Genomic DNA, 264,491 nt, shown 5'->3' with positions numbered 1-264,491 from the left:
CTTATTTCAATTTAGTCTCCTGTATTTGCTGTAGTGTCTCACTGGGGTGGCACACTGGAGATCAACCTCCATTGTTTCTTGAGATATTACAACTGTTAAAGACTTTTAGAAGTATGCAGAATTGCCCAATGTCCTTGACATTCAGACACAGGTAAACAGAAAGCACAAGTTTCGGTACTTAAGAATGATTATTTATTACAAGGAAAGAGACTCTAACTGCAGTTAAACGATTATGAGCCTTCAACATATCTCTTTACTATTTAAAACTCTAACTCCCTTAAAAACTATCCCTTACTCCCACATACAGACAGGAAAATAAAAATGGGAGTTCTGACAACACTAGAAAGCAGTTCTATAGCTTCTGCTCACAAGATCTGCTGAGATGATTCATGTGCTGATTAGAATCTTCCTTCTTAATTTTCCTTTCCACATGTTTTCACTGGTTTGCAGGAGGTACACCATGGCTGACTTATGTTGACAAAAGGTTTCTGACTTATTAAAAGTCACAGCTTACAGAAACTGATGAAACAAAATGAGCTGGGTTTCATCAGGTTTAAAGAACTTTTACTGCAGAGAATAGAGAGAGAACCTGGACTGGAAATGTATTTACTTCTCTCTGTCTTATGTTGAACTCTCCATCCTCAGCCTTCTGCAGTGTTCCAACTAAACACGACTTAAGGAAACCACATCATTTTCTGATTAGGCACTTTACAGCCTTCCAAACTCAACTTTAGGTTAACAATTTCATGCCATAATCTCTGCTTCTATTTTATTTTTCTTTATTGCAGTGTTTGACCTTTATTTGTCTTTGCCTTGCTTTTTTGCTCACATAGCAACTCCTTGTAAGTTTGTCACCTTCTCTAGAGACATCTTCAGTGTCTTTACTCACCCTATTACCTCCTCTTGGATCTGCACCACCAACAGACATCAGTGACCTTTGTAAGCACAAGAATTCATCAAACTGGAGAAGGTGTTGGCAGTAAACGGACCTCATGGTAAGTAAACATGCAGGTAACCTCATTCAACACAGTGGTCAGCACTCTATCTGGGTGCGTTATGTCGGACAACAAAAAGAAAGTTGAAATCACTTAATATGGAAAGTTATGTTTTTGAAAATGATCAATTCTGCATCCTGTGAACGTGACAGGTATAGTAGCTGTTCTTATAGAGTCATACACCATAGAACCAGACCCTTTGAACCAACCAAACAAAAGTAGTGCCACTTGCCTGCTCCTGGCCCAGTTCCCTCCAAACCTTAGTTAATTATGTATCTATCCAAATTTCTTTTAAATGTTGTAATTGTACCCGCATCCACCACTTTCTCAGGTGAACACGTGAACTACCTTCTGTGCAAAAAAATTGCCTCAGAAATTTTTAAAATCTTCCCCTCTAACCTTAAAAATGTGCCCTTAATCTTGAAATTCCCCATCCTAGGGAAAAGACAACTACCATTGACTCTATCTGCACCCCTCATGATTTTATAAACTGCTATAAGGTCACCTCTCAATCTTCTATGCTCTAGTGAATAAGTCTCAGCTTATCCAGCCTTTATCTTTATAATCAAACCTTCTATACCCAGCAACATGCTGGTAAATCTCTTCTGAACCCTCTCCAGCTTGATAAAATCATTCCTGTAACTGGGCAGCTAGAACTGGACACAACTTTCCAGAAGAGGCCTCACCAATGTTCTGTACAACCTGAATATGACTTCCCAACTCCTATACTCAAAAGACTAAGCAATGAAGGCAAGCATGCTAAACGCCTTTTTAACTACCCTGTTTATCTGGGAAGCATACTTCAAATAACTATTTACCTGCACCCTTAGATCCCTCTGATCTACAACATTACTCAATGTAATGTATTTAATTGTAAAAGCCCTACCCTTGTTTGTTATACCAAAATGCAATACCTCGCATTTATCCAGATTGAACTCCATCTGCTATTTTTTTAGCCTATTGACCCATTATAATCCTAGAAAACCTTCTTCATTGTCTATAATACCACCAATTTTTGTGTTATCTGTGAACTTACTAACCATGTCTTCTATATTCTCATCCAAACCATTTATATAAATGACAAACAAAAGAGGTCCCAGAACTGATCCCTGTGGAACACTGCTGGTCACAGGCCTCCAGCCTGAAAAGCAACCCTCCACCATTACTCCCTGCCTCCTGTCATTAAGCCAATTATATATCCAATTGGCCTAACTTTACTAATTCTCATTCCTGATGAAAGGCTTTTGTCCGAAACGTCGATTCTCCTGCTCTTTGGATGCTGCCTGACCAGCTGTGCTTTTCCAGCACCACACTGTTGACTTTGATCTCCAGCATCTGCAGTCCTCACTCTCTCCTAATTTTATTAATTAGTCTACTGCTCTGCCATCATCAAAACTTTTGATAACTTGCTCAAAAAATTCAACCAAGCTTGTGAGACATGATTTTCCTTGCACAAAATCATGCCGACTATCCATAATAAAGTTTTGCCTTTCTGAATGCCCATAAATCCTATCTTTTATAATCACCTCCAACAATTTACCCACAACCAAAGCCAGACTCACAGGCCCATACTTCCCCTGTTTCTCCTTACAACTCTTCTTAAACAAAGGTACAACATTAGCCACCCTTCAGTTATCAGGCACCTCACCTCTGATTATAGATGATGCAAATATTTCTGCAAGGGCTCTCATAATTTCCTCTCTTACTTTCTAAAACGTTCTGGGATACATTAGATCAGGTCCCAGAGATTTATCTACTTTATATTTTCTAAGAACTCCCAAACTTCCTATTCTGTACTTTGAGTTGTTTTCAAAACATTGAAGTTTACTTCTCTGCATTCTCTAGACTCCACTTGTTTCTCCACAGTAAAAACTGATGTGAAATATTCATTTAGTACCCCTCTCATCTCCTGGGGTTCATCACAAAGATGACTTCATTGATCTTTAAGATTAGATTCTCTACAGTGTGGAAACAGGCCCTTCGGCCCAACAAGTCCACACCAACCCTCCGAAGAACAACATACCCAAACCCATTTCCCTTTAACTAATGCGCCTAGCATAATGAGCAATTTAGCATGGCCAATTCATCTAACCTGTACTCCTTTGGATTGTGGGAGGAAACCCATGCAGACATAGGGAGAATGTGCAAACTCCACACATACAGTTGTCCGAGGTTGGGATCAAACCTGGGTCCCTGGCACTGAGAGGCAGCAATGCTAATTACTGGGCCACCGTACCACCCCAGCCACTCCCTAGTTACCCTTTTGCTCTTAATGTACTTGTGGCATCCTTAATCTTATTTGCCAATGCTATGTCATATCCCCTCTTTGTCTTCCTGGTTTCTCTCTTAAGAATGCCCCTACACTCTTTATATTGAATAAGAGATTCAATTGAACCAAATTGTCTATATCTAAAATAAGGTTCTCTTTAATTCTTGACTAGAACCTCAATATCTTTATTCATCCATTATTCCTTAATTTTACCAACCTTACCCTTCCTGATTTGTTCTTCACCTGAAGGCAGGTGCAGCACCATGATCTCTAGCACAAGTAGGGTCAGGAGGCAGGTTCCACATCCACCCCAGCCAGAACTGGGGATTGAACCACACATTGTTGGCATCAACCTGATCCACACTATCTATCCACCAATCTGAGCCAAGTGGGCATCCCTGAAGTGTCCATGTTACAATAGCAATATTCACTTTTAGATACATGGTGTGGTCTGATGGCAGGGACAATGATCATACAGGCTCCGGTTTCTTGCTATTAGTTGGTTGACCAGGGATCTCGTCTGCTCTTACTTTGCTTCATAGGCATATTGAAAGAGTTTACAAGTTGATACTCATTTTGTTTGGTTGGATTATTAACAACTTTCTTGGGCCATGCAGTGAAGTTTAAAAAAGCTGATGCCATATACACAAAGTGCTGTGCAGCATTGGAGTTTCTCTGGAGATTTAAGTTGAAATTGCTTAGTATTTAAAATGAGACCCTTTTTTTAAAATTAAACTAAACAGAATATTAATACAAATCAATAAAATGACCTGTTGATTATAATTACTATATTTGCTTTGAGAAATATATGTTTATTGGTGAAATGTTAAAATTATACTGAAGACATTGCAGTGAATTGTCATGTTAAACCAGAGACAAAAGGGTAAAAAGATATAGTATCAAATATGAAGTAATTTGCAACTTTTATTGAAGTAGGATATGTTATAATCAATTGTTTCATAACTTTGGTTTATTGGAATTATTGCAAATATTAAAGAAGTAATGATTTTGAATCATTGATGATCAAATCACTTTTGTAAAGAGTATTAGGTGATTTAAAATACATACATTTTGATAACAATAATTTCACGACAATGTACAAGAATTGCTACTTTGCATGTACGTTAAAAGTAAAGTTGACATAATCCTATCGGAGCAAAGGGGGAACTAGACGACCATTAGAGAGTGATGGTTTAACCTGAGGTTCATCACATCTCAGGTGAGGAGGAAAGACCATCATGGTACATAGCTGGTGTGAGAATTGAACCATGCTGTTAGTGTTACTCTGCATACAACCCTGATGTCCAGCCAACTGAGCTAACCTCCAGGCTAGAAGAGTGCTGTTCAGGTCACATCTCAGTATATGATTACTAGAGTTGTCATCACATATCCAAACAAGTGGATTTAAAAGATATTTATTATAGATAGCTTCATTATTAATTGTGCAAATATGTAAGCTCTGCTTGTAAAGATCTCTCAGTACTAAATATTATCCACTCACTAAAAAGGCAAAAATATGCTAGTCCTATGGAAACATTAGTCTAGAGTGGTCAATTTTACATAATGAATTGCCAAAGATGCATTTTCTCTATTGGATTTATGTCTTTTTTATTTGTATATCACTTTCCATTATATTATTCAGATTACTTTGCCCAGAAGTACTACAGAAAGGAAAATATGTAACTTCTTTAAAACATCTGAGCATTCTATCATTGAATTTAAGAATGTTTGGAAAGCATTTCAAAGAGCTTACATCACTTGTGAAGGGAACAGCACAATTTTCTTCAAAAGTGAGAAATAGATGTCCAAACAGTAGGGTAAAAAATGAGGTCTGCAGATGCTGGAGATCACAGTTGAAAATGTGTTGCTGGTTAAAGCACAGCAGGTCAGGCAGCATCCAAGGAATAGGAAATACGACGTTTCGGGCATAAGCCCTTCATCAGGAATGAGGAGAGGGTGCCAGGCAGGTTAAGATAAAAGGTAGGGAGGAGGGACTTGGGGGAGGGGCGATGGAGATGTGATAGGTGGAAGGAGGTCAAGGTGAGGGTGATAGGCCGGAGTGGGGTGGGGGCGGAGAGGTTAGGAAGAAGATTGCAGGTTAGGAGGGCGGTGCTGAGTTCAGGGAACCGACTGAGACAAGGTGGGGGGAGGGGAAATGAGGAAACTGGAGAAATCTGAGTTCATCCCTTGTGGTTGGAGGGTTCCCAGGCGGAAGATGAGGCGTTCTTCCTCCAACCGTCGTGTTGTTATGTTTTGCCTGTGGAGGAGTCCAAGGACCTGCATGTCCTCGGTGGAGTGGGAGGGAGAGTTAAAGTGTTGAGCCACGGGGTGGTTGGGTTGGTTGGTCCGGGCGTCCCTGAGGTGTTCTCTGAAGTGTTCCGCAAGTAAGCGGCCCGTCTCCCCAGTGTAGAGGAGGCCACATCGGGTGCAGCGGATGCAATAGATGATGTGTGTGGAGGTACAGGTGAACTTGTGGCGGATATGGAAGGATCCCTTGGGGCCTTGGAGGGAAGTGAGGGAGGAGGTGTGGGCGCAAGTTTTACATTTCCTGCGGTTGCAGGGGAAGGTGCCGGGAGTGGAGGTTGGGTTGGTGGGGGGTGTGGACCTGACGAGGGAGTCACGAAGGGAGTGGTCTTTGCGGAACGCTGATAGGGTAGGGGAGGGAAATATATCCCTGGTGGTGGTGTGGAGGTACAGGTGAACTTGTGGCGGATATGGAAGGATCCCTTGGGGCCTTGGAGGGAAGTGGAGGTACAGGTGAACTTGTGGCGGATATGGAAGGATCCCTTGGGGCCTTGGAGGGAACTTCCCTCCAAGGCCCCAAGGGATCCTTCCATATCCGCCACAAGTTCACCTGTACCTCCACACACATCATCTATTGCATCCGCTGCACCCGATGTGGCCTCCTCTACATTGGGGAGACGGGCCGCTTACTTGCGGAACGCTTCAAAGAACACCTCAGGGACGCCCGGACCAACCAACCCAACCACCCCGTGGCTCAACACTTTAACTCTCCCTCCCACTCCACCGAGGACATGCAGGTCCTTGGACTCCTCCACAGGCAAAACATAACAACACGACGGTTGGAGGAAGAACGCCTCATCTTCCGCCTGGGAACCCTCCAACCACAAGGGATGAACTCAGATTTCTCCAGTTTCCTCATTTCCCCTCCCCCCACCTTGTCTCAGTCGGTTCCCTGAACTCAGCACCGCCCTCCTAACCTGCAATCTTCTTCCTAACCTCTCCGCCCCCACCCCACTCCGGCCTATCACCCTCACCTTGACCTCCTTCCACCTATCACATCTCCATCGCCCCTCCCCCAAGTCCCTCCTCCCTACCTTTTATCTTAACCTGCCTGGCACCCTCTCCTCATTCCTGATGAAGGGCTTATGCCCGAAACGTCGAATTTCCCATTCCTTGGATGCTGCCTGACCTGCTGTGCTTTAATCAGCAACACATTTTCAACAATAGATGTCCAAACAACCTAGTAAATCTTGATCTGGAAGAAGGAATGAAGTTAAGATTGGAAGCTATGTGGCTATATGAGACCCAAAGAAGAGATAGCTACAAGGAGGAGATAGCTGGAGGTTGAAGGCACTTAGTGCAGACCCAAAGAAAGAAAGCAGAATCATTTGAAAAAAAGCTCTTGGGAAGAGTTTAATATTTTTTCAGGCAACTGCAGCATTAAAAGTTTGGTGTTGGGATATCCAGTCAGCATGGACGAGTTGGACTGAAGGGTCTGTTTCTGTGCTATACATCTCTATGACTGTGTTTGTTAAAATTGTTGAAAATGTAGAAAGCTGTGTGCGTGGCTTAGAGATGTTAAAAAGCTGTTTTTCTTCTATTGCAGTGTTAGTGGTAGGCCAGTTGAAAAGGAATTCTAGAAAGCTGAAGGAGTGAGGATTTGTATATTTGCACATTACAAATGATAATTATAACCTTGAAATTTGAAGCTGAAAGCTGTCTGATTGGACATCTAACTTTCCCTCTGTGAAAGAGTAAAGCATACTGTGAAACTGTGCAGCTACTGGATGTCATATTTGTCTGTGAAATGATGTCAGTATTTGTTATTGGAGAAGATACTTATGTATTAAACATTCAAAGTAAAATTTATCTTATCATTTTAAGTATCATTTCCCATATAACTCATACATCATTTGTATTGGTTCTGATTTACAGTAAAAACTTGAAAGTGAAATATTGTTGAAATTTTTTTATCTTGAGGCCATTCAGCAACCCTGATTATTTCGATCTGGTTTCCCCCCTCCCCCTGCAGAACATACCAAAATCAGACTTCTACTTAAGTCTTTGAATACTACAGCAGATTCTAATCAATAATGACTTTGATTAGATTCCCTACAGTGTGGAAACAGGCCCTTCGGCCCAACAAGTCCACACCAACCCTCTGAAGAGTAACCCAGCCAGACCCTTTCCACTACACTTACCCCTGACTAATGCACGTAATACTACAGGCAATTTAGCATGGCCAACTCACCTAACCTGCACATCTTTGGACTAATTGTCAACTTCTATATAACTTTATTGAGAGTTATAGAGTAATACGGCACAGAAACAGACCCTTCGGTCCAACTTGTCCATGCCGACCAGATATCCTAACCCAGTCTGGTCACATCTGCCAGCACCCGGCCCATATCCCTCCAAACCCTTCCTATTCATATACCCATCCAGATGCCTCTTAAATGTTGCAATTGTACTAGCCTCCACCACTTCCTGTGGCAGTCCATTCCACATACGCACCACCCTCTGCGTGAAAAAGTTGCCCTTTAGGTCTCTTTTATATCTTTCCCCTCCCATCCTAAACCTATGTCCTGTAGTTTTGGACTCTTCCAACTCAGGGAAAAGACTTTGTCTATTTACCCTATCCATGAGTTTATAGACCTCTATAAGGTCACTCCTCAGCCTCCGACGCTCCAGAGAAAACAGTCTCACTCTATTCAACCTCTCCCTATAGCTAAACTCCTCCAATCCTGGCAACATCCTTGTAAATCTTTTCTGAACCCTTTCAAGTTTCACAACATCCTTCCAACAGGAAGGACACCAGAATTGCATGCAATATTCCAAAAGTGGCCTAATCAATATCCTGTACAGCCGCAACATGACCCCCCGCAACTCCTGTACTCAATACTCTGACCAATAAAGGAAAGCATACTAAATGCCTTCTTCACTATCCTATCTACCTGCGACTCTGATTTCAAGGAGCTACGAACCTGCACTCCAAGGTCTCTTTGTTCAGCAACACTCCCCAGGACCTTACCATTAAGTGTATAAGTCCTGCTAAGATTTGTTTTCCTAAAATGCAGCACCTCACATTTATCTAAATTAAACTCCATCTGCCGCTTCTTAGCCCATTGACCCATCTGACATAGATCCTATTGTAATCTGAGGTCACCTTCTTCACTGTCCACTACACCTCCAATTTTGGTGTCATCTGCAAACTTACTGTGTCTCTTATGCTCACATCCAAATCATTCATACAAATGATAAAAAGTAATGGACCCAGTACCGATCCTTGTGGCAGTCCATTGGTCACAGGCCTCCAGTCTGAAAAACAACCCTCCACCACCACCCTCTGTCTTCTACCTTTCAGCCAGTTCTGTATCCAAATGGCTAGTTCTCCCTGTATTCCATGAGATCTAACCTTGTTAACCAGTCTCCCATGGGGAACCTTGCAGAATGCCTTACTGAAGTCCGTATAGATCACATCAATCGCTCTATGTGTTGGTGAAGTTGATGAATTGCTCAAGCAAGAGATATTCAACTTCACCAACACATTCCACCCTGACCTTAAATTTACGTGGACCATCTCTGACACCTCCCTCCCCTTCCTGGACCTCTCCATCTCCATTAATGACGACCGACTTGACACTGACATTTTTTACAAACCCACCGACTCCCACAGCTACCTGGATTACACCTCTTCCCACCCTATCTCTTGCAAAAATGCCATCCCGTATTCCCAATTCCTCCGCCTCCGCCGTATCTGCTCCCAGGAGGACCAGTTCCACCATAGAACACATCAGATGGCCTCCTTCTTTAGAGACCGCAATTTCCCTTCCCATGTAGTTAAAGATGCCCTCCAATGCATCTCGTCCACATCCCGCACCTCCGCCCTCAGACCCCACCCCTCCAACCGTAACAAGGACAGAACGCCCCTGGTGCTCACCTTCCACCCTATAAACCTTCGCATAAACCAAATCATCCGCCGACATTTCCGCCACCTCCAAAAAGACCCCACCACCAGGGATATATTTCCCTCCCCACCCCTTTCCGCCTTCCGCAAAGATGGTTCCCTCCGTGACTACCTGGTCAGGTCCACGCCCCCCCCCACGACCCACCCTCCCATCCTGGCACTTCCCCCTGACACCGCAGGAACTGTAAAACCTGTGCCCACACCTCCTTCCTCACCTCTATCCAAGGCCCTAAAAGAGCCTTCCATATCCATCAAAGTTTTACTGCACATCCACTAATATCATTTATTGTATCCATTGCTCCCGATTTGGTCTCCGAGTAAAAAATGAGGTCTGCAGATGCTGGAGATCACAGCTGCAAATGTGTTGCTGGTCAAAGCACAGCAGGTTAGGCAGCATCTCAGGAATAGAGAATTCGACGTTTCGAGCATAAGCCCTTCATCAGGAATAAGAGAGAGAGAGCCAAGCTGGCTGAGATAAAAGGTAGGGAGGAGGGACTAGGGGGAGGGGCGATGGAGGTGGGATAGGTGGAAGGAGGTCAAGGTGAGGGTGATAGGCCGGAGTGGGGTGGGGGCGGAGAGGTCAGGAAGAGGATTGCAGGTTAGGAGGGCGGTGCTGACAAGGTATGAATTCAGATTTCTCCAGCTTCCTCATTTCCCCTCCCCCCACCTTGTCTCAGTCGGTTCCCTCAACTCAGCACCGCCCTCCTAACCTGCAATCCTCTTCCTGACCTCTCCGCCCCCACCCCACTCCGGCCTATCACCCTCACCTTGACCTCCTTCCACCTATCCCACCTCCATCGCCCCTCCCCCTAGTCCCTCCTCCCTACCTTTTATCTCAGCCAGCTTGGCTCTCTCTCTCTTATTCCTGATGAAGGGCTTATGCTCGAAACGTCGAATTCTCTATTCCTGAGATGCTGCCTAACCTGCTGTGCTTTGACCAGCAACACATTTGCAGCCCGATTTGGTCTCCTCTACATTGGGGAGACTGGACGCCTCCTAGCAGAGCGCTTTAGGGAACATCTCCGAGACACCCGCACCAATCAACCACACCGCCCCGTGGCCCAACATTTCAACTCCCCTTCCCACTCTGCCGAGGACATGGAGGTCCTGGGCCTCCTTCATCGCCGCTCCCTCACCACCAGACGCCTGGAGGAAGAACGCCTCATCTTCGCCTTGGAACACAGGGCATCAATGTGGACTTCAACAGCTTCCTCATTTCCCCTCATCCTAGTTTCAAACTTCCAGCTCAGCACTGTCCCCATGACTTGTCCGGACTTGTCCAACCTGCGTAGCTCCTTTTCCACCTACCCACTCCACCCTCTCCTACCTGACCTATTACCTTTATCTCCTCCTCCACTCACCCATTGTACTCTATGCTACTCTCTCTCCACCCCACCCTCCCCAAGCTTATCTCTCCATGCTTTAGGCTCACTGCCTTTATTCCTGATGAAGGGCTTTTGCCCGAAACGTCGATTTCGCTGCTCATTGGATGCTGCCTGAACTGCTGTGCTCTTCCAGCACCACTGATCCAGAATCTGGTTTCCAGCATCTGCAGTCATTGTTTTTACCATCATCTATATTCACCCAAGCTGAAGTATGGATTTTTGGAAGCCAACTCAGAAAGATCACTGTACATAAAGCCAGGAAACTTTAGTAACTTCAGATCTTCTTTTGCCTGGAGAAAAATCTTCCCCATTTTGTTTTCTAACTACATAAATTATGCTATTCAGAATTTAGCAGATTAATTTGCAATCAAGTTGATTCACAAAAATAATGAAACTGCCGATCACAGTGGCTAAAAAGACAATTTTGCCTTGAGTAAAGTCTGTTGAAAAACACAGAAAAATAAAATGAAATGCATGAGTGTGAAGCTGTAAAAGGCTAAATCAAGGAGTAGAGGCCTTTAACAAAGCTGATGCAATGTCAGCACCTCAATTTCCCAGTTCAGATATTGTTTATTCTGTTGGCATGAGCATATCAAATGTCACTATGACCTTCCAATTAATTTAAGAATGCAGCAGCAGTTCACTATAAAGTGGCGATTTGCACGAATGAGTATTTCAATTTCCCTTTTGTTGAACTATCACTCCTTGGAGGAATGACAATATTGCTGCCAGAAAAAAAACCTACCAGCAAACAGAATAATGGAGGGTATGGAGGAATATAGATCTTTAGGTAAGTGGCTGTTATGTGGCTTCATGAACAACAACTTATTTGTGTAGCACTTTTAATACAGTGAAATAGCCCAAGGCACTTTGCAGGAACAGTACCAAACAAAATGTGACACCCTGCTCCATGTGGAAGAATTAGGTCAGATGATCATATGATTAGTGAACGTGGTAAGTTTTCAGAAGTGTTTTACAAGAAGGTAAAAATCACACAACACCAGATTACAGTCCAACAAGTTTTTTTTGGCAGTATTAGCTTTGGGGGTGCTGCTCCTTCATCTGGTAGCTGTGGAGCAGGTTCGTAAAACACAGAATTTGTAGCAAAAGATCCCAATATCATGCAAAAGAAACAATATATTGAACAAACCTAGATTGCTGTTAAGTCTTTCATCTTTCGGGTTTGGTAAATCCCAGAACTTCTTTCCAGTCAGATTCTCAAGATAACTTCAGCATTTATTTTATAAAAGGTGACATCTCAGCTCAGACAATGCATTAAAGGTGAGTGGTTAGAGTTTGTCTGTATCCCAATCTTGGGCCAGACTGGTTCTATTTCCAAAGTAGAAATTTATAAAATGTTACATGGATTGACTGCTTCAATTAACTGCCTGCAGAGTGTGCCTTTTGAACAAAATACAATGTATCTGAAATTACAATTCTGCAAATGCAAATTCACCCCATAGACTTATGTGTATGCATGCATGCGAGGGAGAGAGACAGATAGAGTTTATGTGCACGAGAGAGTGAGTGTGCTCGCGCTTGGTCGAATGTGTGCATGAGTACGACAAAGTAGAAGCCTGTGAGAGGGCGTGAGAGAGAGAGCGTGTGTATGAAAGGGTCTGTGTGTGTGTGTGTGTGAGTGTGAGTGTGTGAGAGAGAGAGAGAGAGAGGATATAGTATAGTGGGACACCTGTAGAGTGACATGAACCCAAAGTCCCGGTTGAATTCATGAGACCATTCTCATGGGTAACCATCCTCCAAGGTGGACTCTGGGATATGCAACAAAGCAGAGTGGCCGAACAGTGGCTGATAGCCACGTTCGGTACTCGTGAGGATGGCCTCAACCATGACCTTGCATTCATGTCACGCGACATATGACCCCACTACACTATACACCCTGTCTCACACACATACACACTCTTACACACTCAGACAGAGAGACACACACAGTTTCAGTTGCATGATTCTGAGATCTTTTGCTATAAATTATGTGTCTTATGATCCTGCTCCACAGCTAGCTGATGAAGGGACAGTGCTCTGAAAGCTAGTGCTTCCAAATAACACCAGGTTATAGTCCAACAGGTTTACGTGACTTTTAAACTTTGTCCACACCAGATTCTGGATTAGTGGTGCTGGAAGAGCACAGCAGTTTAGGCAGCATCCAAAGTGCAGCGAAATTGTCCACACCAATCTAACACTGGCACCTCCACATCATTACAAGAAAAAAGTGAGGCAGAGCTGTGGCGGGGGAATTCCAAAGCTTGGAGATGAGGCAAGTGAAGGTGCAGCAAACAATATTGGTACAATTATAATTATATTTTTAAAGCTAATCCTATTTCTATACAGTAACAATTTTATCAAATCATTAGTAACTGACGAATGCTGGAAATCAGAAACAAAAACAGAATTTGCAGGAGAAACACAGCAAGCCTGGCAAGATCACTGGTGAGAAAGTAGAGCTAATGTTTGAAAGGAGGGTCACTGGACCCACAATGTTAACTCTGCTTTCTGTCCAGATGCTGCCAGACTTGCTGAATTTTTCCATCAATTTTCTGTTTTTGTTTCAATCATTTAGTTCAGCCAATCTGCCATTTAATGCTGGCTTTTTTTTAAAAGAAAAGCACACCAGTCCTGACAATGCTAACAGGACAAGTATGCCACTTCTGCTTTCTTTCTTTTTGCTATCCCTACATGATTGTGATTAAAACACAATGCACAAAGTTTACCAAAGGTCATTGCTGAAACCCACCATGAGCTGACCAGTCAGGGAGACCTGGCCAGCAAGGAGACTGTGTATCATGACCACAATTTTTCTGCCCAACTCCATTTCCATTCACATAAAACTAGATTAAGAGAGCTAAAGTGCATGAGTTTTTCCCAAAATTAAATTTCATTTATTTCACATTACACTGGTGTAGTTCATCAGCGTTATCAGTAATTTGTTGACATTAACTTCATCAGAGAGCTAATATTGCTGGCATACTTCACTGTTGGCACATACTGATGGATGTAGGGGGTGGGGACATTTCCTTCATTGTGGAAGAAACAATGTTGAGTTTTTTTTGTGTTCAATCTTTATTGAATGTTCATGTTAGTGTCCAGAGTTGTTCTCACTATGAACATGCCTGGACCTGCAATGTCAACTGCTGGGTCCTCTATGTTTAGTCATTTACATAAATGATTTGGATGTGAGCATAAGAGGTACAGTTAGTAAGTTTGCAGATGACACCAAAATTGGAGGTGTAGTGGACAGCAAAGAGGGTCACCTCAGATTTCAGCAGGATCTTGACCAGATGGGCCAATGGGCTGAGAAATAACAGATGGAGTTTAATTCAGATAATTGTGAGGTGCTTCATTTTGGGAAAGCAAATCTGAGCAGGACTTATACACTTAATGGTAAGGTCCTAGGGGGTGTTGCTGAACAAAGAGACCTTGGAGTGCAGGTTCATAGCCCACTGAAATTGGAGTTGTAGGTAGATAGGATAATGAAGGCGGCATTTGGTATGCTTTCTTTAATTGGTCAGAGTATTGAGTACAGGAGTTGGGAGGTCATGTTGCGGCTATACAGGACATTGGTTAGGCCACTGTTGGAATATTGCATGCAATTCTGGTCTCCTTCCTATTGGAAAGATGTTGTGAAACTTGAAAGGGTTCAGAAAAGATTTATAAGGATGTTGCTAGGATTGGAGGATTTGAGCTATACGGAGAGGCTGAACAGATTGGGGCTGTTTTCCCTGGATTGTCGGAGGCTGAGGGGTGACCTTATAGAGGTTTACAAAATTATGAGGGGCATGGATAGAATAAATAGACAAAGTCTTTTCCCTGGGGTCGGGGAGTCCAGAACAAAAGGGCATGGGTTCAGGATGAGAGGGGAAAGATATAAAAGAGGCCTAAGGGGCAATGTTTTCACACAGACGGTGGTACGTGTATGGAATGAGCTGCCAGAGGAAGTGGTGGAGGCTGGTACAATTGCAACATTTAAGAGGCATTTGGATGGGTATATGAATATGAAGGGTTTGGAGGGTCATGGGCCGGGTGCTGGCAGGTGGGACTAGATTGGGTTGGGATATCTGGTCGGCATGGATAGGTTGGACTGAAGGGTCTATTTCCATGCTGTACATCTCCATGACTCTATCTATGACTCAACTGGCCTTCCTTTCTATGCATTGTAAAACAGTGGTGGAAAATGGTCTCAGTGGAAATAAGCAAAATGTTGGAAGAGGTTTTGCAACACCATGAGATGGGTACACATTTGGACAGCACTGACACTGCCCTTACAGCCCCTCTCACCTTGACAGAGCGCCTCCCACCATCCAACTAATCTATTTCCACCACTCCTTCATGTCACTGACCACACTGTCCTCTTTGAACCTTCCATGCCTAGACACCACTCTACAATCCCTTATCACTGACTCATCCACTCTGCCAGTCCCAAATCACCATGGATGAATCCAGTTTCCTACTCTCTTCTCTTGAGCCATACAAACTGATCAAGTAAAACTGCTGAACTTACACACAAATGCACAAACCTGACAAGGGAAAACTACCTTTAAACAATCTACATTTAAAGGGGTTCTTGCATTCCATTGGCTATATCTTGAAAATAGGACTAATAGAGCATATAGTCTAAAACTTTGAACATTACATAAGTTGCTTAAAGCTTGATATACAGTAAACATGTTGTTGACTTTCTCTCTTCATTTTAAGCCATAATGAAATCATAATTTTGCAGCCTGCCTAATTAAGTCATTCTGTACAATGCATTTTCACTCTTAAATGTTCCATAATACACCCTCTAAAGAACACATGGTTTTAAAATTAATTGATTTCATGTCAACCTTCACTTGTGAAAGAGCTCCACCAAGACAATGATGGACATGTTGATTCAACAAACCACAATCTTACCTTGAGATCATTCGAGGACTCTGGGTATATACTCGATGGAGGTTAGAAGGATGAGGGGGAATCCAATTGAAACATACAGAATAGTGAATGGCCTGGACAGAGTGGATGTTGGGAAGATGTTTCCTTTGGTAGGAGAAAGGAGGACCTGAGGGCATAGCCTTAGAGTAAAAAGAAACCTTTTAGAATGGAGTTAAGGAGAAACGTTTTCAACCAGGAAGTGATAAATCTATGGAATTCATTGCCACAGAAGGCTGTAAAGACCAGATCTATGCATACATTTATGATTGAGATAGACAGGTTCTTGAGTATCAAGGAGATCGAGGGTTATGGGGAGAAAGCAAGAGAATGACAGTTATCAGCCGTGATTGAATAGCAGAGCAGATTTGATGAGCTGAATGGCCTAATTTCTGCTCCTGTCTTATGGTCTTAAGATTTCCTTCTCTAAAGGAGATTATTTAGGTTTTTAATAATAAATGATGAGTTTCATGGTCACTATTACTCAGACTATCTTTCAATTCCAAACTTCATTAATTGAATTTAATTACACCAGCTGCCATGATCATAGCGAACATGAGGAGTGGGCAATTTAGCTTTTTGAGCCTGCTCCACCATTTAGTACAATCATGGCCTCAATTCAATTTGCTATCCGCTGTCAACAACCCTTCAGCACATTACTAAGGAAAAATCTGTCGATCTTCTTCAATTTATTCAATGTCCCAGCATCCACTGTTCCACAATAGTGAATTCCACAGATTATTTTAGACTTTTGGATTATTAATCCAGTGACATTATCACACTCATTACCATTACACTGTCATCCTCCTCTCAAGATCAGTGTTTGATCTGGAGTATCCCACCTACCTTCTGCATGGAGAATAATAATTAACATTTTCTTTGCTTAATGTAAGCCAGGCTAATCGTACCTTTTGCTTTCAAACTCTCAGCTGACTGCCTAACCATGAGATCAAACAGAAATTCCTGTCTCTTATATTCCTACCTATCTTTATACCTAAGCTCATCTTAAATTGGTTTCTTCTATCTCCCTCCCTATGGCAATGGGATGTACATTACCATTCATATTTAGAGATAATCAGTTGTGTCTGATCCCAACTCCCTTTTATCTTAGAAGTAAAGCGATAATTACCACAGTTTACAACATGATAATAATTTTATTTTTCTGGAACTGTGTGGTGTGCAGGGTCTGCCCATTGTGAATTTAAGAACAACTGTCATTGACCACAAGCACAAATATCTTGTACCTCCCTTCACGGTAAAAGACAGAAAACAGAAATCACAGGCTCCTGTGCCACTCAAGACAGAGGCTTGAGGCCTGGCCCCAACTCATGCACAACAGTGCTGCCACAACCCAAGCACAAAGGGCCTCCTAGAGTCTAGGCCCAAGTTATTGGATCCTGATGTATCCCTCTGTCCCAGGCCCGGCCTTCCTTACAATAAAGTAATGACAGTTTCCTTTGATCACTCTCAATTAAACCACTCACACAAAAACAGAAATTGCTGGAGAAACTCAGCAAGTCTGGCAGGATCTGTGGGAAGAAAGCAGAGTCAATGTTTTGGGTCCAAAATTCCTCTTTTAGAATGCATGAGTTCTAAAGAAGCATCACTGGTCCTGAAACATTGATTCTGCTTTCTCTCTACAGATGCTGCCATGCTCACTGAGTTTCTTTGACAATTTCTGTTTTTGTTTCAGGTTTTGCAGTATCTGCAGTTCTTTCTTTTGGTTAGAACTGAAGTACCCACTGATTCTCAGGAAGACTCCTGCAGAGGCCACATTTTCCCACCCCTTTAAAACTACAATCCTAAAACATAGCAATTTTGTAAGACAGAAGTTTCAATCCTGAAAACATCTGAAAAACCTCAATTGTAACAATTAGCAGAAATACTGATTAACCATCTTCTCACTCCATTCTGTTTTGGAATTAAGTAGGCAGATTAAAGTATAACTGTTTACAAAACCTGCCATTCTGCCACCTCAATCTGATGTGAAGTTTAACAGTCTATCACGTCAGCACAGCAGCCTAGTCACTCTTTATAGTCGTGAATAACTTACTCCTTCTTCCCAGTAAGGCAATCAGTGCCTCCCTTTAATTTCTGAACTACCCAAGCTGCTTGCTGGGCAGAAGTCAGAACACGTCGCATGGTTTTCCTCATTGTTTCATTCCTGCCAAATTGAAGGAACAGTCACAAAATCTAACATACCTCATAAAAAAAGAAGTAACATAATGTGCTCAATAGGCCTGCAGGATTGACTGCTTTGGAGCAAAGAATGGTGAACATCTATTTTGGAAGTATGAATCATTTTTTAAAAATGAAAATGTAATCTCTCAGTGCTTGTTAACTCTAGTTGCAAAGTTAACCTGGTTGAAGACCATGAAAATTGAAAGTAGTCATGATTTGGAGATGCCAGTGTTGGACTGGGGTGTACAAAGTTAAAAATCACAACACCAGGTTATAGTCCAACAGGTTTAATTGGAAGCACACTAGCTTTCAGAGCGACGCTCCTTCATCAGAAAGAGCATCTCTCCAAAAGTTAGTGTGCTTCCAATTAAACCTGTTGGACTATAACCTGGTGTGGTGCGATTTTTAACTATGAAAATTGAAGAACATAACAACTGTTTTCGGCAGCCAAATCTTGCTTAAATGTGGCCTTGAAAATAGTTTCCTCAGCCAAGGCTCCTATTTGTGGACTAGATGTCTCTGTTGGGGCAAACGTTTAGAAAGAATATACATGATGGTAGTGTCACTTGGTTTGACAGTTTGTTTTTCTTCAACATAGGAAAGCTTGTTTTTGCAACAAGTTGACTTTGTTGCTGCTCAATAAATCTTTTAGAATGCAGCATTTAAAAATGAAAACCACTACAAAGACAAGGTAGAACTTTTATTTAAAAATCAAAAAAGAACACATTTTGATTACATTTAACAAACTATGAAAATAGATGCATCTAATGTCCAAATATCAATACAGAACAACCTTGATTATCCAAACAACAATTATCTGAATTTCAGATTATCTGAACAAGATCTCAAGGTACCATAAAAACAGTATCCATTATCTGAACAATCAGTTATCTGAACTCTCAGTAATCCGAACAAAATACGCCCCACCTGAATTGTTCGGATTATCGAGGTTGTTCTGTACACAGTTTCAAGGTGTTGATCTTCTGGATGTTGGCTGTTCTTCGAATAATTACACAAAATGAATTAATTTATTCAGTTGATACTGCAGACTCAAATTGCATTCTCCAATTAGTACTCATCCGTCTTTAAAAAAAAGAGATAAAAGCTCATATTAGATGTATACAGTAACCTGAGAACAAGATTCACTATGGCATCTCTCGACTGAAAAGGAACATATCTTGATATGCTGTCTGAAGAAGTATTTTATAAATCTCCTTCAATTTTGGAAATTATATTTTATATTCATTTTTTTCCCCTTGTGAACATATTTTTCTAATAGTAAGAACGGAAATAGTGACAATTTCAGGTAGAGGTCCATAAAAAGCAGGAAATTTGTTTTTTGTGTCAGCTGGTCTAACAATTAGATTCTAACTATTCAAGAACAAAGTCAGCACCTCAATTTTTTTTCATTGATCATGACTATATAATTATAACACACGTAGTATAGGAAGCCTTTAAACTGGACAAATAATCTTACAAAATGACTCCCGAAAGTCAAAAATTTGTGACTTTGAATTATAGCTGCTGTTGGGACTAGACGGCATTTATCCCAAGAAAACAAACCACAAGGGGACATGAAATTCAACAAACACTCAAAGGATAAACAGTAATGTCTTGACAATGGTTACTTTGGAGGTTTGTGTACCTCTTCCTAGCCCACTACACTCTCACAATGAGAGCCATCCAGGTTAAAGCCTAGATACTTAGAAGTTAAAAATCTCAATGAAAACAAAAATAGATTGGATCTATGTTCCAGACTAAGCAACCTAATACGGAAACTTGATTAATTGGTTTTGGGATATACGCCATTTTAAGTTTTGATCTTGTGATGATGCTGCTCCTTTAACAGGGTTATGTTGTCCTTGTTTGTTTTTCCAGAGGGGTTACAAATGCAGGGAATCCTGGAGGTCTGGTCTTTATGGGTTTCAGGGCCAATTTGATTATACTTAACAGATACTGCCTCAGGAAAAAGGCTTTCAAGTTAAAAAAAACACTTGCACAATGAAAGGGGAGAGACCAGTTCTCCCAGCTCAGCTTTTCTCTGGCTTGGTTTGTAGCAGTCTGGCTGTTCAGAGCAAGCAGTCAGTCACTTTTGAGGCTGGTGGTCAAAGAAAGAGCTACAGGAAAGAAAGTGTTTCATACTGAATCTCTCTTTGACATCTCTCCTGTGGGACCCTGTGTTTGATTTTTCCTTTTTTATCAAAGGGTGTTTAAGGGGATTGTTGCACGTAGTTGGAACAGCATAATTAGGTTGTGATCATTTGTTGGGTTTTCAGATAAAGTAAGATTTTTGATATTCTGTTCTCATTTATTTGTGTTTCATTTGGTAATCTTGCATAATGAATTCTGTTTTGCTTGAAACTAAGTGGCTGGACCAGCTGCATCACTCCTGGAATATCTACTTTACATCTGCTTAAAACAACAAGCAACGTTAGGGTCCAGGCTACTTTCTTGAGGGGATCTGGCCTGGCCCATAATAATCTGTACAAGCCATTTTGGGCAGAATCTCCTAAGAACTCTGAGACACAATCAGAAAAGGAAGACCAGACTACGGAACCAGGTTACAATGAGCCACAACTTGCTGTGCTGTAAAAACAAAACAAATAAAATTTCATTCCTCTCTATAACTTGTTTGGCTCACTCCGAACTTGTTTGCTTTCACTATGAAGGCACTCTCCAGCTCTTCAACTGAATCGGACATCAAGTTTTTAAACACTTCACTCTATAAAGACAACCTTCAAGCAAATAACAGAATTATGACCATCTTAAAGACTTAATGTAGTTTCATTTTTATAAAGTATCTTTTATCCTTACCTTCTTTTAAATCTATGTATTTGTACTTTTAGTTAATAACTACTCTTTTCACTGAGACAATTTCAATAATAAAAACTAAAATCTCGTTAAAATCAAAAAATGTACTGCTGGAAATTTTAAAATTGAATCATTTAAAAACAAAGGGCTATACAACTTACGCAAATTTGTAATTAACAGACCATTGAAGACCACCTGGTCATAATGGTTATGACACATTAAATAATTCAACCAACTTGGAATATAAGCAAACCATTAGGAAATTCGTCAAATTCAATAAGCTGCTCTCACCTCATTACCTTCATCCTCTGATGTCTCCTTTTCCTAGAGGAAAGAAAACACAACTTTGTAATAATTTGATTTGAAACTTGGTTGTTTTTCCTCAACACCAAACTTGGAATCTAATTCTAAGGCTTCTGCTAAATATATCCCAAAATTCAAACTGCTTAATTTGGAGATATAAAAGGACAGAGGGGGTGTTTTTGCAAAATTAATTTAAGTATCATTCTAACTACAGATGATTATCATCTGGCCTACTTCACACTGGACAACTTACCAAATGCCTTCTGGAAATCTACGCACAGTAGATCAACCGCTCCCCTTTATTCATAACAGTGATAACTTCTCCCAAGAAAGCCAATAAATTGAAAACCATGACTTATTTTTCACAAAACCATGTTGACTCTGTGTAATTACCTTTTTTCTAAGTGTGCTGCTACAACCTCTTTTAATAGTAGCACAAACATTATTCCCATGTCAGTTGCTAAGCAACCTAGCTTGTGGTTTCCTATTCTCAGTCTCCCCTCCCTTCTGCATAAAGCAGTTACACTCACTATTTTCGATCATGAAGCTATGGAATTTTGGAAAATTAAAATCTGTGCATCAACTATCTCATAAGCCATTTCTTTCACAGAATGTACATTGCATTGATATGATGTTGGGAAAAGATGGATGCCAACCACCTGCACATATGCAGAAATTAGCAGTAATGCCACATTGCCATGACAGAGCTTTCTGGCTGCAGAGTGTTTATGCGTGGATGGTAGTGGTGACCCGATAACATTACATCAGAACTTTGTGGCCATTGTCCTGCTGCTTCCCCACGCTGCTTCTCCCCTTGACACTACTCGCTCATGGAATGCAGTAGTGAGTTAGGCAGCAGGTGATGCACTGGGATCTCTTCCTTAGTACTCTACTTGGTCAATGGTTTTCTAATTTGTTCCAGGCACACCAGGCTACTACATGAAATAAAATTTGATGTGTTAGAAAAGCCCTGAGTCATCACTGGCAGGGGCATCAAGGAGCTGTGGTTGTGGGGACACCCCTGCAATTGTGGCAGCAACAAACACAGTCTTTCTTGTTAGACCTCAGAAAGAAGGACACCTGCCTCCTTGGCTTGTTAGCCCACAGCTCCAACAATTTGTTTAGTACCACTTCCCTAGCGACTGTAATTTACTTGAGTGTGTCCTGCCCTTTTTGATTTACTGCTTTATTTTGTAAATATTGTGTATTGTACTGCGAAGAGCTATCTCTTCATGTTCCATTATTAATTGCCAAGATTCACCTCCTGTAAGATCAATGCTCAATTGGTCAATTTTCTTTCAACCTTTGAAGAAAATCTTACTATTTGTCTTTATATTTCTTGCTAACTTTCTCTCATGCACTAATTTTCCTCTCTTTTATAAGAGCTTTGGTGATTATTTGCTTTATAGGAAGGGAAAAGGTTGAGATTCTGAAGGAAGATGACAGAGAGTTCGGCAGGAATTTAAAATGGAGGTCCTCAAGAGTAGTAATATCTGGATTACTCTCAGTGCTACGAGCTAGTAAGGGCAGGAATAGGAGGATAGAGCAGATGAATGCAATACTGAGGAACTGGTGTATGAGAGAAGGATTCACATTTTTGGATCATTGGAAGCTATTTTGGGGTAGAAGTGACCCATACAAGAAAGACGGATTGCACCGAAATTGGAAGGGGATAACATACTGGCAGAGAAATTTGCTAGCTTCTCGGGATAGTAAGGTGGCGGGGGGGGGGAGCACCAAGTGAAGAAAGAAATCAATTAGAGACTGGTACAGTTGAGAACAAAGGGGAGTCATACAGTCAGGGCAGGCAGGAATAAAGCAGAGAACAAGATAGGACTGATAGATTAAACTGCATTTATTTCAATGCAAGAGGCCTAACAGGGAAGGCAGATGAACTCAGGGCAGGGTTAGGAACATGGGACTGGGATATCATAGCAACTACAGAACCATCGCTCAGGGATGGGCAGGATTGGCAGCTTAATGTTCCAGGAAAAAAATACTACAGGAAGGATAGAAAGGGAGGCAAGAGAGGCAAGACGTTTTTGATAAGAAATAGCTTTACAGCTGAAGGAGGATATTCTTGGAAATACAAAAAGATATTTGGGTGGAACTGAGAAATAAGAAGGGGATGATAACTTTATTGGGATTGTATTATATACCCCCTAATAGTCAGAGGGAAATTGAGAAACAATTGTGAGGAGATCTCAGTTATCTGTAAGAATAATAGGGTGGTTATGGTCAGGGATTTTAACTTTCCAAACATAGACTGGGACTGCCATTGTGTTAAGGGTTTAGATGGAGAGGAATTTGTTAGGTGAGTACAAGAAAATTTTCTGATTCAGTATGTGGATGTACCTACTAGAGAAGGTGCAAATCTTGACCTGCTCTTGGGAAATAAGGCAGGGCAAGTAACTGAGGTATCAGTGGGGAAGCACTTTGGGGCCAGTGACCATAATTCTTTTAGTTTTAAAATAGTGATGAGAAAGGATAGACTAGATCTAAAAGTTGAAGTTCTAAATTGGAGAAAGGCCAATTTTGACAGCATCAGGGCAAGAATATTCAAAAGCTGATTGGTGACAGATGTTCGCATGTAAAGGGACAGCTGTAAAATGGGAAGCCTTCAGAAATGAGATAACGAGAATCCAGAAAAAGTATATTCCTGTCAGGGTGAAAGGAAAGGCTGGTAGGTATAGAGAATGTTGGATGACTAAAGAAATTGAGGGTTTGGTTACGAAAAAGAAGGAAGCATATGTCAGGTACAGACAGGATAGATCGAGTGAATCCTTCGAAGAGTATAAGGGCAGTAGGAGTATACTTAAGAGGGAAATCAGGTGGGCAAAAAGGGTACATGATATAGCTTTGGCAAATAGAGTTAAGGAGAATCCAAAGGGTTTTCCAAATACATTAAGGACAAAGGGTAACTAGGGAAAGAATAGGGTCCCTCAAAGATCAGCAAGGCAGCCTTTGTGTGGAGCCGCATGATATTTACTGTGGAAAAGGACATGGAGGATATAGAATGTAGAGAAACAGATGGTGACATCTTGAAAAATGTCCATATTACAGAGGAGGAACAGCTGGGTGTCTTGAAACGCATAAAAGTGGATGAATCCACAGGATCTGATCAAGTGTACCCTAGAACTCTATGGGAAGCTCTGGAAGTGATTGCTGGGTCACTAGTTGAGATATTTGTATCATTGATAGCCACAGGTGAGATGCCGGAAGACTGGAGGTTGGCTAACGTGGTGCCACTGTTTAAGAAAGTTGGTAAGGACAAGCCTGATGTTGGTGGTAGGCATGTTTTTGGAGGGAATCCGGAGGGATAGAATTTACACATATTTAGAAAGGCAAGGATTGATTAGGGATAGTCAACATGGCTTTGTGCGTGGGAAATCATGTCTCACAAACTTGATTGAGTTTTTTGAAGTAACAAAGAGGATTGATGAGGGCAGACCGGTTGATACGATTGATGTGGACTTCAGTGAGACATTTGACAATGTTCCCCATGGGAGACTGATTAGCAAGTTTAGATCTCATGGAATACAGAGAGAACTAGCCATTTGGATACAGAACTGCGTCAATGGTAGAGGCCAGAGGGCAGTGGTGGAGGGTTGTTTTTCAGACTGGAGGCCTGTGAGCGATGGAGTGCCACAAGGATCGGTGCTGGGTCCATTACTTTTCATCATTTCTATAAATTATTTGGATGGGAGTATAAGAGGTACAGTTAGTAAGTTTGCAGATGACACCAAAATTGGAGGTGTAGTGGACAGCAAAATATGTTACCTCAGATTACAACGGAATCTTGATCAGATGGGCCAATGGGGTGAGAAGTGGCAGATGGAGTTTAATTTAGATAAACGTGAGGTGCTGCATTTTGGGAAAGCAAATCTTAGCAGGACTTATACACTTAATGGTAAGGTCCTAGGGAGCGTTGCTGAACAAAGAGACCTTGGAGTACAGGTTCATAGCTCCTTGAAAGCAGAGTCGCAGGTTCATAGGATAGTGAAGAAGGTATGCTTTCCTTTATTGGTCAGAATATTGAGTACAGTTGGGAGGTCATATTGCGGCTGTACAGGACATTGGTTAGGCCACTGTTGGAATATTGTGTGCAATTCTGTTCTCCTTCCTATCGAAAGGATGTTGTGAAACTCGAAAGGGTTCAGAAACATTTACAAGGATGTTGCCAGGATTGGAGGATTTGAGCTATAGGGAGAGATTGAACAGGTTGGGGTTGTTTTCCCTGACGTGTCAGAGGCTGAGGGGGTGACCTTATAGAGGTTTACAAAATTATGAGGGATGGATAGGATAAATAGAAAAGTCTTTTCCCTGGGGTTGGGGAGTCCAGAACTAGAGGGCATAGGTTTAGGGTGAGAGGGAAAAGATATAGAAGAGACCTAAGTGGCAACGTTTTCATGCAGAGGGTGGTACGTGTATGGAATGAGCTGCCAGATGATGTGGTGGAGGCTAGTATAATTGCAACATTTAAAAGGCATCTGGATGGGTATATGAACAGGAAGGGTTTGGAGAGATAGGGGCCAGATGCTGGCAGGTGGGACTAGATTGGGTTGGGATATCTGGTCAGCATGGACAAGTTGGACCAAAGGGTCTGTTTCTGTGCTGTACAGCTCTATGACTCTATTGTATATTTGGTTTGCCGCCTGGTTTTTCACAACTGTATGCCTTTTTTCCTTTAGTTTGACAATATCTTTAACTTTTTTAGTTAACCATGGATGGTGAGTCTTCCCGTGGAATTTTTCTCTCTTGAAGGAATATATCTCTTCAGTGCATTCTGAAATATCTCCATATATATCTTTCCCTGCATCCGTATTGATCTACCTCTTAATCTAATTTGCCAGTGCCCTTCAGTTAGCACTGCTATCGTGCCCAAATAATTCTTTTATTTAATTTAAAATACTTGGGCACACTACTCTCTCCCTGTGCTTTACTAAGAAACCTTTGCCAACCTGAATTTTTTCCAATCTCTACATAGATTAAAACTCTCATGACTTTTTGACATGCTCCCATTGTTTCTTCCTTTATACACTACCTCTCATTATGTTACTGTTTCCAACTACCAGGTCTTCCTAAATGTTATGTACTCTTCAATATTCTGGTCCCAAACTATGTCATTCTGCAGCTGTCTCTCTATTATGCATTTGCTTATTGTTTGTGCTATAGGTTCATGTTTTGCCTTGAAGACCACATACATTGAAATATATTTCCTTTACTTCTGGCCATTATTATTTTTGTAACGCTTAGCCTCACTTGCTGAGGTCTTCTTAGATTCATTCACTTTATCCTCTCCTGACATGGTCAGTTTACATTTCCCACATTAATATCTTTCTCACTTGGCTTGCTTTTAGTTTATGATTTCTCAAATATTCCAAAATTTGATCATTTGTACAAACTATTTCGTTTAAAAAAACTCTTTACGTCTCTAGTTTTGCAGCTCACTACAACATTTGTATCAGCACAATTCAGGTGCAGATCATTCCTACAATACAGCCCCCATTTTCCCTAACAGCAGTGCCAGCTCCCAGAAATCACAGCCTGATTCTACTGCTCCAGTCTTTGAACTATGCATTAATTTCTCCAATTTTATTTGTCCTATGCCAAAACAGCAAAAAGGTAACATGATTGAAACATATAGCATGTTAGGGTGCATGTGGAAAAGATGTTTCCTATTCTGGGAGAATCTTAGAACCAGGGATCACTGTTTCAGAATAAGGAGTCATCCATTCAAGAGATGAGGACAACATTTTGTCTCACAGGGAGTGTTGAGTCTTTGGAATGCTCTTCCTCAAAAGAGGAAGTGAGGACTGCAGATGCTGGAGATCAGAGCTGAAAATATGTTGCTGGAAAGGCGCAGCAGGTCAGGCAGCATCCAAGGAGCAGGAGAATCGATGTTTCGGGCATGAGCCCTTCTTCAGGAATGAGGAGTGTGCGACAAGCAGGCCAAGATAAAAGGTAGGGAGGAGGGACTTGGGGGAAGGGTGTTGGAAATGCGATAGGTGGAAGGAGGTTAAGGTGAGGGTAATAGGCTGGAGTGGGGGTGGGGGACGGAGCGGTCAGGAAGAAGATTGCAGGTTAGGAAGGTGGTGCTGAGTTCGAAGGCTGGGACTGAGACAAGGTGGGGACAGGGGAAATGAGGAAAATGGAGAAATCTGAGTTCATCCCTTGTGGTTGGAGGGTTCCTAGTCAGAAGATGAGGCGCTCTTCCTCCAGCCATCGTGTTGCTATAGTCTGACAATGGAGGAGTCCAAGGATCTGCATGTCCTTGGTGGAGTAGGAGGGGGAGTTGAAGTGTGGAGCCGCAGGATGGTTAGGTTGGTTGGTCCGGGTGTCCCAGAGGTGTTCTCTGAAATGTTCCGCAAGTAGGCAGCCTGTCTCCCCAATATAGAGGAGGCCACATCGGGTGCAGCGGATACAGTAAATGATGTGTGTGGAGGTGCAGGGGAATTTTTGGCGGATATGGAAGGATCCCTTGGGGTCTTGGAGGGAAGTAAGGCTGGGGGGGGGGGGGGAGGGGTGTAGGCGCAAGTTTTGCATTTCTTGCGGTTGCAGGGGAATGTGCCGGGAGTGGAGGTAGGGTTGGTGGGGGGGTGTGGACCTGACAAGGGAGTCACGGAGGGAGTGGTCTTTTGAGAATGTCCATCTTCCGCAGGTACACTGGCACCACCCCCCACCTTTTCCTCTGCTACATCGATGACTGTATCGGCGCTGCCTCGTGCTCCCACAAGGAGATTGAACAGTTCATCCACTTTACCAACACCTTCCATCCCGACCTCAAATTTACCTGGACCATCTCAGACGCCTCCCTCCCCTTCCTAGACCTCTCCATTTCTATCTCAGGCGACCAAATTAACACGGACATTTACTATAAACTGACCGACTCCCAAAGCTACCTAGACTACACCTCCTCCCACCCTGCCCCCTGTAAAAACGCCATCCCATATTCCCAATTCCTTCGTCTCCGCCGCATCTGCTCCCAGTTGGACCAGTTCCAATACCGAACAACCCAGATGGCCTCCTTCTTCAAAGACCACAATTTCCCCCCAGACGATGCTCTCCACCGCATCTCCTCCACTTCCCGCTCCTCCGCCCTTGAGCCCGCCCTCCAATCGCCACCAGGACAGAACCTCACTGGTCCTCACCTATCACCCCACCAACCTCCATATACATCGTATCATCCGTCGTCATTTCCGCCACCTCCAAACGGACCCCACCACCAGCGATATATTACCCTCCCCTCCCCTATCAGCATTCCGAAAAGACCACTCCCTCCGTGACTCTCTTGTCAGGTCCACACCCCCCACCAACCCAACCTCCACTCCCGGCACATTCCCCTGCAACCACAAGAAATGCAAAACTTGCGCCCACACCTCCCCCCTTACTTCCCTCCAAGACCCCAAGGTATCCTTCCATATCCGCCAAAAATTCACCTGCACCTCCACACACATCATTTACTGCATCCGCTGCACCCGATGTGGCCTCCTCTATATTGGGAAGACAGGCCACCTACTTGCGGAACGTTTCAGAGAACACCTCCGGGACACCCGGACCAACCAACCCAACCATCCCGTTGCTCAACACTTCAACTCCCCCTCCCACTCCACCAAGGACATGCAGGTCCTTGGACTCCTCCATTGCCAGACCATAGCAACAGGACGGTTGGAGGAAGAGCGCCTCATCTTCCGCCTAGGAATCCTCCAACCACAAGGGATGAACTCAGATTTCTCCATTTTCCTCATTTCCCCTGTCCCCACCTTGTCTCAGTCCCAAACCTCGAATCAGCACCACCTTCCTAACCTGCAATCTTCTTCCTGACCTCTCTGCCCCACCCCCAATCCAGCCTATTACCCTCACCTTAACCTCCTTCCACCTATCGCATTTCCAACGCCCCCCCCTCCAAGCCCCTCCTCCCTACTTTTCATCTTGGCCTGCTTGGCACACTCTCCTCATTCCTGAAGAAGGCTCATGCCTGAAACATCGATTCTCCTGCTCCTTGGATGCTACCTGGCCTGCTGCGCTTTTCCAGCAACACATTTTCAGCTCTTCCTCAAAAGACTTTACTACTACTACATACCATTTCTTGTCCTCCATATATTATGGATACTATAGGTACTAATATGGATCACAATCACTGGATCTTCCATATAGGAGAATTGGTCACACACACCCAAACGCACTCTGCTGAAGATGAAGTTCGATATGGATGTGAAATGGTGTCAAGTTGGAGAACTTTAACCGTTTTCTTGCCCGCCCAGGCCAAATCCTCCTGTTTTTGAGCAAAAGAACATATGAGCTGAACAGAGACCTTGGAGTGTAGGTTCATAGCTCCTTGAAAGTGGAGTCGCAGGTAGATAGGATAGTGAAGAAGGCGTTTGATTTGCTTTCCTTTATTGGTCAGAAGTACAGGAGTTGGGAGGTCATGTTGCGGCTGTACAGGACATTGGTCACGCCACTCATGGAATATTGTGTGCAATTCTGGTCTCCTTTCGATCGGAAGTATGTTGTGAAACCTTGAAAGGGTTCAGAAAAAATTTACAATGATGTAGCCAGGGTTGGAGGATCTGAGCTACAGGGAGAGGCTGAACAGGCTAGGTCGTTTTCCCTAGAGCATCGCAGACTGAGGGGTGACCTTATAGAGGTTCACAAAATTACGAGGGGCATGGATAGGATAAATAGGCAAAGTCTTTTCCCTGGGGTTGGGGAGTCCAGAACTAGAGGGCATAGGTTTAGGGTGAGAGGGGAAAGATATAAAAGAGACCTAAGGGGCAACGTTTTCACACAGAGGGTGGTACATGTATGGAATGAGCTGCCAGAAGATGTGGTGGAGGCTGGTACAATTGCAACATTTAAGAGGCATTTGGATTGGTATATGAATATGCAGGGTTTGGAGGGATAAGGGCCGGGTGCTGGCAGGTGGGACTAGATTGGGTTGGGATATCGGGTCGGCATGGACGAGTTGGACCGAAGGGTCTGCTTCCATGCTGTACATCCCTATGACTCTAAGTGGATTTCAAATATCCACCCCTTCCTTAAATACTTTCAGTGATCTCACCTCCGTAACTCTGGAGTACAGAACTCCAGATAGTCACAACTCTTAGAGAAGAAATTCCTTTAAGTTACAGTTCTAATTAGTGTCTCGTTATTCTGTAACACTGTTACCCAATTTGAGATTCCCCAGTAGTGGAAATATCTTCCCAACATCTACTTTCCAGCATTCCCAGTCAAGTCCCCTCAGAATGGTATATGTTTCAGTACAACCACCCCTCATTTTTCGAATCTCTAATAAATGAAGGCCTAACTTGTTTATCCATTTGTGAGAAGTCAACTCCTTCATCCAGGAATCAGCCCAGTGAATCTCTCTTAAACAGACTCCAACGCTAGCATGTCCTTCCTTGAATATGAGGATCCAAAATGTACACAATATTTCAGCTGCATCTTCACCACTACCTCATACAGTGTAACAAGAATTTAACTTCTGGCAGTTAAAATTCCTGCCTCTCGGTCTATCTTGATCAACATTCTTAAAGTACATCACACTCATCAGTTACTCTCATTTTTTTTTAAATTTCTGGCTCCAAACCTTTTTTTTTATCTAAACACACCTTCATGTGTTTTTACATGAAATATGCCATATAAATGCAAATTATTATTGTAATAATAGTAAAGTCTGTCCTCAGTGAACAAATGACAATAACCAATTGAATGATCCAATTTCATATTTTGCCTCGAGTTAATAGTCCAACACAAGTACAATGACCATTCATGTTATTAAAAGCATAATCACATACATCTTCAAATGAGAAGTTAGATAACTGGTAAATCATGCTACGAAGGAAACTGGTATGGCCAAGTTATCAATAATTAAGATATTAGAAACTGCCAATGTCACTGCAACACCATAAAATAACCACAATTTTCCTTCTTAAACTATCAACTGCTATTCCTCGCCTTCATTCTTCTGCTTTCATCTGAAAGGATAAGACAATCTGAGGCTACCAAAATTCTCGATCCCTAAATCTGATTTCCATATGTCAGACTTGGTGATGAAACTTTTGATTCCTACTCCAAATGCTAGTTCAGAAAGCAACTTTTAAATATGGAACAAAACTCCAAATACAACATTAATGGTGAGGTGTTTTGGTATAGAACTGAGACATTGGAACAGTTATAGGAAAACTGGGATTACTTAACATTTGTAAACTCAAATTGAATAGGAGTCTGGGAAACAAATTTAAAACATACAACAAAATTGGAGAAATATGGTATGAGTGAAACCTGAAAATTTTAATTAAGTTGCTGTGTCTTAACTCTCAACATTCCTTCTATTAGAGATAGGCCAACGAATGTTAACTATTTATTTCCTTATTAGTTGCCGCAATGGCAAAGTAGAGCAACATCTCATAGGAAAGTGCTCTGTTCCCCTTGTACTGTGATATGCAAATAGAAAGCCTACTACTCAAGTTTCATCATTGCCTAATTGCATTCATACATATTAATCAAATATGGAAACTTAAAACGATAACTATCAGGATAGAAAATTCAAGTCGTTCATTAACTTGGAAAAAGGGCACAAAATGATTATTTTTCATATTTAAGTATAGATAACAACAATTATTGATACAAATATTTTCTATATGGGGGAAGCCTGAAATGAGAAGAACTATGTTAATCTATTAGATGATACACATTCAAATAAATCTTGACATGACAAATTTACTTTTCAATATAATTTTCCCTGATTCAATTTCTCCACACCTGACTCATGTTTAATCACTTACAAGGTGCAAAAGGAGTACTGTTAGAGGCAACACTGATTAATCTACTTTTTCACACACTGTATTACTGGGGGCACAGATAAAGCAGAAAATGGATCTCAGCAGCTTTCCAAGTTTTTGGCATTAAAATTAAAAGCAGATCAATATTATCAATTCAAAACTTAATAAAACTCCTTCACTCCCCTTCAACTTACCTGTTGGTCCATTTTTTCTGACTCCACTTCAAATCTTGCTCTTTCTTGCTCAATAGTTTCAAAGAATGCGTTCTCTGCTTGTGCAATTTTGTATTCAATAGTATCCTCCTCATCTACTTCTTTGTTTTCCACAACCTTTCCTTGTTCAGATTTAGCACGTTCTTTTACACGTAACTCACGTTGACGTGCTTCCAGAATCTTCTCCCGTTTTGTCTCCCTCTCAAACAACTAAAAATACACTTTAGTTATAACGTTTTAAAATGTTGTATTTACAGATCAATACTCTTAGCTAAAATCAGCATGGACAAAGATAATATTCACATAATGTACAAGAAACCATAACATCACCTTTGTAAAATTTGGGGTTTTGTTCATTTTCAATTGAAAGATACAAATTTATATATTAAGTTAATTAATGCAAAGTCAAAACGAGACTGATGAAATAAAACCATAAAAAATCACCATAAAAGCAGAAATCAGATTATACTCAGTTTACAAAGGACAGATGAGCAGAAATACAGCATTCATTCCATTTTATAATGTTAAAAGTCTGTGGTTTATTTTAAAAGTGGAATTTATCTAAATATTAATTTGTTATCCATTTAGGAAAAGGGATTGTCATCAAAATTAAATAATTGTACATCATAGTAATTTTAAAATAATCAAAACTTATTGAGTACATCCCAAAACAGTTTGGAACTTGAGTTAGAATGAGATTTTGGTGAAAGTGTGTGAAATGCATTTGCCCCAAATCAATGCATCAGTCCTTGAAAAACACAACTCACCCTTAATATTTATACATTACATCTCATCCTCATATCAAAGCCAAGGAGTAACATCAAGGGCCACAGTATCAATCCTGCCGTGTTCCCAGCCATGACCCAAGGACAGCAAACCCATCTTGACCCAAGCACAAAAGATCCATCCCGAACAAAATACAATGGACCCTCTTGAGCCTCAGGTGCCAGTAATTTGGCTACGAAGAACATTCCTTGTGCTGGGCCTTGCCTCACAAATCTTTAAGCCATGCATACAAACCTCTCACTGCTTCTCTATGCCCCCAGGTATTCAGTTATGACCTGCCTCAACAGCATCCAGGCTGTGAATGTACAACAGTCCTCCTGCAGAAATTAGGACATTTTTGGGCATCTTGAAGGAGAACACTGACAAATGTGGATATAGAGACTTGGTGCATCGCCAGATAGTTTATAGTTGACTACTATGGGCACAGCGTCTGGATCCACAATTGCTTGTGCAGAGCATGAACCCCACAGTGAATGTGGTGGACACCTCCATGGCAGTGCTGCCAAATTGTACTTAAGGGAGCAGCTGCAAGCCACAGTCTTAGCTTCCACTGCAAAGGCAAAGGCCTGCCAATGTCTCAGTGTTGCTATGGAAGCTCAAACAGAAGCCAGGCTGCTGCTATCAGGTGCTGACAGCTTCCATTGTGGATGTGAATCTTGGTGCTTGTCAGGGTATCAAGACTTTTAAAACATGCTGGTATTCTGTATTTCAGCAAATGACAAGGAGAGAACTGCCTCAGGGACAGTGGCACCACGGAGGACAAGTTTGCACTTCCACCATTGCTTCTCAGAAACTGCCCTTGCAGCTATCTCTTAGCCAGTCTGGCTAGACAGCTGCTATTTGTAAACTACAAGAGAGTAGTGAATCTATAGAATTCATTGCCACAGAAGGCTTTGGAGGTCAAGTCATTGAGTATATTTAAGACTGAGATAGATAGGTTCTGGAGTATCAAAGGGATTGTGGTTTACGGGGAGAAAGCAGGAGAATGGGGTTGCGAAACTTATCAACCATAATTGAATGGCAGAGCAGACTCAATGGGCTGAATGGCCTAATCTCTGATCCTATGTCCTACGGTCTAACAACGAGGTGGTACAAAGCCAGGGGAGGAGCTTAGGTATCAAGTCTTACTGATGATTGGTCGATACCATTGAAAAGTTGGGGCGTGGGTAAATTGGGTGTTTTTTTTCTGCATCTTCTCTTGCTCTCCCAGAAAGTGAAAAGCCGTCTCAGACAAATCAAAATTGTGGATCGTAACCCTCAGCAGTCACAAGACAGGATGTTTGGGTTTGTGAGGTGTGGGATACCAATGGCTGCTGTGGAGTTTGTACTGATTCCTGACAGCTGCAGGGCCCAAAGAAGCCTGTTAAAAGATAAGTGCATTTTTGTTTTGTAGACACACTGCCTCTTCATCAGTGTCCCCAGTATTCAATTCCTGTTTCCCTTTCAGCTCAGCAACTGAACCCTCCCTCTCTGTTCAGCCAATGAAGCCTGCTTGTCCCTCCTCGCATAGTTAAGCCTTTCTTCACATTCTTCTTCCCCCCCCACTCCCCACGATTCAATAAATGCAGCTTCTCTGCTCCGACTCAACAGCTCTTGTACTCCGAAATTTTTTTACTCTAGAGTTAAGCAAAGTTGAAGTCATTAAAATTGGGTTATCGAGAAATAATTTGGGATACAATGGCCTGGAACAGTCTAAGGCAGCCAGATGAACAGTGATGTACTGTCTTCTGCTCAGTGAGGGTGGGTATGGGATTTTAGATTGAGGTATTTATATATGTAGCTACACGAAAGAAAGGATTAGTGTCAGTTACATCAGTTACTTTTAATATGTGAAGTGGTTTAAACCACAGAGAGACAGAATAGCATATCTGTTAATTAATCTAAAGCAGAGCACATTAGCACACAAAAGGAATCCAATTCAAAATTAGGAAAGTTAAATGATTACATGCTGCAAACAATTCCTTGTATGTTCTTAACAGGTCTGCAGCATCTCTGGAGAGAAAGCAGGATTAATGTTGCGGATCCAGTAACCCTGCTTTACAACATGATTCTGATGAAGGGTCACTGGACCCAAAATGTTAATTCTGCTTTCGCTGCACAGATGCTGCAACCTGTTGAGATTTTCTGTTTTTGTTTCTGATTTCCAGCATCTGCACTCCTTTCATTTTTTTCCCCTTGTACAATCTCTCCCTCTAAAACGCAGTGTTCATTTTTCTCATTTTCAGTCTGTAATCTAAAATGAAAAGATGTGACCCATTGCAGTGGTGACGTATTTTAAAGGGCTATCAATTTTTGAAGGGGGTATTCCATTGATTTGGTCACCAACAAAGTCAAAGGCAGCCACCAATAAAGACCATGTACTGCGATTAGTGCTGTTTCTTGCATTTTTCTTGGATTTGCTATATTTGAATATTTGAGGACTAGAATCAAAAACCTGAGACTATGATTGTGGTTCACCAGATAACAATGATCCCTCTTACTATATGCTTTGGAGACTTAACCGTAGAGACACAGAGTCTTGTAAGCTTTTACAAATCCAGTGGCAACAGCAGCATCCTTTCTCAAGCCAGCATGCCCAACATTGAGATGTTAAACACCTAACTCGTGTGCTGGATGGAACACATCAATGGTATGCCTAACATCAGAGTCCATAAGCAACTCTGTTGTACTGTGAACGTAACTGTTCCAGAAGATTCTCAAGAGGATCTGGAAATTCTCTCAAAGCATCCTTGAAAAGGTTAAACATCTGACCAAATGGAGAAAGTTTATTCAGGAAGGCACCAAACAAAGAGATTTCATTAGGACAATGCAGAGATAACATCAAAGATTGGGAGAAGATCTGTAGCTCGGGTGCTCGTTATTGTGGTTCTGTTCGCTGAGCTGGGAGTTTGTACTGCAAATTTTTCGTCTCCTGTCTAGGTGACATCCTCAGTGCTTGGAGGCCTCCTGTGAATTGCTTCTGTGATGTTTCCTCCGGCATTTAGAGTGGCTTGTCTCTGCCGCTTCCAGTTGTCAGTTCTTGCTGTCCGCTGCAGTGGCCGGTATATTGGATCCAGGTCGATATGTTTGTTGACAGAATCTGTGGATGAGTGCCATGCCTCTAGGAATTCCCTGGCTGTTCTGTTTGGCTTGCCCTATAATAGTAGTGTTGTCCCAGTCAAATTCATGTTGCTTGTCATCTGCGTGTGTGGCTACTAAGGATAGCTGGTCGTGTCGTTTCGTAGCTAGTTGGTGTTCATGGATGCGGGTCGTTAGCTGTCTTCCTGTTTGTCCTATGTAGCGTTTTGTGCAGTCCTTGCATGGGACTTTGTACACTACATTGGTTTTGCTCATGCTGGGTATCGGGTCCTTCGTTCTGGTGAGTTGTTGTCTGAGAGTGGCTGTTGGTTTGTGTGCTGTTATGAGTCCTAGTGGTCGCAGCAGTCTGGCTGTCAGTTCGGAAATGCTCCTGATGTATGGTAGTGTGGCTAGTCCTTTGGGTTGCGGCATGTCCTCGTTCCGTTGTCTTTCCCTTAGGCATCTGTTGATGAAATTGCATGGGTATCCGTTTTTGGTGAATACCTTGTATCGGTGTTCTTCTTCCTCTTTTTGCAGTTCTGATGTGCTGCAGTGTGCTGTGACCCTTTTGAATAGTGTCCTGATGCAACTTCCTTTGTGCGTGTTGGGGTGATTGCTTTCATAGTTCAGGACTTGGTCTGTGTGTGTGGCTTTCCTCTCTAACTTTGTGCTGAATTCTCCGTTCGGTGTTCTCTGTACCATCACGTCTAGGAATGGGAGCTGGTTGTCCTTTTCTTCCTCTCGCGTGAATCAGATTCCTGTGAGTGTGGCGTTGATGATCTGGTGTGTGTTCTCTATTTCTGTGTTTTTAATGGTTACAAAGGTGTCGTCCACATATCTGACCCAGAGTTTGGGTTGTATTTGCGGTAAGACTGTTTGTTCTAACCTTTGCATTACTGCTTCTGCTATGAGTCCAGAGATCGGTGAGCCCATGGGTGTTCCGTTGATTTGTTCGTATATCTGGTTGTTGAATGTGAAGTGTGTTGTGAGGCACAAATCCATTAGTTTAAGTATGCCTTCTTTGTTAATAGGTTCAACGTCCTGTTGTCTGTTCTGTATGTCCAATGTAGTGTACAAAATCCCATGCAAGGACTGCACAAAACACTACATAGGACAAACAGGAAGACAGCTAACGACCCGCATCCATGAACACCAACTAACCACGAAACGACACGACCAGCTATCCTTAGTAGCCACATACGCAGATGACAAGCAACCTGAATTTGACTGGGCCAACACTACGACTATAGGGCAAGCCAAACAGAGAACAGCCAGGGAATTCCTAGAGGCATGGCACTCATCCACAGATTCTATCAACAAACACATCAACCTGGACCCGATATACCGGTCACTGCAGCGGACAGCAAGAACTGACAACTGGAAGTGGCAGAGACAAGCCACTATAAATGCCGGAGGAAACATCACAGAAGCGCTTCACAGGAGGCTCCCAAGCCCTGAGGATGTCACCTAGATAGGGGACGAAACATTTGCAACACAAACTCCCAGCTCGGCGAACAGAACCACAATAATACAAGACGTTGGAGAGGGGACACAAACTTCTAGTCAATATCTAATCAGCATTACTTCACATCATGCATTCTGTAGATTTTGTTAAAATTACATAATTTGGCGACATTGCCTGTAATTTCATCCATTTTTTTGGATCTGGTGCACACTCTTCAGATTTAAGGTTGTATTTAAAATAATTTTTCATGTAATGTATTCCATTAATTTTACAAATAAAATTACAGCTCAGTGGAGACATGCTGACTTTAGGAATGGGGACAAAACATTCTAGCGCAGAACACTTACCGCATTTGCAAGTGCTTTTTCATTTTTCTGGTAAGTACAGAAACCTGATGAGAACTCAAGTAGTGTGGTTGTGCCTAGGTGAGAACCACAGGCAAGTAATCGCCCATTGTCTTGGATGCGCAAACTATACAGAGCTTCATCACACACCTAAATATTTGGGATGGGGAGGGGAAAGAAGGTGAATGTGTTTATTCAAAGAGTCATAATACAGCAATTTGACAATGAAATACATTACACTCAGTTCTCCCTTTTTACTTAGCAACTATACCTAAACTCAACTTTCCTTCAGTATCAGTATGGCATCCTTATCTGTTATATCAGGCTAAAAGTAGTAGTACATTATGATAAACTTTTCATTGCCATGGCATTTTAGAAATAGAAAAATTACATCACTGTCATGTGACACCAAACACAAATTAAAATGAGCGCACTGGCATCACAACATTTAATATTGCTATCATGACAGCCAAATATATCTACGTAATAAATATGGTCAACTAAAACTATTTTGTAGCAACTGAAATTGAACTAAAACTAAAATGGGTTCAGCATCAGAGTTATTAAAATGCCTCTACACTGCAGTTTCATAAAACAACCACTTCTGTTGAAAAATTATTCGGCTAAGTGAATGAAAACAATAATAAGTGAAGACAAAAAGCTGCATGTCCCTTTTTCATTTTTAAATATTTTCTTAGATTGCAATTTAATAAGAACATTTTCATATGATCTTTTAATCCTGTAAAAGCAATTGAGTGGTAGGGCTCACATTAATGCTAACCATTTTTTAGTTTGAGCTCCTGATCTGAATTCTCCCACTAGAATAAGCATCAGGTTGATGCCAGGTATTTCCCCACAGGGAGCAAAATAACAGAAGAGGAGTCAGGATGCTCCAAATAGGCAATTTCAGAAAATGGTTCACAATGTGCTTTCATGTCTTGAGATGTAAGAATAAATAAAATTATCAAAATTCCCACTCAGCAAAATAATTAATAAATCTTGTTGTAATGAATAAAGCATCAACTTACAGATGAATCTGTTCAAAAGGTTATTTAAGTGAGGCATAGATCCTCTTTGTAGTAAGAAGTACAATATACAATGTATACACAGTGACTAGAAAGCCGATGAGCACCATTCCTCACAGATTAAAAGGACAGGGTATCAGTAGGGTACAGACTAATGACAAGCTTCTGTTTTAAACAGGAACAGAGGGAAAAATGAACTTGTTTTGGCTTTTATGTATCTTCAAGAAGTATTAAGATACATTTGTGGAATTGATAAGAGCCATACTAACACTTAGGTCTTGCAACAAAAAAGATCAATATATAGACTGATTTTGAGGAGAAAAGGAAATGCTTTAAAAAATTAAATCACATAATATTTTGCTAATTAACAGAATCCTCATTAAAACCTCAATAAAAGATAACAGCTTGTACTTGGAAACGGAAATTGAATGTGAGCTGCAAAACAAACTAATCTGTGTGAGCTCATTACAGTAATAGACTGGTGTAACGATGTAGTTATAAAAAGTGCATTCTTCTAGCATAAAACAGTTCAAATTTCTTTGGAAATCAAATTAAGGAAACAAAATTATATATTTTATAAAAAGATAGTTTTTTAAGCACGTGTTTCAAAATTGAACTTAAGTTTACCATATGATAACAAAAACATTGCACTTGTACCATTGATATTCACATTATGAGGTAATCCTTCCAATTAACTGTAACAATGACATTTTGTACACAATATTTAGAAAGATTGTAGCTGTAGTTAAATTAAAAATTGTATTAGTCGTGACTTCAACTATGGTTAGGAATTTCAAGTTGCTAGATTTATAAGCAGAACTAGATTGTGCTAAAATGAAAGCAAAAGACGGAGATTTGCAAATGTGAAATTAGAACAGAAAATGATGAAAATTCTTAGAGGTTTGGCAGCATCAGTGGAGAGAATAACAGGTTTAACATTTCAAGTCAATGACCTTTCATTAGATATGCAGTTTATGATAAACATGTCTTTTTATTATTCATTTCATAAGCAGCACTGGGCTAAAATAAGTGGTCCTGTAGCACTGAACATAGCTGCTAGGGAGACTAACATAGACACCAGTGGGTGGAAGGTATTTCGCTTCATGTCACAGAGAATTAGGAGTCAAAAATGTCTTCATCAAAATTGAAAGAACTGCAGATGTCATAAGTTCTGAGGAAGGATCACTGGACCAGAAACATTAACTCTGATTTCTCTCCACTGATGCTGCGAGACCTGCTAAGCTTTTCCAGCAATTTCTGTTTTCATTTCAGAAAATGCCTTCCCACTTTGAGGGTGTGCATTGATTCATGCGTATTTTTCAAGTTTGCTTGTTTTCAAAATTCTTACTGAAGTTTTTAAATAGTTCCTAGATATTTTGTACACATCTCTAGGCCTGATTGAATCCGTTTCCTGATACCTTTACCAGCTTTCCCAGAAATTAGAACAAACAAAGCAAAAGATACATTTTTTATTAAGAAAACTGAATTCGGAGTCTTAACCCAATAGAGATAGATAAATGGGTAGAGGATATATTTTTACTTATCAAAGAAACCAAAACAAAGACACTTAAAATGTAACCTTTAAAATTGATAAAAATCTATGAAATTAATAAATCTAATAAGGAATGAGAGAAACCTTTTTACCCAAAGCATGATTAAAATGGGAAACATGGAGCAGTTGAAGTGAAAGGCACAGATTTAAAAGAAAAAAAGACAAGCAGAAGAAAGGAGATAAAAAAGATGTACTAATGGGATAGACTAAACACAGTGGGAGTTGGAAGGTTTGGAGCATGAATACCAGCACTGAATATATGGGCAGAATGATTTGTCTATATGCTGAAAATGCTATGTAACTTTACCATTGCTATTCATTGGTATAGGAGCTGAGGTGTCATGTTATCGCTGCACAGGACATTGGTGAGGACACTTTTTGAATACTGCCTTCAATTCTGGTTGCAACTCTGCAGCAGCCTGCAATTCTTAGCTCCTACAATTCACTCTTTTTTTCAAATCTAATTTTAAAATCTAACAAACTAAGAGAGTATACAAAACACGTGCAGATAATGCCGGAGGAAGTAAGCACATTTAACATCCTGTCTGGAGGTGAGTTAACGTTTCGAGTTAGGTATGACTCTTCTTTGGAACATTTGAAGAAGAGTTATATTAGATTCAAAATGTTAAGCTCAGTTTCTTTCCCCACAGATGCTGTCAGACCTGCTTAGTTCATCCAGCATTCTCTGTTTGTTTTACATTTCCAGGATCAATCCAGTATTTTGCCTTTATTCTAAGAGTATACAAATGTTATGAATAGCTGATATTTTCAATTTTTGTTGGTAACTGCTAAGAATGCATTGTTAGGGATTCCAAATATCTAACAGTTGAATGATTACAGAAAACATTATAATGGATCATGATACTGCAGTAACAACAGAAATACAAGTTAACATTTGACATATGCTTTATCAAGTTGTTAAGTACATCCAAGACAATTTTCTGATTCAGTATGTGGATGTACCTACTAGAGAAGGTGCAAAACTTGACCTACTCTTGGGAAATAAGGAAGGGCAACTGACTGAGGTGTCAGTGGGAGAGCACTTTGGGGCAGCGACCATAATTCTATTAGTTTTAAAATAGTGATTGGAAAGGATAGACCAGACCTACAAGTTGAAGTTCTAAATTGGAGAAAGACCAATTTTAACTATATGAGGCAAGAACTTTCGAAAGCTGATTGGAGGCAGATGTTCACACGTAAAGGGACAACTGGAAAATGGTAAGCCTTCAGAAATGAGATAACAAGAATCCAGAAAACTTATATTCCTGTCAGGGTGAAAGGAAAGGCTGGTAGGTATAGGGAATGTTGGATGACTAAAGAAATTGAGGGTTTGGTTAAGAAAAAGAAGGAAGCATATGTAAGGTATAGGCAGGATAGATCGAGTGAATCCTTAGAAGAGTGTAAAGGAAGTAGGAGTATACTTAAGAGGGAAATCAGGAGGGCAAAAAGGAGACATGAGATAGCTTTGACAAACAGAACTAAGGAGAATCCAAATGGTTTTTGCACATTAAGGACAAAAGGGTAACTAGGGAGAGAATAGGGACCCACAAAGATCAGCAAGGCGGCCTTTGTGTGGAGCTGTTTGAGATGAGGGAGATCATTAACTAGTATTTTGCATCGGTATTTACTGTTGAAAAGGATATGGAAGATACAGACTGTAGGGAAATAGATGGTGACATCTTGAAAAATGTCCAGATTACAGAGGAGGAAGTCTTGAAATGGGTAAAGGTGAATAAATCCCCAAGACCTGATCAGGTGTACCTGAGAACTTTGTGGGAAGCTAGAGAAGTGATTGCTGGGCGTCTTGCTGAGATATTTGTATCATCGATAGTCACAGGTGATGTGCCAGAAGACTGGAAGTTGGCAAATGTGGGGCAACTGTTTAAGAAGGGTAGTAAGGACAAGCCAGGGAACTATAGACCGGTGAGCCTGACTTCGGTGGTGGGCAAGTTGTTGGAGGGACAGGATGTACATGTATTTGGAAAGGCAAGGATTGATTAGGGATAGTCAACATGGCCTTGTGCATGGGAAATCATGTCTCACAAACTTGATTGAGTTTTTCGAAGAAACAACAAAGAGGATTGATGAGGGCAGAGCAGTAGATGTGATCGATATGGACTTCAGTAAGGCGTTTGACAAGGATCCCCATGGGAGACTGATTAGCAAGGTTAGATCTCATGGAATACAGGGAGAACTAGCCATGTGGATACAGAACTGGCTCAAAAGTAGAAGATAGAGGGTGGAGGGTTGTTTTTCAGACAGGAGGCCTGTTATCAGTGGAGTGCCACAAGGATCGGTGCTGGGTCCTCTACTTTTTGTCATTTACAAAAATGATTTGGATAAGAGCATTAGAGGTACAGTTAGTAAGTTTGCAGATGACACCAAAATTGGTGGTGTAGTGGACAGTGAAGAGGCATACCTCAGATTACAACAGGATCTTGACCAGTTGGGCCAATGGTCTGAGAAGTGACAGATGGAGTTTAATTCAGTTAAATGCAAAGTGCTGCATTTTGGGAAAGCAAATCTTAGCAGGAATTATACACTTAATGGTAAGATCCTAGGGGGTGTTGCTGAGCAAAGAGACCTTGGAGTGCAAGTTCATAGGTTCTTGAAAGTGGAGTCACAGGTAGATAGGATAGTGAAGAAGGCGTTTCCTTTATTGATCAGAGTATTGAGTACAGGAGTTGGGAGGTCATGTTGTGGCTGTACAGGACATTGGTTAGGCCACTGTTGGAATATTGCATGCAATTCTGCTCTCCTTCCTATCGGAAGGATGTTGTGAAACTTGAAAGGGTTCAGAAAAGATTTACAAAGATGTTGCCAGGGTTGGAGGATTTGAGCTATGGGGAGAGTCTGAACAGGCTGGGGCTGTTTCCCTGGAGCGTTGGAGGCTGAGGGATGACCTTATAGAGGTTTACAAATTATGAGGGGCTTGGATAGGGTAAATAGACAGTCTTTTTCCTGGGGTCAGGGAGTCCAGAACTAGAGGGCATAGGTTTAGGGTGAGAGGGAAAAGATATAAAAGAGAACTAGGGAGCAACGTTTTCACGCAGAGGGTGGTACGTATATGGAATGAGTTGCCAGAGGAAGTGGTGGAGGCTGGTACAATTGCAACATTTAAGAGGCATTTGGATAGGTGTATGAATAGGAAGGGTTTGGAGAGATATGGGCCAGGTGCTGGCAGGTGGGACTAGATTGAGTTGGGATATCTGGTCAGCATGGACGGGTTGGACCGAAGGGTCTGTTTTCATGCTGTATGATTCTATGACTCCAATTATGACAACAAAACAAAATGAATATATGCATAACTAAGATCCAAGCATATGTCAGTACAATGCTACTGGACTGTCTAATTTATAATGCTTTAAGTCAATTTGAGTTAAACAGATGTAACACTCAAATCCACAACATTCCAAGAACTCCAACAATTATGCAACCAGCTTGTTTCTTAATGTTTAAACCAACTTCAAAAACGTCTGTAGCAGAACAATTCTTTTGCTGTCTTAGAAACTGAACATTTCTTCCTCATCAGTTATACTGCAGCAAGTCACACCATCTCTGGATAAACCTATCTAAGCATGAGTTTGAAGAAATAACAAGTTCTCAATGACCTGGATGTGATTTTAAATCTTGGCTAAAGTGTTAGTAGGGAGACTTCAAATATTTACAAGGCTTGTTGACTAAGGGACGGATAAATTGAGTATGGTCCCTGGTCCTGAACAATTTGCTGTGAACACAACTGGAAATAATTCCAGATCAGTGACCATAAATAAGTGAGGAGGATAGCAGAGTCATAGAGTCCCAACACAGAAACAGACCCTTTGGTCCAACTTATCTGTGCCAACCAGACGTTCCAATCTGACCTTGCGCCATTTACCAGCATTTGCTCCATATCCCTCTAAATCTTTCTAATTCATATACCCATCCAGATACCTCTCAAATGTTGTATTTGTGCTCACCTCCACCACTTCCTCTGGCAGCTTGTTCCATACTCGCACCACATTCTGCAAGAAAAAGTTACCCCTCAGGTCTTTTTTAAATCTTTCCCCTCTCACCTTAAACCTATGCCCTCTAATTTTGATCTTCCGACTCTAGGGAAAAGACCTTGGCTCTTCACCCTATCCGTGCCTCTCATGATTTTACATGCCTCTATAAGGTCACTCTCAGTCTTTGACGTTCCAAGGAAAAAAAGCTCAAGCCTGCCCAGCCTTTCCATATAACTCAAACCCTCCTGTCCCAGAAACATCTTTGTAAATCTTTCCTGAACCCTCTCAAGTTTAACATGTTTCTTATAGAATAACGACCAGAATTGTATGCAGTATTCCAAAAGTGGTCTCACAAATGCCCTACAATAACATTACATCCCAACTCCTGTACCAATGAAAGCAAGTGTGCTTCACACCTTCTTCACTAACCCCTCTACTTGCGACTCCACTTTCAAGATTATATCAGAGCACGTTTCCAGAGAAGATTGGTGAGAAAAGGAGAAAATTAAAAGTGCAGGAGTGATGTAAAAGAAAATTGTTCATGTTACCAACATCATTGCCTCAATATTCCTAGGGTAAGAAGGCAAGACAAAGAGAAAAGATAATCAAGTTTCTTAATCTTTGTTCATATGCAGTTTCCTGTAGGGAATTCTGTTAAGAATAGATCTTGACTTTATACAATTATGTTAAATGATGTTGAGTACATTGTGTACCTGTCCCAACTTTTATTTTCATTTTCAGATTATGCAATTAATCATAGTACCTTAACGCTGAGGGACGGTTCACTATGTTTAAATAACAAGTCCCAAATATCCACAGTGCCATCCATTTTAGTTGTGAAGAAAACAGATGGCCTTACAGGGCTCCAACAACCATCTGTCAGATTGGACATGTGGTATCTAAGAAAAGAAGAATCAGAGGTTTGACCAATTAATTTTAAGCAATGTTCTATTTTTTCACAGAGTTAAAACATCTGTAAGCATTCTTTTAGAGTATTACTGTAGCTCTGCCAGAATAGCTACTAAGTACAGCAAAACTCCGGAACATAGAGACTTAACCTACTCTGACAATTAATACATTACCATGTCTGTGATGGACCTCCTGCACCAAGATTTGTAATTGGGGGATTGCAATTTTCCCATTCCCAACCTGCAGGAAAGTAGCATACTGGTATGTTCACCCAACCTAGATGTCCTGGGTACTCAGTAAACCTGGGACTCAGTTGTCAATCAAGACTCAAATCATTTTGAAGATCCCTGAATATTTGAAGAATATTTTTCATTCTAATATCAAAGCACTCATTAGAGATGTTTTTCCCTTCATGAACTTGACTCCTTTAGCCAATTTGGTGGTTTCCTCGGGCAGGTGGCAACCTAAGATGAACCCTATAGACATTGCTTCCTATTGCTTTACATGATCTTCCTCCAACCCTGTAAACTTTGACAGGGCCAGTGCAATACCAGTAACTGCTAGTAGTGGATCTAGGCACCAATGCTCAAAAAAAAAGGCACAGATTTTCAGACAAGTTTCGTTCTTAATCGCCAACTCCCTCCACGCTACCTATAATTAACAAGATAGTATTCACAGAATCAGAAAATATGTCTGGGTAAATTAATATTTATAAGGATTAATTATGATCACCTTTGTCATTTCTATTCATGTTTTTCATAAATCATGGTCATGTTATCAAGTATGGATATGACTTGCACCCAAGTGGTTGATCTGTTTTAGATTAGATTAGACTTACAGTGTGGAAACAGGCCCTTCGGCCCAACAAGTCCACACCGACCCGCTGAAGCGAAACCCACCCATACCCCTACATTACCCCTTACCTAACACTACGGGCAATTTAGCATGGCCAATTCACCTGACCCGCACATCTTTGGACTGTGGGAGGAAACCGGAGCACCCGGAGGAAACCCACGCAGACACGGGGAGAACGTGCAAACTCCACACAGTCAGTCGCCTGAGTCGGGAATTGAACCCGGGTCTTCAGGCGCTGTGAGGCAGCAGTGCTAACCACTGTGCCACCGTGCCGCCCACATCCACAGGAGCAACTTGTACTAAGTCTAGGTAGCAATAGATGATGATATAATCGTCAGAGAAGAACAATTTTGGTCTTCAACTTGAAACATCAGCTGTCTCTTATGCAACCTTTAGTGGTATAACTGCATGAAGAATCTTTAAACTAAAGCAAAGTTACACTGGTATAGTTGACATGGTACTGGGAGGAAAGTTGGCAGAACCAAAAACAAAGAACCCCAAGTAGAAACAGTTCACAGGTATTCATATTAAAATATTTTCAAATAAGATGACAGAATAATTTCTATACAAGGTTGCTGAATAACACCCTATACAAATCATCTTTTCAGGAGAGTGAATGAACAGCTCACAACTGTTGTAATACTATGAGCATACAAAGTGAATTTTACAGGTCTGAAATAAAATTACAACTGATTTTCAATGTTCCTTCAATCCTGACATATCCAATTTAAAATAAAACACACTGGTTCCATAAATTATAACATTGTCCTTCCATCTCCTAAATCTAGTTCGAAAAGATGTCTCACTGACATTTTCCAGTGCTCACTTAAATTAAGTTGGTCAATTTCAACCAATTTCTTCTTGTAGTTATGGTTTAGCACATAAACATCACACCAGAAAACACCAGATTTCTGAGGTTGCTGATTCAGCATAGAAATAACTTAAAAGTTTGTCCAACTCCTTTTCGCTTTCCTATTGTAACTGTTAAAAAGAAACTGTTCCAATCCCTAATCTGGTCAAAGTCACCTGAATCAACAACAAATCTGTAACTGGTTATTGTTAAAAAAAACCACACATAATCTTAGATAAACTATAACTTACAATAACAACTGGTAGTTATCCTTTTTGTACTTTAATATCTTTCTCATCTCAAACCACTCTCTATTGTGTAAAAGCAACACAATAGTCCCTGATGTTGCAGTAACAAAATTTCAGTGGGATACAGGTCAAAATAGGAGGCCCTTCCTGAAGAAGGGCTTATGCCCGAAACGTCGAATCTCCTGTTTTTTGGATGCTGCCTGACCTGCTGCGCTTTTCCAGCAACACATTTTCAGCTACAGGTCAAAATAGCCAAGCACAAACCAACAGTGGCTCCACATAACATTACAATGTTTTTTTCTTCCTAGTATTTGTACTCTTATTTCATGCAAATTGATACCGATCACAATGATGTCAGCTGTCCATAAAAAGTGCGAAATTTAGACCTGATTGGAGTAGCCAGTTTTCATTCAATGGAGAGAAACATTCACTGTAGCATGAAATGATTGCCAACATCTTTTTTAATGGAAAATAAGTGAAATGTAATCAAATCAACAACAGATTTGAATGTTAAGTTACTGAAGCCTAATTCAATCCCTTTGCTGACATGCCAAGTGTTGTCATAATGCCTTTAGTACTTTATAGGTTTCTCACAATTTTAAGTTGAGTTGCTGTTTTACATGGCATGTTATCTTTGTATTTCTTTCAAATTTCACTCAGGCCTGAGTAGGTGTCGGCTAAGGAATATTTAGAACTGACTTAAAATTATTCAATTATGGAAATTACTTTTGGAGCTGGTGGAAAAATGGCACTTTGTCGAGACAAATAAATTAAAAGTACAGGCTCTAGGGCAGCTGGTGGAATTGAAATTCAATTAGCGATTTTTGATAATATTTGAAGCTCAGGTTGATGATAAGTGTTGTGGAGTAGAGTGGTGCTGGAAAAATGGGGAAAATCACCAGCCTCAGAGTCAATCGGGGTTCAACGACAGAGTTTATTGTCCAAGGAAATACTGGAGCTCTGGGTAGAGAAAGACACCTGCAAGTGGTCAGCTGCAAGTCCTCTCTCAACCTGGAGAACATGTCAAGATACTTTTATACATTTTGTGATATAATAGGTCAGTGATGAGGTTATTATCTTTATAACATAGTTTATTTATTGGAGAAAGTGAGGTCTGCAGATGCTGGAGATCAGAGCCGAAAATGTGTTGCTGGAAAGGCGCTGCAGAAAGGGCTTATGCCCGAAACGTCGATTCTCCTGTTTCTTGGATGCTGCCTGACCTGCTGCGCCTTTCCAGCAACACATTTTCGGCTATAGTTTGTTTATTGTAAACATTGCAGAATCGTTGATAGGTTTGGTGCAGTCATTGTCAGTTCCAGTGCAGCCTTTGTTATTTTCAGTGTGGTTGTTGTCAGTTTCAACGCAGCCATTGTCAATTTCAGCATCTGTGCGGAAGTCCCTTACTGTAGTAATGGATGCTAATCGCTGTTCCTGAGAAGGACAATTACTGTAGCCCTAGCTATTAGCACTTTGTATTGAGTCCGTATCAAGCAGTTAGTATATTTATCAAAGATGTTGGCTGGATTCATGTGTATTCTCTCCCCCACCCACCTTAAACTAATCAACTAGGTTGAGAGTGTATTGTGCTGGCATCCAGGTGGCCCCAGGCAATGTCTGTATTTGCTCTGCTATCTCTCTCCATATTGTGGTCTGGCAGCCGCCTTGTGTGTCCATTTGCCTCGTGTCACCTACCCCATGCCATCCTCCACTTCATAAGTATGTAAGTCAGCTTGCTGAGCTTGAAGGTTTGCTTTCAGACATTTTGTCACCATGACTAGGTAACATCATTAGTGAGAGTCTCCAATGAAGCACTGGTGGTATGTCCCATCCCTCTATTTATAGGTTTTGGTTTCTTAAGGTGTGTTATGGTCATTTCTGATTCTTTTTTTCCTAAGGGAAGGTACATGGGCTCAAAGTTGATGGGTTTATTGATGAAGTTCTGGTTAGTTGCCATGCCTTTAAGAACTCTCATGCGTAAATTTGTTTTGCCTGTCCTAGGATGTGTGTGTTGTCCCAATCAAAGTAGTGTCCTTCTTTGTTTGTATATATGGAAACTAGTGAGAGTGGGTTGTGTTTTTTGTGGCTAGTTGGTGTTCATGTATCCTGGCGGCAAGTTTCCTGCTTGTTTGTCCAATGTAGTTTTTTTAAACAGTTCTTGCATGGTATCTTGTAAATGAAGTTAGCTTAGCTGGTGGTATCTAATGGATCCTTTAGGTTCATTAGTTGCTGTTTAAGTGTGTTGGTAGGTTTGTGGGCTACTATGATGTCAAGGGATCTAAGTAGTCTGGAAGTCATTTCTGATATGTCTTTGATGTAAGGTAATTTGGCTATAATCTTTGGTTGCATTGTGTCTGCTTGTTTGGGTTTGTTTCTGATGAATCAGCAGATTGTGTTTATTGGGTATCTGTTTTTCTTGAAAACGTTGTATAGATATTTTTCTTCTGCTGTTTGTAGTTCTTGGTGCTGCAGTGTGATGCAGCTCGTTGAAATAAAACCTTGATGCAGCTCCGTTTGTGGGTGCTGGCTCGATTGCTTCTGAAGTTAAGTATTTGGTCTGTGTATGTTCTATTTTCTGTAGACTCTGGTTTGAAGCTCTCTGTTAATTGTACATTCAACTGTCACATCAAGGAATGAGAGTCTGTTGCATTCTCTTCTCTTTTGTGAATTTTATGCCTGTCAGGATATTGTTGAAAGTGTATGTTTCCTCTAATTTGTTCTGTTTTGTGATGACAGGTTTAAAATTCACAATATTCTAGTTGTGGCCTCACCAAGGCACTGTACAACTTCAAAAACACATCCCTGCTCCTGTACTCAAATCCTTTCATAATGAAGGTCAACATACCATTTGCCTTCTTTACTGCCTGCTGCACCTGCATGCCTACCTTCAGCAACTGGACACCCCTCTCCCAATTTACAGTTATTCAGGTAGCAATCTGCCCTCTTGCTTTTGCTTCCAAAGTAAATAACCTCACATTTATCCAAATTCTAAGGCATCTGCGACTGAATTGCCCACTCACCCAACCTGTCCAGATCATGCTAAAGCATTTCTGCATCCTCGTCACAGCTCACCCTTCCACCAATGTGGTATCATCTGCAAACGTTGAGATGTTACATTTTGTTCCCTCATCCAAACCATTAATATATATTGTGAATAGCTGAGGTCCCAGCACCAATCCTTGTGGCATCCCACTAGCTACTGCCTCCAATTTGAAAATTACCCATTAATTCCTACTCTTTGTTTCCACTCTGCCAACCAATTTTATATCTATCCAATGCACTTCCCCAATCTTATGCAATTTAATCTTGCACAATAATCTTTTGTAAGGAAATTCATCAAACACTTTGTGAAAGTTCAAATTTTCCACATCGACTGGCTCTCCCTTGTCAACTCTACTAGTTACATCTTCATAGAATTCCAACAGATTTGTCAAGCATGAATTCCCCTTCATAAATCCATGCTGACTGTGCCTGATTCTGCCACTGCTTTCTAAATGTTCTGCTATAAATTCCTTGATAATGGAAATTGAGAATTTTCTTCACTGCTGATGTTAGGCTTACTGGTCTATAATTCCCTGGTTTCTCTCTACCTCCCTTTTTGAATACTGAAGTAACATTACCTACCCTCCAATCTGCAAGAACTCTTTCAGAGTTTATAGAACCCTGGAAGATGACCACAAATGCATCCACTATTTCCAGAACCATTTCAGCATGCTGAGAATTTCTTTGTCTCAGCATATTGCAATTTTACCACTCAGTGAATAACCTTAACATGCAATTGAAGAACTTTGTTAACTTTTATTTGCAGTTACTAGTTACGTTGTTCTACAAATGGTGGAATTTGGAAGCCGTAAACTGACACTGCATGAATGGTAACAAGCAGCATAAGCGAAGCAATTTAGAGGAATTAAGGCACTTTCTCACTTTTTAAATATCTACCTGCGTTATTCTGAGATATGAAGAGACAAGAATTTTGGAATATTCCAGAGGAGCAAGCAATGTTCATAAGATTTTGAGCAGCTGCCTTATTAGAGGTTGACTATGATAAATAATCAAGCCACAGCCATTCTAGATGCTGCAGTAAAATGAATTTAAATTAGGTGAATAATTGCAGCTGAAACCTACAATAGAAACTCCAAACAATCAACATCATCATGCTACAAATGACCAGAGTATAAATGAAAATCTGCAAAAAAACTATAAAAATTACATGTAGACAATAAATGAAAAACAGATTAGCCCACAGATGGATAAAACATAAAATATTTACAAGTTGTCCCCTTTGCATATTCATGTCATTTCTAATCTCCCCTTTAAGAGTACTTCATATCACTGTTTAGTTGTTACTGATGTCTGGTCAATAAGAGCAATACACTCACAGACATTGGATAAAGCCAAGATAAAATCAGATAATATGTTGTTGATTTAATTTTTCATCTTTCCTGCACAATTTCAAAGTTGAGATTAAGAATTGAGAAAATAAGACCATTGCTGAGTATAAAGTGCAGCAGTGCTGTCAGAAAACATTCCATGTGCCTTAATCTTAGTATATTTTGTTTATAGCTTAGCAAATAAAATGCTATGTACATCACTAAAAAAGTAAATGTAAATCATGAACTAAACACAATTAGTGCAAATAAATAAAATATCCCTTTGTTACAAAACTGTGCAATTCAGCCATGTCCATATCAAGAAAGTGTATTAATATTGAGATCTAGACATTGTATTAAATAAGCTTATTCATATGTTAAATTAAAAGGCAATGATTCGAGGGATTGAAGACTTTCTTTCTGTTAAATATAAAATCTAACTGATTATTCTCTGTACAACATAAAGCTGCACTGCTAAAGGGAGTGATCTTTCTTCAAGAGACAGCTAGAGTGGTTAGTTGATGCCACCATCTGGTGGACTCGTAAATGCAAGCACCATTTGGGTATAACTCTGGCCTGAGGTGCTGCTGTAATATCCAGAGCTCCATTCCGACATTTGGAGAACAGAGGTACTAATGCTCCTCTCCAAATTTGTTCATGATCCTATAGGCCCTACTTAGAAAAATGATTTTCATTTATATTTAAATAATATGTTGGTCCAGACCACTAGCCTAGCCTTGATACACTTTGCAGAGGGCATTTAATATGCTGGTTTTCTTAAAGACTCTAGAGTGGGAACTTCTTGTCCTCTGCTGCATAATTTCCTTTTTAAGAGACAAACACAGGCTTGGTCCTTGAGAAGTCAATCCAGAAACTTATAGATAATGGATATGTGAAGCAACCATCCCTTTGTTGGTTTCTCATCAAGGCACATAAGAAAATTATGGAACATCCCGAAAACTTTCAGTCTGAAAAAGTTTTTGCACAAATTATCATTTTCCAAACACAATAGTCTATTTATAATATCATGCGTAAATGCAATTATCAGAACTTTTTTTCTATTACTCCATATCAGGAATTTTACTCACTTAGTCGATATAATGCACGAGTCCCGGAGGTCCTCAGACCAAATGCGGGCTGTCCAGTCCCCAACTGTTAGAAAGTTCTTTGGGTAAAAAGGATTTCTCTGGACAGCATAGACTGGACCATGATGGCCACTGAAGGTAGACACAATCTTCTCAGCAGGGACTTTTCCTTTTCGATTTCCTAATATTACGACACCTTGTTCTGTCCCCACCATAAATTTGGTTGGCTATAGAGGTAAAGCAAGATTCAATAACAATAGATTAAAACTTCAATTTCATCAAGCTTTAATTTTTTTCTACTCTTCCAAATGATCCTAATATAGTCTGGTAATAAAATAACGTAAGAACAATTGTATGTAAAACACCACTTTTCTTTAACACTTGATACAAATTTTATTTTTATGCTTTAAAAGGTGAAACAACTTAAATTGTACAGCAAAATGAAAAGTTATTATTCCAGACAATCTGAATTAGATAACTTTTTAAGAGCTTAGTGCTTTCTTCATTTGTTGACTTCTATCATAGCTTATGCTATAACTTCATAGCACCAAAGTATTTTCAAATGTCGACTGTACTTTAGAATTAGCAACGAAAAGGACTCCAAATTTTCATATTAAAAAATCCATTCATAGTTTCAGACTGAATAATACAACAAAGGACTCATCGAATCCCAACAGTGTGAAAGCAGGCCATTCGATGGGAAAAATCGACACTGAAAAGCATCCCATCCCCTACCTTATCCCTATACTTCCTAGTGAAGAGACCCTCACTATTATTCTTTTATTTTTCTCCTTTTTTTGGTGGAACTGGAAGTCGAGATTAAAATTTGCTGAACTTTGAAGAGCTGCATGTTTTAAAAGGGAAGAAATCAAAACACTGATGTTTGTTATTGGTGGCTGGCCCAGAAGAAATTTCAACTTAATTACTAATCTGAGGAACACTGTAGTCAATGCAGCATCGAGTATTGGCATCCCCAGAATTGGCAGATGGTTAGATGTTGAATTGGTTAGTCAGGGGAGGACAGATGCTGACCAGCTAACCACAGAAAATATTGATTAAAAGAAGAGAAAAAGAGAAAACCCATTTTGACTGGTTTTGGCAGGTGCAGAGTAATTTTGGAAGTTTCAGGACTGGCTGCTGTCTTTCACCAGCTGTAGGTTTTTTTTGCCCAGTTAAAGAATTGTTGAATGTTCTGAGAAATGAATCCCAGTTAGTAAGAAATAATTAAATACTTCTGGAACTCTACTGAATCTGTTTGTAGTCAGCAGTAACTTTGAAATTAGATATAATTACATGCCTGTACAAATTAATTATCCAAGGATTGCATGAAGGCTTGTCATCCCATTTGAAACTGTTTAATTTAACTGGTCAATTACAGTTTATTGATTTTCTTTTCAATTTATTCCTTAGATGTGTCTGTCTCTCGACCTGTCTCTCAGTGAGTGGGGTTTTCTGTTCAAAGATTGGGTTTAAATCACATATTAATTAGACCACCCTGTTGTTTAACTTATTCCTTCTATAGCTACAGTATTAATTTTTTTTAAATTTAAGCTATAAACTTGGTGTCCAAGATCTGTTATTTGTGAAGTCTGGTTAGGGACAATTGGACAATTTTGAGAGTCACTGAATATTTTATTGTATTATGAATTCGGTGACAATAAGACTGATTTGGTTAGTTTGTTATCTCTTGTCATAACATTATTCCAGGAAAAGCATCATGGACATCTGCAGTATCATAGTTTCCTTTATATCTTTTTCTTTCAAATTTTCTCTGCTATTTTCTCTTTTCTTTCTGAAAACCACAATTAAGTAAATATTGGACACACAATGAGCATAATGGTGTACATAATGTTTTGTGATTAGTGAGTTGGCGAATGGTGAGGAGACAAATGGAGAGATTTTAACGTACATCATTCCCCAGGTAGGCAAAGCAATCTATTTCCAGCTATTGCCGCATGATACGTATGCACAAAGGCTCAGGTAATATAATTTTTAAAAGTTTTCCATTCTTTTCACAAAGGTTTTGACCATGCTTCAACATTCCAATGTTCGCACAAAATAATATTACTGAAAAAGTCACATTTTGTCAAAGCATTTCATATGCCACCGTGGGCGGCACGTTGGCACAGTGGTTAGCACTGCTGTCTCAGGCGACTCTCTGTGTGGAGCTTGCACATTCACCCCGTGCCTGCGTGAGTTTCCTCGGGTGCTCCGGTTTCCTCCCACAATCCAAAAATGTGCAGGTTAAGTGAATTGGCCATGCTACATTGCCCGTAGTGTTAGGTGAAATGGTAAATGTAGGAGAATGGGTTGGGTGGGTTACGCTTCAGCGGGTCGGTGTGGTCTTGTGGGGCCGAAGGGCCTGTTTCCACACTGTAAGTAATCTAATCTAAGTAATCTAATCTAATATTATATGCACCAGGATAGTTTGTAAGAATACTGATTCCACGGGAAAAAAACAACTTTCATAATGCGTATCAGGAAAGTGTTGATTGGTTACCAAGTGGACTCTGATTGTTAAGATCTTGCCATGGAAATTGTACCTGTTAGTGTTGGTTGATAGTCAATGGTCAAACTTTATTTTAATTTTAAACTGGGAAGATGGACACTAATTGGTCAGAGCCAATGGGAAATGAACCAGTGAATAGCTGTCACCTATTGTGTTGAGTTGAAATAGGTTGAAATAGATGCAGTGTTTGTACGTGTTCTTTCTAACAGCAAAGAATACATGGGGCCCTCTTGTGGTGCAGTAGCAGTGTCCCTATCATTGGACGAGGAGGCTCTTGGTTCAAGATCCAGCTGCTCCAGAGGTGTGTAAGAATATCTCTGAACAGGTTGATTAGAAAATTAGGTTTAATTTTTTTTCTAAAAGACTGCAAAGAATAAGGGATCTTGTGGTGCAGTGGTAATGTACCTACTCTTGGGCCTGGAGTATTTGGTTCAAGACCCACCTGTTGCAGAGGTGTGAAATAACATTTCTGAACAGGTTAATTAAAATATCTGACTGGAAAGAATAGGAACCTGTCTGTTAACAAAAATAGAGAGAACTGGAGAAACACAGGAGGTCTGGCAACATCTACAGAACGAAAACAGAGTTAATGTTTCACATCCAGTGAGCCTTTGTAATTATCTATCTAGTTTGTTGCAGATTTCCAGCAGTTCTTTGTCTACTAACATAGGAGCTTTCAGTACATTTAAGCCTGCCACACTGTAAACCCAACTGCCAATCCTAATTTGGTGGCCAGCACAATTTTTTGTACTCTCAGGATTATTTAGTCAACATCTAACAAAAAACTGTGCTTTTAGTTTTACAAGCGCGAGTTTATTGGGTATGGTCATTAACTTGCTTGTTGCATGCCAAACAGATGTGCTGTTTGAAATGGTGTGCCAGTCTTTGGGATGTGCAGCCTACATATCTGACAACACAGGCAATGAAATTCAAATATCACATTACTCATTTGTATCAAAAACATATGTTGCTGGAAAAAGTCAGTAAGTCTTGGAGCACAGGTGGAGGGAAAATCAGAGTTAACATTTCAGGTGTAGTGATACTTCTTTAGAACTGTACAGACCCATTCTGAAGGTTCACTGGAACCAAAATGTTGACTCTAACTTCTCTCCACAGATGCTGCCAGATCTACTGACCTGTTCCAGCAATTTCTGTTTTTGTTTCTGATTTCCAGCATCCACAGTTCCTTCAGTTTTTTTTACTCATTTGTATGATGGGCAGAACATGTTTTTGGCTTGACGGCAGCATCCTGTCAATGATAAACATGCGTTGCTACTACATAGTAGCAGTATGAAACACCTAGCTCCAGCTGTTCCCCAAATTTCTGATAAGCCATCCCCTTCCAGGGTAATCTGAGGTAGATCTGGAACTCTTCAAGAACCAAGAGGGATTGCCTCAGTTGCTTTCATGTGTATGTATGAAATATGGAGAGAAATGATCTAATCAGGATAGCTATTATCCCTTAGAATGGCTTTGTTATGTACTATTTTATCACTACGAAATGGTCACTCTTGGTGCTGAAATATAGCATATGAAATTTAGTACTGGTGTGATATCAGATATTGAAGACAGATGGGTCGTATCAAACACCATGTCCCTTTGGTTATTCGCAGCATGGTACTGACTATTGTCAACCAGCTTGCATTTGTAAAACTAACATATAATGTCCAGCATTAGACATGATAATGCATTGGGACAACATTTGCTTCATACCATCTGAATGTGCAAGAATTATGTTGACTGCAAACGTATGATTGACAGTCGGCCTTGCAGCATGGCACACTTGTGTGTACTGGAAACATATCCTGCCATTCACAGTTTCATTTCTTGTGACAATACCCTATTGAGTTTGGCTATATATCTAAATCAGAGTGCACTCTCTCCTCATGCAGTATTAAATACTAATTTTCCCTTTAAATAGTATCATTCCAAATTATTCTGATTAGCACAAGATGAAAAGATTCACAAGATTTGACAAAACATTTTTCAGCAATATTCAAGTTTTTGACTACCAAACTCAGAGGCTGTTTATACAAGATATTTCCTTCATTACTGTAGGACCTTGTCTCAATGCCATGCTTTAGTGTTACAAAGTACTATGATAGTTACCATGGTGCTTTCAAACTCCAGCGAAACAGCTCCATATGCAATATCCGGATCATCTTTCTTTGAAACGTCCAGAATGAGTCTCTCTACAGGTTCACTCAATTTCCGGATATCCCACCACAGTACCTACAGACATTAGACCATAATCTAATACTCTTGTTCTTACCACTGGATGCCAATAATTTATATTACATATAATATATAGCCAATAGTAAACAATGCTTTCGAGTTTTAGCAAAGTTTTACCACAAAATTAATTTAGAGTGATAGAAAGAACTTATTAAGTAAATAACTTTGACTCAGTGCACTTTTACCAATTTGGAGCAGTTCCAAATGCCTCATAGTAAATAAAGTGCATCAAATGTTTTATTGTGTTAGACAGTAGGAAGACAAGGTAATCAGTTTCATGTATAACAATAGCTATCAGATAATAAATTGATAACTGCTATCGGTGGTGTTGGTTATGTGTTGGTGGGAGGGGAGGTCGCATCCCAGGGATGTTAGGTCAGGGTCTCTGGTTTGGGCTTGAGACAGTCAAGTACAGAATCAATTGTTTAAACACTCAGGAGTTAGACTTTTCTCAAGTAACTAGTTACTTAATTTCATCAGAGCCTTCAGCACTCTGATTTAAATAAGACTTTCAGAGGGGTCCAGGTGTAGAGGAATCTTCAATTTCCCAGGCAAATCTTTTGGAGTTTGCTACATTGGGGATTCCACACAACTCCAAGCTATGCTGGAATAATGTTTGTCTGGCCATCACAAGAATCCATGCCAATGTCTAAACTCTCCTGCTAGTTCAGATTTGTTGCACTCTGGTAGACTGAGATAATGACAAAGACTCGCAACACCTTGTAACTCTTTCCATTCTGATCCACTTAACCTACATATTTTAAAGTCAAGGCTGGAAGTTATTGATTGCGATAATAAAGAGCTTACTATCTCTGTTCAAAGAATTGAAGAAAAAGTAATTGAATACAGGAGTTCGGAGATCATTTTGTAGCTGCACAGGACAGTGGTTAGGCCACTTTTGGAATACTGCAGCAAATTTTGGTCTCCCTGTTATAGAAAAGATATTGTTAAATTTGGAAGGGTGCAGAAAAGACTTATAAGGATGCTGCTGGGGTTGGAGGGTTTGAGCTATAGGGACAGGCTGAATTGACTGGGTCTATTTTTCTTGAAGACTTGGAGGCTGAGGGATGGCCTTATTCAGGTTTATAAAATCATTAGGGGCATGGATACAGTGAATAGTCAAGGTCTTTGCCAGAGGGTAAGGGTGTGCAAAAGTAGAGGGCTAACATTTAAGATGAGAGGGAAAAGATTTCAAAGGAACTTAAGGTTGAACTTTTTCATGCAGAAGGTCATGCATGTATGGAATAAATTTCTAGAGGAAGTGGTAGAGGCTGGTACAATTACAATATTTAAAAGGCATTTGGATGGGTACATGAATAGGGAGGATTTAGAGGGATATGGCCAAATACTGGCAAATGGGACAAGATTAATTTAGGATATCTGGTCAGCATGGACAAGTTAGACCAAAGGGTCTGTTTCCATGCTGTACATCTCTAACTCTATTAAGCCTTTTTTTTTGTCAACCAGTAATTTCCATTAAATATTGCTATTGTGTATGGGATGACAACAATAATAATGAATTGAAGTCTTGTGGTGCACTGGTAGTGTCCCCACCTCCAGGCAAGGAGATCTGCAATCAAGTCCTACCTATCCCAAAAGTATTCTATAACAAATCAGAACTGGTCGACTAAAATAATGACATTGATGAATTTTGAAAGTTGGGTTTCATCCCTCTAAACACAAAACCTTTCTTTTTTATATTGACGAGATTGTGAAAGAAGCTCGATCCCATCAACAAGTGTTAATATTGAATGAAGTAGAAAGTTCTTAAGACTGAATTCCACATGTTAATTATAATAATTTTCAATCTCACATGGTCACCACTCTGATTTCTATAAAGCTTTATAGACTGTATGATGTAGAAAGAAAAATTTTTTCCTAAACATTTTAAGTTAATATTTTTAAATTGCTACACTATTTGCAGCTGTTGAATTTTACTGCACAGTGAAAAGTTTGTCATATACTTTATTTCTATGTTGTGAATTGGAATGCCCAAAATTCATCGCTGATCCTTCAGTTTTCTCTCCAAAATGACTTTACTGCATATATGGTCTCCCCTTTTTTGTCCTGATAACTTCTACATTTACCATAAGAAATCAATGTACTTCAAACCATTAATTAAATCCCTCATGAATGAATTACAATGAAAAGCTTTAGATTAAAAACTGAAGGCCAAATTCCCTTGTGATTGTCTAGTTAGTTCCAGTGCACTTATGGGGCAACTACAACAGCTTTGTGTTGCAGGAAAATTGGCTCTCTCTACAAATAAAGGAATAGATGATGCACATTTATCTTCCTTCTGCAGATACCTGTCCATCAGAAGCAGCAGAAAAACATTCTGTTCCCGTCTTAGATTGCAACCAAATAATCTTGTACACAGGATCCCGATGACCAACTTCGATTGTTGGAATTTCAACCGCCTGACTTCCTTTCCGTGTATCCCAGTATCCTTTACAGCAGAAATAAAATATGGATATTTAGCAGTACAGCTAATGTTGGGGACCTCATTTGATGTTAGTTTTGGTAACAGTTGTATAAAGAAACATCCCATGTAAGTAACTACTGTTGCGTTCTTTTCTAAATAATTAAGTTCTCAATATTTTATCCTAGCCTACTCTGTCTTTGCTGAAAAAGATTTGGACTTTTTGTTCACAACCCTTTAAGTGAATAACTTTCTTATTTCAATCTAAATGGCTAACCACTTGTTCTGAAACCATGATCCCAAGCTGTGGACTCTCCAGTATGAGGGCAACAGTCTCGTAGCATTGAGCTTTTAAGTCATCTAGTAATTTTATATCTATCAACAAGATATTTTCTAATTTTTCTAAATTCCAGAGACCATAATCTTAAAAATTCCTGCCATAATTTGCCATAATATTCAGATTTGCAGCAACTGTATGTTTACTGTTACTTTTGCCTAATTCATTAGTAGTTGCATGAACTACATGGTTTGTTATTGTTGTTAATTTAACCACACTTTTCCTGGTTTCTTTCCCTTTTTAAATTCAATTTTATGTAAGAAAGGGAATTTGTTTTTAGGACACCACCTATTTCTAGCTTATGAATCCTTGAAAGGTGACACAAAATCAAAACACAGGTGACGTCCACTCAACGACAACTAGCCCTTTTATTTTCAAAATACAGCTCATACAAAGTAGTGCCAAAAGCATTTTGATAAATTCCTAGATTAGTATAAAAATTCCTGTTCCAAAAACTGTGAATTGTGTAATTTCTAGAACTTGGAAGTTAATCAAAATTGGAATATTGCAAGCATTGACACACTGAGATTGTGGTATTCACTTACTGACCCATTTGTCCATTGTAACAGCCTCCAGCCAGAATGTGAGAATCTTTTGGGTTGTACTCCAGACACAGAAGAGGAGATACTGGCTTTATTACCATTTCATGCTTACTTGTATTTTCTGCAGAACAAAAATTGGATTAGATATGGATTCCTGTAACATAATAACTGCATCACAGAATTATAATTAAACCATACATTTTTAGACAAACCACATATCAATTACATATAACATAGAACAGTGCAGGCCCTTCGACCCACGATGTGCCAAACATTTATCTTAATCTAAGATCAACCTAACATATACACCCCTCAATCTACTGCCGTCCATGTGCTTGTCAAGCAATCACTTAAATGTCCCTAATGTTTCTGACTCTACTACCAGCATATAGCATGATGACTTCCATTTCGAATTATGCCATGTGGATAAATAGTCTGATATTTCCATCTAGAAGAAAAAAAACCTCTCATCCAAGGCCGCACTTTCATACCTACCAAAGGCTAGTTATAGGATGACAAGGACATGTTTGTTGGAGAAGGCTCTTCAGGGAATGAAATGTAACTAAATTAAGATGAAATAGGAAAGATACCAAAAACTGTCAGAACTGGCTTAAAGTAAACTGAAACAATTAACTGGAGTTTCACCTTCAACACCATTAATGACTTCTCATATAACGAAGAAGCCTGTATCCACTTGCAGCAAGATCAGGACAACATTCAGGCTTGGGTTGCAAGTGAGAAGTACAAAAAGGTTGTTCACCACCTCCCCAAGAACAAATGCTGGCCTACCCTGTGACACCCACATACCATGTTTTTTTTAATTAATTCACAGGTTTGTGATCCACATTCCTGGTGTGACAAGCTATGGTCATGTTTTTGATACATTTCTTGCTTATTCTAGGAACTGCAGATATGACTATTACACAAGTACAACCTACACACTGGTTTTGAGGCAGTGATCCCTGATTGGGTAGTGAACCAGGTGGATCTCATTGATTATGACATCCTTGATTGGCTCAGGTGAACAACCCAAATCAGGAAGCCCTGACTGACCAATATAAACAGGGGAGTTTAAAAAAAAGGAAAAAAAGAAAAACATGAAAAAAAAATAAACAGAGAATTTAGAATCTTCTCAGTTCAGGGACTGACACTGAGCTGGCTGCTCCCAAAGACCGTGCATGCTCTGGGTTTTTGTTTTTGATCTTATTCATTTGTGAGGAAAAAAATATAAACAGGGGATTTAAAATCTCCTCGGTTTAGGGGGTTGACTTAGAGCTGGCTGGTCATAGCTAGTGTACTGTGCATGAGTAAATAAGGGGTGACTTAGTGACAGGATACTGGCCTCTGGGCAGTTATTTCAGTGGTGACGGGAGAAAACAGTATGTGCCCGAAGAACGTTTGCTCATAGCAGTCATCTTGGAGTGGGGGTAGGCATTTCTGGCATCATGACTTTATTTGGGAAGCTTCACTCATTTGATCCTGCTGTTGGAAACTGGACTCAGTATATGGAAAAAATGTGGTATTTCTTTCCAGGCAAATAACATTGAGGCAGAAGAAAAGCAATGAGTAATCCTTCTGACTGCAACCTGACCTACAGCATATTTGGTTATAAGGGGCTTAACGTTTCCAGAGGCACCCACATTTGTGAGAATGGCTGGATAAACCCTGGACTTTGTTACATGTTGACAATGCAGGTCCTTTCACCAGCTCAATGTTCCCAGTCATTGTGGATACCCATTCAAAGTGATTGGACCTGCTTAAAGTTTATGCAGTAAACTCAGGGATGACAATTAAGAAGGTGCAAGCATCGTTCACGATACACAGACTCCCAGAATTATTGGTCACCGATAGTGGTATGTCATTTACCAACAGGGAATTGAATATTTCCTAAAGTTGAATGGCATTTGGCACGTAAGGCAGGCTTAAAGAAGTGGCCTACAGTGTCAATTGATCCCAAACTATCCTGTTTCCTGTTCATTATAGGACCAACCCTCATACAACAACAGGAATAGCTCTAGCAAAGTTGTTGATGGGGAGAAGAATCCACAGTGGGGGTGGTTTGTGCAACGGTAACAGGAATGCCAGTGCGGGTCACATGTCTCCTCCAAGAAAGATAGACGATTGAATTTGGGTGAACAAGGTTTGGCACCAGAACCATGGAAATGGCCCCATATGGGTACAAGCTGAGGTTGATGCAAGGTCAGATCTTTTGACATACAAAGTTCAGATAGGTGTGGTGGTCCTGAACAAATATGATTCAACTGAAACCTGTTATCTCACAAACAGGGCAGGAGCAAAACATACCTGGCCCCTCAGAACAGCCAGAAGGCCTGTCAGAAACTGTAGGTTCTCCCTCTCCATCTAATGTTGAGGAAACCGTAGAGTCTGAGATGGATGAAGCCTTGATACCATTACTGCCAAAAGGAGGAGGAGGAAACTCTTCCAATATGCTCTGGATGCAACAGACGGGCTATAGTCTGCTACACACCGCATGTGTCAGAGTCCGAGTCAGAGGAACCGGAGCTGAGATGAAAACATCGCTGGAAAAGGTACAAGAGAAAGACCAGGCCTACATCCCTGGACTTAGTAGGGGGAAGGATGTTGTGATTGGAACCAGGTGGATCTTGTTGATTATGAGATCCTTGATTGGGGTTAACCTAAGCTAATCAGAAAACTCTGGCTGGCGAATATTAACAGGGTGTTTAGAATCTCCTCAGTTTGGGGGACTGATTCCGAGCTGGTTGGCCACAGCAATGAACTGTGCACAATTAATAAAGGATGACTCAGTGCAATCATTTCACATTACCATAAATGTATGATAATTTTCTAAAGTTAATCAAGAAGGACAGCAACTGAGATAAGAGACTATAATAAACAACACTAAATAAGTAACAAAAGGCAAGCTATAAGTTTTATTTTGCCTTTTAAAGCAAATAGCTTATAATTAAGATATCAACAATTAAGTTATTCAGAACATGGAATCTTGTTTCTTGTCAACAGTCAGAAGAAAATTCTGAAAATGTACTGAAATATTTCTTCAGTTATATTACCCTGTGCACTTCTGAAGGAAGGATGAAAAGGACTAAGTTGATAGATGATTAGAGACTGGTTTTCACCAGTTTATGGACCAAATGATTGCTGTATTTCAGCATTAGCAGGACATGTAGCAGTACACCTGAGACAAGCCATTCAAATTTAATTGTGCATGGCCCATGTCAACGCAAATTAAGAACATAGTCTGCTTTCAACCTCTCCACATTTGTGCCTTCCGCAATTTTTCAAGTTTCGGATTGGAAATCTTACTCAATGTTCATCAGAAAATTGCATTGGTAGAATTTTGCCTAAATTGTTCATTGGTTTTTCTCACTCTCCCACAGAAGATTGTGTGTTTAGGGAGTGTGTTATTAGTAGGGCACATTACACTGTGCTTTTGTAGGATTCAATGGATTCATTTTTCCCCATTCTTTTCATCATTTCATCTCAACTTCCAATTTAGTGTATACGTTGACTGGCATCTCTCAAAATTCAGGTCAATTGTGGTTTCTTGATTCAATTAACTAGCACAATAAATTTGTAACCACTTGGTGAGATCTACTTGAATTGTAATGCTAATGAGACATTATGTTTTAAATGACGTTATTCAGTGTACACATTCATTTGTCAGTGTTTAAAACTTGCTCTCTCGATTTCTCTGTATAGCTTAGTGAATAATATTCCAAAAGTTCTTTAATTAAGTTCTAAGAGAAAAAGACTAATGACCATTCAACAATACATTATTATGAATTACCCATGTCCCAGATGTATGATTCATAACTCATATTGTCAGCAGCTCTTTGAAACTCCAGACAACAATAAGAAATTGCCAGTTTTCGCCCTTGATCTGGATGCCATGAGAGATGAGACGCTGTCCGCTTAATTTCATTGGGGTCACTAATAAATGAAACAAAGATGATGCAATTGGTTTTCATTGCATAAATTCTGAGAAAATATTCTAAAATAAATTATGATCACACCACATATTTATTTCTGCAGCAGTCTGCTTTTAGGTCATCTTACATTAACACACATGAAATTGCCACTTTAATGCAAAAAGAAAGCCCGTTGATCTAAGATTTTGTTTTCAAAGCAATACAGTAACATTTAGAAACATATGTAATGCATAAGTTTGATGATCATCTTTTACAACCCCTGTCAGTATAGCACTTTTCAAACACATTATTATAAAACAAAGAACTGCAGATGATATAGATCTGAAACAAACAAAAACAGAATTTGCTGTGGAATTCAGCAGTCTAGCAGAACACGTGAAGAGACAAAGAGTTAATGTCTCAAGTCCAGTGACACTTGAAATGTTAACTGTTTTCTCGATGTAGATGCCGCCAGATCTGCTCAGTTTCTCTGGCGATTTCTGTTTTTCTTTGTTTCAAAAACATTATTATCAACAAAGGAAAAAAACAAAAATCAGTGGCTTAGTTTCCAAGATTTAGAATGATCTAGAATGGCAGTATAGGCTTGAGTGGCTGAATGACCTATATTCTCACGATTAATTGTTTTCATTAGAGAAAATTTCACGCTGCATTACATTCAGTTTTAAGTTAAATTGGAACTCTGAGAATAACATTGCTAATTAGATATTCCGCATCCAATTTTCAAAAAACTGATGGTGAACAAACAAACCATTGTTATGTTTTCTCCCTCCTACAAGATCCTAAATAAATAAATGGCGAGGTTCCTTCAAAAAAAAGTGAATCCTAAACTTAAGGATTGAAAAATTCATGTGTGTTGATTTTTGGCAATGGGGCAATGATTTAAATATGCCAATATCTGTTCAGATTGAGGAGGATAGGGCACAAAATTCATCTACTCACTTCACCTGAACAATTTTTGTTCTATTTCCAGTGTTTCCAGTGCTGCGCAATCCTATCAGTGTGATTAAACAGTAGGATGTCTGGGGGGTTGATGGATTCAAGATGGCAGAGACACAATAGATCTGCCCTGCTGAGCTCAGCACCAGAATCCAGACAACATGGTGCACTCACCCTCCCTTTATTACTCAACATGATAGAATTGTTCAATGTTAGTTTCAAATATTTAGGGAAATGACTAAAAGGAAAGGACAGCAGCAGCAGCAGCAGCCCCCCCCCCCCCCCAACCGCAACAATGGACACGCCTGTAGCTGCAGCTTCAGCCTCCGCGATCTGTGAAGCAGAGCCTGGTCTTGGAGTTTGTGAAACTCCGAGAGAAGGTTGATTCAGCGAAGGAGGAGACCCTGGCCAGGCTTGAACCAATCTTGGTCATGGTACAGAAGCATGACCAAGAGATCCAGCTTTTTGGGCAGTGTGTCATGGAGGTGGAGCAATGGGCCACAGCCTCTGAAACTGCAGCGGAATCCTTGGCGAGTCAGGTCAAGGCCCTGGAATGGTGGGTACGGGCCTTGGAGGAGCAGGTGTATGACCTCAAAAATAGAGGCCATTGGAAGAACATCGGTCTGGTGGGCCTTCCGGAATGGGAGGAGGAAAACCAGCTCGTCAGCTTCTTGGAGCAATGGCTCCCACAGTGTGTGAAGCTGGAAGTCATGGCAGGCCGGGTGCAGGTCGAGTGGACCCACCGGGTCGCAGCACGCAGGCCTGGATCAGACCAGCACCCCCACCAAGTCCTAGTGCGTCTCCAGCATTATTGAGGCAAGTTGGTGGGCGGCACGGTGGCACAGTGGTTAGCACTGCTGCCTCACAGCGCCTGAAGACCCGGGTTCAATTCCCGACTCAGGCGACTGACTGTGTGGAGTTTGCACGTTCTCCCCGTGTCTGCGTGGGTTTCCTCCGGGTGCTCCGGTTTCCTCCCACAGTCCAAAGATGTGCGGGTCAGGTGAATTGGCCATGCTAAATTGCCCGTAGTGTTAGGTAAGGGGTAATGTAGGGGTATGGGTGGGTTTCGCTTCGGCGGGTCGGTGTGGACTTGTTGGGCCGAAGGGCCTGTTTCCACACCGTAAGTCTAATCTAATCTAAATGATGCTGGAAGCTGCTAGGCCACTGGGGAAGGATCACTGGCTCAGATATACAAAGATTTATGAATTATGCTTTCCAAGACTTTTCTGCAGTTGTGATTCACAAGATGAAGGCTTTTGATGAGGTAAAAAGGCTGCTGAGGGACTTGAATATCCAGTATTCTGTAAGATGTCCAGCATCATTACGTTTTGACTCACCGGAAAAGGCAAAGGACTTCCTGGATGCTTTAAAAATAGACTGGCTGACTTGAATAATATGGATAATAATGTTTACTTTGTTTTTGTTTACTGTTTTCGCTTGGTGCGCTATGATCACCCCTGGGGGAGGGGGGTGATCACGAAGAATTTTGGATGGCTGTGGCTAGCCATTCATTTAAACGGTGCACCTGGAAAGTTAAGGGGAGTCATTCACCAATTAAGAGAAAAAAGATACTTTCAGGACTTAGAAAGGACAGGGTTGATGTAGCCTTGCTGCAAGAAACACATTTAACTGATAACGAGCACTTGAGGTTGCAGCAATGAGGATTCGGACAAGTGTTTTTCTCATCCTTTAATTCGAAAAGTAGAGGAGTTGCTATACTCATCCAGAAGAATCTCCCATTTCAACTGTTGGACCAAACTAAGGATGAATATGGGCAGTTCACGATTCTTAAAACTTTAGTACACAGAGAGGAATATGGGATTTTGAATGTATATTGCCATTGCAGAAACCCGATTGTCCTTAACACGGTTAAAGCATGGAGAATGATGCGGCAAGGTGAAGGCAACTTACAAAAGACTTCCCCTTTCACTCCCATAGTAGGAATGTTAGGATTCTGACTGGGGTCGATGGACTCTAGCTTTAAGCTCAGAGTCTAGAGGAGTCTCCTGTTTGAGAGATTTATTTGATGGGGAGGTCATAATGTCTTTCAAGCAGCTGAGTCAGAAATATGAGCTATCTAGGAAGGACCTCATTGGTTACTTTCAGGTTTGGGACTTCATACAGAAAAAGACTACATTAATAATTAGTCCCTAGAAGTCAGATAGGGAGAGGAGAGTGCTCCAGGGCTGTCAGACCAGCGTAGATTAGTTATGGAGCACATGCCCCAGACCTCCTTACGAGTATGGTGTACCAGAAAATGGAACTGTTTTGTAACAGGATGGCCCTTTCTGAATTATATAAATGCAGACTTGTTGGCTATATCGGTCAGGGCCTTTGTGTAGTCATGAGGACTATGTCTGGTGGTCAAGGGACCTCTGGGGGGAAAGAATCTGAACAAATACGGGTTTGCTTACTAATGCTCTTAGTGGCGGGAACTTTGGTGAGATTGCGCTGAGTCAGTAACTTAGCTGAATATAACTTAATTTACCTTGGTTTAATTTAATTTTTTGTAGTTATTTATTGAATTGTAGTTTTTGCAGTTTTCTTCTTTCTCTCCTCAGTGGTTTGTGGAGTACAGTAGTAGTTTGTTTTCTGTTATTGTCATTATGCTAGAAGGTTGCTATACTATTTTGTAGTGATTTTGTAATCTTGTAAAAAATTACAAATCTTTTTTTCCCATAAAACTATTTACAAAAAAAACAGGAGGTCCAGACAGTTTTGTTGCAGAATATATGATACAAGCAGCCTGCCCTTCCCTCACAGCTGACTATGTATTAAAGGAAAGCTGCAAACAAAACCTGCTGCAATGACAATTCTTGTAAACACGAGGCAAATAGAGCAAGTCAGATAGATTTGTGCAAAGTTGGAGGCATTGCTGGTGCAGGCAAAGGGTGAAGAGGTGACACTATCCGAATTGCTTTTGTGGAGGCCTGGTATGGACACAACTGAGTGAAGGGCACCTTCTGTGCTGTAGCCAATCTTGGCGGGTGAAAGAAACAATGCTACGAGTCAAAGAGTCATAGAGATGTACAGCATGGAAACAGAGCCTTTGGTCCAACCCGTCCATGCCGACCAGATATCCCAACCCAATCTAGTCATACCTGCCAGCACCTGGCCCATATCCCTCCAAACCCTCCCTATTTATATACCCATCCAAATGCCTTTTAAATGTTGCAACTGTACCAGACTCCAACACTTCCTCTGGCAGCTCATTCCATACATGTACCATTCTCTGTGAAAAAGTTACCCCTTAGGTTTCTTTTATATCTTTCCCCTCTCACCCTAAGCCTGTGTCCTCTAGTTCTGGACTCCCCAACCCCAGGGAAAAGACTTTGCCTATTTATCCTAACCAAGCCCCTCATAATTTTGTAAACCTCTATAAGGTCACTCCTTAGTCTCCAACACTCCAGGGAAAACAGCCCCAACCTGTTCAGCCTCTCCTTATAGCTCAAATCCTCCAACCCTTGCAATATCCTTGTAAATCTTTTCTGATCCCTTTCAAGTTTCACAACATATTTCCAACAGGAAGGAGACCAGAATTGCATGCAATATTCCAACAGTGGCCTAACCAAGGTCCTGTACAGCCACAACATGACCTCCCAACTCCTGTACTCAATACTCTGACCAATAAAGGAAAGCATACCAAATGCCTTCTTCATTATCCTATCTACCTGCAACTCCACTTTCAAGGAGCTTTGAACTTGCACTCCAAGGTCTCTTTGTTCAGCAACACTCCCTAGGACCTTACCATTAAGTGCATAAGTCCTGCTAAGATTTGCTTTCCCAAAATGCAGCACCTCACATTTATCTAAATTAAACTCCATCTGCCACTCCTTAGCCCATTGGCCCATTTGATCAAGGTCTTGTTGTAATCGGAGGTAACCTTCTTCGCTGTCCACCACATCTCCAATTTTGATGTTATCTGCAAACATACTAATCATACCTCTTATGCTCCCATCCAAATCATTAATGTAAATGACACAAAGTAGAGGGCCCAGCACCGATTCTTGTGGCACTCCACTGGTCACAGTTCTCCAGTCTGAAAAACAACCCTCCACCATCACCCTTTGTCTTCTACCTTTGAGCCAGTTCTGTATCCAAATGGCTAGTTCTCCCTGTATTCCATGAGATCTAATCAGTGTCGCATGGGGAACCTTGTCAAACACCTTACTGAAGACCATAGAGATCACATCTACTGCTCTGCCCTCATCAATCTTCTTTGTTACTTCTTTAAAAAATTCAATCAAGTTAGTGAGGCATGATTAAGACGGCTAGGAACCATCCACAGAATTAAGTGGGAACAGCTGGCCAGCAAGATCAGTTTCAGGAGATGGCACCCAAACTCAGCGGCAATGCCTTCACATCAGTGAATGCATCTTCTTCCCTCTCCATCACAATTTCACGTTGCTCAAAACACACACTCCCATCATTTACCCAGCAATACCCTGACGTTTAGAATTCAAGGTTAACAACTAGATATTCTGTCTCACCTGTACAAGCTTACCACACATACTCACCCCTCATTGCTTTTACATATTTCCAGTAATTCAATTATGGCTGACATGACAAAATACAGTTCTACACAACCACTGACATTATATCCTCTCCCTTGCAGGACAAGGTATTACACCATGGAATGGAGCAGAACAAAATCTATGAAGAACAATATCACTTGCCTTTCCTAATCTCTAGGGAGATGCTTTCAGCATTGTGGCACTAGTTGAAAAGAGGCCTACAGCATCCAAACTTAGTGAACACTGCCTTGCTCACCTTCTAACTTCCAAAATATTCCCAACCTGTTACTTGGCAGAATACGCAAACTAATAAGCAAACATGGACCTCTAGCTTCCCACCCACATCTCCCTCTGAGTTTGTTTTCACATAACCAATGACTGCTGTAAAATCGTGTTTAGGTATCTAATTCACTCACCTTACAAAATACTCTATGTTCATTCATACTTTGCTTACTAACCTATTCTCAAGTGCTCTGTATTTATTGATTACTCCATTCTCTTTTCATACATTCATAATTATTTACTATAACAAATTTCTCTTTCATTCATAAAACTGCAGTTCTGTAGTACATTTTACTATTACAAATTAAAACATGCCTTCCAAATTTATTACTACTACCTCACTCTTTCAACTCTTATCAGACCTACCTCCACATCAAAGCTATCTCTGAATAAATGTCAATACAGTAATGTATTCAGAAGAATGACTCCCTACTGTCGAGACTCCATGAAAGATTAAAATATTCAAAGGCCCTCACCAATCGTCTCCCAGGACCTGAATAGATTACTGAACACCAAATAGTTTCCCCAATTAGTATGTCCTTGCTGAATACCCTTTAACAGGGCCACTAGCCCCTTTACTAACAAAATAGTACTTCCGTGAAATTGCATGAATGCATGAAACTCACAGCAGCAAGTAGTATATAAACCTCACAACACAGCAGCAATAGTGAGTTTAATATCCTTTAAGTACATGTATAATTTCTAACTTATTTAGAACAGAGAGGCAGAGTAAGTTTACTAACATTTACTAACTTAAAAAGATAAAAAGGACTAACAGCTCTTGATTATGCAAGCAGACCGGAGAGACACTCTTAATCCTATCAATAGTAGCAACCAGCATTTAACAAATGTTTAAACCATCTCGTGTCCCCCCAGGACAGAAGTCACCGAAACCTTTGTGTACAATAGATAAGACAGTGTAACACCATAGTGATAGAAATTTAGTACATGTAAGAACTGCGCATAAAGAGGTTACTCTCAGAGCTGTACTTTGGGATTCTCTCGTCACCTGAACTTGTGCTACTGCGATTGCTGAATAAAGAGGCTATTTTCACCATTCACTGATTTTGGTCATTACTTGAACATGATCCCACATTGTCTTATGAACTCCAGGAGAGAAAACCAGAGTAACTGTATAGCAGTAATAAAGATGAAAGATAATGTTCATTGCCTGCAGCTCAATAAATGTGTAGTCCAGACCCTTTAAAGTTTCAATACCTGGAACTACAGAGCACTTGAAGTCTGTTAAGTTTCTGTAAATGAATATTGCAAAATTTGTAGAAATCAGACAGCCAGGGCTGTCAATCAAGCTGGGAACCAGATTCATGGTACTATGGACTATCAGCCATGAGAACAGTATAAAGCTATTTGCACTTCTACCTCCAAATTTGCACTCCCTATTACTTACTAACACTTTCCGATAGGAAAGGTTTCAAATATTATGTTGACAGGCCGACAAGGGGAGGGGCAATTCTAGACTTGGTGCTCAGAAACGAGCTGGGGCAGATATCAGATCTTGTGGTGGGAGAGCATTTTAGTGATAGCGACCATAACTGCCTCACATTCGACATAGCTATGAAGAAGAAGAGGATTAGGCAAAACGGGAGGATATTTAATTGGGGAAGAGGAAACTATGATGCGATTAGACATGAGTTAGGAAGCATGGACTGGGAGCAATTGTTCCATGGTAAAGGCACTGTAGACATTTGGAGACTGTTTAAGGAACACTTGTTGTGAGTGATGAATAAATATGTCCCTTTGAGTCAGGCAAGAAGGGGTAAGATAAAGGAACCATGGATGATGAGAGCGGTGGAGCTTCTCATCAAAAGGAAGAAGATAGCTTACATAAGGTGGAGGAAGCTAGGGTCAAGCTCAGCTCTAGAGGATTACAGGCAGGCAAGGAAGGAGCTCAAAAATGGTCTGAGGAGAGCCAGGAGGGGGCACAAGAAAAGCTTGGCAGAACAGATTAGGAAGAACACAAAGGCATTTTACAATTATGCGAGGAATAAGAGAATGGTCAAAGAAAAAGTAAGACTGATCAAGGATAGCATAGGGAACTTGTGTGTGGAGTCTGAGGAGGTAGGGGAAGCCCTAAATGAGTTTATTGCTTCTGTCTTTACGAAAGAAATTAACTTTGTAGTGAATGAAACCTTTGAAAAGCAGGCGTACATGCTGGAATGGATAGAGATAGAGGAAGCTGATGTGCTGAAACTTTTGTCAAACATTAAGATTGACAAGACGCCAGGCCCGAACCAGATTTATCCTCGGCTGCTTTGGGAAACGAGAAATGCAATTGCTTTGCCACTTGCGAAGATTTTTGCATCCTCGCTCTCCACTGGAGTTATACCTGAGGACTGGAGACAGGCAAATGTAATTCCTGTCTTCAAGAAAGGAAATAGGGAAATCCCAGTAATTACAGACCAGTAAGTCTCACATCTGTCGTCTGCAAGGTGTTAGAAAGGATTCTGAGGGATAGGATTTATGACCATCTGGAAGAGCATGGCTTGACTGAATGCAGCCAACACGGCTTTGTGAGGGGTAGGTCATGCCTCACAAGCCTTATCGAGTTCTTTGAGGATGTGACTAGAAAAGTTGATGAGGGTCGAACTGTGGAAGTGGTGTATATGGACTTCAGCAAGGCATTTGATAAGGTTCCCCATGGTAGGCTCATTCAGTAGGTCAGGAGGAATGAGATACAGGGGACCTTAGCTGTCTGGATACAGAATTGGCTGGCCAACAGAAGACAGCGAGTGGTAGTAGAAGAAAAATATTCTGCCTGGAAGTCAGTGCTGAGTGGTGTTCCACAGGGCTCTGTCCTTGGGCCTCTACTGTTTGTAATTTTTATTCATGACTTGGATGAAGGGATTGAAGGATGGGTCAGCAAGTTTGCAGACGACACAAAGGTTGAAGGTGCCGTTGACAGTATAAAGGGCTGTTGTAAGCTGCAGCGGGACATTGACAGGATGCCGAGATGGGCTGAGAGGTGGCAGACGGAGTTCAACCTGGATAAATGCGAGGTGATGCATTTTGAAAGGTCGAATTTGAAAGCTGAGTACAGGATTAAGGATAGCATTCTTGGCAATGTGGAGGAACAGAGGGATCTTGGTGTGCAGGTACATAGATCCCTTAAAATGGCCACCCAAGTGGACAGGGTTGTTAAGAAAGCATATGGTGTTTTCATTAACACGGGGATTGAGTTTAAGAGTCATGAGATCTTGTTGCAGCTCTATAAAACTTTGGTTAGACAGCACTTGGAATACTGCGTCCAGTTTTGGTTGCCTTATTATAGGAAAGATGTGGATGCTTTGGAGAGGGTTCAGAGGAGGTTTACCAGGATGCTGCCTGGACTGGACTGGAGGGCTTATCTTATGAAGAGAGGTTGACTGAGTTCGGACTTTTTTCATTGGAGAAAAGGAGGAGGAGAGGGGACCTAATTGAGGTATACAAGATAATGAGAGCATAGATAGAGTAGATAGCCAGAGACTATTTCCCAGGGCAGAAATGGCTAACACGAGGGTCATAGTTTTAAGCTGGTTGGAGGAAAGTATAGAAGGGATGTCAGAGGCGGGTTCTTTACACAGAGTTCAGAGAGCATGGAATGCGTTGCCAGCAGCAGTTGTGGAAGCAAGGTCATTGGGAACATTTGAGAGACTGTTGGACATGCATATGGTCACAGAAATTTGAAGGTGCATACATGAGGATCAATGGTCGGCACAACATCGTGGGCTGAAGGGCCTGTTCTGTGCTGTACTGTTCTATATTCTATGTTCTATTTAATTTACCTACAGTCAGGTAACTGGCCTTTGAAATATTGTTACTTCACACATCATTTCTCAAGACCATAGTACACAGAGGCTGTCAGGACCTGAATGTTCCAAATTGGAATTCTGGAGTGAAATCTACTACTCTTGAGACTGGGAAGTAAGACAGACAAGAGAACTTAATTGAGAAGGAGGCAGAAAAACCAGATTCTAAATGAAGGCAGATAGTCTTAAAAGGTGGGGTCAGTCTACTTATGACGTGGTTGTGGGAAGTTCAACTGAGGGCCATAGATAAAGGAGGTAATAGTGACACAGTATGAAGGGGGAGTGGGATCCAATACGGTGACAAATACAGGGTAATGTTTGGGTACTAGCTGATTTAATGGGAATGTCACAGAAATGGAGAAAGCAGGTGGAGTGGAGAAATCAGGGCAAGAGAAGGTGTGGGCACAATAAAGGGTGTTGGGGCAAAGAGGAAAGAAGGCACATGGAGGATGATGGTTATAGGGCCAAAGATAATAAGGATAGGTTTTAGAGTGATACAGGGAAGCGGAATGTTTTTTTGGTGAGGTCAATGTTGAGTGAGGAATTTGATGGGAGACAAAGGGAAGCTAGAAGGCGATGGAGCATATTTGATAGATGACACACCATTTTTCACCATTATTCAAGAGGGCATTGAGTAATCATTTAGATAAAAAATAATGTGCAATAGTATGGGAAAAAGCAGGAGATTGGTACTAGGTAATGATAGTCATTAAAAGGAGCCAGTGAGGCATTATGGATTAAATGGCCTCATAATAACTCAGGAAGCCTGATTGGAAATGTATATTATTTTTCATTTAACACCAAAAGAGATCCATCCAATGTGGCAAACATAGGCCAGTCCTAGTCTGGGACAAAAAGAGTTCTGCAGAGTCCCTCCTGTGTCTGTTTTTTGGATGTAGGTTTGCTCGCTAGAAGGTTCATTTCCAGACGTTTTGTTACCTTACTAGGTAACATCTTAGCGGGCCTCAGGCAAAGCAATGCTGAAAATTCCTGCTTTCTATTTATATGTTTGGGTTGGTGAAGTTATTTCCTGTGGTGAGGTCACTTTCTGTTCCTTTTCACAGTGGGTGGTAGATGGAGTCAATCGATGTGTTTGTTGATAGAGTTCTGGTTGGAATGCCACGCTTCTAGGAATTCTTGTGTGTGTCTTTGTTTGGCTTGTCCTTGGATGGATGTGTTGTTCCAGTCAAAGTGGTGTCCTTCCTCATCCGTATCTGAGGATACTAGTGAGAGAGGGCCATGTCTTTTTGTGGCTAGTCGGTGTTCATGTATCCTGGTGGCTAGCTTTCTGCCTGTTGCCCAATGTAGGGTTTGTTACAGTTCTTGCATGGTATTTTGTAAATGACATTAGCTTTGCTTGTTGTCTATATAGGGTCTTTCAAGTTCATGAGCTGATGTTTTAGTGTGTTGGTGGGTTTGTGGGCTACCATGACGCCAAGGGGTCTGAGTAGTCTGCTTTTTATAAAATTAACCCTTTCAGAGATGCTATGACACACGTCTGGATGGGTGGTACTTGAACCTGAGCCACCTGGCTCAGAAGTAGGGACACTACCACTGTACCAAAAGAGCCCTCTGGCTCTGCTTTATCTATTATAGTGGAAGTGTTATCACGCACAACCAAAAGACTTTCCCACAACCAAATAACTGATTTAAAAAAAAACTATTAACCACTACCGGTAATCACCATGCAGCCAATTAGAAGTTTATCTGCAAAGCCTATTTGGACACTGGGTCTGCTTTTTCTCTTTTTTAATCCATTTGTTCAGGGATGTTTTTAACCCTCTCGGAACAGATGAGGTTTGAACCCAGGCCTCCTGGCTTACGAGTAGGAACACTACCACTGTGCCACAAGAGCCTTCTGGGTTTGCTTTCTAATACGTTTTTCTAATCAACCTGTTCAGAGATGTTATTACACACTTCTGGAGCAGGGAGACTTGAACCCCAGATCCCCTGGCTCAGGAGTAGATACACTACCATTGCACAAGGGCCCCATTACCTGTAGGATATCCATGTAGCCAATTAGATAATTAGATATTTACATGCAAAGCCCATTACTAGCAATGCAAATCATCAAAAGAGAAAGGGAGGTAGGGAGAAGAGAAAGGGACTGAATCAAAATGGATTAGGAGGGGAGATAAAGCACTGTATTCCCTGCATTGGGTCTGCTTTGCCTTTTTTCTAAACCTCTCGAAGTGCTATCACACATAACAAAATGGCTTTCCTACTACTGAAATCACCATGACTTTTTTTTCTTTTTTTTCATTTAACTAGCACCAGTAATCACCTGTGTAGCCAACTGAATACTTACAAGCAAAGCGTATTATGGACATTGCAAACCATCAAGAATGAGGAGGAAGTTGGAGAGAGGGAAAGGGGTAAATCAAAATAGAGTTGGACTGGGTTTGCTTTATTTCTTTTCATATCTAGATATTTTTTAACCAACCTGTCCAGAGGCATGATTACATACCGCTAGAACAGGTGGGACTTGTACCCAGGTGGTAAAAACAATGACTGCAGATGCTGGAAACCAGATCAGTGGAGCTGGAAGAGCACAGCAGTTCAGGCAGCATCCAAAGTGCAGCAAAATCGACGTTTCGGGCAAAAGACCTTCATCAGGAAGAAAGGCAGTGAGCCTGAAGCAGGGAGAGATAAGCGAGAGGAGGGTGGGGGTGGGGAGAAAGTAGCATAGAGTACAATGGGTGAGTGGGGGAGGGGATGAAGGTGATAGGTCAGGGAGGAGAGGGTGGAGTGGATAGGTGGAAAGGAAGATAGGCAGGTAGGACAAGTCCGGACAAGTCATGGGGACAGTGCTGAGCTGGAAGTTTGGAACTAGGGTGAGGTAGGAGAAGGGGAAATGAGGAAACTGTTGAAGTCCACATTGATGCCCTGGGGTTGAAGTGTTCCGAGGCGGAAGATGAGACGTTTTCCCTCCAGGCGTCTGGTGGTGAGGGAGCGGCGGTGAAGGAGGCCCAGGACCTTCATGCCCTCGGCCGAGTGGGAGGGGGAATTGAAATGTTGGGCGACGGAGCGGTGTGGTTGATTGATGCGGGTGTCCCGGAGATGTTCCCTAAAGCGCTCTGCTAGGAGGTGCCCAGTCTCCCCAATGTAGAGGAGACCGCATCGGGAGCAACGGACACAATAAATGATATTAGTGGATGTGCAGGTAAAACTTTGATGAATGTGGAAGGCTCCTTTAGGGCCTTGGATAGAGGTGAGGGAGGAGGTGTGGGCACAGGTTTTACAGTTCGTGCGGTGGCAGGGGAAAGTGCCAGGACAGGAGGGTGGGTTGTAGGGGGGCATGGACCTGACCAGGCAGTCACGGAGGGAACGGTCTTTGCGAAAGGTGGAAAGAGGTGGGGAGGGAAATATATCCCTGGTGGTGGAGTGTTTTTGGAGGTGGCGGAAATGTCGGCGGCTGATTTGGTTTATGCGAAGATTTGTAGGGTGGAAGGTGGGCACCAGAACGCCCCTGGTGCTCACCTTCCACCCTACAAACCTTCGCATAAACCAAATCATCCGCCGACATTTCCGCCACCTCCAAAAAGACCCCACCACCAGGGATATATTTCCCTCCCCACCTCTTTCCGCCTTTCGCAAAGACCGTTCCCTCCATGACTACCTGGTCAGGTCCATGCCCCCCTACAACCCACCCTCCTGTCCTGGCACTTTCCCCTGCCACCGCACGAACTGTAAAACCTGTGCCCACACCTCCTCCCTCACCTCTATCCAAGGCCCTAAAGGAGCCTTCCACATTCATCAAAGTTTTACCTGCACATCCACTAATATCATTTATTGTGTCCGTTGCTCCCGATGCGGTCTCCTCTACATTGGGGAGACTGGGCGCCTCCTAGCAGAGCGCTTTAGGGAACATCTCCGGGACACCCGCACCAATCAACCACACCGCCCCGTGGCCCAACATTTCAACTCCCCCTCCCACTCGGCCGAGGACATGGAGGCCCTGGCCTCCTTCACTGCCGCTCCCTCGCCACCAGACGCCTGGAGGAAGAACGCCTCATCCTCCGCCTCGGAACACTTCAACCCCAGGGCATCAACGTTGACTTCAACAGTTTCCTCATTTCCCCTTCCCCCCACCTCACCCTAGTTCCAAACTTCCAGCTCAGCACTGTCCCATGACTTGTCCGGACTTGTCCTACCTGCCTAACTTCTTTTCCACCTATCCACTCCACCCTCTCCTCCCTGACCTATCACCTTCATCCCTCCCCCACTCACCCATTGTACTCTATGCTACTTTCTCCACACCCCCACCCTCCTCTAGCTTATCTCTCCACGCTTCAGGCTCACTGCCTTTATTTCTGATGAAGGGCTTTTGCCCAAAAAGTCGATTTCGCTGCACTTTGGATGCTGCCTGAACTGCTGTGCTCTTCCAGCACCACTAATCCAGAATCTTGTACCCAGGTATCCCAGCCCAGAGGCAGAAACACTACCACAATACCATGAGTGTCTTGGGGCCTACTTCACTTTTTCCTCTCTTCTTTCACCCAGAATTGTTATCACACACAATCAAGTGACCTCCCACCCACCAAGGCCATCATGACTCTTTTTTTGGCTGAATCCTTTGTAAAACTACTAGACATCGCCAGTAAAAAAAAACCTCTGTAACCAATTCAACATTTATATGTAAATCCATTATGGACAATACAAGCCATCAAAAGTGAAGGGGAGATAGGGAGAGAGAGGGGAGGGCCTAAATCAAAACAGAATTGGACTGGGTCGATTTTGTTTTTTTCACATCTGGATATTTTCTTATTGATCTGTTCCGAGTGATGTTATTACACACCTCTGAACCAGGTAGGACTTGAACCCCCGTCTCTCAGTCCAAGGATAGGGACACTACCACTGTGCTACAAGAGGGCCCTTGGATCTGCATTACTTTTATTTTGGACCCAAAGGGTCAGCTTTATCTGACTTTTCCAATCACTCTGTTGAAAAATGTAATTACTCACCTCTGAAACAGGTGGGACCAAGTCAACAAGCCTCCTGGTTTAGGAGTAGGAACTGTGTCTAAGAGCCCCTGGATCGGATTCATTTTTTTTCCAAAACATCTTCATGCTGGTGACACAGAAACATGGCTCGACAAGGGAAAGTCGAAACTTCTGCTCCCATGTCAACATACTGGAACACACTTCCCACAAATGCTTTTGGATTTTTCCATTGTACCAACCCGAACTCCACTTGGTCTACTTCATTTTTTTAAATTAACCTACTTTTCTAATCAAACTGTTATTACATCCCTCTGGAGCAAGTGGGACTTGAACTGTGACCTTTCTGGTCCAGGGCAGTAACAATACCAATGCATCACAAGAGGACCCTTTAGGTCTACTTCATTTTTTTTAAGAACCTATTTTACTAAACAACCTGTTCAGAGATGTTATTATACACCTGTGGAGCAGATGTGATTTGAACCCAGGTTTCTTGGTCCAGGGTAGGGAGATAACCACTGCACCACAAAACAGCTCTCTGGGTCTACTTCATAAAGGACACAGGTGAGGAGTTCCAGCTGGGCAGGTCATTGCCTGATACTTAGGGAAGGTCCACAGGGAGATTAAATAGTGAGTTCCCATGAACCTTGTAAGGATTATCATATCTCTACCCCTCAAAATTAATGGGTCCTTGTAAATCATTTTGCCAATGATCCCATTTCTACTACTTTCCATGGTTTTGGAAAAGAGCAAACATCTTCTTGGTTTTGGCCATGTATGATACCGGTTCCATTGTTTTAAGGATAACTCCTGCGATCCCTGGAGAGTTGTCACTGAAGTTCCTTATATGGACCCTATTTGCCACCAGTAACTTTTGAGACCCAGGAAAAACTTTGACTCCATTGTGTTCCTTTGATCACAGGCCCTTTATATGGCTTTCACCTTGTTCTCAACAGAGTACAATCCGTCGGTGTGGACTTTTTACTTGAGGTATGTTACCTCATATTTAGCCAGATGCCAGTCTCAGAAAAATGCTGGAAGACCTCTTCCAAACTCTCCATATGTTCCTGAGATTAAAAGATCATCTAGATAGACGGTCATTCTAGGCACCCCTTGGTGAATGTTCTCCACTACCCTTTGAAAGATGGTGCAAGATGGAGACCTCAAAGGGTGAGTGAGTGTTCTCATACAGTCCTTTGTGAGTACTTAGAGTAACATGCTACCTGGATCATCCTTCAAGCTCAAGCTGGAGTTGTTGTGGCTCACAGTCAATTCAGCCAGCTTTGCGTACAAGTTTTCTGTGCGTGACATAGGGTATCTGTCAACTCATAACCCCACAGCTATGGATTCAGTTGTCGGTTTATGATTGAGACTACTGAAGTGGCCCATTCAGCAATAGGTACTGCGTCTATGATGCCACATTCCTCTAGACATTCCAGTTCAGCCTGTACTTTGGCTCTGTACATAGGTACAGAGGATCAACAGTGCCTTGAGGCATTTAGGGTTGACCTCTGGGTCTACACAGATCTTGACCCTGGCACCTTTTATCTTTGGTGAGGCCCTCTTGAAACATTCGGGATACTTCCCAATGACCATATAGATTGCCAGTACCCATTTTAAAAATCTGTTGTCAATCCAGGCAGATTTTCTGTAGTCAGTCCCATCTCCAAAGGTTGGGATTTGGCTCTTTCACCACCCTTGAACTCAGGATGACCTTGACAGCAATCCTCTGATAGTCATAGCCAAGAGAGCTCAATGGGCTGAGGGATGTCTATATGGGTGAAGATACATTCTCCTTAGTGTGACCTGCTGGAGAGATGAGGGAGTTGCTGGTGGATGGGAAATGGAAAAGCAGAACATCCTTGGAGTGATCGGAGATTAAGCTCCTGAGGTGACTTGCTGGCACTCCTCTTCTCAGGCTGTGAGCAATAGCACTTTCCTGACATTTTGAAGAGAAGGGCACTTAGAGGGAGCTTGAGGTCCCTCGACTCCCTCTCACCTATGTCTAGCAGGTGAGAGTGCAGGTACAAACACATATCCAACAGAAACCTCATCCTCTGCTCCAACCAGGCCCTCCATGGCAGATGTCACTCTCTCAAGAGAGGAAGCCAAACGTTTAATTGCTGGAACCAGTACTTATAATGTGGACAGACTCCTCAGCTTTGGCTCAAGTCAGCACTTGAGCTTCTGGCATCTTTGACTGATATTCCCTTTCCTGTCTCTATATCTTTATCAGGGTTCTCACAGCCAAATCCATATGCTTGGTGACTGCACGGAGGTCAGCAGAGCCTTGATCTCCAGTAATTGTCCAATACAGAGACATAAGCTCTCATATCCTCTCTGTCAGCTGCAGTTACATGTCTGTGACAACCTACCCGACTGTGACACTAATCCTAAGACAGAATGTGACTGCACTGAGGTGAATGGCTGTGCTGGTGCAGGTGAGTGATGACTCCTGTAATCGTCTCTAAAGGGGAGGATTGGGGTTGGAGGTCGGGGGGGGGGGGGGGGGGGGGGGGGGGGGGGGGGATGGAAAGATAGGGGACAGAGGTGAAAATTAATATATCATGGAGATTTTCCACTGTGATCCCCTCCAATTGCCAGCATTCTTCTACTACAGATAGACAAACAGAATGATTGAGAATCATCCCAATGGCTATAAACCAGTATATAAGTATCTACGTCTATGACAGCTCCTTTCATTAGGTGTCTGATTTCAACTCTGCCCAGCAACTGCAACAGCTTTCAGATAATAAGGTGGTTTCCACACATTCAATCCATGTTTTATCTGGTGTTCAGAATGCTGACTGACAGCCTTCTTCACTTCCACATTCATAATGCTTGGTGCAGTTAGTGTCATTTTGCAGCCACTTACTCTTGTAGAGCACAGCAGCTTGTTCCCATCCCTCCAGCGCTGCACCCAAATTTTGAAATAGATCAAATTGGCTCTATATTTTAAAGTCTGAATAATGTTTGGCTTAGCAAGAAACTGGCAGTTATCTGCAGCTGTTGTCCTTCCAAGTGCTAGACATCATGATTTGGAAGGCTATTGTTGAAGGAGGCTTGAGAGTTGCTGCTGTGCATCCGGGAAAAGTACAGACTGACAACTGTGTGTCAGTGCGGAGTCAGTGAATGTTTAAGTTGGTGGTTGAATGATGTGGACCTCTTTGATCTGGATATGGTTAGCTTCTTGAGTGTTGTTAGTGCTGCACCTATCAAGGTAAGTGATAAGTCTTCCATCATGTTCTTGGCTTGTGCCTTGTCAAGGCTTTATGGAGTCAGAAGGCAAGTCACTTGTCATGGAATTTCCAGACTCTGACCTGTTCTTATAACCATAATATTGATTTGCTATTAAATTTCTGGTCAATGCTAATCTTCACTATGTTCATGATGGTTGGGGAGCTCAGCAATGAAAATTTTGTTGAATGGGAGGGTTAGATTCTATCTTGGTAGAAATGGTCATTACTGAGCACTGGTATAACATGAATACCACTTGCTATTTATCAGTCCAAGATGGTCTTGCTACATATGGATACAGACTGCTTCAATATCTGCAGAATAATAAATGGTATTTAAGACTGTGCAATCATTTGCAAATATCCTCACTTTATGATGGTTGGAAGATCAGTGGTTAGCACTGCTGCCTCACAGCGCCAGAGACCCAGGTTCAATTTCCACCTCAGGTGACTGACTGTGTTGAGTTTGCACATTCTCCCTGTGTGTGTGTGGGTTTCCTCTGGGTGCTCTGGTTTCCTCCCACAGTCCAAAAATGTGCAGGTTAGGTGAATTGGCCATGCTAAAATTGCCCGTAGTGTTAGGTGAAGGGGTAAAATGTAGGGGGGAGTGGGTCTGGGTGGGTTGCGTTTAAAAAAAAAAATGGGGGCGGCACAGTGGTTGGCACTGCTGCCTCACAGCGCCTGGCACTGCTGCCTCACAGCGCCAGAGACCCAGGTTCAATTCCCGCCTCAGGCAACTGACTGTGTGGAGTTTGCACATTCTCCCAGTTTCTGCGTGGGTTTCCTTCGGGTGCTCCGGTTTCCTCCCACAGACCAAAAATGTGCAGGTTAGGTGACTTGGCCATGCTAAATTGTCCGTAGTGTTAGGCGAAGGGGTAAATGTAGGCGTGGGTGGGCTGTGCTTCGGCAGGTCGGTGTGGACTTGTTGGGCTGGAGGGCCTGTTTCCACACTGTAAGTAATCTAATCTAAAAGCTGCTGAAGATACTTAGACGTAGGAAGGTGCACTGAGGAACTCCTGCAGCAAAGTCTTCGGGTTGAACTTTCCTTTTGCTCCAGGTATCACAGAATTGTAACAGTGCACAAGGTGGATATTCACCCCATCATGTCTGTACTGGCTCTTCAAATGAGCATCTCATTTACTGCCATTCTCCTATCATTTATCTATGACCCTAGACATGGTACTTTTTGAAATCCTATCTAATTTCTATTTGAATGCTTTCTCAGAATGTGCCTTCACCACAGTCTCAGGTAGTGCACTCCAAATCTTATCCATTCATTCTGTGAAAAATATTTTCCTCATCATCATTTTTGCTTCTTGTAATGATTACTTTAAAATCTGTACCCTCTCATTTTCAATAACTTCGCAGGTGGAAACAATGTTTTCTGCATGCTCTTTTTCAATCTGCTCATGATTTTCGAATACTTCTATCATAGAGTCATACAGATGTACAGCCCGGAAACAAATCCTTCAGTCCAAATCGTCCATGCTGACCAGATACCCCAACTTAATCTAGTCCCATTTGCCAGCACCCGGCCCATTTCCCTCTAAACCCTTTGTATTCATACACCCATTCAGATGCCTTTTAAGTGTTATAATTGTACCAGCCTCCACCACTTCCTCTGGCAGCTCATTCCATACATGCACCACTGTGTGAAAAAGTTGCCCCTTAGGTCTCTTTTAAATATTTCCCCTCTCACTGTAAACTTATGTCTTCTAGTTCTGGACTACCCCACACCAGGAGAAAAAACCTTGTCTATTTATCCTATCCATGCCCCTCATCATTTTATAAACCTTTATAAGGTCACCCCTCAGCCTCCGACACTTTAGGGCCGACCTCTCCTTATAGCTTAAATCCTCCAATTGTAGCAACATCCTTGAAAATCTTTTCTGAACTCTTTCAAGTTTCACAACATCATTCCAAAAGAAGGAGACCAGAATTGCATGCAATATTCCAAAAGTGGCATAACCAATGCCTTGGACAGCTGCAACATGATCTCCCAACTCCTATACTCAATACTCTGACCAATAAAGGAAAGCATACCAAACGCTACTTTCACTATCCAAGGTCTCTTTGTTCAGCAACACTCCATAGGACCTTACCATTAAGTGTATAAGTCCTGCTCTGATTTGCTTTCCCAAAATGCAGTAGCTCACATTTATTTAAATTAAATTCCATGAGCCACTCCTCAGCCCATTGGCACATCTTCAATCGAGATCCTGTTGGACTCCAGGGTAACCTTCTTCGCTGTCCAGTTCACTTCCAATTTTGGTGTCATTTGCAAACTAACTAACTAGACCTCCTATGTTTACAACCAAATTATTTACAGAAATGATGAAAAGCAGTGGGCCCAGCACTGATCCTTCTGGCACACTACTGGTCACAGGCCTCCAGTCTGAAAAACAACCCTCCACTTCTACCTTCAAGCCAGTTCTGTATCAAAATGGCTAGTTCTCCCTGTATTCCATGAGATCTAACCTTGTGAAGCAGTCTCTCATGAGGAACCTTGTTGACTGCCTTGCTGAAGTTCATATAGATCATGTCTTCTGCTCTGCCCTCATCAATCCTCTTTGTTACTTCAAAAAACTCAATCAAGTTCACGAGACCTGATTTCCCACACACAAAGTCATATTGACTATCCCTATATCAGTCCTTGCCTTTCCAAATACATGTACATCCTGTCCCTCAGGATTCCCACCATCGACGTCAGGCTCACTGGTCTATAGTTCCCTGGTTTGTCCTTAATGCCCTTCTTAAACAGAGGCATCATGTTAGCCAACCTCCAGTCTTCCGGCACCCCACCTGTGACCATCTCAGCAAGGGGCTCAACAATCACTTCCCTAGCTTCCCAAACAGTTCCAGGGTACACCTGGTCAGTCCTGGGGATTTATCCACTTTTATGTATTTCAAGACATTCAGCACTTCCTCCTCTGTAATATAGACATTTTTCAAGATGTCAATCAGATCTCCTCTCAGTCTTTTCTTCTCCAAGAAACACAGAACAACTTCACCAACCTCAGTAACTGAAATTCTTTATCGCTGGAATGATTCTTTCAAAACCCTTTAACTCACTCTCTAATGCATTCATGTCCTTCCCAAAGTATATTGCCTAGAAATGAATGCAGTACTCCAGCTGAGGATGAAACTGTGTCTTATAATTCCAAATATTTTCTTACACACTGACAGCAAGATTATTGTCAATTTAGCACATACAGATGAATCTCTGCCAGCACCTAAATATCCACAGCCTTGGAAATGCCACATGAATCTCACAGATGGTGGCTTGCAATGTACCCTGCTGCTAGGGAAGACAATCAGTGCTGCTGGAAGCAACATCATGATTACTTTCACACTGACTAATTCAAAGAGTGTGGATGAATTTTGTAACAGAATCTAGGAAGAGATAAAAGCTTTCTGGCAAATCTGAAGAATAAAACAAAACATTGAAAGTTATTCATTCAAGGATGATAGAAAAATGAATGAGCTGACTTGTTGCTTTTAAAATTAGGGAGGGATGGGAAGATGTTACAGTTAAATATAGCTTGAATACAGAAAGATTAGCTGTGGGATAACATATCTTTTAATTAAAAACTGTTATGTTTTTATGTTTGGAACCGTAATAAATCATAGGTAAGCTTGAACATATTGCTTTTTGGTCAGTTATCTTGAGATTTTCTACTGACATTTACTCTCAATTCGAAACTGGCTGGAGTTACCCTTGAAAAATTGTCCACAATCTTTCTTTGACAGGAACTTTTTAATCTAAGGAGACGTTAATGCAATACTCAAGGATGTACCATTACCTGAAAACATTTATGGTTTTTGCAGATAAAGGTTCTGTGAATCTTTCCATGGATTCCTCTTTATTATCAAAGTATTCCTCATAAATATTGATAGCATTATTCTGTTTGATGCAGTGCTCCATTAACTGCAAAAACAGAAAAGAATATTCAGTCAATATACAAGTTTCATTAGGTAAGGAGATGCACATTATTTTGTTGCTTATCAGGTTCCAGATGACCTACTGCTCTTGTTACCCTTCAGCTTGCCCTTCCACCAACTTTGTGGGCCAACATTTTTAAAACTTATATATGCATGAACATATCTGAAAGAGCACATCATGAGTCACTCTACTCTTGCAAAATCTTGCTCATCAATGCAAGTAAAAGCTAGCCCAACTAGTTTGTGCTGATGCTATTCTATTACTCTTAAATGTTGACAGATATATGTTTCAGTAGAGACCAATAATATTTTTGAAATCAAAATTGCAGATATTTACTAAGAGAATGCAGTTACAAGGTTCATTGTTGAAACTAAAATATTTTACAACACAGATTAATCACGAAAGTCAATTAAATCTTAAATAGTCAGTTTGCTAAAGACATTGAAAATACAATGAACAGCTACTTACTTTTTAAACCAAAACCTTCACCTAAATTTCCTTCCACATTCATTTGAATTGCACCCAAAAATTTCAGTCAGTAATTTATTAGAATTGGAAGACTAACCACTTTGTTTGAGAACCATTTGACAGATTCATATATGGGTTGACATTTCCTGGCTCTTCCACTTATTTCTGGCAAGGTGTTTCCTTCAAATCTCCTCCTTAGGGTTGTAGGCTCTCTGTTCAATGCAGTTATCATAAATACCTTACTCATAGTCACCTTGAGTCAGAACTCTACTGGTTTGAAATGTTCTTTAACTCTGGAGTCTTGACAATACGAACTATCTTTCTTCTCAGATTGGCTATCTCAGAAGTCCAACTCACTATTAACTGAGTCCTTCTATTATTAAGATTTTACTCTTTTATATCAAGAATACTTGTTAAATTCTGCTGAAAAAGAGTTGCTCCCTGCAGCCAACTTTCTCCGAACTGAATTGTTTGAAAGACAGGTTTTCTGCAATAATCTTTTTTTACCCTTCTCTATTGTTTATTTCAAAGACAGTCCAATCACATGATCAGTTCCTTAGAGAAGGTTCCTTGCAAGAAGTCATTTTCTCTAGAAACCTAGTCCTTAAATAGACATCCATTAGTCTTGAAGTCCAAAATATTTGTCATTCTTTTCTATATTTTCCAAAGAGATGCAAGAAAATAGAATATGTTAGAAGGATGATTCCCTCACTAAAAAATATCCTTTGAGCTGTAAAAGTTTACTAAACAGCTCTTTTTGAGTGCATAAATTAATATTTTCCAGAAGCCAAAAATACTACAAAGTCAATTCATCAACTTTAGAAATACATTCGAATTACTACCATATTTCTTTTTAGGGGAGCAAAGAAACACCATTTTGCATTCATATCTTCACATTCACTTACACTACCCAGCTGCATGAGTGTGTAGACATAATTCTCATCCTTTTCCACTTTCTTCCTATAACGAATGGTATGTTCCAGATCATTTGCATTTATATCTTTAGGCCAGCCACCCTCTACATGGTTAATCCCTCGAGACTCTGTCTTAAAACGTTCTGTATTGACCTTAAAGTGGAGAGAGAGAGAAAAAAAATAAGAGTATTGGTGAACTGCATCAAACTACTTCATTTGACTAGACATCATTTAGGGAATATGGTCAGATTTCTTCTGTTTTCACAAAGATCTCAGCCACACCTTGTATCTAAAATTAATGTTTGTTTGTGAAGAAAGATCTAAACTCATGAAGCAGTGAAGCAAATTGTTATCATTCATTGGCTTCAACATTTTCGTTACAATATTGTATAACCAAGTCAGAATGCTGACCTCTCTTTTCCCTCCCCTTATGAGTTGCTGACAATGAACCAAGAATTCAAAAGAAATGTGATATATCCAAGTTAACAAATAATCCATTGTGTATCACTTGATGTAGGAAATAAGCCAACTACATTCCTTTAGTTAACAAATGAACAGCTAATTTTATTTCTAAAACTCTCAAAAAATGCTAGAGTTATTAACAATAGATTAAAAATGTACAAATATATCCAACGACTCACTAATGCAAAAGCAACATGCGCACACACTCAATCACCACCAACGACTCCATATCTCCAAGCGTTGAGACAGTTCTGCAGTGTATTATCTTGGTAATGCTGAATTTAAAATCATGAAAAAATTCCTCATAGAATGTTCATATTCTTGTTTACAGTCGCTGCTTGTCCCAGAGTTTCTCAGTGGAGCAATTGTGGCTGATTTATTGTCTCCAAGAGAACAAAATAAAATCATTCAGAATTAAGAATTCTTGGCTTGCAGTAATAGAGCCATATGATGAGTTTTCTGTTCCCAAACATTGATTAAAGAGATTTCAGAGAAAGAGAAAGGGGCACAGCCACTGCATCATTGACAGTTTCTGACTGACTGACTGTTGAGCTGCTGAACCTAGAACTGTTGCAGGTGACCTGTCAAAGCATTCAAATAGACTTTCATCCTTGTAACTAGTCAGGAACAAATGCAGCAAGTATTAGGTCATCTTCTATCAGAATGTGTTAACGCTATATTGTACCAAGGAAGCATATAAAATGTAGAGAAACTCAATAATAAAAAAAAATTTAAAGGGTTTGCATCTTATTTAAGAAGCATTCAGAATGAGATAGTTGCCCTGACAGACAGCACAAATCAAGGTAAATGAATGTGATCTCATAACTATTATGGAAACATGATTACAACGAGATCAAAACTGAGAACTTAATGTTCAGGGATATTTGACCTTTTGGAGATACGTGAGGGATGGAAAAGGTGGTGGGATAGCACTATTAATAAGAGGTTAAATAAGGACAATAGTGAGAGATGATTTGGGTTAAAAGATGATCAATTGAGGGAGAGGTAAAAAGAACAGCAGAGGAAAGAGACATTGATTGGAGTAGTGTACAGGCCTCCAAATAGTAGCCACTCTGAGCAAGGCTATAAATCAACATATAACAGGAGTATGTAAAACGAATAGAGTGTTCATTATGAGTGACTGCAATCTTCAGGTTCATGGAATTAATCAAATTGGAAAAGGTAGCTATGACATTGAATTCATTGAGTACATTAGGTGTAAGTTTCTTCGACCAATATGTCAAGGAGCCAACCAGGGAGCAGATTATCTTGGATCTGGTAATGGGTAATGAGGCAAGTTGAATAAATTATCTCAGAGGAAAAGATCTCCTAGGAAGTAGTAATCATATTCGGTTTGAGAGTGATAAATGTGAGAAAAGTACTGTTTAGCTTAAATGAAGGAAATTACAATGGAATGAGGATACGGTTATCTAGAGTGAACTTAGCTTTTTTCTCTAAGCTTGCTCAGACAATTATTCCCCTCAAGGGAGAGTCTAGCATTCTTTAGTCTCAGAACAAAGGGGCATCACTTTAAAGCTGAGAGAAGGAGGAATGCCTTCTCTCTGAGGGCTGAGAGTCTTGGAACTCCTTGCCATAGAGAGCCCTGGGGCAGAGTCCCTATGTAAATTTAAGGCTGAGATAGATAGATTCTTGATCAAAAGTGGAATCTAAGATTACAGGAAAAATACAAGAAAGTGGGCATGAGGAATGTCAGATTAGCTATGATCCTACTGACTGGCAGAGCAGACTCAAGGAGCTGAATAGCATATTCCTGTTCCTATTTCTTATTGTCTGTCCGGGATGTTACAATTTTCAGCTAACGAACTTGCCATTGTTATCAATTTCAGAATACAAAGACAAAACAAAAAAAAATCACATGTTCCCTTATGAACTTATAATGAAGAGTTTATTCCATATTGTACAGATAACATTTTCACTTGCATCCTTCCACATATCATACTAGCAAAGTTATAAAGGCTTATGCAAATTCATTTAACAAGTGTGATTAGCAGGATTTACACATGATGACAAAAACAGAATTCAGGCCTGCATTTTCCACGTGCTTTTTCTTTAACTCTATACAGATCATCAACAGTTCTTTGTTTTTTAAAAAAAATCATTTTACAGTGATGCAAATATAGTAAAGTTACATTAAAGCTTTCTTTAGAAACATTCTGACCAGCTTGTATTTCCATTTAGTACCATGGGTTTTCAACAACTCTGATGGAATGACAACCAATATTCTGGCTACCTCTACCTCATCACATATGGATGCATATTAGTCATGTTGTATGGCACAAATGACTTTTGCCTTGAGGGAGATTAAAGGCTGCCTGCAAAGTGCACATATAAAAGACAACCTGCCAATTTGGTGGTAGCTGACTTCATAAACATGTCAAGTTGCAAAGAAAGGTTTGGTCAGATACAAGATCAAAAATAACATATTAGTTTTCTAAAAAAACATTAAAAGTCTAACTTAATTTGCACACTCTGCTACAAGCTTTTCTCGAAGGTATAGTGATGTATATTTGAGAAGTGAGAAAGACATTCAAATACTAGACTCTCTTCAAGGAGTTCCACAACTTATTTAAATGTCAGCTATCTTTGTGAAGATTTGTGCGGACAATATCAATTGTCTAAAAAAACGTTCAAAGCTATTGAATGCTATGTAAATCATTTTTGAAGAATTGGATGTTCACATATGCACAATTTCTGATCACTAACTGAAACAGATATTAAACATAATAACTTACAAACAAAATTGATGGAGAAACCTGGAATTCAGTTCACTGAGTCATACAGCATGGAAACAGACTCTTCAATCCAACTAATCCATGCCAAACATCACCCTCCTACATTCCATGAAAAAGTCCCAACCCATCTATATAACTCAAACATTCCATACCTGGCAACATCCTGGTAAATCTCTTCTGAACCCTCTCCAGCTTAATAATATCCTTCCTACAACTGGGTGCCATAACTGGACGAAGTAGTCCAGAAGATACCTCAACAATGTCCTGTATGACCTCAACATGACTTTCCAACTCCCAAAGGACTGAGCAATGAAGGCAAGTGTGCCAAAATGGCTTTTTATCCAACCTTTCTATATGTGTGTCTTTAACTTCAAAAAAATTGTGTAACTGAACTCTTAAGTCCCTCTGTTCTACAACACTACTCAAAGTCCTACCATTCATTGTATAAATCTGACCCTATCTCCCCTTGTTAGGTGAACAGCACTTCCCAGCAGTACTAGGAATTTTAAGAATCAAAATTGAAGGAACTACAGTTTTCAACCACTGCTACCCTACCTCATGTTCAGACATGTCCTTTGAAACTTGTACAAACACATCAACGGGATTTTTCTCGATGAAGTTTTCTGCCAATGATGGATCCGGGACAATATCAACATGTAGCTCTGCTGGGCGATCTGAAAAATTGCACTGCCGCCCAAACTCGCTCCGTATTTTAGTATAGACATACACTATTTCCATCATCTCTGCAAGATACCAAAATAATATACTTAATTCAACAAATTATTTAAATACCTTATATTCCAATGATTTGGTAAAATAAATGTCACCAATGGTGGACAAGTAGAATGATTTGAAGTTTTATAAAACTAGTTTATCTTTAATGCCATGCTTAGTCCCAGTAGTATTACTAATAGTATTTTGAATATTATTCAAAATCTTTGTTTAAGCTATGATCAAATCTCAATACTTATATTTGTTATTGACTTCCCGCTACATTGGCAACATCTGTAGCAGAAACAAGGTTTAGCACCATTCTATTTTGAATTGGAAACTGACATAGTGGGGCTATGGAGTGAAACAAAACTGTGCAAGAGAGGGGCGAGACTTAGAAATCTCTACGTTGAATAAACTATAGACTTTCAGCTTTAATCATAGAATCCCTGGAGTGTGGAAGCAGGCCATTTGGCCCATGGTGTTCACACCGACCCTCCGAAGAGCATCCCTCACAGACCAACCCCCCCATCTCTGTAAACCTGCATTTGCTGTGGCTAATCTACACCAAGCCTGCACATCCCTGGACAATTTAGCATGGCTAACCCGCCTAACATGCACATCTCTGGACTGTGGGAGGATACTGGAGGACCTGGAGAAAGCCACACAGTCATGGAGAGAATGTGGAAACTCCACACTGACAGTCGGCCGAGGGTGGAACCAAACCCAGGTTCCTGGTGCAGTGAGGCAGCAGCACTAACCACTGAGCCATTGATTAATAGTGGTAGGAAAACTACAAATGGTATTAGCGACTATTGTGACAATTATTTATGCTCCTAGTTTCAAACTGAAGGCTACGAAGGAATGTTACAATTTTGGAGTTTACTAAACATACACTTGGGTTGGATCATATCCTCTATGATCTGGAGTGCAACTGGTTCTTCACAGCAACATCAATTCAGCGAGGAGCAGAAGAAACATATTTTTGAGCTGTGATTTCTCAAGGCTGTCAGCTGGGCTGGAGGCACTGTCTTATGAGATTTTGACTCTTTACCAACAAGAGAGAATTAAGCCGTTGCTTCTTGACATTGAATGGCATGACCAATATGTTTCTAATCACTCAAAATGACTTTTAAAATCCATACAAAACTATTTACTAGTTTCAGGAATCAGTTGTGTAGTTACTTTTTGTAATAGTAAGAAACTTTTAGAACATGTCCATGCCAAAAAAAGCTTTGGGGTAGTGGCTGCAGGAAGTGACAGTTGCAGGAGTTAGGTAGTTGGCTGCGAGGAAGTGGATGAGGATTGAGTTGTACTACCACTGTGCTACAGGCTGAAGTCTGACTGTGAGGTCAGCATTGGAACATTGTCAGATGGGTCTGGACAGTACAAATTTCCCCATCAAAGGTTCAAACCTCTGAAGCAATTTATGCACTTTTGCATGAGTCAGGATTTCTGAAGGATGTGCAACAGCAGCAGAAGTATCAACACTGAATGCTTTCAAGACATTAGATCAAAGTTCTTAGGGCTAAAGGGATGAAAGGGTATGGGGAGAAATCAGGAAGAGGGTACTGATTTGGATGATCCTGATCATATTGAATGGCAGAGTTCAAAGAACTGAATGGCCTACTGCTGCTCCTATTTTCTATGTTTTGAACCCACATGAAGGTCTATCACTACTTCAATCAATTAACTCCTGTGCAAGAATATTCAAAGGTTCAATGGACAATTGAGTTGGGCTCATTTTCACATCTGGGAATTCTCATCTAGCTACAAATCATTTAACAAAGTTTGGATCACTTCAGTATTCAAAGTTTAATTCCAGATGGTTTCTACATACATTTTCCTTAAAACAATAAAAAAAATTGACCAAACAAGTACAGGAGTATGAAAAAGGATTTTGCTTTTATCTGCAAGAAGGATTAAAAAGTTGGCCTGAGGTTAATTCTGTGTTACAGCTGAAGGTGCCTAAGGTAGGAAGAGGAGGTTCTGGACTGGGTGTGGAGGAAGAAAAGTAATGTGAGGAAGATATAGGGAGGAAGAGGAGGTCTGGAGAAGATGCAGGCAGTAAGGTGACATGACTTGAGTCACAGGACAGATACCAAAGGGTAAGTATGCTTCAGCCTGTAGCACAGTGGTAGTACAACTCAATCCTCATCCAATTCCTCGCAGCCAACTACCTAACTCCTGCAACTGTCACTTCCTGCAGCCACTACCCCAAAGCTTTTTTTGGCATGGACATGTTCTAAAAGTTTCTTACTATTACAAAAAGTAACTACACAACTGATTCCTGAAACTAGTAAATAGTTTTGTATGGATTTTAATTCTCTCTTGTTGGTAAAGAGTCAAAATCTCATAAGTATGGTAAATGGGTAGGAGTCTCTATGTTTTGGGGGTAGGAAGATCAAGACCTGGAAACAAATCAGTTTTGAATTCCACTGCACCAATTTTAGTTCTGCTCCTCTTGCCAGATTTGCCCCAGTGTCAGGTACATGATAACCATACCTTCTGCTAGGTTACATATATCGCCTGCCCCTTTCCCTCATGCCAGGTCGGGTATATACCCCTCCCCTCCTTCCTCACATTGGCTAAATATGCCATCGTCATATACCCTACTGGGTGGGGAAGTAGAGAAGTCCTCAGCAAAGATATACCATTCTTCCCCACCCCCTGGTTGGAATATATAACCCCTTCTGCAGGTATATACCCCTCCACCCCTCCCCTGGTTGGAATATATAACCCCATCTGCAGGTATATACCCCTCCACCCCCTCCCCTGGTTGGATATATAACACCTCTGCAGGTGTATACCCCTCCACCCCTCCCCTGGTTTAATACATAACCCCTCTGTGGGTATATACCCCTCCCTTGGTTGGATATATAACCCCTCTGTGGGTATATACCCCTCCCCTGGTTGGATATATAACCCCTCTGTGGGTATATACCCCTCCCCTGGTTGGATATATAACCCCTCCCCTGGTTGGATATATAACCCCTCTGTGGGTATATACCCCTCCACCCCTCCCCTGGTTGGATATATAACCCCTCTGTGGGTATATACCCCTCCCCTGGTTGGATATATAACCCCTCTGTGGGTATATACCCCTCCACCCCTCCCCTGGTTGGATATATAACCCCTCTGTGGGTATATACCCCTCCACCCCTCCCCTGGTTGGATATATAACCCTGTCTGTGGGTATATACCCCTCCACCCCTCCCCTGGTTGGATATATAACCCTGTCTGTGGGTATATACCCCTCCCCTGGTTGGATATATAACCCCTCTGTGGGTATATACCCCTCCACCCCTCCCCTGGTTGGATATATAACCCCTCTGTGGGTATATACCCCTCCACCCCTCCCCGGTTGGATATATAACCCCTCTGTGGGTATATACCCCTCCACCCCTCCCCTGGTTGGATATATAACCCTGTCTGTGGGTATATACCCCTCCCCTGGTTGGATATATAACCCCTCTGTGGGTATATACCCCTCCCCTGGTTGGATATATAACCCCTCTGTGGGTATATACCCCTCCCCTGGTTGGATATATAACCCCTCTGTGGGTATATACCCCTCCCCTGGTTGGATATATAACCCCTCTGTGGGTATATACCCCTCCCCTGGTTGGATATATAACCCTGTCTGTGGGTATATACCCCTCCCCAGGGTCGGGTGTAAGGTCTGCCCTCCCAACCCCAGCTCTGCCCCGGTACCTGCGGCCGGTTTGTTGTCTCTCTGCCTGTAGCCGAATCGGTCCCGGTCCCTGCCGCCGGTGTATCGTCTGTGTCGCTGTCGCTGTCTCTGGCTCCGGTCAGTTGACAGTCTCCTAGCAACAAACTGGGCGCGCAGCCGCAGTACGGTGACGAGTGGCGCACGTGCGCACTACCTGTGGCTGGGACATCCTGGGCTGCAATCTACTCATAACTGATCATCATGACTTTATGCCGTTCTTCTACCTTTTCTCTATATAAAGAGTAATGGTGAGCAAAGATATAATCACCTAATGCCCTCCTGAATATCTCAAGAAAAACCTGCCTCCACCATGCTTCCAGGCTGTGCATTGCAGATCTGAAATACTCATCATGGAAAAGGCTTATTATTCAATCACATTTGTTTCTTTTTCAACTCAATAGATCAGTGCATTCTTGTTCTTGATCCTTTTCTGAATGGAAACTTTTTTTTCACCTGCTTTATTCAGCCCCTTCATGATCTTGAGAACTTCATTCAGCTTTCTTCTCTCCACAAAGAATCATCTGAACTCTCCAGTGTAATTTCTCATCCATAGAACTATTCTTGTAAGTTTCTGCTGCACTCTCTCCAAGGCATTCACATCCTTCCTAGTGTATGGCATTTAGAACTATACACAATAATCCAACTAAGGTCTAACAAGTGTCTTCTTGAAGTTCAGCATCATGCCCTTGCTCTTGTACTCACCTCCCCTATTAAAACATATGATACTTTATTTTGCTTGATTAAATGCTCTCCACCTACCCTGCCACTTTCAATGATCTATGCACATATGCACCCAGATTCTTCTGCTCCTGCACCCCCTTTAGAAATGCATCCTTTATTTTATATTGTCAGCCAACGTTCTTCCTATCAAAATATATTATCTTTGCATTGAACTGCAAATGCTAACCACTCCGACTTGCCTCTGTACTTTGGAAATTCTGCACTGACTGCTTCCAATGCTACAAATTTTGAAACTGTCACCTGCACACAAAGATCTGGGGATGGCCAACAAACCTTCCTCTAGTCTGAAGTATATTCATTGACCATTACTCTATTTTCTATCACTCAACCAAATTTGCATCCACTTTGCTACTGTCCCTTTTATTTCATGCGCTATAACTTTTCTTACAGGTCTGTTGCTGTCCAAGTCTAAGTAATTGTTATGAAGTTAAACCAACTCATCTGTAATTGCTGGGTTTATCCTGACAACCTTCTTTGAACTAGGGAGTAATGTTTCCAATTATGTTATCTACTAGCACCTTCCCTGAGTCTAAGGAAGACAAAGGTTGTGGCCAGTGCCCCTGCAATTTCTACACTCACTTCCTACAACAGAGCTGAAAATGTGTTGCTGGAAAAGCACAGCAAGTCAGGCAGCATCCAAGGACAGGAGAATCAACATTTTGGGCATAAGCCCTTCTTCAGGAATGAGGCAAGTGTGTCCAGCAGGCTAAGATAAAAGGTAGGGAGGAGGGACTCAGGGGAGGGGGCGTTGGAAATGCAATAGGTGGAAGGAGGTCAAGGTGAGGGTGATAGGCCGGAGAGGGGGTGGAGGCGGAGAGGTCAAGAAGAAGATTGCAGGTTAGGAAGGCGGTGCTGAGTTCGAGGGATTTGACTGAGACAAAGTGGGGGGAGGGGAAATTAGGAAACTGAAGAAATCTGAGTACATCCCTTGTGGTTGGAGGGTTCCTAGGCGGAAGATGAGGCGCTCTTCCTCCAGCCATCGTGCTGCTATGGTCTGGCAATGGAGGAGTCCAAGGACTTGCATGTCCTTGGTGGAGTGGGAGGGGGAGTTGAAGTGTTGAGCCACGGGGTGGTTGGGTTGGTTGGTCCGGGTGTCCCAGAGGTGTTCTCTGAAACATTCCGCAAGTAGGCGGCCTGTCTCCAATATCGAGGAGGCTATGCCTGCCTTTTCGTAGGATATGTGGAACAGTCCATCTTCCGCAGCTACACTGGCACCACCCCCCACCTTTTCCTCTGCGACATCGATGACTGTATCGGCGCTGCCTCGTGCTTCCACAAGGAGGTTGAACAGTTCATCCACTTTACTAACACCTTCCACCCCGACCTCAAATTTACCTGGACCATCTCAGACTCCTCCCTCCCCTTCCTAGACCTTTCCATTTCTATCTCGGGCGACCGAATCAACACGGACATTTACTATAAACCCACCGACTCCCACAGCTACCTAGACTACACCTCCTCCCACCCTGCCCCCTGTAAAATATTCCCAATTCCTTCGTTCCGCGGCATCTGGTCCCAGGAGGACCAGTTCCAATACCGTACAACCCAGATGGCCTTCTTCTGCAAAGACCGCAATTTCCCCCCAGACGTGATCGACAATACCCTCCACCGCATCTCCTCCACTTCCCACTCCTCCGCCCTTGAGTCCCGCCCCTCCAATCACCACCAGGACAGAACCCCACTGGTCCTCACCTACCACCCCACCAACCTCCACATACATCGTATCATCCGTCGTCATTTCCGCCACCTCCAAACAGACCCCACCACCAGAGATATATTTCCCTCCCCTCCCCTATCAACATTCCGAAAAGACCACTCCCTCCGTGACTCCCTCGTCAGGTCCACACCCCCCACCAACCCAACCTCCACTGCCGGCACCTTCCCCTGCAACCGCAAGAAATGCAAAACTTGCGCCTACACCTCCCCTCTTATTTCCCTCCAAGGCCCCAAGGAATCCACCACAAATTCACCTGCACCTCCATACACATCATTTATTGCATCCGCTGCACCCGATGTGGCCTCCTCTACATTGGGAAGACAGGCCGCCTACTTGCGGAACATTTCAGAGAACACCTCTGGGACACCCGGACCAACCAACCCAACCACCTCATGGCTCAACACTTCGACTCCCCCTCCCACTCCACCAAGGACATGCAGCTCCTTGGACTCCTCCATCGCCAGACCTTAGCAACACGATGGCTGGAGGAAGAGCGCCTCATCTTCCACCTAGGAACCCTCCAACTACAAGGGATGAACTCAGATTTCTCCAGTTTCCTCATTTCCCCTGCCCCCACCTTGTCTCAGTCAAATCACTCAAACTCAGCACCACCTTCCTAACCTGCAATCTTCTTCCTGACCTCTCCGCCCCACCCCCGCTCTGGCCTATCACCCTCACCTTGACCTCCTTCGACCTATCGTATTTCCAACACCCCTCCCCCAAGTCCCTCCTCCCTACCTTTTATCTTAGCCTGCTGGACACACTTTCCTCATTCCTGAAGAAGGGCTCATTCCCGAAACGTCGATTCTCCTGCTCCTTGGATGCTGCCTGACCTGCTGCGCTTTTCCAGCAACACATTTTCAGCTCTGATCTCCAGCATCTGCAGTCCTCACTTTCTCCACTTCCTGCAACATCCTTGGGCACATTTCATCCAGTCCCCATGCTTGTCAACTTTAACAATCATTGATCCAACACTTCTTCCTTATCAGTTTTGAACTCTTCTAGCAATAGTTTCCTTATCTGTCACAATGGCCTGGATAGGATCTATTTCCTTGATAATAAATAAATACTTTGCACCTGTATTTATCTAAAAGGTTTAATTGAAAGCACACTAGCTTTCGGAGCATCGCTCCTTCACCATGTGACTACCATCTGATGAAGGAGCGACGCTCCAAAAGCTAGTGTGATTCCAATTAAACCTGTTGGATTATAACCTGGTGTTTAGTGATTTTTAACTTTGTACAGCCCAGTTTAACATTGGCATCTCCAAATCATGTTTATTATCATAGCTATGCTGCCTGCCTCTGTGTAAATCCACTATTTTGTCTTGCCTTACTCCTGTTATTACCACTCTTTTCCTATTTAGAGTAAATAGAGCCTACAGAACACTTAATGATTCCACTTTATCAGACAACACAAAGCTGGGTGGGAGTGTAAACTGTGAGGAATTTGTCGAGACGCTTCGGTGTTTTGGACAAGTTAATTGGGCAAATGCATGGCAGATGAAGTATAATTGAATAAATGTGTTTATCCAGTTTGGAAGCAAAAATAGGAAAGAATTTTATCTGAATTGTGATAGATTAGGAAAGGGGGAGTTGCAATGTGACCTGGGTATCCTTCTACACCAGCTGTTGAAAATAAGAATGCAGGTGCACCAGATGATAAGAAGGCAAATTGTGAGTTGGCATTCATAGCAAGAGAATTCAAGTACAGGAGCAGGGATATCTTGCTGCAATTGTACAGGGCCTTTGTGAGACTACATGTAAAGTACTGTGTGCAATTGTGGTATAGACCACACCTGAAGTATTGTGTGCAGTTTGGTCTCCTTTCTAAGGAAGGATATCATGGATATGAAGTGAATGCAATAAAGGCGGCACAGTGGTTAGCACTGCTGCTTCACAGCGCCAGAGACTCGAGTTCAATTCCCGCCTCAGACGACTCTGTGTGGAGTTTGCACATTCTCCCTGTGTCTGCGTGGGTTTCCTCCCACAATCCAAAAATGTGCAGGTTAAGTGAATTGGCCATGCTAAATTGCCTGTAGTGTTAGTGTAAATGTAGGAGAATGGGTCTGGATGGGTTATGCTTTGGCGGCTCGGTGTGGACTTGTTGGACCGAAGGGCCTGTTTCCACACTGTAGGTAATCTAAAAAAAAATTTACCAGACTGATTCCGAGGTTGGAAGGACTGACATGAAGAGAAACTGAATTGGTTAGGATTATGTTTACTGGTATCGAGAAGAATGGAGGGGAGGAGAGGTGAAATCTTATATAAACTTATAAAATTCTAATAGATTAGACAGGGTAAAGACAGGAGGATGTTCCTGATGACTGGAATTCCAGAACTGAAGATGGAGTCATAATCTAAGGATACAGGGTAGACTAGTTCAGATAAAGGAGAAATTTCTCCATCCAGGGAGTGGTGAGTCTTGGGAATTCTTTGCTACAGCAAGTGGTTGAGACCAAAACATTGAATGTTTTCAAGCAGCTAAGTATAGTTCTTGGGGCTAAAGGAATCAAAGGATGTAGAGAGAAAGCAGAAACAGAGTGCTGAGTTGAGTGACTGGCCATGACCAAACTGAATGGTGGAGCAGGCTTAAATGCCTACTTTTGCTCCTGTTTTCCATTTCTCTGTTTCAGAGCCTTGGATAAAAATCTCAACTGAAAGATGGCAGTTCTGGCCAGTGCAGCATTCCCTCAACGAAACATGCAACTATCTGCTTGGGTATTGTACTCAAAACTCTGGAATGTGACAATCTTCTTACTAAGAGTTGAGAGAATGCTACCACTAATGAAGGCTGAGATGTATAATACTCAACTATATTTCTGAAATAATTTTAAGTCATCTCTATTAAAAATCTTGCAACTAGCACATTTCGCGTACCACAATTTTACATCCATATGCTACATTATGATATGAAACTGTAAGAATTCATCATCAGCTTTTGTTGGTGAACCAACTGAAAGACTCTACATATCTTTTGAAACATCACTCCACATTTCTTGTTCATTAACCAAATGTTCAAATATGCTGATAAAGATTTTACACAAAATTTAAAAAGATTGTTATTGTAACACAAGAAAGTTCATCCATTAGATTGTCCACTTATTTTCTTCAAGCCCTCAAACAATGTCAAAAGTCCTGGTGCTGATAGGAGAATTTTTACCTCATTAATGAACTACAATTGTGCTTTCAGAGTTGAGCAACTGTCAGAAATTTCCAATGAATATTTATATTTTGTTAAATTTCTTATCAAGTGAAGTATCCAACATGAATTCTGAGATAGGTCATCTGCCCTTTCCACCTGTGAGATTTCAAAGCTTTTCCAAAATAAATAGGAGAATGAATTCTGTAAACTTTATTTCAGAGAGGTGCTGACCTCAGATTAACAACACATCATATTATGATGAAATGTTCAGGCAGAGTAATTAATTTTCTTTGTCTGTAATTCATGCACTCTCTTATTTTAATTGTTTTGTTAAAAATTGAAACAATTTGAGGTTTTATGTTTGTTTTAATACATATAAAACATGGAAATTACTTTCCTTATCATTGCCATTTACACAGTACCAGGAACACAAACAAAATATTGCACTTCAATGCTCAGATATGTACAATGGGGAGGGGCAAGAGAGAGTGGTGCTTAACCTCAGTGGCAGAAATAGCTGTGAAATGGTTGTTGGATGAGTTGGACAGGCAAGGACATGGCAGAGTGCAATCAAACCTAATGAAATAAAGGAACAATAGGAAGTTTGAAACCTGTTCTGGACCTCCTTACACCAAGGGTGCTAGAACACACCTACACAGCTTCGAGGCTGCCTGTTAGAATGCCACAGCCCTTCCATTTAATGTAAATACCAGTTATGGTATAAAGATAATGACAAAAATAATCAATTTATTTTTAATTAATTTGTTTTTTTATTACCCATCTCATTCTCTTGAGGTGATGGCTTGTAACTTGAATTTTTGAAAAAAGCTGCAGTCCATGTGATGTAGCTAGGTGGACCCACAGTGCTATTAGAGAGGTCCAGAATTTTGACCCACTGAGACTGAATGAACAACAATTTTTTTAAAGTCAGAATCAAATGTGGACGGGAGATGAATTTGCAGTTGACAGTGTTCCCAAGCATCTGTTGCCTTGTTTTTTCAAATAGTAGTGGTCCCAGGCTTGAAAGGTGCTGTTGAAGGAGTTATGGTGGAAATGTGCACTGCATTTTCTAGATGATACACACTGCTAGTACTGTCTCTGTTGATATGGTGCTATCAAATGGGCTGTTTTGTCCTGGATGATGTGAGCATCGTTGGTGTTGTGTTCATCCAGATAATTGGAAATATTGCATCACACTCCTGACTTGTGCCTTGTAGCTGCTGGACACCAGCTTTGAGTAAGCAAGAAATGAACTACTCAATGCAGAATTCTAATTTTCTTAAGTGGTTGTTCATGTCCCATGAGTGCTTCTTCCCAAGGCCTTCATCTAACCTCATCATAGTGAGTGTCATGGAGCATAAAGGAGAATTTGTCTGTCAAAGGCCGCCATACATTTGGGGTCAAATAATCCAGAAGTGCCAAACATTTTGAAGATTTATTATGCTTAAATCAAGACTATACTAATAAATCTTTTTAATAAGTCTGCGCATTAGCTTTTCATTAATTTACAGTCTGAACCTTGCAACATAATGAAGATGAACTGTTTATTGAAAATCAATAATTTATTCTGTATACAGTAGTTACATATTTCATTGCAACACAGTTACTTCTTTGCACAGAATAAAAAAATTCCTAATCCAATACCTTGAGAACAGTGTTGACATAATTCAATACATTTACAAAAATTGTGTTATTAAAAAACCTAAACTGAAATTAAGTACACAGTATAAAATAAGAGTATCTTATCAGAGATTAATGTATCTCATCAATTCTAATGGTCTAACAACTTTTGCATTCCAACACTGAAGTGACAGCTTTACTTTGTAACTTTCTTCTAGCTACTCAGCATTGAATAGACTGGATTCCAAACACTTCAATTCCTGCATAATTCTTAATAGTGCTCATGATAAGCAAAGTTCATCGCTCATCCCTGAGATGGATCTAGCCAAAAATATAAATTGGTTTTGTTAATTGAATCTTATTGAAATCTGACCACTTGTCCACTGTTTGATTTTGAGATAATTTTCCAGTGTTAAATCACAAAACAGTATTTCATGATACTTTTTGTTTGCATTTTGTGTTTCTTTTCCAATTTCACAAGAAATTGTATAGCAGGAAAAAAAGTGCCATTTCACAAAAAAAAGCCTGGTTTTAGTACATGTTTTTCAGTCTATATAGTGAAACTGAATGCCTCAAAATGTGTTAAAAGTATTAACCTGTAAGAACTAATTTCTTGTTGAAATTAATGAGTTGGTTAAAATGTAAACTTACTTATGTTAATCATGCAGTCAAACACTATGAAAATCGGAATGGTATCTTACATTTTTTGTACATTTCATCCAAAGTAAGTCACAAAAGATTAATTAGTAGAGAAAAAGTATACAGTAGTCGAACTTTGCATGGTATTCCTATGAATCAGTACCTTTCAATAAGGGGAAAAAATCTTTTGTCTCTATTCTGGAAGGGCAAAATCCTTTGCAACAGCATTAGAATAGATTCCATTAATTATATGTGTTCTGTAGGTAATAAAAGGTCTCATTAGATCAGAGTGTAAAGGCAGTTCCAAAAGCAAAGATAAATATTGTCCCCTTGATTTCATAACAATTTAGTCCTACTACACCAGTTGAAGGGAAAATTAAGCATGTTTGTATATTCACAAATGTCTTTTGAATTGTGCATTTTTACCTTAAATATCAAACTTTGAAGACAAAGTTAACATTTTTTTGGAGTGCAATAAATTAAATGAAGTATTTAATTAGTATTTTCACAAGAATACAAAGACAGGTGATGTCTATTTGTAATTTGTGTACACTGACCAATGTTAGCTTAAAAGTTCTTCATTTTACCCACCATATAATTTTTTAGGGGCTAACTCGACAAAATAATTAATCAAATAGACTTGAAGCAAGTCCCTTAGTACTGCAGTAATACTATATGTTGTAATCATACAGTAACACAATGATTATTGTTGGCACAACAATAAAATTTCATGCATCTAAATTAACTATTACTAACACTACATCTATATAATAGAAGCAAAAATACATGACCATTAAAATGTTTTTCTATTCATATAACCATTATTGTTGACTGAATGGGTTTGATTTGAGAGCGCTCTTTTGCAGCTTTGAGGTATTTTTTTGACTGATCTAACCATTACCAGTAGTATGGATAGTTCTCCCAAAGCATGTAGCAATTTCATTACTGGAAAACTTATGATGTTAATTTAAAGAAATTTAGAATAATTGCTGATATAACCGAGAAACCATTAAGTGAGTAATTACTCAAAGAATGTCAAAACAGCATTATTCCCCCATTCAAATTAGAAATTGGATAAAATTATACTTTTACTTTCGTCACCTTTTCCAATGATTTGGCTTCAAATCTCACTTTAAGCTGTGTTTTGTGAATTGCATACTTCAGGCACAGAATGTATTCATAACACACCAAACACAATCTCAAAGTAGCTCAAAAGTAGCTACTTTGTTCCTCAGACAGAAGATTAGAGGACATTATTTTTGTTGGTTCCACCAATATAGATAGGGCTCCAGTCAGATTATAACATTTGCTCAAAAAAGTATTGCTCCTCACAAGTAGATCACTGAAATATAAGTACACAACTAATGAGGAATGTGATCGAGGATTCAATAAACAAGTTAAGTTTCTTAATGTTTGGAAAGTAAATTACATCCAATACCACTTCACTGGGGTACACGTTGTATTTTAAACTACAGCCGCTCCTTTAATTGTAAATTATACATGGAATATGATAGTTTAATATTATACTTGTTCCACACAGCACAACACAGGAGGCCACTTTTAGTTTGTTGAGTTTAAGAAAATATGCAGGAAGGACCTGCTGGTCCATTAGGGAGGTAACAGACCTGGAAGAAAGAAGCTATAAATGGCATTCATACCATAATGATGGTATCAGGCAATTCGAGTTGGTACAATATCGTGAAGTTGTATCATAGAAGACACTGGAAATTGACAATTTAAATCTGGAGCTTCGTATATCTGACAGTAAATTTGGCCGTTGTACTGGAAAAATGCCATTCCGGTGTTGTGTAAGCCAACAGATATATTTTGTTGCTAATCATAAATTGTAGGTTACATATCATGCCTGTGCTTTTCATATTTATCATAAGTGATTTCGGTGGGAGTTTGGATGTCATCAAGCAAGAGATGGGATTGAGCACTTAAATTACTCTGAACAAAATTCACATCAGACTGAACTTCTGAAAGAACCATTAAGTAATGAGATTTTACTTTATTTTTGTAAAACAAATTTGTCCTAATTTTCTGCCAGTCCCATTCATAATATGGCTTTCTGTAAGAGCCAATTCTTATTCATCCTCCTGAAAAGATGTGACAATCCTGGTCATAGGTTTGTCAATGATCAGTCAACCCTACTTTGCAATTAGCCAAAATAAATCGAACCAACAGCATCATCAATTCAGCAGGTTGGATTAGTTCTGCTCTTCTCAGAGATGCATTGTTTAAATATAACTGAAGTGCACTATATAGGCTGCTTAAGAGTGAAATGAACAACACCATTCCAACAATTATATGCAAGTAATACTCAGGTAATTCACAGCCCTAGAATCAATTTCACAACTCAGTTCAGAGTTAGGCACCTTGGATGTCATGTTCAAACTTATACCCATTTTATTTTAAAATCTGTCCATTTTACAAGGCACTTCTTGTGTCAGATTCTAATTGCTAGTCAATTTAAATTCAACACCTTAGTACACACCAGTTATACACTAAGCCTCCAATAAGAATAGTACTCAGGAACATTGCATTATTTTCAGATGTAACCTCCAGCATTGAGTTTAACCGTCAGGTTGAGCACCAAAACTCAGAAAATCCATTTGATAGCATGACAGCATCAATCTTCAACAATTCTATATTGCTCCCAAGTGGTAATCATCACTTCAAACTTCACAGAGTGAGAAAGAGCTTTAGCCAGAACAACATATTTTAGCTGGCAGTAAGGAATCTTGAACTCTGTTATGAAGAGCAGTTTAATTGCTAAACAGGACAAACATTTCCATAAATTCGAGTAGGTTCTTCACTCACTGCAAGGTAGGGGGCTCTCATACTGGGAGAGTACTAGAAGAGAGAAAAGAAAAACACAGTAAGAAAGTCCTTCATTTCAACATTTTCAGTAACAAATTCAAACTCAGAAAGGCACATGAAGAAATAGCACTGGAATCTGAAATAACATATATTTCATACAAGTCTACAGAGGAACAGGGAATAAGCAACATAATGTGACTTTTTTTTTAAAAAGCACATTTTTGAATTCAGGGATCACAGAATAGCATCACAAAGAGGTTGGTTTGTAAAACATTCCGAGTGGTGGATGGAACATTCATAACAGCATTTCATCATGGAACGTCGAAGGAAAATGCACATAAGGAACCACCTTCTTTAATTGCTATGACTGAATAGCTGTTCACAGAACCCACATGAGAGTTGGAAGTGGAGACATGAGGGAAAAAAACAGAACAGGACAGGATAAATATAAATGTCAGTGGAATGCCAGGATAAGTTCCAATGTTGTGACAAATAACTGCATTCAGTACTGATTGATCATCTGATGTCATTTTACAAGAGAATTGTAAGGTATCTTACAGATCATTGTAAAGCAAACTGGATCTTTCACTGAAACTATTATTGTACACAAGGATGAGTTAGCTATGAATCATCATGTAAATTAGAAATGTACAAAAATAAGATTCTTTTATTATATTCTAATTATTAGTTATGTTTTATTTATGTATTATGTTATGTTTTATTTATTCTATATATAATTTTACAATTTACTTTTTAATGGATAAAGGTATTCAGATTAAATTAGGAAATTGTGCATTATCACATTAATAATCAGCAATCCTCCTGTAATTTATAACTAGATGTAAAAATAAGGGGTCATCAGAATCTTTGGAATTCCCTTCCTCAAAAGCTATTGGATGCAGAAATTTTGAATATTTTTAAGGCAGAGGCAGATAGATTAGCGATGAAAGATTTTTGGACATACACAGGAATGCAGAATTGAGGTTATAATCAGATTAGCCCTGATATTACTGAATGGCAGAGAAGTAGTGAAGGATTGAGTGACAGCCCATTGTTTCTTGTTCATACATTTAATTGTTTACATAATCATCTGTCAGAAAAAGATTATTTGTTTCCACAGAAGGCTGTAGGCATGAAAGCTTCAATTACGGAGCTGATTCCATACTTTCTTTATTCATTCATGGTATGTGGGCATTTATTGCCCATTCCGAGTTGCCCTTGAGAGGTGGTGGTGAGCTGCTGCAGTCCATTTGCTGTAAGTAAACCCACAATGCAATTAGGGAGGCAGTTCCAGGAGTTTGAACCAGTGATACTGCAAGAACAGCAATATATTTCCAAGTCAGGATGGTGTGGGCTTGAAAGGGAAGTTGCAAGTAGCGGTATTCCCATGAATCTGTTGTCTTTGTCCTTCTAAATGGAGGTGGCCAGGGATTTGGAATAGGCTAATTCAGGAGACTTGGAGAATGTCTGCAGTGTATCTCATAGATGGTACACATTGCTGCACCAAGCTTCAACAATGGAAGGATTGGATGTTTGTGAATGTGGTGCCAATCAAAAGGGCTGATTTGTCTTGGATGGTGTAAAGCTTTTTTTGAGTGTTGTTGGGGCTGCAATCAACAGTCAAATGGAAGTGTTTCATCACACTCTGAACTTGTCCCTTGTAGATGATGGACAGCCTTTGGAGAGTCAGGAAGTGAGTTACTCTCAGCAAGATTTCTAGCCTCTGACTTGCTCTTGTAGCCTCAGATATTTAGATGGCTTGTCCAGTTCTGTTTCTGGTCAATGGTAACCCCTAAGGTGTTGATAATGGAGGATTCAGAGATGGTAATGTTATTGAATGTCAAGAGATGTTGATTAGATTCTGTCTTTTTGGAAGTAGGCATAGGGTTAGGGTGAGAGGGGGAAGATATAAAAGAGATCTAAGGGTTATCTTTTTCAGGCAGAGAGTGTTTGTGTCTGGAATGAGGAAATGATGGAGGCTAGTATAATTGCAACATTTAAAAGGCATCTGAATAGATCTATGAATAGGATGAATTTGGAGGATATGGGCCGGGTGCTGGCAGGTGGGACTAGATAGAGTTGGGATATCTGGTCGGCATGGACGAGTTGGACTGAAGGGTCTGTTTCCATGCTGTACATCTCTATGACTCTAGTATTTGTCTGGCATTTTTGTGGCATGAATGTTATTTGCCACTTGTCAACTCAAGCCTGGAATTGTCCAGGTGTTGTTGCATTTGGACATGGACTGCTTCATTATCTGTTTGAGTCACAAATGGTGCTGAACATTGTGCAATCATTATTAGTAAGAAAACATAAAAGGAGTCAGTTGAACAGTTTCATGAGTTTGAAAATAGTTGAGCAGACTAATAAAGTCTTGAGATCCAGAACTTGATCATCTATGACACATCAGAACAGCATCAAGCACGAGTCAAAACTATGAGAATATTTTCATACAATATGAAAATGGAAGTACTTGCCCAAAGGTCTACAAGAAACAAACCTACTGTAATAAAAGTGATGATTTAAGAATGGTAACTTAAGGAAAATAAATGGAAAACCAAACTGGTTTCCTTGAGGTTTCTCACCATCTTGTAGTTGTTTCCTATCACAAAACAACAGGATTGGAAGAACATAGTAATACAATTACTGCATTACTACTTCCATACAGGTGGCAGATTACAAATACAATGAAAGCAAATGCCGAGCTATTACTTCTGACATCTCATCTACACAACAGTTTACGTTACAAATAAAACAACCCAAAGAAATCAAGTTTGAGACAAAATCTTACAATCTTTGGCAGAATGCAAAAACCATATTTAAGACATTGGTGGCCCTTATCCACACTCTAAACAGCCAATGGTGTATAGGAGTGAGTTTTCAATGGGGAGACTTCTAAAATATTTGTTCTAAAAGGAGATATAAATAAGTATAGAAACCTTTTATATATATATTTCTATGTATGTATTTCCATACACAAAGAGAAGTAAACTGTTTCAATTGGGATGCAATTATGCAGAAGATTATATTGGGCCATGGGTACTTCACTTTTTCAGTTTCAATTTTTTTCAAAATCTTTCAAAGTGTTTTTTTCTTCCTTACATTGCATGGATTATTTAAAACAAAGGAAGATGGAGATGATTGAGGCAATGAACTTCTACTTACATTAACAGGTAGTCACTAATGTCTTTTAATCAGTATTCACTATCTTGAAAGCACAGGCAAGTTGTTCTTCCCTAATGCTTTCTATAAAACCTTCAATCAAGTCAAATAAGCTCCTTGCAGAATTGCATTTCTCATAAAAGTTTCTGCTGAAAAGGTATTTGAATTGTTATTAGTTAAAGCAATTGTTAAGTTGAGTCATACAGCACAGAAACAGATCCTTCCATCCAACTTGTCTGCCCAACCAGACAACTCTGTTTGACCTAGTCCCATTTGCCAGCACTTGGCCCATATCTCTGTCAACCCTTCCTATTCATTTAAATGCTGTAATGGCACCTGGCTCCACCACCTCCTTTGGCAGCTCATTCTATTAATACACCACCCTCTGCATGAAAAAGCTACCCCACAGGTCCTATTTAAATCTTTCCCCTCTCACCTTAAACTTAAGCCCTCTAGTTTTGGGCTCCCCCACCCTAAGACAAAGACCTTGGCTATTCACCCTATCCATGCCCTTCATGACTTTATAAACCTCTATAAGGTTACTCCTCAGCCTCCAACACTCCAGGGCTAAAAGCCCCAGCCTATTCAGCCTCTCCTGATAACTCAAATTCTCCAGTCCCGGCAAAATCCTTGTAAATCTTTCCTGCACACTCTCAAGTCTAACAACATCTTTTCTCTAGAAGGATGAGCAGAATTGCACACAGTTTTCCAAAAGGAGCACAATATTGTCCTGTACAGCCAACATATGACATCCAAACTCCTATACCCCATGTTCCAACCAGTGAAGGCAAGCATGCCAAATGCCTTCTTCACAATCTCCCCTCTGACTACCTGCAACTCCACTTTCAAGGAACTATGCATCTACTCCCCTAGATCTCTTTGTTCACCAATAATCCCCAGGGTCCTAGCATTTACTGTGTAAGTACTGCCCTGGTTTGCTTTACCAAAATGCCACACCTCACATTTATCTAAATTAAACTGCATCAGCTACTCCTTGGCCCATTGGCCCATCTGAACAAAGTCCCATTATACTCTGAGATAATCATCTTTAGTGTCTACTACACCACCTATTTTTGTATCATCTGCAAATTCACTAACCATGCCTCTCATATTCACATCCAAATCATTTATATAAATGACAAAAAGCATTGGACCCAGCAATGATCCTTGTGGCACACTTCTGGTCACAGGCCTCCAGTTCAAAAAGTAACCCTCTACCACTACCATCTGTCTCCTATATTCAAGCCAATTTTGTATCCAATTGGCTAGCAAGCCTGGATCCCATATGATCTAATATTACTAATCAACCTACTATGTGGAACCTTGTCAAATGCTTCATTGATGTCCATGTAGACAATGTCTACCACGCTGCCTTCATCAATTTGTTTTGTCACCTCTTCAAAAAATTAAAATCATGTTAATGAGACATGATTTCCCATGCACAAAGCCATGTTGACTATACCTAATCATTCCCTCCTTTTCCAAATGCATGTAAATCTTATCCCTCAGAATCCCCTTCAACAACTTAACCTTAGCTGAAGTAAGGCTCACTGGTCTACAATTCTGTTGATAATTGACTGTCAATATTATACTTAACTAAATACTCTAAGGTGGTTTTGCAACAAGTTAAAGATTTGTCAAATAGTTTGAAAAGGAATATTTCTCTCCACTAATTTTGTTCAAAGACTATCCAAGTTACAGGCCTGGAAATGGAATGAGTCAAACAGAAAATGTGAGAAGGTCAATGAATAGAGCAGGGTGGCAGTGTTGGATAAATGTGCCAGTGCAGCAATTCAAGAGGGCTAAATTACAACAGTGATGGAGCAGCTTGATATCCTGTTACCTAGGAAAAAAAGAGCCAGACGCAAGATATTCCACGGCCTGAGTCAGGTGCAGTGTTGCCAAGACCAGATTGTGGGTTGAGTGCAACAGGATAATTTCTCAGGACACTCAATGCATTTAAATGGTTACTGTTGCAATGCACACACTTTCCTGCTTTTATATAAGTTCTGTACAGTTAATATTATGTTTTCTAAAGATGGATTTCTAAAGATCATGCTTTGCTATCTTTCCTTGTTTTGATGTTTTTGAATAATTCATTAACCTTCAAATATGCACTGTTGATAATAATAACTTTCCTAGTTTGAATTCCCATCAGTCTTTTTCCATCACTAGATGATAGAACATTATGTGGTGGACTCAGAAATAGTCTATAGATATAGCAGTATTGATAGATTGAGGAATGGACAATTGTAAAGTTTCTGTTGTTGCTGATTAGAATATGATGATGAACAGGGCTTAAAATGATTTCTGGGAGACGCAGACAAGTGTAAAGAATGGTATTGCTATATTCTGTTAGAAATTGCCTACTACATTATGATATTGTGGAATGGCATATTCTGAACTTTTGTATCTATTTTCTAATGTATTACTATGATTTTGTACTTTTGAAGGTCTGTAATGCTAGACTTCTTATTTCTTTATTTTCTAGGTTTTATTTCCCCTAAAAATTTGTACTCAAGAATCTGTACCTAGGCATCTTTGGACATAAGATGGTACCATAACAGGAAACTTGTAAACTTTTCGCTGTACGCATGTGCACATATATGACAATAAAGCTAATTCAATTCAATTCAATTCAACATTGTTAAATATCTGCAATCAATTGGTGGACTTCAAGAACTTAGAAGCATCATTAAGGCATGCTTCTTCAGAAACAAAAATATAGGAAATCAGATATTTTGAACATCTCACATTGGTATTGATATTAAGGTTATCAATACTACCAGTAGAGTTTGTTGAATAAATTTATTTGTTAAGGAATCTTAGCTGATATCAGTTGGTTCTGCAGAAGAGTCACATCAGACTTGAAACATTAAATCATTTGTTTTACTGATGTTGAGAGATATGTATTAACCATGATACCAGTAAAAATCCATTAATCTCCTTTCAATAAGAACAAGACCTTTAGCATTCATGAGAGGCTGTATGGAACCTTGGCTTAATGTTTCATCTGAACAAAGCATCTCAAAACCATGTAGCACTCAATCAATGCAGCACTCAAGTGTTAAGCAAGGTTATGTCCTCATGAACTTTTGACTCAGAGCTGAGAGTGCTCCCATTACATGAAAGTTGATCCTTCCAAGTAGATTTTGCATCTAGAGGTAAAAGCTACCTGCAAACGTGGACATTTTGTTAGTTTACAAGACAATTAAATGCCATATAAAAATAATTTTTAAAAAATTCAGCAGGAGCTAACTGTAAGACTGACAATTCGGAGAAGCTTTCTGAACTTGGGAAAAGGAGGAGAATTGACACAGTCAGCATAATCTTTAGAGAATATCGCTAAGTAAGATAATGTGTGACGTTTTATTAAAACATGAAAAGTACATTATTCCTAGAAGCAAAACAAGATTGGTCAAGCCTCTATGGTGTATGAGGTGTCTGAATAAGAAATGAAAATAAAAACTAAATGATTCAAAGCCAAGTACAAGTTTTTACACTGAATTCAAACCTTGTTGCTTCTACTTATTACAACACATTGAATCCAACAAATAACCACGGAGCTGGACAAAACAACACAGAACATAGAGTTAAGAATATCAACAGACAACTGGATAGGAATGAAACAAAAGGTGAAAGAACATACTCAAATCCACAAATGTTGAAAACTTACTGTTTTAAATCACTCACATTTCAGCTCCAAAACTCAGTCAAAAGAAAAGATGAAATATCAGTTTTACATCCAGTATTAGTACACCACAATCAATAACAGAATGCAGCTTGAATGCATGGAGTATTCCTCAATCTTAAAATGGAAATATATTTTCAAAGTATCTTTAATGTAATATGCAGAAAATTCTATCGTTAAAAATAAGATTTTGCTTCAATTAAAAAGTCACTGATCTCAAAATGTGCACAAAATAAAATGATTAAAAAACTGTGCTCATGAAAAAGCAACAGCACAGCAAGCTTTCACTTTGAAACCAAACTGGAGTTGACACAATGCCACTCAAACTCGGGCAGGATGGCAGAACTGGAAGTCAAGTTTACATTGTGATACCTTGTTCTCCGTGCTGGGGTTAACATGGTATTTGACAAAGTCAAGGCTGATGTGAGGTTATTACAGCTGAAATTAGACCATAAGATATAGGAGTAGAATTAGGCACTCAGCCCACTGAGTCTGCTTCGCCATTCAATTATGGCTGATATGTTTCTCAAACCCATTCTCCTGCCTTCTCCATGTAACATGTGATCCCCTTACTAATCAAAAAACTACCTGTCTCTGTATTAAATAAACATGATTTGGAGATGCCGGTTTTGGACTGGGGTGTACAAAGTTAAATATCACACAACACTAGATTATAGTCCAACAGGTTTAATTGGAAGCACACTAGCTTTCGGAGCGCTTGGAGCGACAATCACCTGATGAAGGAGCGTCGCTCTGAAAGCTAGTGTGCTTCCAATTAAACCTGTTGGACTATAACCTGGTGTTGTGTGATTTTTTAACTTAAATAAACAGAGTGACTGAGTTTCTACAACCTTCTGCGGCAATGAATTTCACAGATTAACCACCCTCTGAAAAAAATTCCTCCTCATCTCTGCTCAAAAGGGTCATTCCTTCACTCTGAGGCTGTCTCTTTGGGATCCTACCATTCTATCCAGGCCTCTCAGTATCCTGTAAATTTCAATCAAAATCCACCTCAACCATCTAAACTCCATTGAGTACAGACCCAGAGTCCTCAACCCCTCCTCATATGACATGCCCTAATTCTCAGGACCATTCTTGTAAGTCTTTTCTAGACCCCCTCGTTCCTTAGATGTGTGGCCCAAAACTGTTCACAATACTCTAAATGTGGTCTGACCAGAACTCTATATAGGAGAAAGTGAGGATTGCAGATGCTGAAGATCAGAGTCAAAAAGTGCGCTATTGGAAAACCACAGTAAGTCAGGCAGCATCCGAGGAACAGGAGAGTTGACGTTTTGGGCACAAGTCCTTCTCCACATTCCTGAGGAAGGGCTTATGCCCAAAACATCGACTCTCCTGCTTCTAAGATGCTGCCTGACCTGCTGCGCTTTTCCAGTGCCACACCTTTCGACTCAGCGCCTTATATAGACTCAGCAGTAAATTCCTGCTGGATGTAGGTTTGCTCGCTGAGCTGGAAGGTTCGTTTTCAGACATTTCAACACCATTTTAGATACCATCTTCAGTGAGCCTCAGGATGAAGCATTGGTTGTATAGCCCACTTTCTATTTATGTGCTTGAGTTTCCTTGGGTTGATGATATCATTTCCTGTTCTTTTTCTCAGGGAGTGGTAAATGGGATCCAAGTCAATGGTGTTTGTTGATAGAGTTCCAGTTGTAGTGCCATGCTTCTAGGAATTCTCGTGCATGACTCTGTTAGACTTGTCCTAGGATGGATGTGTTGTCCCGGTGGAAGTGGTGTCCTTCCTCATCCATATGTAACGATACTATGGAGAATGGGTCATATCTTTTTGCGGTTCGTTGATGTTCATATATCCTGGTGGCTAGTTTTCTGCCTGTTTGTCCAATGTAGTGTTTGTTACAATTCTTGCAAAGTATATTCCTGCTCTTATAATCTCGCCCCTTCAAAATGAATGCTAACATTGCATTTGTCTTCCTAATTGCCAACTGAACCTGCATGTTAATCTTTAAAGAATCCTGCGTAGGATTCCTTAGTCCTTTTATGCTTCAGATTTCAGACACCTTTCCCCAATGACAAAATAATCTATGCTTCTATTCTTCCTGTCAAAGTGCATAACCTCATATTTTCCCATATTGAGTTTCATCTGCCATTTTTTCCTCACTGTCTTGGCCTGTCCAAGTCCTTCTGCAGCCTCCCCACCTCCTCAACACTACTTCCACCTAGATTAGAGTGGTGCTGGAAAAGCACAGCAATTCAGGCAGCATCTGAGGAGCAGGAAAATCAACGTTTCGGGCAAAAGCCTTTCACCAGGAATAGAGCCTACTTCCACCTATATTTGCCCTCAGTTCCTTTGTCCAGATTGTTAGTGTACAATGTGAATAGCTTTGGTCCCAACACTGACTCCTGTGGAATTCTACTAGTCACCGGCTGTCATCCTGAAAAAGATCTCTTTGACCCCATTCTACCTTCTGACAGTCAGCTGTTCATGCAAGTAGCTTGCCCCTCACACCATGTGTCCAGGCCTTATTTAGCAACTTCCTTTCTGGCATCTTGTCAAAGGCCTAGAAATCCAAATAATCACATCCACTTGCTCTCCTTTGTCTAATTTGCTCATTACCTCCTCAAAGATTTCAAACAGATTTGTCAGGCATGACCTCCTCTTGATGAAGCTAGGCTGACTCAGTCCTACTTTACCAGACATTTCCAAGTTCTCTGCAGTCTCTAAAATCTTTACCAATGACAGAAATCAAGCCAACCAGCCTATAATTTCCCATCTTCTGCTTCCCTCCTTTCTTAAACAGTAGTGTTCATGAGCCATTTTCCAGTCCTCTACATCCTTCCCTGACTCCAGTGATTCCAGAAAGATCACAACCAATGATTCTACAAAGAGTGTTCAAGATGGCCGGGGCAGGGTAGGAAGTGCTCTATGCCAGGATGCTCCCACACACCTGGCTAGCCGCATTCTTCTTAGTTTTTTTTTGTTTGGTTTCTTCATTTCTGTTTTGTATAAAAGTCCATTTTTTCTCTTTTCCTAGCTGCGTGAGGTAGGCAGTTGCAAGGGCCTGCTCAGGCTGAGTAGCATGGTGGATCCAGATGTCCATTCCTCACGGCCACAGTGGCCACGGCTTAATGACGGCTTCATCATTAGTGGGTTTGGTGGCGATGCAGTGGCTCCAGCGGTTGCAAATTGGTGGGTCTGGTCCAGAAATCCTTGCTTTAGCGGCCACATCCTGTAGCCACTCCATTAAACCAAGAGCCATAGAGGGAACAAAAGATGAACTTTGTCCGAGTTATTTCCTTTTCTAATTTCTGTAATTAAAATGATGCCGATTTATGGCAACGTATACACACATATCACTGTATTTTCATAAATGCAAGTGACAATAAATTGTTATATTATTTTATTCTACAATCTCCTCAGCTATCTCCTTCAGAACACTGCAATGCAGTCCATCTGGTCTGTTGAGATTTATTCACCTTCAGACCTTTCAGTACTTTCTCCTTAGTGATGACCTCTAAACTCACCTCTGCCCCCTGAATCTCAAAGTTCTGGTATGCTACTGGTGAATGATGAAAAGTACCTAATCAGTTCCCCTGCCATTTCCTTGTTCCCCATTACTACTACTCCAGCCTCATTTTACAACAGTCCAATGTCCACTCTTGTCTCTCTCTTATCTTTTACATATCTAAAAGAACTGCATCTTTCTTTTATATTACTAGATAGCTTTGTCTTCTCCCTTTAACTTTTTTTAGTCTTCCTCTGCTGGATTTTAAAGGTGTTCCAGTCCTCTGTCTTCCCACAAATTTTCAGCAAGCTGTATGGTTTTTCTTTAACTTTTATACTGTCCCTGATTTCTCTTGTCCTTTACAGTTGCCTTGCCCTCCCTTTTGTTCTGCTGTGCCTCCCCAATTACCCCAGAAACTCCTGCCATTGCTGCTCCAACATCTTCCCCTGCTTGGCTCCCCTTGCAATTCACCCTGGCCAGCTCCTCCCTCATGTCCTAGTAGTTACATTTGCTCAATTGTCATAGCTGAATTCAGCTTCTCCATCTCAAACTGCAAGGTGGATTTTATCACATTATGGTCACTGCCACTCAATGGTTCTTTCACCTTCGGCTCCCTGATGAAGTCTGCCTCATTACCCACCACCAAATTCAGAACTGCCTGTGCGTCAAACTGCTTCAAAAACCATTATGAAGGCATTCCACAAATTCCTTTTCTTGGGATCTGCTACCAACTTGACTTTCCCAGTGCACTGCATTTTGAAGTCCTCCTGATTGGTGTAATAGTGCCTTTCTTAAGTGTTTTTTTTCTATCTCCTGATTTCCAGAGTGGCACAGTGGCTCAGTGGATAGCACAGCTGCCTCACAGCACCAGGGACCTACTCATTTCCACCCTCGGGTAACTGTCTGTGTGGGGTTTGCATGTTTTCCTCATGTCTGTGTGGATTTCCTCCAAGTCTCTGGTTTCCTCCCACAGTCTAAAGATGTGTAGGCTAGATGAATTAACCATGAGTAATGCAGGATTACAGAGATAGGTACGGCGAGGGGTTGAGCTTGGGTGGGATGCTCTTTAGTGTGTCAGCGTGGACTTGATGGGCTGCTTCCATACTGTAGGGATTCTATGATTTACTTGCTGCCCTACATCCTGACCACTATCTTCCACCTAGGAACCCTCCAACCACAAGGGATGAACTCAGCTTTCTCCAGTTTCCTCATTTCCCCTCCCCCCCACCTTGTCTCAGTCCCAGCCCTCGAACTCAGCACCGCCTTCTTAAGCTGCAATCTTCTTCATGACTTCTCCGCCCCCACCCCCACTCCGGCCTATCACCCTCACCTTAACCTCCTTTCACCTATCGCATTTCCAATGCCCCTCCCCCAAGTCCCTCCTCCCTACCTTTTATCTTAGCCTGCTTGGCACACTCTCCTCATTCCTGAAGAAGGGCTCATGCCCGAAACATCGACTCTCCTGCTCCTTGGATGCTGCCTGACCTGCTGCGCTTTTCCAGCAACACATTTTCAGCTCAGATCTCCAGCATCTGCAGGCCTCACTTTCTCCTACTGTTAGGAGACCTGTACATAACTCCCACCAGGGCATTTTTTCTTTTGTAGTTTCTCATTCCACACACATTCTGCACCTTCCAATCTTTATCACTTCTTGCCAACAATTTCATTTCATTTCTTACTGACAATGTAATCCCGCCATTATTTAGGTCAAAGCCCTATCCACAGCCTGCATTGTGCAATTTCCCAGGACTCTGGTCCCAGCATGATTCGGGTAGACCCTGTCTCGTTGGAACAGCTCCCTCCTTTCTCAGCACCAGTCCCATGAATTCAAACCTGATTCTCCCACACCAATCTTTGAGCCATGTATATAACTCTTTAATCTTGTTGACCCTGTGTCAATTCACTCATGGCTCAGGAAGCAATTCAGACATTATTATCTTCTTATTTCTTTTGATTTAGTCCCATGAGCAGAACTTCTTTCCTCTTTCTACCTATGTTGTTGGTACCTACATAGACCATGACAACTGGACTTTTCCCCTCCCATCCCAAGTTCCTCTCCAGCCCTGATGAGATATCCTGAACCTGGGCATCAGATAGGCAACACCGTCTTCAGGATTCCGTAGGCCATGGAGAACAATGTCTATTCTCCTGGCTATACTAACCCTGATTACAAAATTTTTCTTTTGTTCCCTCTCTTAAATGTCTTTCTGTACCATGGCGCTATGGCCAGTTTACTCATCCTCCTCTACAGACCCTGCTCTCATCCACAGAGAGGAAGACTCACAAACCTGTTAAATAAAATCAAGGGCTGAGGTTCCTTCAGCACTACCTCCCAGTTCCATCTACATGCCTTGTTCATAGTCACACACTCCTGTCAGTGACCATTGATCAAATTCCAGGTACATAATCTAGGTGGTGTGACGGCCTCCTGAAACAGTTTGTCCAGGTAACTCTTCCCCCTCCCTGAAGAAGGGCTTATGCTCGAAATGTCGATTCTCCTGTTCCTTTGATGCTGCCTGACCTGCTGCGATTTTCCAGCGACACATTTTTAAGCCCTCCCTGATGTGTCACAGCATCCAAAGCTTAGATTACTGCTGGTCAACTCTCAGCCTGAGTTCCTCAAGCAACCAATACTCGTTACTAGGAGTCGTCACTAGGAGCTACAACAGGGTCTATCAGCTCCCACATCATACAGATACAAGACATCGCCTGGCCCTGCATCTGTTTTGTTTACTTAATTCTTAATTTGTTTATTTTTAAGAAATTTCCTACTGGTCTTTTAATTTGCAATCTGTAAACATTTCTCCCATTTGCCTTTAATCTGAAGTATCCATAATAGATCATCAAATTAGCAGCTATTACCAACCAATGAACTTACAGTTTTCCTGTGATATTACTCTTTGTTCTGAGCTGATCCTCAGCTTAACATTATCCGGGTTAAAAATAAACCTTGTAAAAAATGAGCCAAAAAAAGGCATAAAGCACCTCTTCCCTTCTGCCACAAACTCCCACACTCCCTCCAAAGTCCCCAAAATATATACTCACTCCAGCTATGCCTCACCATCAACTATCCTTCCTGACTGCGCAGAGCTTAATCTACCCAGTTCTAAGCCTGGTGAACCCTACCAAAATATAACTGCACATCCTAATCCACTGTACATCCTGTGTGTTGGCAATCAGAAAACACTCATATAAGCATTAAGATATACTTTCTCGTTTTAACATGCAATATTCACCAAAGGAGGAACAGAGGGATCTAGGTGTGAAAGTATATAGATTCCTCAAAGTTGCCACCCAAGTGGATAGGGTTGTTCAGAAAGCATATGGTATTTTGGCTTTCATTAACAGGGGGATCGAGTTTAAGAGCCGCAAGGTTTTGCTACAGATCTACAAGTCCCTTGTGAGACCACATTTGGAATATTTTGTCCAGTTCTGGTTGCCCTACTATAGGAAAGATACAGAGGCTTTGGAGAGGGTGCAAAGAAGGTGTACCAGGATGCTACCTAGACTAAAGGACTTGCCTTATGAAGAAAGGGTGAATAAGCTCAGACTTTTCTCTCTGGAGAGAAGGAGGAAGAGAGGAGACCTGATTGAGGTATACAAAATAATGAGTGGAATAGATAGCCAGAGACTTTTCCCAGGGGCAGGATTGACTGGTACAAGGAGTCATAGTTTGAAGATATTAGGAGGAAGGTGTGAAGGAGACGTCAGTGGTAGATTCTTTATGCAGAGAGTTGTGAATGCATGGAATGCGTTGCCAGCGGTGGTAGTGGAAGCAGTGTCACCGGGGACATTTAAGTGACTGCTGGACATGCACATGGATAGCAATGAGTTGAGGGGTGCACAGGTTAAGTTATCATATTTTACATTAGAATTAAACCTTGATACAACATCGCGGGCCAAAGAGCCTGTTCTGTGCTGTGCTTTTCTATGTTCTATGTAAAGGGAAGGGAGGAATGTCCAGTTTCTAACAATGTGGCAATGTTGTTCTACAGATAATCATTAAGGGAGATGCATGCCACAAGATCACACATTCTAATGTAAGCTTAGATTCACAGAGCTGTACAGCATGGAAACAAACCTTTTAGTCCAACTCATCCACACTGGCCAGATATCCTAAATTCACCAAGTCGCACATGCCAGCATTTGGCCCATATCCCTCTCAACCCTTCCTATTTACATACCCATTCAGATGTCTTTTAAATGCTGTGATTGTACCTGTCTTCACCAATTCCCCTGGCAGTTCATTCCATATACGCACCACCCTATGCGTGAAAAAGTTGCCATTCAGGTCACTTTTATACCTTTTCCCTTTCACCCTAAACCTATGCCCTCTAGCTTTGGACTCCACTACCCTGGGAAAAAGACCTTGACTATTCATCCTATCAACGCCCCTTATGATTTCATAAACTTCTGTAAGGTCACCTCTTAACCTCTGGTGTTTCAGGGAAAATAGCCCCAGCCCGTATAGCCTCCCCCAATAGCTTAAATGCCGGCAACATCCTTGTTCTGTTTTCTGCATTCTTTCAAGTTTAGCAACATCTTTCCTATAGCATAGAGACCAGAATTAAATGCAGTATTCCAGAAGTGGCCTAACCAATGACATCTCAACTCCTATACTCAATGCATTCACCAATAAAGGAAAGTGTACCAAACTTTTCACTACTCCATCTACCTGTGACTCAAAACTGCAAGGAACTAGGATCCTGCACCCCTAGGTACCTTTGTTTGGCAACACTCCCCAGAACCCTATCGTTAACTGTGTAAGTCCTGCCCTGATCTGCCTTACCAAAATGCAACACTTCACATTTATCTAAATTAAACTCCATCTGCCATTCCTCAGCCCTTTGGCCCACCTAATCAAGGTCTCAATATACTCTAAAATAGTCTTCTTCACTGTCCACTACACCTCCAATTTTGGTATCATCTGCAAACTTACTAACTATTCCTCCTATATTCACACCCATATCATTTATACAAATGATAAAAAGCAGTGGATCATTGCATCACACTGCTGGTCATAGGCCTTCAGTTTGAAAAACAACCCTCCACCATCACTGTCTTCTCCTTCTTCCATCAGTGAAAGTTGTAGTGATTGCACATATAGAATATGAGCTCCCTCACTGGGGCTGTTAATTTGGTCCAATCAGAGAGCCCTAGCTGACAGATATATTCCTGATGAAGAACTTTTGCCCGAAACGTCGATTTCACTGCACTTTGGATGCTGCCTGAACTGTTGTGCTCTTCCAGCACCACTAATCTAGATATAAACAAAGTGTCAGACATCCTGACACTCTTGAGAGCTGGCTCTGAGGAATCTGGATCACCGTCAAGGACTTTCCACATGTAAATAAAGGGTGACTTGGTGATGGCATACCGGCCTCTGTGGAATTATTTCAGAAGTATCTTGGTTTCATTCCACCTTGCTTAGCTATGAGTTATAAAATCATATTGTGCAAAAGGTTCCAACTTAATCTGTTGTGCCTGTACTGGCTGTCCAACAGAGCTACCCAATCTGTCCAACCTCTTACATTTAGATTGTTCTGGGATCATACAAATGTGGATATGTGTTAAAGATGGGCACTGACTTAGTCTCTATACCTGTACTCCATATACCCCGGTCATCATTATCACACCAATCTCAACCTTGAAGAATAGGACTTTGAAAAAATTGTGTAAGCAAAATAGGGTAAAGTAACATGGATTGATGAAACTGTTCAATACACTTTACTTCTTGCATCACTGGGAATTAAACTGAAACTCCCAAAGGGAACTGACTCTTGTGAGTGATAGAAGTGCTAGTGACAACCATTGACAGTGTGTCATGTTACAGCAATACAACAGCGCCATTTACTGGCAGCAACATTTCACTACGTGGACAAGGAATTTATGATGAACTTACACTGACACTTTTCGTTGAGTTGTCAATTGTGCTGCTGAAGGAGGCAAATAAAAGCTAATTGAAGACCATTTACCATCTGTTCCAATTTCAAATAAGGAAGTGAATTCTAACTTAAGTAGATCATTACAAAAAATATTAACTACACCATTCACGTAATTCAGTACTTTTGAAACTAAATCCTTAAAAAAAAATTGGTAGAAGTGCTTTGACATTAAAAAGTCAAGTTTTCTATCCAATGTATACTTAATTACTTTAAATGAGAGTCAACTGATGTATCAAATGATCACCACCATTATTTTCCATAAGGTACTGTTTACTATGTCTGGCTAGGACACTACCAGAGTGATAAAGCTACAAGCCAGGAAGTACAAAACTTTGTATTATTTTCAGGAAAAGGTAGTGGAATTCCTCCCCATCCTTTTTCCTATTTTGAAAGCAGCGATGTGTCCTGGGGTCATGGGCTTCATGATGCTCAGACACCTTTATGCCTGAGTTTGTACAGAGAGCATCAGTGAGCTATTCAACCACTGCAACTCATTCAATTTGGAAAACCCAGAAACCTGACCCTCCTCATTCAAAGATGCTGAGTTCATATATAATACACTACCCTATAATTACCATGATAAAAATTGATTGCTGGGTGACCACAACTAGAAAGTTAGATCCATACACTTCATTACTGACTGTGTAATAACCCGATTCTGGATCAGTGGTGCTGGAAGAGCACAGCAGTTCAGGCAGCATCCAAAGTGCAGCGAAATCGACGTTTCGGGCAAAAGCCCTTCATCAGGAATAAAGGCAGTGAGCCTGAAGCAGGGAGAGATAAGCTAGAGGAGGGTGGGGGTGGGGAGAAAGTAGCATAGAGTACAATGGGTGAGTGGGGGAGGGGATGAAGGTGATCGGTCAGGGAGGAGAGGGTGGAGTGGATAGATGGATAAAGGAGCTAGGCAGGTCAGCCAAGTCCGGACAAGTCATGGGGACAGTGCTGAGCTGGAAGTTTGGAACTAGGGTGAGGTGGGGGAAGGGGAAATGAGGAAACTGTTGAAGTCCACATTGATGCCCTGAGGTTGAAGTGTTCCGAGGCGGAAGATGAGGCGTTCTTCCTCCAGGCGTCTGGTGGTGAGCGAGCGGCGGCGGCGGAGGCCCAGGACCTCCATGTCCTTGGCAAAGTGGGAAGGGGAGTTGAAATGTTGGGCCACGGGGCGGTGTGGTTGATTGGTGCGGGTGTCCCGGAGATGTTCCCTAAAGCGCTCTGCTAGGAGGCACCCAGTCTCCCCAATGTAGAGGAGACCGCATCGGGAATAACGGATACAATAAATGATATTAGTTGCCTGCACATCGATTTCGCTGCACTTTGGATGCTGCCTGAACTGCTATGCTCTTCCAGCACCACTGATCCAGAATCTTGTTTCCAGCATCTGCGGTCATTGTTTTACCTCTGTGTATTAACCCGACTTGAGATACAGAGCATACTCAGAAGAAATGGAGTTTGCTTAGGCCATTATCTGATCCTCGCCCCATTTCCTTCAGATTGTAAGTCAGTCAATAGTACATTCCAATTCGCCATATTGTCTCCTTAACCCTGACCCATTCTCCAATCAAATCTTATGACAAATATACCAAATATTATTTTCACTACGGTTAGTGTTAGAATAGCCTATAGAAGTAAATAGTTCACTGTTTGTATTTTTATGATCAAGAAATTGACAAATCATACCTTCACAGTCCAGTTTGGTATATTGTATAAAAATACTCTCTTGTTGTGAGGTACCAGTTTGTTAGATATTATCTTAAAGATTGCAATCAGCCCAATGCACCCTGTGGTCTGGACCAAGGAGAAAAAGGAAATTATGAAGTTGGTCATAAAAATGTTTCAGTCCCAGATGCCCAACGTACCGAAGGTGGAGGTGAACTTCTTCCGATCAGTGGAACATTTTCATAGCGAGGGTTTCCACCAAATAGCACAGCGTTATTCCTGTGTGGGAGAATAGAAACTATGTGACAATTTTCATAGTAAATACAAACATTTCCAGAATTGCACTCTCAGTTATGGTTCCTGAATAAACCCTCTTTTGTTGAACTGTTTACAAAAAAGTTTCATGTATACACCACCTGCTGCAATACACACTGGACAGGTAGAAAACTTAACAGTACAACCTTTAGTCATTGCAGTTTACATGGCACCAATTAATTCTTATTATATATTTAATTCCCAGTAATAAGACCAGTGACAATGCCACAGACTGCCGGTTTATAATGATCAGACATACTAGATTTCTTGTTTTGTTGGAACAAAATCTTTTTAATTGAATAATGCATTCTAATTGAGAAACATTGGAAATCAATTTCTGCTCCAGTCAATGGCAGTTTTAAATTGGGGTTAAAGTCATTATACCACCTTTTCTTTCCAAGTCAGTCTTCATGTATATTGTGCTACATGTGAGCACAGAATTAAAATTGAAACTAAAATTGCAACCTGTAAAATATCTTGAAATGGTCAGATAGTTTGCTCATTTATGATAGAACACAATATTTCAGCACTAACACAAAGTCTGAATGTGTATTTAAACCAGATTAGATTACTTATTTACAGTGTGGAAACAGGCCCTTCGGCCCAAGTCCACACCGACCCTCCGAATAGCAACCCACCCAGACCCATTCCCCTACATTTACCCCTTCACCCAACACTACGGGCAATTTAGCACGGCCAATTCACCTAACCTGCACATTTTTGGACTGTGGGAGGAAACCAGAGCACCCGAAGGAAACCCACACAGACACGGGGAGAATGTGCAAACTCCACACAGACAGTTGCCTGAGGTGGGAATTGAACCTGGGTCTCTGGCACTGTGAGGCAGCAGTACTAACCACTGTGCCACCGAGCTGGAAAAATTGGAATGGAGGATAAGACTCCAGCCAGATTTTGTTCAGTCTCTGTACTCACATGTATTCCGGTGCAGGTGCTGTGGTGCCTGTTTGACTGGGGTTTGTGTTTGCAGGTGGATGGAGACTGGTCTGACTGCCCAAACTACTGTTGAAACTGCAAAAACTGTGGACTTGGCCTCGAGTTGGGTTATGGGCTGCAATGCGACGGGCCTGAGGGTTAAAAGGATCTGCTTCATCAATGTCATCATAATCCCGATCTCTGAAACAGAAAAGGAACTCATTTAATCCAGCAGCTGTTGTGCAACAAAATACCATACCTGTGCCACCTCAGCTCACTATTAAGCACAGACTCCGATCATTGTTCTCTTTATTTATATGGCTGTTATAAATTATAATTCATCATCCAAATATAAATGCACGTTTTTTTTTAACTTTCACAATTTTATTTCTTACAAAGCAAATATTACTAAAAGAATGTAGTTTGTTGAAGCTTTTTAATTTGCACTGATTAAGTTCACTTGCCAATCAATCAATCAATCAGTGTGCTCTGCTCATGAAGTATTTTATAAAGTTTCATTTTACTTCTGTGTTTCTTTAAAATTGTCCTGCTGAGCAGAAATGAAAAGCTTCAAAAAAATGTGATTTCTATTTCATAGATTTAGATTTTATTGTCACATATACTCAAGTGAGGGGTACAAGAGTACAGAGAAAAGTGTACAATGCCACCACACGTGGTTCTTAGGGACAATACACCTAGGCACAACATTTTCATTACAGAAGTAGAAAGATACAGATACAAGTTAAAGTGTTCAGCATCACAGACTTCTCAGTATTGAAGTGGAAAGATAAAGAAACAAAGTCAAAACATCACACAGCAATATTCAAGAACTACACTATCAAATGACTCTAATGTCCATTAAGTAAATTAAAATTCAAGTGCTACTGTTTTCTCCAATAAAAACAGCAATAAGATTTTCTGAACTTATAAAACCAGATGTTGCATATATTCGAAATAAGTTGCAATATATTGACTGGAGATACTTAAAAAACAGGGCTAACCACAATAGTATTTAGTTCAGAGGAAGGGTGGAGTTATTTCTTCTGCAAATTTGACTATAACTTGCTCATGATTTGCTTTGCCTGCTCACATGCTGAGTGCTGCATTGGGTTATCAGAACGGATGTTGAGGTTTTTGAGAAGGTGCAGTGCAGGTTCACTGCAATTTCCTAGAAATATGAAGAGTGACTTGAGAACAACTGGTTTTCTTTTCCCCCAAACACCAAAAATTGGGCTACGGTATGACACAAATGTGCAAAGATGGGATTGAAACATTGAAGAGGCAAACGATTTCTGGTCAGTGTAGGGGGGTCAGGGTGAGAACTATAACCTTAAGCTGATATAGAAGAGACGAAAGACAGAAAGCAAGGAAACTTTCCTTATGAAGAGCCTTGAGCCCATGGAAATCATTGATGTGGATAGTGGTTGAAACAGAAAAGTATCATCCTTCAGGTTTAGATTGAATAAATAGATGAAAGAAGAGAGGGTAAATAGATATGGATCAAGAATAGGTAATAGGTAACCTGAACAGTAAGCTTGCAGATGAAGATTGGGGAGCTGTGGATACTGAGGAAGATTGCCATATGATACAGCAGGATATAGAGGTTTGGGCAGAGAAATAGCAGATGGGGTTTAATTGGGACAAATGCAAAGTGATGCATTTTGGAAGATCCAATGCAGGAGGGAACTATATCGTAAATGTCAGAACTCTTAGTAGCATTAACATACAAAGGGTGTACAGATCCATGGTTCCCTGTAATTGGCCAAACAAATGGATAAGGTGGTCAAGAAGGCACATAGAGTCATAGAGATGTACAGCATGGAAACAGACCCTTCGGTCCAACCTGTCCATGCTGACCAGATATCCCAACCTAATCTAATCCCATTTGCCAGCATTTGGCCCATATTCCTCTAAATTCCTATTCACATACCCATCCAGATGCCTTTTAATGCTGTAATTATACCAGCCTCCACCACTTCCTCTGGCAGCTCATTCCATACATGCACCACTCTGAGTGAAAAGTTGCCCTTTAGGTCCCTTTTATATCTTTCCCCTCTCACTCTAAATCTATGCCCTCTAGTTCTGGACTCCCCACCTCAGGGAAAGGATTTTATCTATTTACTCTATCCATGCCCCTCAAAGTTTTATAAACCTTTATAAGATCACCCCTCAGCCTCCCATTCTGCAGGGAAAATAGCCCCAGTTTATTTAACCTCTCCCTCTAGCTCAAACCTGGCAACATCCTTGCAAATCTTTTCTCAACCCTTTCAAGTTTCATAATGTTCTTCCAATAGGAAGGAGACCAGGATTGCAAGCAATATGCCAAAAGTGGCCTAACCAATGTCCTGTACAGCCACAATATGACTTGCCAACTGCTATACTTGATGCTCTGATCAATAAAGGAAAGCAAACTAAATGCCTTCTTTACTATCCTATCTACCGGCAACTCGACTTTCAAGGAACTATGAACCTGTACTCCAAGGTCTCTTTGTTCAGCAACATTTCCAGGACCTGATCACTAAGTGTATAAGTCCTGCTCTGATTTGCTTTTCCAATTATCTAAATTAAACTCCATTAGCCACTCCTCAGCCTATTGGCCCATCTGATCAAGATCCCATTGTACTCTGTGGTAACCTTCTTTGCTATCCACTCCATGTCCAATTTTGGTGTAAACTGCAAACTTACTAACTATACCTTCTATGTTCACATCCAAATCATTTACATAAATGACAAAAAGCAGTAGATCCAGCACCGATCCTTGTGGCACTCCACTGGTCACAGGCCTCCGGTCTGAAAAGCAACCCTCCACCACCACCCTCCGTCTTCTACCTTCGAGCCAGTTCTGAATCCAAATGGCTAGTTTGCCCTGTATTCCATGAGATCAAACCTTGCTAACCACCCACCCATGAAGAACCTTGTCGAACACATTACTGAAGTCCATATAGCTCACATCTACCACTCTGCCCTCATCAATCCTCTTTGTTACTTCTTCAAAAGGTTCATGAAACATAATTTCCCACGCACAAAGCCATGTTGACTATCCCTAGTCAGTCCTTGCTTTTCAAAATACATGAAAATTCTGACCCTCAGGATTCCCTGCAACAAATTGCCCACTACCAATGTCAGGCTCACCAGTCTATAGTTCCCTGGCTTGTCCTTACCATCTTTCTTAAACAGTGGCACCACGTTAGCCAACCTCCAGTCTTCCTGCACCTCACCTGTGACTATTGATGATACAAATATCTTAGCAAGAGGCCCAGCAATCACTTTCCTAGCTTCCCACAGAGTTCTAGGGTACACCTGATCAGGTCCTGGGGATTTATCCACTTGCATTCATTTAAAGACATTCAGCACCACCTCCTCTGTAATATGGACATTCTTGAAGATGTTACCATCTATTTCCCTACATTCTAATTCTTCCGTGCCCCCTTCACAGTAAAAATTGATGCAAAGTACTTGTTTAGTATCTCTCCTATCTCCTGCAGCTCCACACAAAGGCCACCTTGCAGATTTTTGAGGGGCCCTATTCTCTCCTGAGTCACCCATTTGTCCTTAATATATTTATAAAAGCCCTATGGATTCTCCTTAATTCTATTTGCCAAAGCTATCTCATGTCCCCTTTTTCCCCTTCTGATTTCCCTCTTACTTATACTCCTACTGCCTTTGGATTCTCCTCAGGATTCAATTCATCTCTCTTGTCCAAACCTGACAGATGCTTCCTTCTTTTTCTTCTTAGTTAAGACAGGCATCATTTGTCGGTGCAGGGTTGGTGGGTCCATGGCCCTGTTCCTGTGCTGTACTGTTCTTTGTAACCCTGACTAGAACTTCCCTACACCTACCAGCCTTACCTTTCACCCTAAGAGGAATATTACTTTCTCTGGACTCTCGTTATCTCATTTCTAAAGACTTCCCACTTTCCAGCCGTCCATTTACCTGTGAACATCTGCTTCCAATCAGCTTTTGAAAGTTCTTTCCTAATACCATCAAAATAAGCCTTCCTCCAACTTAGAACTCAACTTTTAAATACAGACTATCCTACTCCAGCATTATTTTAAAACAAATAGAATTATGATCCCTGGCCCCAAAGTGATGCCCCACTACCACCTCAGTCACCTGCCCTGCCCTATTTCCCAAGAATAGGTGACGTTTTACACCTTTTCTAGTACATACATCCATATACTGAATCAGAAAAATGTTCTTGTACACACTGAACAAATGCCTCTCCACCAAAACCCTTAACATTATGGCAGTCCCAGTCTACGTTTGGAAAGTTAACATCCATAGCATGCTTGCCTTCATCAGTCAGGGCACAGAGTCTAAAAAATTGGCAAGTCAAGGTGTAGCTGTGTAGGACTTTAATAAGGCTACATTTGGAATATTGTGTGCAGTTGCTACACTACAAGAAGGATGTAGAGACTTTGAAGACGGTACAGAAACAATTTACCTTGATATTGCTTGGTTTGTAGGGTATTAGCTGAGGAGAGACTGATCAAACTTAGTTTGTTTTCACTCGAACATCAAAGAATGAGAGGTGACTTGATAGGACTTCACAAAATCATGAGACATAGATAAAATGGATAGTCAGAATCTTTTCTCTTGGGCAGAAATGTGAATTACAAGGGGACATACATTTGGAGGGATTAGGTTTAAGGCAATGTGAAAGACAAGTTTTGTTGCAAAGGGCAGTAAGTGCCTGTAATGTGCTGCCAGAAGAGGTGGAGGTGGATAGTTAAGAGGCATCTTGACATATATATGAATAGACAGGAAATAGAGGATATGGACTGTGAAGAGGCAGTATGTTTTTAGTTAAGACAGGCATCATTTGTCGGTGCAGGGTTGGTGGGTCCATGGCCCTGTTCCTGTGCTGTACTGTTCTTTGTAACCCTGACTAGAACTATATACTTGTGCTAGGCTAAATGGCAAAACAGGGTTCAAGTCCCACTTGATCCAGAGGTGTGTAACAACATCTCTGAACACTTTGATTAGATAAATAAGTTAAATAAAAATTAAGAATTAAATAGCAAAACAGACTTTGTGCCAGATGATCCATTTTCATGATTCTGAATTTGTATATCCATTCCCATACATGATGATAAATTTTGGTCCTTTTAAATAATCTAAGATAGAGAACTTGTGCCAGTAAAGCAATTTTATATAAGCTGCATTTCTCTCCTCTAGCTCAATACACTACTTAAATTCCTCACTCTAGACTTTATTTTCAGAAATACTTCCAGTCGAGTCACAAGTTAAAGGTAGCCAAATGAACAAACATTTTAGACAAGGTCATTGAGTGCAGTGAAAGTCAGTGGTTATTATAATTACAATTTCAATACCTTACCTCACACTGTAACATTCCCAGCGAGCTGGATCCATCCGGTCACAGTCATAGAGATGCACAGCATGGAAAGAGACCCTTCGGTCCAACCCATCCATGCCGACCAGATATCCCAAACCAATCTAGTCCCACCTGTCAGCACCCAGCCCATATCCCTCCAAACCCTTCCTATTCACATACCCATCCAAATGCCTTTTAAATGTTGCAATTGTACTAGCCTCCACCACATCCTCTGGCAGTTCATTCCAAACACGTATCACCCTCTATGTGAAAAAGTTGTCCTGTAGGTCTCTTTTATATCTTTCCCCTCTCACTCTAAACCTATGCCCTCTAGTTCTGGACTCCCCAACCCCAGGGAAAAGGCTTTGCCTATTTACCCTATCCATGCTCCTCATAATTTAGTAAACCTCTATAAGGTCACCCCTCATCCTCCGACACTCCAGGAACAGTCCTAGCCTGTTCAGTCTCTCCCTATAGCTCAAAACCCCAACCCTGGCAACATCCTTGTACATCTTTTCTGAACCCTTTCAAGTTTCACAACATCTTTCCGATAGGAAGGAGACCAGAACTGCACACAATATTCCAACGGTGGCCTAACCAATGTCCTGTACAGCCGCAACATGACCTCCCAACTCCTGTACTCAATACTCTGACCAATAAAGGAAAGCATACCAAATGCCTTCTTCACTATCCTATCTACCTGCGACTCCACTTTCAAGGAACTATGAATCTGCACTCCAAGGTCTCTTTGTTCAGCAACACTCCCAAGGATCTTACCATTAAGTGTATAAGTCCTACTAAGATTGCTTTCCCAAAATGCAGCACCTCGCACTTAGCTGAATTAAACTCCATCTGCCACTTCTCAGCCCATTGGCCCACCTGGTCAAGATCCTGTTGTAATCTGAGGAAACCCTCTTCACTGTCCACTACACCTCCAATTTTGGTGTCATCTGCAAACTTACTCACTGTACCGCTTATGCTCACATCCAAATCATTTATGTAAATGATAAAAGAGTTGAGCACTCAGCACCGATCCTTGTGGCACTCCACTGGTCACAGGCCTCCAGTCTGAAAAACAACCCTCCATCACCACCTTCTGTCTTCTACTTTTGAGCCAGTTCTGTATCCACATGGTATTGAATAACAATGTACATTTCACCCAAACAGTTTTTTTTTGGCAGTGCCCGTTCCTCTGGGCTGGCAGGTCAGGGTACAAGTCCCTCCTGCACAAGAAGTGAGTCAGAACATACTGGTTAAAAATTACTTTTTATACTGCAACTACATTTCCTTCTCTCATTTGGGGTGAATAAACTGTTTTCATGTCACTGTTCTTTATTGTTAATTCATGGGATGAGGCCAGCATTCATTGTGCAAGTTAAAGAAGGCTACCACAATATTTTGTATTGTGAGGCACAGAGATGTCCTTTATAAATCAGACTACACTCCTTAAAGTTCTATTTATTAATTAATTATCATAATTATTAGTGGGAGATATTGATAATATCAACAGACTGACAATCCAGAGGGTACTGGCTAATACTTGGGGGACCTGGCAGTTGTTGGAACTTAAAATCCAAACATTAAACACGGATTCAAAGCTAGTGTCAGTGATAGTGACCTTGACATCATATTGGTTCTTACAAAAACCCACCTGGTTCACTTGGTCCTTTTGGGAAGGAAATCTGCCATCCTTACATAGTCTGACCTACATGCAATTCCAACTTCACCAGAATCTGTTCGACTCTCAACAGCCCAATGAAATGGCTGAGCTAATCATTCGGTTCAAGGGCAATTAAGAATTGAGAATAAGTGGTATCCCGTCTAAGAATATCAATTGAGGCTCCTTACATTCCTTTATCACTCACTCAGTATGCTATTATTCACCAGCTGTAAAATGCCGTACTGTCACGTCACCTGAAACCACCTTTGTTCAGTGATAATTTATAATATTATCAACCAAATACGGTACTTGGGGATCAGATTGTTACCCATGGTGTCCACAGAGTTTAAGAATTTCCTAAGCTATGCTTGATTGCTTGGGTGGACGTTTTTAATAGACACACCATTTGCAACAAGATACTTTGTCCAATCATATTGAACATTGCAGAATGTATTGCAATTAAGGATAAAACAATTTCTTCAAGCAAACTGCATTTACATTGCAATATCTCAATCAGGAAAATCTTCCACTACCTTTTAACATATAAAATCTCTGAACATGTACAGAGATGGCTCCCTCACTATTGGAAAGGAATGTAAACAATTCCTTTTTTACATAACTGAACTACAACATGAAAATAGAATGGCCCAACCAGTTCACATTAATGATTATCCTATAAGCATCAGCAGACATAATCCCATAGTTTATTTGGACTGTTGTGCACAGTTTTGGTCTCTTTTTCTGAGGAAGGATGTTCCACCTAAGAAAGGAATGCAACAAAGGCTTACCAGACTGATTCCTGAGATAGCAGTACTGAAATATAAAGAGAGACTGGATCAGGAAAGGATTTCATAGAAACCTACCAAATTCTACCAGGACCAGACAGGCTAAACACGGGAAAGATGTTTCCAATAACACGGGAGTCCAGAATTAGAAGTCTGGTTCACAGTCTAAGGATACAGGTTAGGCCATTTAGGTCTGATATGAAATAAGGAGTTATAGTTCTTAGTGCTAAAGGATCAAATGGTATGGAAGCTGAAATAGGATGATCAGCCATGATCATATTGAATGGTGAAGCAGGCTTGAAGTGCTGAATGGCGAAGCAGGCTTGAAGTGCTGAATGGCCTATTCCTGATCTTATTTACATGTTTCTATGTGTCTATTCTGTTTGTGTATCCCTCGTTCTCATCTTCAACGACTGCTAAGTTTGCTGGATAGGTGGTTTGCAATGCAGGATGATGCCACAAACGTGGGTACAATTCCTGTACCAGCTGAGATAACTCTGTGGCACTCAAACTCTCCCCTTGCCTAAGGCATGGTGAGTTTCTCCAGCAATTTCTGTCTTTGTTTAAGCATTCTTAAATGTTGACATGGTTTCTGTTTTTTTTAATCATCAACTCACTGAGCCAGTCTATTCCACAACCCCAACCTGTTGTTTGTAAAGGTTTTCTCCTATTGTCTGTCCAACATCTTTTATGTGCAATCTATGTTCTTGGTGCCTTGTCCTAGGTCCCTCAATCTTTCGCAACAGTGTGTTGTTAAATATTTTTATCAACTCATTATGAAGAGAAAGAGGGAGAACGTTTAACTTCCTTTGCATGTGACACTCTTCAAAATCAGTACATGACACAAGATAGTGTGGCATTTACCTGATTACTAAGTGGTTACAAGCACAAGATATTGCACAGATCATGGCACAAAACGCAACTGCAGCCAGGATAGAAAAAAGTGAAAGGTAGAGTAATCCCTCAACCCCATCGTAACACACACCAATTAGGGCATCCAGATAGTCCTATAGAGAAACAAAGAGAAAATCATGTTAGGAAATGCAACCCTGTACAGAATTTGATGAGTCAACCTGCACCAACTTAGCAGTACAATACGATGTTACTGGATCAGAGAAAAAGGCATTACAAATCCTAGTTATGGTGTTATACATATTTTTTTAAAATACAAAGGCTTATTTTAACTGGTCAAAGGAAAGAAAACAGGTGACTGACTCACTGCTGCCCATTTCCTACTCATAAAGTCATAGAGATGTACAGCACAGAAACAGACCCTTCAATCCAACTTGTCCATGTTGACCAGATATCTGAACTTAATCTAATCCCATTTTCCAGCACTTAGCCCATATCCCTCCAAACTCTTCCTATTCATATATCCATCCAAATGCCTTTTAAATGTTGTAATTTAAGCAGCCTCCACCACTTCTTCTGGCAGAGCATTCCATCCATGCACCACCCTGCGTGTGAGAAAGTTGCTTCTTTGGTCCTTTTAAATTTTTCCTCTCACTCTAAATCTGTGGGTAGACCCACAATGCTATTAGGAAGGGAATTCTGGAACGTTGACCCAGCAACACTGAATGAATGGTGATACATTCCCAAATCAATGGTGGGTTGAGTCTATTCACAGATTTAATACCCTTTCTTCTTTTACTTATGCCTTTTAAGTTGTTCACCTCAGAAAGATTAACCTACACCAAGCCATTTACCACTTGAACTCTCATACATTTATCCAACATCTCCAGAGTTAATTACTGGGAAGCTCTTAGGAATTTGTTTTAACACAAACGCTTTCTAAATGATTGCTGAAAATTGAATTAGCATTTGCAAATGTACTTTTCACCTGGTGTCACTCCTGTCTTTTCTCAGAAGCCCAGTAAATATGACTTTTGTCAATAATGATCCAATTATCTTTTGAAAGCCCCATTGACCCTGCTCCCCCTGCATTCAAGAAGTTGAACATTCAATGTGTAAAAAATATTTTCTCATGCTTCACCACTGCTTCTTTTGCCAATGACCATAAATCATGCTCTCTGGTTCTTAATCCTTCCACTCTTGAGAACAAATTCTCTTTGCTCAGTCTTATGAGACACCTCATCATTTTGAAAACCTCCATAAAATTTCCTCTCAATCTTCTCTTCTCCCAGCTAAACATCCCATCTTCTCCAATCTCTCCATATAATTTAAGTTCTTCATTCCTGGAAACATTCTCATGAATGTTTTCTACTCCCTGTCTCACTCTTTCATATTCTTTCTAAAATGCGGTGCCTAGAACTGGACACAATACTCCAGTTGATGTCAAGTCAGTGTTTTATGCAGGTTTAGCATAACTTCCTTGCTTTTTAACTCCTTGCTCCTACTGACAAAACCCAGTTTTAGTATGATATTAATCATGCTGTTCAGTCACCTTCAAGCCCCTCTACTCCCACAACTTCTTTAGTATCCTTTGACTTACATGTCTCTCTGCACACCTTCTAACATAATTTATTAAATGCATTAACTTTAATCTGCCACGTGTCTACCAATTCAACCAATCTATTTACATCTTTTTGAAGTGTTACACTATCATTCACGTTGTTTTCAAAATAGCATCATCCTCAAATACAAAGCAGTGTCCTGTACACAGCGGTTATCAATATGTATCAGGGAGAGCACAGCGGCCTTACATTGTTGGGGGACACCACCAAAAACCCTCCTTCAGCCTGAAAAGCTGCTGTGCTCCATTCCACTTTGTTTCCTGTCACTCAGACAATTTCATTTCCATATTGCTACTGCCCGTTTTACTCTATGAACTTTAACTTTGTTTAAGTAATTTAAACAGTAGTTTGTCACATGTCTTTTGGGAGTTCGCATGCTCCACATCAACAGCTTTATCCTCATCTACCCTTTTGCTTATTCTTCAAAAAACTCAAGCAAATTAATTAAATGTATTTTACACTTAACAGATTCAAACTGGTTTACCTTAATTTGCCCAAGTGACAAGTAATTTTGTTCTGAATGACATAAATGACTTCTACAGAGTGAACAACTTAAAATATGTTCAAGGCAAATGTTAATTTTTGCCTCTTTATGTAACTAAACAAGACTCATTTTCTTTGCAAAACATTAATGTTAATAGGAAATGATTTTCTTACTATTCCAGATTGAAGGTATAACTTTCACTCAACTCACATTAGCCAAGAGCTTTAAAAAGGAACTCCTTCATTATCAAAATGGGGAATCAATGTAATGTTTATTTCTGGTAGCCGATCAGGAGCCAGCATTTAACAAACACGTTAAAACACAATCCTCAACAGAAATTGCTGAAAAAGGACCGAGGAAGGGTCACTGGATGTGAAACATTCACTCTTGATTTCTTTCCAAAGATGCTGCCAGATCTGCTGAGCTTTCCCAGTAACTTCTGTTTTTGTTTCTGATTACCAGAATATGCAGTTCTTTTGGTTTTTAATTAAAACACTACATTGTAGCCATAGGTAAAAGATAGCAGGTCAGGCAGTATCCAAGGAACAGGAAATTCGACGTTTCGGGCCAGAGCCCTTCATCAGGAATGAAGGGCTCTGGCCCGAAACGTCGAATTTCCTGTTCCTTGGATGCTGCCTGACCTGCTGTGCTTTAACCAGCAACACATTTTCAGCTCTGATCTCCAGCATCTGCAGACCTCACTTTTTACTCATAGGTAAAAGATAGAAAACAGAGTTTAAAAAAAACAAAGCAAAAGTTTAAAATAGGCAAAGGTATTACTTTGCTTCATTGTTAATTCACCTTATGGAGTCCTCGGCAGTCAAGCATTGCTGTGAGCTGATGCAAGTTGGTTTCAGATCTATTTAGTAGCAGTTGTATCTCAAGAAGGTCCTTCTGAGAAGGCAGAATGTTTAGTCAGACAAGTTTGACTAAATCAAACAACTGTAGTTTGAGCTGACGAGCAAATTACTCCTGACAGGAGGATACACTCAATGATCTGTGTCCATGTCATTGTTATTTAGTTGTAGTTTTGTTTCTTTTTCATATATTAATAACATCTGAGACATTCAGATGCATTATCAAAATTATGAAGAACTTCAAAGACAAACAGATATAGATTAGTGTACAGGCAGATAAATATATGAAATTCAAGACAATTGGAAGGTGCAATTGATAAATCTGTTGATAAAAGATAGACTCCTATACTTTACACATAAAAGTGGAGGGGACAAAAACAAGTAAGTATTACATTATTACAAATCATTGGACTGGTGCTTTTCATAATATAGTATCTAATTTTGCAATCATGCTTTAGGAAAGACAAGGTCATGAAAAGAACATGAAAGATTAGACCATAAGACCATTAGATATAACGAAGGAATAGGTCATTTGGCTTATCATGTCTGCTCCATCATTTTATCATGGTTGATGTGTTTCTCAACTCAATTCTCCTACTTCCTCCCTGTAACCCTTGTCCCCCTTACCAATCAAGAATCTATCTATCTCACTCTTAAAGACATTTAATTACTCCATTGTATTTCCTGCTAGGCTCCCCTTCCAATCAACTCTGGCCAGCACCACCCTCATGTCTTTGTAGTTACCTTTACTCAAGATTCACGGAGATCATATGGAGGGATGAGATGTTTTCGATTGAAGAGGAATATACATGAGTTCCAAACTTTCAATATCAGAACTAACAATATGGAATTACTCAATAGCTCAATTAGTTCATTAATAGAATAAGCAATCTCTGCTGTAAATTGAGGAAGCTCTTGGTTCATGTAGCAACCAATGCAATTAGCCTATTCCAGCGAAGGAACTCCAAGTATCATAACACTTATAATAGTATAGAGGTAGGCCTAGGCACATTGCAGAATCAACCATATACATACAGCAAGACAAACCACTGTAGTTTATATTTTGGTTACGAGTGGACAGTTAGAGTGCAACAGGTGAACCGGTGAACCACATGGGAGAAGTGCTCAACTTGAGGGGTGATTAATTGCCAAAAATCACTTAGGTTCAGAAGAGAAACTATACCAAGGTCAGAAGTGAATAACCTGGAAAATTAAGTCTTGGTATAAGCTTAAATTAAGTTGGGAGATGACAACATGTTCAAGGATTCAGTCATAGTAAGACTGAGAAACATAATCAATGCTTTACAAAATAAAATTTTATCTCTTACCTTTGCCATTGGGAATACTGGCACAGCAATGTACATCATTCCTTGAATCTGTCGTTCCATAGCAGTCAAAGATCGTTGGAAACTTGAAAGAATCTGTACAAGGAAAAAGATTGTATTGAACAAAACTTTTTTTTTGAAAATCACTTCCTTCTTTTAATTTCCATGTCCATGTTCAGTTTTTAGTTTTACGTTTTAGTTTCATGTTTCCATGTGAATAACTTAGCTAATGATAGAAAAATTTACCTCTTTCCAAAATAAATCAAGCTTCAAATTGAACAGATATAAACATAATAGACAGGTAAAGTCCTTTTGGCTCATAAAGCCTAATGTACATAATTGTGATATCTTGTGAATCACAGTACATACACACATTACCTGTCACCATTTCAAATCTACTGCCAATGAAATTGGCATCACAGAAACTTACAATATGGAAACAAGCTGTTCAGCCCATCACACCTATGCCAGCTTTCTTAAAGGTATCATCTCATTACTCCCACTCCTTTTACAATTTCAAATTATACATACTGACGTACAAAATAGGATGAACTCGTTTCACTTGTATGATTAGAACATATTACTTAACCACTTAATTTTATCTCATTTCCTAAAATTTATATCAATATAGAATATTGCAAACCTGTTGAAATGGGTTACTTATGCTGTGGCTGCAATACAGGTAATAATGTACTACATCTGTAAGCAAAACAAATAAACATCAGTTAGAACTCCCAAAGCCCAACTCTAAAACATGAATTATGTGTTGAAACGGTGCTTGTGTACAAACTTCTTGTGGAAAGTTCAGCTGTTTTGAAGCCAGTTTATTGATATATGTACAACTAAATCTAAAAGTTATAGTTTCAGCTGATGGATGAATTGTTTGGGTTTCATTTTACTTGGCAAAAAAAGAAACATGAGGCTGTGCACAACAATTTGTGTTCATGCCATTATTATTCATAGAATCATAGAAACCCTACAGTGTGGAAGCAGGCCATTTGGCCCATCGCATCCACACCAACCCTCTGAAGAGCATCCCATGCAGACCCGCCTCATACTCTATCCCTGTAAGCCTATTTCCCATGGCTAATCCACCTAGCCCGCAAACCCTTAGATACTATGTGCAATTTAGCATGGCCAATCCACTTAACTGGCACATCTTTGGACTGTGGCAGGAAACCCATGCAGAAACGTGGAGAATGTGCCAACTCCTCATAGACAGTCACCCGAAGCTAGAATCAAAGCCAGGTCCCTGGCGCTGTAAGGCGGCCATGCTTACCTCTGAACCACCATGCCGTATGGTTGTAAGCTTTATTTCTTTCTCATATATGAATAACATTTGAGACAATCGGGTGAACTATCAAAATTATGAAGATGAGAGTAGGCAACTTCAAAGACAAACAGACATATTTATCTGCTTGCGCACTAATCTATAAAACTTGAAACAACTGGGAGGACAGTTTGTTAAATCTATTGATAAAAGATACACATAATGGTGGAAGGGATAAAAGCAAACAGGAATTACACTTTCACAAATTATTGGATTGGTTTTAGTTGGAATATCATGTCCAATCTGGTAATGTTGCTTTGGGAAAGACAGTGTGGTTGTGAAGAGAATAAGAAAAGATTCACTGAGATCATGATCAGGGGTGAGACATTTTAGTTCAGAGAGGAAACTGCCCTTTGTCTTACTGAGAAATAAAAATGAACATGTAATCCCCACTATTGTCAAAGTTATGGAGAGCTTTGCAAAGGTGAGTGACGTGTGGGAGGGAAGGTGAAGGTGTGGAGCGGAAGGCAGGATTGGCAAGGTCAAAGGAATGTAGGGAACGTTGGCCTGAAGCTTCCAGGCAACAATGCACAACACATTTACCCCTTTATAGGGTCATAAAGTTCAAAATAAGCTGCTCAGGTTAAAGACTACAACTATCAGAACGTTTTTCATGTTATGCTCCTTACTTCCATTTTGATCCCTCTGACCCATTGAGACTGCAAGTTCTGCTCTGTTGAAGCTCTTCTACCTTGAAGAGCTGAGCTATTTTCTTTGCTGCTCCCCCAACACACAATGTAGTCTCCAACTGCCCTCCCCCTACAGAATGCTCAGAATCCCCTGTCCAGAATGCTCAAACCTGCTTGGAAGGCTAACTCCGCCTCTTTCAGGCTTGCTTTCAGGTTTCGGCCTGTGTCAAAACTACTAGCTCTTCCCCCAAAACCTGGACCCCTCTCGACCACTTGGTCTGCCCTGAGCCCCCTGCCCCCTCAGGCACATGGAAGGCTGACGCCTGGATTTGGGCCTGTGGGTGCTGCTGTCAGATCTGACTCACCCACACAAGTCCAATCAGCCACCTGCTGAAATCTGGCAACTCTTGGAGCACAGTGCCAGCCGGTTCTCCCTTGTGGCTGTTTGGCTTGTTCCTATGTTTACATGTTGCAATGGCCTGGGACCATGAATGCACAGATTTTCCGTTGCTCCCTGGAGAAATTGAGGTCTAATGGAAATTTGGCAAGACCACACTTTAGATTTGGGTGGGGGAGGGGGAGGGGTAATCAGAGAGCTATCCTTCAGGACAATCCCAGGAAACTTTGATTGAGCCATCATCCTGGTCCTCACGGGTGAAGAGTTATCACTCCCTGCCTGAGGTCACATAGAATGACTTAAACAATAGGATTAAAATGTCATTGATTTGCAGAACTTTTTTCTCATATCAGTTGCCAACTTTGAGGGAAGGAGGGGGAAGAGAAAAGATGTATAATACTTTTGAAGGACGTGGAAGTTTACCTGAGCTAACTTTATTCCGTGTCATGTTCATGATGAACTTGTCTGGAGCCACGCAGAAATCACTGATCCCCTGAAATGTGAAAGTTAAAAATTATAATGAGGCTGTTCACATCAGGAAAAAAGAAGGGAAAGTAATTAGGGCTAACTTTGCTAAATATTATCAAACCATTGCAGGTGCTTTAAAAATGTGTTCTAAATCTGCCTCCCCATGTTTAGATTAAATTCCCTACAGTGTGGAAACAGGCCCTTCAGCTCAACAAGTCCACACCGACCCTCTAAAGAGCAACCCACCCAGACCCAATCCCCCACGTTATATTTACTCCTGACTAATGCACCCAACACTATGTTGCAATTTAGCATGGTCAATTCACCTGACATGCATGTCTTTGATTGTGGGAGGAAACCAGAGCACCTAGAGGAAACCCATGCAGACACAAGGAGAATGTGCAAACTCCACACAGACGGCCACCTGAGGTGGGAATTGAACCCGGGTCCCTGGCACTTTGAGGCAGCAGTGCTAACCACTGAGCCACCATGCCGCCCTTTGAGTAAAAACATTCCAAGACACTTTGGATATGGCATAATCATCAGGATCCCTCTCTGGATCACTTTTAGTGAGTTCATTTCTCTCCATCCATTGAATTGGATATTCTACATTTTTCGAACGCATTAACGAAACTTGATGCACTAATAACATCCCAGTATTTGATAATGAAACCATACAAAACTTTAAACAGGGCAGCGTCTATATATCCACTCTTTGTTAAGATTTCTTGTCTGCCAATCATCCACCTCTTCCATTAGGTGCAAACATGATTCTTGAATGGCTTGTTGAAGCACACATGCAAATATTTATATTAGATGTCCAGTGTTACAACCAGTGAGGAGGGATCACAGCTTCAGTCAAATGGGTGGTCACAATGTTGTATTTTCATTTTCTTTAGAAGCATGCAGCTGCCAACACTTCAATTAAACTCAGCAACTCATCAAAAATGAAGATGAGGCAACTCTGAGGTTTTCTTCAGTGAAAGAGAGTTCAGTTTTAATTGTATTCTGAAAAAATAACAAAATATGATGTGAAAGGTAAGCACACAAATACAAGTAGTTAGCTCACAAAGGGAAGTTTGCATAGGCAGAATGGTGTCTAGTGCAGACAGGAAAGTAAAGGCAAATGCAATCACATATCTTGAGTGTCTCTAGTGTTGCAGCACTGACAAGACTCGCGTGCAACTATTCAATTTAATTTTGATTTAATTATTCACCTTGTTAGTAAAGATCTACTTGGGCTCCACGCAAAACAATACTTTTCACTGTACCTAGGTAAATGTAATAATAATAATAAATTAAATCAAAAAATATTCAGCTGTTGTCTGTTGCTTTAGTAAAGGCGAAGTTTGCATTACAGAGTTCTCAGTGAATGACTGTTTTCCACCAATGCTGGTTTCCAAGAATGAGACTGAAAGAGAAAGAGCTTCTAGTATCTATGTTACTACAAGCCCAGATTGTTTTATCTCAATTTGATTTTAAAGGCTGCTGTGATATTCTGTTCTGGTGTCTGTCTTTGTTTCATTTCAAGCTGGATACTTTTAGGCAATTGTTGACTCTCAAAGTGTAAATCTATCATCCAAGTGTGAACAAGAGATGAAAATTTCTTGATGCATCATTAATTTTCAGTGCCTTGTGTTCAAGACGGTAACTCTGAGGGAGCCAGTTTCATAATCCACATGCATTGCCTGGACTTGTCAGATGAACACAACCATTACTTTAACTCAGGAGCATCCCTTTCAGAACCACTCTTAGTCCATGTTGTCTTGAGTGTTAAATGATGAAAGATGTATATTGATGGTGCTTTTCACTACAATCATAACACCTGTTATAACTGTAATGTGGACGTTAGTTCATTGCAAGCACATCCTGACCTCATCGGTTATGTGTGATCTGGCCATGTCCAACATTAATTCTTTGCACTCTATCTAAGCCACCGGGATGCATATTCCACACATTATCGATCTATAACTTATTCCATCCTTTTGCATCCAATCAATATCATGAAAATGCAGAAAAACACCTGCAAGGAACTTGATGTTTTACTGTACATTGTTTTAAGTTTGAAAATTACCATATGCATTGATTTTATTTCTGTTACCAATGCAGGCTTGCACTACAATGAATTTTGTCTATTTGTGTTGTGCTGGTAGAACTATTTTTGACCGTTGCTGCCCTACAGTTGGGAACAGTGAGCATATCAAAATTCAGAGCTGTTTCATCCATGTTGCCAATCTGACTTAGTGAATGCTTGCATTTTTATTGCTTCTGATGAACCATTGGAAATCAATGCTTTTGTCATCGAAGCCTTTTTGCCCAATCTTGACCTTTTGTTGCAATATCACTTGCTTTAGTTTATCAAACAGCTACATCAACAAGCTGTTGGTCTGAAATATGTATTTCAGATTGCTGTAAAAAAAATTGCTGGATTGAGAGTTTGATTTGGCACACTTACCTGCATATATTGTAAATATATTTTTCGTTTCTGGTGAGGACATATCCAGTCTGATGATTTTTGACACATCCTTCTCAACAACTGGCGGCTCCCTGTTAGCATGGTGCAGTTGGACCTGGGAATCTTCTTCGGAGTGGATTCTTCTTATCAGTTTTTCACCACACTGAGTTCCCTCACTGCTACACAGTTATTGTTTGAGCTTGCAAATATTACGACTATTAGCTTGGCAGCGTCTTTGTACTCCATTCATTTGGTTGGAGGACAGATTTCTATTTGTCGTTCACCGTGCCACATACTGTATGCTCCACCAACAACAAAACAGAAATTGCTGGCAAAGCTCAGCAGGTCTGGCAGCATGTGTGGAGAGAAATCAGAGTTAACGTTTCAGGTCCAGTGGCCCTTTTTCAGAACTGGCGTTTTAACAGCAATTTCTGTTTTTGATTCTGATTTCCAGTTCTTTTGATTTTTCAGCAGTATGCCGCACATGAGTGTACCTTAAAACTCACACGTCTTTTTCGCAAAACACCATGTTGTTTGCTTCAACACACAAGCTGACGAACTTGAGGCCAATTACTAAAGTAAATGTAACATTTTGTAACCAAAAAGGGAGTTAGGCTTATAAAATATGATATGCAAAGGCATTTTTTTTTGCTTGGAAAAAGAAATGAGTTCTCACATAAGCTGAGTCAGCCTAAATGCTGAGATATACACTTTTTCAAATTATGTTTCCAAACGTTTTAAAGCTTACAGGAAAGTCTATACATGAAAAATGTATAACTCTTGTGCCAGAGTTGAGATTCTCACACACACAACATTGAAACTGCCTACGTGTATATTTATGATTCATGCCAAAGAGGAATTGGAAGAGAAGGAAAAAGGAAGGAAAGATTTGATTTGATTTTTCGTCACATGTTTCGAAATACAGTGCAATGTATCACCAGCTGAAATAACTCAATTGATAGCGCGCTAGACTGCAGATCTAAAGGTCTGTGGTTTAATCCCAAATTTTGGCAAAATGTGTGTTTCCTGAATGTATCAACCTTTATTTATGGAGTGACTCAGTGGTTCGCACTGCTGCTTCACAACACCAGAGACCCAGGTTGATTCCACCCTTGGGTGACTGTCTGGGTAGAGTTTACACATTCTCCTTGTGTCTGTGTGAGTTTCCTTTAGGTGCTCCGGTTTCCTCCCACAGTCCAAAAGATGTGCAGGTTAGGTGGATTGGCCATGCTAAATTGTCAATGTATCCAGGCTGTGTAAAATTGCATGGATTATCTGTGGGAAATAGGGTAGGGAGGGTGAGTCTGGGTGGGATGCTTTTCAGAGAGTTGGTGTGGCCTGTTTCCACACTGTAGGGATTCTATTCTCATCATCCTATTGTTTCACATGCTAACCAGACAAATCATAACTTACTTAACAACATCAGGGTAATAGAACAAAATGTAGAATATTGTGTTATAGCTACAGAGAAGGTGCAGAGAAAGTTTAACTCTAATATGTGAGAGAGTCATTCATAAGCTTCGTAACAGTAGGGAAGGAGCTGTAGAAAAAAGGGCAAGAAAGAATGGAAGGCAAGAATGCAAAGAAACTGATCGATAAACCACAACAGAATTAACATGAAATCATTGACCAATGACATTTTCAAAATCTAATTTGCCCATTACAAAAATAGTTTCCTTGTAGGATGTGACAGAAAGTATACATATTTCGAAAAGCTGCAGAATCGATCAGTACTGAGGAATCAGCTATTTTAGTTGAATAAGATTGAGTAGTATTAATATGAATAGACCATGAAAGGGAACTAAAATAATGATGGAGAAAAAATGCCTTTTTTTAAAATCCAGCTCTCAGAAATCGTAAAAATATTCACTCAACACTTAATGAACAGATTTACATTTCAGAGGTGCACTTACAGATCACATTGCCATCACATCCTAATCAATTTAGAAAGTGTAGACAGCCCAGAGAGAGAGAGGGAGAGAGAGAGAGAGAGAGAGACTGGCTGAAATGCCAATCAAACAATAGACTTTCACTGATCAACATAGATTCAATCAATCAATTGACTTCAACTCCTGGCAGTAATCCGCTTATCAGATTGAGCAGCTGACAGGGCTGTAGGTGGGATATGGAACAAATCAAAGCAAATCATTTTGTGTCAATACAGAAAGTTGCAAAGAATATCTGAAGGAATTCAACTGAACTAAATACATTCGAGTGAATGTAATTTTTTTAGTGCTCATTCTTACTGAATGAATTGCGGAAAATTGTTACCATTTATCTGACGGTATTAATAAAAGCTGTTATAAATCTGGCATAAATCACAATTTAGCACTCAATGTTTCATTATTTTAAAACCTTGAATTTGATCTGCTGTCTGCACTGCTATTTCGGCTGAATGCCCAATTTTACGTGGAGTAAAATATAAACGTATAATGAAGTGCATTAGGAATATGAAGAACATAATTCTTCACCTTTAACCAGAATTGAACTTGTTTGTCCAGCTTACTGTATGTATATATGTAACTTCTATATAGTTACAAAATGTACAATTACATAATAATCCCTTTAATCTTCTATGAATTCCTTTCTTGAATACAACACTATTCTGATTGTCATTTAATGCTATTTGGATGAAAACAGACTCCAGAAACAAGTAAAAACAAACCATGAAATGTCTGTGAATAGTGTTGAAAGATAATCTTAACTAATAAAATGTTGTTAGTTTCCAACTTACAAGATTAGGAAAAATGTTTTTATTCAAATAAGCACCAATTAAGCAATGATATCTCCAGGAACTTGAAGTAAGTTTTATCCAAGGAGCTGCACCTATATCTTTCTGGCTTTGTTGTGCTGAATTGCTGAAAGCAGCATTGATTTTTCAAGGGTCAGAAGTAATGAATGGTTTTGAAATGGAAGTGAACACTGCCACCCCTTGATTTAAAACAGAGAAATTGTGTCTAATTTGAACACATTATGATGCAGATAGAAAGAGACCGAGGAGAAAGTGAGGACTGCAGATGCTGGAGATCAGAGTCAAAAGTGTGGCTCTGAAAAAGCACAGCTGGTCAGGCAGCATCCGAGGAGCAGGAGAATCAATGTTTTGGACATTCCTGATGAAGGCCTAATGCCCGAAACATCGATTATCCTGCTTCCCGGGCGCTGCCTGACTCGCTGTGCTTTTCCAGCACCACACTTTTCTACCGAGATAGAAATAGAGCACATATTGACAAGGAAATTGGTACATGCAAGTAGCTTAGCAAACCTGCAAATTCTATGAGAAAAATAAACCTTTGACAAACAAACTTTCCACTGCAGAATGCGCACTCATTGAAGTAATCCATTTGTTTCTGCCTTTGATTGTCTGTTTTATTGCATTGGATTCAACCTCCCATGACCTTTCCTATCTATCCTGTCTCTTTCCTGTGTTCCTTTCGTAAGTATTTTTCCATGCTTAGCTTTCCCTGTACACCTTCCTACTGTGAGCAGCAAAAGACAAAAACTTGTAGGCTTTGGTGTTTGATCAAATTACAGACAACTGCAATTGCAACTCACTCAATAGAGAAAAAAAGGGTATCAGGGAAAAGGAAGATACGTAGAAGAGCGATAACTATTTAGTTTGCGATGTTTTATCATTGTTGCTGTATTATCTTGGGGCCAGATACAAAAATCCTTCAATAGGCGGTTGCCTATAGGGGGCAGGGTGGCTCATATTTTTCAAACAAGTTGTTCATGGCCTGGGTCACTAGTATTCCAAATTTGGCTTTCCTTTCATTCCTGAAACAAAGCCTAGGATAACCCATGTACTCTGTTGAAAGACACAAGCAACAAAAGGAAGCTTATCTACTACTGCTTTTTTGAGGAATCTGTTTATGTTTAATTGCAAGTAGAACAATCAGCTCCTTTTTCCTGCAGCCACATTGTATTTAAAGCAGAAAACAGAGGCTCTCAACCTTTTCAGTATGAAGGCACACTTCAATGAAGCAAACAATACCATGGCACACCAATACTTTCAGCTGAATTGATTGCTCATAACTGTACAATTTACTTGCCCTGATGAAGATTCACTAGGAATGGAGATATTGAGTGAGAGGAGGCTCCCCTCAGCCTCCTCACTCTCCATCTGCTAAATGTCTAGCCATCTCTCACAACACTTGCCCACTTGCCCAGTGGTTCCATTTCTATATCCCTCATACTTATTTATGTAACTTCCTCCTAAATGCATTTATGCCCTCTGGGTTGCCAGATTCCAAGTTCAAGCCCCACTCCGGCCAGAGACTCCAGTGTAATAATGGGGGTGTGCATCACTGTATTTTGGTTGGGATGTTAAGCTAAGATCCCAATTGCACATGGAAGTGGGTGTTAAAGATTTCATGGCACTGGTTTAAACAACACGGGAATTATCTCTGGTACCCTGGCCAAAATTTATCCCTCAATCAATATCACAAAAACAGGTTTTCTGGTCTTTATCACATTGCTGCTTGCTGAGTTCAAGGTAACTGCTGCATTTCCTGCACGGTGGCACAGTGGTTAGCACTGCTGCCTCACAGCGCCTGAAGACCCGGGTTCAATTCCCGACTCAGGCGACTGACTGTGTGGAGTTTGCACGTTCTCCCCGTGTCTGCGTGGGTTTCCTCCGGGTGCTCCGGTTTCCTCCCACAGTCCAAAGATGTGCGGGTCAGGTGAATTGGCCATGCTAAATTGCCCGTAGTGTTAGGTAAGGGGTAATGTAGGGGTATGGGTGGGTTTCGCTTCGGCGGGTCGGTGTGGACTTGTTGGGCCGAAGGGCCTGTTTCCACACTGTAAGTCTAATCTAAAGTCTAATCTAATCTACAACAGCATCTATACTTCAAAAGATACTTCATTGATTGTAAAAGGATTTGAAATGTCAGGTGCTCATGAAAAACATGTAATACAAGCCTTTCATTTGTTTCTATTCACCTCAACTACTCCTTGTGAAAGCATCCGGATCACCAGTTCCTGAATTGCTTATTGGATTTATTAGCTTTCAGTTACCACTAATTACTTTGGCTTAAGTGTGCCTGCAATCTGAAGCCAGGACCCAGAGTATTGTTACCTCCTGAATTGGATCCCTATAAATTTCTAAGTACAAATGGGGTTAACCAGACAGTCAAGTCAATAAATCACGGTGACCCCTTCTCAGCTCCTTTCCTCGAGGCACTGCGAATAGTGCTGAAGCCATAATAAACTTCACTTTAGCTGCTGTTCTCCATTTGTAGCTGGACTGTAGATGCCTGGAAGGTGTTTGACTGAAAAGCACATCGCTTCCAGATCAAATCCATCAGATGTGCATAAGCATCAAAAGAATTCAAATTGGACAATTTCTCCCTCTTGCTGCATTGATTCCATGCTTGATAAGTTACCTCAGAGCTTGGCTTTTTCAATTTTTTAATGAAAGAAACTGAGACCAGTAAAATTCTGTCATAAAACTGAACAACCTGAACTGTGATAAACCCAGCTTTGGTCTGTGGCCTGTATTTTGCTCATCAATTTCAGTTTCAATTCCATCAAATACACTCCACTCAAAGGCATTAAATCTGCATGACTTAAAACCAGCAACATAAACATAAAAAACTAGAACATGAATACCTGAAAATGATCTGAAATGGATTTTCATCTAAAGCACAATTTGTCTTGAGGATTTACAGGTCACATGAGTTATTCTCCAAAATAAATGCAAACATACAAGGTGCATTGTAGTCTGAAGAGCTGTCAAATTAAATCAACTATTTCCAGCATTGTCATGATAGTTTCTGTAGACTGAGTTCACTGCTGATCACATCATTTTGTGAAGCCTTGGGAGCAGGGAAGCTAATGAATCTGATCTGACATCAATAGCCTTTTGAATTGTAGTAACTGTCTGGAAGGTGAAAAGGAAGCAGGCACTTTATTCATGATGGAACAGAAAGCCAAACATTGAAAAGCAACACTGTCAGCTTTTGTGCAACTGCCAGCTGACAGGCAGGAATCATTGAGGGGGGAATAGGAGGAGTTATATGCTCCCTTCTGTAAGGAATTAAATTATTAAAAATGTATGTGCAGATACATGGTATGGGTAAGGCAAAACATGTTTTCTTACATGGAACGTATAACAGCACAGTACAAGAATAGGACCTTTGGCACAACATGTCTGCGCTGACCTTGAGCCATTCCAAACTAATCACATCTGCCTGCATATGGTTAGAACCCTTTTATTATCTGCCTGTTCATGTGTCTGTCTATAGTCTCTTAAATATTGGTATCATATCTGCTTCTCCCATCTCCCCTGGCAGCTTGTCCCAGGCACACAGAACCCTCTGTAAGAAAGACCTGCCTTACACATCTCCTTTAAACTTTTCCCCTGTCACATTATGCCCCCTCATATTTGACATTTCCACTCTAGGAAAAAGTTTCTGACTATCCACCCTATCCATGCCTCTCATAATTTTATATGATTATATCAGGTCGCCCCTCAGCTTCTGATGGTCTAGCGAAAACTATCCAAGTTCGTCCAATCTAACCTAATAGCTAATACTCCAATTCAGGCAACACTCTGGTAAACCTCTTTCCCACCCTGTCCAAAGTCTCCACATCTTTCCTAAAGTGCGGTGACCAGAATCCACACAATACTCCATATGTGGCTTAACTACAGTTTCAAGCTACAGTTGCCATATGGCTGATGAACGTTTATACTCATTGCCCTGAACGGTAAAGGCAAGCATACTATATTCCTTCTTTACCATTTTTGTTGCCCCTTTCAGGGAAGCATGGACTTGCACCCCAAGATCTCTCTGTATATTAATATACCTAAGGTTCCTCCCTTGTACTGTACATTTTCTTCTTGCAATTGACTACCCAAATTACATCACCTCACACTTGTCCATATTAAATTCCATCTGCCATTTCTCCACCCAGCTTTCCAACTGCTATATGCTTTAATAACCTTCCTTACAATCCCCAACTCTATCAATGTTCATGTACTCTGCAAGCTTACTAATCAGACCATCTACATTTTCATCTAAATCATTAATACATATTACAAATAATGGAGGTCCCAGCACTGATCCATGTGAAACATCACTGGTCAGACCTCAAGTCAGAAAGACACCTCTTCACAGCCATCTCTGTCTTCTACACCCAAGCCACTTTTGTGTCCAACTTACCACTTACCAACCACATGATTTAATCTTCTGGATCAGATACCAAGGAGAGACCTTGTCAAATGCTTTAGTAATGTCCATGCGCTACCCACATCAATCATCTTCATCACTTCCTCAAAAAACTCAATCAAATTTCTAAGACAAGAGCTCCCTCGCATAAAGCCATGCTGACTATCCCTAACAAGTTGACTGTTTTCTGAATGCAAGGAAGCCCTGTCTCTAAGGATCTTCTCCAATGGTTTCCTTACCAGCTATATTTCCTGGATCATGCCTGTTGCCTTTCTTAATTAAAGGAACAGCAATGGATATTCTCCAGTCTTCAGTGACCTCACCTGTGGCTGAAGAGTATACAAAGACCCCTATCAGGGCCCCAGCAATCTCCTCTCGTGCCTCCCTTAGTATCCTGGGACAAATCCTATCAGACCCTGGGGATTTAGCTATCTTAATGTTTTTCAAGACAACCAACACCTTCTTCATATCAACATGCCCTAGAATATCAACATACCCCTCCCTAATCTGACCATCATCCATGTCCCTGTCCTTGGTGAATACTGATTCAAAAGGCTTACTAAGGACCTCACCCACTTTCTTTTGCTCCACACATTAATTCCTTCTGTTGTCCATGAGTGGACCTACCCTTTCCCTTGTTATCCTCTTATTACTAATGTAGATATAAAATGCCTTGGGATTATCCTTAATCCTACTGGCCAAGGACATTTCACGGCCCCTTTTAGCTTTCCTAAGTTGTTGTTTAAGTATTTTTTCCTGCTTTCTTTACAATCCTCAACACTTCTGAAGGGTCATTGGATTCAAAATGTTAATTCTGCTTTCTCTCCACAGATGCTGCCAGTCCCACTCAGTTTACCCAGCAATTTCAGATTTCCAGCACCCACTGTTCTTGATTTAATCACAGGTCCTGGTATCAAGACTGAAAGTGGGAAGGAATTTGCCGGCTACATAATTGCCCTGCAGCCAGACAATTATATAGCCAGGCTGCCAGTTAACAAGTGGCAGACAGAGAGACCAACCTGTGAGACTGTGTTTCTTCTCCTCAAGTGGCATTACTACAATGGCATTTATGCAGCATGCACTTGTAATATTAGAACCTCCACCAACATCCCCTTCCTGGCGTTGTTTAGTGTTCCATCCTCCCTGGCACACCATACTGTCTCACTCAATATGTAGTGGAGGTCCTCAACAGCAAGCTTCTGTTTCCCTGCTGCTTTCTTTAGACAAGCGAGTCTCTGAAACCCCATGGTTCTCATGTACCATGAGCGAAATGGAAAAACCCCCAAAAACTATTTTTGATAAACCTGCTCAGATAGGTTATGACACACCTCAGGAGGAGGTGGGACTTCAACTAAGGTCTAAATTACCATCAATTGGCCAATTCACTGCTTCAATTACCTTCCTGCTTGATCCATGTGCAATGTACACTTTCCATTAGGAAGATTTTGTAACAATGCAAAAATATCAGAATTTCCTCTCCTGATGCTGCCTCCCATCTCCTCACCTCCCATTTTCAAAACAGGCTGTGATTCCAAAAAAAAGTGCACAATGCACTAACATCTAAACTCTTAGTTTCTACAAAATTACTCCTGTTTAGCATTTACCATTTTCTACCCAATATTCACTTATTAGAAATTCCACAGACAACAGGAAAGGTCAAAAGGGTCATTCCATCACTTACCACAGCGGCAGACATATCCAGACCCAGGGATCCCCAACTAAGGATTAGAGTCAGGACTCCACTGATGATCATTCTGCAAAAAACAAAATATAAACATAATGACATTACTGGGAATTTAATGATAGATAAAGCTCTTAGACACTATAGGACATGTTATCAATTGAGGTCAGATTCCATATGTTTAACGTTGCAACATAATTGGAGAAAATATTTTATCCTGCATATTTTTTTTTACTTTTGCAGGATTTTATCTTAGAATTAAAATGTTCAAAACACAGGGTAGCCATTCATTCCTTACTCCTATGCTTGTTCACTACATTACACTACTTTCATTCTCATGATTTTCCCCTGTGAATTTATAAGCATTTACTCCTGTTCAATAGTGTAATGTTGATCTGCATGTTGCAGAGCACAATATTTTCGAGGGGTTCTTTTGCATATTATTTTGGTAGTTTATAAAAATATTCCTTAGACATTGGTTCGACCACTTCTGGAATATTGCATTCAATCTGGTCTCCCTGCTTTTAGAAAGATGTTGTTAAACTTGAAACGTTGCTGAAGAGATTTACAAGGATGTTGCCAGGGTTGGAGGATTTGAGCAAAAGCGATGCTGAATATGCTGGGGCTATTTTCCCTTGAGTGTTAAAGGCTGAAGGGTGACCTTATAAAGGTTTATAAAATCATGGAGGGCATGGATAGGGTGAATAGCCAAGATCATTTTTCCAGGTCAGTAGAGTTCAAAATGAGAGAGCATAGACTTAGAGTGTGGAAACAGGCCCTTCGGCCCAACAAGTCCACACCGACCCGCCGAAGCGCAACCCACCCATACCCCTACATTTACCCCTTACCTAACACTACGGGCAATTTAGCATGGCCAATTCACCTGGCCCGCACATCTTTGGACTGTGGGAGGAAACCGGAGCACCTGGAGGAAACCCACGCAGACACGGGGAGAACGTGCAAACTCCACACAGTCAGTCGCCTGAGTCGGGAATTGAACCCAGGTCTCTGGCGCTGTGAGGCAGCAGTGCTAACCACTGTGCCACCGTGCCGCCCTTGATTGGTTTAAGGTCAGAGGGGAAAGATTTAAAAGGGACTGAAGGGGCAACTTTTTCATGCAAAATGGTTTGTATGTGGAAGGAGCTGCCACAGGAAGTGGTGGAGGCTGGTGCAATTACAACATTTAAAAGGCACCTGGATAGAGACATAAATAGACACAATTAGAGGGAAATGGACCAAATGCTGGCAAATGGGACTAGAATAATTTCAGATATCTGTTAGACCGAAGGATCTGTTTCCATGCTGTAGGTCTCTCTGATGCTATGACATCATCAGCTGGGCACTCACCAAGTAGTTAAATGAGTTTGTTTGTGAAAAGCTGTCTCTCACATAGGCAGGAATTTTTAAAGTTTGACCTTCTGAACTTAAGAGTTGACAGTAAAAACAATTGGCTTCAGGGGAAACCTGAATCAGTGAGGGTTCCCTTACCTACAGCTGTTGGAAGCACACATTAATATTTGCATTTTACACAATCTTTTGCCTAGCTTAGACAACACAGAAGCTGTTTCCAAGTCTCCTATAAACTAAGATCCATTGTTTATCCATTGTTTTGGAGAAGCATTAAAGTGTAATAAGTTTTACATAGATCAAAGAAGAGTCAGGTTTTCCAAAGAAAACATATCAGAAGAGCCTTTCTGTCACTGTTAATTGTCAGCTTTAATTTAGCAATTAATACTGACACACCAGAAATAAATAGCACAACTGGGTGTAAGAAATTTCTGATAAAGCCACTTATTAATTTAATATTTCATCCCAAGGTATTGCTCAGTACTATTTTCTGAAATGAGCACAGCAAAACTAAATTCTCTGGTCTTTTAGGTACCTTAACTTAACCTCTGAAATTCCCACACTCTAGTTGTATGTAAGGCAGCATTGCCATGGCGAAGTGCAGCTGAACTTCATGTATGCATGAAAGAAAAACTCTATTGTTGAAAGGCTTGTATGTGTTGGCTAGGACACTCAGTACCAAAGCAGCAGGGAACGAAGGCTTAGTTTGTCACTGCTTGCCTCACTATGCCACTAAGCTCACAAATTCAGTTGGTTTTGTTTGTCATGCACTTAAGGAGCTTTTACCCTGAGCTGTAATAAACTCCAGCTTGGAAAGCAGCACGATACGAACCTCCCAGTTGCATTATCTCCCTCCATTAACTTTTTTCATCAAGCATCACTCAAAAATGCTGACTGGCACGATGGAGATGCATTTTCATTGCACATTCTCAGGTCCACGTTTTCATATTAGCATTTGCATTTATTCCAATAAAATGCGATAATTAACATTATGCAACATGTTATTAATATATCATTCATATAAATATTAATCAATGATATCAGTGACTAAACCAGATCAAAGCATTCAGAATACCAGAAGTGGTAACTAAGTCAGTTAATACTTCACAAAATCCCATAAAAATAGGTCAGGTGAAGGAGGCAGCTTCAATATCCAAACATAGACAGAGAGTGAGCTGAGCTTTTGCCAAAATTGCATTATAGTGAGGTGAAAGCATTGTAAGTAGTCTGTCAGAACAATATACAGCTTAAATCTTGACTCCTTGCTTGAACCAAAGGCTGCAGAGTGCATAAAGTTTAATGACACAGAATGAAAGAAATAGAATGGTAAAAATTATGCTTCCCAATTAATTATGATTTCTCTTAAACCAATGAATAAATAATGTACTTAGGATTGGAAGGCTTTACACAAATAATGTTTTAAGATGTGCTGGAAAGCATTAGGCTGCTACATGATCAGGTGCTGATTTCCCCCGTGAAAATGGTGAAACACATTAGCCAGCTGAACCCTATCAGACAAGACAACATTTTTTCAACATCTGTGCATCGTGTCGACAGTAATGGAATAGTATTTTAACACTTGAGCTGTTTTGCAGCAGCTATAACTTATAACTGCATTATTTGATGCTAGTTTCATCCTATATTTACTTACCCAAATTCATAGGACATAAGAGATAGAAATAGGCCATTCTGTCCAACAATGTCATGTTTTATCCTCCACTTTCTATCTTTCCTCAGCTGAACCTACAATGATAACCATTGGCTCCCTTCTCCCTCTAATGCTTGCTTAGTTTCCCATTAAATGCATCTTTCCTATTCACTTCAATCATTCTCCAGAGGGTGATGAATATCTGAAACTTGAAACCCCAAGGGAACAAGTTTCTTTATATTTCCTTTTGGATTTCTTGGTGATATGGACTTCATTGTGTCCTCTCAAAATTTGTCTTAATTTTAAAGACCTCAACGAGGTCACCACACAGCCGCCTTTTTATAAGAGAAAAGTGTCACAGATTGTCAATCCATTCCTGATACTGCCACACATTCCTGGCATGGGGAAATCGTCTCTGCACTTGTTTTAAATCTTTTTCCTACTGCCATGACGAGTACTCCATGTCTGGTCAAACCAGGGTTTGACACAGGCACTTGGTTAATTTTTTTATATGGATTGGCTAAACTGTGTGAACTGCTGTATCATGTTGGCATTAGATCCTCGAAAGTCCTTTTCTTCCTCTGTCCCATTTAAATTCACACCTTCCAAATGAAAATTTTCCCTTTTGAAATCCAAACTGACTATTCATTGCTACATTTTATGTTTCCAAATATTCTTCTATTTTACCGGTTAGCGAAGAGACAATTATTTTTCTTATCACTGATATTAAACTGACTGGTCTATAATTCCTAGTAGCGAATTATATCTCTTCTGTCGCCCTGTTTAAAGATGAGCACTGCATTAGCTTCAAGAACTACACCTTTTCCAGACGAATTATTAAATACATGCATTGATTTATTTAATTCATTGTTTACCCTGGAAAACCAATTTAGTCAACTCTGAGCTTTTATGCTGTGTTGAAATTGATAAATATCAATGACAAACTATACTATTTTCAAAATAAAGAAATTAAGTGAATTCAAACTTCCAGAGGCCCTAAATGGGAAGCAGGAGAGGAATGGGATTGACTGGATTGCTCTAAAAGCAATTGGTGTAGACATGATGGGCCAAATGGTTGTCTTTTGCCCAATAAATGATCACTTTTTTAGAGTATCTGAGCTCACTTCTGAATGACCAGGAAGGATGTGTTTGCTCAAAAGACACATTGCATATTTTTGGCCCACACATTGATGGTGAGCTTCTTGAACTGTTGCAGCTGGATGTAAAGACATGGCTTGCTGAATTTAACATGCTCATCATGAATACCTCCAATTTCAGATTTTACATCTACTTTAGGTCAAGGAAAATCTTTGTTTTTTTAAGCAAAATTTCAAAGTCGGCCAAAATCATTGGGAATAGTCAGTTATGAGTCTGCTTTATACTTTACATTGATATTCGATCTTCTCAAATAGACATTGTAGACATGGAAATGATACCTGTGAAAGGTTTCAAGTGCCTATCCTGAGAAGTCATTTGGAAATTTAACATGGATAATGCTAATGTTCCAGATGTCATACCTGTTCTAAGTCGTTAGCTTATCGTGTGTGGACTGTACCACACTATGCCAGTTTCCTGAGCACATCCTTTGTAAGGTAAGTAAAAGGATGATATTGGTACTTGCTCGAGTGTTTATTTCAGCATGTAGTGCATGTTGTCAGTTCCTTTTGGAGAATTAGACAGAGATAAAGGACTCTGTTTTGTGACAGCATCCATGTGGTGTGTCAAATTGATCATGTGCTTTCTGACTGCCGTCTGTAAGCTGTAACATTGTAGTTACCTCTTGGAATTGGTAATTTGCTTGCTTGCCATAGAGAACTCTGGTGCTCTTTGGTTTTCTCTGAGCAATTGGACTTCTTGCATATTTTAGCCAAATGTCCTCTTTTGGAACAAACCTTGCATGTCACAAAATACTATTCATTGCTTTTACAGGGGAGATAATCTTCATCCCTGACAAGATTCGATTGTTTTATTGATCTTGTTGACAGATGCAGTAGTCATTGCAGAGTCAAGCACATGCAGAAACTGCTGTCCTGTAAATGTTTCTTCAAACTTGGGTCCTTCATCCATTGATGCAGTGTACCAATGGTGCCATCTTAAGGTTTGTCCAGGACTGCCTTTCAGAACAGACCTGATAGGTATAGAGGCAATGGTCAATTCCATCAGCCTTTCAGCTAATTTAACTTTGGTGAAATCACATCCTGTTGCTTTACCTTGACACCTGCCTCTGAAATGATTTCATTGTTTCACTATGTTGTTGGTGCCATGATGCAAACTCAAACCTGTGTGTCCTGAAGTTGGGTTGATTTTAAACTGATCTTCCAAAGATAGGAAAATTTTGTCAGGATCTTTATGTTCGTCACTAGAAATACCATAAGTTTTTATTCTTCTCAAACCTTTGTTTCCCTGAGTAATAAGAAGACTGGGTGTTTGTCTTTCTAAACAGCATATTGATCCATGGTGAAAAGATTCATTCTTTCTTTTAATCAATGAAATTATGACAACGTCATTAGAGTGATAATCCATGTTCAGATATTTGCTTTGCATTGTCTCTGTGTTATTTGGTGCTGCTTTAGAGATTGCTGCTTTCTTTCTTTTAACATTTTCTGCTTTTAACAAAAGTAGTTGTTCAATGCCTGTAGTTGGTACCAAAAGAAAATCAGTTTTTCTGCTTTGGTCCTGTTTCTCAGGAAAAATACAACTATGCACAATGATTACTGCCTTAACAATGTGTAGAAGGATTTTTTCTAGTTTTGAGCTGTACTTCATTTTTAGAATTGCTTTGCCAAATTGGAGCAGTCCTGGGCCTCTTACAGCGATTGTAGTGCTTTTTAAATTGGACACTGCATGACCTCCCTTTTTTCTCCCCTGCGACACTGTACCCATGATTGTTGCTCCATTTTGGTGGCTGTGTTTTAGTATAGTTGTAGCCTTTAGTCCTGATTGTTACAGGTGAAATTCAGCTCTGAATTCAGGTAGATAATAGATGGCAGTTAAGAAAAGAACTCGCCACAACTGACATTGCTGCCAACTTGCCGTGGCTACCTGCTAACACATGCTTCCTATCACCAGCTTCCAGTGCCCACTTGCTGCTGACCTGACTTGTGGTTTTCTGCATGTTAGCCCACGTAACGTATACTGCAGAGACTAAGGCTTTTATTGAGACAGATAGTTGGGAGTCTGTTAACAACTAACTACATACACTGAGATGATAACTCAGTTTTGATAGTCTGGGTTATATTATTACTTATATTATGATTACAATATATACTTAATTGACTGGCTGACTGACTTGGTGATTATCTGGGACAGTAGCTTCTGAGACCTGTTCAATAATTCAATAATAATCATTCAAGACCGAGAACAACTTGATCTTTAAAGTTATTTTTAAAGAGTGAAACATAAAGAGAGGGCAAGAGATGAGTGGAAAGAGAAATTTCAGTCTGCATTACACTTGTTGCAATAGAATCAAAGCTTATTAATACAGTTGAATGATTGGGTAGAACAGTGGCAAAGTGGTTAGCACTACTACCTCACAGCACCAGGGATCTGGGTTCAATTCCAGCCTCAGATGACGCTCTGTGTGGAGTTTGCACATATTCTCCATGTCTGTGTGAGTTTCCACCAGCGTGCTCTGGTTTCCTCTTGGAGTTCAATCATGTGCAGTTTATGTGGATTGTCCACAGCATTCAGGGATGTGCAGGCTAGGTGCATTAGCCATGGGAAATGCAGAGTGACAGGGACAGGGTTGGGGGCTGAGTCTGGGAGGGACGCTCTTTGGAGGGTTGGTGCAGACTCAATGGGCTAAACACCCTCCTTCTACACTGTAGGAATTTTATGATTTAATGCTGGTCTCCTTGTCTTAGGATGCTAAGAACTGAAGTCTATTGGACAAACAAACTGCAGAAGGATACAGATTGGTTCTTAAGACATCTAACAACTGTTTCAGCACAATGCACATCTTTTGCAAACTTCTTCAGCTTCTATTATTTTCAATGGAGGTGTTACAAATATAAACAAGAATACAAACTTCAAAATAATTTATACTGTGCAGCACGTGGCAAAGCTTTCCTGTTAAATGAATTATTAACAAGAACACTGGCAATTAGATTTTATAGCAGTAGCAGAAATCAGGTCAGAAAATCAATAGTTATCCCACTGAGTGAAGATAATAACCTTTTTACTGGTAAACAGAGTAGAGGGAGAGACTGCTTTTCTGAGCCACTCCTCTAACAGCACTGAAATTTTTTTTTTAATTGCTCAAATTCCTAACCAAATATTTCAGTTTCATTACAGGATGTGTGTGAAGGAAGCCAACTAGTTCATTCACCAACACAAGTCTCAGAATTTAATCTAACATTGCATCAATGCAACATTTCCAGCAATGTCTGGCACAGGGTTGTCATCAATTATCAGTCTTCTTTTCAGCAAAGGTAGAGATAAGATCAGCTTGTATCTCATGTGTTCGTCAAGCAGGTTTAAGCTACCTCTTAAAAATCCTGCTGAAGGCAACATACTCAAAACATGACCAGCTTTAAATTTCCACCATTTTCTGTTTTCAATTCAAATATCCTGCAGCTCTTCTCTGGGAACATACCTAATTGATTATAGCTAGAAAATATATGAAATATGAAAGCATTTGTGAAAGTAAGTTCCAACTCAGATGGCATAGGCCACAACTGAAGGTAAATGAAAGATGATTTATATCTAAAGGAAAACAGGTCAACTGTTTCCAAGAAAATACATCACTTCCACTTTAAAGGTAAACAGGTGTGTCAAATAGAAATTAACACCCTCTTTCTGTTCTGAGTAAAATTGTCATAGTTACACCCATTGAGAGGGCTGTCCTCTCATAGCTGGTGATGGTATAACCTAAGGGTCAATATGCCTCAGGAGAGGGGAGAGGTTGAGAAGGAGAGTCCTTCAGCTGTGCTGTTGATATCAACTCTGTATCACAAACCAGCCATCCAGCCAACTGAGCTAGTGGACTCCCTGCTGTAAATACAACACTAAAAGTTGATGATAATAGATACATTTGGTGAAGTGAACTGAAATGGTGCTTCCAACATGTAGTCTTACTCAGGATGGATGTGCGGGACATGCACACCCATCACTGACTACAATTAATTATCATTATAGCTCCTTCCTTGCATTTCCACAATATTGCACTTTTAATTTCTCATGGCAACAGGTGAGAGAATATCATGAAGAACTGAATGGCAATTTATGTCATAGAATAGCATGGGGTAATTCAGGAATAAAAATCTTACACAAACTACTGCATATAAATTTCTCCTTGCCAGATAGTTTTCATTTTAAAATCATTTTTACACAGCTGAATTAAAATTAGGCCCATTGTGCCTAATCCTAGCAATTTGAAGGAGGGGCCTCATTCTGCATACTTTCCTAAATGAACATTGTAGATTAGATCTCATTGATGATAAAGTCATTTGATAGGGCTGATGAGACTTATTGTACGGTTAAGTGCCATAAAACTGGTACTTAACTTGAAGGGCAATTGTATTGATCCACTGTCCGAATAAAATTGGCAAATTAGCAACATCTAGAACTCAAACCTAACACTTTACTTGGGTGAGATTGTTTCCTGAAAATATATCATGCAAAGTATTTCAGCAAAAAGGGACAGGCGATTCAACATACCTTTCGTGAATCTTCTCAATTGCTCAAGTTAAAATATCATCAAGAGTTCACAGTTATGATCCTACAGGCACCAGTAAAATTGATCAAGATTACAAATGCTGGAAAAGGGGAGCTTGTAGCTTCTCTATCCTTGAAATGCAGGCATCAAAAAGAAAGCATCAATATTAATCTGCTTCAAAGCTGACAAAAATAATACTTTATGTATAAGTTATCATTTGTTGAAAGTTTATGTTTCTTACTATGTATTGTTCTACAAAGATTATGCATTCTATAATACAAAGCCAATGCGATACTCACATTGTGAGAAGCCATCTGGATCGTTTAGCCAGACCTAAGAATGCCGCCAGACAAACAACCAGATCAATAATGAGGAGCAGAAGATATGAGATCCACCTGAAATAACAGTTATATTAAGAAAGTTATATGCATGAAGGTTAAGTGCTTCAAATGAAGCTCTTTAAAAATATGAGCCAACAGTAACCTTTTAAAATTCTAAAAATTATGAGGGACAGGCTATATGCTTGTTAGATTATTAATTCATTCAAGTATTACTAGTTAACCTTTTTAAATATTGAAGGAGACAGGAAGAATTCTATATCATTTGATTTAATTTGGCAAATTGAGCAGACAGATAAGTTCTCAAGCTAATGCTTCATCCAAAAGATAATAAAGTCCAATAATACAGCATTCCCTGTGTACAACTCTGGAATGTTAGCTGTGAAGTCTTAGCTTGAGGTTTGAATCAAAAACTTTCATAGAGAATGAAGTAATACCCACAAAGCATAAACTTTATTTGGCAGTAGGATTACATTGATAATAGTGAACCATGTTTTTTTTTAGTTCATTCACAGGATGTGGACATCACTGGCCAGGCTCATATTCATTACCCATTCCTAAATGCCCAGAGAGAAGCCAGGGCAGATGAGAGTCAATCACATTGCTATGGATCTGGAGTTACATATAGGCTAGACCAGGTAAAGATGGCAGTTTCCTTCCCTACAGTGAAACCAGGTGGGTCTTTCCTGACAATTGACAACAGCTTTACAGTCATTACACTAATTCCAGACTTTTAAAATTAAATCTAAATATAACCAATTGCCATGGTGAGATTTGAACTCGGGTTCCCAGTTTTGGGTCCAGTGCCTCTTCTTAAACTCAGAACATTAGATCTGAGGAAGGGTAACTGGACCCAAAATGTTAACTCTGCCTTCTCTCCACAGATGCTGTCAGATCTGCTGAGTGTTTCCAGCACTGCCCATTTTTGTTTCTGACTTGCAGCATCTGCAGTTCTTTGGTTTTTGATCCACACCTCCTGTGGCTAAGATGCCGCAGACAAAATGTACACAAGTACATTCAAATAAGTTGTTAGTGGATTTAAACTGATGACCAAATCCAACTGGAATTTACCATGAACAATGCAGCCTGTGATTTCAGAAGTTAAGGGATTGCATCCCATGGCATGTCGTTAAAAAATGCAACACAAGAGCTGCAGCAACAGCATTTATACTTCAGTCAAAACTACCAGAGAGATACCACAAAGTCTTACTTCCCTTTTTGCTCTCAGAACCTCAGTTGCAAATTGATCATACAGTTATCTGTATAACCTTCCAAATTCAGAGGAGACAAACTCTGAATAGAGATTTGTCAACAGGAAGTGGTTTGCATTGATTCGAACATCGATGATAAAGGGTTGTGGATAGAAATCAATATAATACACAGACTAGAAAATGCAAGTTGAAATCCCATCATGACAGGTTAAATACGGCTCTCGAGAAACAGCAGTAGTGTTCCCGCCTCTGAGCCAGAAGGCCAGGTTCAAGTCCCATCTTTTCCAAAGGTTTGTTATAAGATGTCTGAACAGGTTGATTAGAAAATATCAATATTCTAGTAAAGGAGAGTTTGCTTCAATTAAAGGAACTAAATGGATTAATGACCCAAATTAATTGAGCAATATCCAATAAAGTCATATGGGCACCAGTAATTCTCCTTGTAAAACAAACTAGTTAGTGCCATTCTTCTATTCCATCCCAGCAATTCTAAAGTTATTTTCCTCAAATACCCATCTTCTTCAGGGTATTAGTTTTCTTTACCATCACCATCTCACAGACAATGGATTCCATGTCAGCACCATTGTGTAAACAAGGTCTTTCTCCCATCTCCCCTGCAATCTGTGTCCCCAAGTACCTGCACCAGTATCTAAAGACACTTTTTTTGTCTACCGTATCTAAATCCATACAAATACTTCTAAGTCAGTCTTGTTAAACAGTTCTAAAAGAATATACTTTCTGAAATTTCAACAGCTAACTCCAGAGTACTTAGATACAGAGGAACCTGATTATCTGAAGACCATGGGTGGGGAGTATTTTGTTCAGTTAATTGACTTCCGGATAATCGAATGCCAGATAACAGAGTCATAGAGTTATAGAGATGTACAGCATGGAAACAGACCCTTCGGTCAAACCCATCCATGCCAACCACATATCCAAACCCAATCTAGTCCCACCTGCCAGGGCCCGGCCCATATCCCTCCAAACCCTGCCTATTCATATACCCATCCAAATGCCTTTTAAATGTTGCAATTGTATCAGCCTCCACCACTTCCTCTGGCTGCTCATTCCATACATTTACCACGCTCTGCGTGAAAAATTTGCCCCTTAGGTCTCTTTTATATCTTGCCCCTCTCACTCTAAACCTATGCCCTCTAGTTCTGGACTCTCTGACCCCAGAGAAAAGACTTTGTCTATTTATCCTATCCATATCCCTCAATTTTGTAAATCTCTATAAAGTCACCCCTCAGCTTCCGACGCTCCAGGGAAAACAGCCCCAGCCTGTTCAGTCTCTCCCTATAGCTCAAATCCTCCAACCCTGGCAACATCCTTGTAAACCTTTTCTGAACCCTTTCAAGTTTCACAACATCTTTCCGAAAGAAGGGAGACCTGAATTGCATGCAATATTCCAATATTCCAATAACCAATGTCCTGTATAACCGCAACATGACCTCCCAACTCCTGTACTCAATGCTCTGACCAATAAAGGAAAGCATACCAAACACCTTCTTCACTATCCTATCTACCTGCGAATCCACTTTCAAGGAGCTATGAACCTGCACTCCAAGGTCTCTTTGTTCAGCAGCACTCACTAGGACATTACCGTTAAGTTTATATAAGTCCTGCTAAGATTTGCTTTCCCAAAATGCAGCACCCTGCGTTTATCCGAATCTGCCACTTCTCAGCCCATTGGCCTATCTGATCAAGATCCTGTTATAATCTGAGGTAACCTTCTTCGCTGTCAACTACACCTCCAATTTTGGTGTCATCTGCAAACTTACTAACTATACCACTTATGCTCACATCCAAATCACATAGTTTAGCCAAGCATCAGGGCCTTGCAGTCTTGGCAGATAATTCAATATTCAGATACTTGAATGCCAGATAATCAAAGTTCCTCTGTCATGATTGAAGGAATACTTCAGAAAGACAAAAACTGTAAACTTATTGTACTCCTCCCCGGGGTAGGACATTGTAAAGCAAGTCCTGCTCTTCCTGGAGCTGTTGCAAACATCAGAGATTTTATAAAAGGAAACAAAATTCCCCAATTTATTTATCTTTTAGTGATATGTTGACAAAAGCATGGTCAGGCTACTATATTTAACAAGAATTGCTATTTATTAAAAAAAAATTCTAGTTAAGGTAAACAATTATGACTGTTGGCATATAGTTCCCACTACACAGTCAAACAAAAAGAAACATTAAAATGGTGTTATGGGCAGAGGATTAGACCGAGACGGCAGCCCAGTGGTACCTGTCCACTGGGTTCACTAAAATGATTTTTTGGTTTGTCAAGACTTGCCACTCCTCGATCTTCCTTCTCCAGGTACTTCCCCTTGTTTGCAGGAGGTACGTGGTATTTGGTTCACATGTATTAAGTCTTTGACTTATTGATTAAAAGCCACAATTTACAGTGACTGGTGAGGGGAAATAAACTACCTTTCTTCACCCTTGAGGTGTTTCCTTTTAATGCACAAAAAAGGTCAGTGCCTTCCAGTCCAATTACTTCTGACACAAACATTCACAATCTGTTCAATGGCATGCAGAAGGCCTTTATCGTCAACAACCAATCATTATTTCCCATACCAATTAGCTGTTTGTAGCTAAATCACAATTCATTCATATTCCTCGACTCCAACTTATCTGCAACTAGATTTCCCCCATTACTTGAGCAAACAGCTGTGTAAACAACACTTAAATTGAATATAAGATCCTTTTTTAACAAGTGTAGCAACCCTCTCCATAATCCTTAGTCTTGAAACAGTCCTTTTCCCATTTCTAACCACCATCAAATATGTAGTAAAATGAAAACATCAGCCTTTACACATATGGAAAAAGAGCAGGGGATTGGACAGTTGATAGCTCTTTCAAAGATTTGGCACAAATACAATGGGCTGATTGCTCTCTTTGCATCCTGCAAAATCCCGTGCCTCCACAAAGTCATGAAAAAGATGCTGCCCAACTGTGATGATACATCAAACTGGTCCATCTTGCTTACAAGTACCTACACACTCTCTCCACATTAATCTCAGCTTGTATTGAGGAAGGTGGCTCAAATTTGCACATAATTGATTGAAGCACTTAATCAAAATTAATTAAAAGCCCACAAGTTCTAAAAGTAGGCTGATAAAAACCCATTATTAAAGCTTGAGATAACATTTTACTGGAGAGAAAGCACACAAATGTCTGGTTGTTTGACACCGATGCATTATCCGGCCAATTGTCAGATGAATTGATAGAGTCAAACATTGTCAACATTACTCAATAATGATAACGTGTTTGTTATACACCCTAACACACTTCAGTGTTTAGACACATAAGACAAGGAAAGAAACCCAAAGCTTTAAGACTTCTTGATGCAGTCGTCTCATGCCAACCAGAAAAACACAAGTCGGCTTCTCCAGAATTACAGAGAGAAGATTTTAAATGCATGGGGAATTAGAAACTCCAAATAAACTGCAGCATTAGAAATGGAAAAAGGATACATTTTAAATTCCTACCCTAACTGACCCAAAATGACAAGATGATTTTTGAATTTAAAAAATAGAGAAAAACAGCTATGCAGTAATTAAATATCTGTGCGATGATCATTTGACCCCAGTCTTTGCTACTTATTTTATTCAGACCACATCTAAAACTTTTAAACTATACTAAGGAACTGGCTACTTGTAAAATTTTAATATTCCTCAGCTGTAAGGACAATGATTAAATAAATACTAATAACACAATCCTGTCTATGGAAGAAACCTTTTAATATGAACAGACTGAGATTATCAGGATGACAAAAACTCTTCACAACACGCAGAAAATACAGCCAACCCTCCCTTCAAAGGCTTTTCTTTTCCCCACGGGCAACATCATCCCAACTGTTTCCTGCTTTATCAGATGGTTAGGCCCCAGGATGCTGTTAACCATCCTCAATTACTTCATGATCAGTCGGCAAAACATTATAACAATGTTCAGGCCTTCAGACTCTGTAATTTATTCTCCAAATCCTCCCTTTCTGGAAACTACTAGACCCAATGGCCTGCATGCAAATGGATAGTTTCGCAACTCTGGGGTTTGAGCTAATGTTGCAATGAATCCACTCAAGTGCAATTGAACAACTTTGACAAGCAACAAAAATCGCCTGACTCATTCCCGAAAAGGAGTCACACTGCAGTCTTTCTCGTTATTTATTATGTTGCTTACATGTATCCAGTTCCCCTCTCACTGTAGCAACTATATGGGCCAGAAGTTGTGTAACATATTGTTGTTTGTGTAAATATAATTATTGCTTATGCAGCAGTTGAACGGCAAGAACACATTTGCATTAAATTTCCTCTTAGTGTTAATTCTCCTCGACCTGAGCTTTTCGCCAGGTTGGCTCCAAATTGCCTATAGAGCATTACTTCTGCTCTAATAATCTCACTGAGATTTGAACAAAATTGAAAGTTCATCTGAACAAAAGTGCTGGGATCCACTGATACTAGCTTAACACGATTCCAACTAGAATACCAATTCACTGGATTTCTAATCAATCACTTGACATGACATAAACACGAGGAAAGTAATGTTCCATGTTTGGAGAATGTGGCAGCACTTAAATCTACATGTCAACTGAAAATAATTTGATAGTCTCAATATCAGCATTACGTCTCCTTGATAGCAAATTTAACACAAAAAACTATCACACTAACCTGCACTAAACCTTCAGAACAAATTTTCACAGCAGCTTTCCAATAAAATGAAGAGAGTAGTTTTTTCAGCTCACATCATGTAAAATGCCAAAGCTTGGAAAGCATGTCCATTGTTTCCAATAGCCAAAGGGGAGAAAAGTAGTTAGATGACACAAGCGCTCAGATTTTGCATTCAAAACAAATAAAGAGTTCTTGCTGCTGATCTCAAAGATATCCACATTGGTCTAGTTATGTGTGTTGTTATTTTACCCTTTCCTGACAGCAGTTCCAATTTGACACTGGGTTATGCAGCTATGATGTCAGTGAACAGGACAATGATTACAGTATTCACACCCAGCAAAATAGGAAGTTCAAAATACTTATTGACCTCCAGATTTTTAATTTAAATTTTCAGATGGTGAAAAAAATGATTCAATGAAGACAAAAGGTAAAATAATCAAACATAAACAAATGTTTAAGATAAATACCTAAATAGGTAACCAATTTAATTATGAACTTGGTGGAGTGGTAAACCCCAATTACACCTCATTCAACAAGGTGCTATATTTTCAATGGTTTTCACAGAAAGGCCTACGGTGTAAGGTCGGGCATTCTTTTGATTTCTATTGATTGCAGTATGGGTTACCTCAACTGTACATCCTCTGGAGAAGCATAGAATAACTAACAGCATTGTTTGAGTATCCACCTTACTCTACTGGCTGTGTTTTTATTGTCAACATAAAATCAGTGTTAATCTCCGGCCTTCTCTCCACAGCTTGCTACATTTATTCAGAATTGTTGGAAAGGTAAACAAAGGAACAACATGGGGTAAAGATGATTTTCTCAGTTCGCTCAGGTGAAAGGTAAACACTGATTGTTTGAGCCATGTGGTCTGCTTGAGCAAGGTATCCTATGTAATTTGGAGAGATCAACTCCCTAAATCCATATCTACCCACCCCCTATTTGTTTCCAGCACAACCATTACACAATGAAATTCAAGCTTAGACAAAATGATTTTAGCAAAACTGACAGGTTTCTTTATAAATCTATGATCATGATCATCAGTTTGTTAACAAATTCCACATATCCCAAACCAACTCTTTGTTATATCCAACACTCCAATTATATTTGATCTAGTTGGAACATCCTCCTCCTCTGCAGGCTTGCATATCTCCCCACCCCTCCATATGCATGTCCAAGGTAATAAATAATACTGAGGATTAGTTACACTTCACCAAGAACAGACTGGGGCAAAATACATTTGGAGATTATTTTGCAGTAGATTATTTGATTAAGTAATCTCAGGACCTTTGAGGTATAGGTCAACAATTGATCACTGAGCCAACTTTGAGAGAGTCTACACCAGAAAATATCCCAAGATAGTACTTGGACTCAATGAGGATTCATCAGATATTTATGCAGTGCAAGTTATGTAGACAGTATGTTACGTTAATTCCAACATGATCTATTTTAGACAAACACCTTGTTTTTTAACATTTTCCAAAAAGTAGCAAGGCACCTGTTACTCCTGGTCTCACCACTCCCTATCTTCCCAGGTGCCATCAGATCTTCTCTCCGAAGACTGTGCTTCATTCCCACTCTTGACTAAACCACACTGCTTTGTCTTTCTCGGTGGGGTATGTGTTCATCATCACATTCCATTTCCAAATAAAAGCCTTAGGGCTAATGCTTGCTCAGTCACACTGCACCTTCACAGAATCTGTCTGTCTGCCACATCAGCATCTCAATGCGTTTACGCAGTTTAAATAATGTTCTTTTTAACCTGGCTACTTCCTTGAACAAGAATAAACAGAAGAAGAAACCTAAATGACTCGTTAACTAAAACTCTCTACCACACTCTAATTGCAGCTGGAACTTCATGTGGATTTACAGGTCAGCTCCCTATCATCTTACTGCCAGTTAGCACAGAACACAATCTCAAATTCCATAGATACACCTCACTTCTCTCAGATTCACTAAAATAACAGTCCACTGGGTATGGCTGAAGGACAATAGTTAAAAGGTATCTCTATTCCACATCTTATGTTATTCTCTCATTCAGCATAGAATGCTGAGGGAACAAAACCCCTCAGGGTTTTACATTCAGCCTTAATGTTAAATGGACAATGTTGCTCAGCAGCCCATTAAATACCTTGTCCATTCTATCAACCCCGTACCCTTCCCGACACAAAGTCTCACTATCCACTTAGTCTTCAACAATTACATATTCCAATTTCCTTACCCATAGAGCAGAAACTTACATGTCAATATCAAACCTTGACTTTCTCCCACTCCAGATTAGGCAGCATCTCAGGAACAGATAATTCGACGTTTCGAGCATAAGCCCTTCATCAGGAATGAGAGAGAGTAGCCAAGCAGGCTAAGATAAAAGGTAGGGAGGAGGGACTTGGGGGAGGGGCGATGGAGGTGGGATAGGTGGAAGGAGGTCAAGGTGAGGGTGATAGGCCGGAGTGGGGTGGGGGCGGAGAGGTCAGGAAGGAGATTGCAGGTTAGGAGGGCGGTGCTGAGTTGAGGGAACCGACTGAGACAAGGTGGGGGGAGGGGAAATGAGGAAACTGGAGAAATCTGAATTCATACCTTGTGGTTGGAGGGTTCCCAGGCGGAAGATGAGGCGCTCCTCCTCCAGCCGTTGTGTTGTTATGTTCTGCCGGTGGAGGAGTCCAAGGACCTGCATGTCCTCGGTGGAGTGGGAGGGAGAGTTAAAGTGTTGAGCCACAGGGTGGTTGGGTTGGTTGGTCCAGGCGGCCCAGAGGTGTTCTCTGAAGCGTTCCTTCCATATCCACCACAAGTACCCACACCTCCACACTCACTTCCCTCCAAGGCCCCAAGGGATCCTTCCATATCCACCACAAGTTCACCTGTACCTCCACACACATCATCTATTGCATCCGCTGCACCCGATGTGGCCTCCTCTATATTGGGGAGACAGGCCGCTTACTTGCGGAACGCTTCAGAGAACACCTCTGGGCCGCCCAGACCAACCAACCCAACCACCCCGTGGCTCAACACTTTAACTCTCCCTCCCACTCCACTGAGGACATGCAGGTCCTTGGACTCCTCCACCGGCAGAACATAACAACACAACGGCTGGAGGAGGAGCGCCTCATCTTCCGCCTGGGAACCCTCCAACCACAAGGTATGAATTCAGATTTCTCCAGTTTCCTCATTTCCCCTCCCCCCACCTTGTCTCAGTCGGTTCCCTCAACTCAGCACCGCCCTCCTAACCTGCAATCTCCTTCCTGACCTCTCCGCCCCCACCCCACTCCGGCCTATCACCCTCACCTTGACCTCCTTCCACCTATCCCACCTCCATCGCCCCTCCCCCAAGTCCCTCCTCCCTACCTTTTATCTTAGCCTGCTTGGCTACTCTCTCTCATTCCTGATGAAGGGCTTATGCTCGAAACGTCGAATTCCCTGTTCCTGAGATGCTGCCTAACCTGCTGTGCTTTGACTAGCAACACATTTTCAGCTGTGATCTCCAGCATCTGCAGACCTCATTTTTTTCTCCCACTTCACCCAACTAAAAGTAGTGATAAAATAACGGGGAAACCAATGGTAATCCAAACATCCAAATGTTTATTCGGAAAAAATGCAAAAATATTTACATTTTCATCTAAAAATATGTTGACTCCAGAAACCGCAGCCAGAGCTGTAAAAATAACAAAAATGTGGAAGGATCCACCCCTCTACCACCCCCAAGAACCGAACTCTGCTTTTAATTACAACGCTATCTCTCAATGCCTTTCCTACACTATGAATGTATGCAATAACATAATTTCCCCTTCCCAAACCAGTTTCTGACACTTCCCAATACACCTTGATGGATTCCAAATTAATGCCAATGTTTACCATGAGGTACCCATTCTGACTTCCCCTGTTGGCATTCCCTTATATGTACACACAATTTAAATCTACACTATCATTGATTAAAACTTTGGAAATTGCTCATTGTGTGCCATGTAATCCCATACAGACCATCTTTTAGATTTACAACAGGGAGGGCAGAGGGGAAATGGAATAAAAGCAAATTCTATGTGATAGTCAAGCCTAGTTGAAGGTAAGAAGTCAATGTTGGAGAGGAAATGGTTACCTGATGCTTTCTAGGGAATTTAGCTCCAGAAGGTATTGTTTAATGTAAGCAATATACTGGGGTTACATTGACCAAAAATTGAACTGAACTAGCCATATAAATACTGTGGCTATAGGAGAAGGTGAGGGGCTCAGAATCCTGTAGCAAGTAACTTACCTCTTGACCCCCCTCCAAAGTATATTAACCATCCAGAAGGCACAAGTCAGGAAGTGTGCTGGAATACTCCTCACTTGCTGCATGAGTCAGCTCCAATAACATTCAAGAAAGCTGATACCATTCAGGATGAAGCTACCTACTTGATTGCCACCATATCCACAATCATTCACTCCCTGCACCATTGAAGCAGTGTATACCAACTACAGGATGCACTGCAGAAATTCACTTCCTTAGACAACACTTTCCAAAATGATGCCCACTACTGTCATGGGAACTACACAGGAATACCATCAGCTGCCCACTCCTCTCCGAGCCACTCACCATTCTGACTTGAAATATATTTCCATTCCTTCACTGTTGCTTAGCCAAAATGGAAGGCAATGGTTCAAGAAGGCAGCTTACCACTACCTTCTCAATAGTAATTAGAGACAGGCAACAAATACAGACCAAGTCAGCCACACCAATATCCCATGTAGGAAAATACATGGATTGTATAAGCTTTGTGAGTCTGACTGATAATCTCATATTTGTTGCTACTGTAATCATTAGTCCCTTCAGAATTGTTCACAAAGTGCTGCCAAATTGCAGAATGATATTGAACATTAGTCAATATGTTCTGAGTTTTGAAAGCACATTCTGACGATATATGTCTGATGAGGCTGTCTGATGTGTGCGTGACTGAAACTTTAAGTGCATGTCTTTTTTCACAATCTCAAGTTCTGTATTAGCAAGTGACGATCAGTACATCGTGTCCACAGAAATATTTAACTCATGAAGGTGTCATTATGAGAGATTTATTCCCTCAAAGTAAAGCTAATTTCAAAACCAAAAAGCACCGTACTCAATTACTTAGCATGTAGGATGGCCTACATAATACCCATTACCCAATAATAACAAAGCAATAATTTTTATTAATTTGTATCATTTGCAGCTAAGACTTTCATTTAATCAGAAAAAAATGTTATTCATAAAAATGTTGATAATGTTAAGTTATTTCAGCAATGTAGTGTTCTTGCTGCTCCTTACCTGTAATATTCATAATAGCTGATATTATCAGCTATTCCTGCCATGTTCAAATTTAAATTATGCCAGGTTGGGAGACCAGAGAGTTGCGAAATAATTGAATCTGCCATCCGCTGCATGAACTTCAGTGTCTGAATAAACTCCATTCTTTGAGCAAAGATCTCATCAAGTCTTTCTATATGTTGTTTCAGATCAACTTTCATGATACTTGTGGTCCCAGATACCTGTACAAATAAAAAAAAATGGTTATCCACAAGGCCATAAAACCATAAGATATGGCAGCATAATGAGGCCATTCAGCCCATCAAATCTGTTCCACAACTTGATCATAGTTGATATGTTTCTTAACCCCATTTTCCTGTTTTCTCTCCAAAATATTTGATCCCTTTACTAATCAAGAATCTATATCTGCCTTCAACATACTCAATGACTTGACCTCCCCAACCTTCTGTGACAATGTAGATGGATGAAATTAAACACTTCAACTGAAACAAAATGCTGCAAATGTATTTTTCAATCTCATTAATTCCAATGGATGATTCTTATCATGAATTGTTAAAAATCATACAACACCAGACTACAGTCCAACAGGTTTACTTGGAAGCACTGGCTTTTGGAGCGCTGCTCCTTCATCAGGTGTTTGTGGAGACCTCAGAAAGCTAGTACTTCCAAATAAACCTGTTGGACTCCAACCTGGTGTTGTGTGATTTTTAACTTTGTCTACCTCAGTCCAACACCAGCACCTCCAAGCCATACCTTCAACTGATTTGTCTTTTCACAGTAGCAGCCAGTTGATAGGTAATGATCTTCTTGAAGACAGACCTTAAATGTTGATTTCATCAGTTTCCTTATCTCCCCTTCCCCCCACCTTATCCTTGATCGAACCCTTCAACTCAGCACTGCCCTCCTACCTGTCCATCTTCCTTCCCACCTATCTGCTCCACCCTCCGCTCTGACCTATCACCACGGCCCCCTCCCCACCTTCATCTGTGTGTGGAATTTGCATGTTCTCCCCGTGTCTGCGTGGGTTTCCTCCGGGTGCTCTGGTTTCCTCCCATGATCCGAAAATGTGCATGTTAGGTGAATTGGCCATGCTGAATTGCCCGTAGTGTTAGGTGAAAGGGTAAATGTAGGGGAATGGGTTTGGGTGCGTTGCGCATTGGTGTGGACTTGTTGGGCCGAAGGGCCTCTTTCCACACTGTAAGTAATCTAATCTAATTCCTAGCTACCTTCCCCCAGCCCCAGCTCCACCCCCTCCCATTTATCTCTCAGCCCCCTTGGCCCCGCCCCACCCTCCACATTCCTGATGTAGAACTTATGCTCAAAACATCGACTCTCCTGTTCCTTGGATGCTGCCTAACCTGCTGTGCTTTTGACTCTGATCTCCAGCATCTGCAGTCAATCCTCACTTATCCTAAGATATTGGAGGGCCCCGGCAGAGATATTTGTATCATCTACAGCCATTGATGAGGTGCCGGAGGACTGGAGGGTGGCTAATGTTGTGCCTTTATTTAAGAAAGGCTGTCAGGAGAAGCCTAGGAACTATAGACTGGTGAGTCTGACATTTGTGGTGGGTAAGTTGTTGGAAGGGATTCTGAGAGATTGGATTTACATGCATTTGGAGAGACAAGAACTGATTAGGAAATCGTGTCGCACTAATTTTTTTGACAAAGTGAATAAAAAGATAAACATGGGCAGAATGAGAAATGTTGTTTACATGGCTTTTGGCAATGTTCCACATGGTAGACTGATTAGTAAAGTTAGAATACATGGGATTCAGGGAAAGCTGGCCAATTGGTACAAAATAGGCCTGACAGTAAAAGATAGAGGTGGGTGATGCAGGGTTATTTTCGGACTGGAGACCTGTGACCACTGATGTTCCACAGGGATATTGTTTGTCATTTATAGAAATGATTTGGATGAGAATTTTGGAGGCATGGTTAATAAGTTTGCAGGTGATACTTAGTGGTGTAGTGAATAGTGAAGAAGTTTACCTAAGATTACAAAGGGATCTTGATCAATTGGGCCAATGGGCCGAGTAATGGCAGATGGAGTTTAATTTGGATAACTGCAAGATAATATATTTTGGTATAAGAAAGAAAGGCAGGGCTTATGCAGTTAATGGTATGGCCCTGGGTAGTGTTGTCGAACAGAAAGACCTATGGGTTCAGGTAGATAGCTCTTTCAAAGTTGCGTCACAGTAGATAGGATAGTTAAGAAGTTGTTTAGCATGCATGTGATCATTGCTCAGACTACTGAATTGGGAGATTGTACAGGACATTAGTGAGGTCACGTTTGGAGACTGTACACAGTTCTCAGTTCTGGTCACCCTACTACAGGAAAAATATTATTAGCTGTAGAGGGTTCAGGAAAGACTTACCAGAAGGTTACTTGGACTGCACGATGTGAGTTATAAAGATAGGCTGGATAGAATGCAACTTTTTTCACTGGTGTATAGGAGATTGAGGGGTGACCTTATACAGGTTTATAGAATCATGAGGGACACAGATAAGGTGAATAGCAAAGGTCTATTCCCTACAATGGGGGAGTTCAAACTAGGGGGCACTTTTTAAGGTGAGAGGAGAAAGATTTAGAAGGGACCTAAGCAGCAACTTTTTCACACAGTAGGTAGTTCTGGAATGAATCATCAGAAGTGGTAGATGCAGGTACAGATACAACATTTAAAGGACATTTGGATAGGTACATGAATATGGAAAAGCTTAGAGGAATATGGGTCAAGTGCAGACAAGTGGGAAGTTTAGTTTGGGAAACTTGGTCAGTCTGGACAAGTTGGACTGCGAGATCTGTTTCAGTGCTGTATGACTCTATGAGTCTATGTGTTCACTTATCCATTACATGAGAATGGGAATACAAAGAAAATGAAATGGAAGTTTTAAAATATGTCCAGGACGAATTCCACAATCTGTTTACAGGCTCGCAAATGGCAGAGATGCTTCTAGGTCTGGGTATGAGTCATGAAGTAATTTGTATATAGGAGCTAAATGTTGATGATCACAGAGAGAAATGGGCAATGTTTCAAAATTCAGCTAGAACGCAGCAAAGTCAGTGCAGAAACTGTACTGCATTGGAATAAAGCTGTCTTAAAATCATGTAAATTGAATTAGTTGCGAGGTGCAAAAAGAAATTAACTCAGTATTATAGAACATTAATGGATTTTTCTTTTAAAATGAGAGATTACAAAGATACAGAACATATACATCCCATTAAAAAGAAAACTGCTCATAGCTTTTAGAATGCCAGTGACAATGAGGTTGCAAACCAATTAAAAACATTCGCGAAAACAGTATTGAAAAACAAATTAAGAACTTAAGAGGTTAGAGCAGGATAATGTATTTGAAGATAGGGACAGAAGAACACCAAATTTTTCAAGGATATTAGTGACATGAGAATTGTTGGAAAGGTGGTTAAGAATGCTGAGAAGTGAAGATTCTGAACTTGAACATGGGAATCAAAAAAAAGACAAACAGTTTCTACTTTGCATCAGAAGAGAGGAGTTGAATCCTGAAAGGTTGAAAAGCAAGGAATACAATTTGAGCACGATTTTCAAAACAAATGCCTAAATTCGAAATACAAGAAGAAAGGCAAGGCACCTAATAGGATTCATACTAGAACCCTGAGGGGGGTCAGGCGTGAAACTGTCAAGACTGTAGAAATTATTTGTCAGGTTTCTTTCTAATATGGTTACACACTGGAGGACTGCATACTGGCTAATGTATACTTGACAATTAGCTAAGGTGGCAGAGTGGATGGTTTGCAATACAGAGTGATGCCAATACTTTGGATTCAATTCCTGTATTGATGGGGGTTACCATGAAGGACTCTCCTTCTCAACGTCTCCCCGTGTCTGAGGTGTGCTGACCCTCAGATTAAACCACCATCAACTCTCTCTAATGAGAGAAGAACCATTTGGTCAGGTAAGACTATGGTGATTTAACCTGTTTTCTTTTCAAAAAAAAAACTTCAGACTAATCTAGGTCAAATTAAGGCTAATACATTTAATATCATAAGGAACAGTATCAGCACAGTTACCTGTAACCCTGAAATTAGTGCACATTGAGGTCGCAAGAAATAGTCAGAAATGGTTAGCATCAGATTCAAAAAAGATTTATTGTGCCTCACAAAACTCAGAATGGGTTGAGAACCCAAAAGTCATACCACAGATTGTCAAAGGAACTCACACAATAGGAGAAAATTAGGATGCAAGAGGAGGAAAGCTTTTCTTTACATGGCGAATGGTTAGGATCTGGTACACACTCCATGGAATTGGCAGCAGCAGATTTCAATTGTGACTTTCAATAGAGATTTGGATAAGCACCTGAACATGAAACAATACTTGTCAGGCCAGGGGGAGAAGAGGGGAAGTGGAACTAGCTGAGTTGTTCTTACAGAGAGCTGGCATGCTTACAACACGCCATATGACCTCCTGCCTTATGGTACTAATTCGAACTGACTCAGCCTGGGAGTACTAATCTGCCCTCAACTATTTGCACACTAAAACCCCAACCACATATTTCAGCACATACTTGTGCATTTGCAACCATAGACTCAGAGACAGCAGCTAACGGTACTGTTCCTCCAAAAAGAAAGAAAATATTACATTATTTCTCAAATATTAGAAGGTAAGGGATAGCTTTAGAATTTGCACATTAAAGTTGGGTAGTTAAATTAGTGAAATTTAAATGCATATTGCTATGATCGCAGACAAGTGCATCAATTATTTTTACCATTTTGGATGAGACTATTAAATTTGCATTACAATTAAGTGGGACTAGGAATTTTTTTTTATTTAGGTGGACAAAGTTTTAAATTCCAAAAACTTACTAAGAGAATTGAGCTACAAGTTTCCAGTTATGGATAATCAAATAATTTCCAAATGCAAACTTAACTTTAATTCTAACATCTAGAATCAACGTGAGGTAAACATGAAGCAAAAGCCAAACTGTGGACAAACCACACCATTGACCCATCACTCCTCTTTCACTGCTTCCCCCCCCCAAACACACACACATGCTCACACACAGACATTGCTTGGAACAATAGCAAGTGCAGTCAAGACCCACTGATTTCTCTACCACCTATTCAAATCATAGTGGCTTTCTGGGTCACTAAGTCTCATTCAAGATCTGTCTCTTTCACAAATCTTCCATATCTTAATTTCAGAAGATCTACTCTTGATAATTCTTCAATGCTGTTGTGATTTGGACTGCCCCAAAACTAGTTGTTCTGGAAGTTCTACCACTACTTCCAAGACTGAGATCCCCAGGATTTCTGAAAATGGAATAACTTCAACATTTTTACCAAACAGTGTGCTTCACTGACTTGGGATGACCCTAAATTTCTATAAGTTTTCTTGATTTTATCATTCAACTGAGCTGAGAATGCATTCACTGTTTAGGTCAGGCTAATGTCTAAACCCTGGCATGGTTTCAGTTTCTAGGTCTCCAACCTTCTTATATTCAAGAAGTGATTCTGTGCTAAAGTGCTAATATGAATCTATTCCAAAGAAAATAGAGAATAAACAGTGTAGTCAGTGTAGTTTTTAGTATTATATAAATTTAAAACCAAGTAAATCGATATAATTATTCAATTTGTCCTCTACTTACTAAATCTCAATATGATATCTGTGAAGACACATTATCCGTCAGTGCCTCGAGGTCTGGGTTGTAGTTTGATTCTGTTAGTCGCATGGAGTCCATTAAATTGGCATCTGTGAGACGGGTGCTATACTTGGACTTGATTATCTTAATTTGGGAGAATGCTGACTTACAGGAATATGTGAAGTCAAAGTAAGCTTTGACTTTAAAAACACAGGACATTATGAGTGGGTATTTTCTGTTTTTGAGTCTCTTGATCTAACTTCAGCTCCATATCACTGTACAATATAATTATCTCCACATCAATTCTTTGACAACAGAGGTGAAACCAGGATCATTCCTACACAATGCACCAAAACCCACATTTGCATCAAACGTAACCAAGGATTGTGATGGAAAAGCCAGTTTCTAGAATGAAGTGTTTTCCTCAAGCACATTGTTTTTGATTTCATTGTAGATATCCTCACTCCTTGTTTTCTCTTTGAGGGGCAAAACAGTAAGAAGACCGTCTCTAGGTGTTATGTTCTTAAAAGCTATGTGCACAAGTATAATCAGCTGGGCTGTGTCAGTAATGTCAATGGATTCGTTGAACTACACATGTGAAACATTCTCAGTTCTTCAGGTCCTGCTATAGTTGTTGAAAAACATCTTCAGACAAAGATTCCACTCAGTGGAAACACCAAGTGACATGATCTGGATTGCCATTAGTAGTTCTTCTTTATTCTTAAAGTCTTTGAGTAAAGGGTCAGTGATCAGAGTCATTGCTTCTTTAATTATTTTACCATCTTGAATGGTATCTTGTGTTTTACCAGAAGATGGCAAACACCAAATGAGGCAGGTTAATTTTGAAAAAAAACTTGAGCTTTCTAAACAGCCTTCAGTTTGTCAGCTTAGTCTGAGGCATGCTGTTCAAGGGAAAATTATCCTTGAATTTACTCTGAATCTTTGTGTGGTGTCATTGCAAAACTCCCTTTTAACTTATTGGTATTCTTTGGTAACATATAAGGCTAATGCTCTCTTTTATAGTTGTGAACAGAAATTCATTTCCCAATTCTTGTGGACGTTGTACTTTTTTGGGTTTCTTTTTAGATGGTACAATATTGCTTGACCTTGTGGGTCATAAGGTCTATCTGCTATTGATCGCACAGCAAGCTGGCGTCCGGATTCATGGTTCTGGAACATTCAGAACGTTGCTGGTTGCTTTCAAATGTGGAGGCATAGGAGCTCATGTCTCCGGTCACATTTCTTTCCCCGGTTCCTGGTCAGTTTATGTAGCTTGCATTCTGGATGTAGGGTGCAGCAGTGTTCTCCTTAGTTTTTATTTGCCCTGCACAGACCCATTAGATAAACAGCTGAAGAAAGAAAACTGCAGTACGATAGAGAACGGGCAAGGGAGTAGCTGTGGCTGAGCTGTTTCTAGGGCTGTAACTCTCTGGTTTCACAGATCCTAATAGATTCCTTATTCATTTCTTCGCATTGCCAACATAAAACTTACTTTACCCTGCCATGGCTGTCCATATAGACCTAACTGAAACACAATGGAACAAGCAATAGGGACTCCTGGAAGTACAAGTCATGCAGCAACATGTACATTGGTGTGCATGTGGCAACAGAATATGTGGTCAGTGAGATCAATTGTTAGAGACTCTGCGATCAACCATTTGATCACGATTTACGTGTTGGAGACCAAGGTCCTCGGGCCATGTCACCAACTGCACACCTTCCAGCTACTCAATAGTATTTCACAGGACTACATTTCTCAGAGCCTCAGAAGGCTACGTTCCATCTCTCTGAGATCTAAAAGAGCTCTCCAGTCCTGGTCTTCACTGCATGGAGCCAGCTAACAGCAGCACTTTAACAACATGAAGTCACCTTTTCTGATTCCCTTTCTCTTACTGACTTAAACGAAAACTGCTTAACTGCTTTTCAGTGACATTTGAAACATTTTTAGTGACCTAATGTAACACATCCAGAGTGTCCCACTCTTACTACAAGACAGAATTAATTATACTCAGTAATGGAACATCTTGTGTTTAAATGTTATAATTTGCTGTCTTATATAGCACAGATCAGTGCAAAAAATCTTATGTGACAATCAAACATTAGCAATGGAGGATACTTCACTTTTTTTTAAGATAACTGAAACTTGGAGTAACAGCTATATTGGTGGAATGTTTGTTAGTACCATGGGTTTTGCCGGACTGAAGTAATTAGAGGTATGTTCCTACCTGAAACTTAAAGAGAATATATTCCTGAGATGCTGCCTGGCCTGCTGTGCTTTGACCAGCAACACATTTGCAGCTGAGGATTACAGCAACAATCAAGACCAAAGCTAACAAAAACACAAAACTGAAGGCTCTGTGTCTGAATGTGTATAGCATACATAGCAAAGTAAATAAACAGACAACACACATTGAGGAAGATTACTGTGATCTGATGAGCATAGTGGAGACATAGTGGCAGGATTACAAGAAGCCCATCTTTAATATTGGGGGGCATATGACATTCAAGAAAAATGGGAAGCTCAGCAAAGGTGGAGGTGCCACACTGTTAATCAAGAATGATGAGAAGGGAAAGATATAAAAGGGACCTAAGGGGCAACTTTTTCAGGCAGAGGGTGGTGCATGTATGGTAAGAGCTGTCAGAGGAAGTGGTGGAAGCTGGTGCAATTACAGCATTTAAAAAGCATCTGGATGGGTATATGAATAGGAAGGGTTTAGAGGCAGATAGGCCAAGTGTTGGCAAATGGGACTAGATTAACTTAGGATGTCTGGTTGGCATGGACGATTTGGACCAAAGGGTCTGTTTCCGTGCTGTACATCTCTGTGACTCTGGTTTAAAAAATCAGGATGTAGAACCAGTTAGGATAAACTTGAAAAGTAGGAAGGGAAGGAAGTCGTTAGACAGAGTGTTCTTTAGGCGCTCTAAGAGTAACAACAATGTAAAACAAAGTATAAAAGAAAAACCAAAAAACAAAACAACCGCAGATGCTGGCAATGTGAAACACAAACAAAAATAGCTGGAGAAAGTCAGCCATTGTGGCAGTATCTGTGGAATCAAGGCAGAGTTAACATTTTGGGTTCAATGACACTTCTTCAGGACAGAGTTTCGAAGTCTGAAGAAGGGTCACTAGCCTCGAAATGTTGACTCTTCTTTCTTTCCACAGATGCTGCTAGGCCTGCTGAGTTTCTCTAGGAATTTGTTTGTGTTATGTAACAATAAAAATGAGGTGCTTTTAATGAAGGGATAGCAATAATCATGAGCCTACATACACATCGGAAAATCAGATTGACAGTAGCAGGCTTGACGAGGAGTTCATGGCATGCGTTTAAGATAGTTTCTTAGAGCAATAACCCGGAAAAAAACAGACAGTAGTTTATATTAGACTTGGTATTGTGTAATGTAACAGGATTGATGAATGCCTTTAAAGTTAAGGCACCATGATGTAGCAGCAGTGACAATATGACAGAATTTAACAAGCCAGTTAGCATGACATCTGTTATAGGGAAGGTTTTAGAGTTGGTCATTAAGGAAGTTACAGTTGGACACTTAAGAAAAGTGCACAATAATTGGGAAGAGTTGGCAATGGTTTTGTGAAAGGAAAATCATGTTTAATTTAATTTATTGGCATTGTCAGAGGAGTAATATGTACTGCACATAAAGGAGAGTTCATTGATGTACAGTATTTGGATTTTCAGAGGCATTTCATAATATGCCATATCAAAGGTTATTAGGTAAAATAAAAGCTCATGGTATAGGTGATAAAAAACTAGCATGGATAGAGGATTGGCTGACAGGCAGAAAACAGAGAGTATCCATAAATGGGTCCTTGGCTGATTGGCAGGATGTGATGCATGGAGTCCCGCGGGAATCTGTTGGAGTCTGAGCTTTGTACATTTCTATCAATTACTTATGGTGACAGGAGCGAAGGCATGGCAGCTATATTTACAGATGACATGAAGGTAGGGTGGCGTGTGTGGTTCGTTTGATGTATAAGATTCTAAAAGGTCTCGACAAGGTGGATCTGGAAAGGAGATTTCCTCTTGTGGATTAGTCAGAACAAGGAGGCACTGTTTTTTTATTTCGCATCAATTTTTTTAGGACGGAGATGAGGAGGTTTTCTTTCTACCAGAGGACAGACTTTGGAATTCTCTGCCTCAGAAGATGATTGAGGCAGGATTATTAAATATTTTTAAAGGTAGACATTTTTGTTAGGCATGGAAATCAAGGATTGTAAGGGTAGATGGCAATGTGGAATTCAAAACACAGATCAGCTATGACCTTACTGAATTGTGAATCAATCTTGACGGGTCTATTGGTCTACTTCTGTTCCTACCTTGTACCTATCTACTTTTCCATCCAAAATGGCTGATAATGTTCCAGCACAATCTACTCTCTTCCCCGGCATAGCCTTATTTTTGAAGCCAGGAATTACCTTTATTACAATTCTGAAGGGAATTTATTATATCTATTTGGGTTTACAATTTGAACTTTTCTTCAGAGTGCATGAAGAGTTTATCTTGATACTTGATTTGAAAATGTAAATCCTCTAACAAAACCAGTACAAACTCTTGCTTGGACTTTTTAAAGCAGGCATTAATAGACACATAACAGCTAATACAGAAACATTTAGAGGAACTAGATACTGCAAAAGGCTATGGGCCCTGACAACATTCTGGCAATAGTACCAAAGACTTGTGCTCCAGAACTTGTTGCACCCTCAGTTTCAACCCTGGCACCTACCTGACAATATGGAAAGTTGCCCAGATATGCCCTTGTACACAAAAATCAGGATAATCCAGCCTGGTCAATTAATACCCCATCAGTCTATGCTCAATCATTAATAAAAAGATGGAAGGTGTCATCAACAGTACAATCTATAAGCACCTGCTTTGTGATAACCTGCTCAGTGTCACACAGTTTGGGTTCCACCAGGGTGAGTCAGTTCCTGATTTTATTATGGCTTTGGTTCAAACATGGATAAAAGAACTGAATTCCACAGGTGAGGTGAGAATGAATGCCCTTCACGTCAAAATTGTATTCAACCAACTGTATCAAGGACCCCTAGAAAAACTAGAAGCAATGGGAATCGGGGGCAAACTCTGCTGCTTGGAGTTATATCTGGCACAAAGGAAGATGGTCGTGGTTGCTGGAGGTCAATTATCTCAATTCAAGGATATCTCTGTTCCTCAGGGTAGTGTCCTAAGCCAAACCATCTTCAACTGCTTCATCAATGACCTTTCCTCCATTATAAGGTCAGAAGTGGGGACGTTTGCCGACGATTGTACAATGCCTCCACAATGGTGAAGGCACCATTTGTGACTCCTCAGATAATGAAGCAGTCTATGCAACAAGATCCCGACAATCACAGGCTTGGGCCGACTAGTCAGAAGTAATATTTGCACCACACAAATGTCAGGTCATGGTGATCTCCATAAGAGACAATCTAACCATAGCTTGTTGATATCCAATAACGTTACCACCACAGAATCCACTGTGATCAACATCTTAGGTGTTATCATTGACCAGAAACTCAACTGGACTCATCATATAAGTATGGTGGCTACAGAGCAAGTCAGGGGTTCAGAATACTTCAGCAAGTAACTCACCTCTTGACTCTCCAAAACCTTCCACCATCTACAAGGCACAAGTCAGGACTGTGCTGGAATACTCACCCCTTGACTGGATGAATGCAGCTCCAACAACTCTCAAGAAGCTTGGCACCATCCAAGACAGAGCAGCCTGCTTGATTGGCACCACATCCACAAGCATCTACACTTTCCACCACCAATGCTCAGGTGCAGCAGCTTATACAATCTTCAAGAGGGCCAACATCATCCCTGTGCCTAAGAAGGCTCATGCAGCATGTCTCAATGACTATCACCTAATGGCTTCGAGGAGAAAGTGAGATGTGCAGATGCTGGAGATCAGAGCTGAAAATGTGTTGCTGGAAAAGCGCAGCAGGTCAGGCAGCATTCAAGGAGCAGGAAATTCGACATTTCGGGCATAAGCCCTTCTTCAGGATTCCTGAAGAAGAGCTTATGCCCGAAATGTCGAATTTCCTATTCCTTGGATGCTGCCTGACCTGCCGCGCTTTTCCAGCAACACATTTTCAGCTACCACCTAATGGCCCCAGTTTCGGTGGTCATGAAGTGCTTTGAAAGGCTGGATAAGGCATTAGCTGCAAATGTGTTGCTGGTTAAAGCACAGCAGGTTAGGCAGCATCCAAGGAATAGGAAATTCGACGTTTCGGGCATAAGCCCTTCATCAGGAATCTTACAGGTTGTCCTGGTTGGGTCCAAATTTTGTTGGTTGGAATGTAGTTCGGAGTCCGTGTGGGATCAGTCGGTTCCGTAGGCAGGCGCTGAGGAAGGAGATGTGGCTGTGGTAACGAGTCTGTTTGAGAACGTGGCTGAAGAGCTTCTGTGCAGAGGAGATGACCTGGGGGGTGCAGTGAGAGAGAGACTCACTGAAATCCTTGTAGAGGGAGGAAGAGAGCTTCTTCAAGGAAGGCATCCTTGCAAGAGGATTCGCAGTAGGTTAAAATCTTCGGGTAAAAAATGAGGTCTGCAGATGCTGGAGATCACAGCTGCAAATGTGTTGCTGGTTAAAGCACAACAGGTTAGGCAGCATCCAAGGAATAGGAAATTCGACGTTTCGGGCATAAGCCCTTCATCAGGATTCCTGATGAAGGGCTTATGCCCGAAACGTCAAATTTCCTATTCCTTGGATGCTGCCTAACCTGCTGTGCTTTAACCAGCAACACATTTGCAGCTGTGATCTCCAGCATCTGCAGACCTCATTTTTTACCCTTGGATAAGGCATTAATCATCTCCAGCCTCCCCACTACTCTTGGCCCACCCCAGTTTGCCTACCGGACTAACAGATCCACGTCAGATGCCATATCACTTGCCCTTCACTCCTCCATAGAACATCTTTACACCAAGATCAGCTATGTAAGAATCCTACTCATTGACTACAGCTCAGACTTCAACATTGGGGACAATATTTCATCCTCACTAACACTCAACACTGGAGCCCCCCAGGGGTGTGTACTCAGGCCCCTACTGTACTCACTATATACCCGTGACTGCGTCGCCAAATACCAGACTAATACCATTTACAAGTTCGCTGATGACACCACCATAGTCGGTCAAATCTCAGATGGTGACGAAACAGACTACAAACGGGAGGTGGAAGACATGGAAAAATGGTGCACTGCGAACAACCTAGTTCTCAATGCCAGCAAAACCAAGGAGCTCACTATTGACGTTCAGCGGGATGTTATTCATGCCCCCCTACACAACAGCACAAAGGTGGAAAGAGTGGAGAGTGTCAAGCTTCTGGGACTGATCACCACAACAAGCTTTCTTGGAGTCTTCATTTGGATGCACTGGTTACAAAGGTCCAATAACCTCTCTTCTTCCTTAGGCTGTTGAGGAAATTTGGCATGATGAAGAATACACTTACCAACTTTTATAGATGCGCCATCAAGAGCATTTTGTCTGGACGTGTCACTACCTGGTATGACAACTGTACCATTCAAGATCGTAGACGGTGACAGAGAGTGGTGAACTCAGACCAGCCAATCACAAAGGCCAACGCTCATTAATAGAATCCACCTACTGGCCCCGCTGTCAAGGAAAGGCCGCCAGCATTATCCCCTGGCAATATTTTTCTACAACCTCGACCATCGGGGAGACGGTACAGAAGCCTGAACACATGCACCAGCTGGTTCTGAAACAGTTTCTACCCTACTGTTGTTAGAATACTGAATGGATTCACAAACTCTTAATATTTACCTGTACCTGTGTTTTTGGTTTTGCCACTGTTTACCTATTATTTACTTATCTATGTTACTAACTTAGTGATCTGCCTATATTGCACACAAGACAAAGCTTTTCCCTGTGCCTTGGTACACGTGACAATAAATTCAATTCAGTACAAGATGCACTGCAGAAATTCACTCAAGATCCTTCAACAGCAGTTTCCAAACCCACAACCATTTCCATTGAGAAGAACGAAGCCAGCAGATACATGGGAAAATCACCACCTACAAGTTCCCCTCCAAGCCATTCATCATCCTGACTAGGAAATATATTGTTGTTCCTTCACTAACATTGGGTCAAAATCCTGGAACCCCCTCCCCAAGTCATTGTGGGTGCAGCCACAGCACACAGACTGTAACTGTTTAAGAAGGCAGTTCACCATCACCTTCTCCTGGGCAGCTGGGATGGGCCATAAATGCTGACCAGCCAGTGATGCCCACATCCCACAAAAGAATTAAAATAATATATGTGCAAGAAATTTTTAAGATTAAAATGAAGCACATCTCCTTCTTCATATCAGATTCGTTTCTCTCCTAACAAATAAAAACAGCAACAATAATCTCTAAAACTGGTCATATTTGCTGTTTCTTCAAAACAATTTAAGGCAACAAAACTGAAAGAACTGTGGGTGCTGGAAATCGTTAGACATATGACCAGAAACATTGAACAAAACATTCTTTGTTACTTCAGGATACCGGAACTAGTAGGTTGCACAATCCTAAGATTGAAGTTCTAAAAATAGAGAGGGATTTTGAACTGCTGGTGGTGATGTTGAGACGGAGGGATGGGGTAAAAAAAAAACAAGCAGGAGATTTTAAATGGTCTGGCAGCGTCCCAACTATATTCTTGCTTCATTTTTTGAATTCCCGAGTGAATTATTTTCCTCCAGATGCTGACTGCACTCGTTTTACTCGAGGCTTAAAATACACACAGTACATAACACCAATTTAAAATGTGAATTAACCGTCTATAGAGTAAAGGATTCCTAAGAATCAATTTAATATGCCCATTGATATTAATTCAAGCTCTGTCTCTCAATGCAACATTATTTTTCTGAACTACATATTTGCTGAATCCCTAATTGCCACATATAGCTCAACTCTGCGCTCACAGTCTAACAGTTAAGCAGTGATATGCTCATCTACTACATCAGCAAAAATCTACCACATATAACCAACTGTTACATAATCCCTGCTGCTAGTTCCTTTTGTTTAGGCTAATAGATTCCCATAGATTACAGACTTGAGCATTTGTGACAGAGATTTCATGTCCTTCACCTCTCCCAGTATCTACAATATAAAAACTGTAGACAGCTGTTTATATGGACATTAATAATATTGAATTGAATTGAATTGAATTGAATTTATTGTCACGTGTAGCAACAGACTGTCTTACATTATAACTGGAGAAACAAAACATTGGCAAAATCTAAGTCATTATCTTCAAGTTTCCACAAACATCTGTCAGAGTCCAGCCTTGATTCATTTGCTTACTCAGTCTCCGTCTGCCATCCCAGCAATATGACATTGTTCAAATCACAGTTCTTATGCCAAACCTAATCTGACAGAAAGGTTCCTTTCATTTATGTCCACAGTGTAGACTGTGTTTGTCCCTAGTTTTCCCCAATACTGCACTCCGCTGGAGTCTTAAATCAACATTTTCATCACATTATTGTTTCAACAATCTGCTTTCCAGCATCCATTTTCCAACGTAAATATCGCCCAAATTAGCAGAATGTCTCAGGTCATGTCCAGGCCTATATTGGGATTGATGTTCCACCACTCCTACCCTCATCAAATTCCACTAACATTTTGAACTCGGTAGATTCAACCAAAATTCCTCATCTGAAGCATTAACTGCCAAACCACTTGAAAACCAGTGATGTCCTCTCATCTTATGGCTATGCACAAGCTTTCTGGTTTCTCAACATTGGTCAATTTCTCAGTAGATAAACTGAGGTGGTTCATTGATGCACATGTGATCCAAATTCAAAATGATTGACAATTTCCATTATTAAGCAAAATCCTCAAACACCAATACAGATTGATCATACTCAAAAGGAAAAAAAAAGGTCCCTGAACTCTCAAAAATAGTGAGATGCTGATAAACTCAAAGTGAGATCACAAAGTTTAAAGTCCACAACTCACTTTCACCCAAATACTAGGTCTGTCTCACAACACATCATTGCATCGCTAGAATTTGAAATCTGGAATGCTTTAAACTCAGTTCTAAATTTGCTAGCTGGAGAAGTGTCAAAGGGTAAATGGAAGCCCAAGTTGATTAACTGAGAAAGTGCAACATGTTCAGAATTGTGGATAATGGTATAAGCAGTTGTTATGATCATTAAATCTCCAAATCGCTCAGAAAGATGTTAAAAATGTCAGGATTTATAAACTATTACACTTTTAAACAGCTTTTCTTATTCCAAGATAGAATGAGTTTAGAGCTTAGGTGGTAACTCACTAGCATTTCTACCTGGATACAAAGATACATGCAATTCATGTTGAAATGGAAATGACCTTTGGGAAAGTCGACGTGAATACCAAGTCATGGGTTACAGGTTTTCTAAAATGTCCCTGAAACTCTCAGACACAAGTGAATCTGCAGTATCAAAGAAGCAGAGCACAAGATACAGATGCAACCAATTCTGCACCAAAGTAGAGGAAATGCTACCTCTAAAATAAATGCAGAATGCAGATGAGAGCTCATACTCAGATTGAAAGATTAAGTTTGAGGGTGGAAGGAGGCTGAAGATTTGCCAAGCTTGGGTTAGCTACAAGGATTCTCCAGTTTAACTCTCATACTGAGAGTCAGTTCAAAGTCTAGATATTGTCTGACTGTAAAAGATAATATGCAGGCCAGTGGGAATGAAGAATAACTTTAGACTGTTTCCCGGAGTACAAAGTATCTACTTAAGCAACAGCATGAAGATAACTGAAGCAATGGATTTTCACTCAGTTTAAAGATTAAATGGGAGAAAGTACTTTAGAGTGTAAGTTGTCCCCTGAAGAGTGTTCAGACAGTATTGGTCTTGATTTGTTTGTTGTAGACAAAGTCTTAAAACTTGAGATCTTATCATGTGATCCTTTCAGTCACTGAAAACTGAAATTTACTAATTTATCAGATTAATCAGTCTCCACAGAAATTACAATAGTAAATAGAAATGAGCATGTATGTTTTAGCCAGTAGACAGTATGTTCGACATTACCTTCAGAGGAATATTTCCAATTGTCCTACCCTGTTAGAAATAATCCTGCAATGATAGCATCAATGATCAGATAGGAAACAAAACAATTTAGACCTCCTTTAGGGTTGATATCAAGCTAACAAGCTGGTCGTTCTATTAAACCCAGATGCATGACAGACATTGGTAGGATGAGAAATGTTACTGCCACCCAAGTATCTCAGATCATTCAGCAGACCAGTCATCTGATTTGCTATTATTTCAATGTGCATCAACTACTCTTGGCTATGAGCAAGGGCCACCACCAAATGAAAGACACAAATTTAAACGTAAATAATACACAATCCATTCAGGATTTTAGAATTTATCCCACCACATTTCCTGTGGTGATTGGATCCAAGTCAATGTGTTTGTTGATACAATTACAGTTGGAATGCCACGCTTCCAGGAATTCTCACACATGTCTCTGTTTGGCTTGTCTGAGGATGGATGTGTTGTCAAAGTCAAGGTGATGTCCTTCCTTATCTGTATGTAAAGATACAAGTGAGAGTGGTGGTGGTGATGGTGAGGGGGGGGTGTTGGATGACACCAACCCACCAAAGCCTAAACACATAAGTAAAAATGTGTTATACCACCAGTGCTTCATCCGGAGGCTCACTGATGATGTTAACTACATGATGACGAAATGTCTGAAAACAAACCTTCCAACTCAGTGAGAAAAGTTACGTCTTTGGTTGTTGATCTGTTTGTCTTTCAGTTTTATTCACCTCTACTTGGACATAGTGAGGACTGCAGATGCTGGGATGTCAGAGTCAATAAGATGTGGAACTGGAAAAAGCCTTGCAGGTCAAGCAGCATCAGAGGAGCAGGAGAGATGACATTTTGGGCAGGACCTTTCATCAGGACTTATTCACCTCTACCACAACTTTTAGTGAATTTTTTTCTGTACATCCACATCTGTTTCTCTACCTTGTTGAATTTCTTATTCCCCAAGGAATCCTGATCGTCATTCTGTAGGAAGGATATTGTTAAGCTTGAGAGGGTACAGAAAACATTTACAAGGATGTTGCCAGGGTTGGAAGGTTTGAGGTATAGGGAGAGGCTAGATAGGCTGCGGGTGTTTTCTCTGGAGTGTTAACGGCTTAGGGCTGACCTTATAGGGGTTTATAAAATCATGAAGGATTGGAGATGGTGAATAATCAAGGTCTTTTTCCTAAGGTGAGAGAGTTGAAAACTAGAGGGCATAGGCTTACAGTGAGATGACCTGAGGGTATTTTTTTGACACAGAGGGTGGTGCCTGTATGGAATGAGCTGTCAGAGGAAGTGATGGAGGCTGGTACAATTACAACATTTAAAAGGCATCTGGTAGGGTATATGAATAGAAAGAGTTTAGGGGGATATGGGCCAAGTGCTGGCAATTGGGATTAGGTCAGATTAGGATGTCTGGTCGACATAGATAAATTGGACCAAAGGGTCTGTTACCGTGCTGTATGACTCTATGGCTCTATAAGCAAAACATTAGCTCTTTATTTTTCCAAGAGTGGAAAATATCAGACTTCTCTATGTTAGACTTCATTGGTACAACATTTTATAAGTTTCTTAATATTTTTCATAATTTGATGTAATCGTCCACAGTGCTGACCATCCTCCTCAATTTAGTGCCATCCGAAAATTTAGAAATTGTGCTTTTGATTCTAATACCTAAGTTGTTAACATAAACTGTGAACCACAATTTATGTTAACTTCCCCTTGTGATAACCAAATCCCACTTCTAACTTACTACAAAGCTATCTCCTGGTCTCTGCTTTTTGTCATACAGCCAGTCAGGAATCTAGTCTGTACTTATTCTTCACTTGGTTTGTGACATTATTCATTAGCTCATATATGGTATCTTATCAAAAGACTCCTAGAAATCCAGATATATCAATTTCATTATTCACATTCACTGTCTTGATTTGCTCTTCAAAGAATTCGATGAAGTTGGTCAAGCAATACTTCCTGATTTGAAATCTGTATTCACTATTTATTACTGTATTTTTGGTTTCCAAATGGTTTCCTACTTTCTCCTGTAGTATGAATTCCATAATTTTCTCTGCTTACAATGTTAAGGCAACTGGTCTATCCTTCGCTGAACATAGTCTATTTCAAATCTTAAATACAAGTAGATTAGGTTAGATTCCCTACAGTGTGGAAACAGGCTCTTTGGCCCAACAAGTCCACACCGACCCTCCGAATAGCAACCCACCCAGACCCATTTCCCTCTGATTAATGCACCTAACACCGTAGGCAATTTAACATGGCCAAATCACCTGACCTGCACATTTTTGGACTGTGGGAGGAAATCGGAGTACCCGCTGTGGCATAATACCTTCTTGTAATGAATTATTAAATATATTAATTTTATAAAACTTGCAATATACAACTGGTTTGGTTAATATTAATGTAAGCACAAGAATCCCATACCTGTTGAGTTAGGGGTTATAGAAATCACATTATGAACTGTACATGTATTAAAAAAAACCTCATTCTAATTTTAGGGTGTAGGTTTGCTCGCTGAGCTGTAGGTTTGATATCCAGACGTTTCATTACCTGGCTAGGTATCATCATCAGTGGCGACCTCCAAGTGAAGCGAAGCTGTTGTCTCCTACTTTCTATTTATATCTTTCTCCTGGATGGGGTTCCTGGGGTTTGTGGTAATGTCATTCCCTGTTCATTTTCTGAGGGGTTGATAGATGGCATCTAGATCTATGTGCTTGTTTATGGTGTTGTGGTTGGAGTGCCAGGCTTTTAGGAATTCTCTGGCATGTCTTTGCTTAGCTTATCCCAGGATAGATGTGTTGTCCCCGTCGAAATGGTGGGTTTTTTTTCATCCGTGTGTAGGGCTATGATAGAGAGAGGGTCGTGTCTTTTTGTGGCTAGCTGGTGTTCATGTATCCTGGTGGCTAACTTTCTTCCTGTTTGTCCTATGTAGTGTTTGTCGCAGTCCTTGTATGGAATTTTATAGATGAGGTTGGTTTTGTCCATGAGTTGTACTGGGTCTTTTAAGTTTGTTAGTTTTTGTTCGAGAGTGTTGGTGGGTTTGTGTGATACTAGGATTCCGAGGGGTCTCAGTAGTCTGGCTGTCATTTCTGAAACTTCTTTGATATATGGTAAGGTGGTTAGGGTTTCTGGCTGTGTTTTGTCTGCTTGTTGTAGTTTGTTCTTGAGGAATCTGCGTACTGTATTATTTGAGTATCCGTTCTTCTTGAATGCGTCGTATAGGTGGTTCTCCTCTGTTTTTCGTCGTTCGTATGTGCTGCAGTGTGTAGTGGCCTGTTGGAATAGTGTTCTGATACAGCTTCGTTTGTGTGCGTTGGGATGGTTGCTGGTGTAGTTGAATATTTGGTCAGTGTTTGTCTGTTTTCTGTATATGCAGGTTTGAATTCTTCATTGTCCTTTCTTTCTACTGTGACGTCCAGAAAACTCACATGCCATCTATCAACCCCTCAGAAAACGAACAGGAAATGACATCACCACAAACCCTAGGATCCCCATCCAGGAGAAAGATATAAATAGAAAGCAGGAGACAACAGCTTCGCTTCACTTGGAGGTCGCCACTGATGATGTTACCTAGCCAGGTAATGAAACATCTGGATATCAAACCTACAGCTCAGTGAGCAAACCTACACCCTAAACCTCAACCTGAGCTATAAACCTCCACAAACCTGCTCATTTTAATTTATTGTGCAAGACCATAACAGCATTCAAAAAATAATGGAGAAAAAATACATTTAAGTTACTGTATTTTAATGTTCCATGAAAGAATATTGACAAACTAAATAATTATTAGGTAGATGTAAAAATTAGTTGCCTTACCAAACTATCAACTCCAGCAAGAGTATGATTAGCATTGTAGATGGAGTAGGTAAGTTGGTAGACGCCATCATTTGTTTCACTGTTTCCATAGAAGCCAACCCCAACAGCAGCACTGTAAAAGAAAAATAAACTTCTCTGAAAAGAAATCAATATGATGGGTCATTTACACATTACTCAACAATACTGAAAGAAAGTACCAGATGGAAGAAAGAAATGAAATGGAAAGTCAGTAATGCAGTGAAACGTTCAAATGGCATCAAGTCATTTGATTTACTTCAGGTCACGAAACTCTCATAGCTATTAGCGTATGTAATCCTTTGTCAATGATGCAACATTATGATGTTCTTGCCCTGAAAACCTACAATTGCTATATCATACATTGTATACAGATGGCGCATCTTTTCACACTGTGAATCATTAATGTATTTCAATATTAGCTCTTTATATATTCACAAATACAAAGGGCAATTGTTGCTACACAGCGATTCAGATCTTGAACAGATCTCTCTCAGAGATGCGACCTGGATTGTTGAATATTTCCAGCTTTTTAAGTTATGTTGTAGATTTCCAACTGCAATATTTTGCCTTTTGTTAATAAGAATTTATACATTTGTGCAGCAACATATAACATGTTCACCAAACAGCACAAAATATGCCAGATAGGGGCATTCACCTGTTGTAGCAACATGCAAGAAAATAATGTAATAAAAGGTGTAAATATTAACACAATTTTTAAGACTTGGGTTTCAAAATTGCAGTATATGGTTACTTTTGTGAATGCATGTTTAAAATTAAAACTAGGTCAGATGATCTTTCCCCAACGGTGAACTAATCCGGCACAGGCTAGAGAGCAGGGAATCCCTGGAGTGTTAACAGAAAATTGATTACAGTATACTGGCTTGGTTTGCAACAGGTGGAATAAACATTGAAGGCCCACCAGTTTTCAATTTAGAATAATCAAGGATTGATTTTTGGTTTCAAAAATCTAGACATTGGAAGTTTTTAATGGTAGTTCAGTACAGACCTGACTGGGATCAGAGTAAGTATAGTCCATCTGCTGGAAAGTCTTTTCAGAGCAGTCAAGAGAATAAATTATCTCAGTAGAAAAGTTTAGTTTGTGCAACTTCCAGATCTGGATTGTTTGATTAGAAAGCTGCATGCTGTTAAAAGCTGAGAAAAACTAAGCTCTGAGTTTAGCAAATATTGATGTATGAGGACACTACAGTGTATTGTACAGAAACTTTGACTATCAGTTAATTTGAAATTAAACATTTGACATGGAGGTTTTTTTGGATTAGAATTTCTACAAATTGATGGTATTTGGAAATATAATGAAAGATTTACTGTCTGTGTGATTTAAGATCTTGCCAACTGTCTTCTATTTCTCGGTGGCTTGATTTGTTTACTTTCATATTTTTAATATAAGCTTCTATTCTTGTTAGTAAAGATACTCTTCAGCCTCATGTGACTATGTTTCAGTGACTGTCCACCACATTAGCTGTGGTGCTAAAAAAAATAGGATCCATCAAGCCAGATTTAATTCTGAGATCTGATTTATAAGCAAAGTCATCATAGTCTTACTGGATGATAGGGCTGCTCTCTCATTTAAGAGAGATGATCAGTGGTGATTTAACCTGAGGGTCACCATGCCTCAGGCAAGGAGAGATGTTAAGAAGTAGGGTCCTTTATGGTAACTTCATTCAGTGTAGGAATTGAACCCATGATGTGATATTACTGCATCAAAAAACCAACTGTCCAGCCGACTGAATTAACTATTTGACATGCATAGAATTACCATCTATGCATGGGGTTATAACTGCAAATCCATCTTGTTTCTATGCACTGAGTACAAGTTGTAGCTTTCAAAAACAATCAAGTCTGAAGCAGCTTAGAAGTCAAGGAGGCAGACATTTCTGGCTGCAATGCAAGGTCAAAAAGAGAATGGATAAGATTATGAGTAAAGATGATGAAGGGATTTGAAGATGGGCATGAGAATTTTGAATTGGATGATTGGTATATATGGATGTCACAGAGCCAGAAAAAAGTACAGATATGCAAATATAAATTTTAATTCAATTTTATTAAAGTAATGTTCAAAGTTTCCACCTGCACAAAAAAATGAATAATGTTTTTTAAAACGTGTTGTCTACACAGCCTTTCAGGTGTTTAACAGCAAGGTATACTGGTTATGCTTTTTCTCACTGAAGTTCAAATTCAAAAAACAAAGAATTGCTGTAAAAGATCTGATGAGATTTATTGAAATTAATTCAAAATATTGGGAGTTCTTGTGGAATTACCTAATATTTAAATATGCATCACAGAGAACCAGCTTGTACATTTCTGCTGGTACAGACCAAGCATTCTAATGTTGTTGGGATTAGTGATGGAGAAATTTAATCAAAAAGGAATCTTTTACCAAATGCTCTTAATCTCCTTTAATAAATGAAGCCTGAGGCCACACAAATCAATCTTTCCCACTCTAGTGTGGAATTAAACTTTCAAAGTTTATGAACACTTGCAAGATAAATTTCATCTCTCATTTGTCAACCAACATTTTTTAAAAATTACCTAGTTCACTTGACCATAAATTTATAATTCCAGATCCCTGTTATAGCATGCATATGCCACCTTTGTTTGCATCTCTTCATGTGCCTTATTCAATAACTGATTTTCAGAGATTCTGCATAATCATCTGGACTTCAAAGGGATTCGGATACCAACTTCTAAGTGACTACCATCAGAACACTCCCAGGAGAGATACTGCACAAGGTTAGATACAAAGTTTTGCACATAATAGCACAAATGTTAAAAGGGGTATTGATAGACCGTGTGAATGGGTGAAACTTTGTTAGATGAAATTCATTTCAAGCAAGTGTGTGATTATCAAGTTGCCGTACAAAGAGAGTACAAAGTTGGTTTACAAAAATGATAGCTGGATATCAGGTGTTAAGTTCTGAGCAGAGATTATAAACTGGAGAGGGTTCAGAAAACATTCATTTACCAGGATGTTGCCAGGTATGGAAGATTTGATTTATAAAGAAAGGTTGGATAGGCTGTGACCTTTTTCACTGCAGCTCAGGAGGTTGAGAGGTGACCTTATAGGAGGTTTATAAAATCATGAAGAGCATGGATAGGGTTAATGGCAAGTGTCTTTTCCATAGAATGGGTGATTTTGAGACAAGGTGATCCATTTTTAAGTTGAGAGGACAGAGAATAAAAAAATAAATGAGGGGCAGATTTTTTTTACACAGAGGGTGGTTCACGAGTGGAATGAACTTCCTGAGAAAGTGGTGGATGTGGGCACAGTTACAGTGTTTAAAAGATGCTTAGATAAGTACACAAATAGGAACGGTTTGGAGGGATATGGGCTGGGGCAGGCAGGTGGGATTAGTTTACTTTGGGATTGTGTTTGGCATGGACTGGTTGAACTGAAAGGTCTATTTTCATGCTGTATGATTCTATGAAACCATCACCTTCTGAAATTGATCACAGCAAGTGCAGGTAAATGTAGAAATTCTGAAGTTACAGCCTATCACTGTGCTCTGATGCTGTGAACACCAACCCTGGGAGCAACAATCATTGAAATAGTTGATATGTTAAGAACTTCCCACTTTCTGCTCTTACATTACTATTGATTAGCCAATTTTAAAAATCCCATGTAATGGAGTATTTAAACCATGATCTTAATAATAACCAAGGCTGAAAAAGACTATATTTGATGTAAACTGTTAAGGTCATCAAAGAAAAGCTGTAAGATTTTCTAAAACAAATTTTAAAAACAAAATAACTTTTCCAATTTCAGCTTTCAATTTCATCCAGTGTGTTTTGTCCAAATCTTTATTTTGCAATATGTAAATATTTGCAAAGTGATTTGCTTTTAGTGCTTTTCATTTCACAGTTCGTAATCTGCAAGAATAGCTTAATATGATTTACTGCCTAGATGGATACCATCACTGAGGTCATCAGCAATGCCATCATTGCAGCTCCACCCTGAGAATTCCCATTAATCAATGCTACAATCCACTGCAACATAAAAGGAGGTAAAGTTTTTGCCGAGACTGCTTGATCTGTCAGCAATGCACCTGCTGACAACTAACAAAATGTGTTCAACAGCATAGCTTCCTTGATCATGTACTCTATGCGCCTATTATTAAAGCCAAGGATAATATACACATTTTTTAACTGCTCATTCCACCTGTACTGCCACTTTTAGGAATTTATGCTCCTGTACACTGTTTAAAGTAGCATTTTGTTTTATACTGTCTCTTTATATTCTTTTTCTATCAAAACGCACCACTTCACATTTTTCTTGTTGACCTTCATCTGCCATCTGTTTGTCTACTCCTTCAAATATCAATGTCCATTTGTAGTTTTATATTGTCTTTCTCTCAGTTTACAAGTTTTGTAAATCTGTAAATTTGCAAATTTTTCCTGCACATTAAGATGATTGGCATGGTGGCTCAGTGGTTAGCACTACCATCTCAGGGACCTGGGTTCAATTCCACCCTCAGGCGACTGGCTGTGTGGAGTTTGCACAAACTCCCAATGTCTGTGTGGGATCTCTCCGAGTGTTCCGGTTTTCATCCACAGTCCAGGGATGTGTAGGCGAGGTGGATTGGCCGTGAGAAATGCAGAGTTGCAGGGATGCTCTTTGAAGGGCTGTTATGGACTCGGTGGGCCAAATGCTTCCACACTGGCAGAATTCTATGATCCTCGTCATTAATGTAGGGCAGGAAGAAATATGGGTTCTGAAATAACCCACAGAGGCCAGCATCCTGTCAAGAAGTCATCATTTAGTTACATGCATTGAGTCCTTGCCACTGGTACGGCTTCCTCAGAGCCAGGTCTCAAAGTGAACAAAACCTCTGATACTCCTGATTTTATCTGTCAGCCAGAGCTCCCTGATCGGACCAGATTAACAGCCTCAATCAGGGAACTCATTACAATCACTACAGGTCCCAAAACTGCCCTTCAAGGAACCCCACAACAAAGCTTCTCCAAGTTCACAAAGTATCTATCTAATTTTACACTTTGTTTCCTATCTATCAGCCAATTCGGAATCTATGTTGCTAGTTTCCTGTTTATTTCAAGACCAGCTCTTGTCTACGTGGAGTTCGTACTTTCTCCCTGTGTCTACATGGAAGTCCTCTGTGGGCTCCAGTTTCCTCCCACAGCCCAAAGATGCGCAGGTTAGGTGGATTGGCCATGGGAAATGTAGAGTTACAGGGAGGGCTGTGTACAGGTAGAATACTCTTTAGATGATCAGTGTGAATTCAATGGGCCGAATGGCCTGCATACCGCAGGAATTCTATGATTCTATTCTATAAGTCTACTATTTTCCACTCAATTCTACTCATTAAAGAGCAGGCTTTTCTAAACCAGTATTATGCAATGAGACAGGATTAATTAACAATCTCATAGTGAAGGTGCCACTGGGATGCAGCAACCAAAACCAGATTAAATTTCTCATTTAGATTCTTTGTTTACAATGTAAATAAGGGCAAATTGGAAGGCATCAAAACTAAACTGTCTGAAGTGAATTGGCAGATTATGCTGAAGGATACGTCAATAATGATGTGGTGGTAGACATTTAAGGAGATATTTCAAAATGTACAGAATAAATGCATTTCAAAGAATTAAAAAAATTCCAATGGATGGCCCCACCATTCATGGTTAACTGAAACAGTTTTTAAAAAGCATCAAAAACTAAAGGAAAGCAAATAATTATGTGAAGACGATGGCAAGTCAGAAGATTGAATGGAATATAAAAATAACAAAAGCATGATCAAAGAATTCATGAAGAGGGAATAACTCCTCATAACTATAACTCTCCAGTCCTGACAACACCATAGTAAATCTCCATTGCACCCACATCTCTCCAATAATGTGGATTCCAGAACGCATACAATACTTTAGCTGTGGCTTATAAAATATTTTATATACTTCCAATGTGACCTCCTTGCTCTTAAAATCTATGCCTCAGCTAATAAAGGCAAGTGCCCAATAAGCCTTCTTAATAGTTTATCTACCTATCTTTCTATCTTAAGTGACCATTCAACGTGCACACCAATGTCCATCTGATCCTCAGTGCCTCCCAGGGTCCTTCTGTCGTATTCCATGTATTCCCTTGCCATGTTTGTCCTGCCCAAGTGCATTATCTCACACTTATCCAGATTGAATTCCATTTGCCACTGATCAGCCCATCTGTATCTTTCTGTTATTTGAGAATATTCTCCTCACTATTTTCCATCCCATCAATTTTCATATTACCAACTAATTTTCTGATCAATTAGATTAAATTAGATTCCCTACAGTGTGAAATAGACCCTTTGGCTCAACCAGTCCACACTGACCCTCTGAAAAGTAACCCACCCAGACCCATTTCCCTCTGACCAATGCAACCAACACTATGTGCAATTTAGTATCACAAATCCACCTAACCTGAACACGTTTGGATTGTGGAAGGAAAGTGGAGCACCCGTAGGAAACTCATGCAGACACGGGGAGAATTTGCAAACTCAAACAGACAGTCGCCCGAGGCTGGAATCGAACCTGAGTTCCTGACGCTATGAGACTGCAGTGCTAGCCGCTAAGTCACTGTGCCTCCCCTATATTCTCCTACATTCAAGCCTAAACGGTTAAATCATACCAAAAACAGCAAGGGCCCCTATTCTTCAGAATCTCACTGGACATAGGCTTCCAGTCACAAAAACATCCCTTGGTCATCATCCTTCCACACTGTAGGGAATCTAATTAGATCCCAAACTGAGCATCTTTACTTCCAATCACTCAGTCAATTCTGGATCTAATTAGCCAATCATCTTTGGATCCCAGTGACTCTTATCTTTGCGATTAGTCTCTCATGCAGGACATTATCAAAAGCCTTGCTGATGTCTAGGTGGGCTATATTGAATGCACTGCCCTCACATTAAGAGAAATCATGTTTAACCAATATAAATGACTTGTGAAAAAAACAGTTGCCGTGGATAAACAGGAATCAATAGATATACTATAACTTAGATTTTCCATAAAGGCATGTGACAAAGTGTCACATCAAGTGTTATTGCAAAAAATAAAAGCACATGGTATATTGACATGGATAGAAGTTTGGCTGGTGAACAGGAAGTACAGAGGAGACAGGAATTAACCTTTTTCATGGTCCTAATGGGTATTGCTGAACAAAAAGGCCTTGAAGTGCAGGTTCATAGCTCCTTGAAAGTAGAGTCGCAGGTAGATAGGATAGTGAAGTTGATGTTTGGTATGCTTTCCTTAATTGGTCAGAGTATTGAGTACAGACGTTGGGAGGTCATGTTGTGGCTATATAGGACATTGGCTAGGCCACTTTTGAAATACTGTATGCAATTCAAGCCTCCTTCCTATCGGAAAGATGTTGTGAAACTTGAAAAGGGTTCAGAAAAGATTTACATGGATGTTGCCAGGGTTGGAGGATTTGAGCTATAGGGAGAGGTTGAATAGGCTGGGGCTGTTTTCCCTGGAGCGTCGGAGGCTGAGGGTGACCTTATAGAGGTTTATAAAATCATGAGGGACATGGATAGGATAAATAGACAAGATCTTTTCCCTGGGGTGAGGGAGTCCAGAACTCGAGGGCATTGCTTTAGGGTGAGGGGAGAGATATAAAAGAGATCTAAGGGGTAACCTTTTCACACAGACAGTGGTGCGTGTATAGAATAAACTGCCAGCGGAAGTGGTGGAGGCTGGTACAGTTACAACATTTAAAAGGCAACTGGATGGAAATATGAACAGGATGGGTTTGGACGGATACGGGCCGGGTGCTGGCAGGTGGGACTAGATTGGGTTGGGATACCTGGTCGGCATGGACGGGTTGGACAGAAGGGTCAGTTTCCGTGCTATACATCTCTATGACTCTAATGTTGACAACATGTAACAAGTGGTGTACCACAGGGATCAGTTCTCCAACATTTTTCTATTTTTGTTTAAGAATTGAACGTTAACTCCCACAAAAGTGGTGATAACAGTAAGCTTGGACTCCAGTTCCCAGGCTTAAATATAATCCCTCAATTTTCTTTGCTAACCAACAGCTAAACTCAATAGAAATTTCAACCAATATGTTCATTGAAGAAAGTAGCAGCATCTTATACAAGAGTAGCAACAAAAGGTTAAATGTCAATTGTTTTTGCTAAGTTCGCTGCATTATTCTGAGCTGATTCAAGCTGCAAGCCTGACCCCAGGACAGCGATAGAAATGTCCCTGGCCCTGGGCACAACAGGTCACCTACAGTCCAGAGCCCTGGTTATTGGGCATTGATCCCACCAAACTCGGACTACAACAGTCAAAGTGAGACACTTTAGTTGAGAAATGCTGACAGGAAGCATCTTCTCTCCAAAAGCTTAGCTCAGCTTGACACAATTGTTTTATTTTTGTTTCCATTTCACCAGCTTCCCTAAGTAATTGCTACAGATTGCAAATCAGAAAGTGTTTGGAACTAACCAACATTAAATGGAAAAGCATTACATCTAATAATTGGCCTGCTAATTTAAAAGAAATTGAGATATTGGGTAATGTCATATGAAAGTGATATTTTCCATTTGCCCAACATATTTTACAAAAACTGAATTGAGAACGGTGCTCAAATCACTCAATCATAAGGGAACTCCAATTCTGGATAAAATAAATAAAATCTTTCGATGGGCCAAATGGCCTGCTTCCACACAGTAGGGATTCTCTAATTCTCTCTGATGCTAACTATCTTGTCATTTTACAGGGAGGAGCATCCAGATAAGGCAACATACATATTAATTGGGTGACCATTACAATCAACAAGGATCAATAGCAGAGATCAAGTCCTTTACTGTTATACAATGAATGTACTCAACCACATTAAGTATGATGGATACTTTTCATCTTGTTAATTGACATTACAAACTGAATGCTATCTCACCTTGTTAAATGGCTTGACATAATGAATGCTTTTCCACCTTGTTAACCCATTACCCTTGCCTCCAGCACCTCATTGTTAAGTGTTAGTGCTTATCTGATCTGAGTCATGCTCAGCTGAACCTCTTGTTTCACAAAATTCAGAACTTAACTCTTTCCCTGCCGCTTAAACCCTGCACACATTCTCACAATAATGTCCACAGAAATTTTTTGGGTGCCTGAAATGTCAGATCTGCACAAGTGAATCACAGTGGGGCACTATTGATAGAAAGGACTCCCCTACAGGCAATGTGTTGTTTTGATCTAAGCATGAGAGGCATTTATTCTGCACTTTGTCGAGGCAAGGACTTGGTGGAGAATGCAATGAGATTGTGCCATTTGTTTTAACTCAAGATGATTATTACTCAACCAAAATGGATTTGTTGCATAAGTAATCACTGAATTCTTGTAGTTAGTCTCTTATTGAAGACTTCGAGCCTATTCGTCTTTTCATCCACTGTCAACAAATACTTACACCAGTAGCACAACTTGATCCCATGTAAACAATGAAATCCTTTTCCAGAAAACGTTTGCAGATTACAGCAAACACAAGTCTTAATTACATATACAGATAATTTGCATTTCAAGTGGTAACATAAATAGTTCTGAAGAGATCAACAATAAGATAGAAGCTGAGCTTTTTCTTGCTTCAACTACCATGTGACAGGAATATTGTGAACACTGAAAAAAAAATTCTGTCATAGTTCACAATGATGTGGAGGAGGCAATGTTAGACTGGAGTGGACAAAGTTGAAAATCACACAACTCCAGGTTATAGTCGAACCGGTTTATTTGGAAGCTCTAGCTTTTGAAGCGCTGCTCCCTCATCAGGTAGCTGTGGAACAGGACCATAAAATATAAAATTTAAGCAAAGGATTACAGTGTCATGTAATGACATGACATACTGAACAAACATAGATTCCTGTTAAGTCTTTCATCTTTTAGAATGGGTTGCAGGTTTTGGTTCATTAATATGCATTTTACTATAAATTCTGTGTTTTATGATCCAGTTCCACAGTTATTGGATGAAGGAGCAGTGCTCCGAAAGCTTGTGCTTCCAAATAAACCTGTCGGACTATTAATCTGGTGTTGTGTGATTTTTTTTTAAACAAAGTTCACAATAGACTTCCAATGGCATTTAATGACTACTGTGAATTTTTATTCTAGTTTTGATTGTGGAGTGAATTGTGAAAATGACTCACAATATGATTGAGGAAGGAATTGCTGTACTTTTAAAAAACCAAGTTACTGAGAATCATTATGAATCATGTTAACACAGCTCCTATGCAAGTCGTGGGGAAAGGTGGAAAAGGAGACACTACAACTCTGGATTATGTAAACAAAGTGAGATTTGGCTGATAACAGATTGTTGATTGGACTGTGGAATTGTGACCAGTTGTAGATGTCAAAGGCCAACAGATTGAAGACATTGGCTGATAGGGGAACAGTCTATGATTGCAAATGATATTGGCAGAAACCCCTGGGCCTGCTGAAAATGTCTCCCTCTCTCTCCAGTAAAATATCTAAAACCTGAAGAAAAATGGATTATTTTCTCTCACCAGTTCTCATAAGCTATTTCGTTTGACTGGTAAGTCAGAACCTTTATGGTTTGTGAATCAGTCTATGTCTGTTGTGAAGAAGTGAAAGAACGGAAGACTTTGGGAAACAGAAGGAATCCCTATTGAATCCTGAAGACTGGTGCCATTCAAACGGGGGTTTTTCCAGTTTACTTTTCCCTTGACCCATAACTGAAAATGTGTTGCTGGTTAAAGCACAGCAGGTCAGGCAGCATCCAAGGAACAGGAAATTCGACGTTTCGGGCCAGAGCCTGATGAATTTCCTGATGAAGGGCTCTGGCCCGAAACGTCAAATTTCCTGTTCCTTGGATGCTGCCTGACCTGCTGTGCTTTAACCAGCAACACATTTTCAGCTCTGATCTCCAGCATCTGCTGACTTCAATTTTTACCCCTTGACCCATAACACCAATTTTCTTTTGTCTGACTGTTTGTGTCCATGTGGGGTGGGTGGGGGGTTAGGAGGAGGTCTCTACCTATAGCAGTTTAGAAGAATGAGAGGTGATTGAATTGAAATAGTTTAGTTTGGGATTGTAGTTGGCATGGATGGTTGGACCGACGGATCTGGTTCCTTGCAGAATGACACTATGACTCTTAAGAGGCTTAAGAGGGTAAGCGCTGAGAGAGTGTTTCTCCTCATGATAAAGTCTGGGACCAGAGGATATAGTCTCAGAATTAAGGGATACCAATTTAAGATGGAAATGAGGATGAATCTCTTCTCTCAGAGGACTGAGTGTCTTTGGAACTCCTTGTCATAGCAGTGGGGCAGTGACTTTGAGTACACTTATGGTTGAGACAGATGGATTCTTGACCAGTAGGAAGATCATGGGTTGGGGGGACACCACAGGAAAATGGACATGAGCAATGTCAGATCAGCCATAATCCTAGTCAATAGCAGAGCATGCTTGAGGGACTGAATGGCCAACTCCTGTTCCCATTTCTTATAGTTAAAGTTTGGGCTTTAGAGTTATACATCAACAGTTCATAGTTGTGTATCAGTAGTTAGGACCTACTTATTTGCAGTAAATAGTTATTCTTGTTAAGTTCAGAAACATGTTCATGTCTTCTTCTAACGTGATTCTATAATACCAGCAAAGTGGGAACTTCGCATACTTTGATAAGAATGTTTTAACTTCAGCGATGACTTTGGGAATAGCAGGGCATGACATCCAGTGCACTGCCCCAGTGAGGTGTGACATTACATGCAGCTGTGGATATTGTGACATTCCCATGTGGAAGCCTTAAGTCAAAATAAGAAATTTACTGAATGACTTCAAAGTGAAGAAATTGCTTACAAAATATCATTTTGTAGCTTTTACTTTGACACAAATCAGAATCTACATGAATATGAATTAACAGGCAAATTATACTGCAAACTAAACAGGAAAATTTCACTTTTAAATAATCACTACAATAAAAGTACATCTTTCATAGGTATTCTCATCACTCTCTGCAAAAACTAACACTATTTAGCTGTATGGTTCCATACGTATGCTGGTTTTATACATGCAGGATAGCATGGCAATAGCTTTCACCTTCAAAGTTCATGGATATGATTATCATCAGTAGTCTCATTTCAACAAATCCCTCTCACTGGATTCAGAATCATCATGAAAAGTATTAAACTCTTTCAAAAAACCATTAAGTAGTTAGATGTGTGGAGGATGTTTTCTCTAGAAAAGAATCTAGAACAATCTGCCAGTTTAAAAATAAAGGGTCATCCATTTAACTCAAAGATCAGACAATTTTTTTCCCTCTCTCAAAGCATAGAATGTCTTTGGAACTCTCATCCTGAAATGATGGTAGAAGCAGAGTCTTTGAATTTTTTTAAGACAGAAGTAAATGGCTCCTCATTAAGCATGGGGTTGAATGGTGGTCATGGATAGGCAAGATTGTGGATTTCAGCTAACAATTAGATCAGCCATGATCTTACTGAATAGCAGAGCAGGCTGGAAGGGCTGAATGGTCGATTCCTGCTCCTGATTTACATGTTCATAAGTATGTAAAACCAATTCTCATAAGAGACAAAGCTCTTTAGTGACCTCGAGCTGTTCGCATAGCTTTCCAAATTTTTAATTTTTTATTAGCCAACTGAGTGTATCTCCATGAGTTCCTGTCTTCTTTTCCGTCAAACAGAACATCTGTCCCTTCCTGAGAGTGATTTGCTTTTCCTCCTGACAGGAATTCTGTATTTCTGTCTCTGTCTGCAGCTGTGCACTGGTCACCTTCATCCTCAAGTTGATTTGTTTTAGCTCTTCTCTCTGTCGCCAGCAACGTGGTAGTCTGGCTGTAGCTTCCATCTGTTGGTATTGCTTCCAGATCAAGGATCAGATCACATGAACTGGTGTTACTTACTATCCAAGAAAATTACAACTGACCTCTATACAACAGATGCAAACTATTAAAAGTCATTTTCAAACAATATTCTTCACAACAGTTGCAGATTCCACAGACCTTTAAAGAAATGTCCTTATTTTGCAGTTTCCCAGGTCAAAGGTCATCGTAATTCTCAAATTAACTCCTGGACCCTGATTTCTGAATCTTATAATCTTGTACTAGCACTTGCAGGTTACTTTATTTCCTAAATATTTTCTAAATGCATAGATATGCCTTGGAAAGGGCTGAGGTTCTTCTGAAACCTTATTGGGATAGCCAAGGCTATTTTGGGAAAACATTTTCAGGCTGGTTTTGACTGATAATGATCATCATCATCATCTATATGCCTCCATCTAAGTCTTCTTTTCTGCACCTCCTTGCCTACTGCTGTACCACTCGTAAACAATGCTTTTCATTGCATTTCGGTACACGTGACAATAAATAAAAATCAATCAATCAATCAATACGTAATCGGCCTGCTCGTGATCAGAATGTGAGAGAATTTATAACACTTCAGACAGGATTTATTCACCCAATTTTTTTTATTTTATAATGATAGTTCAGTGAAAATTTGAGAGGCCTATGATGTGGATATTTCCAAGATATTTAGTAAGGTATAAACGTCTAATATTGCATTACACTGAGAATTTTGCCTTATAGGAGAAGCAAATAAAGTAACTGTATTTCCCTTTCAGTTTTTCCTATTCTGATGACTTCTGTTTTCCACTTCTATTTGATCACTATTGAATGCATGGATTATTAATTTTTCTTAAATATGACTGGATTTATACATCATAATGGGATGTTTTCCTACAAACAAAGGAGATTAGATCCTATATTATTGATATTTGACAGGAGAAACAACAAGGTAACTTTTTAAAAAGAAAAAGGAAAACATACTAGTTTTTCAAATGCTGTGGACATTAAATAACAGAACAGGATGAATAATACCGCGCTGAATTGCAAACAATGTGTAGCTGTATTATGTTAATCAGATCGGTGAAAATGAAAGCCACTGTATCTTCTTTTCTTTTTTGAAAAAGGAGGAATGCAACATGATGATTACACTTATTTTGCAATTAAGACATCTTTCACAATAGATTGTACACAGCTTGTTCACACCAAGAATGGAAATTCATTCAACTCTGAAAGCAAAATAAGGACTATTTGTAATGTTTATGTTATATTTTGACTAAGAAATCATGCTTCTGAAAGCTTTGACTAGTGAAATTAAGAGTGCGGTAGCTCAGTGCCAACAAAGAACAACAAAAAAATTCCCATGGGAGTATTTTATGCAACTTTTTGTTCAGTTTGTTAAGCAAGTAATTGCAACTCCATCAGGCTCTTCAAAGCAGGCACAATGTATTCTGCATCACAAGAGAGATTATAATGCCAAAAATAGATTCCATTAATAGAATAGTTTTGACATTTTTTAGCTGGATGGTAGTAAGAAGCAAATTACTGTACAGGATGTACAATAAAGGAAATGCATCTTTAGAGACAGAGCACGTTGTAAAATTTTAGTCTTTCCTTCCCTAGTGCAAGAACACAACAGTCTGTTATTTCTATGTTAGAAAGCCATATTCCACAGCAGCAAAGAATTTCATTCATTCTGCGTGCCTATTGCTTTCACATCTGCCTTCATTATGTTTGCTGATTTCATTACTAGACCACCTGGAGGACTGCTAGTAGAGTGTTGGATGAAATACAGTTTTATACCAAATAAGGGTGCTTCTGCAATCAACAGTGACTAAGTAGAAATGGAATTTGATGCACTAAGCACTGTCCAGTGATTATTCTGAAGAAGAGTATACCGTGGCTGAATCAGCTCAATACTCAAAATCAGGTTGAGTAGTTGTACATACATATTTTGTCATAATTTCTATTTTTAAAGCAGTCAATATTAACAAGATGGCATACCAAATGTACCAATTGGAAATGGATGGCTGCAATTTTAACAATACTGGAGTGAAAATTAAGTTTCCTTCATTGGTGGTTAATGCATTGATAAATAAACAGAAATAGGTCAATGAGGCTCTTGAGCCTGTTACATCGTTCAATAAGATCATGAATGGTCTGTCACCTTATTTCATATTCATGATCCATGTTTGGCTCAATATCTTTGGTTAACAGAAATCTCTAAGTCTCAAGCTTTAAATTAATAACTGATCCAGTGTCAACTGCATTTGGAGCAGTCAACCACACTTGACTTGTAAAAGCATTTCTGAAGTTCATTCCTGAAAGATCTGTCTCTTATTTTTTAGCCTACATCGATAGTTCTGGATCCCCTAAGTAGCAAAAATAGTTTCTATCTATATCATCCACTCCAACATTGTCTACGCAGTGTGTACATATCCGCTGACTGTCTGCACATGGCAACACTGATCTACTCCTTTTAATTTCTTGAAAACCTTGATCAAATCACCTTTAATCTTCCAATTCTGTGGAATGCATCCCCAGTCTCCATAATCATTCTTTATAATTTAATCCTTGGGCATGTAAGGTATGCTTTCATTAACTCTTTAAAAAAAGACCCGCTCATGACCTCTAACGTAGTCTATGTGGATTGATTTCTGGTATAGTTTACTAGCCATTCATTTCACTGACTTGGTGACTGGATGCAGGAAAAAGACCTATTACAAAACATCTCCAGCCCAGGACTAGCTAAAGCATCGATGCAACACGATGTAAAGCTAAAGAACCAATTCATAATTTTTGCTGTCCATACCTCAAAAGCAAATAATACTTTTTATTAAAAAGCTGTATGGAAATTACTGTAACAAAACAACTCAACCTGATCAGTTAAGGAGATGCTGAAAAGTGAGATATACTGAAAATAGACAATAGATCACATATCCAATGCTTCTTCTCCTCAGCAAAGGATATTGATCTCAACAATGGGGAAATACTCAGAATTTCAGCACCAAGCCAGAGAAAGAATTCATGACTTGTAAACCTACAAGGGAAAATTTGGTGTAAATCCTGACTAATCTGGAACAGAAGTCACTTTTTAACCAAACAAAAATAGAGAATACATCAGTAGAAATGATTGATTTCAGTGTTGACCAAGATCTTATAACTGACTTTACTTAATAACGTGAATCAGGAGCAGGAATGGGTCATCTAGGACCAATAACCTGCTCCACCATTCAACATGATCAGAGTTGATCAGATTAATCTATATTCCATCTTCCCTGACAACCTTTCACCCCTTTTTTAAGAATATCGCCCATCAAAATGAAAGCTACTAACTGATCTTTACAGCTTGAATGTCACAAGATAAAATTATACTGAGAGGGCATGGTCACAAGAATCAAAAATTCAAATAGATTCAATTTATTAATATTGTAAATGCCTGACACTCCTCCAGTAGAGTTTGGAGACAGTGTCTCTTTTGTTGGTTAACAGGGGTCCTTTTCCAACCAAATTATTCAATTTTACATGGCCTCTAACCAAAATCTTGTGCTTGCAAAATGGTTATTGCTGACCTGACTCCTCAACTAGGCAAATAAGATTTTAGACATCAGAAACATAGTGGAGAAGAACTTAGTCAATTGTTCACATATTTTTGGAATACACAAATAGAGGAACTATCCGTTTGATTCTGAATTCTGTTATTTCTCCAGCAGATGAACATCAGAAATAGGAACAGGAGAAGGAGTAGACCATTCAGCCCCTCAAACTCATTCTGCCATTCAGTAAGATTATGGCTGATCTGATAGTGGTCTTAACTCCACTTTTTCATCTACCTCTCTAACCCTTGATCTCCTTGTCAACTAACAATCTGCCCAGCTCAGTTTCAAGTACATTCTATATCCAAGCCACCACTGCTTGTGGGGAAAAGAATTCCAGTGACGCCGAGTAAAAAAATTCTTCCTTACTGACCTTCAAGCCCAGCAAATTCACCCTTAATTTGTGATCCGTAAATGGGAACGAGTAGCTGGATGTGGTCAAATTGGATTTTGTTGTGAAGTCAATGGAGTTATACTCCCTGTTGATATTATGTAGGACCAAAAATGAAATGGTCACCTGGGGAAGGGAACGGGAAATGGGATTCCCTCTGAAATGATATTCTCATGGATAGAGCTTGTGCTCATGCACAGTTACCCTCTTCCACCAGATCAGCCTGTGAGAGTCACCCTTCTAAAGCTTAATCAGCAAAAAGGCCATTTCAGAACAATTCATTTTTTCTCCAAGGCACATTCCTTCCCAATCCCTATTTTTAGTGGTACAGGTTGGGATTTGGAACAGAAACATTCGTCACTATTTCTCCTGTGTCCTCTAATTCAAAATTCTTTGTTCTGTTCCATTACTCATACAGATAAGTATACCATCAGAAATCTAGTCCTTAGCTACCCGGCTCTATTTCACAATAGCAAAAAGTAAAATATCACTTGGAATTGAAACAGGGAAGACTGACCAAAGAAAAACACAAATGTTTATTATTGCTTTTAATCCCAATTTTTCCTTCAACTCTGCTGAAGACATGATTTCACACTGAACTAACATGCTACAGACATTGTTGTGCTCTAATACATTATCTCCACGAATATTTGTTCATGAGCTGTAACAACGGATTATCATTATGCTGTTCACCATAGAAGGAATCATAGGTAAGCCATTCAATCTGCTCCAGAAACACGTTTGCACTTTCCAGTGAAAATCATTGGATTACATTCAAGAACAGGATTGGTATATAATTATTCACTCTCCAGCCAATCAGGACATCAGTTCCATTACACTAAATGCAGAGGTCAAACTGATAAATAGCAAGGAAAAATAAAATCAAACCTTTGGTCTAAAGTACATTCACCCACAGGGAGCTACAACTAACATTTTACTAAATGCAAACAACTTCAAATAATCTTTTAATGCAACCAATTTTACTTTTACAGATACATATGCAAAAATAAAATTGAATGCCACTTCATCGAATGCATACTTAAATATATATATTAAAATTGAAAAACTGAATTTAAACAGGCAGTAGTTTTTTTTATTCACAGAATTAGGGCATCGCTGTCTAGGCCAGCATTTATTGTCCATCCCTAATTGAGAGTCAACCGCATTGCTGAGAGTCTGGAGTCACATGTAGGCCAGACCAGGTAAGGATTTACAATTCCTTCCCTAAAGGACGTTAGTGAACCAGGTGGGTTTTTACAACAGTCGACAATAGATTCATGGCCATCATTAGACTCTTAATTCCAAATTTATTATTGAATTCAAATTCCACTATCTGCTTTGGCAGGATTTAAACATTGGTCCGCCGAACATTATCTGGATCTCTGGATTAACAGTCCAGTGATAATCCACTAGGCCATTGCCTCTCCGTTATCACTATAGTGATTTGTTGATTGTTCTGGCAGGTCACAGAGGGGAGGAATGGCTCACAGGTCAACCTTTTCTATACAAAGAGAACTTCCATACCGTTACGTTCCTAGCTGATGTTACTACTTGATAATCAGTTCCCAGACTGAAAGTTGGCTTGTTGGATCAAGTTTGTTTTGTTTTACCAAGGTATTATTTCACTGAAACACAAACATTTAAAGGTTTGAGGTTTCAGGTTTAAATGTAAACCAGATATTTATTGTGCAAAAGAAGAGAAAATAGAATAAACCAAATTATTTACATAGACACAAAAATGTAAAGAGTTCAAAATACATAGGAAAGTACAATCCCTTTAATTCCAAAAGTACACATTTTAATACTCACACCAGAGAGAGTTCCCTTCTCTTCCATAGCTACAGGGCTTTATTTAACTTTGGCTTCAATTCCCCAATTTGAGAATCTGAAAACCTCCTCCTGGAGTCTTAAAACAGCTGAGCATAGATTTTCTCAGCTTCAAACAACCTCTTCCAGGTTTTAATCAAATAATTTTGGCTTGGAACTTTAAAGTAAACTCCTTACTCTGGGGTAACCTATTTTATAATGGTCTGAAACTACCTCCCTTTCTCAGGAACAATTATTTTACATATCCAGCTTCTATAAACTGTCCAAATTAAAACCAAAACTTTTTTTTACAGTTATGTTGTTGCCTCAATCCAAAGAAACAACCAATTACTGATCTTCTAAACTGAAAACATAATGCACAATTCTATAGTTTGTTCATTCACAAAAAATCTTCCACAGTAAACAAATTCCCATTAACCTCCCTGAACTATCACTCTCAAACTGCTTTAGGAAAATAAATTACCATGGCTACAGAAATATCCAGAAGCTAATAATTGAATCACCTCAGAAACACAGAATTAAAAAATCTAAAGCAAATGATGTTAAAATATACGTAAAACACACACTTTACATCGTAATATCTTACACTCACCAGCAGATAAGTCCAGCTGTCACAGCTGTCCACATGACACAGCACGAATGTGGCCTCTTAATTTCTTCATCATTGGTCTGCTTACAGCAACAGATGCATAACAAGTAAATGGAGATGAAAATCAAATTGAGGGCCAAGCCAACCGCAGCGATTGCAGCCAAAAACATAAGTGCCTGGGGAAAAATAAAAAAAACATTTAAAATAATTGCTTGAGATTTGCTTTTCACTCATAAGAGTTACACCTTATTACAGGAATAACATAACTTAATGCACCTTCATTTATTGGTTAATAAATGTACAGGTGCTGCATTTAGTAATTTTCACATTATTACTGAAATTTTGCTACTGCCAGTGCTTCAATTGGGGAAATCTATTCGACTTGTGATAGACTATTTAAACCAAATTAGAATTCCTGATCATATAACTGGGTTTAGAGAACTCCTACATATCCCAATAGTCATCATGATCTCATTTTACGACTGACAATTACAAACAACACTGTTCCCATAAAGTCTGGTTACTTCATGCAACTCATTGGGATGGTAGTTTTGGGAAGTGAAAAGTCTGTCAAAAACATTAAGAAGAAGAAAGCTGATTTTGAAGGGATTTACTTGAAACATATTACATTTATGCCAAGTTAGAGTTGAGCTTTCTGTGAACAACAAAAATGTTCACTCATAAGTATATTCTATTTCAAAGTCATTAACTTCTCTGTTTCCTGAACAGGTACTTAAACTTCAGAACTGCTAAAACAAATGCCTCTGAATAGAAACATTTTCTATTTTAAGTGCAGAAACCAGTTATCAAATATGATTAAACAGTCATAAATGTGTAGGGAAAAAAATGTGAGCAGGACACCTGCAAATGGACATAAAGATATGTTAGATGAGTGGGTAAGTAAGTGAAGGTGAAGCATAATGTGATGTTTTTCAAGGAGATTTGATTTGAAGAGTTAGGAGTTGTTGCTGCATTTGTCCAGAGCTTTGGTGAGACCACACCTGAAAAACTGTGTTGCGTTTTGGTCTCTGTATGTACACTTGCCTTGGTAGACGTACAGCAAATGTTTAATAGATGATTGACTCCTGGGATGAAAAGTATTTCCTTTGATAAGGAATCGCTGCCTAAAATGATGTCCCTGTTGCAAACATACAAAACAGGAGCTGAAATAGATCATTCAGCCCCCTCAAGACTGGTCTGTGTTGCAATAAGGCCATGCTAATCAGCTTTTCTTTCAATTTCCAGAATAGTAGCTAACTGCATAGCTCTGGATTCCCCTGCCGAACAAAAATCTATCCACCCCGTCTTCAAAATATTTAATGACCTCGTCTCCACCACTTTCTGAGGCAGAGTTCAAAAGTTGCACAACCCGCTAACAAAGAAAAAAACTCATCTCAGTCCTGAATGGATGACAACCAGCATCAAAACAGTGCCCCCTTGTCTTGGGGATATTCACTCACAAGTAGAAATATCCTGTCCCTATCCACCTTGTTAAGAAGAGTCAATCAAGTCAGCCCTCGTTGAGTTGACTGGGTGGCTTGTTTGCAATGCAGTGTGATGCCAGCAGCACAGGTTCAATTCCTGCACTGACTGAGGTATGAGGATTCCACCTTCTCAAGCTCACCTCTTTTCTGAGGTGTGCTCACCCTCAGGTTAAACTACCACCAACTGTCTCCCACTAATAAGAGAGCAGTCCCATGGTCTGCTGGGTCTAGTGACTTTACCTTGAAGACCAGCCTGTACCCACAAGAGGTCAACATTCACTTTGTGATGATGCATTCAATCCCCTTCCTTAGTTAAAAACCTTGATCAAATTACACTATAACCTCGGCTTTTTTTTTAGGAACACAATATATACGTACTACCTCATCATAATTCAATACTTTAAATATTTAAATCATTGCACTTTTTCAAATTGTTTACATTGGTGTTGGGCAGGGACCGGGGGGATGATCGTGAAACATTTGTGAAGGTGGAAATGGATTGCCAAAGACTGTGTAAATGGAGTCATTTGTATAACAGAATTAGTATTTACTATTTCATCTATGTAAAAACTTTGGCTTTGTGAGCTCAAACGTGAGGCAAGGATTTGGTCGGGGGGGCGGGGTCAAGGATTTAACTTAGATGTGAGTAATATTTTTGAGGGATTGAAAATTATGCATATTCTTTAGTATCGTGGTCATTTGATAGATTAGATTACTTACATTAGATTACTTACAGTGTGGAAACAGGCCTTTTGGCCCAACAAGTCCACACCGACCCGCCGAAGCGCAACCCACCCATGCCCCTTACCTAACACTACGGACAATTTAGCATGGCCAATTCACCTGACCCGCACATCTTTGTGACTGTGGGAAGAAAACGGAGCACCTGGAGGAAACCCACGCAGACACGGGGAGAACGTGCAAACTCCACACAGTCGCCTGAGGCGGGAATTGAACCCGGGTCTCTGGCGCTGTGAGGCAGCAGTGCTAACCACTGTGCCACCGTGACGCCCATACTTTCACTTCACTATTGCTTTGCACTGAGTTTAACAGAGTGAGCATGACCAAAATGGCTCCACTTTGGAACAGCATGGCCTGTTACCAAAACTCACTCACTCTTTCTCCTACTCTCAGGTGCTTTGATTCAGTTTGTCTTTCTCCAAAGTCCCCTCACCTGTAGGCTCACTCAAAGCAAGAGCTCAAGGGAAAATGGCAAGCGGGAAGAACGAAGAAAGGGAGAGAGCTGGTCTGCAGGAGAGTTGGCCTGTGAGCGAAGCTGCACGAGAGACAGATTCAGCCTGCGGGACAGGCAGTGAATAATGAAGTCAACGAAAGCCAGGGAGTCTGATTGCCAGTTTCCCAATGATTAGGAAGGCTGGTGAGAGAAAGGGGGGAGAAAAAAAAAAGTCAGTCTGTGGTAGCGGCTACAAGTGGGAGGTAAATAGAAAGAAAAAGTTAGGATTTTTTGGCCAAAAGGTGGAAGGTCAACTTTTACATGAGATTGACTATACTCGAGTCTCAATGTTAGACACTTACTAAAAGAAACTATAAACCTCTTTTAATGAAATTCATCTTGTCTGTCTTTTTGACCTTTTTGTAGCTGGATCCCTAAATCACTATTAAGCCACACCCTGCTTTGTGACTTATCACTTATACCACAAGTTTATTTGTCATTACAATGTCTAAAAAAAATGGATGGGATGCCCATAAAGAAGTATAACATACCAAGGGGAACTCTTCCCAATGTCTACCTGCCTATATAAAGAGACCAAGTGGATAATTCAGTGGCTTTGGTCCATTAAGGCCTAAAACTCATGCTCTACAATTTAATGATTACATTTTTTTTTGCTGAAGAAGCATTGATATTGTTGTAACTACATCCTTGCATTTGTTTACTTTGCCGTTAACTGCAGTCAGCATCTTAACATTGTTGTTTCCACAAGTTTGTATAGAATTACTAAATGCTATTGCAAAGGAACATGCATCAAATTAGCAGATGGCAGAAATCCCTAAAGAAATGAACTACATGATTTCATGAAATAAGGCAAAACTGGAAATATTTATATCACTTACAGAACTTGAAAACTCTACCTTGATATGTCAGAGATTATAGTCTTTCACCACGACTTGCTTCACAAGAACAGCTATCTCCATGACACAACATCCCTTGAGTATGACCCAGAAGCAAGGCAACCTCTACCTGTGCCTTGGATTCTTACCATAAGCTTTCATGTTATTTAATTCTTTCAAACCACTGATTTCTATCAGACCAGCAATCATGCAGCTGACAGATACATCACACAAATGATATATACTCTGTGAGCCATGGGAAACGGATTTATTTTTTCTCTGAAAATGTAGCTAGATGGCGAACAGTTGGTTCCAATCACCTATAATTTATAACAGTCATTGGATCTAATCCATCAGTGCCTCAGTGTTGTAGAAGATATTCTCTGAGATTGCATGTCCCTAAAAGAATTTGCTCACATACAAGACCTGAACCAATTATAAAGATTCAAAACAAAGATTTACAATATTCTGGAAACTTCCAACTGACTGGTAACTGTTAAAACACTCAGCACTAAGCTATAAGCTCCCTGTGGACAATAAATTATTCACTATTTACGTCCAATACTTTCTGCTTATTCTTGACATTCATTTTTTTTAAAATCTCTATTCTATAAAACTGGCAGCATACCCAATTCAAAATAATCACTATGGACCATCTGATTCTTCAGAGAGTAGTTTCAGGAGTATAATGACAGAGGCCAGAACAATTGTGTCTACGCCAAGGGTGCTTAACAATCCATGATTAATGGGCAGTGATTTTCTCTCTCCCCCCACTCACTGGCACACCCCAGCTGTATCATGACCTCGGATAATATAAGTGCATCTCTGAGGTCTCAAAGGTAGATTTTACAGAGAAACACGGGCATACTGTCCAGAAACCACCCTATGAGTGATAACTAGCGATTCTAGATGATACCACAACCCCCGTCAAGACAGATAATTTTTAAAAAGATATTTGATTTGCCAATGACTGATTGGCAGGATCACAAAATGAGATGTTCAGTTTTAAGACTTCTATTGTAACTAGTCAATATTGCATTTAATTTGCTTAAGACTATTTCAGCATCAAATTACACTTTAAAGTACAAAACTATAGTTTGGTATTTTGACCCAGAATTCTTCCATCTGTCAGGTTTTCCTTCTGTGGATGTGTCAAGTGATGCTGGTTGGTGGCGCGAGACCAGGATTATGTTTCAGGCAACTTGATGAGGTGGGGTGGTTAGTGACAAGCTATCTAAGTTTGCTCAACACATTTGCATAAGTCATATGGCCCTTTGGTCTTTTACTATAAATTCTGTGTCTAATGTATTCTCTCTCACTAGCTGCATAAGGAAGGAGCAAACTCAAAGTTTGCAGTTTCAAATAAACCTGTTGGACTAAACCCGCTGCGTTGTGATTTTTGACTTTGTCCACGCCAGTCCAACATCAGCACCTCCACATAAAAGCTGACATAAATACCCTTATTGCTTTGTAAGTCTGGACAGTCCATTCTATCTTGGAATTAAATTGACACTTTTTAACTGTTTATAAAATCTGACAATCTGAACAACTCCGTGTGAGACTTAGAGATGGAATATTGATCATTCGTACAGCTGCTTTGGTCATTGTTCACAGGTGTCATTATGTAGCACCTTCTGCTCAGTAAATCGTTTTGTTCCAAGTCTGGTTGAAGATTTGTAGCTCGGGTGTCCGTTGTTGTGGTTCTGTTCGCCGAGCTGGAAGTTTTTGCTGCAAACATTTCGTTCCCTGGCTAGGGAACATCATCAGTTGTTCCCTTAACAACCAAGTCCCCCAGCCTTACTGTCAAACAGGATTTGGAGGGAGACCCATAACCCTCTTTGCCACTCCCTTGTAAGTAGGCTGGAAACATAAATTTACAAACTTCACATTTGTAACAATATAGGTTCATTTCTAATCAGCTGAAAATGTGTTGCTGGTTAAAACACAGCAGGTCAGGCAGCATCCAAGGAACAGGAAATTCGACGTTTCGGGCCAGAGCCCTTCATCAGGAAATTCATCAGGCTCTGGCCCGAAACGTCGAATTTCCTGTTCCTTGGATGCTGCCTGACCTGCTGTGCTTTAACCAGCAACACATTTTCAGCTCTGATCTCTGGCATCTGCAGACCTCACTTTTTACTCATTTCTAATCAGTGCAATTCTATGTGCTCCTCTACCAAACAAAGTACAGAAGATCATTTATTGCAAAATATTCACACAGCATTCAAGTTTGATCTGTAGAACTACTTATATTGTGAAGAAATTAAATTCTAAAATAGTCTTTTTTTAAAATCTCATTTATTTAATGGCTCACCATTTAAAGTAACAACGGAACAAGGTTCAGATCAGGCTTCCTACAGCAGGTATAAAGGTGCGCATGCTACCTAAAGAAGCCACACCTTGCATTTTGATACTTTGCTAAAGACCAAGTTTACTAATGATAAAAAGCTCACCTTTAGTTTCAAAGTGCAATGTTACTTATCCACTGCGTGATGTTACTTGTCTGAATGCACTACATGGACATTTTTTTAGAAGTGTAATTATCTATGTGGAGAAGAAAAGAAACTGCTCCCCAAACCTTTTTCTCACTACAACCACATTTTGAGGCTATAAAGTGGTTGTAACCCTTAAGTGAGCAGTGGGGAAGAGGAAAAGATCAATTAAAGTGGGGAAAATTTGGAGGGAGGGGTATGTGTCAGCCATAACTGCCTCAGAACACATGAATTCATACATTCAGTCCCCAGCCTCCACACATTGGGAAGCCCCAGTATTGAAATTCCAGGTTATCCTCATATTATTTACCAAGAGGTCCAAGAGATTCTGGATCAGGTTTTCACTTATAACCAGGAGATAATGGGACTTTATTACACTAGTTCACAGTACTGCTCATAATCACTGCAGTTTCACAACATTGCATAAGGCCATAGTGGCCAAATCTGTGTTAAGCATCACCTGGTGTGGCTCAGGAGCCCCATTCTGACACGATACTCTCTGCCACATTTGTTGCAGAGGAACACAGTGGACTGGGAACGTGCATGATTTACTACCTTCTGTTTTCTCTTGGCCAGCCGAGTTTGTCTTTTCTGCTGTTGCCTCTTTCACTGCCCCAACTGTCAGCCTCTAGAGGTCACAGCGATTAACAGTCTTCTTGTTGAAACTATCAATACTGATCATCGTCAAATCTACCCTGCAAGTGTATGTGTAGTGGAGGTATGTATGCAATGGTTGTGACCAAGTGGCCAGTTCAACCTACAGAAGGTCTTCGGGTATATGGCCTTTATCTATTTGATGAACGTGACTGACCTGAAGACATCATTGCCTTAGTCTTGATGTCATATCCTACAGAGTGACCCCAAGGATACATCTCAGACAGCACAAGTGTAAACGAAGCAGTGTTTTTTTTCTTCTTCTGAACATACGAACACATGGGAGCCAGTGGGCATGATCTATTTGAATTTCCAGAAGACCCTTGGCAAGGTGCCACCCAGGAAGCTGCTAAATAAAATAAAAACCCATGGTAAAATATGGCAGAAGGCAGATAGTGGGAATAAAGGGGTCCATTCAGGAATGGCAGCTGGTGACTAGCACAGTTCTGCAGTGGTCCATATTGGGACCACAACTAACATGTTATACATTAACAATCTGAAAATCACACAACACCAGGATACAGCCCAACAGGTTTATTTGGAAGTACTAGCTTTCAGAGCACTGCTCCTTCATCTGGTGACCAATGGGGGAGAATCATAAGACAGAATTTATGCTCCTGCCCTACTAGTTATCTGATGAAGGAGCAGCGCTTTGCAAGCTAGTACTTCCCAATATCCCTGTTGGACTGTAAACTGGCGGTGTGATTTTTATTTTTGTCCACCACAGTCCAACCGGCACCTCCACATCGTGATTAACAATCTGGACGAAGGAACGGCGGGCATTGTTGCGACATTTGGAGATGACATAAAGATGGGTAGAGGGACAGGCAATGTTGAGAAAGCAGAAAGGGTATAGAAGGGCTTAGGCTAGGAGAGTGGGCATGTAAGTGGCAGATGCAATACAGTGTGGGAAAGTGTGAGGTTATGAACTTTGGTAGGAAGAATAGGAGCATAGACTATTTTTTAAATGGGGAAAGGCTTTGTAAATCAGAAGCGTAAAGGAACTTGGAAGTCCTATTTCAGGATTCTATTAAGGTTAACATGCAGGTTAGAAAGACACAAGCAATGTTAGCATTCAAGAGAGGGCAGGAATACAAGAGAAATGTGCTGCTGATGCTGTATAAGGTTCTGGTCAGACTGCATTTTGAATATTATTGGCATTTTGGAACTCGTATCTAAAGGAGGGATATGCTGGCATTGGAGGTTGTCCAAAGGAGGTTTACAAGAATGATGCTGGGACTGAAGGGCCTGTCATATGGGGAACGGTTGAGGACTCTGGGTCTATACTCAATGGAATTTAGATGGGTGAGGGGTGAATCTCATTGAAACTTACAGAACACTGAGAGGCCTGGATAGAGTTGACATGAAGAAGATGTTTCCATGAATAGGAGAGACTAGATCTTGAGGGTAAAGCCACAGAATAAAGAAACTAACTCTTTAGAACTGAGAAGGTCGAATTTCCTCAGTCAGAGGGTGTTGAATCTGTGGAACTCATTGTTGCAGAAGGCTGCGGAGGCCAAGTTATTGGATGTATTTAAGACATGGATAGATGGGTTCTTGATTGGTAAAGAGATCAAGGATTATGAGAGAAGGCAAGAGAGTAGGGTCGAGAAACATATCAGTCATGATCAAATAGTGCAGCAGACTCAATAGGTGAACGGCCTAATTCTGTTCCTACGTCTTAGGATCTTATGTCTTATATTGGTCTCACCACAGTAGAGGAATAAACTGAGGATGCAGGCTCAGCAGATTCATCAATAACAGATTACTTATGACTAATCAATAACATGAAAAAGACAGCTGAGATCAATACGAGTCAAAGAGTGTAGTGCTGGAAAAGCGCAGCCGGTCAGGCAGCATCCAAGGAGCAGGAGAGGCGATGTTTCTGGCATTAGCTCTTCATCAGGAATGAACTCACAACTCTGATCTCCAGCATCTGCAGTCCTCACTTTCTCCTGTGATCAATATGAAACTGGACAAACTGAACATTGAAACTGCTTGCCTACAAATGTCAAAACTGATCACGGAGAAAAAGATTGTATATTTATCTGGCAGGGGAAGAGTTTGGGGGAAACATGAGAGCAAGGTGTAGATTCTGCTATAAGGAACTTGTTGCTTTCAATAATAGAGCACACCCCCTCCTCAATACATCGTCTTCATTCACCTCTCAACTCAAAAGGAGTCAGTTAAGCTCAATAAGTTATCCATGCTGCAAAACCTGCTGCAGTACAACAACAAAGAAACAGTTGAATGAGGAATCTGACATGGTTATTAGGAGAATCCCTAAATCAGAACGTCTTTACTTACCAGGGGTTTTGAACACAGGATTGAATGTGGACCATGAAGCCTTGCATCCCTAGCTCAAAAGTCATGGCCTGAGAAAGATAAATAAGGATGGACAAAGAATACTTATGCTTTGCTGCTCCCATGAGCTAATGCCTCCTGTCAGAATAAATCAATCCTGCAGAAATCCACGATAAGGCCGTTGACACCATCTGGCTTTATGGTTTCAACATACTAAGGAAATGAACTTCCTGAAGTAACAGGACAAACAGAAAGCTACTTATAGTACACTGCCAGTATACAATAAAGCATTTTTTTTAGCAAGAGAACTGTAATTGTATCTTACATAACATCTATTGCAGCCTTGCTTCCACTTTTCAAATGAATAGTTAATTGCCAAGTCCTTTACTTTATTTTTAATATTTTTAACATCTGATACATCTGTACTACTAATGATTAATTACTTACATTCAACGATTTCAAAATGAAAGTATGTTTGAAAGTCAAGAAAATCACAAGGCTTTTGGTGAAGCCATAATTAATTAACCTCATTAAGAAATGTTTTGCACATTCCCAAAGCCTTAGTAAAGTAAATTATAAGTAAATTTACTACTCTCTTGCCTTTTCCCATAATCCTTGATCTCTTTACCAATCAAAAAGTATAAGTAAATTTATGCAACAAGGGATTTCAGAATATCAAGAGTTTTTGTTGGAGTGGAGCCAAGCTTCCAAATTGGATTTACACATAAAAACTAATATATCTCTTTTTTGCTTGCTTCACCCTCTTCACGTCCCACAAAACGAATTACAAAAGGTATTCGTGTGCGACTCTGGTTATCATTCCATGCTTTCCAAATGGGTGAAGGTGTGAACAGATGCCACTGGAGGTATTTTGTTGAAGATAGGCAGACATGCAGCAGTTTTAAAAGCAACTGAGTTTCAAATTATCTTCCTCAAACAGAGGGCTCCTTATTTTGTCTTTCTCTTTCCCAGCCCCTTCCAAATCTGGTGAAAAGTCTGGCTGCAGTATGAGGTGGAAAATGGAAATTTAACTCTCTTACTGTGGTTTTAATGCTCGTGCCAAATGGGGTGAGCAGCAACTAAACGGAAATGATCTCTTTGCACCCATCAATGTTTTGGAGCCACGATTTGCATAAATCTTCACTTAATAAAATTCACAGATTTAACCAACCTAGAAAAATGACAGTGTCAAACTGTTGCAGATATCTTTTGTTGAACTGTCGTGACTGTTTCACTAGTTGTAGCTTTCACTGGTCACGTCTAGTCAATTTTTCATCTTGTGTGACATTTAATTTTATATTGTGCATGTGCTCTAGATTTGATTTTTAAAAAGTATAAATAGTCCAAATTTGGCCTTGTAAGATAAGAGATTGCTTTTACAAAGTCCCTTTTTAAAAAGTGTCATTGCTGCCTTGTGTTATAGTATTGCAATGTTTTGTTCTGTTCTAAAACTCTCAGTTGGGTGCACAGATCTTTCCAGGGCACAATTAAAGAATATTGTTCATTCACAACAACAACAGAGGTTCCACTTGATTTGTGAATAATTATGCAATCCACCTTTGACCAGAACGTTGAGATTCAAGTCAGTCTTCAAGCAGTGCAAATCAGATTAAAACTGAATTTGACCTGAAGACAAAAACTGGTCACAATTCCAGACTAAATGCTGAGGGGAAAACAATACTGGCTTGTGCACAGTCAGCATTACACCACTCAAGGTAGATAACAATTAAATAACAGTCTGACACTTGTTATCATGCCTTTGTTATTTACCACAAAGGAATCATAAAAGCAAACATCAAAAACAATTCTGCCGCCCAGTTTTAAAACCCAGTAGTGACATATTTAATACACCGCTTCTGTATCCTTTGATTTTCCAAAAATCAATAGCAGAAACACCAGACTCCACAAAGGCCAGTAAATTCAGGCAGATAAATTAAGATTTAAGAAAAAATAATTAATTTTGAAAATAAGGAACAAATTTGAAAAGGCTGAGGTAAGTTGATAAAATAAGGAACTTATTTTTGCAGATTTCGTGGACAAGACCTTCACAAGGCTCCCTAGCAGACACTAGCTTTTCTATCAATATAGGTTCCTGTTTATTTTGTGAAGCTATGTTTACTGGCATGTCTCCAATCATTCCCCTGCAACTATGATAAAAAAAAATTATGGGGAGACAATGCAGTTATTGCATTCAGTAAGAAATGTCTTGGTGTGTCATCTGAGCCAGTATCTAATGGCCTCAGTTTGCAGCAGACTATCTGTGTGTAACCCACTGCATTGCTGCCCCTGATTCATATCAAAACTGAAATTAAAGTTTGTTCCTTGGCATTGGATTAAGAGAGAACCCTGACAGAAATAAAAACTATTATGTTCCTCTTAAGATCCAACATACACAGCCTTTGTGCCTTTGTTGCTTTTTCTGCCAAAAATAAACCAGGAGTTCCACACACATCATATCAATAATGTTCAAATGATATACACGTGATGCAAACAGATCTGGATTGGATTTAATATATTATTGGAAGCTTTTGCCTTCACATGCTTTGAGTCATTGAATCAAACAGCACAGAAAAAGACCCTTCGGTCCAACTTGTTCATGCTGACCAGATATCCTAAACTGATCTGATCCCATTTGCCAGCATTTTGCCCATATCTCTCTCTAAACCCTTCCTGTTCATATACCCATCCAGATGAGTTTTAAATGCTATAATAGTCCCAGCCTCCACCACCTTCTCTGGAAGCTCATTTCATACATGCACCACCCTCTGCATGAAAAAGTTGTCCCTAAGGTCCCTTTTAAATCTTTCCCCTTTCACTTTAAACCTTTGCCCTCTAGTTTTGGACCCCCCTGCCTTGGGGAAAAAAATCCTTGCTATTTACTCTTTCCATGCCCCTCATAATTTTATAAACTTCTATAAGATCACCCATCAGCCTCTGGTGCTACAGGGAGAAAACTCCAGCCTATTCAGCCTCTCCCTATAGTTCAAACTCTCCAATCTTGGCAACATCCTTGTAAATCTTTCTGAACCCTTTCAAGTCTAACAACATCTTTCTTGTGGCAGATTCAAAGAACCAGAGACTTCACTTGCTAAGGGCATGAACAGGAAAATTAAATTGATTTTGCTGATTGTTACATATTTGCATCTCTCTTAAAGGTATAATTTGCCACTTGATAGCAATAATTCATTCATATATAATTGCCTTCATTGAAAGGTTGTCCTGTGAACAATACCCCAATAATGAAACTTTAGCACCAGCATGACTCATCTATAATTTATTCCCCCTGTTGCCTTCAAGCCTTCCCAGTTAATGAGCCAGTTGCATATCTAAGCCAAAAACCAGATTAACCTTTTCAGGTTGCTGTTCCCCATGGAGTTCTGCACCATCAAAGACTTGCTGGATAAACAAATTTTGATAATTAAGGTTCAAACAGGTCAAGCACAATTTGTACAACCAATTAATGACAAAGCCAGTTGTAGCCAGAAAGCTGTCGAAATATAGGGCCCTTGTGGCATAGTGGGAGTGTTCCTACCTACAAATCCCACCTGCCCCAGACATGTGCTACAACATATCTGAACAGGTTAGAATCAGAGTATCATGTATATTTTAAAACTGCTATTTGATCAGATCTGAACTGAGTCTTTGTGTCCCACCTGAGGCTGTTTAACCTGTTAAATTTTGCTATTTTAAGAGTAAGAGCAACAAATACCATCTGTAAAAATGTCAATTTCCTCAATAATCATCTACATACTGTGAATTTCCAAACCAGTTGCAATGAACAGTGCATATTTTAGACTGTTATTAAGTACAAATTTCTAAAGCCTCAAAATATTCTTCAGCAGTAACAGTCTGTGCTGGTGAGATGAGATGACTGCTGCTATTTCTCAAACAGAACACGAGTCACACAATTTTAATCTATTATTTGCAGTTCCTTTGTAACCCCTCCACACTTGCTTTTGAGATGACTGTGGTGAGGAACAGACTGTTCACCTACCTGTAGAATGTATCTTTACAAAGGAGGTTTGGACAGAAATGCAGCCATGGCTTTTGTCAAAATACATTTGTGGTGCAATACTTGGTATTCATAGGCTCTTGGACAACAATCAGGTTGGTGAAAGACACTCTTTGGCCTGTCTGAAATTTGCTGATCTTCTAGTGCGAAGAGTTGACCTTGTCTTACTGTTTCAGACTGGCATATTCCAAGATCCACAAGTACATGCTAGGGGACGTATTAAGGTTTGGAGTAGCCACTGCAGAGCAGCAGTGGAAGAATGTCACAATCTAGGTTCTTTCAGTCATAATAGACCAATTATAAAACATAGAAACCCTTGGACTGCTAAGATTTGCTTTCCTAAAATGCAGCACCTTGCATTTATCTGAATTAAACTCCATCTGCCACTTCTCAGCCCATTGGCCCATCTGGTCAAGATCCTGTTGTAATCTGAGGTAACCCTCTTCACTGTCCACTACACCTCCAATTTTGGTGTCATCTGCAAACTTACTTCTTATGCTCGCATCCAAATCATTTATGTAAATGACAAAAAGTAGAGGACCCAGCTCCAATCCTTGTGGCACTCCACTGGTCACAGGCCTCCAGTCTGAAGAACAACCATCCACCACCACCCTCTGTCTTCTACCTTTGAGCTAGTTCTGTATCCAAATGGATAGTTCTTCCAAGGGAGTGTTGCTGAACAAAGAAACCTTTGAATACAGGTTCATAGCTACTTGAAAGTGGAGTCACAGGTAGATAGGATAGTGAAGAAGGCTTTTGGTATGCTTTCTTTTTTTGGTCAGAGTATTGAGTACAGGAGTTGGGTGGTCATGTTGTAGCTGTACAGGACATTGGGGTTTAGATCAGAATGGTGCTGGAAAAGCGGGTCAGGCAGCATCCGAGGAGCAGGAAAATCAATGTTTCGGGCAAAAGACCTTCATCAGGAATGGAGGCAGGGAGCCTCCAGGGTGGAGAGATCTATTCCTGATGAAGGGCTTTTGCCCGAAACGTCGATTTTCCTGCTGCTCAGATGCTGCCTGACCTGCTGTGCTTTTCCAGCACCACTCTGATCTAAACTCTGGTTTCCAGATCTGCAGTCCTCACTTTTGCCCTGTACTGGACATTGGTGAGGCTGCTGTTGAAATATTGCATGCAATTCTGGTCTCCTTCCTATCGGAAGGATGTTGTGAAACTTGAAAGGGTTCAGAAAAGATTTACACGAATGTTGCCAGGGTTGAATAATTTGAGCTACAGGGAGAGGCTGAACAGGCTGGGGCTGTTTTCCTTGCAGCGATGGAGGCTGAGGGGTGACCTTATAGAGGTTTACAAAATTATGAGGGACATGGATAGGGTAAACAGACAAAGTCTCTTCCCTGAGGTCGGGGAGTCCAGATCTAGAGGGCATAGGTTTAGGGTGAGAGGGGAAAGATATAAGAGACCTAAGGGGCAACGTTTTCACACAGAGGGTGGTACATGTATGATATGAGCTGCCAGAGGAAGTGGTGGAGGCTGGTACAATTGCAACATTTAAGAGGCAATTGGATGGGTATATTAATAGGAAAGGTTTGGAGGGATATGGGCCAGATGCTGGCAGGCGGGACTAGATTGGGTTGGGTATCTGGTTGGCATGGATGGGTTTGACCGAAGGGTCTGTTTCCATGCTGTACATCTCTATGACTCTATGACTGTGTGCCTTAGATTGCATGGTGTGAAAATTAAGAATACATGAAGTTATATTCAGGCATCTCTGTGTGGAACCAGAGCACAGTGCATAGAAAAAGTTCATATTATGGCACACTCTATAATTTCCAAATTAAAATGTTATGCGCTTGGGCTGTATACTTAGCATTGTATGCAATTTGTACATATTAAGACTACTAAGATCATTTTGAGAGTAAAATGCTCTCAGGAGACAAGTTGAATTTTATTACAAACTTTGTGATATTCAAGTTTTTAATAATTTTCTTGTTTTTTTCACAAACTTTATGAATAAAGTATATCTTTGGAAATAAAACTTGATCCTGAACCAGGATAATTCTGTTCCCATGTCAGATGCAGGTGGCCATAATGTCAAGTGGGAAAATTTAAAACTTGCTACGATTAACATGTAATCAAAACACCTTTCCAAACAAGGCATTTTAAACGGTCTGCTCAGTGCAGATTTTTAGCAGGAAAGAATTTTTGTATGCTAAAATTGCTCTCTCAAAAACTATTCATTTTATTCCTGGGAATAAAGACACAATCCACAAGAGAAACAAATAATAAATTGATTCATCGACACAATTTATTAGCACACAACTTATACTAACTATTTTTAAACAGCACAAATTGCTTAAAGGTTTTTTTTCCCCACGATCAGTTAGGCGTAGCCATTTTTTGTTCCTCAACCACTATACATCCTATCCTTCCCCCTTTATGATTTGGAGACGTCGGTGTTGGACTGGGGTGTACAAAGTTAAAAATCACACAACAACAGGTTATAGTCCAACAGGTTTATTTGGAAGCACTGGCTTTCGGAGCGCTGCTCCTTCATCACATGATTGTGCAATCACCTGATAAAGGAGCAGTGCTCCAAAACCTAGTCCTTCCCCTTTACACAGTGTGTCAACATTTCTACATCTCAGTGCTGTACATTTCACATGACAAGCCTGATGCATTTCCTCTGCTGATTTTGGCAGTATGATGTTAACTTGAGATGAAGATTTAAAGTGAAGTTACATACAAAGCAACATTAATAAACTGTTTCTACATTTATGAAAACTTCTAGTGTAGTTAAGGATACATGCGTCAATTATACCAAAATTGGCAATTGGGTTCTGCTTTTCAAATTGATAGAGATGAACTATACTTTTGTAACAGCTTTGTAATACATACTTCAGTACCAAAGCAATTTGGGCTTTATAATGGTACTGTATAACATTTCAAAAACAGTATTCAAAACTCTAAATGACCTCAGCAATGGTAAGTGCTAAATGGGAAGAATTGTGCTCACCCTCAAGTGCCTCCAGAATTACAGTAACCTTTTGAAGCATCATTAAATTTTATAAATGAGCACTTGGCAAAGTAAGTGCACTTCGGTCAAGCAGACAGAGTGGGACACAAGAATCTTTTATTGCAGATCAATGCTGGTCAAGCAATAATATTAAACTACTCCACTTTAATTTGGTGCATTACAGGGCCATCCGTCACTGGGACATCCAACTTTCAATACCTGGTCTGAGTAAGTTAACCGCAGCAGGTGAAGGGACATATATATACTTGCGTTCAGCTCTGTGTCTCAGGTTTCAAAATCAAGAAAAAAAAAATCCCATTCATAGTCCTACTGCTATGTAGTTCAGAAGGGTACACGTGGCAAGATCAACATTGAAACTAAAACTGAAATTGCTGGAAAAACTCAGGTCTGGCAGCATCTGTGGAGAGAAAGCAGAATTATTGTTTTAGATTCAGTGACCTGTCTTCAAACTTGGACTTATAAAATTAACTCTGCTTTTTCTCCATTGATACTGTCAGGCTTGCAGAATTTCAATAGTTATTTCAATTTTTGTTTCAGATCTTTATCATCTACAGGTTCTTTTGTTTTACTTTAGTATCAGCATTGAATTTGGCTGTAATGGTCCCATGTTAAAACACTTCTTCCATAATTGCAACAAATACAAGAGTTTAGAACAAGACTCCCAATATTCAGCATGGTGGCTCATTGATGAGCACTGGTGCCTCAAAACGCCAGGGACTGGGTTCAATTCCACTATCTGGTGACTATCTGCGTGGAGTTTGCACATTCTCTCTGTGTTTGTGTGAGCTTCCTCCCAAAGTCCAAAAATGTGCACATCTGTGTGGAGTTTGCACGTTCTCCCCATTTTGGTATGAGTTTCCTCTGGGTGCTTCGGTTTCCTCCCACAGTCCAAAAATATGCAGGTTTTGTCAATTGGCCTTGGTAAAATTGCCTGTAGTATGCAGGGATGTGTGGATAGATAAGCCATTGGAAATGCAGGATTACAGGGGAGGGTCTCGGTGGGATGCTCTTCAGAGGGTCAGTGTGGACTTGATTCTATGATCCCAAAAACTATTGCCCTTCCTCAATTAAAGGCATTGATTTTAACTGGGGTGTAACTCTAACCTTAAGGCCAACCCTCACACACATATGGAAAATGTGGCTATTTGTCATAGGTTGCACCATAACTGAGCCTCATCAGTTGTAACACTCACAGAAATTATTAATAAAGAGCAGGAAACAAATCTATTTTCTTTATTTTCCTTCCTGTTGTTTTGAGTAACCACAGCACCCAAATCAAGGCCTGCTAAATTTGTACATGTACTCCACGCAAAAGAATAAGCTTGTCACCTTTAGGGAGGTGAGAAATAGTTTGCAGCAAAGACTTTTGATATCTGATCTAACAGAAAATGCTCAGCCTCAGTGGGGAAGAAACACACCTTTGGGAATATGTGGATTTAAATTCCTGCGCATTAAATCAACAAGTCTAGGTTTACTCAATTAGTTTCCTAAATACTTCAGCAGAAGACTAAACACTAATATTTCTTTTGATTCCAAAAACAATATGATCATAAATAATAAGGTATCTCAATAGTGATGCAAGCAGTCACAGAGTGCATGGGCTTTTATACAGTATTTCAGTTTAGGATCTTGAATCCCAAAGCTTCTTTTTAAGATATCACTGACTAGCTGAACATGCAGCATTTAGATACCATGTAATTTACAGAACACTGGACTAATTGGCTTGTCAGAAATTAAAGTGTAAAATCTCACCAAAACATTAATTTCACCTTAAACATCAAACATTTGACAATAATTTGCATCATTACGGATATCTAAGAATGGCTTAAAACTGAGACAAAACTAAACTACTTCCATCTCCAACTTGACAGAAAGTCAAACATGTGGGTGGCATGGTGGCGCAGTGGTTAGCACTGCTGCCTCACAGCGCCTGAGACCCGGGTTCAATTCCCGACTCAGGCGACTGACTGTATGGAGTTTGCACGTTCTCCCCGTGTCTGCGTGGGTTTCCTCCGGGTGCTCCGGTTTCCTCCCACAGTCCAAAGATGTGCGGGTCAGGTGAATTGGCCATGCTAAATTGCCTGTAGTGTTAGGTAAGGGGTAAATGTATGGGTGGGTTGCGCTTCGGCGGGTCGGTGTGGACTTGTTGGGCCGAAGGGCCTGTTTCCACACTGTAAGTAATCTAATCACGAAAGCAACAATACTTAGATTAAAACCCATGAGAAGCTTCAATAGCCTCCTGTTTCTCTTGAACAGTCACGAAAGCATTTCACAATGAGAGCTGCAAGGATTCTGCCTTCTGTCCCTAATCCTTCTCCCAGCCATTCACATCACTAGGCATTTAGAGTTAGGATTCAAAATAGGCACTGTTTTTAATGAGTCTATATAAGACATGATTCAAATATGTGAACAAGAAAAAAAATCAAATTTCCTTAAAACACCTCACTAAGGTATCTTCTCAACTGAGAACCGAAACTCATCTGCAATAACTCATTTTCCATACAGCCGAGAACTTCAGTATTTATTTGTGGAATTCTGGCCCACTTGACACTAATGATGAGAAATAGGAATACTTTTATTACATTTATTTTTGCAAATCGAAAAATGTCTGATTTTTAAGGTAAAAATGCTGCAGATGATCGAAATCTGAAATAAAAATGTCTCCCAGGAACATCCACATTAAAGACCCTCTGCAGTTCTCTCCAATGGGATTTCTATTTGTCTTTGTTTGGTTTCTATTTCCCTTCTCAAGATTCATCAGGTCTTGCTTACTTTCCATCCTTTCAGACGTTTCCTATTATTGTTCCTGTCCCATCCCCCTTTATATTGGCTGTAAACCTCTCATGTTTTTTCATTCTTTAATCTCATGAAGAATAAGCAATTGGAAACATTTAACTGTGTCTCTCCACAGATGCTGCCTGATCTGAGAATTTATACATTTTCTGTTTTTATTTGTAAAATGCTAAGACAACTGGCAAAAGATTCAGAGGTGACATGGGGAGGGGAAGCATACACGTAATGAATTCTTATAATCCTAGAATGCAGTACCTGAAAATGTGGGAGAAATACACTCATTAACGACTTTCTATCAGGAACAGGACAAGTATATGAAAAGGAACAATCAGATGGCATTGGTAAAAATCAGGAGAGAGATCTAACTGGATTGTTCATTTAAAGAACCAGCATGACTAGATGGGCCGATCAGCCTCCTTCTGGGCTGCAAAAATGTGTGTTACTCTTCATTTTCCAGAAGCAGAAAAACTCATTTTGTAGTAAGACCTCATTTCTTTTCAATTGCAAAAGCAAGTGTCACATGTGAACCCATTTAAAAAGATTAAAATGCATAGCAACAATTGCATGGACACAAACCAAAAGGAAGGTTTCTGACCTCAAGACAAACTCTTATTTAAACAACATTATTGAGTTTCACAGACATTATCATTCTTTCTCCATTTCTTCTGAGGGAAGAAATGTGTTTCTATATAATGTGAGATAGCAAATGTCATCAATAGACAACCAATACAGAAAACTACACACAAAAAGCAATTTTGAACAAAATTGTTAAAGTCTTTGTATGATCTTTGATTATCTCTGATACAGTTTTTGATGCTTTGTATGACCTTTTACAATACAGCATCAACTATACTAATGTCAGCTGACACATCAGGCTGCTGAGTTTGTTTTTCACTTTCCATTGTAGTACTCATGCCGAGACATCACTAAAAATTCCATTAATGGTTTAAGAAATAAATGTATTGCAAAATGTGAAATTACAGTAAAGAAACTAGAAAGCCCCTAAATTAATTTCAACAGCACATTAATGCTCAAACCTCTCTGCTTTGGGAAAATCTTCAATCACACATCGCACCCCACAAATTTTCCAAAAGGCCATCTTCACCATCAATTCATTTAAAAAACCTGTCCCTCGATCCATCACTAATTCAGTCTATCAAATCCCTTCCTCTTTCCACATTGTCTTTGCTGTAATCCTCAAGGCAGTCCCTCACAGGTTTTGAGATAGTCAACTATTTCATCCCTTGCAGTGCCCAAATTCTTGAGACTATTTTCATCTGTGTCCGTGCCTATCTATTAAAATAGCGATATTGCATCTGTGATAAAGGCATCAAATTTATTATCATCATCTGGGAATTTGGAATTGAAGTTAGAGATAAATTAGATGTTTCGTTTATATTGTACAAAATTAATTTTTCTTGAGAGGGGTACAGTAAATTAAAAATATCAGTTCCAAAAAAGTATGTGACTTCAATTAAGTGCCTAGCAGGATAGCTGTGATATTAGTTGAGAGTTAAAAATCACAACACCAGGTTATAGTCCAACAGGTTTAATTGGAAGCACACTAGCTTTCGGAGCGACGCTCCTTCATCAGGTGATTGTCCCAGGAGCGTTGCTCCGAAAGCTAGTGTGCTTCCAATTAAATCTGTTGGACTATAACCTGGTGTTGTGTGATATTTAACTTTGTACACCCCAGTCCAAAACCGGCACCTCCAAATCATGTTTATTTAAGACAGAGACAGGTAGTTTTTTAATTAGTAAGGGGATCACATGTTACATGGAGAAGGCAGGAGAATGGGTTTGAGAAACATATCAGCCATAATTGAATGGCGAAGCAGACTCAGTGGGCTTTACAGCGTGGTCGGATGTATTGAATTAGTGTTTCTGGTTTGTCACATTTACTGTTGCAGTGACATTTGAAACTTCAGTCTCCGATTGCATTCTTTTCCTTGCCATTTATGCCAGTTCTGTTTCAGTTTACTACTCCATTGCAAATTAACAATCCATAGGTGATCCTACTTTTCCTGCTAGGAATGTTTTCTGGATGACGCTGCAATTTAGTCATCCTGTTTAATACTTGTGTATCACAGCTGTCCCATTCCTTGTCTATTACTGAATCTTCAAAAAAAAAACCCTGAATGAGATGGAAGACATTTTAAATGGATTAATCTATAAAATGTCAAGTTTTCTTCCTAATTGTGGTCTCCCTAGGCCTTGCACATAATTAGCCCCATGACACCATATATATTGCTGCAGATGGCTGACAGGAACTTCCCTTGGGATTGACTTGAACACTTTCCCTTTCTCACAGGAGTAAAGTAGTTCCTGCAAAAACCTTCCCCCAAAAACAGCTGAGCTCAAAACACGTTAGACCATCAATGCTACAGAAATGGTGAATGAGTGCAGATTGCCACACTCTGTACTGCAACACTCTTAATGTGCTGCTCCATTTAGCAATTCCATACATGGTATTGATTTTAGTTAAATTATGGACTTGTATCTGGTACACACTGTTGAGATCATTGCTGACATTTATTAAACCTGGGGTTTTGTAAAGTACAATTTTGTGCTTTCTCTCTCTAAAGAATAGGTCAAAGCTACTGGGTGGGCACATCTATGTTGACTTTCAAAATCCATGTGATATTTTAAAAAGGCCTGTTGTTCAATTGTACAACTAGATACTGTCTGTCACTTAAATAAGTTTAGAGACAAAAAAAACTGCAAATGCTGGAATCCAAAATATACAGGCACAAAGCTGGAAGAACACAGCAAGCCAGGCAGCATCAGGAGGTGGAGAAGTCGACATTTTGGGTGTGACCTGAAGAAGGGTTACACCCAAAACGTCGACTTCTCCACCTCCTGGTTTTGATAAAGTAAATGCTCTTTTACTATCAGGAAATATTATGCCATTTATGTGCAATTTTGTGTTTAATTTTGCATATAAACATCCTAATATTTTTTTCTGGATAGCGGGGCTTTGGGCTGGTGATATCTTTTTATATAATTTATATAAATGAATTTGTCATCGTAAACTATAAAGTTCATTAACGTCATATCACATCTGATGGCTGTGCGATACTAGTAAAGCTCCCACAATAATTTAGTAACGGCAGTACACAAGAACCAGTCAGCACATAAACCCAATTCAGCTTCCGGGGTGCAGCGCACTGATCTTGAGGACTGAACACGAGATTTATTGAACCCCATCTCAAGAGAATGGTGTTCAATCGTGAATATTGTGATCCTTTCCTTCTTTTCCTACAATGAACTGGCCGGATCCCAACTGCCACAAAATCCACATCTGTAACCTGCTGTATAGCAAAAGCTAAAGAGCTGCAACAAAGCCCCAACTCAATGCTTACACATTTCCTTTGACTCATGATACAGAGTTAGTTACATTTCAGATCTAGTATAGCGATAAGATTATTAAGTATACGAGCAGAATTAGGCCTTTTGGCCTACTGAGTCTGCTCTGCCATTCAGTTATGGCTGACATGTTTCTCAACCCCATTCTCCTGTCTTTGGTTTGATCAGAGCCTTATACAACCTCAGCAATACATCTCTATCCTTTTTAACTGAACGGTAACAATGCGTGTGCCTTTCATAACTTTCAACTGGATCCACATATTAACCTTAAGAGAATCCTGAACTAGGACTCTCAAGTCCCTTCAGATTTACAAAGACCTTCCTCTTTTAGAAAACAGTCTACACCCCTATTCTCCCTACCAAAGTGTGTAACCTCACACTTTCCTGGACTGTATTATATCTGCCACTTCTTTGCCCGCTCTCCTAACCTGGCAAGTACTTCTGCAGCCTCTGCGCTGTCTCAACACTACTTGTCCCTCCACCTATCTTTGTGTCATCTGTAAACTTAGCAACAATGGCCTCAGGTCCTTCATCCAGATCATTAATGCTTGAAATGAATGGCTGTGGTTCCAACACTGGCCCCCGTGGAACTCCACAAGTCACCAGCTGCTGTCCAGACAAAGGCCCCTTTATCCCTACTCTCTGCTTTCTGCCAGTTGAGCATTGAGTTAGGGCTTTGTTGCAGCTCTTTAGCTTTTGCTATACAGAAGGTTACAGATGTGGATTTTGTGGCAGTTGGGATCCGGTCAGTTCATTGTAGGAAAAGAAGAAAAGGATCACAATATTCATGATTGAACACCATTCTCTTGAGATGGGGTTCAATAAATCTCGTGTTCAATCCTCTCTCCACTGAGAGTTCACCTGTGATGTCATTCTTTTGTGCTGTGCCCCAATCCTCAGCTTCAATTTACCCTGTTAAAACATAGCCTTACAAACTATGAGTCAAAAAGACCAAGCAAAAAGCACCTTTTCCCACTGCACCGAATTCCCACACTGCCTCCAAATTCACCAAACTCCATCCTTCCTCGGGTTCGGGATGTGATCTCTTCTTCCTGACACTGATAAGTTGCATTCAAGTCAGTTATACTGCAGTAATTTCAATTGGCATCAAGTTGTTATTTCAGATTTGGATATAAAAATATTCACATCAGATTAAATAAAAACTAGAAAATGTAAGTCACTTTGTTCATCTACTCTCTTTTCTAGCCCAGCAAAAATATGCTATGCACCTGTAAAGTCTCTCAGTCAGTTAGTTGGTTAAGTTTACATGGTTAGACTGTTACTTTTGTCCGAAACGTCGATTTTACTGCTCCTCGGATGCTGCCTGAACTGCTGTGCTCCTCCAGCACCACTAATCCAGAGTCATGGGTTCAAGTCTAACTGCAGAAACTTGAACGCAACTAGACTGACACTTCAATACTGATGAAGAGCTTTTGCTTGAAATGTCAATTCTCCTGTTCCTCAGATGCTGCCTGACCTGCTGTGCTTTTCCAGCACCACACTCTCGACTCCAATACTATACTTAGTCAGTGCTGCATTCTCAGGGGTGCCAGCTTTCTGGTGACATGCTAAACTGAGACTTCTCCCCTTACAGAAAAATGTTAAAAAACCCAACAGACACTATTCAAAGAGTAAAGAATCTCCCCCTTGACATGTTTAACATTCAAAGGAGTATACTGTGCACAAATTGGCTATTGTGCTTTCTACATTACGACAATAATTACATTTTAAAAATATTTAATTGGCTGTAAAACAGGTATCCTTGAATTATGAAATGCTCAATATAAATGTAAGTCTCTTGATATGAAATACTTCTCACTAAAGGCAACCTTCTCCATACATCAAATGTTAATCTTTTGTGATGCATCATAATAACATGATGACTAAAAATAAGTTTAGTGTAAAAATCACTGCAGACATCCTGGAAACAAGGCACATTTGAGTTTTTCTGATCAAAAGTTTAAAAACAGAATGCACTAAATTCATTAACTTTGTTTTGGCCAATTGGGCACTTTGCCCGCGAGTTTGCCCAGGACATTATTGAAACCAGACATATTGTGCATCCAAAATAATTAGTGCTTTAAAAAACACTACTGTTCTTTTCAATAAAAACAGGTTAGGAAATGACACAATTAGATGCTGTTACTCACGAGCTCAACATCTATCGCAGATTTGGTTTTAAATATATTTTTGTTTTGAATCATCAGCAAATCTTACAGCAGTGGGAATGGTCATACAGGAAGAATATCAATAATTAAATTGATTTTACTGTGGTTTTTGTATAAAAAGTACCAACATTTTGTAATGTTTTTAAGCAAAAGCAATTTAGAACAGAGATTTGGGTCCATTTTGTCACATTTAAGTCAAACAAAGCAAAGTTCACTTTGAGTCACATGATTATCACTCAGATATGACTGAGTCAGTAACTGGTCAAAGTTCAACATGAGATCCTGGAGTCATACAATAGAAAATAATTTGACTGTGAGTTAAACAGAGCCCAATTTAAGGCTAACAGCTCAGTGAAGAGGTGCAAGTGTAGTCAAAGAAGTACAATAGCAAATATATCACTTCTCATAACTTTGTGAACATTGTGAACAACACTAACATGCTTCAGAATGTACTTCAGGCAGGATCATAAGCTCTCATGATGTCTCAAAGCACTTCAGGAATCACTTTGAAGTATAGTCACCATTGTGTATAAGCAAAGCCAGCACTGAACCTTGTACCAAGAAGGTCCCACAAGCTCAAGATTAATAAGCAGTTAATCTGTTCTTGGTCACGCTGTTTGCATCAGAAAACACCTAGTCTCTTTCTCCCTAAATAGTAGCAGGAAACACTGAACCAAACATATGTGACCTTTCTGTAATGCCTTATCTGATGGCGAGTGCCACAGACAATGCAGTCTTCATTCGTATTTCCTTGAAGAATTAGTTTTTTTTACAAACCACTATAAACACACTGTATGTTAAAACACAACTAAAACACATGCTTAAATTAGTTACTTTCATTAATACTAGACATGGTCTGCATTCCAAAATATAAAGGACTTTCAGCACACTGCATAATTAATGAACATATTATTTTTTATTGCATTGATAGAAGTTCCAGAGTACCCTCCTAGAAGTTAGGATCAAGATGTTTTTAACCAATCTGTTCAGATATGTTATGACACACCAATGGAGGATCTGGGACTTGAACCAAGGCCTTTTGGCTGAAAGTTAGGGATACTACCATTGTGCCACAAGAACTCAAAGAAACAACTAACTAGATAGTTTCCTAATCAATCTTTTCATGGATTTTCTAAGATGCTTCTGGAGCAGGTGGGACTTGAACCTAGACATCTGGGAACATGAAGTCAGGACACTACCACTGTGCCGCAAGAACACTCAGCTAACTACCAAATATATTATTACAACAGCACCAACACCTGCTCTTCTCAATCGGATAATTAACCAAAAAAGGTCAAGTCTGTCTAAATCACTGGATCATTTGCCTCAATATTGTACCAGCAGTTGCTGTTTTGTCACGTCTGTTAAAGCAGTACAACAGCTGACACACACTACTACACAGAAACGTTCTTGAAGATAATTCAGCGTGTAAACTGAGACCATCAGTCACAACAGTTCCATCAACATCAAAGTCGAATTATCAACATTCACTTATTGCAATTACAGTTGCTGTTTAAAATCTTCAGCATCAACTACATACCACTTTTAAAAACCAAGGACCAAGATGCCAAATGCTTTACTGATAATATTTAGTCTTTGTTAACTCAGTCTGTAAGTGACTCCAGGAAAGTCTGTATTAACCTGGGCTCATCGATAGTGTGCGTTTAGATTATAGAGCCAGATGCTTAAAATATTAAATATTACTAGTTATTTAAGTATTGGAAATAGCTTCATTATGTGAAATATAAAACCAATCTGACCTTCCCCCAATTCTGCCCATTCAAGTTTATTTTTAGTTCAGTTCAATTGATTTGCATTTCTTTCCCTGCTCCAATTCAGCTAAGAAAATAAAACCAGATGTCACAATGACATAAAAGGCAACATCAAAGGATCATTCACAACACATTAACAGTTACATAACATTCCACATAAATCTGCCAATAAAATGGTAATGGTGTTATCATTGACTTGTTCACATTGTAGATGCAAACAGATCAATGTGAGATGCTTTCATGTATTTGATCAAGAATGAACAACTGACTAACCAATATACTCATCCATGGGAATTGTAACATTATAGGCATAAAAATGAAAAAGCATATTTTCAAACAATTAAGTCATTTTTTAAAAAATTCACAAATCTTCCACAGGAAATTTGAACTTCACCCTCGCCAGGACAGAAAAATTAGAAACGCGTTGTAAATTTGAAGTGAAGCCAAGTGAACCATGCAGGATGTCCACAGACTATATCAACAGCCTGTGGAACATTATCCACAGAATCAACAACACATATTTAACCAATAACAAGTGTAATCAACTGTTCGAGGACAGCATTCAAAGTTAAGTTGAAACAGAAATTAAGTTGAAGCAGAAACATCTTCTCTTGGGAAATAAGACAGGGCAAGTGACTGAAGTGTTCGTAGGGGAACACTTTGGGACTAGTGATCATAATTCTACTAGTTTTAAATGGTAATGGAAAAGGAGAAACCTTCCATAAAAGTTAAAGTTCTTAATTGGAGTAAGTCAAATTTTAATGGGAGGAGAAAAGAACCTTCTAAAGTGGATTGGAGTAAATTATTCACATATAAAGGGACAACAGAGAAGTGGGAGATTTTTGTAAGTGTGATAACAAGAGTTCAGAGGTATTAAGTTCCTGATAGAGTGAAGGGCAAGACTGGTAAGAGTAGGGAAGAATGGATGAATAAAAATATGGAAGTTCTACTCAAGAATAAGAAAGAATCATGTTAGATATAAACAACTAGGATCAAATGAATGCCTTGAAAGTTTAAAGCGTGTAAGGGCATTTTTAAGAGGGAAATCAAGTGGGCAAAGAGGGAATATGAAGAGTCTTGGCAGATAAGGTTCAGGAATAATCCAAAGAGATTCCATAAGTAAAGGAAGTGAAGTCAGCAGTTAGAGAGACAACAGGCACCCTTAAAGATCAACAAGATCATCTACATATTAAAACTCAAGACATAGGAGAGATACTAAATGAATATTTCACACCATTTTTTTTAACTGTGGAGAAAGAAATAGAAGCTAGAGAACTCAAGGAAATAAACATGATGTTTTGAAAACAGTTCACATCACAGAAAAGGAAGTGTTGGATGTCTTTGAAAACAAAGTTGGATAAAACTCCAGTACATTATCAAGTGTATCCCAGGATGTTGTGGTAAGTTAAGGAAGAAATTGTAGGGCCTCTTCTAGCAGACATATTTGTATCATCTATAGGCACGGGTGAGATGTGGCAAACGTGGAGATTTTACTTCAGAAATGCTGTAAAGAGAGGTCTGAGAACTATAGACATGAGCACCCGACATCAATGGTGGGTGAGTTTTTGGAGGTAATTATGAAAGGTAGGATTGACATGCATTCTGAAAGGCAAGACCTGCTAGAAATAGTCAGCATGGTTTTGTGCAAGGGAAATTGTCACTCTCAGACTTGATTAAGGCTTTTGAGGAAGCAACCAAAAAGATTGATGAAGGAAGAGCGGTAGACATTATTTACATGGATTTAGTAAAGCCTTTGCAAGGTAAACTAATTAGTAAAATTAGATCACATGGGATTCAGGGTGAGCTTGTCAATTGGGTACAAAATTGATTGACAGTAGGAGACAGAGGGTGGAGGATTGTTTTTCTGATTGGAGGTCTGTGAACAGTGGTGTCCCACAGGAATTGGTACTGGATTCACTTTTGTTTATCATTTATATAAACGATTTGGGTGAGAAGATAGGAAGCATGGTTAGTAAGTGTCCGGATGATATCAGAATTGGTGATATAGTGGACTGTGAAGAAGGTTATCTAAGATTAAAAAGGGATCTTGATCAATTGAGTCAATGGTCTGAGGAGTGGCAGATAGAGTTTAATTGGGACAAATGCGAGATATTTCATTTTGGTAAAACAAATGAGGGCAGGACTTACACTATTAATGGTAGAGCTCTGGGTAATGTTGTAGTACAGAGACACGTAGGGCCCTGATCAGATACATAATTCTTTGAAATTTACATCACAAGTAGACAGAGTGGTTAAACAAGGTGTTCAGCATGCTTGTCTTGCTCAGACCTTTGAGTATAGGAGTTGAGGTGTCATGTTGAGATTGTAGAGGATGTCGGTGAGGCTTCTTCTGTAGTACTGTGCACAGTTCTGGCTTCCCTGCTTTAGGAAGGATATTATTTAATTGGGGAGGGTTCAGAAAAGACTTACTAGCATCTTGTTGGGAATGGAGGTTTTGAGTTATTAAAATAGGCTAGTTGGGTTGGGACTTTTTTCATTGAAGCATAGGAGTTTGAAGGGTGACTTTATAAAATCATGAGGGGCATAGAAAAGGTGAATAGCAAGTGTCTTTTCCTTAGCGTGGGTGAATTCAAATCCAGGGGGCATATTTTTAAGGTAAGAGGGAAAAGGACATGAAGGGCAACTCCTTTCCACTGAACAGTTCGCGTGTGGAATGAACTGCCAGAGGAAATGATGGATGCAAATACAGTTACAACATTTAGAAGATTTTTGGATATATACATGAATAGGAAAGATTTGGAGGAATACGGGCCATATGCAGGCATGTGGAACTGGTTTTGTTTGGGAACATGGTTGGCTCAGACTAGTTGGACCAAAGGATCTCTTTCCATGCTGTATGGTTCTATGACTGCATCTGAATAGGAGTAAAACTACACAAGGGGTTCTGTAAAAATGACTCCCATTTTCACTTCAAGCCTTTAGATTGCTAGAGCATATGATATTTATTTTGCACTTTGCAAGTAAAGGCAAATGGTGCCAGAGCTTATTATTAATGCAACATTTCACTAAACACTCAGCTGTGGGTTAAATCTTCTTGACAAATTTCCCCACCATTGAAATTTTCGACAAGAACTACAAATCAATCATGAGATTTCTGGAGGAGCTGAGAAAAGGTGGGAAGAATTTGGATGCAGTTTGGAAAAATAAATAAAATACTTGCATCTCAAGCCAATATGGTTAAGCTGTGGTAAATAAAGCAAATATAATAGTTGAATAGGTTTTGGAATGAAGAATCAAATGATTTCCATATGAAGCACAGTTTGTAATCAATACAAATATAATTTTATATACATGAATGAAAGTATATGTAGGCTTCAGCATCATGGAGGAATAATTTTAAACTTTGTATTTTCTTCTAAAGCTTCAGTAACTTTGCTGCATTACAGAGATGAAGACAACTGCAATATGTTCTGGCTGTAAAAAGATCATAGTAAATATCAGATTTTGCATTTTGGATTGAGTAATGATTTGGAGATGCCAGTGTTGGTCTGGGGTGTACAAAGTTAAAAATCACACAACACCAGGTTATAGTCCAACAGGTTGTGGGCGGCATGGTGGCACAGTGGTTAGCACTGCTGCCTCACAGCACCTGAGACCCGGGTTCAATTCCCGACTCAGGTGACTGACTGTGTGGAGTTTGCACGTTCTCCCCGTGTCTGCGTGGGTTTCCTCCGGGTGCTCCGGTTTCCTCCCACAGTCCAAAGATGTGCGGGTCAGGTGAATTGGCCATGCTAAATTGCCCGTAGTGTTAGGTAAGGGGTAAATGTAGGGGTATGGGTGGGTTTCGCTTCGGCGGGTCGGTGTGGACTTGTTGGGCCGAAGGGCCTGTTTCCACACTGTAAGTCTAATCTAAAAAAAAAGGTTTAATTGGAAGCACACTAGCTTTCGGAGCGACGCTCCTCCATCAGGTGTTAGTGGAAGGCTCGATCGTAACACAGAATTTATAGCACAAATTTGCAGTGTGATGTAACTGAAATTATACATTGAAAAACTGATTGTCTGTTAAACCTTTCATCCGTTAGTTTCACTTCTTTCATGTGTAAGTCACAAAACCTTTTTTTTAAAGTTGCATTCTCGGGTTAGCTGTTAACAATGATGATAGCTAGACAATATGTTGAGGGTGTTAGCCCCCTGTGTTCTCTGTCTACGACCTGATGTTTAGATTGTTATCTCACTTTATAGATTAGAATCAGAGTTTTACATAAATTCATGCAGTTTTTGAACTCAGAGTTCTACATGAATGTATGCAGTTTTTGAGCAAAGTGCAATGTAACTCTGCAAGTACAAATTCACCACACAAAATATGTTTGCATGTGGATCTTTGGCTGTCTGTCTGGGGTGGGGGTTGTGAGTGCGAGAAAGTGTGTGTGTGTGTAGTGAGTGCAGAGTGTCTTAAGTCTGTGAGGGGGTGCATGTGAGAGTGTGGGAGTATGTGTATCTATAAAGGTGTGTGTGAGTGTCTGTGTGTACCTGTGTCTGTGTGTATGTGAGTGTGTGTGTGTGTAGGAATATCTGTGTGTGTGTAGTGCAATGGTGATCACCTGTTATGTGACATGAACCCAAGATCCCGGTTGAGGCCCTCCCTATGGGTACCAAACTTAGCTATCAGCCTCTGCTTAGCCACTTTCCTTTTACATTGCAGGCAAGGATGCCGGAGGCATGGTAAATTGGGGAAACCGAGCAAAGGCTATGACAACGGATGAATGGGCACCACACAACAATCAACAGACAGGAGGGTTCCCTCACAGTTGGGGAACACTTCAGTGGTCCAGGACATTCAGCCTCAGACCTTCGGGTGACTATCCTCCAAGGTGGACTTCAGGACAGGCAGCAGAGGAAAGTGGCTGAGCAGAGGCTGATAGCTAAGTTCGATACCCATAGGAAGGGCCTCAACCGGGTCGTTGAGTTCACGTCGCATTACAGGTGATCACCATTGCACTACACACACATACAGATATTCCTACACACACACACACACACTCTCTCTCATACACACAGACACAGGTACACACAGACGTGCACACTGACACCCACACACACCCTGACAGACACACACTCCCACATGCACTCACTACACAACACACACACTTTCTTGCAGTCACAACTCCCACCCCAGACAGACACACACACACACACAAAAAGCCAAAGACCCACATGCACACATATTTTGTGTGGTGAATTTGTACTTGCTGAGTTACATTGCACTTTGTTCAAAAACTGCATACATTCATGTAGAACTCTGAGTTCAAAAACTGCATGAATTTATGTGAAACTTTGTTATCTCACTTTATAGATTAGAATCAATCTAAACATCAGGTCATAGACAGAGAACACGGGGGCCTAACACCTTCAACATATTGTCCACGATCACCATTGTTAACAGCTAACCCAAGAATGCAACTTTTAAAAAAAAAGTTTTGTGATTTACACATGAAAGAAGTGAAACTATCACTGTATTCTAATAGATGAAAGGCTTAACAGACAATTTTTCAATGTATAATTTCAGTTACATTACACTGCAAATTTTTGCTATAAATTCTGTGTTACAATCGAGCCCTCCAATATCACTTGATGAAGGAGCATTGCTCCGAAAGCTAGTGTGCTTCCAATTAAACCTGTTGGACTATAACCTGGTGTTGTGTGACTTTTAATTTTGGATTGAGTAATGCCACCTAACATTGGAAGCCTGTTTGGCATTAATTCATAGTTTTTAGTCATACATGTCTGATTTCTTATTTACAATCTTATAAAACTTGAAGCAGTGGTTTCATAGTGCTGATTAATGCAGCAACGTCTTTTTCCAAAACTAACATTAGACCCTGACTAATACAAACATCACTTTTTTTCTTAATTCCAAGGGGCAACTCATATAATGATAATTACCATGAAAGCTAAACTTGAAAATTACACGTGAAGAACAGCATGCAGAGAGTGAAATGGAATTCTCTTAGATCTACATTCCCATAATTGAAAGTTTTAAATGGCCCTAGATATTGACACTTTGTGTTGGAAAAATCCAAACAGATCATTTCCCACACTCATCAGTTAATTGCTCAAGTCAAACACCTGAGTCTCACTGCCTTTCCATTAATTGTATTAAATGTCCTCTTTGAACTTTATAATCACATTTAACATGCACATCTCACATTGTTTTCATTACAGACATCACAAAGGATTTCCTTTTATGCATCAACCTCTTTTGAAAATCATCTGAAGGTTAGTTCATAGTCTTACTGCAAAAAAGTCACGAACCTGGGAACTCTGGCTGACTTCCCTTGTTAGTCTGAGGATAAGGCCAATTGTATACTATTCCCATGACAGAGAGATGTTAGCTCTATGATTGAGTGGGATTTCCTGGTCTCCCAGGCTTGGTTCCAACTATTCAGTATATTTGTTCATTCAAGATGACATTCTCTAATGTATACTTTCTCAAGAAAACACATCTTGCTTGGAAACTATTGTAAAGGTGCTAATCCCTCACTATATTTTTCACAATGTGTTCAATTAAATTAAAATCAATTTTTAAAATTTCCTGTGAAACATTAAATAATGCCCTTTGTGAAAAACATTGTTAAATATAGTACAATTCAGCAAATAAAAGGACAAAAACAACTGCTTGGGAAACATTTTTTAGTTGATTTTTGTAGTTTTGAAGGTGAAAATTCACAGTGCAATTCACATCAGAACTTCATCCAATGCATGTTATTATATCTGGGCAAAACAAATACTAAGAAATCATCAGGAACTGAGACAAGGGATAAGCGAGAACTGGTGGGAGCTTATTTCTCAGTTTACAAAACATCATTTGAGGACTCAGAAGTAGTGGCCAGCTGATCAAATCTTCAAGATGCAAATCCTTGCACTTTACCCACTATGCTACATGGCAAGAAACAGGTGGGCAGAGGGACAAGATCTGACAGAGATATGGGGGAACATTGACAGACACAAAATGGGGGTAAGAAACAGGCAGATGCAGGGGGTGGCACAGACAGGCAAATAGATGCAGGAGGGCAAAGATGGATGCAGTGTGGCTCAGACAGACATGCACAAGTTGGTACAGTCTGATGGAGACAAGCAGATGCAGGGGAGGCACGATCAGTCAGACAGGTGGGCACAGTTGGAGGGAGGTACAGACAGATACAGAACTGGAAGCAGAGGAGTGGAGACAGGTAAGCAGATGTAGAAGGTGGGTGCCCAGACAGGCCTAAGAGGGGCAACAATCAGTCAGTCAAGTGGCTGGCAGGGAGGGGGGTGGATGCACAGTCAGGGGTGGAGAGGTGTGCAGACAGGTAGACACTGGAGTGGGAGGGAGTTGGGGGACACAGAAACTGGAAGGCAGGCAGGCAGACATGGGAATGGAGTGGGGTGGGGTGGGGTGGGGTGGGGCGGGGGTGCCAGAAAGACAAGGGGACAGGGGAGTGTGTAGGAGATGGGGGGAGCAGGGTTAGACACGGAGGTGGGTACCGTGGGGTGGGACACAAAAACTCACGATACAAACAGAGCAAGTGCGGGGTCCCTGACCTGCTGGTAGTTGCCATCCTGCGGGTTGAACGTGCTGTCCACTGGCTGCAAGCGGAGGTTGACATGCGGGAAGTTGTGCAGCCAGTAAGTCCACCACGGAGCGATGTAATCCACCCGGGAAGCCATCGGGAGCCGGCAGTGGGAGTGTGCCCGCCCTGCCCTGGGCTGAGAGTCCTGCCCGGACACACACACACCGACACGGACAGGGCTGGGGCTGAGAGGGAGCAGCGCTGCTGGCTGACACAGACAGCCCGGCTCCCGACAATCAGCCAGAACGCAAGCACGTCCCCGAGGCGCGACGGGGACGCGCACGAGCCCGCGGGGATGCGCCGCGTGAACATGAGCCTAGTGTTCCTGGGAGCACTCCCTCACCGCCCAGCTCCGGAAAGATTTTAATGAAGACGTTTCCTGATTATTACCAAACTTTAATAATGTTGGAGGTTTCAGGACAATCTGAGAACCCTCCCATCCCCGGGGGGGGGGGGACAGGAACCAGAGAGTCTGACACTGAACCCTTGCCACCCTCCCCCCACCACTCGCTGACAGGGGGTGCTGACCCCCTGCATCACTGCCTCCCACCCCCCAGGGTGAATGGGTAAAGGGAGGTCGGAGTCGTTCAGAAACTGTACGCTCACACACAACCCTGGAGAAAAAATGTGGGACATAGAGATGGACAGCACAGAAACTGACCCTTCGGTTCAACCCGTCCATACCAGATATCCCAACTCAATCTAGTCCCATTTGCCAGCACCCGGCCCATATCCCTCCAAACCCTTCCTGCTCATATACCCATCCAGATGCCTTTTAAATGTTGCAATATCACCAACTTCCACCACTTCCCCAGCAGCTCATTCCATACACGGACCACCCTCTGTATAAGAAGTTGCCGCTTAGCTCCCTTTTAAATCTTATGCCTCTCACCTTAAACATCCTGTAGATGTGGACTCCCTAACCTCAGGGAAGAGGCTTTGCCTATTCACCCTATCCATCCCCCTCATGATTGTATAAATCTCTGTCAGGTCACCCATCAGCCTCCAACGCTCCAGGGAAAAAAGCCCCAGCCTGTTCAGCTTCTCCCTATGGCTCAAATCCTCCAACCCTGGCCACATCTTTGTAAATCTTTTCTGAATCCTTTAAAGTTTCACAACGTCCTTCCTAGAAGAGAGAGACCAGAAGTGCACACAATATTCCAAAAGTGGCCTAACCAATCTCCTGTACAGCCGCAACTTGACCTATACTCAATGCTCTGAACAATAAAGGAGAGCATACCAGACGCCTCCTGCACTATCCTATCTACCTCTGCCTCCACTTTCAAGGAACTATGAACCTACATAGTTCAGCAATACTCCCCGGGACCTTACCATTGCTTTAATTAAAGTGAAAGCAAAAGGGTCAGATTGTGAAATGTCCAGCTTTCTTTAAAATGCTGAAAACATGCAAACATTAAACCTCAGACATTAATTACACTTCAATTCAGTGAGCTAATAAACAGAAATAATATAATACTCGTCTTTTGAGTGAGCAGAGGCTGTTGAAGATATAGAGCAATGGAGTTATATTTTGATGAGTTAGGCCATCATTGTCTAGTTGGCAAGTTTTGCTGGCTTTTCATTCTGGATAAGATGCTTGAGCAGTACAAGTGCGGTCTCCATCTGTTCAAACAATTGTCTTGTCTATTCAGGTCCTCATGAGACAGGACCTGCATATTGAGTTATTTTTTCCCTTCTCCCAGCTCATTCATTATTGGCTTACTTTTCCACACATATTCTCTGATGATCTGTTTGTCTTTTCCAGAATTAGCCAGTTTTCCTCCTCACTACTTGGTCGAAGCATGAGATCCCAGTGCAAGTCCCTGGGAAATAACACTTGTAACACCTGCCAATCAGAGAAGATTCACAACTTCACCTGCAACATCTTAAAAAATTATATTGAAAGTAGAAGCTCAAGTGAAATATAAGCACCTCCCCAGAATCACAAACACCTCGAAAGTTGTCTGGGATCTATCTGTTGTCTCTTGTTTTTGGATTTCCATTTCCAAAAAATAAAAACAAAACCTTTTGAAGGATTTCAAAGGGAAGTAGCTGGTTGAGTATATTCTAAATTAAATTTGTCAATCTTACAGTGCTGTTGTCCATTCAGGTTTACTTTGTTGTTCCATCAAACCATAAAATGATTCCCCAAGTGCAGTGCGCACAATCCAACTAACAAAAATTTCGTAAATGTCAGATAGTAATGGTCTTAATATTGAGACAGAGAGAGATAGGAGAGAGAATTCACTAGGCATCATCTCTGTTTATTGTTTTATGGAGACAATATAACTAATCCAGAAATCCTAGATATGTTTAATTCTCATATTAAAGGTAGCGTAATTAAAAATTCTCTATTTATTGTATTTTAGAATTAGAATTAGATTTTATTGTAATGTTTACTCAAGTACAGATGTACATGAACACAGAAAAATGTAGAATGTCACCATTCCCAGCATCATACTAAGTATAAAGATACCTAGGTACAAAATCTTAGGTACAAAGGAAAAAAACAAAGAAACAAAATTAAAAGTTGAATATAGTGTGCCCTTTTTCGTATTAAGTAGAAAAATAAACAAATAAAGTTAAGATTTCAAACAGTGTTTCTTAAGTGCTGAGCCATGCTTGGCTCGCAATCCCTATAGCGGCTCAATCTCCAGTGCTTTGGCCTACTCTCTGGGAGAATTTGGGCTGTCTGGTGTCAGCACTGCCGCAGATGCTGGGGAACTCCCTCACCACCATGTTGGATTCACTCTTCACCCACTGGGCTCGATCTCTGCCCACCCAAGTCCCAATCCAGGCTCCCAGCCACTGCCACGCTCTGGACCCAATGAAGTTGTGATGAAAATCAATTTAAGTCTCCAAACAAATTGATTTCAAGATATATTTGTTGTTACATTATTAAGCATTGGGAACATGATATGTTTCAAAGACAAAGACAATTGCATGCTTTAAAAATGTGCTTTAATCTTTAAAGGAAGAGGAAGATATCTGTGAAAAGGCCCGATATAAGTAATGATAACACTGGCTCCCCCATGTGGACACATCAAGATATGATCCTACATCATGCTAAAACATTGTACAATTAACAGATCTATCTAGCAATTATTCAACCACACAAGTTAAAGAATGCAAAGGGATTAGCTTTTGATGTTTATAAAAAAATTATCCAGACTAAATCTTTCCCTTTATGTAGCACCTTAAAAGAGCATTTAAATAAATGGCCGAGACCAATTTAAAGCAAAAACGATGTTTGGGATAAAGTCACAAAAAAAGAGAAAATTATGCCATTGGAGGTGGAAAGATGATAAATTAAAGTAATGTTTAAAAATCTTTAGTCGAAGCTCATAGCTACAGCAAAGGAAAGGATCAGTAATCCAGAGATTGAGAAATAAGGTCACACTTGGAATATCCTGTGACAATTGTGAAATTCACTGAGGCAAGAACAAGAAAAAGCAAATATTCAAATGAGAACTGTAAATAATAATATACAGAGGGTTTGGGCGGTTTTGAGTTCTTCATTTACTAAGTATATCTACCAAGGAAATGTATATATTCACCTTTTCTGCAAAACGTTTGTGAGGAATATTAAGGAATTTTGCTCGATGAGGCCAATTCTGGACTACTGTGTCAGTTTAATTCTCTCACCCAGTAAAGGTATTGTTTCAGTCTGACCCATTTCCTGAGCCTGCATCTTAGCAGTCACCCAAGCCATCTTCTATTTCATCTGGAGGTCAAAGATGGACCAGTCTGTGAGGACAGCACATAAAAAGATTTGGCTTGGGGCAGGAGCAGGGACAGGGGCAGGGTGGGGGGCAGTGGTGGTGGGGAGAGGGAGGACTTACCCAATGTTGCCCTCATTCTCTTGGCTACTTTTCTGTGTAGTTGCATCAGGTTGTACATAGACATTTGGTAGACAAAAGCAACTGTCACTACATACTGAGGTCCTATCTGACCTGGTGCTACAAAGGATGGGATTGGCTTCGTTGCCGCGGAGTGCTCTAAGCAGCTGAAACATATCACCCGTCTCTCATGGAAAAATTTGCAATTAAAAGCATCTTTGACCACATGTCCATCAAGCAGTGGTCAGTATATAGTGTCCTTGTGACCCTGCAGAAAAAAGGAGGGGGTGGATCCTGTCATATTGTTGCCTGAGCAGACTGTTAAAACCTTTTGGCAGAATGTTTGCAGATGACACCAAAATAAGTAACGTCGTGGACGGTGAAGATTATCTCAGAGGACTTTGTTCAGATGGGCCAATGGGCCGAGAAGTGGCAAATGGAATTTAATTTAGATTGATGTGAAGTGTAGCACTTTGATAAGGCAAAGTTAAAAATCGCACAACACCAGGTTATAGTCCAACAGGTTTAATTGGAAGCACAATAGCTTTTGGAGCGACGTACACACGGAAACAGACCCTTCGGTCCAACCTGTTCATGCCGACCAGATATCCCAACCCAATCTAGTCCCACCTGCCAGCACCTGGTCTATATCCCTCCAAACCCTTCCTATTCATATACCCATCCAAATACCTCTTAAATGTTGCAATTTTACCAGCCTCCACCACTTCCTCTGGCAGTTCATTCCATACACATTCCACTCTCTGTGTGAAAACGTTGCCCCTTAGGTCTCTTTTATATCTTTCCCCTCTCACCCTAAACCTATGCTCTCCAGATCTGGACTCCCCAACCCCAGGGAAAAGACTTTGCCTATTTACTTTCTCCATGCCCCTCATAATTTTGTAAACCTCTATAAGGTCATCCCTCAGCCTCCAACGCTCCAGGGAAAACAGCCCCAACCTGTTCAGCCTCTCCCGAGTGTGCTTCCAATTAAACCTGTTGGACTATAACCTGGTGTTGTGTGATTTTTTAACTTTTACACCCCAGTCCAACACCGGCATCTCCAAATCATGACTACTTTTGATAAGGCAGCACTTGTACAGTTAATGGTAGGTCTCTGGGGAGTACTGACGAATAAAGAGACATAAGACTTCAGGTGCATAGTTCCTTGAAAGTATTCACAGGTAGACAGGGTGGTGAAGAAGGCCTTTGGTACCCCTCCTTTCATTGGTCAGTGCATTGAATATAGGAAATGGGACATCATGTTGCAGCTGTACAGGACACTGATGAGGCCACTTTTAGAATACTGCATACAATTCTGGTCGTCCCTCTGTAGGAAGGATGTTAGTCATAGAATCACAGAGATGTACACTTGGAAACAGACCCTTCGGTCCAACACATTCATGCCGACCAGATATCCCAACCCAATCCCAAGTACCTGCCAGAACCCAGCCTATATCCCTCCAAACCCTTCCTATTCATATACCCATCCAAATGCCTCTTAAATGTTGCAATTGTACCAGTCTCTACCACTTCCTCTGGCAGTTCATTCCATACACATACCACCATCTGTGTGAAAAAGTTCCCCCGTAGGTCTCTTTTATATCTTTCACCTCTATATGGTCACCCCACAGCCTCTGACGCTCCAGGGAAAGCAGCCCCAGCCTGTTCAGCCTCTCCCTATAGCTCAAATCCTCCAACCCTGGCAACATCCTTGTAAATCTTTTCTGAACCCTTTCAAGTTTCACAACATCTTTCCGATAGGAATGAGACCAGAATTGCACACAATATTCCAACAGTGGCCTCACCAATGTCTTGTACAGCCGCAACATGACCTCCCAACTCCTGCACTCAATACTCTGACCAATAAAAGAAAGCATACCAAACGACTTCTTCACTATCCTATCTACCTGCTATTCCACTTTCAAGGACCTATGAATCTGCACTCCAAGGTCTCTTTGTTCAGCAACACTGCCTAGGACCTTACATTAAGTGTATAAGTCCTGCTAAGATTTGCTTTCCCAAAATGCAGCACCTCGCATTTATCTGAATTAAACTCCATCTGCCACTTCTCAGCCCATTGGCCCATCTGGTCAAGATCCTGTTGTAATCTGAGGTAACCCTGTCCCCTACACCTCCAATTCTGCAAACTTAGTAATTGTACCTCGTATGCTCGCATCCAAATCATTTATGCAAATGACAAAAAGTAGAGGGCCCAGCACCGATCCTTGTGGCACTCCACTGGTCACAGGCCTCCAGTGTGAAAAACAACCGTCCACACCACCCTCTGTCTTCTACCTTTGAGCCAGTTCTGTATCCAAATGGCTAGTTCTCCCTGTATTCCATGAGATCTAACCTTTCTAATCAGTCTCCCATGGGAAATCTTGTCGAACACCTTACTGAAGTCCATATAGATCACATCGACTGCTCTGCCCTCATCAATCTTCTTTGTTACTTCTTCAAAAAACTCAATCAAGTTTGTGAAAAATGATTTCCCATGCACAAAGCCATATTTACTGTGGAAAAGGATATGGAAGATATAGACTGGAGGGAAATAGATGGTGACATCTTGCAAAACGTTCAGATTACAGAGGAGGAAGTGCTGGATATCTTGAAAAGGTCAAAAGTGGATAAATCCCCAGGACCTGATCAGGTGTACTCGAGAACTTTGTGGGAAGCTAGAGAAGTGATTGCTGGGCCTCTTGCTGAGATATTTGTATCATCGATAGTCACAGGTGAGGTGCTGGAAGACTGGAGGTTGGCTAATGTGGTGCCATTGTTTAAGAAGGGCGGTAAAGACAAACCAGAGAACTATAGACCAGTGAGCCGGACCTCAGTGGTGGGCAAGGTGTTGGAGGGAATCCTGAGGGACAGGATGTACATGTATTTGGAAAGGCAAGGACTTATTAGGGATAGTCAATATGGCTTTGTGCATGGCCTTGCTGATCTCCCCTTTGGATTCTCCTTAATTCTATTTGCCAAAGCTATGTCATGTCCCCGTTTGCCCTATTGATTTCCCTCTTAAGTATACTCCTACTTACTTTATACTCTTCTAAGGATTCACTTGATCTATCCTGTCTATACCTTACATATTCTTCCTTCTTTTTCTTAACCAAACCCTCAATTTCTTTAGTCATCCAGCATTCCCTATACCTACCAGCCTTTCCTTTCACCCTAACAGGAATATTCTTTCTCTGGATTCTTGTTATTTCTAAAGCCTTTCCATTTTCCAGCCATCCCTTTACCTGCGAACCAATCAGTTTTTTTCTGCTGTTTCACTGCTGGCCACAGAAACGTCTGTTTGTACCTCAGAATACAGAATCCCCTAACACAATTGATCTCTTGGAAGCCGACGTACCCCTCATTGCATTAGAGCCTGTCTCAATACCAAAAACTTGGCTGTTCGTGCTACGTTCCCCTGAGAATCCATCACCCCCTACGTTTTCCAAAACAGCATACCTTTTTGAAATGGGTATATCCACAAAAGACTCCTGCACTAGCTGCCTGCCTCTCTTACCTTTCCTGGAGTTAACCCATCTATGTGACTGTATCTGAGACTTTCCCCCCTTCCTATAGCTGCCATCCATCACATACTGTTGCTGGTGGAAATTCCTCATCGCTTTTAATTGTGTCTCCAACCGATCCATTCAATAAGATTTGCAGCCAACAGCATTTATGGCAGATATAATCCGCAGTAACCTTTAAACTCCCACATCTGACAAGAAGTACATATCACTCTATTAAAGGCCATTTTTGCTCTTTGACAATCTACAGACCCAGAAAATAACAATGTCTTATTCCTCTACAAACACTTCCCCAGGTTAAATTTATAGTTATGGCTTATATTTTAAGTCTAATCAAGAGACATAGCTCCAAAAACATATAATCAAGAAAGAACCCACTCTACTCACTACTGCAGATTCTCTGTAGGCCACACTTAAAACAGCAATTAACTTATCTGATTCTGTGCTGTGAACTTCAGCCAACAGTTCCTCCAAGATTAGTTGTGGATTTCACTGTTTGTTAATTTTCCCAGTTGCACTCTGATATCCAACGATACATGAATTCAAATAGCAAAGGCAGTAACTGTGCAGGGTTCTCTCTCTCTCTCTTTCTCTTGCAATGACCTCACTATGTGCTTCCTTTGTCTGTTCTTCTCCCTTTTAAAACTGCTGTTGTTTTGACTTTTTTTCTCCAAAGTTCCAAAACAATGCAACAGCATATAAAACAGTAATTGCTGCTCTTGGAATTCAAGGAAATCACCTCCAACACGTAAATACCTCAAAAAAGAAGCAGCTGTTACAGCCAGAAATTTTTCCTGTCCTCCATCTTGGATTCCCCAGAATACCATATTGTTAAACATGAGGAGGTCCAGAAAAGATTTACAAGGATGTTGGCAGGACGGTAATGTTTAAATTATCAGGAGAGGCTGAATATGCAAGGGATTTTTTTCCCTGGAGCATCAGAGGTTAAGGGGTGACCTAATCGAGGTTTATGAAATTATGAGAGATGTGAATAGGGCAAATAGCTGAAGTCTTTTTTCCTAAGGTGGGAGAGTCCAAAACTAGAGGGCATAGGTAAAGGGGATGGATTTAAAAAGGACTGGAGGTGTAACTTTTTCATTCAGAGGGTGGTCAGTTTATGGAATGAGCTGTCAGAAGAAGTGGTGGATGTGGGTACAGTTACAAGATTTAAAAGGCATCTGGATGGGTATATGAATAGGAAGAGTTTAAAGGAATATAGGTCAAGTGCTGGCAAATGGGACTAGGTCAGATTGGGATGTCTGGTCGGCACAGACCAGTTGAACCAAAGGGTCTGTTTCCATGCTGTATAACTCTACACTGCTCCTGGAGAACCAATTAACTCAGTGAAAGACAATCTTTGGTCTGCCCACAACGTGTTGGTCATCCAGTGCAAAGAGTTGACCTCGACAGACTGTAGATTGGCACATTCCAAGATCTAGGACTACATGCTGAGGAATGCACAAAAATCTGGCGCAGCTGCCACCAAGGTGCACTGGGGAAAGACCACTACTTAAGATCTTCCTAACAAAATAAAACATGAATATGTTCAGGTGTTAAACGCTCTCGGTGCCTCAAAACAAACAGAAATAGTTTTGTGCATAAGTAGGAAATTTTTTTTTTGCAACTGCAGAGACGTTCTGAGAAATGCTAAAATTCCAAAGGATTGTTATTTTTTCTCTTGTGAGAAAGATTGTGCAGAACTTATTAGAACCTTATTTTATAAAATCATCTATAAATACATACAAAATACACTTTGAAATACAAAAAAAAGTACTTAATCAATAACTCAGTGAAAGATGCTCTTTGGTCTGTCTGAATCTTGTTGATCTTCAGGTGCAAGGAGTTGTCCTTGACCAAAGAGCTTATGCCCAAAACATCGATTCTCCTGTGCCTCAGATGCTGCCTGGCCTCCTGTGCTTTTCCAGTACACTCTCAACCTTCACCAAATATTGCAGACTAACATGATCCAGGTGCCATGACTACATGCTGAGAGATGTACTAAAGCTCAAGGCAGTCACTGCCAGGACACAATGGGGAAGGGCCACCATCTTAGGTCTTTTTGCCATAATGTACCAAGGGGCCAATAACTTTAGATCTCCTCCTGGCTTGTAACAAAATATACATCATTTATGGTCATATTTAGTTAATGCGTTTGGATCAAGTTAAGAATTACACAACATCTGGTTACAGTTCAACAGGTTTATTTGGAAGCACTAGCTTTCAGAACTCCAAGTCATTTGGATCAAGATATTTAAGAGTGTAATGTGCTCAATGAAGAAATGTAATTTTTCATTCAGTCTTCTGTAATGTCCAATAAAATTTGTTTTGTAATGTACTAATGGATAATTTATGAATAAAGTATATTTTTGCAAAAATGAGGGCACACAGGAGATGATGCAACAAAGGTTTGTTCAATTGGTTCCTGTTTGATGAGGTTGTGTAGAATGGGGTCTACGTTCTCTTAAGTTTAGAAGAATTAGAGATTATCTAATTGAAGCATTTAAATTTCTCAGATCATGTGACAGGGTAAATGTGGAGTTGGGCGATGTAGGCTAAGGGTTGTAACCTCAGAGTAACAGGTCTACCATTAAGGACTAGGATGAAGATAAATTTCTGCAGTCAGGGCTGTGATGCTTCAGAATGCTCTATTCCTTGAGGCTTGTGGTCACTCATTCACTAAGTATGTTGAAGACTGAAATGAATCGATTTTTGGGTATTAAATGAAATGGAGATAGCATGGGTAAGTGGAAATGATGTAAATGTTCAGCTATAATCTTAATGAATGAGAGAAGCAGATTCAAGGAGTCACATAGACTACTCTTGCTCCAATTTCTAATCTTTAAATTTAGCATATTCATTTGGATGTTATATCAAATTTTAATGTATAATGCAAGATGTTAAAGGGGAGAACATTTCAGCTTACACATTTCAACACACTTATGAAAATGATTTTTTTCTTAAAGCATCAGTTAACAAGGTCATCCACAGCAAATTTTCAGCTGAAGTAAAATGTTTACTGGGATGTGTGCCAGGGTAGGTGGGATGTGTACAACAAGGGCAGATTGCACCTAAACTGGAGGGGCACCAATATCCTGGCAGGAAGGTTTTCTAGTGTAGTGGGAAGATGGGAACCAGAGCAGTAGGTCAGCAAGTCAAATGACCGAACAGCAGTTAGAAACTAAGGACAGTAACGTTAAGAGGAAGAACAGACAGGAACAGGTCACTAAATATGGCTGCACTGATGATCTGAGGTATATTTGTTTTAATGTGAGGAATATATCTGGTAAGGTAGATGATCATAGAGGTTGGATTTGTGCATATAACTAAGATGTTTCAGCTATTACGGAAACTAGCAGCTTAATGTTCTGGGATTTAAATGTTTCGGGTGTGATCGGGAAGGATGTAAAAGAGGTGGGGGAGTTGCATTACTGATTACTGAGAATATCTCAGCTGGACTGAAGGAGAACACCTGGAACTCGTCCAGTATACAGTAAATGGTAGAACCTTTGGAAGCATTAACATACAGAGGGATCTTGGCATGCAGGTCCACAGTTCTCTCAAAGCAGCAACACTAGCAGCTAAGATGGGCAAGAAGGCATCTTACTTGCTTTCCATTGGCCAGGGCACAGAGTATAAAAATTGTCATGTTATGTTGCAGCTGTATTGAACTTCAGTTCGGCCACATTTGAAATACTGTGCACAGTTCTAGTCGCTGCACTACCAGAAGGAAGGCTTTAGACAGGGTACAGAAAAGGTTTACAAGGATGTTGCCTGGTTTGCAAGGTATTAACTCTGAGGAGGGATTGGACAAATTTGGTTTGCTTTCACTTGAACTGAAGCTGAGGGGCAACTTGATGGAAATTTACAAAATTATGAGGCATGGATAGAATGGATAGTCAGGAGTCTTTTTCCCAGGGTAGAAATGTCAATTACCAGGGCACATAGGTTTAAGATAAAAAGTGAAAAGTTTAAAGGAGATGAGAGAGGCAAGTTCTTTTTAAACAGAGGGTGGTAAGTGCCTGGAATGTGCTGCCAGAGGAAGTGGTGGAGGTGGATACAATGAACATTTAAGAGGCATCTTGATACGTAAAGAGGCATGAAATAGAGGGATATGATTTTTTTTAGAGGCAAAAGGGTTTTAGTTTAAAAAGGCAGCACTTGTCGGTGCAGGCTTGGTTGGCAGAAGGGCCTGTTTCTGTGCTGTACTATTCTTTATTACAAACAGATAGGGCAATGTAACTTGGATAAACTGGTCAGATTTTAGGAAACTGGCCAACAGCAGCACTGAATGAACTGGATAACAAAAATCCAGTTAACTTCTCCCACATACAAGTTTTAATTGCAAGTGTTCTAACCCACATTTACTGATAAACTGAATTTTTAAATAATGTAAAATATTCTGAAAAGGTGTTTATGCAATGCAAACCTGTACTAAGGTGGCAATCACGATAGGAATATCATTTTATAAGTAATATCTTCAAAAGATTTTATGCTCCAAGCAAACTTCAAATGTCTGCAAATAAGTGATAATACATTAAAAACATATTGGATCTATTTAACGGAACAACAAAAAGAATGGACATACACAGAACATGAGCACTTAAAACTCACAGAACTGGTTTCCTTGGAATTGCCAACTTGATTTCAGATTAGATTACATTCCCTACAGTATGGAAACAGGCCCTTTAGCTCAACAAGTCCACACCAACCTCCCCCCCCCCGCCCCCCCCCCCGAAGAGTAACCCACCCAGACCTATTTCATGCTGACTAATGTGCCTAACACTATGGGCAATTTAGCATGGCCATTTCACTTGACCTGCACATCTTTGGACTGTGGGAGGAAACCAGAGCACATAGCGGAAACCCATCCTGAGGCTGGAATTGAATCTGGGACCCTGGTTCTATGAAGTAACAGTGCTAACCACTAAGCCACCATGCTACCCCAGATTCCCTTCTAATAAATGTCCAGACAAACACCACAAACAGAATTTAATTAGTCAAAATGAATTAACGCAGTGTCATAAAAGTATAGTTAGACTGTCAATTTGTAATCACTCAAATATTAACATCAACTATTTGCAAATAATTGAACAGAACTGCTCTGCTGTGGCTATAGCTCTTAGGTTCAGAATTAATTAAATAACTAGATAGATACCAGTATACAGAAGGTACATGGGTACACATCAGGCTGGGATAACACTTGTTTGAGGTTTTATGACTTAAATCATATTGAATGTAAGCTTCTTTCAGAAATGCAGACATAGAGGAGACATTATTCATTTAGCTACACAAAGAGACAATGTTAATGTATGTAAAAGTACAAACTCATTAACATTACAGGGAGATACTGTCAATGGGAACCTGTTAGCATTTTCCAGAGACATAGGTACAGCAGGAGATTGATTTGCCTTACAATGGAGAGTGTTTATCCGAACAGAGGACTGAATCAGCCTTCTAATGAGACACGTATATTGTAAATGTCTCATACTGCAGCAGTCACATGACAAATGGCATACTGCAGCGTATAAAAATGTAACCTTTGTTTATTGAACATAGACCTGTTTGCCTTGTTTGGTTCCCTAACTATTGCTGTATTGACACTCTTTGGTCTGCCTGAACCTTGTCAGTCTTCCAGAACAAAGAGTTGACCCCAACTGAGTGTTGCAGGCTGGCACATTCCAAGGTGCAGGACAACGTGCTGAGAGATGCTCTAAAAATTAGGGCAGCTGCCAAGGCACAGCAAGGAAAGACCACTGTCAGAGGTCATTCTACAGAAGGAAAATGGGAGTCTGCTCAGCTATTGGACCCTTCTAGTGTCTCAAATATAGATAGATATTATTATTGTGTAAGAGACGTCTCTGGTTTTTTTTGGGATAGTGATTGTTTGCTTGATATGCATCTGTACAAAACCAAACACACACACACACACAAAAAGATTTTTTAATGAATAAAGTGTATTTTTGAAATTAAAAAAAATTCAGGTATCACTTGAAACACATGAACAAAAATCAGACAATTAGATACACTAAATTGGTTTGTATGAATATTTACCACTCACAGGTTGGTTGTCAGTCCACTGAGGTACAATATAGAGACTGTGGAGTAGAATAGGACCAAGGGGAGCATTCAGCCCAGAACTACCAAATGGACTAACCCTGCACATGCACAATAAGCCAGAATCACTTGGAGGCACATCAAGAATTATTGTGTGAGATTCACCACAGGACAGGAGTAAATAAACAATCATAGAGACGAGAAGCCACTTATGATGATGGTTGCTGTGAATGGTGATATGTTTGAAGACAATGTCTCAAGTCAGAGGTCCAAGGAACAATTAAACTTTAAGTAGAAAAGGGAACAAAGTTAATAGATAATAGTATCGGAATCTCAGGGATCCACCAGAGAAGCAAAAAATCTGTTGGGATGCAAAAACCTACTTGGACAGGAGTCAGGAAAAGGTTAGAAATTACCTTGGAAGTATCACAGTAGTTGAAGAATATTGTGGAAAAGAAAAAGAAAACTAGGTGGTGTGTAAATCCACTAGGTATTTCTCTGTGTTCAGAAGCTGATGAATAGTAAATATGAATCTGTGCGAAGTCTGTCTGAATAAAGTGGTATTAAATTGTGCATGGTAAATGAAGAAACAACCAGAAGACATAATGTTTTGGCTATTAGAACACACTGCTTTCTAACTTGCTTAATTGGTAGTAGTGAAATTTCTAGATTGGGTCCAGGTTGTATAGAGTTTGGATGATCCTGTTGGTGAGGCAGAACAGTGGAAGAAAGAGTCCATGCACATAAAACAGGCAAATGAAAGGAGGCTGGCAGTTGGCCTATCAGGTTGAGGGTGATGAAGGGTGAACATCTGGCCAGCAATGTCAAAATTGGGAAGATAGGTGTGCCATGGTTGACCGAGAGTAGTGTGGATCCTGCTGCTGCACATCAGATTCAGGCTTATTTCTAGATTTCTTAGTTATTCAGAAATGATTGAAGGAATATGGATCAAATGCAGGCAGGTGGGACTAGTTTAGTTTGGGATTATGGTTGGCATGGACTGGTTGGACCGAAGGGTCTGATATCATACTGTGCGACTCTATGACAGGACAAAAAAGCTATTATAGAAAGAAAAATAACTGAGGAGCAAAATCATACAGAAATGTAAGACAGGTCAGTGGACTGGGGAAGTGAAATTCCTGACAGCATATTGTACAATATAACAAGAAAAGGAAAAAAAGAGGGAGGCAGATGAGAGATGGTTGAAGAGGAGGTATAGTAAAGCTGAGCAGAACAAAGATGATATTAAAGCCACTTACCATGTTTTACAATCAAAGTAAGAGTACTACACCAGAGTAGATCATTCATTATGTGACAGAATCATTGGCAGTTAGAAAATTGCAGCAAAGGATAGGGATCTGCGATCAGCTGGAGAATGGAGGATGGAGGATTCTTGTACCCAGGACAGGTGACAGGGCCAGGAATGAGAGAAAAGGAATTTGTAGTCCCATTCACTTGCAAATACTGGAGAAGGTAAACTTAGCAATGGAGAAACTGATGTCAGAACAAAAGCCATCTGATCACTTCCCAGACTGATCAAAGGTGGGACTCTAAGTTTTGACGAGACAGGAGGAAAGGTGTTACTGGCCAGAGGGACTTCAACCCAAATCAAATAAAAACGGACTCAAAGTATCACACGTTTCAGCCTTAGAAGAAAAGGAACTTATCAACCAGTTCAGTACACTTGACAGAGGCTTACTGAAAGGTTGTTGCTGAATCTCTTAACACTGTGTGGAAACAATTTATTTTCTGAAGCGAGAAATAAACTAGCTAAACAAGCAGTATATGTAGTTCCATGGGTTTTCAGGCTTTGTCTGCATTAACTAAAAGTGGGTTAACTCTTTATTGTCCAGCTTGAATGTGGTTTTAAAAGTTTGCTGCTGTTAATTCCTGCTTGTGAGAAACAAACTTTTTTTGTTTGTGGTTTTGATATATGACGATTTGAGTTGACAAGTTTTTAAAAAGTAAATGTTTGGGTTATTTTAACAGACTTTGTACTGAATTGGAATTAAAAACATACTGCAAAGTTTACGTGTTTGATTATTCTGGCTCCTGTCACAATTCTAAAATCACTAGGAGGCATATAAAGGGAGGCATGGTGGCACAGTGGTTAGCACTGCTGCCTCACAGATCCAGGTACAATTCCCACTGCAGGTAACTGCCTGAGTGGAGTTTGCACATTCTCTGTGTCTGCATGGGTGTGCTCCGGTTTCCTCCCTCAGTCCAAAAATGTGCAGGTTAGGTGAATTGGCCACGCTAAATTGCCTGTAGTGTTAGGTGAAGGGGTAAATGTAGGGGAACAGGTCTGGTGGGTTGCTCTCCAGAGGATTGGTGTGGACTCAGTGGGCTGAAGGGCCTGCTTCCACACTAAGTAATTTAATTTTGGATCTTGCTAATTGGGATTTAGAAACAAATATTTTTGGGAATCTGAATTCCAAAGGAAAAAAAACTGAAAAGTTTGGAAAGGTAATGATTAATTGAACTGGACTGGGAGAAATTACCTAAATGTAAAGACTCAGTTACTGAGTAAGAGTGACAGTGTGACTCTAAAACTAAAACAAGTTGCCACAACAGTGGACGAAGCTCTAACCATTTTTAAATTTGAAACTCTTATGCTACAGTGAACTCTGTAACCCAAGGAAGCTTGAGACCCCACAGACTACTTTTCATTTGTGGGACTTGGGCATCGTTGACTGGCCAGCATTGATCACTCATCCCTATTTGCCCTTGAGGTGCTGGTGAGCTGCCTTCTTGAATCGCTGCAGTCCACTTGCTGTGGGTTGACCCACAATGCCCGTAGGGAGGGAATTCCAGGATTTTGACCCAATAACTGTGAAAGGACGGTGGTATTATTTCCAAGTAAGGGTGACGTGTGGCTTGGAGGGGAACTTGCAGGTGGTGGTGTTTCCAAGTACTTGCTGCCCTTGTCCTTCTAAGTTGAAGTGGTCGCAGCTTTGGAAGGTGCTGGCTAAGGATCTTTGGACGAATTTATAGTGCATCTTGTAGATAATACTGATATGAAAGGATTATTTTGTTTGTGGCCAAATAATATGCTTTAAAACAAACTAATTACTCAATTATTTGAAAAGTTAGCGTCAGCCAAATTTGTAGCATTGATCAAAATCCGAAAGAGGATCGCAATATACAAAGTATACAGTTGGAGTCGCACCTGATCACATGGAGCAGGCAAGAATATATTAGCTCAGATAGAGTTCATATCCAACACGAAAAGAATTTTCAACCTCAGTAGCAGCAAGCTGGTACAGATTTTCCAATGGCCAGATAATGGTTTCAGTAGTACAGATGGGACCAGCATGTCAAATTCCTGCAGAATTCCTGAAGTGGCAGACTCAGGAAATAGACCATAGTATACTGTCACACAACATATACGTAACAATTACAGTATTGATGCCTATTAGAAGGCTGATCTAGTTCCCAATTAGGGTTTTCATTTTAAGATTGCATTGTTATTTTTGCACTTTTAAAAACTGCACTGAAAATGAGAAACAACCATTTTTGATCCCAGGGATTTATAAAAATTTCTGCATGTTTCAAAAGTAAGGAATTTGATACCTAATGTCAACTCCGTAGCTGAGTTACAGAAGTGTTGTCAGAAACTAGAGCAGGATGTTGTTAACAGGTGAAGTAGATTGTCATTGGTCCTTGTCCACAAACCAATGTGCCCCACTAACAATTAAGTGATTGACTGTCAGTTAGGAGATCTTAGACCATGAGCCAGACAGGGAGTAGGTAATCACACCTGAAGAAAAACTTCTGCAGCAGCTACAACCTTCTCTCCAGTAAGCCACTTTAAACCTGCTTATTCTTTCAGCAGATGCTGCAAATTGTAATTTTGAACTGGGTAAGTCAGACATCTTTCACAAGTGAAACAGCCATGATGTGTCTTTGTAAACCAGTGGAAGCATTTGAAAAAAAAGGTTAGAGAAATCTTTGCATCAGCAAGAACCAACATAACAAATTTTGTGGACAAAGACAATGGAAGCATTTTTGCTGTCTCTCTTCCCCCACTCCATTTGAAGAGCATGAGAGTTCTTTAAACGCTTGGCCAATACTTACCTCATCCAACAAATACAAAAAAAAACAAGCCATTTCTTGTTACTGTCTGCATGACCTCACTGTGCACAAACTGGTTGCATCAATTCTTCACAGAACGACTACATGCTGCACAGTATTGGTCAGACTGACTATACTTTGGTTTGTTCTGGGTTCACAAGATGCATTATTTCAATGCAAATGTACTGTTAGCAAAGTAGTCTATTTATATAGGTAGAAGCATCACAAATCACAAAGCAATTTTTATTCTTGTTTATTCAATAAAATCTGGACAACATCTAGAGAATCCAACTGTTCACTTCAGCTCTTTCACTGCCAGACCTAATGGGAGAAAAATATTGAGGTTAGAGTAATGTAGAGGCACAAAAAAAATCTCAAAACTACCAAATAAACACCCATTAACAAGATACTTAAAAAGGAAAGGAAAACATATTGATTTAAGTTTTCATGGTGAGAGCAATTTGAATTTTTAGACCTAAAATTCAACTAGTCATCAGTAAAATTAACATTTACAGCACCGTTCTCAACATCGCAAAATATTTTATATACAAATACTTTTAAGTTTAATAAGTGGTAAAATGTAGCACCCAACTTCACAAAGCAAGCTCTCACAAACAAAGCAACAAGATAGAGCTTTTTGTTTGAAGTAGTGCTCAAGGAAAAAAAATAGCTAGGAAGCTAGGGTTAAAAGGATCTCTTTAAATAGTGCCCTGGATTGCTTGCACAGCGAAGGGCAGACTGGGTTTGGTTTGATGTCATATCTAATAAACAGCATCTCAGATGAAGCAGCATTTTTTTAGTGCACTAAGCTCAGCCACAAAACCTGACTAGTACAAGTTAACAGGCTACAAAAGTTAAGATATCATCTCAAAGCAGTGATTTGGCTTTCCTAAGTAAACGGAACTTATACCAAGCGAGCTGTAAAGAAGCACATTCACTGATATCCCAACACAGACTATGGATTTGCAATTGTGGAACTTGCGGCAGCCAGATCCTCCATGCAGATTTGCATTTGTGCAGTTAGTTCTCACTGTGTAGCCATTAATTTAAAACTGAATATCAACACTATCTTTATATCATCTGGTAGAATGTTGTTTCAGTCCTTCAAGAGATTTCTGACTTTGCATGAATTCAATTTCAAATTTGTCTGTGTTACAGCATAAAATGTGCACACTTTTCAGACTTGTAACTAATATACTGCCAATTGTAATGTTAATTTTTTTGGCAAAATTAAAATTGGACCATCCTCACCCACCGATGTGCACATTCTATCCATTTCTTACCTGGAGG

At 40.3% G+C, this 264,491-nt stretch overlaps 3 protein-coding genes across 5 annotated transcripts in view; all 3 read right to left on the bottom strand.

Moving 5' to 3' along the window:
- Positions 1-29,212: 29,212 nt before the first annotated feature.
- dnai2b (dynein, axonemal, intermediate chain 2b) lies at positions 29,213-95,332 on the bottom strand. The gene is made up of 13 exons (XM_060844823.1): positions 95,254-95,332; positions 91,384-91,571; positions 87,605-87,766; positions 86,092-86,216; positions 64,433-64,575; positions 60,653-60,766; positions 59,654-59,793; positions 57,219-57,341; positions 52,604-52,827; positions 45,050-45,185; positions 37,727-37,873; positions 32,054-32,281; positions 29,213-29,350 (listed from the first exon to the last, which is right to left on the bottom strand). Exons 2-13 carry the CDS (start codon positions 91,567-91,569, stop codon positions 29,213-29,215), a joined length of 1,866 nt encoding a protein of 621 aa, XP_060700806.1. The 5' UTR covers positions 91,570-91,571; positions 95,254-95,332.
- Positions 95,333-102,511: 7,179 nt separating this feature from the next.
- On the bottom strand, positions 102,512-247,517 carry ttyh2 (tweety family member 2). The gene is made up of 15 exons (XM_060844822.1): positions 247,437-247,517; positions 245,685-246,029; positions 212,042-212,214; positions 192,815-192,926; positions 172,335-172,555; positions 161,134-161,229; positions 152,184-152,256; positions 140,837-140,906; positions 138,701-138,756; positions 138,061-138,153; positions 136,677-136,769; positions 133,782-133,924; positions 125,138-125,338; positions 124,090-124,168; positions 102,512-105,989 (listed from the first exon to the last, which is right to left on the bottom strand). The coding sequence occupies exons 1-15, from the start codon at positions 247,515-247,517 to the stop codon at positions 105,909-105,911; spliced, it is 1,917 nt and encodes a 638-aa protein (XP_060700805.1). The 3' UTR covers positions 102,512-105,908.
- Positions 247,518-263,438: 15,921 nt separating this feature from the next.
- The window catches only part of rpl38 (ribosomal protein L38), a 12,892-nt gene continuing 11,839 nt past the window's right edge, over positions 263,439-264,491 (bottom strand). For all 3 annotated transcript variants that reach the window (XM_060844935.1, XM_060844938.1, XM_060844937.1), the window contains exons 4-5: positions 264,485-264,491; positions 263,439-263,522 (exon numbers count right to left, since the gene is read on the bottom strand). The exon at positions 264,485-264,491 is cut by the window's right edge and continues 116 nt beyond it. In XM_060844935.1, coding sequence (XP_060700918.1) covers positions 263,497-263,522; positions 264,485-264,491 — 33 coding nt within the window. In that variant the 3' untranslated portion in view covers positions 263,439-263,496. The remainder of the gene's footprint in view (positions 263,523-264,484) is intronic.

The sequence above is a fragment of the Hemiscyllium ocellatum genome, chromosome 25 (genome assembly GCF_020745735.1).
Source record: "Hemiscyllium ocellatum isolate sHemOce1 chromosome 25, sHemOce1.pat.X.cur, whole genome shotgun sequence".
Lineage (NCBI taxonomy): Eukaryota > Metazoa > Chordata > Chondrichthyes > Orectolobiformes > Hemiscylliidae > Hemiscyllium > Hemiscyllium ocellatum.
The sequence above is the reverse complement of the archived record's forward strand: the minus strand, read 5'-3'. Positions and strand labels throughout refer to the sequence as shown.

What these genes read in the sequence shown, in the direction of transcription:
- dnai2b (XM_060844823.1), bottom strand. Translation starts at nt 91,569, where the DNA reads ATGATGGAAATAGTGTATGTCTATACTAAAATACGGAGCGAGTTTGGG. An exon ending in CACTCATGCAGCTGGGTAGT is followed by an intron (nt 86,217 to 87,604) that starts GTAAGTGAATGT and finishes CTGTTTTTGCAG; the next exon opens with TTAATGGAGCACTGCATCAA. An exon ending in CTGCTGCTTCTGATGGACAG is followed by an intron (nt 57,342 to 59,653) that starts GTATCTGCAGAA and finishes TAATGTCTGTAG; the next exon opens with GTACTGTGGTGGGATATCCG.
- ttyh2 (XM_060844822.1), bottom strand. Translation starts at nt 247,517, where the DNA reads ATGCTTCGACCAAGTAGTGAGGAGGAAAACTGGCTAATTCTGGAAAAG. An exon ending in AGGATGGCAACTACCAGCAG is followed by an intron (nt 212,215 to 245,684) that starts GTCAGGGACCCC and finishes ATTTTTCCCCAG; the next exon opens with GCACTTATGTTTTTGGCTGC. An exon ending in ACTGCCGAGGACTCCATAAG is followed by an intron (nt 133,925 to 136,676) that starts GTGAATTAACAA and finishes GTTTCTCTATAG; the next exon opens with GACTATCTGGATGCCCTAAT.